The sequence below is a fragment of the Perissodus microlepis genome, chromosome 14 (genome assembly GCF_051167445.1).
Source record: "Perissodus microlepis isolate ML-2025 ecotype Zambia chromosome 14, ASM5116744v1, whole genome shotgun sequence".
NCBI classification, from domain to species: domain Eukaryota; kingdom Metazoa; phylum Chordata; class Actinopteri; order Cichliformes; family Cichlidae; genus Perissodus; species Perissodus microlepis.
In genome coordinates, this window is record NC_140474.1 from 6643168 (window position 1) to 6922758 (window position 279591).

At 41.1% G+C, this 279591-nt stretch overlaps 13 protein-coding genes across 32 annotated transcripts; 7 read left to right on the forward strand and 6 right to left on the reverse strand.

Annotated features, from left to right (window-relative positions):
* Positions 1-11940: 11940 nt before the first annotated feature.
* Positions 11941-19382, reverse strand: napab (N-ethylmaleimide-sensitive factor attachment protein, alpha b). Of its 2 annotated transcripts, none has more exons than XM_084951066.1 (11): positions 19292-19382; positions 18005-18084; positions 17793-17909; positions 15671-15717; positions 15424-15501; positions 15235-15290; positions 14564-14648; positions 14350-14454; positions 14189-14257; positions 13731-13781; positions 11941-13146 (listed from the first exon to the last, which is right to left on the reverse strand). In XM_084951066.1, the coding sequence occupies exons 2-11, from the start codon at positions 18051-18053 to the stop codon at positions 13045-13047; spliced, it is 759 nt and encodes a 252-aa protein (XP_084807192.1). In that variant the 5' UTR covers positions 18054-18084; positions 19292-19382; the 3' UTR covers positions 11941-13044. The 2 variants fall into 2 exon arrangements, with proteins under 2 accessions (XP_084807192.1, XP_084807191.1); XM_084951065.1 differs by having other exon boundaries at positions 19129-19359.
* A 2257-nt stretch (positions 19383-21639) lies between these two features.
* bicra (BRD4 interacting chromatin remodeling complex associated protein) lies at positions 21640-35988 on the forward strand. Of its 5 annotated transcripts, none has more exons than XM_084951036.1 (15): positions 21640-21735; positions 25374-25419; positions 25523-25568; positions 26144-26209; positions 26472-28541; positions 28732-28911; positions 30208-30807; positions 31204-31396; positions 31492-31589; positions 31777-31911; positions 32013-32065; positions 32158-32306; positions 32395-32489; positions 32588-32693; positions 32824-35988. In XM_084951036.1, exons 2-15 carry the CDS (start codon positions 25379-25381, stop codon positions 34629-34631), a joined length of 5640 nt encoding a protein of 1879 aa, XP_084807162.1. In that variant the 5' UTR covers positions 21640-21735; positions 25374-25378; the 3' UTR covers positions 34632-35988. The 5 variants fall into 5 exon arrangements, with proteins under 5 accessions (XP_084807162.1, XP_084807163.1, XP_084807164.1 ...); XM_084951037.1 differs by having other exon boundaries at positions 32591-32693; XM_084951038.1 differs by having other exon boundaries at positions 28732-28902.
* Positions 35989-36511: 523 nt separating this feature from the next.
* On the forward strand, positions 36512-43087 carry ehd2b (EH-domain containing 2b). 3 transcript variants are annotated; one of them, XM_084951057.1, is made up of 8 exons: positions 36512-36802; positions 36874-36936; positions 38039-38503; positions 38640-38816; positions 39785-39900; positions 40954-41366; positions 41472-41636; positions 41759-43087. In XM_084951057.1, the coding sequence occupies exons 3-8, from the start codon at positions 38283-38285 to the stop codon at positions 42305-42307; spliced, it is 1641 nt and encodes a 546-aa protein (XP_084807183.1). In that variant the 5' UTR covers positions 36512-36802; positions 36874-36936; positions 38039-38282; the 3' UTR covers positions 42308-43087. The 3 variants fall into 3 exon arrangements, with proteins under 3 accessions (XP_084807183.1, XP_084807182.1, XP_084807184.1); XM_084951056.1 differs by having other exon boundaries at positions 36512-36936; XM_084951058.1 differs by having other exon boundaries at positions 36512-36936; positions 39785-39882.
* Positions 43088-47545: 4458 nt separating this feature from the next.
* nup88 (nucleoporin 88) lies at positions 47546-50237 on the reverse strand. Its single transcript, XM_084951055.1, has one exon. The coding sequence runs from the start codon at positions 50132-50134 to the stop codon at positions 47975-47977; it is 2160 nt and encodes a 719-aa protein (XP_084807181.1). The 5' UTR covers positions 50135-50237; the 3' UTR covers positions 47546-47974.
* On the forward strand, positions 49856-55023 carry psmd8 (proteasome 26S subunit, non-ATPase 8). The gene is made up of 8 exons (XM_084951067.1): positions 49856-49945; positions 50238-50349; positions 51985-52057; positions 52155-52257; positions 52348-52513; positions 52981-53081; positions 53526-53637; positions 54213-55023. The coding sequence occupies exons 2-8, from the start codon at positions 50245-50247 to the stop codon at positions 54348-54350; spliced, it is 798 nt and encodes a 265-aa protein (XP_084807193.1). The 5' UTR covers positions 49856-49945; positions 50238-50244; the 3' UTR covers positions 54351-55023.
* A 4727-nt stretch (positions 55024-59750) lies between these two features.
* Positions 59751-67493, forward strand: spred3 (sprouty related EVH1 domain containing 3). The gene is made up of 6 exons (XM_084951059.1): positions 59751-60137; positions 62038-62203; positions 62362-62530; positions 62611-62672; positions 62800-62958; positions 63404-67493. Exons 1-6 carry the CDS (start codon positions 60127-60129, stop codon positions 64406-64408), a joined length of 1572 nt encoding a protein of 523 aa, XP_084807185.1. The 5' UTR covers positions 59751-60126; the 3' UTR covers positions 64409-67493.
* Positions 67494-67642: 149 nt separating this feature from the next.
* dhx34 (DEAH (Asp-Glu-Ala-His) box polypeptide 34) lies at positions 67643-77938 on the reverse strand. The gene is made up of 16 exons (XM_084951044.1): positions 76952-77938; positions 75468-75779; positions 74859-75113; positions 74675-74777; positions 74181-74398; positions 73899-74073; positions 73430-73623; positions 73214-73315; positions 72860-73120; positions 72451-72618; positions 72210-72315; positions 70831-70937; positions 69974-70243; positions 69564-69755; positions 68202-68343; positions 67643-68057 (listed from the first exon to the last, which is right to left on the reverse strand). The coding sequence occupies exons 1-16, from the start codon at positions 77627-77629 to the stop codon at positions 67915-67917; spliced, it is 3426 nt and encodes a 1141-aa protein (XP_084807170.1). The 5' UTR covers positions 77630-77938; the 3' UTR covers positions 67643-67914.
* A 787-nt stretch (positions 77939-78725) lies between these two features.
* st14a (ST14 transmembrane serine protease matriptase a) lies at positions 78726-91360 on the reverse strand. Its single transcript, XM_084951045.1, has 19 exons — positions 90847-91360; positions 87994-88150; positions 87242-87372; positions 87082-87152; positions 86813-86967; positions 86624-86659; positions 85942-86176; positions 83972-84111; positions 83761-83864; positions 83516-83625; positions 83297-83433; positions 83110-83214; positions 82875-82979; positions 82668-82793; positions 82414-82536; positions 82082-82262; positions 81093-81364; positions 80654-80790; positions 78726-79763 (listed from the first exon to the last, which is right to left on the reverse strand). Exons 1-19 carry the CDS (start codon positions 90886-90888, stop codon positions 79605-79607), a joined length of 2526 nt encoding a protein of 841 aa, XP_084807171.1. The 5' UTR covers positions 90889-91360; the 3' UTR covers positions 78726-79604.
* Positions 91361-92236: 876 nt separating this feature from the next.
* On the reverse strand, positions 92237-144183 carry aplp2 (amyloid beta (A4) precursor-like protein 2). Of its 8 annotated transcripts, none has more exons than XM_084951047.1 (18): positions 143868-144183; positions 115872-116045; positions 113909-114038; positions 108880-108992; positions 107318-107535; positions 106899-107095; positions 106345-106512; positions 104583-104716; positions 104114-104188; positions 103637-103795; positions 102419-102547; positions 100068-100167; positions 99151-99324; positions 98421-98456; positions 97119-97186; positions 95993-96070; positions 94585-94740; positions 92237-94321 (listed from the first exon to the last, which is right to left on the reverse strand). In XM_084951047.1, the coding sequence occupies exons 1-18, from the start codon at positions 143937-143939 to the stop codon at positions 94220-94222; spliced, it is 2283 nt and encodes a 760-aa protein (XP_084807173.1). In that variant the 5' UTR covers positions 143940-144183; the 3' UTR covers positions 92237-94219. The 8 variants fall into 8 exon arrangements, with proteins under 8 accessions (XP_084807173.1, XP_084807172.1, XP_084807176.1 ...); XM_084951046.1 differs by having other exon boundaries at positions 97104-97186; positions 143868-144182; XM_084951050.1 differs by lacking the exon at positions 98421-98456.
* Positions 144184-148962: 4779 nt separating this feature from the next.
* Positions 148963-160125, forward strand: prdm10 (PR domain containing 10). 3 transcript variants are annotated; one of them, XM_084951041.1, is made up of 23 exons: positions 148963-149016; positions 150142-150275; positions 150559-150720; positions 151267-151326; positions 151416-151520; positions 151991-152165; positions 152337-152578; positions 152783-152983; positions 153137-153209; positions 153364-153481; positions 153578-153698; positions 154012-154281; positions 154624-154968; positions 155878-156033; positions 156127-156306; positions 156384-156494; positions 157093-157293; positions 157386-157520; positions 157636-157806; positions 158266-158403; positions 158589-158763; positions 158854-158951; positions 159219-160125. In XM_084951041.1, the coding sequence occupies exons 2-23, from the start codon at positions 150204-150206 to the stop codon at positions 159405-159407; spliced, it is 3498 nt and encodes a 1165-aa protein (XP_084807167.1). In that variant the 5' UTR covers positions 148963-149016; positions 150142-150203; the 3' UTR covers positions 159408-160125. The 3 variants fall into 3 exon arrangements, with proteins under 3 accessions (XP_084807167.1, XP_084807169.1, XP_084807168.1); XM_084951043.1 differs by lacking the exon at positions 148963-149016 and adding an exon at positions 149235-149287; XM_084951042.1 differs by lacking the exon at positions 148963-149016 and adding an exon at positions 149443-149917.
* Positions 160126-167553: 7428 nt separating this feature from the next.
* Positions 167554-172710, forward strand: LOC146373345 (uncharacterized). Its single transcript, XM_084951060.1, has 9 exons — positions 167554-167706; positions 168242-168494; positions 168586-168647; positions 168787-168925; positions 169366-169484; positions 169569-169749; positions 169897-169980; positions 170065-170160; positions 170238-172710. Exons 1-9 carry the CDS (start codon positions 167558-167560, stop codon positions 170580-170582), a joined length of 1428 nt encoding a protein of 475 aa, XP_084807186.1. The 5' UTR covers positions 167554-167557; the 3' UTR covers positions 170583-172710.
* Positions 172711-228031: 55321 nt separating this feature from the next.
* On the forward strand, positions 228032-260243 carry cdon (cell adhesion associated, oncogene regulated). 4 transcript variants are annotated; one of them, XM_084950749.1, is made up of 19 exons: positions 228032-228554; positions 241468-241606; positions 242237-242515; positions 243032-243178; positions 243907-244050; positions 244148-244435; positions 244515-244784; positions 247560-247834; positions 248168-248342; positions 249645-249761; positions 250361-250564; positions 251196-251377; positions 252594-252699; positions 254990-255112; positions 255379-255570; positions 257060-257370; positions 257529-257608; positions 258523-258785; positions 259661-260243. In XM_084950749.1, the coding sequence occupies exons 2-19, from the start codon at positions 241534-241536 to the stop codon at positions 259813-259815; spliced, it is 3384 nt and encodes a 1127-aa protein (XP_084806875.1). In that variant the 5' UTR covers positions 228032-228554; positions 241468-241533; the 3' UTR covers positions 259816-260243. The 4 variants fall into 4 exon arrangements, with proteins under 4 accessions (XP_084806875.1, XP_084806879.1, XP_084806877.1 ...); XM_084950753.1 differs by having other exon boundaries at positions 228034-228554; positions 257075-257370; XM_084950751.1 differs by lacking the exon at positions 228032-228554 and adding an exon at positions 236811-241213.
* Positions 260244-263987: 3744 nt separating this feature from the next.
* On the reverse strand, positions 263988-264963 carry LOC146373347 (uncharacterized). Its single transcript, XM_084950754.1, has 2 exons — positions 264770-264963; positions 263988-264405 (listed from the first exon to the last, which is right to left on the reverse strand). The coding sequence occupies exons 1-2, from the start codon at positions 264852-264854 to the stop codon at positions 264044-264046; spliced, it is 447 nt and encodes a 148-aa protein (XP_084806880.1). The 5' UTR covers positions 264855-264963; the 3' UTR covers positions 263988-264043.
* Positions 264964-279591: the final 14628 nt, after the last annotated feature.

A 279591-nucleotide genomic window follows, 5' to 3' on the forward strand; every position in this document is an offset into this window, starting at 1 on the left:
AGTAAAACTAAGGTGTAACACAGAATTGATTAAGATTTTACTTTAAAAACACTCTCAAATGAGGTGGGGTCATTTTTGACCCTAGATGACAAAAGGAGTATGGCAAGGAGGACATTAACTGATCATTACTAATCTGGGAGTTAAAATGGATAGCAGATCTTAAACTTGAAAGCCAGGTTAGAGCTGTTGTAAGATCTAGCTTTCTTTATTTGAGACGGTAAGCCAAAATAAAGCCTATTTTATCAAGGCAGCTATTTGAGACCTTAATTTATGCCTTTGTTACATCTAGGCTGGAACATGCTTTACTGTGGGGTTAGCCATGCGTCCATCAGGCATCTGCAGGTTGTGCAAAATGCTACTGGCACATAAAAAGTCTGAGCACATTACCTCCATTGTAATTTCACTCCACTGTACACTGTACATCCTGTACAATTTAGGAATCTTTTTTAAAGTTCTTGTATTTGTTTTTAAATGTCTTAATGGCATGAGACAGGATGATCATCAAAATTAAAGGATTGTATTACAGTGTCTGCATATTATCAGCAGATAAGAGTTCCATATTCAGAAGCGTACTGTCCATTGCATGAGTTCCAACCTAAAAATCAAGACCCTTTAGTTCTGATTTGCAGTTCCATACTTTATTTATACTGGACTTGGACTCCACTAGAGTAACTTTACACGATTCACAGTTCAAATTCCTTCTTGGTTACCTTATACAGGGCACTGGTGCTTCCCCATATTTAATTGTCAACAATGACCAGTTTCAGGCCAACTTCCTTTTGATGGATTGCCACGCCTGAACAGAAAGTTGGAAGAGCTGGTGGGTGCAGCTGCGTGCCAAATATGACCAGATTAAAAATGTTTGCTCTCGTTGATGTCACACAGAGCCAAAATCTGAAACAGAGTATTTAGAGCAGTCTGATGCATGAGCTACTTGCTATATAGATGTAATAGGGATTATTTTTACACATGCAAATGAGCAGCAATCATAGTGTCTTTACACATTTACATTTACATACAACTTCCCTAAAAGCAAAAGATAACAGTGCTTATTTAAAACAGTTGCCTTGTGGATTCTTCACCTCTGTAGTTATCTGCTGCCTGTGCATAATGAGCAACGGCCTGGAAAAGAAAGAAACACAAACATATACATGAATTGTAAACAGAGCTTATTATACTGTCATTTGACAGTGAATACATTATCCTTACATACATCCTTATATGGTTGGCTGAACTTTTTTATTCACTACTTTTGGAACCAGACAAGAACCACATCTCAGACCAGATCTGTCTTGCTGCTTCCACTTCTCATGACTGGACATTAAGGTCAACTGTGATACAGCAGATGTCTTATGTAATAATTCTTGGAATGCAAGGAATTGCAACACACTTAGGCATTAGCTGCTTTACACTCTACAGGCACAGACAAAACGTTGTTACTGAACCACTGACTTGTGCAACATTATCAGATGACAACTTGAACAAAGTTGCAGGATATGAATAGAAGCTTGTTGTCATGTTGGTTACGCATCCAAAGATAGTATGTAAGGAATTGGAATTATGCAAGTAAATGACCCTATTAATGATCCTTCAGAAGACATAATGCAAGACGTCAGCGATCATACAGTGTTCCATTGCCCAATCAGTTAGAATGAGAAAAGTTTAAAAGACCAACTTAGAATTGTCACGGTCCTGGGTCGGTGACCCAGTGTTCTGTATCTTCAATTATTAATAGTCTGGGATTTCTTTGTTGTTATTTATAGTTTCAAGTTTCTTGGTTTCTGTTCTGTTTTTGTCCCTCCCCTGTGTTCCTGGTGTCATGTCTCTAGTGTCACGGTCCTGGGTCATTGACCCAGTGTTTTGAGTTTGTGTTATTTATTGAACTTTGAGTTTGTCAGTATTGATCATTCCTAGTCTTTTGGTTTCAGTGTTAGTGTTCTTAGTATTCTGGTTTTTGTCTCCATGGTAGTTCTGTCTCCCCTGTCAGCTGTATCCCCTTGTCAAGTCTGTGTCTATGTGTTATGTTTCCTGTTTTACTTTGTAGTCTGTGTCTCATGTCAGTGTGTCTAGTTGGATTTCCCCTGGTCTTGTTGTGTTTGATTACTCTCAGGTGTGCTCTCCTTCTGTGTCCCATTCCCTTGTTATCCCTCCGTGTATTTTAGCCCTCTGTTTCTGTCCATCTATGAGTCCTGCATTTGGGTCCTCCATCCTGTCTACCACACAGCGCACCATGATAAAAATAAATAAAATAGCACAAAGTCAGTAGAGAGTGTATCACAACTATTTGGAAAAAGTACTTAAATTCTTTATTTCTTTAAAGGTACATTTAAAGAAATTAAAAAGTATAAGTCCTGATTCCCAACTTTAAGTCTACAACAAAATGGATTATCTAAAGCAAAAGAGCTCATTGTTTCATTTACACTAAATGGTGCATAACCTTGGCTTTGTTATAGTTTTCCTACAAAAATTACACTTATTTCCTTTTTCTAAAGGCATGTAGTTGGAATCCACATAGTTGTGAGATGGAGGGTTGTGTTCCATGGCTGCTTTCAGTAGGACTATCAACTACCTAGCTTATGTAGACAAGACAATACCCAGTGAGATGTCATCATGAAAATATGGTGTTCTCATCAGTTTCATGCTTTACAGGTGAGGATTAAACATGCCTAGTGTTATCACTGGCAGATCAGTGGATAATCAAAGAACTGAGGTGATATGGGCATAGTTAAATCAAGTGGTTTAAATTCTTTTTTCATTATTATTGCTTTTTCAATTTTATGGAGAGACATTGCTTATTAGATTCATTTAATGAGCTCCGTGTATTTTGTCATCATTATATCTTTTTGCCCTAGCTGCGAAAGACTTTTGGAACCAGTGGAATAACCAGACTTTCAACAGAAGGAGGGCAAAACCTTCTTCAGCTGTGACAAATAGACATACTCAACATACAACCTAAATATGATTGGTATTTGTTGGTGTATGAAGGTAACTTAAGGTTACAAAAGGTTACACACCAATTGCATTTGAACAATCTCTCTAAAGTTAGAAACTTCCTTTCTGGGCTCGACTGTTTTAATTCATTATTATTTCAATTCAATTCAATTTTATTTATATAGCGCCAAATCACAACAACAGTCACCTCAAGGTGCTTTATATTGTAAGGTAGACCCTACAATAATACATACAGAGAAAAAAACCCAACAATCATATGACTCCCTATGAGCAAGCACTTTGGTGACAGTGGGAAGGAAAACTCCCTTTAAACAGGAAGAAACCTCCGGCAGAACCAGAACCACTGAAAAGGAAATACACAGTGCATCATGGGAATCCCCCAGCAGTCTACATCTATTGCAGCATAACTAAGGGAGGGTTCAGGGTCACCTGGTCCAGCCCTAACTTTATGCTTTAGCAAAAAGGAAAGTTTTAAGCCTAATCTTAAAAGTAGATAGTGTCTCTCTACCGAATCCAAACTGGAAGCTGGTTCCATATAAGAGGGGCCTGGAAACTGAAGGCTCTCCCTCCCATTCTACTTTTAAACACTCTAGGAACAACAGCTCTCTGACTTTAGACTTGTGGTTCCTAGGGTATTTAAAAGTAGATTGGGTCCGTCTTATGAGGAACCTGCTCCCAGTTTGGATTTTGGAGGCAGACACCCTCTCTACTTTTAAGATTAGGCTTGAAACTTTCCTTTTTGATCAAGCATAAGGTTAGGGCTGGATCAAGTGACCCTGAATCCTCCCTTAGTTCTGCTGCAATAGGTCTAGGCTGCTGGGGGTTTCCCTTGATGCACTGTTTCTTGTTCACTTACCCTTTTCCCCTCTATTTATGCACCACTTTGCATTTAAGCATTAGTAACAGTCCAAAGAAAAAACTAAGTGCTTGATCAAAGGGGTTGTTTGATTGTTGGGGTTTTCTCTGTATTAATGTAGGGTCTCTACTTTACAAATAATACTTCATATAGCACCTTGAGGAGACTGCTGTTGTGTTTGGTGCTATGCAAATAAAATTTAATTGAATGATCTTTCATTTCAGGGTGGCACAGTGGTTAACACTGTTGCCTCACAGCAAGAATGTCCTGAGTTTGACTCTACCATCTGGTCGGGGCCTTTCTGTGTGCAGTTTGTATGTTCTCCCCTGTGTTTGTGTGAGATTGCTCTGGGTACTCCAGCTTCCTCCCACAGTCCAAAGACATGCAATTAGTGGGGTTAGGTTAATTTGTTATTCTATATTGCCCATAGGTGTAAATGTGAGTGCAAATGTTTGTTACCCTGGTGACCTCTCCAGGGTGCACCCTGCCTCTCACCCTATGGCAGCTGCAATAGGCTCCTTAGGCTCATATTATTTAAAACATACAGCGTTTAGCATTCAGCTCTCTATACTGAAGGTTGCTAAGCAAACAAATCCACAAAAACAAAAGCAGATCACATTTCTTTTTTTCTTATTTCAGACATGCACTGAAGAAACTGGAACTGAAGACAGGGGTTTCTTTCCAATTTAAAATAAGGAAGATTCTCAGATCATCCATCCTTTTCTCCTCCACAGTGTTAGAGACGTTGTAATGAAACTTGGATTTTTATTTATTCTTAAGAGCCTGAAAAGAAGGCGACTGGACTTCTTCAGTAAAACATCTTTATAAAAAACAAACAAACAAAAAGTCCATTCACATTCTTTTCAAGCCTAAAACGACTATGACCTGGATGACTGAGGATTAAACAGGTTACGCTGCCACCACCTTTGTTAAACCGATCTGGTGCTCAGAGGATAAGAATTTATGAGCAACATTAGCTTTTAAAACAATCTTTATTTGAAATCAAGTGCATCAAGTTATTATTAAAAAATAAATAAATAATATGAACCTTGCCTTTAGTAAGAAATCCACAATTTACAGGTCAGGTGAACAGAACCCTTATTCTGCCTCAGCCCAACAAAACTCTTCCGGTTGTCTCTTCTCCCCCTGCTCAGTTTTTCTTCGTGAGCGCTTCTTTGTCCCTCCCCACACAAGTAACAACAACCCTCACCCAAAGTGTAGCTTTGGGGACTACATTTTGTCCACTCCTGCCATCACCAGTCACCACAGTGTGATTGGTGTCTCCAAGCGAGATCAAATTTCATCCCCAAAATACGGAACAATTAAATTTGATGTAGTCTTGAAAAGAACTCCTCCTGCAGAAAAGCATGACTTAGTACACCTATACAGTTCCTGTAAAACAGTCAAAAATCTTTTCGTGATCGTCTTGCTCCTCTGGAAGCCGATATTTAATCTCTTCTCTGGGCTCGCATTCTAGATGATCATAGATGAAAAGGGCTTGGTGAAAGATGTCGTACCCTATAACAGGCCTGCACCTCTTCCACCCACTCGGCAATGCCTATACCAGTCTTACCACTGAACCATGGGAATTTCCTCTCCCAAGGAAGATAAATCAGTCTCTCAGTCACAGGAGCTGAAACAGCAGAATACCCGTGGGTGGATGAACCAGGGGAATTCCACCTTACGTGCCTAGCCCCATGACAAGCGGCCGCACCTCCACTAAAACAATAAAACATAAAACAAATCGGTAAAAGAGATAAATGAAACAAATACACCCTAGGGTACAGTTCTTTACAAAAAGCATGATTAAAATATATCAAACAATTCAGAGTAAAAGACCATAAAACCAGGAGTCAGTCAAGGCCAGTCCATACATGTTTGTAAAATGACAACAAGGGTACAAGACAGCAGCAGTGTGGGTAGCAGTCGTCAAAGTCCACGTTTCGACGTCAACGACGCTATGTCCAGATGAACAGAATCAACTTTTGGAGATTTACAGAATCAACTTTTGGAGATTTACTTACCTGGATGATTGAGCATGCATCAAGACTACTTTACTACAGTAACACTGGATGCAGATGAGCCGTCCTAGCTCCCCCAGGCGACGAAGATATGAGAGTTTCAGGAGATGATGAAAAATAGTTTTCATAACCCCACTAGGCTCATGATTGTAATAAAAATATTTGTATAAGAGACTGAACATATATATAAATGTGTACATTAAAATACATGTATATGTGATCTTAATATAACAATGTCTGTCTGAATGTATTAAAAATACTGTATATAATATACTATATATTGTGGTGGACCACTAGAGGGCTCCACTCACACCCAGTGTATAGGAAGTGTGTTCCTGTGTTTTGTGGCGCGATATGCGCAGTTTATGTTGGAGACGAATAAAGAAGGAGTGAGAACTGAGAGCTCTGTGTCGTTGATGCTTACCTCCACATTGGTGACCCCTGACTCGAGCATGCAACGGGCCGCAGATAACGCAGACTCCGCTATGGATGCATCAGCGGCCGCCGGACCTCCGCCTCCTGTTGCAGCTACGTTCGCTGTGGCGCTGAAACTGCCGGACTTTTGGCTCCATGACCCCCCGTCATGGTTTGTACACGTGGAGGCTCAGTTCGCCTTTCGCGGCATCTCGGCTGACGACACGAAGTATCACCATGTGGTGGCCTCGCTCGACCCGCTGGCCACCCGTCGCGCGATGACGCTCCTCCGGGACCCACCCGCCCAAGGGAAATACGCCGCCCTCAAGGAGCTGCTTCTTCGGCGCTATGCCCTCTCCGACGCTGAACGAGCCGAAAAGCTCCTCAACCTGTCAGGGTTGGGTGGCGGTACCGCGCTCGAGCTCATGGAGAACATGCTATCGTTGCTCGGGCCGGATGACGGTGGTTTCCTCTTCGCCCACCTCTTCCTCCGCCAACTACCGGCCGCCGTGAGAGCTGTCCTCGCAAACTCCCCGCTTCTGCCTGCGAAGGATTATCGCTCCCTGGCTGAAGAAGCGGATCGCATTCTCCTGGCTAGCCGCACTTTCGACGTTCACGCCCTGGCTACAGACTCGCCGGCTGCACCTTCCACGCCTCCACCTGCCTCCCCCGGAGCATCCGCCCCCTTGCTGACGGCAGGGATTGCTACACGCCGGCACCGCGGAAAGAGCATCTGTTTCTACCATCAGCGTTTTGGCGACAGAGCGCGTCGCTGCCTGCCGCCTTGCGCTGTCACGGCCCAGGGAAACGGACCCGCCAGCGCGCCGTAGCAGCCGCGACCGCTGGCAATACAGAAAGGCTGCTCTTCATAGAGGACTCGCGCTCCGGGAGACGTTTTCTCGTGGACTCCGGCTCCCAGAAGAGCCTCCTTCCCCCTACCGCTGCCGACGGACTAGCAGCGAACTGTGGGCCGCAGCTCATTGCAGCTAATGGCTCTCCCATCAAAACGTTTGGGGAAAGGTTGGTGACTGTTTGTTTTCATGGCCGGGATTTCCAGTGGAACTTTGTTGTTGCCGCTAGCTCTGTACCTATTTTAGGTGCTGATTTCCTGTGTGCTCATGGACTGCTTGTCGATGTTGCTAACAGACGTTTAATCGATGCTCTCTCGTTTTCTTCGCTACCCTGTTTTACTCGGGCCGCCGAGCCCCTGATTCGGGCTAATGTAGTGACCTCCGGGGATGCTTTTCAGCGTTTGCTTTTAGAGTTTCCATCGCTGTCTGTCCCTAATTTCTCTAGCACGGTAATGAAGCATGGGGTTGAGCATTATATTCCCACGGTCGGGCCCCCGGTGTTAGCGCGCGCGCGCCGCCTCGACCCCGCGAAACTGTCCGTCGCTCGGGAAGAGTTTGCAGCCATGGAGCGCCTTGGCATTGTACAGCGTTCGAACAGTGCATGGGCCTCTCCGCTTCACATGGTGCCCAAATCGGACGGTCGGTGGCGGCCATGCGGAGATTTCCGCCGTTTAAATAATGCCACGGAGAATGACCGTTACCCCATCCCCCACATTCAGGATTTTTCTGCCAATCTCGCCGGAACGTCGATTTTTTTCTAAAATTGACTTGGTGCGGGGGTATCACCAAGTTCCCGTGCGCGCCGAAGACGTTCCTAAAACCGCTGTCATTACCCCCTTCGGCTTGTTCGAGTTTTTGCGCATGCCGTTTGGCCTGAAAGGTGCCGCCCAGACCTTTCAGCGGCTGATGGACTCCGTTTTGCGTGGGCTGCCGTTCGTTTTTGTTTATCTGGACGATATATTGGTGGCCAGCTGCTCAGCGAGCCAGCACGAGTCCCATCTGCGCCAGGTTTTCCAGCGTTTGGGAGCGCACGGCCTGATCATCAACCCTTCCAAGTGCCAGTTTGGGTTGCCTGTTCTGGATTTCCTCCTGCACCGCATTTCCGCTGGAGGTGTGGTTCCGTTGCCCGACAGAGTGCAGGCCGTTTCGGCTTTTCCGCGTCCCACGTCGGTTAAAGCGTTGCAGGAGTTCTTGGGGATGATAAATTTTTACAACCGCTTTCTCCCCAGAGCTGCCCACCTGCTACAGCCGCTCTATGCTGCCTTAAAAGGTAAAACGGCCAAAGATCCGGTTGACTGGCTGCCGGAACGCGTCCATGCGTTTTCCGCAGCCAAGTCTGCGCTGGCTGACGCCGCCCTGCTGGCCCACCCGCTTCCGTCGGCAGAGATCGCGTTGACCACCGACGTGTCCGACGTGGCAGTGGGTGGGGTGTTGGAACAGTGGGTTTCAGGTCTCTGGCAACCGCTCGCCTTTTTCAGTCGTACGCTCCGGGATGCTGAACGCAAGTACAGTGTTTTTGACAGGGAGTTGCTGGCCCTGCACCTCGCGACACGACATCGTTTTTTCCTCGAGGGTCGCAACTTTACTGCGTACGTTGACCACAAACCTTTGACGTTTGCGATGTCCAAGGTCTCTGACCCATGGAGCGCACGCCAGCAGCGCCAGTTGGCGGCCGTTTCAGAGTTTACCACAGACATTCAGCATGTGGCTGGTATGTCCAATCACGTCGCTGACTGTCTCTCACGTGTGTTGGTTTCTCCGGTGTATAGATAGATAAGTATTTATTGTCATTGTCAGAGAACAATGAAATTGCGTTTGGAGCTTCCGTACAACCCATAAATACAATAATAAAGAAAATAATAAATACCCCTTAAAACCCAAGTGTAAATATTTAACCCAGTGTGACTCCAGTGCAATAAGACAATCCTTAGCAACAACATGAGAACATGACAAGTAATGTTCATAAGAAATTCAGACAAAGACCTGAGAAACATGACAAAGTACAACAATGCAACCCATACAATATTATTATTGTACTGTGAGATATGATGTCAGATATGATAGTTATCTATTTAAGAAAGAGGGGGGGGGGGCAGGAGGGGGAAAGAGAATAAAGATATGATGCACCAATGCAGACCAGTTCAGTGCTATTAAAGAGTTGGATATGGTTATTGTCCGTGAGAGGGGGGCAGAGAGTTCAGAAGCCTCACAGCCTGTGGATACAGGCTGTTGGCCAATCTGGATGTTCTGGCCTGTATAGACCTGTACCTTCTCCCTGAGGGCAGCAGGTGGAAAAGGTGGCGCGCAGGGTGATGTTGGTCCCGCAGGATACTATGCACCCTCCTCAGACAGCGAGTGGGGAAGATATTACTAATCTCTGGCAGACTTGTTCCAATAATTCTGCCAGCTTCTTTCACCACCCGCTGGAGTGCTTGCTGATCGGCCTTGGTGCAGCTGGGGAACCACACTAGAAATCCATACGTCAGAACACTGCTGATGGCACAGTTGTAGAAGTTCAACATCAGAGATCTGGGAATGTGTGCGCTCCGCAGTCTCCTCAGGTAGTAGAGGCGCTGTTGGGCCTTCCGTGCAACTGAGGTGATATGGTTGCCCCAGGACAGGTCCTCGGTCACAGTTACCCCCAAGAATTTAAAACTACTCACCCTCTCCACCGCCTCACTGCCAATGAAGAGAGGCAGATGGTTGTTATGACCCTTCCTCCGGAAATCTACAATGATCTCCTTGGTCTTTTTGGTGTTTAAGACGTCGACTACGCTGCCATGGCCGCCGAGCAACGTGCTGACCCGGATGTCCTTGCCCTTCGGTCAACAAAAACGGGCCTCGTGCTGGAGGACACCCCGGTGTGGGACGGTGGTCCGCACCTTCTTTGCGACGTTTCCACCGGCCGCCCCCGCCCGGTGGTTCCCGTTTCGTGGCGTCGTCGTGTTTTTGACTCGGTGCATGCCCTCTCTCATCCCGGCGTCCGGGCCTCGGTCAAGCTGGTCAGCGCCAGGTTTGTTTGGCCGGGCATTCGCAAGGCGGTGTAAGAATGGGCGGCGGTTTGTATCCCATGCCAACGCTCGAAAATCCACCGGCACACACAGGCACCCCTTGAACCTTTCCGTGTCCCGGGTAGGCGTTTCGATCACGTTCATGTGGACCTGGTTGGTCCCTTGCCGCAGTCACAGGGTTTCACGCACCTTTTGACTGTGGTGGACCGCACGACCAGGTGGCCGGAGGCGGTACCCCTGGCGTCCACGGCAGCGGTGACGGTGGCCAGGGCATTTTTGTCAACTGGGTTTCACGTTTCGGTCCCCCTGCTGACATTACCTCGGACAGGGGCCCCCAGTTTGTTTCTGAGCTTTGGTCTGCTATGGCTGACGGCCTGGGGGTCAAGGTCCACCGCACCACAGCATACCACCCGCAAGCTAATGGGATGTGCGAACGGTTTCACCAGTCGCTTAAGGCCGCGCTCCGGGCTTCCTTAACAAGTGGCGACTGGGTCGACCGTCTTCCGTGGGTTTTGCTGGGATTGCGTAGCGCGGTTAAAGAAGACCTCGGGGTTTCCCGGCTGAACTGGTCCTCGGCCAGCCTCTCCGGGTCCCCGGGGAATTCTTACCTGAGAGCCCTCCCCCATGTTTCGATACCTCTTTGTTGCCTTTTCGCCCCCCAAGAGACTCATTTCCTGTTCCTGTGCACCACTGCCTGCCTGACACTTTTGTTCCGAGTTCGTTGGACTCGTCGTTTTCGTCAGGCACGATGCCCATAGGACTCCGCTGCGTCCACCATATGACGGGCCATACAGGGTTCTTAAACCAGGCGACAAACATTTCATTTTGGACTTTGGCGGTCGGCAGGAGGTTGTCTCTGTTGACAGACTTAAGCCTGCACATGTTATGCAGGAGGATCAGGTGGTCCCGGCCCAGGCCCCTCGCCGCGGCCGCCCACCTGCCACCGGGCTGATGGATTCTGTTTTTTCCCCCAGGAGCGACCCAAAATCAACCGAGTCCGAGTCGTCTGCAGCTTTTTCTGACCGCCAGTGCCAGCCTCGCTCCCGGGCTGGGTTGCCCTCTGTCAGTTCCCCACCCCCCCGGTTCAGCCGTTCCGGCCGTTTGCTTAAGCCCCGGGTCCTGGACTAGTTCTGCTGGGTGTTCGGGGGGGGGGGGGGGGGGGACATGTGTGGTGGACCACTAGAGGTCTCCACTCACACCCAGTGTATAGGAAGTGTGTTCCTGTGTTTTGTGGCGCGATATGCGCAGTTTATGTTGGAGACGAATAAAGGAGTGAGAACTGAGAGCTCTGTGTCGTTGATGCTTACCTCCACAATATAGTATTTTTAATGTCGCAAAATATGTATTTGAAAGAAGAATGTACATGAAAGAATTAATTTGGGCTTGCACGGCCATTCACGTGCAGCTGGAGCCTGCTGAGATACACCTGGGAACACCTTTGTTCTCTGGTGTTTAATTAGAAGCCAAAAAACAAATAACAGAAACGTCTCGAGGGGTTGGGGGGGAGGACGCAAACAAATCAAAATCAGGTGGACTTCTTTTTATTCTTACTTTCTCGATAGGGTTTGCACTGACTTTTTACACCTGAGCGGAAGATAAAAAAAAACATTTTAAAAAGTCAAACCGATAACAAATGAGTTGCATCTAAAGTGAAGAAAATAATAATAATCCGATTACTGTAAAGCAAGAGGAAAATTCAAAATAGTTTCCAAGTGTCCTCGGGTATCGAAAACTAATCCGGAGCGCAAAACCTTATTTCGCGTTTCAACAGAAAGCGAGAAATGCCACTTCACACAGGTGCAGCCTTCCCAAAGGTGGAAATCACGCCCACGATGCGCTATTGAGACAGGTTTATTTAAACGTTTGACAGGAAACATCACAAATTATTTAAGACTAATTGTTCACTGACAAAATCATCAGGGTACATGAGCACAGTGTTCAGATCAGTAAAGCTCTTTTTTTTCCCAAATATGTATTGCATCTCTGCAGGCGTTAAAAACTGTTTATTTTTTCAGCCTGGTTACTTAAGACAAGAAAACACAAATCAAAGATTAAGAAAGGAAAACAAAACAAAACACACACACACTTACACTCCTACACAGATGGAAAACAGCTGTTTCACATTTCTCATGTATTCCAAACCATGCAAATGTTCACAGAGGTGAAGGGCATCTATCACCTTTTATGGAATAAAAGCACTTTTAATGGAAGTGATGACAACAATTAGCAAATTAATTACTTGTGCTTATAAAAGCATGTTTTATAAATCTTCATCAAATCAAGTCCAAATCCTGAGAAATTTGCATCATAAGGCAGAGGGGGTATATATTCAATGGAAAAACCTCAGACAGACACTCTTGGCCTCTGCAGCTGAGATCAAGCACTGTTTAATTAGAGGCGCTCTCCTTTGTCAAAATAGTACACATATGCATTCAAAATCACCAAAGCAAATTTGAGTGCCTTTATCAATATTGGCATTTTGGTTAGTTTATTCTAAAGCACATTTTAGAAATATATATAGATATATATAGTTGCTCGAAGTGTTAGTGAGTTTGTGTCCTCTCATTTGTTCTCATTGAAATGAAGATAAAAATAAAACCTTTATTATACAATTGTGCTGGTATGAGTTTTTGGTATTGCAGCCCAATTATGAACAGCTGAACTATTTCTGGGCCAATACCTGATTCATAATAATATACAATTTACATACTGTGTGAAGCCTGCACTCAGAAGGGTAGTGTTCATACCTAAAAGGACCATCAGTTTTGGAGTACTGTATTGAATTTGAGAGAATACTGCAGGAAAGAAATGGTATCTGTGAATACAAGGGCTAATGGTCAAACAATTAACAATGCTGCTAAATGGAAGTGAGAGGCTCAAGGCAAAAAAACAAGGATGCAAGTCATTTTTTTAGGGCTTAAAGAATAACAGGAGGCAAGTCAGCGAAGGTCACTCTCCTCATCCTGTATGGTTTTCTTGATACGGAGAAGCATGGTGGTGAGCCACTGGTCCAACCGAGAAATGGTGTCAAATTCCTTCACCTGAGAAAGTAAGTATTAACACTTTTAATCCAGTTGCTATTAAACAATACTAAAATGAAGTAATTTTTTTTCAACTGCATAAATGTACCTGTTGAGGCTTCAAAAGTTTGGATTAAGAAAGCAATCTTTCAGATACAGACATCTGAAAAGTTTTCACAGCGTTTCACTTGTTCCACAATTCATCTAGTTTCAGCCTTACTGCAAATGGATTCAATTCATTTTTCCACCTCCAATTCTATACATAACAGCAACTATTTACTGTCAGAGGACTGTTCTAATAACACTTGATTTGATCACTATGTAGTGATATTGTAAGGTACTGATGCAAATCGATATTTCAGTCATGGGACACATACAGAAAAATCTGACCTACTATTCTCATTTCCATCGCTATAATATTACTGCCGGACTCCAGTAGATTTTTGGGGGGAAATGGCTTCAATGAATGCATAAACCACTCTCATTATGCAATCCAATTTCAACAGTTTGGATCACAAAATCATGAACAGAAAAGACTACAAAAAACAAAAAACAAGACAGACGTAAAGTCTACATTTTTGCTAAAAAAGCAACTGTTTACTCACTGCATCAGTATAGGCATCCACATTCTGCTCTTCCCAGGCATCTAGAAGTTTCTAAGTTGGGAAAAAGGAAAACAAACAAAAAACAAACAGACAAAAAAAAAAAGAATCAACCCACTTGAAAACACTTTTCAAGCACAGACAGGGCTTACTTTACTTATTCAACCCAGATGACTAAAAACAAGATTTAACTGAATTTAACCAAACCAAATAGGTTTCAATTCAATTTCAAGGTTATAGTCCAGTTATGTTTTCAACATTAGCATGTATATTAAACCCAGGTCAATCACATGTGATTAACACGAGTTTAATAGAGAGAAAGAGAACAGGAAAACAAAAACAAGCACAATAGTGGAAATAGATGGAAAACAGTCTCTTATGTTAAACGGCACTCCAAGTCTTCATGATTACTGGATGTGTCTTGATGAGCGATTTAGTCCCAAAATTACATCAAAGCCTACCTTCAACAGCTTGCACTCTCTCGAGTCTGAAAAGGCGGGAAACATTTCTTCATACTTCTGCACAGCAAGCTGGGAAAAGGCAGGGAGATTATTAAAATCAAAGGCTTGTATTACAGTGTCTGCATATTATCAGCAGATAAGAGTTGTATGTAATGGCTTACTTTTGCATTAAGATGGTCTACGCAAAAGTGACAAAGCGCAGCTTTGAAAAAGTGATCCTTGGCACTGTATTTCAGGAGCGTACTGTCCATTGCATGGGTTCCAACCTAAAAATAAATGAATAAATCAAAAAGCACAATTTATCTTTACTTTCCAACTAAAGCTCCCGGAGGGATAAAACGTTGAAATAAAAGCTGCTGGGTGGCATTAACTCACCTGTTCGTAGATCTCAATAGCTTTTTGGTACTGCTCCAGCTGAGCTGCGTAGGTTGCTACTTTCAGAAGGCACTTGTTTGCTGAACTTTAAAAGGAAAAATCCAGCAATATGTCAGACCACACATTAACTGAAATCGAGGGTCCTAAATTGAAAAGTAACGCTACAGCTGTAAAACAAGACATAATATTAATGTATCAGAAATTTTAGATAGCACCTCATGTGCTCATTTGCAGTTCCATACTTTAATTCTTGGACTCCATTAGAATAGCTTTACATGATTCATAGTTCATTCTTAATTATCTTATACTGGGCACTAGTGCTTTTTTTAATCGTCTACAATGGGCAGTTTTAGACCAACTTCCTTTTGATGGATTGCCACTCCTGAACGGAAAGTTTGACGAACGGGTGGGTGGATGGAGCTGTGTGTCAAATATGACCAGATTAAAAATGTTTGCTCTTGTTGACGTCACACAGAGCCAAATATTGGAAAAAAACTAAAGTCTGAAACAGAGTATTTAGAGCAGTCTGATGCATGAGCTACTTGCTATATGAAAGTAATAGGGAATTTTAGTACAGATGCACATGAGCAGCCAGCATAGTGTCTTTACACATTTACATTCTTTACTTCCCTAAAAGGCAAAAGATAACAGTGCTTATTTAAAATAGTTACCTGGTGGATTCTTCACCTCTGTAGTAATCTGCTGCCTGTTCATAATGAGCAATGGCCTGGAAAAGAAATTACACAAACGTATACATGAATTGTAAACAGAGCTTACTATACTGTTGTTTGACAATTAATAAAAAGTAAACGTAATAAGGATTTAAATAAAAGGCAAGAAGAAACAGTTTTTAACCCAACCTTGTCAACGTCCACAAGCTCTGTTTCATATATTTCAGCAATGCTGATATGGTGTTTGGCTGCAATGGTGAAACGCCCCTAAAATATGATTTTTTTATTATAATTTTTTTTGGAAAAAGTAAAAAAAAAAAAAAAAAAAAAAAAAGAGAGAGAGTGAGAGAAAGCGAGAAATATGAGCTACCCTTTATGTTTTGCATCTGATTTCCTTAAAGATGCTCTTTAGAAATGAAACTGAAAAGAAACTCACCATATCCGTGTAAATCTCAATAGCTCGGTTTAGGCAGTTAATTGCCTCTGTTGAGAAATATATTCAAAGAATTATTTTCAGAAAAATTTTACAATTATTCAGTGAACCAATGTTAGCAAAAAAAAACCCCCAAAATATATACTACATAATAAAATACAACAAAATTCAACAAATTAGAAGCTAGATAAAGGTTCAAGGTGTGAGTAAATATAGAAGGATCCCACTGTAAAATGAAATTTTTTATTTGGACTCTTCTCCAGTGTATTTGTTCACATTCCCAATTAATAACTATAATGTACAGGTTCATTACAAGACCGATATGCTTTAGTTTGTGGCCTTTACTAGGATCAATCAGGATGCCCTTAGTGGTCTTTGTTGAGTACCACAGAAAACATTTAGGGTTTTTTTTTTTTTTTCAGATCCTTATCCATCACCCAATACTATCAGGAAGTTGTCCGATTCTGCCCAAATTCATTCTACCCAATGACAACAATCCCACACAGGAACAAGATGGGCTATGAAATGTGTACTATGATGCAGGACCGAAACGATTCACTGGGTAATTCGAATAACTTGATTGAAAAAATAAATAAATAAAAATCCTTAGTACAAATTCAACAATTTCAACGCCTCATTTAATGTACAGCTCTATTCGTCACCATGTAAACGTGAACACGAGTGTTTCACCCACATTTGCGACTAAAAACAGACCTGCAATACATATGTATTTAGGGGCAGAGTGAATATGAAATTTAACACTAAACCTACGCAGTCCCCAGTTTTATGACAAAAAGACTGACAACACAACAGCAGCACTGATGCTAGCACAGTTTAACGTGGAGCCGGACTCTGTTCACACACTGCGAAAAAGAAAGAGGCAGCATCATTACAGAGATGATGAGCTCTCAGGTGGAGTCAAAGAAAATGTGTTTCTAGTATCCAAAACAGAAGCGCTGTTCCAGTAATCGACATTAAAACCTTTACTGGAAAATGTCTGGAAAGAGTCCTTAATCAGAGCACCTGATTAACAAACTGTGACATGAAGAAAAGCAAACTTTGTAGCTGCTCCATCCACTGCCGTTTGTTTTACATGGAGAAAAATCTGCAGTAACAGGGAGAGTCTAAATGGGGGAATGGGGTGTACTAGACCATATTTATTTCATGGCTTTTGTAACATTTTTCAGACTTAAAGTGAAATAATATACAACACTGTGTTAATGAAACTGCATTAATAGTTAAAAATAAAAAACTTTTTTAATTAAACTCTTAGCCACTGCCCTGTGGGTTGTTAGATAGGACACTGAATTATTATTATTAATATTAATTAATGTCTGCACTTTCATAATACCTTGTTTTCAGCAGTACAAAACTTTGCATCAAAACACAAGGAAAACTTTAGAATGCAGATATTTAAGTCTCATTAAAAGGCTTACAGACAAACTCACTGCACTACTCACAACTATGAAGTATCGTACATCAAGTTTTTAATGCCACATGATGGCACTCTTTTAATATCTCTAAATCATAGCAGCTAAAATGAAATAATGAGATTACAATCAACTTTAATTAAAAAAAAAAAAAAAGAAAATTTTTTACTCAAATTCTTTTCCGCTTTTCTTTTATTGATGCAGAGCTTATGTGCAGCTGTCATGTGATAAATAAACAGCAGCTAGATGGGTGCTCATTAAATACTTAAATCAAATTAGGATTTATCAAAATTATCATTCTCCTGACATGATTACTCCCTTATCTGCAGCCAGTCCTGCAGGGTTTGTCAGGTGAAGCAGCTTAAACTCGATGAGTAATATCATAATAATCAAATGACTCATCAGACACCTCAGTTTATGGAAGGACACGTGGAGCAGAAGGAAAGAAACCTCAACAGTACTGAAGTACTCAAAGAGTACCTGAAACAGGGTCAACGCATGCTCTCACTAATCAGGAATTTGACTGTTTATAGCATTTGTATGAAGTTAAAGATTTAATAAAGTAAATAAAATATTTAATAACAATTTTAAACCACTTTCACTTTTATTACTGAAAGCTTTTATATGAAAATATGTAAAACTTACAAGTGTACTTAATCTATATTATATACCCCAAAGTGATGTATAAAGTTTACCTTGTGGATCTGCTTTTTTGAAGGCATTTCCAGCATCTATGAAGTTGGTTGCTGCATCATGTTTGCTCTGCATCTGCAGGTGAAGGTGAGCAGCTTGGGAGAATGCATTTCCTGCAGCTATTAAGAAGATAAATTGTTGCATTTTAAAATCACTGAAAAAAGAAAGAGGCATTCAATACATTTGTTGTGTTGAAATGCGACAATCATCTTACCACACCAATTCTTGGCCATTTTGTACATGTTAGCTGCCCTCACCAACATGTCACAGGCTTCTTCCAGCTTTGAGGAGCCACTATGTGACAAAACATGTTTTTTTTTCTTAATAAGACACCCATCCATTGCATATGGGATATGTTATAATTTAAATAGTACAATTGCACCAACTGAATGCCTATGACATAGAAGAAGAGGAACAACGATTGGCATGCGAAATATTTGAGCTACCTTTTTTTTTTTTTTTATAAGTCACTGGTCGAAACAAGTTATAGCGGTCCTTTTCCCAGCCGGCACTCACTGATTTTTCATTCAGTGTGCAATCCTTTAAACTTTAAGTTACTATTTAATAGTGAGTAAAGGTTTGTAAAACCGTATACAAGTACAAATATAAAAGTGTTGTCTTTGCTTGTGATTTCAGTCCCATTACCCACACACAACTAACTTGACAATTAAATTTTCGCCACAAACCTCTCGCGGATTGTACAGCCTCATACATAACACGTAGCCTTTAACCTTGCACGTGAGCTCCTGCTACAATAATTTAAAAAAAAAAAAAATCCAACCTGAAAAATTAACCTGCATTTAGGTTGTTATATGCAAAGCCGGTTGTCCAGGTTAGTGAGAGCTAGTCTTACAGGAACATTCGCTACATCACAAGTGCGTTTTCTTCTTTTGCTGTAAACAAATGTGAATGACACGTGATTTGGACTGAGTGACCTTCCGAAAATTGCCCAACAGACGGCGCTATAGGGGAAGCGCTGCCTTTACAATTAAGTGAAATTATCTTGAATTGTTAAACAATTCAGCTTTGGGTTCAACTGAAGCTATTTCTAGCATGAAAGCGGCCTTAAAGCAGAGTCTAAAATGAGCAACTACCGACTATTTCGAGCTATCTTTCACACTAAACGCTTTCCAGATATACGACGAGCCGAGATAAGCTAGATATGCTAAACGACAGCCTTGAAAATAACCACATAACACTAACTACAACTTATAAAAGCAACCGACAATTATTTAAAATCGTTTTGTCCTGGCTTTTAACCCTTGTGGTCAGCTCCCAACCTTCCGCATAGCTGTCTCCTTTAGCCAAACGTTAACGTTAGCTAGCTGACAGGCTCACCCAAACAACGCTCCAAAAAACGACTGAGACGATTTCATTTTCTTTTCAGCCTCGGCCATCAAAGCATTTGCTTCCTTTTCTTTTCCGCTGTTATCCATTTTCAGGCAATCGGTCTGTTTCTGAGAGAGAACGAATAAATGTAAAAGTCAACAAACTCGCTAACCACTGCTAGTGGCTGCAGGCTTGCCTTGTCACATCACCAGCCGCAAAGTAACCATCACCCCTGTCACGTGACACCGGAGCACCGACGCACTACTGTTTCTGCTGCTGGTGCATTCAAGTACTCTTTTGCTATCCAGTATACTAGTCATATCTGGTAACCGTTAAAAGTTAAAACAAAAAAGTTACATTTTAATCTTCGTATGGTTTTAGTGTAGTTATTGACTTTGTTTCAGTGAACTGAGCTGTCCTTTTTCTAACTTTGCTAATAAGTCATTCTAATTTTGTATTTAAACTTTTATGCGTCTTTGTGATTCGAGTCTATTTTTGTAGGATGTTGTAGTTTTTGTGTCCGATATGGAACTCTTTGTACTTGATGTGTTTCTTTTTACAGTCATTATTGCTTCTGGGTTTTGTTTGTTTGTTTGTTTGTTTTTACCAATAGTGGTTCTGGAATATCTGTTTATTGTCTGGTATGAGCTGGTATGAAAATCTAGATCTGGATTATCCCATAGTCTATCCAGCTAACCAGCTAACTACGTCTAGTATTTCTAATCACCAGTAATGTAAAGGAGAACACATCACAGCTGTACAGAGACTGCTGTAAAGTTAAGTGGTGTCATAACAGTAAATTTCTATTCGTAAAACACAACCCTAAAAATGTATTAAATAGCCTCCTTCATTTTCTCTTTTGACTATAACTCAAACATACAGTATGAATACAAAATATGCATATGTAATCACAAATAGTTACATCCACAAGCTATAATATCCAGCACAATGGTTCTTGGTTTGTGATCAGCCTAAGAATAAATCGATGGATGGATAGTCAGTTCATTAGAACTGCATGTAACATTACATGTTAATGTTTATTAACACAGTAAAGTGTTAAAGTGATATCACGTGGTACTTCTCATGGTTTGCATATACCACTGATTTCTTAAATATGTTTTTAAAAAGTTTTAACAAAGAACAATCAAACAGTTCAACATACACAAAGCAACACCACCCTCTTCCCCCCACAAACACACACACACACCCACACACACCTGACAGTTTTACTACACAGCAAGACAATCAAGGCTTATTTAGAAAAATAAACAAATACATGAATAAAAAGAAACATAATTATAATGGTGGTAATGAGTAATTAAGTAAAACAAGGAAAAATAAAAACAGTTCACTGTTCCCCACAAATTCAAGTGCACTGCATGCATGTCTTTTCAGTGTAATCAGTCAGCAACTGCCATCAAGTTGTAACAGAGTTGAGGTTATTTTCCAAGTCCAGGGGCATACAATCTGAAAAGAAGTGACCACATACTCAGGAATAACTCTTCATTTCCTTTTATTTTCCTTCATTTCCATGCAAAATGGGTGTTAAAAAATAGTGATAGTTGTGATTTTATTTGTAGCAGCTTCTGACAAATTCTCCTGACATGATTACTCATATGATTTGTGTCTTTTAGTGTTTTTGAAATTATTTTTGGCTCTGTTTAGCAGTGCTCAAACAATATTATTGATATGGACCATATAGAAACGTTTGCACATTATAATGCTGAACAGCATACTTCAGGGTCACCACATTGTCCAGGTGAGCAAACCTGATTATGTTTGTAACATTCAGCAGGTGTTGGCAGAACACTAAACATTGTTTGGAAAGTTAACATATATGGCCAATCGCTTTTCAGTATAACTGCAGTATCCTATATGAATATATGAATATTGATTATCAGACAAATAATTCATATCAGATTTGCTGTGTAGACTGGTACACTATTTCTGCTTGCTTTGTGAGCTGTACTGGGCTACTTTGACTGATAAACACTTTATAGCATAATCCGTGACTAAGGGTGTAATCCCCCTGTAGCAAAAATGTAATTTTAATGTATTTTATTTGAAATTATAATCCAATTAGACTTACCAACAAATGCCTAAATGGAGGAACATTAGAATAAGGGAGTTACAAGACGAAGTTTTATAGGACACAAATAATTAGTAGTTAAAAGTAGTGCATAACGTCAGTTATTTTATATTAAAGGATGCACAAATTAGTAATTTTTAGTAGTGCACTGCAACTGTATCAGGGATGTGCCTTATCAGGCCCAGACGTTTCCAGGTATGTGCTATTTACTTCGTTTTTAAACATCAAGGGTTAGCTTTTCGCGCGATATCAGCTGCAAATCTCCAGTCCTTTTTCCTAAATTTCAGACTTCAGCTTTACGAACAAAAACAGCCCCACAAATTTACTGAGAAATGTGTTTAAATGTACGAAAAAACTTTGCCAAGCACGTCGAAAGAAAAGTTCTGCCACGGTATACGCAGGAGGATAAGATTTCAATCAGGCAAACCGGAAGTCTCCTGTTTCCTGCCTTGTAGTTGGGTCCTGTACAGCAGCCCGTGCGAGGCTGTCCTGGAGACCCCGCGCTGCCTGCACCTCTATCGTCTCGGGTGAGTTTGTTACAATGTAGCAATTTCTCTATTAATCCAAAAAACTGTTACAAAGCTGCAATATTCGCGAACTGCACGCGAGCCGCGAACTGCACAGCTACCGCAATCGAAGCGCCACGCTGCCGCACGAACCGGCGAACATGCTCATTTTCCACCGAATTCCCAAGCATACCCCCCTCATCCAAGAGTATTCCAACATTAACTCATATTTTGCTTACAAGGAGAGATAGCTAGCTACGCAATTGCGTTTACGCTTCAAAGCAGACAATACTGCCTTGTCTTTGTCAAATCGAGGCATCGTTGTGCAGTAGGAGTGTTAAAATTGTGTCACTCGCTGGTTTGTTTTGAATGTCAAAGCCTCAAGCTAGCTGTACGTCTCAATATTGTTGATAGCTTGTTGGCTTAGCTGGTTAGCTAGCTAGGCTAACGAAAGTCAACCCAGATGCGTTAAAATGACTGAAAATAGAGGCAAAACAGTGGTTTAAAATTAAACGTTTTGTTAAATTAGAGTTTTAAGTCAGCAGTGTGGCTACGAAATACTCCGTGTTGTGAGTAATAAGCGAAATATACATGCAAAGCTCTTTGAAAACACTAGCTAGCATGTAGCAAGCCGCTTGCAGTGACTCCATTCATATCCTGCGTACTAGCTGCGCTCTAACCGAGCAATGGCTACGATCTGCTGCTGCTTCAGAGCGGCAACTGGGTGTACGGTCGCTTTATAGGTCTCGGTAAACTCGTGGAAGCTGATTTGAGATGGTATTTTCGTGTTGTTGGAAACGAAAGGCACAGCTGGTGTTTTGAGTTGTGGTAAATTCAGCGGGAGGCGAGAGCCCGTTCTCGAAATCTTTGCAGGCGGAGCGAAAACCGCGCGTTTTCAGTTTGTTGTCTATTGCCATCCGCTGTTTTTTCGGATTTTAACAAATATGAGTTCTGCTTGGTCTCTCGATGGGTTCGTTACCACATGGGGATTTCTGTTGTTGATAAGTGTAGGTGTTAAAAGACGTTGAATTTTTTGAAAATCAGTTTCTGTATTTAACTGTAAACTTTATTATTATTTTATAATTTAAGGACCTCATATTTTATTTATCACGTCATGCTTGCTTTATCCTAACAAGACACCGAAATATCTGACAGTGATAGGTGATGTAATGATTTGAGTCATTACTCATAATTTGAATTTTAAAAACACACAGGGGAAAATCAAGGACTTTGAAATTAATGTGATGGACTTCATAAATGTTTATTAATATGGTTATTAACTAACTATATAGCCCATACTACCTAAGAGTAATTAGAGTGAGTTTATGTTATTCGGAAACTATAAGAAAAACATTAACATTGAAATTTGTGTTGATAATGTATATCTAGAAAGGGTTAATACCATAAAATTTCTTGGTGTGATCATTGATCATAAGGCCTGTTGGAAATCACACATCACTTATGTGAGGGGAAAGTTAGCACGGGGCATTGCTGTCTTGGGGAAAGTAAAACAATTTCTGGATAGGAAAACATTGTATATGTTATATTGTGCTTTACTATTACCATACATGAGTTATTGTGTAGAGGTTTGGGGAAATACATATAAAAGTAATATTCAGACTATAATCATAATGCAGAAAAGGGCTATTACACTAATAAATCAGGAGGGCTCACACAAACGCATTCTTTATTAAGACGCAAGCTATAAAATTCCAGGATCTGGTGAAGTTTAAAACAGTGCAAATAATATATAAGGCAAGGAAAGGGATGCTCCCAATCGAAATAAGTAAATGGTTCTTAGAAAGAGAAGGGAGGTACAATTTTAGAGGGAAGTGGAATTTAAAATTACAAAGAGTAAGAACAACATTGAAAAGGATGTCTATTTCAATAGCGGGAGTTAAATTCTGGAATGAATTAAAAGAAGAACTAAAGGTCAGTAGTGATATAAACCAGTTTAAAATAAAACTCAAAAAAGAAATTTTAAATAAGTATAAGAATGAAGAAAAGTTAAACTGATGTTTATTTTCTTCTGCAAATTAGCAAATCTAAATATAGTTTTAGTTGAACATGAGAAAATATTTTTTTGTGATGTTATGTTCTAAGTTGAAGGCATTGTATACGTTTTTTGTTGTTCAAATTTAGATGATGAGGATGTAAACCTGAGGGGGTAGGGCTAAATAAGTATATACTTCTGCCTACTTTTCAAACAACTGCATGGAAAGATTTTATGAAATGTTGGTGAATGTATATGTTTGAAATAAAAATGAACTGAACTGAACTGAGTGTTTAAATATAACTTAGTCTTTTTGGATGCCAAATGACCATGATGGTTAGTCCAGCTTACTGGATAGCTTTGGAAGCAAGAAAAATGTTTAGATTTTTAATGTTTGTGATTTTTCAATAAAATGCATTTCTAGACCTGGTAAAGTGATGCCATTTTTACATTACAGCTTAATCCATACACCAAATTATATTGGAATTGAAAGTATTTCTGTATCTTGACAAATCTTTAGTCATAAAGAGTAAAATAATACATTAGTTCAGTTTAAAAACACTCAGAATTAGAAGGTTTTGTGCTTTTAGAGAGATACTGTAAGCTAGTATAGGCTGTTCTTCATCAGTGTTGCACATCGATAGGTAATTAAATGTTAAATGTTTAGTTGTACTCTAATAAATTAAAAGGAACGTATCTTATTGTGAAATTGTTTTACTGGTGTGGCTCACTAGAGATCAAATTCAGTTGTATGTGGCTCATTAACTGAATATAGTTTGAACCCCCTCCTTGTCTAAACTAACGATCTGAGAACATAATATTAAGATCTGTGGTTTCTTTTTGTAGTTCTTCTAAGGAGTGAGCAGCTAACTCAAATCTATGTTCAATTACAATTATGACTTCCAACAGTTATGAAAACAAGATAAATGAGGTAACAGAAATATTTTTGCTTTCTTTTTTTCTTTAGTTTCTTTTTGCAGCAATACGCTTATTTTTCCTTTAGTTTTTTAATCCAGTGTACTTGTTTTCTTTACAGTGGTGTTTATTTGCCTCTCACTAAAAACCCCACGTCACGCCCCCAGATGCTGTGACAGTTTAAATTTGGTTAACAAGCAAAACAAATTAATCTGTTTGGAAACCGACTGATAACCAGGAGTCCAACGGGGAGCAACAAATATATTATTTCATTATTTTTTTTAAGTTAATTAGGAACAAAGTAATAGTGATTATGATATTTGCAGCAATAGAATAATTTTGACGTTTTCTCATGATGACAAGCTGTGCTGAAAATGTTTTATTGCTACTTTGCAGTGCTTTACAAAAAAATCAACAAAAATTTGTTACTTCTAAGGATTAGTAATATTAAATAATCATATGAAATTAATTCCTGTCATGCTGAAGAAGCATAGGACTTGAAAAACATCACTGTTCTGTAGTTCATTATCAAGTGTGGCAAGCCATAAATCAGCTTCTGTGTAAACATGGAGACAAAAATGGCTGGGTTCGAGTCCACTCTGGACATTTCTTGTGTATCATTCCCCTCACTCTCACTGTTCTTTTGCATTGCTCCCTACTGCCCTATCAAAATAATAATAATAATTAAAGCGTGCACTGACAATGAAATAAATCAAAAGTTGTCATAAAAACAATTTCTCATCTTTAACAGTTGTCATGGATGATGAAGACGGCAGGTGCCTTCTAGATGTAATTTGGTAAGTTAATGATGACTCGATGAAAATCGGCTAAATCTCATCACAAACTGGTCAGCCATTTCTTCCCTTGTACTGTGAAGATTCACTTTGTTTTCTCTTGCAGTGACCCAGAAGCTCTCAATGACTTTCTTCATGGATCTGAGACCCATGTGAGTATGAGTGGGGGAGGGTTGTTTTTTTTTTAAAAAGAAAAGAAAGAAAGATGTCTCCTTTTTTTTTTAAGTTTATGATTTCTATTTACAAAAAGTGAGTTTGTAATTGATGTGATGAGGAGTCATAATTATGCATATTTTTGTTAGTGCTGGCATCAGTTAGTGAAGTGTGACTCACTTTAGATTGCACGTTAATGCACTCTGAAACCTGCTTCCCTCACTGCTTTCATGTAATTTTCTTATTGCTGTATCTGCTTAATGGTTTTCTTTGCTTTTGATTTGCACTATTTGTAGTTCCAGCCTCCCTTCCCTTTTTATTTGGCATATTCACAAAATGAGAAATGATAATACTAACGCTTCCCGACTCTGTATTACACCTATCACTTTGCCCTTTTGTCACTTATCCTTTTACTGGTTCTTTTACAATCTGGGTTTCCTGGACTGTATTCTGTCCTTTCCTTGCCCTTCCCCTGGCTGATGGTTTGTATATTTATCTGTCCTGGTGACTTTTGCCTGCTGGTTTGGGTGCCTTTGGTTTCCATCTTTCCTATCCTTTGTGGGTGTGTCTGTAGTTGGACACTGACGACCTTTTGGATGGTTCAAGTGACCCCTCCAGCTCATTCTTCTCTGCCACTGGGGTGAGTAAAATCCCCCAATGCTCTTCCTTCTGTTTTCTATTTATATATGTCGCATGCTTCACCTACTACTCCTCTCCCATCTACTAACAAACCTACACTTGACAGGCTTTGTTTTGCTGCATTCTGACAAGATATTTTTGTGGGGTTTTTATATTTGCATTACTTTGTTCATTTCCACCCCTTACCATCATATCTAGTGATGAAAATTTACGTGTTACCTGATTTCACTTATTTCCTCTTCGTTTTCCTCCTTTCCTTGAAGGGCCACGTTCCAGAGGTCCAGCCTACAGCCCAGCTGTCGGCCAATGAGTCAACAGGCCTCCCTAGAGTCAGTGTTGACTTGGACTTCTTGGAGGATGATGACATCTTGGGAGGGTCCCCAGGTGGAGATGGTGGGAGCAATGGCATTGGGACAAATCATGAGCCATGTGACATCTTGCAGCAAAGTTTGGCTGAAGCCAACATCACAGAGCAAAGCTTACAGGAGGCAGAAGCTGAGCTGGACCTGGGCTCCTTTGGAATTCCAGGCCTTACACAGGTGGTTCAGACACTGCCTGATGCCAGCCTTGCTGGGGCTGGAAACAGTGCTGTTGGTGTAGGCATTGGTGTTGGGGGAGCAGCAACGATTTTTCCCGGGTCAGCCACGAGCACCACTGCTACTCCCCCCAACGCCACAACTGACATGCTAGGGTCAGTCCTTGCTCAACAGGGCCTTCAACTCCAATCCCAGGTCATGAACAAGGCAATCAGTGTTCAGCCATTTATGCAGCAAGTGGGCCTAGGAAATGTGACGCTTCAACCCATTTCAAGTCTTCAGGCTCTTTCTAATGGGAGTCAATCTGGACATTTGGGTATTGGACAGATTCAGGTTGTGGGTCAGCCTACCGTCATGACTATCAATCAGTCTGGCCAGCCAATCCTGGCTAAAGCCATGAGTGGTTACCAGTTGCACCAGTCTGGGCCAGAGGTATCAGGTGCTGGTCCTCAGCCAGGGCTTGGAGGCTCAGGAGGTGGACTTCTGATCCAAAGTAATAAAGCTACTCTCGGATCTCCAGCTTTAAATGGACCGGCTGTTTGTGTCAGCAGCACAAACAGCAGCAGTGGTGGTACAATGACTGCTCCTGCTGGGCTTGTGGGTTTTGGCAACACCCTTCTAAGTTCAGGAATAGGATCCCAGACACAACCTCAAGGCCAAATCATGCAGAACGTGATCATCCAGCGCACACCACCACCTATTCAGCCTAAACCCCCTCAGGGGGGAGCCATCCAACCGAAACTCTTCAAACAACAACAGCAGCAGCCACAGCCAGCACCCCAAGTCTTGCAAAATGATGCCCACAAGGCCCTAGGGCTGCAGCAACTTCCAGTTTCTGCTGCTCAGAATGTAGCCTTCCTGACAGGAAAGCCAGGCTCCAATGTTGTCCTGAGTACTCAAGCCACAACTCAAGGCGCTCAGTTTCAGCAAACCCTCTTCAAGCCACAAGCAGCACAACCATCTGGCAAGCCCCTGAGTGTACACTTGTTAAACCAATCTAGCAGCATTGTTATTCCTTCTCAGACAGTTCTGCAAGGTCAGAACCACCAGTTTCTCTTGCCACAGCTACAAGCAGGTGGGCAGATCCTGACCCAGCACCCCGGGGGCCACATCATCACAAGCCAGGGTCCTGGTGGACAAATCATTGCAAACCAGATTTTAACTGCAAACCAGAATATCAACTTGGGTCAGGTGTTGACGTCGCAGAGCCATCCTGGGGCAGCCCACATCCTCTCTGCACCCATTCAGCTCCAGCCTGGCCAGATGGGCACGCCTACCCTCTTTCAGATGCCTGTGACATTGGCTCAGAGCCAAAATCAGACACAGACCCAGACTGTCTCAGGTCATGCCCAGACAGTCATACAGGGCATGCCAATTCAGAACCCCCTGACCATGCTGAGCCAGGTGGAAGGACTGAGCCCCGCTGTCAGCCTTCAGCCAGCCTTGCAGCCTCAGCCAGGTGGAGTCCCTAGCAGCACAGTAGCAGCAACTATGGCTCAAGGACAGCCTGGAGAGTGTGTAACTGTGCTGGGAAGCTCCACAGACCAGGCTACTCATCCCACTCAGCAGCTTGTACCACAGCCATCTATCCTTGCCATGCAGCCGGCTTCTACTGTGTCCACGGTTACCACCGCATCTTCCTCTTCTCCGTCCATGTCAGTTTCCACCTCTTCCTCTGTCACAGCAGTGGGGCTGGTCCCCCCTCAGGCTCAGCAAAGTCCAGGGAGGTTACTGTTCACCAACCAGGGCCCCAGCATGATCCTGAGCCAAGAGTCTCTGCAAATGTTTCTTCAACAGGTCAGTGTTCAAACTTAAAACTTTTGCTTACCTTGTGTTCAGTTAACATTGTCTAAAAAGATGAATAACATGCATGGAGTGATATCTTGGTTTGACCTCTTTGGTTTACTATTTTACTCCCCCTTCCCTCCAATCCCCTTCCTCCTTCCTTCCCTCCCTCATCCTGAAATGGTAAATGTACTCCAATCAGGAGCAGCACCACCAAACAGAGAATGAGTCAACCCCCTCTGTGGGCGTACCTGCATCTGTAATCGTCAGCAGCAACAGCATCACTACTCCGGCCCCTGCTGTCCATGACAGCCAATTAACTGACTCTTGGGTGGGCCAGAGCCACAGCCCTTCCCCTGGCCCTTCCCACATGGTAAAGCAGGTAGAAATGCCCCTTTATGTTGAGCCCCACCCCCTTGTTGCTGCTGCTGCCTCCACAACAATGTTAGGATATCTTATCTTTTCTCCTTACTATTCTGTACCTCTCTTCTGCATTAGTCATTGCTTCTATGGCGCTCACCCTTGCTCTGCATTTCCAAAGAACAAATATGATTGTTGGCTTGCGGCTTCTGTGTGTTTCTTACGTTGCTTAATTACATGCAAAGGCATGATCATTCCAGTTGTCCATACCTATTGCGTGCTAACTACTCTGAATTTAGGACTGGCAAACAATATTCAAAGGAATATCTTTTTCTTTTTTTTAATTCATTTGATATTTTTAATCAGTTCTAACATCCTTGACTCAAAGCTGAAATGGGCAAAAGTTATGGTATAATTGGACTATATATTTTAGCATGCTGAAATATACGCGATCTAATCTTTTTTGGCCTTTTCTGGATTTCTGCCTACAGCAGCAAGGCTAGAATAATCTCTTCACTAACACTGCTTAGTCACAGTAAATGAACTCATCTTCATCTGCTGCATTACTGATTAAGGACTGATGAATTGATTCACTCCACACTATCTTCCACCTCTCACCCCTCTGTCCCCTAGTGTGACCAGGGTAATGAGCCCCCCCAAAACCAAAATGACATGTTCACCTATCCCTCGTCCCTCAAGTCTGCAGATCACCTCCTAATTTACCACCACAGACCCACAGATCTTGATTTCTTGCTTTTGTCTACAGTTTTTCTTTTTGGCTCGCTAAATAATCATTGCCCTCTCTTCTTATGTGTAAACCTCTTCAAATGCTAGAAATAAAATCTGTGAGCTTCTACTACTTTTACTTTAAAATCTATTAGTTTTTAATTCTAACACTTTGCTTTTGTGTTTGTTTGGTCGTTATTTACTTGTGTACGTCGGGATTGGGTGATAAATCTGTATTATTATCTATTAGTTTATTTGATTGTTTCTTTTTTCATTTTAAAGTGTGTGAGTGTATTATGATATTTGCAATTAGGAGTATTAACCTAGGTGTAAGTATTAAACTCAGTATTATGATGCATACATATAGTACATCATAATAAATACTGATGTCAAAAACGTGAAAAGCCATATCGCCCAACCCTACTTTGTGTCAAATCTCAGATTGTGTGCTGGACACTTATTCGCTATAGACTTTTTGTATGTGATTTTTCTTCTTTTTTTTCTGTGCTTAATATCCTGATTTCATTCTTCCTTAAAATGTTTGCTCCCTTGAGTCAGATAAGCATACTGTATTTTGATTCCACTTCTTCAGGTACCCTCCAGTGGACATCAGCAGCCTCTGAAGATCCATAGAATGTCTCCTTGTCCACCTGCCACAGCACCACCAGTGGCAGAAAGTCCCCAGCCTTCCCAGTCTCCTCTTACTCTGAGCCAGCAGATCCAGTCACCACACCACCAACAGCAGTCACGCCCTCCCTCTCAGCCTCAGCCACAGTCGCAAACTCCTTCTCGCTCATGCACACCCTCATCTCACCCTCCACTCTTTATTGTCCATAACCAAATTGCAGAGTCCCCCAAACCAGCTCTACAGGGCCAGCCACAGCAAACGCCACCCCAACAGACACACATTCAAGTTCAACTTCAGCCTCAGCCGGCCTCTCAGTCTGCCCCTTACCAACAAGACATGCCTCCTATGTCACAGTCACCGAAGCCTCCACCTGCACAACATCAGTTCACTGCAGCTCCTGTCAGCGCTTGTGCCACCACTGTGGTTAAAACTCATGTTCCCATCCAGGGCCTGACATCAGATCAGCAACATAATCTGCAGTTAGTAGGAGCACAAATTCAGACTCTTTCAGCCATCTCTCAACCCTCACCTAAGCAGAAACAGCTGCTGGAAAGGCTTCACCAGGTATCATTACAATGTTACACATTTCTTCTTACTGAAAACTTGTAACGTAATTAGCATACAATTAGGGATCTTGGCTGTAAAATCACTGTATTTTTGACTTATTCTTTTTTCTGAGGTTCCGCAACATGTTAAGTTGCTTTCACTAGTACAGTTTGTATTGTCGTGGAAAAATAATATATGTGATTTCTGCATATATACTTAGTTGTTCTTTTCCCCTTGTTCAGTTTAGTTCCATTTATGATTTTTTTTTTCTGTTATCAGTTGGGTTAAATACATTGTGAACATTACCAATAAACCTACCAGTACAATATCAGCATAACTAAATTAGGAGCCTAAGCATGCTCCAAAATATTTTGATTGTAGGTACAAATATATCTGTCCTGATGGTATTTCCAGGTCCAGCAGAACATCATGCTACAAGCTAAGCAGCCTACTCAGCCTCAGCCTCAAATCACCACTCAGTTTAGTTCCCAGCAAGATGTGCCTCTTGATAAAGTGGTGATTGCATCATCATCAGCCAGCACTGGTACACCTGCTCAGCTACCCTCAATGCTGCAGCCGACATCAGTGCTTGTCAAAACTCCTACAGGTTAGACATTAATTATTGTCAGTGATGCAAAACAGTAGGATCCAACACACGTTGAAGTGTTTCCTTTTGTAATTATCTTTATTCTTTATTGCTAGCATCAAGTGACTTACAGGTATTCTCAGGAGCCCAAGGGCAAGCTGGAGCAATGGTGAATCAGACTGTCACTCCTGCCAGCCTTACCCAGCCTGCACAGGTATGTAATATAACCCAATTCCCAGTAAGAACATATGTGTGGTATTTGCCTGGCGTTATTTTGTGCTACTCTAACACCTTTGTCAGTGAATATAAAATTTAACAGGGATAGTATTTTCCCAATACATTCCTTTTGTATGTTTTGTCACTTTCTGCTTTTAAATTTCCCTCTTGTTTTCCTTTCTCAGGTTCAGCCAAAGCCAGGAGTGATAAGCTCTGTTGGAGGGGTGACTCTGGGGAAAGGTGGCATGCAGATACAGGTGTTGGGAGCTAGTCTGACTCAAATGCCTGCTCCACAGCCCCCAGCTTCAATACAAGCTCAGGTAAATGAGTGTTGCTACATGTTTGTACTGCCTCTGGTATTTAAGTTTTAGTATGAAGGGTTTTAACCCTTACACTTTATATTTGTTTGTTCCTGTTACAGACAACAACAATAATGAAAATGCCTTTCAGCGCAGAGCCCAGTAAAGAAGCCAGGTATGTTCCGTGGTAATTTTCCAGGGCTTCTTTTAATTGATTCTTAAAAGCCATATTTCTGAACAGTATTAATTTTACACACTTCACTGCAGGATGCTAGAACAGCTAAGGAAACATCAGGGTTCAGTGCTTCACCCAAACTACAGTGCCCCTTTCTGCTCATTTGAGGACACACTGCACAGACTCCTGCCTTACCATCTCTACCAGGGAACTGCCAACTCTTCTCAAGATTATCAAAGAGGTAACAAATTGCCTCTTTTGTAAAGCTACCAATGTATTGCTTGATTTATAGTTGAGAATTTTCAACAATTTGGTTCTCTTTTACACAGTGGATGATGAATTTGAGAAGGTCTCCAGCCAGCTGCTGAAAAGAACTCAGGCCATGCTGGATAAATATCGTTACCTGCTCTTTGCAGAGTCAAAAGTAAGTTTATAAATCAGCATGTTCACTGCAAGCATTCTTAGTGCGTTTTTGTCCTGAATTGATTTTAAAAGTGATGCTGTTTGGCATATGAACATGAGCAGAGACTGGGCCCCTCGGCAGAGATGGTGATGATCGACCGGATGTTCATTCAAGAGGAGAAGGTTGCATTAAACCAGGACAAGATTTTGGCAAAGGAGAGGCCAGGTATTTTTTCACTGTCTGTGGTTATTAAATTATTAATAAATAATTAATAAAATTATTAATAAAATTTTGTAGGTATTCAAAAATAAAGAAGGTGCATTTTAATTATACATTTCTGTTTATTTACTTGCAGAAGAGTTTGTGGCAAATGTGCGAATGTTGGAGAGTGTTTCATCCCAGCAGAAATTATCATCTGCTGAACCCACCCCAGTGAGCGGAGGGGTATCTGCTGCTGTCCCTGCTCCAGCGCCTGCTGTTGCTGTTGCTGCTGCTCCTGCTGCCATCCCATCCCCTGTTCCAATCATTGCCCCAAACCCTCCGCCTGCACCCACACCAGTTTCTGCTCCTGCTCCTTCTCCTGTCTCAGTTCCTTCTGCGGCCCCTTCTCTTTCCCCTTTCCCTCCTACCAAGCTCGTGATAAAGCAGGGTGGAGGCAGTGCATCTGTGTCCTGGTCCAGTAGCTGTCCTCCTCCTCCAACTCCACCAGTCAAGCCAGTGGCTGAACCCACTAGCCAGATCTCTACAGTTCGTACTCCAGCATCGTCATCCTCATTTTCATCCTCGACATCAAACTCTCAAGCAGCTGATGACGATGATGCTCTTCCACAGCGAACGAGCAAACCGCCTATCAAGACCTATGAGGCTCGCAGGAGAATTGGTTTGAAGCTAAAGATCAAGCAGGATCAAACGGGGTTCAGTAAGGTGGTCCACAACACTGCCTTAGACCCAGTGCACACACCTCAACCTCAGCTGAGCAGCCAGTCTATGCCCCAGACTCAGCCGCAGTCTGAAGCTGCTGTATCACAAGCGAAGGTTCACCCTTTATCAACCCCTTCGGCCACGGTTATCAGAACTCAGTCCCCTGTATGCACTACTTCGTCTGGCTTGTCAGTCACAATATCAACCTCTCAGTGTAACCCATCACTGAGAGGAAGTGTTCCCCCCATTTCAGCCTCATCTTCCTCCACCTCTTCATCCCATACTTGGTCTTCATCCACCTCCTCATCTTCCATTCAAATGAATGGGACTTTGGATCACCACGACACAGGTGGGGTCAAACACAACCCTGCCTCTACTGCCACTTCCTCACAGACAACTTGCCGTCTTCCCCTTCGAAAAACTTACCGGGAAAACATTAGTCCTCGGGTCAGACCTGGTGTGCCAGGTGGAGGAGATGAAAATTTGTCCTACCCCAGAACCACACCATCACCCCCCAGACACGAGGCCTCAAATCCTCCCTCAGAGCGGACAGTGATAGCAAGTGTGAAAGTAGAGAAGAGAGACAGGGAGGCCTTACTCACTCACACAGATTCAAGCCACGAAACTGGCCGTTTGGGGAGTGCAGTGCAGGGGCTGGACGAAATGGATGTGTTTAGTCGTGGTATCAAAACCACGCAACACCATCATCTCCCACAGCTTCTAGACAGAGAAGGGGCAAAGGAGAGAGGGGAAGAGCACACAGACCAAGAGACAGATGTAAGTAAATACAAGAGGTTGAGTGGAAAAAATCGACATAAGGCAGGAGGAACATTCAGAATGGACCAGCATGCCCCTGGGCCTCCGTCGCCAGAGTCTTCCTTCACACGAGACTCTTTGCTTCCTGCCAAACGCTGCAAGTCAGACTCTCCTGACATGGATAACGCCAGCTTCTCCAGCGGCAGCCCTCCAGATGACTCACTGAATGAGCATCTGCAGTGCGCCATTGACAGCATCCTTAATCTGCAGCAGGAACCCTCTACCCGCGGACACCATATTAAAGGGGGCAACAGCAGACCCCACCAACACCAAAGTCAGCGCCCTGGGGGCTCAGCGCCCTCATCACACAGACCTTCAGTCCCATCCTCTTCCTCTGCTTCTTCGTCCTCTTCCTTGGCCCAGCACCCTCAGGTTGGTGGCCGCGGCCACAACGGCAGCCTGGTGCCCCAGACTCAAAGTAGATAACAGCCCCTCAGCCTTGGACTCACAAGGGGAACTATGAAACAGTTTAATGAGGCAGGGGAAAGGGGCACTGTGAAAACAGTATCACTGTAGTACTCTGCCAGGCTGTGTTGGCTTTGTTTGTTTATTTGAATTGTCCAAACATTTCTTTGTCATTTACAGTCTAAAGTTGCCCCATGATGGAAATACAAACATAGTCAAAAATGGTGAATTGCAGACTTGAACATGCTCGACAGATGTGCTCCCTCAGCCAAAATCGAGTAACAAGATGAAATTGTCAGTGACTGTTGTTCTCTAATTCTGTCTTTCTTTTTCACTTTGGTCTGTTTTTTCCCTCATTCACTTGTTCATACATTCCTTTCATGTGGTCTGAGCACCAGTCTCTGTCCACAGCGGTTCATCTTTTGGTTTAATCAGTGTCGTAATGAGCATCAGGCATCTTATTCAAACAGTTTAAAAGATAACAGCTTTTCACTAAGAGAGCTGCAGAAGAAAGGCCAAAGAGGTTACAGCAGTGTAGTACTGTAAACAGTCATAATACATCCAGTGTGCTGCCCGACCTACCATATTTGATTCTCTTATCGCAAAGATAGTGCTGCTCCAGAGACGCAAACAACAAATGCTAAAATGAAGCAGTCCAACTCTTTATCAAGACCACGCTTCTTTATGTAGTATATTAACCCTAAATATCAGTTGCTTTGGTCTTAAGGTAAACTCCTCTTGAATTGAAAAAAGTGAGTACCATCAACCTCTGTGTGTCTCCATTTTAAACAGATATCATGTCTTTTTTTTTCTTTTCTTTTTTTTAAGTAAATGTTGAGGGGAAAAAATTGAACGTTTGTAAAATTGGTTTGAAATTGACTGCTCAGATGCTGTTGTACTGTCAGGATGTAAATGAACTTGTAAGAAATGCATTTTTTCTGCTTCTATTGTCAGATGATTTTCCAGTTTCTTGTTTTTAGACTGCACCTCCACTCACCCCCTGTTGCCTGTGATGCCAGGTTAGGACTTTATGCATTTCAGTCAGCAGGGGTCAGGCAAGGTTTCTGTGTTTTCTGTCTTTTGGATCTTCCTGTCACTGTATGCCTGCCTCACTTGAGTTTTTGTTTTTCTTTTTGTTTGTTTGTTTTATTTTCCCCCCTTTGTATAAGCCTGGTGGACAATTCAAACACAAACACAGCACAAGCATTGAAATTGAAAAAAAGGAACAATAATAATGTACAAAAAAGACCGTAAGAGAATTTGAAGTATAGTATTACAGATTAATTTTGTATTGTATTTATTGTGTATAATGACACTTTTTAAAAAGAAAATGTACATTTAGTAAAACTGTAAATTAAACCTTGCTTCTTTTATGAAATATTGCAGCGTCCTGTCCTCTACTCTTTTATTCCTCAACTCTGTTCCACCACTCGAGGCTGCATTCCTTTCGTTTACTAACACTGACCGGGGAGGACTGTATGATAGTCAGGAGGAGGAGATGGTGGTAATGGTTTCAGCACTGGGGTGTGTTCTCTATCAGACAGTCAGCAGGTGGTGCATAGAAGTGAAATCATAGAGCTGGTTTGTATGCGTCATTGCTTGGAGCATCCACAGAATTTGGAAAGAATAAGTCATTTTTACATGGGGGGTGGGGGACTGGCATGTCTAAATCTAAGGCATGTGATTATACTGAAATACAATTATTGTAAAACAAGGAGTTTCCAAGGTATAGTCAAAAGATTGCAGAGTGAAGTTGTATATATTTAAAATGTGCATAAGGACTGTGGGAGGTTTTGTCCTTTTTTTTTTTTTCTTTTTTTTTTTAAAAAGCAACTCCACCCAAATTATTTATTCGCAACCCCCTCCTCCAGTCCACGCCCTCTAGCCACGACTTAGCTCATCCTTGCCCTGAGTAGAGTGTTAGTGCTGCCCACATATTGCCAGGCATCCCTGGAAGAGGAGGTGTATTAAACTTAGAGAAACAAGCAAGGAGAGAGAGAGAGAAAAAAATTATCCTCGGTGTGGTGCGCCTGTGTGTCTGAGTGTTTGCCTTGGGTTTTTTCAGCAAGCAGATTGGGAACCCTTTCCAGATGATCTGAAGCTCATCTGAAATACATTAAACCCAGGAGAAGAACGATCCTCTAATTCAGCTGCGTTGACGCTCCACTGAGGGTTCCTATTTGCTGTTAGAGGTACACCCATACATGTAGCTGCAGCTCCCCAAGAGACTGTTTTCATCTCCTTAAGCCAAAATATTTTCCAGGCTCCAGAGGGCAAGATTGGAGAGCTGGAGGGAACTCCCTGAAGAAGCCTGCATAATAACTTGGTAAATACTCCTTTTAAACTTTAAATGTGGCAGTAATGATTGGCTTGCATTTTAACTGAAAATATGTAACTGTAATTGTAAAGTAGAGAGAAAACTAAGCTTTGATTTGGTATATAATGAGTGCAACAATTTATAAAGTAGCTAAATAACTTTCTGTATAGGCTTCTGATATTTTTCACTCCCCTGATACTTGCTGCTCTTGCACGTTTCAATGTTACTTTCCATGTTCCAGGTCCAAAATTTTGTTGCAATTCCGGTGTGCAAACCCACGAGGCATTTTCCTTCATCCTTAAACATTAATATCGGATCCCAAAGCCTAAACCAGCTTTTTAATTTTCACAGTGAGACCATAAATCCACGTTTACTCGTACAGCTTGGCCGCAGCAGAACTTTTGTATATAATGGCTACATTTAATGCCTCTCCATTAGATCTCCAGGGTTCGCCATTTTGACAAGAGGGCTTTCCACACTGGTCTTATGACATGTCAGGACTGTGATTACTGTTTTCCTCGGGGGGAGATTTTTTAATATCCTAGTTTAAATTGGATTTGCAAGAGAAGCTCTTCACAGATGAGCTAACATCTGTTGACATGTGTCTTGCCTATCTTCCTTAACGTCAGTCTCTTTCTATAATGAGTTATGCCTTTGACTCTTAATCCAGGGTTTCTGTTTATATAGACTGCTGTAAAAAGATAATTACTCAAGGGTTACATTTGTTTTTCCATGAGAACACTATCTCCCGAGATGTCTCCTTGTATGAGCAGTCTGTGCACGAATTACATGTTCCACTTAGGGGAACTGCAGCGGATAAAAGAATGTCTTACTCATTTCACTGTAAAAGCATGAGCTGTGCCTGAGCAAATCCTGATGCAGGGCTGGGTTTGCAAGTTTTCCAACATGAACACCAACTTTTTCCAGGCATCCACTGAAAATGCTTGGCAGACTGAGGGTGGGCTGAAGTTTGCTTTAGATTCCACATTGTTACTCTAGAATGTGGCAGACTTTGATCAAGCACACACGGGTTTCTTTTGGGATGTGGAGTTATCTCTTTTTTTCTGTTTGATTAAACCTCTACCTGCCTCATTTTCTCTCTGCGTTTCAGGATCTAAAGGTTTCAGTGTGTTGACTCAAAGGAGAAACTCCCAACTTTAAACTAAACACCAGCCCTATCGTTTCTCTAAGTGTGTGCAGAGAAGTGCTCAAGGACAAGTGAGCAGCATTCGTATAAATACAGGAAACACCTGAAGGTTTTTCCAAGGCTTGGCCACAGGAAATATAACTCCAAGCAACGATATAACTCTGACACTGATTTTTGCAAGAAGCTCTCTATCCTCTTGTCAATCAATATGTCACGCTGGGGGAGAAAGAATGTGAAGAAGGCGCCTGAGGTGATCCACACTGTGACAGAGGGACTGAAGTCCCTGTACCGCGAGAAACTGCTGCCTCTGGAGCAGTACTATGGATTCCATGACTTCCATTCTCCTAGTTTGGAGGATGCAGATTTTGACAATAAGCCTATGGTGCTAGTTGTTGGACAGTACTCCACTGGAAAAACAACATTCATCAAGTAAGACACTACAATGCTATGGTATACATTTGCCCATTCTTATATCTCCTGAGTATTTCTACTTTATTTAAGTGACAGCAAATATAAACAAACAAACAAAACAAAACAAACTACAAGCGTTTTGTCTGATTTACAGGTATCTGCTGGAGCAGGATATTCCTGGGAGCAGGATAGGTCCTGAACCCACCACTGACTGCTTCACTGCCATCATGCATGGGGACGTGGAGTCAGTCATCCCAGGGAATGCCCTTATTGTAGACCCTAACAAGCCTTTCCGCAAACTCAATCCATTTGGAAACACCTTTCTCAACAGGTGAAAATCTGGCTTTTATTCACAGTGCGTTGTGATTTTTTTTCCCACTAAGCGAGACAGTTACATTTTAGCATGAAATAGGCAGAACATGTGAGAGAACTCATGGAGGGAAAACAGAGAAGGAGATATTAAGATTACAGAGAGTGTTTTAGCTCTGGAATTTCAAGTGCTTGTGCCAAATTTCAGAGGAGGAGGCACTTGCCTTATTTGTGGAAAAATGGTGAAACAGAGCGATATCACCCAAGAGGGTGATGAAAGTTCATGTACTCAGGCAGGAACTGCAATGTATTAAAGTTCAAAACTGAGGTTAGTGGGGTCTACAGCCTCTTAGGGTAAAGAGAAACACAGAATTCACAGACTGTGGAGGGACTGGGGAAACTGTAGGACAAACGTGACGTTTATTCCTGTCATGTTTACTACCCAAGCTGATGTTTTTCCACTGTTGTTAGCCAAGGAAGAAGTTACGTCTTACAGTGAAGTGAGGTACTAGAGGCATAGCCACGCAGGCCAGAAGTGACAGGAACTTAGAGTGCTTCTGTTAATGGGCTCCATCATGACATTCTGGTGCAAGTTTTCCAAGCATGCGTTCCTGTCTCCCTCAGCAGGGTATGTTTGAGAATGTATTTGCGTCTCTCCTTTTGCGTTGACTTCCTGTTCTAGGAACCAGTGGGCTCGTTAAGCCCATAAGCTGCAGGAAGCAGTGGTGTTGTTCTAAGCCACACATCGTTAGCAGGCCTTATTGTTTGATTCTGGCAGTAATGGTCATTTTCCTTCAGGAAGCCCAGAGCAAAAGAGGCCTGCTTGCACACAATGGCCTTCAGTGGGAGGGACAGGGTGTGTGGACAGAGTGGCTTTCAATCTGCTCCTGAGATCGCACTGGCTTTTTTTGATAAGAATTGACTATTTCCACATAATTTAGACTCTTAAACAATGTTATGTCATTCTATGTTTGCTGATGAATATGCTAGATTCCAGTGTGCCCAAATGCCTAACCAGGTTCTGGAGAGCATCAGCATTATTGACACACCAGGGATCCTGTCTGGTGCCAAACAGAGAGTGAGCCGAGGTGAGAGAAGTGGCAAAGGTGAGGAGAGGGCATAGGGGGCCTGCAGAGACACACGTCCTTGAACATCAGCTCACAAACTCATCTCCTTGGCACGCCTGGCTAACTCATGGGACCAGTATGCTCTGTTGCAATGACATTTGGCAGCAGAGATAAAAAACATCTCTGCAGTACACAGCAGCCATAAAATCATAATAAGGAACAGAAACAGTGCAGTCAATTCTGCGAGCACATCTGGAAGAATGTACTGTTGAGCATTAACTATCACAATCACCTCACACCATTTTGTTTTTTTCTAATTTAATATTCACTCATGCTCCAAGCAAACCATTATTCCAATCAATCTGCATGAGCAACTAACAAGTTTAAAGTGTCAGTATACCCAAATTATGAAAACATATTTCCTTGCTTACCGCTGGTGGTATCTAGCCATGTAAACAGTTTTGGTTTGATCACTAGAATTTTTAAAATATTCATCTGCAAGATTTGCTTCTATATCCTAAGAGGATGGAAGTAAATAAGATGTTAAAAGAGAAGTCTCAGTTTCTCACTCAACAAAAAATGGACTGGATTATTCAGAGATACTGAGATGCTCTTTTTAAAAGTAGGCTACTACTTTTTTTTTTAGCATTTCTTGTGCTGTGTGTACCACAGTTCAGATATCAAAAATTTAGAGATGCTTTCTTAAAACCAAAAAAGATAAAAACCAAAACTATCTATGTGGCCATCCCACAAAAAGTATGTGGAATGTGTTTTCTTTGGGGGGATTTTGATGAACTTATGGTTTAGTAGAATCATGTTGATACAGATCAACCAGTGCCTGAAAAAATATTAACTAATTTATTAGACTTTCACTTTCATACATTAAGTCAAAGAATTATTTTTTATTATGTCTTGCACAAAAATGAAGCCTCTGTGACCGGAAATTCAGCCTTTGGGATTTTACAGATTATAATCTTTAGGGTTTGTGTCTGTGTTGACCTTCTTCCCTCTCCTGACCCTTGTTTGTTCAATGCATACTCCACATTTAGGTCTACGGATGAATCAGTGATTGCATCTTTTTTGTTTAAACAGGGTATGACTTCCCAGCTGTACTGCGCTGGTTTGCAGAACGTGTGGACCGCATCGTCCTGCTGTTTGATGCTCACAAGCTAGAGATATCCGATGAGTTCTCCGAGGCCATCGGTGCCCTGAAAGGCAATGAAGACAAACTGCGTGTGGTGCTAAACAAAGCAGACATGGTGGGCACCCAGCAGCTGATGCGAGTGTATGGTGCCCTGATGTGGTCCCTGGGGAAGGTATTTGGCACTCCAGAGGTTCTACGTGTCTATATCGGTTCCTTCTGGGCAGAGCCATTGCTGGTAAACGACAACCGTAAGTTGTTTGAGCTGGAGGAGGAGGATCTCTTTGCTGATATTCAAAACCTTCCTCGAAATGCAGCCATACGCAAACTCAATGATCTGGTCAAGAGAGCCCGTCTGGTTAGGGTGAGTGAGTTGCATATTTGTTCACGTCTCAGCATGTTTTCATTAAATGATTATTCAGAAAGTCATATTGGTGCACTCTGTGTGTTTTATTTCTCTAAATCCTAGGTCCACGCCCACATCATCAGCCACCTGAAGCAGGAGATGCGTTCTGTCTTCAGGAAGGATAATAAAAAGAAGAATCTGATCTATCAGCTACCAGTTATTTTCTCCAAGATCCAGCTTCAGCACAACATTTCTGCTGGAGACTTTCCAGACTGTGCTAAGATGCAGGTTTGTTTGAAACACTGGCTTTGTTTACAAGCAACTTCTGTTAACTTGTGGTTACAACAGGAAAGTTTATTCTAATGTAACTATTAAATCTAAGGACTAATACATTATTCTCATTTTTAAAGGAACAACTGATGGTTCATGATTTTACCAAGTTCAAATCCTTGAAGCCTAATCTGATGGCATCCTTGGATGAGTTGCTCTCCAGTGACATTGCCAAACTGATGCCCCTCCTGAGGCAAGAGGAGCTGGAAGCAGGTGATCAACCAGGTGTGCAGGGTGGTGCCTTCTTGGGGACCCGTGCTGGACCTTTCTCAGAAGGTGACCCCTTTGTTGAGGAAAATGGAGAGGGTTGTGAGGAGGAGGAAGATTGGGTGGTGACCAAAGACAAGCCCAAATATGATGAAATCTTCTACAACCTTGCTCCCAATGAGGGGAAACTAAGCGGCACCAAGGCAAAGGACTGGATGGTGAGCTCCCGCCTGCCCAACTCTGTTCTGGGTCGCATCTGGAAGCTCTCAGATGTCGATCGTGATGGCATGTTGGATGATGAAGAATTTGCCCTGGCCAGCCACCTAATTGAGGTCAAGCTGGAGGGTCATGGTCTTCCCCCTGAGCTTCCCACCCGTCTGATCCCACCCTCCAAACGCAGGCAGAAAGGCTCTGATGCATAGACCATCTACTGGCTGTCACACCTATGCTACTGTTATATTTGCTCTTATTTTCCTGCAGACCCAAATCTAAATGTTGCATGTTAGGTATGCAACCTTTCCTCTGAGAATGATTATAATCTTGCACAATCAACATGCTGTATTTAAATATAAGTCGACAAACAAGGGCTTTCAGTAAAGGATTGTGTATAAGTCAAAGGATCTGTTTGCTTCTTCCCTTTGACTCCTCAAAGTTGGCTTTTTTATGATGAATACATATTTGCTGAGCAGAGATGAAAGGCTGAGTCTAAGTGAGCAAAAATCTGCATGTACTTTTAAAAACTCCAGAGCAATTTTATTCTTAAAAAAAACACCTTTTTTTTTTTTTAAACATTTTAACATTCCTTCAGTGTCTAGATATTAGAGATTATTTGTAGGAATATGCCTTTTTTCACATGTGATCAGTCCAGTGAAGCATCATTTAGAAATTTATTTTCAACTTATTTTGTTGTGTTTTCAGCATTTTCTTCTCCATGTAACAGAACAATCATGTACAAATCTAATAATCTGAATGCATTTCACTCTGATGCTTTACATGTCACATTTTTGTGCTGAATTTATACATTATTTTGTAAATTGTCGCTGTTTACGTTGTATGTGCAGGATCAGGATCTGCGTTGCATAAAAGAACATTACATTCTCAACTAGACTGAATGAATGCCATGTTACTGACTACTGTACACAGCTCTGCCAACTGTTCTTATGTTAACAACCATTGTAACCAAATAAAACTACCTGACTGTGTCTAGTGTCTTTGGTTATTCTTTCATACAAGCAAAAACTTTTGTACAACTTGAAAAGGTTTTTAAACTTAGTTATCAAAATGCCTACAATCTGAAAATAAATAACCTAAAATAGAAGTAATAGCTATGGGGGTTTGATTTGACTCTTTTTCAACAAAATTTTGTGTTTTATCAAGCTCCCTTGGTCTCTCAGTGACAGACCACATAAACAGTGACTCACAGTCTCCTCTGCCAAGTCCCCATACCACCATTTTCCGAGGCTCTTTCCCTTGTTGTTCCCACCATCTGAAGCCTTTTTTCTGCCTCTCGTTCTCTCGCACATACACATGCAGTCTATTTGTACCCCTTCATCCCAGTTTAGTTCTATGTTCACATTCACATTAGCCTCCCAGCACACGGTGTTTGGTTTTGTTGTAAACTATGTGGTATGAGCGTGAATGTGTCCTGTGTAGAGCTGCGTATTTCACATAAGAGTTTCAGGCTTTCCTAAAGAAGGAGTGGCCTCCCCGCCTTCTTTTTCCACTCCTCCATGGAAAGAAACACAAATGAAAAACAGAGGCAATGCAGCCCTTTCCTCGCAGCTCTCCAGCTTACAGTGACTCACATGTGAAGAATGTGGTGGGCTGGACTGGGAGTTATTAATATCTCCTTTCCTAGGGTCTGCTAAGTTTCCTCAGGATCTAAACATTGTACCTTTATGAAAGAACTTAAAATTCCCCTTTTGGACTGTTCCCGGGTGAGACCTGCTGTTTACCACACCCTCTTCTATGTATCTGAGAGAAAAAGTGTGAGGTAATGTGTGTGGAAAAAACAGCTAAATCATCATAAAGACATGCAGTTTCTTGACTAAAAATGCTCTCCTTGTATATTATTAAGACACAGCTACCAACACCTTCTTAGAGAGTAAAAAAAAAAGAAGTCCCAATAGCAGTTTGAACAGTGCTTGTCTGTTACGTAAATAGTTATTCTGGGTCATAAACCATCTCAAATATTTGGTATTCAAATCAAGCTACCAAAGCAACCCTGCAAGCAGCCTAAATTACAGTTGATGACCCCAGCGACGACAAAGATCCCCAACAATGAAGCTTACTCAACAAAACTGGGGTCTCCTTATACGTCACTGATTGTTTATGTGGGGAATTCCTCACTAGGAAACCTGTGGTGGAAGAAAAACTGAGGCTGTCAGCTCTGGAGATGGGGTGACACCTGGTGGATACAGGATTCCTGGCAATCTTATGCTGAAATTGTTCACTGGAGTTGCCAGCTGTAGATGGCAGACTGGAGGCATGCAGCTGTGCACATTGAAGGACATGTTCAGACACAGGAGAAAAAGTGAATCCCTAGTGTGTAGAAAGCCCTACTTGAATTTTAACATTGTTTACAATTTTGGCTTGCAATGTTTTTTAAGACAATAACCAAGATAAAACAAATAATTTCCTGCCTTCTGTTTAGGAGTTATGCTCTTGCTGTGTCTCTTACTGAGGGCATGCTATGTATTGCATCTATGCTAAACATCCATATCAAACCAAACACTCACATGATTTTAGCCTCCTTTAAAAGTTCAAACATCTTACCAGGGCCCTATTTCAGGAAGCCGGTTTAGAAAACTCAGAGTGAAAAACGATACTCAGGGTTGAGTAACCCCGAACTGTCCAACTCGGAATATTCGGTTTCAGAAAGCCTGATAACAATTAGTTCAATCAACGCGGAGTTGCTTTAACCCCAAGTTAAGCGCGCGCACGAGGATACATAAAGCCCTGATTAGCGGAGCACAGATTAAGCGAGTCGCCATGGAGACGGAGGGAAAGAAGGCGCGGTCAATGTATTTTACAGCGCTTGAGGCCGAAATTCTGATGGCAGCATATGCCGATAACATGCAAATTTTGCGGAAAAAAAGTAACACAGCCTCAGCTGCAAAAGAAAGAGAGCATGCATGGCAAAACATAGCCGACAGAGTCAATGCGTGAGTGTTAATTTAAACATTGATCTAGGGATTTCCACCCATTTAACACGTTATTTTATTATATTTTATTTTTTATTTTATACATTTTATTTTGTGATGTGATGTGAGCGCAGGTGCAACCCAACAGGCCCCAAACGTTCCTGGCAGCAAGTAAAAATGAAATATAAAAATATAGTCCAAACAGGTAAGGTGTAATTGTATTATGAGCCATAGTGCTTGGTCTGTTTGTCCTATGTAAATCAATTGCAGTTAGAGGCTACATTAATTTTCTTCCTGTAAGCACTTATTGAAATTATCTGAGCACATTACAAGTACATATTTGCTTACTCTGTATGCTCAAATGTGACCCGTTATAGCCAACAGAAAAAAAGCGGAGGCCCGAAAAACAGGTGGGGGTCCTCCACCACCACCACTCACAGAGTGAGCCTTCCCTCAGTCTTGGTTGTCTTTGAGAGCATAATGACAATGAAGTGTAAGGTGATTGGTATATGTTTGTTAATTGCCATCTGGTCCCTTGTAAGTTATAAGTGACCTGTATAAACCTCATATTCTATCAGTTGATGGTGATGGTGTACTGCATCTGGTGCAGCCTCCTGTTGAGCCAGACCAACATGCAGTTGTGAGTACTCTTAATACTCCACAGATTATATGAGTTTACAGTAGAACAGCAATGTTGTTAATTTCTTTACTACAGGAAAATAATGAAGAAACATTGACAGCTGTTACAGAGGAGGAAGCAACAGAGACACTTTATGAGGTTTACATCTTACAATGGAAAATATAACAATTGAATAAAATGTGGTACTATAATAAAACCATGGACTTTCTATGTCTCTAACAGAGTGATGATGGAAATGAAGAGGAAGAGGGTCCAGCCACTTCTCCAACAAACCTTTCCTCAGTAAGATGTTCAGCACTGATTTACAACCAACCTAAGTAGGCATGTACTATGAATGTAATATAATGTCACATGCCCTTTCTGGGGTGACCCTGAGTCTTTGAAGGCACTGGAACCGGGCCTTAAGCATTCCGATAGTCATTTCAACTCTGGCTCTTGTCCTGCAATGAGCCAGATTATATCGCTGCTGTGGGCCCGGTTCAGGGTCAGGGTAAGGGGTAAGCAAATAGGGTAAACATGGATACCCCCTATCACCAAGCAAGTAGCCAGTGAACTCTCCTAAGACAGAAGGATACACTTCAGTTCAAATGTCCCTGTAGCAATTGGTCTTTATATATTTTAAAGTATTTTCAACTCACCATGTCCAAATTTTGTGCTCAGTGTACATTCACGAAAAATTCGTGAGTCATGAACAGAGCCTGGCCACTTGGCTTCCACATTTGTGATAATGTTGGCAGCATCACATATGATCTTCACAGTGCAGAGAACACAAATTAGCATCCATTACTATAATGAAATAATTTGTTAGTTTGAAATGCTACAGGGAACTATGTACCTGTACATTAATGCTGTGGAAAGACTTCCTGTTCACATAGTCTCCTTCATTTACTGAAGGAGCAATGATTGGAATGTGAGTGCCATCTATACAGCCAATCACGCCTGGGAACCCTGAAAATAAATGTAAAATTTAAGTAGTAGTTCAAGTATCACCACATCATGAATTAAGTTTTGTTCATCCTGATACCTGCAATTTTGTGGAATCCCTCTTTGATAAATCTTGTGGGTCTGTGACCGGGGAACACCACAAACGAGTACAGGAGACGTTTCAGTGCAACTGTAACATTCCTGACTGCCCGACAGACGGTAGCCTTGGAAACGTGCTCAGCGTCACCAATATTATACAGAAAGCTCCCGTTTGCAAAAAACCGAAGTGCAATACAAATAATATGTACAGAACTGAGAGAATGTCCGCGATGTGTCACATGAGCAATATTAGGCCTGAGGATGTTATTCAAATGAATTATAATTTGTGCTGAAAAACGGTAACGTTCACACAGAAAATCATCAGGAAATGATAAAATGTCCAAACGCGCTCTAATCACTCTCTCCCGGCGGAGAGCTCTGCGGAGAATTTAGGCTTCAACATCTACTGGCTCTTCAAGGAAGGGGCACGCCATGTCTGACACTTCCTACAGTCAGGTTTCCGACAAAGAGGCGGGGACAGTCAGGGTTAGTTGCAGTAAACCTGCTAGGGGGCAGGTTAGCTTCACGGAGTGTGTCGTCATGGTGACTCACTCAGGCTTCATCTGAACTCGCTTTGTGAAACCGAAGACCCAGAGTTTTCGTTCACTCAGGGTGTACTTACTCAGAGTTTGCACTAAACCGGCTTCCTGAAATAGGGCCCAGGACGTGGAATATTTAGTGGTGTTTGCATCTTCCCCCTGTTTACACAGGTTTTCTCCAAGTACTCTGGAAAATACAGGAACCAGCAGCTGTGAATGTGTCAGTTAATGCATGTCAATATAAAACTGTTAACTTGGATTTGTCTCTTAATATTTCTGCTTTTTGTAGCTATCCTACATTGAGACACAAACAAGTTTAATAATTTCAAGTTTATTTTTTTATGCAAAAAGGTGAGCAAACAAAATTGAAAACAGTTGTATAAGGTTAGTTTAGCACAAATTATTTTTAATTTTTCCTGCCTATACACAGGACATTAAACTGAGTATGTTAGTGACTCAATCATTAACATGTCAAAAATATTGATGTAGAAATATACAACTTTTTGTAAGAGAAAATCCAACCTTTTGTATTTCTGTATTCTGTATTAAGGAAAAACATTTAGTATGAAAGGTAAAATTACACTAGCACATATAAGATAAAGCATATAAGAAGATAAGAAGAACTCATTACAGCTTCTTATCAAATGTCAGAAAAATGCAAATGTAATAACAGTGTATTCCATGGAAAATTTGAAATATTTTCCCAACTATACAGAAAAAAAAACTAGCATTTTTCTGCAGTGCTTAGAAACTAAAATGATTTTTGATGTCTTTGATCTGCTTCATCATGTCACCAATTTGCTGTCCTTGTTCTTTGAGGACATCCTGAACAACCTTCTTCTGGGGAGCGTTGAGGGAAACTGTTGCCCTAGTTCCGGGCATATCCTTGTCCACTTGTGTCTTCTGGTACTCCATCTTCATGTTCACCTGTCTGATGCAGTTTTCCAGGTGTTTCAGTTGATCATTGATGGTCTGCAGCTCCTTCTTCATTTCCTTTTCACTGTTTGACAGTATGGGTAGCTGGCTTTGCAGGCTACACAACACTTTCTTAACCCTGTTCATAATGGTTTCTTGGCGATACTTTGCATCTTCGTATTTATCAGCCAACCTTTCTGCTGCTTCTCTCAAACTCTTCCTCTCCTCCCTGCACAGAGACAACTCCTCCAGCTGCTTGTTCTTCTGGCCTGTCAGGAGTTTCACCCTCCTCTGCATCTCTTCACGAGCCATGTCCTGCTTGAGAATGTACTCCTCGCGGAACACCTGTGTGGCTCTGCTGAGGAGCTCCAGACACTCTGGAGGTGGTGGTGATGTGTCCTTGTCTCCAGCTTTAAGTACAAGAGGATTGGTGGAGCTCCGTGCCAGGATGTTGCGAATGTGCTGCTCAAAGGAGTCTTCGGCCAGCCCACGCAGAGGGGAGCTGGCAGAGCCCAGACCTGGGTGGGAGCAAAGCAGGGGAGGGGAGGGAGGACGAATGGAGCTCAGAAGGGGTAACAGAATGCACTCGTAAGTGCTGGTGATGCAGATCATGGTGGCGCCCAAGGCAAGGTCAGACACAATCAAAAAACCACGAATTGGAGCCGACTGACTGGTCAGGAGCGGTCTGGTGCAAAGAATGTGCTCTACAATGCAGCGCTTCTCAGCAGCCAGCTCCTGGAGACTGTCCTTATCCTCCTCATCTGATTTAAGGAACCTCTGCAGCTTGTTGACCCAGATTAGCCCCACGCTGTGCACTCCTGCTTCATGGGTGCAATGATACCGGTGCTGACAGAGAGGGTCTCTGTGCAGTTTGATTGGACAGGTGAAATCAAACTCTTGCGGCTCCTCGTCCTCTCCCGTTGCGACTTTAAGTATGAGCTCTAGCTCAACACACTCAAACACATAAAGAGCTGGCACTGTCTCTGTGCCTCGGATCCACTTTTCCACTGCCCCCGTGTCGTCCTCTTCTTCAGACTCCAGCACGACACAGTGATACAGTGTGCCCGTTTCTGTGGCGATGACCAAGATACTCGGAACACATGGCAGGCACAGAATGGCACAAGCATCATAGCCATAGTTATCCTCTGCTGCTGGATACATGGGGAGAGGTCCAACGGGTTTACTCAGATTTATACCGTTTACCTGGCTCGTGTAGTTCACATAGGTCTCCCCATTTTCGTAAAGAATATAGAGAGGGTAGACCAGCTGGTCTTTGGAGACCTGTCCTGGCAGCTGCCGAGGAGGGGATGAAATCGGCCCAAAGTCAAACGCCACTGCTATCTCTCCCAGAGAAGCTGCGTACGAACGCACCGGAGGGTGGAGGCTGCTCTCATCTTCTGACTGCGACACTGGCAGGATTTTGGCCGGTGTCTGCGGAGACTTCAAGCTGTAAAATCTGATCGTGTTGTCTGAAGTGAGCAGCACCATATGTGGCTCGTCAGTCTCGCTAGGGTACCAAGCAGCCTGTCGCAGACTGACCGACGGTGAGCTGGTGAAGAAGCGCTCCGCCACCGGGATGGTCTTGCAGTTGATTTTGCTGCGTCCGCCTTCAAACTCGGACCTCTTGCCCCACCGCAGAGGAAGCTCCAGGACCGAGACGCCTCGTTGACCGACCAGCGCGACATGGTGCTGTGTCGGGCTCACCAGCACCTGGCACACTTCAAAGAGCGGCGGGTTGATGCACAGCAAGGTCTGATACTTCCCGCTACTGGAGCTCTCCTCTGAGTTTAACTGACGCAGGTTGGTTGTGTAAAACACGCGGTCTGAATCGTCCCACACGAAAAAATCCGCTCCCAAACAAAACATGAGGTTCTTAGCGATCCCTCTTTCACTCGAGGTGCACTCCAAATCCAACTTCTCGCGTATTATTTTGAATATCGTGTGATTCGGTAAGTCATTCAGCCACCGTTCTGAATTGAGTGCCGCCATCTTGATCAACTGTCTGATTTCTGAAGGAAGCAGTAACGTGTTTTGGTTTTTTTCACGACAGTCATTTAACGTGTTACGGTGGCCGGTGTCGTATATTTTGCAGAATCACCATGGCGCTGAAAGAGACCGCTGGGCTGTATGAGACACTTAAAGCGGAGTGGAACAAGAAAAATCCAAACCTAAACAAATGTGGAGACCTTCTGAGCAAGCTTAAGGTAAAGTCGCACATTTGCTTGTCCAGGGTTGAATGTAGGAAGGAAGTCTTTCTATTTGTAAACGTTAGCACTGTTAGCAAACACATTGCTAACTTACGCTAGCCCAGCTAACGCTGTACGTTAACGTCAGTAACTGGATAAACACCGATAATTAAATTAATTTTGGTTGAATAGTGTAGAGTTTTCACTTGCTAACTACAAACCAATGTTTGGAGAGGGATCGAAGAATATCATCATTTTAGGATAATGATGAAGCAAATGATTAACTTAGTCAATGAAAGCTAACGTCACTATACCTTTCGTTAGCTCAGTTTTCTGTTTGGCAAGTTTAAACCGAGTTGAAGGAGGTATCACTAAAAAGAAGTGCCCCAATAAATTGATTAGAACCTTTTTTTCCTTTTTTTTTTTTTAAAGTGACTCGTGATAAGGACATCGGCAAAGATGTTTTTCGTATTCAAAAATTGTTCGTATATACAACCAGTTTTGCAAGGCAAAGTCAGTCAAATCTATTATATTTCTATTAAGAAGCAACCGTTATGAAAGTTATATTAGCCTATATATATATAAAATACACCTATTCAATTCAATCAATTCCACGTTTGGTACAGCCACTTGGAGATAAAGAGCTCGTTGCAGCTTCTTGTTAAATGACAAAAAATACAAATGTAATAACCAAGTGCATTCCAAGGGGAATCTGAAACGTTCCCCCTAACTATACACAACTAGTAATAGTTCCTAATTTAAAAAATGAATAAAGCTTGACTTGGAGATGGTCCATCTTGTTTTGTGAATGTGAAATTTCCCCAACATTATCATTTATATCCGAAGGCAGTTGTCCAATAGGATGTCCTTAGTAAACAAGGACAGCAAACTGGTGACATAATGAACCAAACCAAGATGAAGAGAATGCTAGTTGTGTATAGTTAGGGGGAACGTTACAGCTTCTTGTTAAATGACAAAAAATACAAATGTAATAACCAAGTGCATTCCAAGGGGAATCTGAAACGTTCCCCCTAACTATACACAACTAGCATTCTCTTCAATGCTTAAAAACAAAAAGGGTTCTTGATATCTTTGGTTTGGTTCATTATGTCACCAGTTTGCTGTCCTTGTTTACTAAGGACATCCTATTGGACAACTGCCTTCGGATATAAATGATAATGTTGGGGAAATTTCACATTCACAAAACAAGATGGACCATCTCCAAGTCAAGCTTTATTCATTTTTTAAATTAGGAACTATTACTATTACAACACGGCACTATAGTTAAGATCTTGAAAAGGGGAAAAAAACTGTTACAATAAAATATAACTTTGATAAATTAGATTGTTAATGCTTGTTACAGCTTTTTCCTCTGTATCTTGTGTTCTTCCTTGTTTCTTCCTTTTTTCTTGTGATATAACCCTGGCATTGAGATGCTCTGTATATGTAATTGTTATTTTTTAAAAACAGAGTTTGACTGAGAAACAAAGGAAAAAAGTTTCAACAGGAGTCTGACATCAAAATAAATGTTTTATAAGGTTGTCTAGGTTATTAGAACTCAATGAAAACCAACTTTGGGGTTTGTTCTGTTACAAATGATATGTGGTGTAATTTAGATTTACATTGTTACATTTATCTTTTCTTTTTAAACAGATTTCATTATTGGATCTGAACTTTTTACCTACCGGTGGATCCTCTCTCACCAAGCAGCAGCTCATTTTAGCTCGTGAGTACCTGCAAATCAAGCTGCCACAAGTTAACACAACAGCTTTTTAAGTTACTTGCAAAATAATTTCTAAGTACAATTTATGTTTGTATTTTAGGTGATGTACTTGAAATAGGAGCCTTATGGAGCATCCTCAAGAAGGACATCCCATCCTTTGAGCGATACATGGCCCAGCTAAAATGTTACTACTTTGATTACAAGTAAATGCCACTTTCTCTTAGAGAATTTGTTGCCCAAGATTGAGGTCTTTTTGTAACTGAAGTAATTATTTACATCTTTTTCTTTTTTAGGGAAGAGCTGCCTGAAGCTGCTTACATGCATCAGTTACTTGGACTGAACCTGCTCTTCCTGCTTTCGCAGAATCGCGTGTCTGAGTTTCACACAGAACTCGAAAGATTGAGTGCTAGAGATATTCAGACCAACGTGTACATCAGACACCCAGTGTCTCTAGAGCAGGTGCTATAGCTTACTCATGGACAATGCCTGATTTTGATTTGGATGATTTTTATTGTGTAATATCAGGTGTTAAAGAAAAAAAAACAATTTGTGTGTCCAATTGGAAATTTGTACCCTTAAATTGCTCAAAATTAGTGATGTAAGGTTCTAATCTATAGATTACTATTTATTTATTTTTTAAACCAGTCAGCTGGGATGAAGCACTAATATCATTAGTGGCAGGCTAGCATTAGTGTTGACTTGAAATTATAGAAGCTACATTTGTAAAATAGTTTTGATCCTCCAACAATATTTTATACCCATTATGTATTTAAAGGTATATATAATAATTTACACAAACTAAATATTTATTTGGACAAATGCTTGGCTTATTGGAGTTTTACTTATACACAATAATTTAAGTCCTGTTCTAGTAACTTTGATGTAAATGCAATCTTAATATTTTATTCTCTCTCTGCTAATTTCAGTACTTGATGGAGGGAAGCTACAACAAAGTATTCCTAGCCAAAGGCAACATCCCTGCTGAGAGCTACACCTTTTTTATAGATATTCTTCTGGACACAATTCGGTAAGGACCATAATGATTTCAATGCCTTTTACACATTCTGCATTCGTTGTAAATTTTAAAATATTTATCAGTAGCCTACAACCACATAACAACAGTTAGGTGTGCAAAAGCTATTTTAATCCATTTTACATAGTTACAGCGAATAGTGTAAAGACAACTCAACACAACAAACACAATGATTTATTTTACTCTCATAGTTGTACCAATACTTTAACCTGAGCAAATGTGAAATAGATGGCAGTTTAAACACCTTTTTAAACAACATCTTTCCTGTCTTTGTCTAATTTTTAATGTTTCTTGATTTGTACTGTGAACTCTGGAAAAAAAACAACTTCATTTCACTGTGTTGTGCCATAATAATGTAGAAATGTATAAAATGTCATTAAAAATACAACTCTGTCCTTTGAAGATGACTTTAACTAAAGCTGACCTTTTCAATTGCAGTGATGAGATTGCAGGTTGCATAGAGAAGGCGTATGAGCAGATCCAGTTCAGTGAAGCTACCCGTGTGCTTTTCTTCAGTTCCCCCAAAAAGATGACAGAGTATGCCAAGAAGGTAAGTTTGTTTTCATTTGGGAATCAAGCCTGTAGTCAAATCCAGATATTATGAGGAGGAGACATTAGATTCCTGCTGTGATAACATGATTTAAAGAAATTAAGAAGTTCCTGCTTAACTCTGTTGCTTCTGCTTATGCAAATGCTTATTAAGATTTATTAGGTAAACACTGGCTGTCAGGTGGCCGTGGTGCCTGAAATATTTATGTAAAGTCTAAGTTAGTTCTTAATCAACGTGTTATGTTGTAGATGTCATTATGATTGGATATAGGAAGGGGAGTTGTCAGAAACTGGCTTGTTAATATACAGAAAATGTCCCTCCAGATGTTAGATAAAATTTGTGCATAGGCAGAACCTGAAAAATAAGTAATATCCATAACGATTAACATCAGATGGAAAAGATAAATTTTACTGTTTGTTTTCAGATGTTCCTTAACAAGTTGTCTATAGTTAAAATAAAAATCCTTCCTAGATTATTGCATATAATAAGTCAAATAACTACATAAGCAATCTGTAACTGTTGATTTTCATTTTATTTTTTCTTTGTTTAAATTAATACATTTTCCCCCATTTCAGAGAGGATGGAATTTGAGTGCAGATGGCTATTACTCTTTCACCAATCAGCAACAGCGGACAGAAGAGGTGAACATCCCTTCTACTGAGCTGGCACAACAGGTCATCGAATACGCACGACAGCTGGAAATGATTGTGTAATCCGCCCCCAGGAACACACTCAACCATGTACAGATGCACTCAGACAAACACGCCACTGGTCCAGTATACATCCAGTCAGCTCAAACACAGTTTCACTAAGGGATATGACTTCCTTTATTGCCAGAGTGGTTTATTGGTTTCCTATGCCTCACAAATCAACTGGCATCCATTATTCCTGTTTTCCCAAATCTACCTGGAAGTCTGACAGATTGGTTTTTATTTTAATACAAAACCCCCCCACTGAAAATATCACCTTTGGTCTAATTAGCAGTTGCTATATAAATATCTATATTGCAGACATGTGAGGGTCTGAGTGTTTAAAGCCGGTTCTTTTATTCAAAATACCATCTGTCCAACATTAAACTGTAGTTTTCTTTAGTCATTCCCAGATATTTTTTTTAAACACTGGGTCTCTTCTTTTTCAACTGTAAGAAAGTTTAAAGTCATCACCCTAATTTTGGTATTCAGTGTCAAACAACTGTCAACAATCTCACCATTTTTTTCCTGAACTTCAAATTCTTTTTGTATCAAAGTTTTCTCTCCTGGGTAGAACAAAAATAAATGTATTGCCCTTGCCTTGTATCTAAAATTGCCACTGAAGTTTGTGTTTGACTCTTCCTCACTAGACATTTTGTAAACACATTGATCTACAATAAATGATTCATAAAACAAACTTTTTGCATGTTAGTGTTGTGTTCTTTATACATGTCTAACTTTCCCCAGAATTAAGCCACTGATAGCAGCTCAATAGTTATGCCTTCTTTCATTGGTCAGTGTCTTTCCTAGTCTCTTTCAATGTTGAGTAAGCTGGATGCAGCTGGTGCATTTGGTAGTGGAATCAAAAATAGAATTACTGATTATTAACCAATGGTACAAAGGAAAATATAAGGAAGGGTAAAACGCTTGAACTTTCATCTTAAGGGTAAGATTGTGTCCTAGTTACTATCACATAGTTATTCAGATTTTATTAATGATAGCCAGATTCCTTATGTTGAATGTATACTATACCATACCATACCACATGTCTCCTGTGCACTTCTTTTTCTTTGGGTGCTAAGCATGTTTTGGTTATTCTGACATGCCAGAGGTGGTGTTGGATATCTGACTTCAGAGCACCCAGCAACTGGTGATGATGCAATTGATCAAAAATATCCATTCAGTTATTCATTATCCCTTTCAGCAATTATGAAAAAAGATTTAAAAAAAGACTATTTTTCTTTTATTTTTGGTATGTTGTTTTTCTTTCATTGTACGACTCCTTTAATCCACGATTGTTGGGTTTTTGGGGTTTTTTTTTGGTTGCTTGTTTTTAAGAGATGTGATTTGCACTTGGAGCTGATGCAGCTTGTGGGATTTGTGTTACTGGGCCAGCATTTTGTGGTCACAGCCTTGTGAATCTTTTCATTGCTTCAGAGGGGCAAACTACAGGAATTGAGTCCATCAATCTGTGTATTGTTTCACTGCCATTGCTGGGTTTCATTTGATGTATACTTATTTTTCCTGATTGTATTAATTTGTAGGCCATTTAAGCAAATTAAGGTGTTATGTGGCCAGGTAGAGGTTTGGAAGGGTTATTCACAATGCTTTGTGAATAAGATATGTAAGTTTTGAATCATTAGTAATCATTAGTAATATTTTGTGTATTCAAATAACCTTAAAATGACAGATTAACCAAAAAACAAAACAAAAATAAACTGTGGTTTCACGGTGGAAGTTTAGTTTTTTGAGTACTTGGATGAATAACGCTGCCATGTTTTGTCATTGCCTTACTGTACACTTACCGGCCACTTTTTAAGTTACACCGGTTTGAATGATTCGACATTTGTATTAACAATCAATCTGTTCAATCCTTTAGGCATGGTTAAGATGACTTGCTGAAGTTCAAAATGAGCATCAGTATGGGGAGGAAAGGTGATTTAACTCACCTTTAATTAACTTGAGTGGTTAGGTATGGTTCTTGCTGTTGGTGAGTGTCTTAGAAACTGCTGATCTACTGGGAAATTCTCACATCCATCTCCTGGTCACAGGAAAATGGCAAGACTCCTTCAAACTGTGAAGAAAGGAAACATTTTTTAAGAAAGGAAACTAACTAAAATAACCAATAACCAGTTACAACCAAGGTATGCGAAACAGCAAATGGGCTACAGCAGTAGAAGACCACACAGGGTACCACTTCGGTCAGCTAAGAACGAAACGGTTCTAATTCCACAAGTCACCAATAGGATAATCCAAGAGTCAAAAAATGTTTTGTGGTCTGATGAGTCTCAATTTCTGCTGCAACATTTGGGGTCAGAATATAGCATAAAGGACATGAAGTGTGGATTCATCCTGCATTGAATCAGTAGCTTAGACTGCTTCTAGTGGTTTAATAGCGTGGGTGATATCTTCTTGGCACACCTTGGCCCCTTTAGCACCAACTGAACATCTTTCAAACACTATAGTCGGTCTTAATATTGTTGCTGTCCACCTCTTTGTTACTAAATTATTTTTTTAATCCTTTATTTATCCAGGTAAAAAAATCTCATTGAGATTAAAAATCTCATTTCCAAGAGAGACCTGGCATCATGGCAACAAAAGTCACATACCACATAGGTATATAACATTTAAAACAAATACAATCTTCCGTGTGCCCATCTTAGCTGCTTTCACGAGCTTAAAATATATCACATTGGTTTGCTGACCATATCAATGTCAGGTTCACTGTGTTGAAATGAACTCCACAGTCACCTGACCTCAATCCAACAGAGAATCTTTGAGAAGTGGTGGAAAAGGGAGATCTACGTGATGCATATTGCAGCTGATAAAACTGCAATGCTATTGCATGAATGAATTGAAGTGAAATTGTGGTGTGCCTCTAAACACATAGAGATCATGACATGGTGCTGGACGTCGTTTGGAAAAATGCAGTATGTGATATAGCATATAGTTAGGGCTAGACCAGGTGACCCTGAATCCTCCCTTAGTTATGCTGCAATAGACGTAGGCTGCCGGGGGATTCCCATGATGCATTGAGTTTTTCCTTTCCAGTCACCTTTCTCACTCACTATGTGTTAATAGACCTCTCTGCATTGAATTGTACCTGCTATTAATCTCTGTCTCTCTTCCACAGCATGTCTTTATCCTGTTTTCCTTCTCTCAGCCCAACTGGTCACAGCAGATGGCCCCGCCCCTCCCAGAGCCTGGTTCTGCCGGAAGTTTCTTCCTGTTAAAATTTAGTTTTTCCTTCCCACTGTCGCCATAGTGCTTGCTCATAGGAGGTCATATGATTGTTGTTTTTTTCTCTGTATCTATTATTGTAGGATCTACTTTACAATATAAAGCGCCTTGAGGCGACTGTTGTTGTGATTTGGCGCTGTATAAATTAAATTGATTTGAATTGAATTGATCCACCCCCCAAAATTATAATATCTTAAATATCTGTCTCTGCACTGTTAATACCTCACATTTTTGGCGAATAGCGAGCTCATATTGTTGTTGTTGTTAGTAGTAGGTTATTGTTACTAAAATGAGTAAATTATGTCAAGGTTTAACATTAAATATGTTTTGGGTTAGCCTATTATCATGGAATATTTTTTCTAAACTAACTTAAAAGTGATGAAGACACATAAAACATAGATTAGTTTGTGATTGCGTCTGAGCCGTTTATTAAGGGACTGTCCGTGGTGCTGAAAACTAACCTTGGGTATTTAAACACAACATCTTCTACAGAACTACAAGAGCGAGACAGACCACTATCACCAAGAGAGTTGGCTTAAAGGGATTAGTTTGGTTACTCTATGGGCTATAATAGTGTAAGTCCTTTATCTTGTAAAGTGCCGTGAGATTGTGTTTTTTGCATTTAAAAGAATTGTACATGTTAAAGTTGTGAGAACTACCTGTGTGTTTAAATCGGGTTATTTTGCTGATGTAACATAACTGAGCTTCAGGGATGAATGAAAAAGTAATCTCTTTCTCAACTTAAGAAAAATTTTCTTTTCACCCTTGATTTCCAAGAATCTGCATTGCAGGAAGCCACTGAGCAGCACCAAGACCTGGATCTGACACTTGTCTGGTATGTTGTTGTTAATTCACACTTACTCTTTTTTTAAAATCAAAATGCTAAATGGATTAGAGGGACTGAACGGACAGTAGAAAGTTAATTTATAATAAGTGAATTTGATGGACATGGAATAGGCTCACGCTATAATTTTCATTAAAGAGACATTAAAAACACGTGGCAGCAATGCCTATCATTGCCGCTTTACATTACAGTGCTCATTGTGGTATGTCTGCTTTAACTCAAAGCAGTCCAAGGACATTGTGAAGAATTGCAGGAATTTTAACCGAAAGAGACAAAACATAGCTGGGCTACTTTTCTCAAACGTCGTGAGAAAGCAGTCTTTGTGAATAGCTACAGTGCAGCATATTTTTTACAAATGCATTTGGTGTATTTATGGCCTTAGAGTTGAAAACTAAAATGATAAGTGACCAGAGTGTCATCTATTCACATGGGGTAAATTGTACATTAAAAAATATGCATATTATGTAACTTATAGGAACATCCATAGGGCTATATATTTTTTCCAAGTTCAAACAGTAGGCTGGTATATTTATGGCAGAAGAAAGTAATAAATTACCACAAAATAAAAGGTTGTCACAGTGCCATTGATACACAGTGTTAAGTGCCAGTAGCAAACTTTTTTCGGCCCTGTGGTAAACAGTGACATATATATATATATATGTATATATATGTATATATATGTACACTGGCTTATACTAAAATAGTAAATATGCATTCTAATTTTATTTTACCTGCATTTATTTCTCTTAGAAAACACTAGCGGTAAATATACGGCCTATATGAATAGCCACAGTGAGGTAGTATACAGTATATTCGTTGTTTAAAAAGTAACAAAAATGGTCATAAAGTAAAAAGTCACCAGAGTGTATTGAAACACAGCGTTTAACCCCAAATGCCTTCACATTGGGGATGTACCGTTTCATTACGCTAAGGTGAATTGCTGTCCATGGTTCTGAAACCTTTGTGGATTCGCCAAAACTATGGACCTTGTAGTGGACTAAACAGTATTTTTGCCCTGCTTTTGGTTGCATATAAACTGTATATATAAACAGTTAAAATGTAATTAATACAGACGCATATTACTGTGCCGGGCTTATACTTTAAAGGAACTGTGCAGTCGGATTTTATTTTACCTGCATTTCATAGGATTTCATAGAATTTAGTTTTCTCCACAGTTATCACGGATCAACCAGAGGTCATTGATGGTTTTACCGAGCTTTTCATTCACCACCCACGTCACTGCATGTATCAGCAACTCGGTATCATTATCAGCCATTTAAAATCACATGGTGAAAAACCCTATAGGCTAGCTAAAGCCGCGATGCTGTCAATGATTAGTGTGGATGTGCTGGCACAGGGCAGGTAGAGTGAGAAAAGGAATAAGAGAGGGAGTGATTTGGAGCGAGAGAGAGAGAGAGAGAGAGAGAGAATGAGGGAGGGAGGGAGAGAGAGAAAGAGAGAGAGGGAGGATGCTGCCAGCGGAAAATGGCTGCTGCAACCTCAAGCCTATCCTGATACACCGAAACGACATCAAGGTGGAGAGAGAGAGCGAGAGCAAGAGAGAGAAAGATTAGGAAAATGAGAGCAGATGGAGAGAGAATGTGAGCGAGCCTGAGTGTTTCCTGAAAGGAGGATAAAAAGAGAGAGAGAGGGAGAGAGAGAGAGAGAGAGGAGACCCTGGGGTGGGCTGCTGCAAGCGGCGGGCAACACCGAGCCATGGAGGGCGAGTAAGTCCTTACATTTTCATTTTTAACATTGCACATATATATTCAATCGTCCGCCAAAAAAAAAAAAAAAAAACCGGATAGGAAAGAACGCCACCACCCTCAGTGTTACACCAGTATCATGCACTGTTATCACATTCGGTGCTCTACAGTTTAGCAGGCTGCCGAGAATAAAAACACCATTACGTAGTTTTGAATCAACAGCATACACCCCATTTCCGATATATCCACGCCAAATTGTGATAAATGTCAAGCCACCTACATGTGGACCTGTGCTTTTTGGATGACTGGCACACGGCATGCACGCACAAAATTAACGAAATAACAACAATTAATGTACTGAGCAAACATCGGGTGCTATGCAGCAATTCAAAAACGAAATGCGTGGTTAGTGATTGGTAAAAACAAGCACGAAATCAGTCAGTGTGTAAAATGTATGGAGGGGGGGAGGCGAAATATGGCGAGTTTGGGGCCAGCATCGCGTCATTCAAGACATGGCTACAGTAAAACGAGGGAGGGATGGAGGCGTTGTGATTTTTATCAACGTGTCTCGGGGTTTCATTATGATTTTTTAAAGCCAAACTTTATGAATGAAATGTGATTTTTCTCTCTCCCTCGCTCTCCCTCATTCTCACCCCTCCTCTCCTTCTTCCCTTTTCTAATCGGGCCCCCTCCCCCCATCTCTCGTTTCCTCTCCATCCTCTCACCCACTCGTTCGTTTTTTTTCCTTCTTCTTCTTCTTCTTCTTCTTCTTCTCCTCCATTCTTCCCTTTTCACACGCGATTGCATTGTATTTGGGCCTAAAACGTTTTTTGCGGCGAAATGTATAACGCGCAGTGCAGTGTCAAATCCAGTCTCGCTCCATCCCATTCATAAAAAAATATAACATAATATCGGGGTGTGTTAATGAGTGCGTGCAGCAGGGGCGGAATGGAGACAAGGAGCGTCTTAAGAAAAATAATTGCAACAATTAAAATTCAGTGTGCTTTGAAAAATGACAAAAAGATGCAGCTGTGCATGCATTACAAACACATGTCGAACTGCAGTGCTGAATTATTCAGCCGATTTGGCGAGAACAGCTTCTTCTTCTTCTTTTTGTAAGAATGCCGGGCCTCTGATGGCGATGGGTGCGTTCATTGATACGTCTATCTCGGAAACACTCATTCTTCCTCCCTCCTCCCATTTGGCCATTTCTCTCCTCCTCAACCTTGGCGTTCTTTCTATCAATTTGCTCCATAGCCCCTTAATTTTGAGCCCATATAGCTCACACTATAGCTTAACATTCTAGCTTTAATTTTCAAACACTCCCAGCAGCAGAAATGCTTAGATAACACCAAGCCAGACTGATACTTAAAATTAGATTTACCGGTCACATGAGTAATTGCCTTAGCTATGAGTTACTGTATGATATACCTTTGAGTGGTCATGTTGCAAAGCCACGACTCATAGTCCAACTAAGCTGTCGGTTTTGTGGTTTTTGTGTGAATTTCTTTATGGAAACATGTGTGCTGGCATCAATCCGGACCCTGAAATCCTCACACTGTGCTGAATTTTTGTGTTCTGAAAGTTGATCTGGCTTTACCTGTTTTCACTTGAATGACTGCGCATATCAGTTGCTGCAGGTATTTGTGCTCATGTGTGTGCCAGTGTGTGTTTATTATTATAGTACATACCAATAAGTTTATTCTGTTCATCTGGACGTAGAGCTTTTTAGTCTCAGGGTGAAGAGAAAAAGTCACTTGGATGAGTGACAAAGTCTTTCTCCCACTGAAAAGGCTACAGCCAGATGAACAGAATAGACATTTTGGGATTTCCTAACCTGGATGATTGAGCATGCATCAAGACATTAGGGTACACTGGTTAATCAGCCATGGCCTCGGCTCACTCTTGGTTTCCCTGACAGTGTGCGTGTTCGTGCGGTGGTGATGACACGTGATGACTCCAGTGGCGGTTGGGTGCCCCTTGGAGGTGGTGGCCTCAGTCATGTGGTCATATGTAAGGGGCGGAGTCATGATGGCAGGGGACGGAGGGAGTACATCATACGTGGAGAACGGCTGCGAGATCGAGCAGTGAGTGTGTGCGTGTGTTATGCCTGTCTTTGGTGACACGTTGCTTGTCAACACCATCCAAAGACTGTAGATATATGCTGTCTTAAAACTTAAGGAAGGACTAGATCTTAATTGGTTAACTAACTTCTTAAATTGTCTGGAATGATGTTTCTGTCTAGCCGGTGCTGGAGTGTGCAGTGCAAAAAGGGTTAGTGTACAACAAGGTGAACCCCATCTTCCATCACTGGCGAGTAGAGGATCGAAAGTTTGGCCTTACATTCCAGAGCCCTGCCGATGCCATCTCCTTTGAGAAAGGGCTTCAGACTGTCATAGACAAGCTCGACAGAGGTAGACATGAGCTGCGTATAAAATATGATTCATAGAAAATATGTAGGAAAACCGAAGTCATCTCTTTTTACGTTTTCAAGGCTCTGACTCGCCCTCATCCTCCACGCCAGAAGAGGCCGACACTGAGGATGACGGACAAGCTGTGAGTAACCGAACAGGTCATTGTTTGACCACATATTGACTAAAATGGGTTTGTGTATTCTGTCACCTGACCCAAATGCAGTCATTGTTGATTTTTGATTTGCGGGGTGGCATGCAACCTCTATCAGTCTCATACAGGAAGTGAGTCGTCATCCAACAGCAGAAAGGAGATGCTTCCCAAACCCATCACCATAGTGACAAGCGAGTCATCGTCTACTTGCTTCGTGCGGTCGGAAGAGTTTAGTTTTGGATCCAGCCATGCTGTAACCACGCAAACACCTGCTCAGGTAGCACACCACCTCCTGCTCTAGCTGTAGTTTACTGACTAGACCATACCACTGCACTGAGAATAATGTGCACATCTTGATATGTGCATTTGTAACTGATTTTTCAGTTATTTGCACTTATTTGCAGTTATTTCTCGTCAATAATGATTTCTGCAGACAACCTAGAAAGAGGTTTGTGAGCTGTTTTAGACCCCCCCCCCCAAAAGAACAAACAAAAAAAAACATCAGCTGTTTTGGTTGATTTTTCCCCCCTCTGTCCCCACTGTTAAGTCCATGCAAGTTTATTTGTTACATTGAGAATGCATAAAGTGAGATTTTAACAGGTGTGGCCTTTTCTATTTCTTGTGTATGAATGTGGGATATCTGAGAATGAAAACCTTCTATAACCACTGCCATAGTACACAATGTTCCTGACTCACTCTGTAATCTTACACCCTCTCCACAGATCCACACCAGGTCGGGCCAGCACCAACTCTCACAAATGACGGCTGTGTTGAATCCCCCGGCACCCCCGCCCCCACCTCCTGCTCCACCTACTCCTCCTGTAGGTCCCCCAGCCTCATCTCCCCTGTCCCCCCTCTCACCCACTATTTCATTGCTGGAGGAGGGAGACCTGCACAGTGTGGACCCTTGCAAAGACCTGTGGGGTTCTCGAGGTTATGAGGATTACAGACGGGCAGGGGCCACAAGGACTATGGTTGGGGGGCTGACTGGCGGTGTGGTTGTTGGTGGTGGAGGAAGCCTGCAGGACAAGTCAGAGCTGTGCGTGGTTCGCTTTGAGAAGGAGCTGGCGGGAGTGGGTTCGGCGGGCTGTGATGTGACTGTGAGCCTGGACAGTAAAGCCTCCCAGCGTTTATCCTCATCGTCACCCATCTGTATGTCCATGCCCAATGCTGTATCCGGCGTGTCCTCAGGTTCCGGTTCACCCCAGGAGACGGGTAAAAGCTCGCCGTCGCCCTGCTGCATCCACACATCGCTGGCCACTCCCCGGTCGCGGACTCGTAAGAGAGGAGGAGGGGCCAGTAGTAGTGGTGACCCAGGAGCAATCTCTCCCGATGATGACAGCCCGTGCCCTCAGGCTTCATCGTCATGCTCGTCTCGCTGTGTGTACTGCCGCTCTGTTTTCAGTGCTTCAGAGAATGGGCGGGGCCGATGCAGAGATGCCCCAGACCCGGCCCTGCACTGCCTGCGCCAGTGGACCTGTGTGTGGTGCGCAGAGAGTCTGCTCTACCACTGCATGTCGGACTCTGAGGGAGAGTTCTGGGAGCCTTGTTCATGTGATGACTCAATGGGGGGCCACCCGCATCCCCTCTGCTGTGCCCGCTGGTTGGCCCTCCTGGCCCTGTCTCTCTTTGTGCCCTGCATGTGCTGCTACCTGCCTTTGCGCGCCTGCCTGCGATGTGGGGAGAGGTGTGGCTGCTGTGGGGGAAAGCACAAGGCAGTCCGATGAAGCCAGGCTTTTGGGAGGGAGGGGTTTCCTGGACCGAGGGGGTTTGGGTATTGAGAGAAGAGAGCATCCGTTAGGAAGCAGAAGGTTGGCCCTAAATAGGAACAGTGCTCTCAGTAGACCCAGACCTCTGGCCCGCCAAAGCCCCACAGCCTTCCGCTGCATTCGGCTCTTTCTCTTTTCAACCTGGGGCCTTCCTCACTGGTCCATGCCTGCTGTAGGTGCATTGCACTCAGACCAGGCTCTGTGGGAGTTATAGTGGATTTATTGAGGAGTGGCTGATCTAGAGTTAGCTGTCAGTGACTTTATCACAGAAAGAAGGTGGCAGAGGCAACAGTGAAGTGTACACTGTTTCAAATGTCCGTTTTTTTTTTTATTTAGAAAGGAAAAAAAACTCAAAAAACAAAAGATGTTTATATATATGATTGTTATAATTTTAATTGGTATATTTTATTAAATGTAAAACATATTGACAGAATCCCCAAATGGCACACACATTCACGTACTCACAAACATGAGATCTTGGGGAAGTTATTTGTTCCATGTTGGCCTGTTTATCAGTCAGATGAACAGATGTCACCCTTTACCTCTAATTTTACCTCAGATGTTACTAAAAACAAGGAAAGAAAAAAAAAGGAGAGATGTTTGGTGTGAATGAGCACATGGTGCATGCAGTCTTCAAGAGAGTACAAGCATCTGAGACCACTAGTGTTGTCCTTTGATTATACCGCATTATACCACAATGGGAGAAAGGTTATCAAATGCAAAGAGACAATTATTGTTAAGGGAAGTTGCAATGATGACCACCAAGACTTAAAAGTCATAACATGATTCATAATGATCCTTTGTAACCAAACACATGTTTACTTTTTTGTTTCCAAAAAGAAAAAAGGAGAATATGTGTCTAGCATTCAGCACCCTCACATTTGCACATACATGTATTTTTCCCATATTCCCAAGTATTTTCAATATATATCATAGAAATCCTCATATCCCACCACTGTACTTGTTGAATCAGTCAAGGTGCTTACAACTGAGGCCTCTGAGCGAGTCTATTCTACCTAATGTACACAGTGACTGCACTGTCCCCAAAGAAAAACAAAACAGGACCCCATGGTAACCAATCTGTTGATGTGTCTCGGCCTCTGTGTGAGACACCACCAAAAATTTAAGTGCAATGAACAATGTTACAAAATTTATTTTTGTACTGGTTAGTCATGTTAGTATACACTAAGCAGTAATGGAAAAGTGTTGAAACTGAATACTGTAGTGTGTTGCTGTGCTCGACATCAAGCATAACAGAAAAACAGGAACACAAAGTTGTCTTTGAGCAGCAGCACGTAGCTCGCAGGTGCGACATTTGAACGCGTCTGCTGCAGACTGTTGACGCTGTGATTAGAAAAAGACACATTAACTTGAAAACGCTGAATGAAACAGGCGATGCGGTTTTTATATTGCTTTAAGTGGAAGGTCAAAAAAGCTGCTATTTTTACGCTATTCTATTCAAACGTTCCCACTGCCTGTTGTCAACTGGAGTGGTTGCGTGATTTAGAAACAAAGCTCCAAGTTTCTGTTCCACCCAGGGTGCGGAAGATTTTGTAAATTTAAAGCTGGCATTAAAGATGAATTTGCCCCGAGACATTTTTAAAAATGTTGCTGGTGATGTACCTTGCATTTCTATGTTTTATTTTGCTGATTGGCAGGATACATTTCTACTTCCAGTTAATAACCAGTTAAAGGTGCATTAATAGTTCATTTAGACCAAGAAATGGATTACTGGGACAAAAAAAAAATCCTTTCATTTTTGTAGGAATTCCTTAGAATACAGGTACAGGGATATTTGTTTACAGTATGTCTTTTTGTTTCACCTTACAAATTGCCACATTGCATAAAAGACAAGCACATTAGTTCCACTATAGAAAGGTGCGTCACTTCCAAAATTAAATACAACAAGAAAATTTGGGCTTTTTCTGTTAAGTGAAAAAACTTAAATAAGGCCATAATGGTTATATAATATGTATTAAATGCAATAAGCTTTAAGTCATTAAAAAAATCATCACAAAGTAAAAAAGATGTTGATTTTGCAGCTTTAAAAAAACCCAAAAGTCAACAAATTTAAATAACACATGGAATGTACTGAGAATCCCAGAAAGGTAATACAAGTGTAAGTGATGGATATACCTTTTTTTGTATAAGGAAACCAGTGCTGACCGAGTTTCGTTGTCTCAAATGCAGCATCACCTGGGTGGACTTTAAATTATGGCAGAATGAACCTTTCAGAAGCTTCACCATATTATTTACATTTTAAGTTTAGCCAAGAATTTTTATCCAAAGTGACTTAAAGTGAGTGAAGAGACATTAGGGTTCAGAGTCAGGACATGCAACTGCTGATGAACACAAGCCTCGATCTCTTGGTTATGGGACATTGTCTTTACTACTAGGCCAGCCTGCCAACATTGTTGGTCCTCTTAATTTTTTAATTTTTTTTTAAAGACGCCCTGTCACAATGGCAGGAAATCCAAACCCAGTCACACGACTGCCATCCCCTGATTCAAAACCTTTGTCTTTCTCTCTCACACACACACACTCACACACACTCTCTCCACAAATCTGATAGATCCTCACACACAGACACACGTGTTCACTCGATGGTGCAGAACTAGTAAAGCCATTGCACACAGTTTGCTGCTTCTGGTTCAGAAATGGTGTTAGAGTACAGTACTGACAGTCATGCGATCACAATTGCAGGCCCCATTCTTACATCTTAATAAATGTGCCTTTTGATTTGAGTAATCAATAACTTATGATTTCTAAGTAACTCTGTATTAAGTACTATTTCCTTTTTTGATTATTAATTTCTGCCAATGTGCATATTTTCAAATGTACGTATTTATTAGTTTCAAAGTAATTAATGAGATATTACCCGTTTATTTATTTATTGAGATATTTATTCTGATTCTTTATTTTTTTGAGACAGGTTTTTATCTTCTGTGCTGTCTTACTTCTGACTTTGTGCCAATGTGCTGCTTTGAGGTGTTACATATCGTGGGTTTGTATCATTATTAAACCCTCACTCTATATTTTAAAAGCGTTTTCTTCTTTCTCATGTGTGCATGTATAAAACTCACTGTGCCGTTTCCCAAACACTGGTTCAAATTGCTTTATAACTGTTCCATAGAGCTGTGGAAGGAATCTTTTTTTTTTTTTTTTTTTTAAAGAAAAAAGCCTATAAATGTATTCTTTTGTTAAACACACATTTATTTCTTGCCTTTGATTATTACTCAAATATTTATATTATATTTTTTAAAATACAAAAAAAAAATTTAGCTACAACAGAATATAACAAGTGACCACTAGAGGGCAGGAACATTGCCTTAAAAAAAGATCCACAAGTATTAAAAATGGAGGAAGAAGACACAAATTTTCCATTAAAATAAAAACAAAACAACATCCCCCACAACCACCACCAAAACTGTGATTAGCTGTTATCCTTTGGATGCTGGGGTCCATTACTTTGCAGAATACATGTGCTGCCTTTTATGTTTGAGGATCTCAGTGGAGGTGAGGGTCAGGTCTTGATTGCACACATCACAGTGATAAACTCTGGTAAGGCTTGACACTGATGAAGAGCTTGCTTTTCCACCCTCTGGCTCTGAAATAAAATACAATATAAAAACACACACAGTTGGCAAACGCACTCACACTTCGTATCAAATTCTTTAGCTCTTCTAAAATAAAGTATGTGGCCTAACGCTTAATGTGTTAAACCAATCAGAGTACAAAAGAAATTCCTGACCTTCCTCAGGCTGCTGTTCTCCAGCCGGCCTGCAGGAAGCTTCATGATGCATTCTTTCCAGTGGAGTTAGAGGCATGTACAGGTCACAGTTGGGACAGCTCCAGAAAGTACGTAAGCACTCACTGTAGAGGTCTTTTGAATCCTGCGAATCATAATTTAGAAATACTAAAATAATGCGTAGATTTAATAAGACAAGCTGCGCGGTTTCATTCCAAAATGATCTGTTTTCATGCATGAACAAAATACTCAAGACATTAAACCTAGAACTGACCATCTATCGTTTTAATTTTTAATTGTATTTTTTCATTATAACTTGGTTGAGGAAATGGCACGTTATAATCCATATACAGCCAAACTGCAGGTCTTTAACTATTTTTTGTCTGAGGTCTCTGTTGATGCAGTTAGGTTAAAATCCTGGTTCTGATGTACACTCTGCATATATATGAATAACATTGAAAGGGACAGTCTAGTAACAGTAATTTTGAGGGTCATTGTCTAAAAAGTTATGGATTCCACGTACAGGGTAAAAGTATTTCAAAAAAATGCATTTTGTCACTTGTATTACTTTGGAAGAGATTAAATTTCTGGCATAGCTTTTGATTTTGGAGGTTGATAAGTGAAACAATATATAAAGAACTCTCAAATAACTTTTTAAAAACCCCAGACAAACCTACAGTCATGAAAAAGAAATTTCCAATGTCTTTCATTTCTGTGGTTTCAAATATCAGGACATATTAAAAAAAAAAATCACCTGGTCCTAACTATATTCTTTCTCATGAGAGGTTTAATCATAGCCCTCTTAAGGTCCTGCCAGCATTTCAAGTGGGCTGAGGTCTGAACTTTGGCAGGGCTATTCCAGCACCTTGATTCTTTTCTTATTCAGCCAGTCTGCTGTAGATGATCAGTTAGCCAAGCTTTAGCTGTCAGATAGATGGCGTCACATCTGACTCCAGTATACTTTGTTATACACAGGAAGACTCCAGACCAGCAAACATCCAAACCTACTTTAACACAGGTGGTCACACTTGCAGATGTTCAATTAATCAAGTGCATTTGATTAACAACTGGCTGCTACTTTCCATCTTAATTCACATGGAAGCAATTTGGATAATTATTACTTTTATTATATTTATATATATGTTTCATTTTCTTAATTTTGGGATGTTTTTAGGATGTTTTAGAGACCAGATGATTTTTAAATTATGTTCTGATATGTAAAACTATAGAATTGTCCTTCTTTCAACTTCCATTGCTAGATAGGGAATGTAATATGTAAATACAGCCCTAAGAGCTGAAACAATAATTTCTTTGAAACTTTAACTCAATGCATTTCTGAATTGCTGCTGTTTTAGACAAACTCACAGCCAGACAGTTGTAGGTGAAAAAGTTGGTGACACGTAGGCCTCCTTTAATGGGGTCTGGCTTGGCCTCGGCTCCTGGAAACAGCGGGTTTAAATCTCCAGCTTTAGTGTTCGACAACACAGACTCAGACTGAGGACCAATGTACAGGTTCTGGGTCTGGAAAGCTGAGAGTCGCCGAAGGCTATAACTGACCTGTCAGGGAAAGTAAAAAATACACAAAAAAACATTTTGATTATTAACGTATTGGTCTTATGTACGTTGTTTACATTTTATCAGCTGTTTAGTGATGTGTTAAATTGTTTCTGGAACAAATGGGCGATTCTTCTAACTTTATCGTTCTGCTTCTCTGTGTTCTAGGATCATCAAGTGAAGGCCATTATACAGTAACAACCAAGCTGGCACATCAGTACCTCAGTGTAGAGCAGAAAGCGGACCAGGCTTTCACTCAGCTTTTGCACAACTCTGCGGGACACCCCCTGCCCGACTGCTGCTCCCCCTGTTGAGTTCTGTCCCAGCTGGGCCTGCAGCAGGCGCTCCCACTCAGCCCTGAGAGTAAGCGCTGTGGACAGCACCTTCAGAGCCTCCTCTGGCTCCTTCAGCTCCAACTCCAGCCAGCCGTCCACCACTAGTCGCGTACAGTCAGCGTTAGTGTCCACTGAGTTTGCTACCAGCAGCAGCGCCTGGTGAACAAATTAGAAATGATTAATACATCATACATGAACTGGCAAAAACTGGAAGTAATGGAAGAGACAATGAAATAAAACCATAACCTGACACAGAATCCCCCATAAAGTTTTCTTTTCCACAGCCATTATTCATTCCTATATTCTGATGTTCCTCTCTTTATTAAACCTGCAAACTGACAACATTGTGCCACAGTTCTTGCTACTTAATATGTTACTAAGTGAAAAAAATAAAATAAACTGGAAGAAAAGAATACACCATCCAGTTTAATTTACTGTCCCATGTGTGGTGCGTACCCAAATAGCACATCGTAATACAAAGAGAAAACCATGTAATCCAGTTTAGTTTAATTTAAAGCATGCAACACTGGAGCGAGTGCATTAATGGATTTCAAGAAAATATTACTATGTTAAGTATTTGTCCTACTCTGAATCGGTAATAGCATCAAACTGGATTAGTTTTGTTTACATTCACAATATCAGGTGTCTTTAAGATAATACAGAGCGTTATTATCCAACGTGTTTTTTTGTTTAAATGTAGTGGTTTGTGGAGGAAATAGGGATATCCCACATCAGGTACTAACTTGCAGCGCTGGAACCCGCACACAGTTTGACAAATAGGGTTTGTTGGTCTCCAACAGAGTGACGAAGGCTAACAGCTGGTGTTTGGTGCTGTCTCTCTTATCAGGCCCTGCAGGCAGGAAATACAGATGACATGTGAGATATTCAATAGCAGATCAAAGGTAAACTCAGTGATCAGAGGGCGGAAAAAGAGAGATTTTGTTTAACTGGAAACAAATGAAAGCACTGCTGACCCTTTATTGCCTTGAGCAGGTTACGGTTTCTCTTTGTCATATAAAGTTGGACTTTATATGACAGGAAATGTGGTTTCATATAATAAATCAGATTAGTGAAGATGTTGTTTTTGCTAGTTTTAAAGTAACTTTGAAAAAGAAATGCTCCTCCTTGTTACTGATTGAGAATTTAGGCTGTGAAATGTAAAATTGTTTAGGAAAATCTGTGAAATGCTGTGTTTAAATATCTTAAAATATAATTCTGACCAGATTAACCCACCAATGTAAAAGCGTTATCTAATTACAAGCCAAATTTGTACAAATATCAAAAATACTTTTATTTGCAACCCAATCTAATTCGTCAAAGAAAAATTCAAAATATAGTGGGATTCAGAATCAACCAAGCATCTAAGGGTGAACTGATAGTCAAAGAGAATCAAACAAATACAAATACAGTGACTCATTTTATGAGGGACAGATTAAGATTTTTACAAATTAGTATAGTCTGTTGTTCTGAGGATCTTTATAAAAGCTTATAAATCAGTGCCAAGGTTTAGGTGTTTTGCTAAATGATACAGTGGATTAACAGAATGAAAGAAGAAGGCATAATACGCATAAAGGAAAATTAGAAAAAGAGGGAATTTCATACTGTAGCTGAAAACATGGGGAAAATTAAATACATAACAATGAAAAAGTATATTAACTCGGTCTTGGAGAGAGTTTCGATGAAAGAACGTGATGAGATTCTTCAGGACACCTGCACAAAGCAGTTTTTGAAATTTTTCGAGGAATATGTTGCTGGAGGGGTTTTATTCCCCCATTTTTTTGGTGTTGTACACTACTACAGCAATACTGGTGTAAGGTGTAAGACGAGCATGGAATAAATATCCAATGTAAAAGTGCCCCTTTCTGTTAAGGTTTGAGAGTAGATATATTAGAAGAATGAAATAAAAATAAATATTTGTTCAGTATTTTCTGATAGCCGGTAAGAAAGCTCTTATAAGAAAAAGGTTAGCATCAGTCTCAACAGAGAAAGGAAGGTGAAAGTTTGTACACTGTTGGGAACTTTGGACAAGAGGTATCATCAGATCAACTGTGTAACGGCTTTTATTTTACATCTGCTGTACAAAAAATTAAATAAAAAATAAGAATGTGAAGGTAGGTTGTACCCATTTCTCCAGTGTCACCCTCAGGCACCTGTAACACTTCTGGGTCACTGGCAAACACACTGGTTGGGTGAATCACCACTCCTTGCTTATTCCTTGTGTGAAACACCTACACAACATAAGATCACAAAATGGAAGTTTAATTTTTCTCCTTACTTAATTTTTTTCAGTCACCATAGAAATAATCAGATTGCTGTATATTCATACGTTATAAAAGGAAATTCAGTGTAGAAGGAAGCCTGACCTGGTCAGAGTCTTTGCGGGTGGAGTTGTGTTCATCGGGCAGTGCCAGCTGAGGGTACAGGCCTCTGCAAAGCAGAAGCTTGAGCAAAGCCTGCTGGTGTGAGGACAAGTCCTGACTGACAGCCTCCTGCAGCTCTGACACATTATGCCGTAACTTGAACTTCACCTCCTATTGCAAACCAAACAGCACCATGGGAAAAAGATATTAATAATAACAAAAGTGACTTCAGCTTTTCACCAGAGCCTGCTATACTTGCTGCTTTATTTGAAAGTTGAACTTACTAGTTTGAAAAACAGGAATAGATCATATTTTTAATAAAAACTAGGCAAAACAAAACTTGGGATGGGATGTGATAAAATTAAGAACAAGTTTATAGTGATATTTTTTTCTGTTACACCTTCTAAGATACCTGTATGTCCAAGTTCTGTCCAGACCCCTCCTTGTTCCTCTTAGACCTTCCTGTTTCCTCTGTGTCTGATCCTGAAGAGTCTCCTTCCTGACCCTCCTCCAGCCTCAGGACTTTACGTTTGCTTCCCTCCTGCTGTTCATGATCTCTCTTCAGCTGATGCAGCTTTCTCCTCTCAGTTAGCCTCTCCCTGCGTTGCACACGGTCACCGCCAGAGGGAGTGCTATCTTCTGATTCCAGCAGGCTGTGGCTCCTCAGCAAGTCCTAATAATGAGAGGGATTTCAATACTCGTTCTCAATCGCTAAAAAGCCTGAAAATGTTTTATGAATGTATGAAATGCTTTGTGAGGAGCCTGCCTTGAACTGTCTGCGTAGGTTCACCATCTCATACAGCCGCTGCTCCTCCAAGCCTCTCCTTCTGCACCATTTTCTTGATCCACCACCTCTCTCCCCTTTTACCTGTTTTCAAAATCAGTTTCGTGTCCAGTAAAGACGATTTTATGACCTAACTGCTCCAGTGTTGATTCTCATAATATTAAACATCCAACACAACATGATGCTTGTCTTACTGACCTCCACCCAGGCATTGAAAGTGTTGAGGAGGGTAAAGGGGTCTCCTTGGTTGCTATGCAGGGGCTGCCGGGCAGTGGCACAATCTGGATTGTGCTGTGAACTACGCAGGAAAGGTGACTGAACGCTGAGGGCTGCTGCCACCGTCAGCACGGGCTCCACCAAGTTAAACAAACAGCCCAGCACCAGCATCTTCCCTAAACAGACACAAACGTGCTTAACCTGAATCCAGCTGATGGATGATCACAAGACCACCACTGTGTCACTGTCAATCAATGTGAAACTTTGTATAATTACTTTTTAATGAAAGAAAAGCCTTAAATTATGTATATTACATATTTTAACATGTTAAAAACTTTCTTGTTATTTCTTCCACTTTATTTCACTCTCTTGCAAGCATCCTAAAAGTGACTTAGGAAAAAACAAAAAAAACAAACAAACTCCAAAATGGTTCTGCTGTATGAAATCTTACCTATGACCACATCAACAGGAAGCTGTGCCAGCAAACTACCAATAGACGTCAGTTCACCACGACTGTCTAGCGCCCCCTGTTCCTTTAGATAAAAAACAGCATTCTGGATACTTGCAGCCGGGGGTGGATCAATAAAAACAAAGGAGAGTGGATCTCCAAGAGACATGCTCTTCATCTGCAAGAACAGAAATGAATAGATGAAGTTAAAATTTACGCAGAAGAATAAAAAAAAAAAAAATCAATTACTATTCTACTAACCTGCTATTCACAGAATCTTATTACCTGAAGAATGAGGGAGTCCAGAGCAACTCTGTGGATTTCAGGCACAGGATAAGGTGCGAAAGCATTGTAGTCAGACTCTGAGTAGAGCCGGTAGCAAACACCCGGACCCGTACGACCAGCTCGACCTTTTCTCTGCTCAGAGCTGGCTCGGCTGATCCAGAACTCTTGTAGGCGTTGCATCTTGGCTTTAGGGTCAAAACTCATTTCTTTCACCTTTCCTATAAAGCAAGTTAAAAAAAACAACAACAATTTTATAGTTGCCGTTCTACTTTTAAGTAGTGCATTATTTTGCTGTCGTTAACACTATAGCATTCTCTATTTTAAAAGCTAAACAAGAAAATGTAGCTTTGCACATTCAACTTCTCTGAAGCCTTTTACGTCCTCATTTAATTACGTTTTGTCATTTAAAACAAAGCTTTGCTGCAAAATTTCAATTTCAAGGATGGACCATCAAACTCTAGGGGGTGAGAATAAATGTACCACTCGTTCCATACCTGAATCAACAACAAAGCGCACTCCATCTATTGTGACTGATGTCTCCGCAATATTGGTAGAGATGATGCACTTTCTCACCCCAGGAGGAGCAATATCAAACACCTGAAGAGTAACACAGTGACAGAGGCACAATTAGAATTAGAAAATTGTAACTCTAAATAACAGCTTCAAAGCTGACTGTACCTTATCCTGCTGAGCAATTGAGAGGGTGCTGTGCAGCGTTAAGATTATCCAGCGACGTGTGTGTGTGGCATAAATCTGACAGGCCTCCTGGATGGTGGAGATCTCTGCCACACCGCTAAGAAAGAGCAGCAGGTCACCACGCTCCTCTGGGGGGTAACGCTGATCGATGCCCTGCAGGATGCGCAGATACGGTCTAGGATCCAGTTTCTCAGACTTTGAGGACTGCTCCTCAGGAGGAATGGGCTGGTAAATAACCTAAGTACCATGCCAGAGGGGAAAAACAGGACATTAAACAAAAACAACTCTCAGACATGTCTGCTACTTTGACACAAAATTTTACCATTTAAATTTGTAAATGGAAACCAACACCTAGACTACCAAAATTTGCGCACTTAAAACAAACTAACAAACTAATTTCAATCATTTGACTTGTTGTTTGCGTTTTATCCTAAATTTAAAAAAACAAATCAAGAATGAAAATGTTTTGGCCCAGTATCTTTTCAGTGCATGTTTTTTGCCTACTAGATGCAAGAGGCAAAGTTTTAAAAATCACATCATCTTGAGTAAAATGCATATTTACACCTGTGTTTAGGGTTTGCCTCTGGTTACCTGAATAGGAAACAGCCTGCCTGGGACCTGCAGTACAGGAGCACCACTGAAATAGTTAGAGAACAGTTTGATGTTGATGGTGGCTGACATGAGGATGAGACGTAGGTCTGGGCGGTCAGTCAGTAGAGAACGCAGGACCCCAAGAAGAAAGTCACAATGGAGGTGTCTCTCATGGACCTCGTCAACAATCACAACCTGGTACCGAGCCAGCGTACTGTCCTGCTGGATCTGTCGAAGCAGCAGCCCCTCTGTAAGGAACAGCAGCTTGGTTGCTGCGGTTCGACTTGTCTCAAAGCGGATCTGGTACCCCACCTGAAAAAGACCAATAACATTTGTGAGCTCCAAGAAACTGAAAAATATCATATATTTAATGCAGTTATAATAAAGTCAGTGTTTTAAGCAAATTTCTATAATATATTTCACTAAATTAAATATGGATTTTATTCTACTTGCTGTAGTTATCCTCATCTAGACGGAAAATAATACAGTTGGGTGAATAAGTATTTGATCCTCATCTGAATTAGTCAGTTTGCTCACTTATAAAGAAGCCAACAGTCCCTAACTTTTATGGTAGTTTCATTTTAATAGAGCAAGACAGAATATCAACCAATAATCTAGAACTCATTTGCATGTTACCGAGTGAAATAACAATTTGATTCCCTACAAAGCCGGCAGAATTCTGGCTTCCACAGATTGGCTGTGTATCCACGTAACAAACAATTTACAATCAATAAATCAATTACAGATACTTCTGATTTTGAGTTATGTATATAAAGCATACCTGTCCACAGAATCTGTTTCTTTCATTTCAACCTCTATCAAAGGATATCAGGGAATCAGTTTGAGATGCCAAGCGGCAGCCAAGAAACTTAAAGAATTTAGAGATTTATGTAAAGACAAGAGGGCCAAAATCCCCCCTGAGATGTGTGAAAACCTGGCGACCAACTACAATGTCTTACCATCATGTGTGCCCACAAGGGTCAGGGTACTAAGTCATGTTTTACTTGGGGATCAAATACTTATTTCACTCAGTGGCATGCAAATCAATTTATAACTTTTATCTAAAATGGTGGAGGGGTTTTTTAGTCTGTTTTTAAGATTTTTGGTTAATATTATGTGTATCTCCATTAAAATAAAACTAGCGGTAGTATAAAAATGAGAGACCATTCATTTCTTTGGACGTAGGCAAACTTACAAACTCAGCAAGGGATCAAATAACTATTTACTCCACCATATGTTAAAATTGTATTTATTCTGCTCAAATATTGATTATATTATTTTTCTATTTCCTTTTTTCCCTCCTTTTAGTTAACCGATGAGCAAAATTCTAGCTGATATTTTTTCAGTCAACAGATGGACCCGAATTATAAAGTTTTTAGAATTCCCTAAAGTTTCCGTAAATTCATTTTACTTTGTACTTTTAAGTGTTTTGGATGAAGGGTTGGGATTGAATTCAACAAATGTAACAATCTGTCCTGACAAACCTTTGATCCATACTGATTGAGGCTCTCAAAGCTGACTCTCTTTGCAAGGGATATACAGGCAATGCGCCGAGGCTGGGTGCAGGCGATGTTATTGAAGCCAGCAGAGAGAAGGTACTGAGGGACTTGGGTTGATTTTCCACAGCCCGTGTCCCCTGCCACTACAACCACTGGGTGAAGTCGCACCAGCTCCACTATCCGATCCCGGTACTGGAAGATGGGCAGGTTCTTCTGCTCCCGGCGAAGTTTGGCAAGTTTGCCAAAACTCTGTTTCTGGCTGAAATCCAGGAAATGCAGGAGCGCCAGGCGGCAGTCGGAAACCTCTTGAGCCCCTGGTCCGGAGGACCTCTGTCTGCTTCTATGCTCTGATTTTCCCATGCGCTCCTCGATGTCCCTGGTGCACACAGATACGTTAATCCGGTAGCGAGCATCGTAATCTTTGGGAAGGCCAAGATCCACCTTGCCCCTGTCCCTCCCTTTGTCTTTGTCATCCTTTCTGATTTCAGCGCCTGACATGTCTCTCTTCGTTTTAAACCTCTGGAAGCGCTCAAAGAAAGCCCAGAACTCTTTATGTTCAGAGCTGCCAGCCTGGATGTAGTCATGCTCCCGGAAAAAGATTTCGTCCAGCTGGGCTCGGCATTGCGAGCTGCCCCAGTCCCAACTCCTCTTCTCTGAAGCCATAGCGTTACTAGCAAAAAACAGCGTTACTTACCTCCACCAGAATTAAGCGGGAGTCGTGTTAACCCCCCATATAATACATAACTTCCACATGTATTCGCCTTTCCAGGCTCGTAGCAGCCTAATGTTACATCTATACTAGATAAACTAGAGAGCGCATTTCAAACGCTAAAGGTTTACATTTGCCTGAATGACACAAATCTTTAATACTGCTTTAAAATGCTAAATACAGACAACTGTATATTAAAAAAAATAAAAGCCGGTGGGAAAACTGGAAACTCTAAATAGGGGACAATAATACGGGTGGACAACTTCCGTTCCATCCTTTAAAATCTTCCGATCTTCCGGTGAAAGCCAGCGTTTAAAAAGAAAGTGGTGACTTGTAGAGATGTCACGCCCTAAACCTGCTCCTCATTTTGACAGCGTAAAATGTTGTTAATGATTTATTTGAACTTGCCTTTGTCCAAGGTAGAATGATCGTATAGTATATCTTTAATTACTAAAAAAAAAAAAAAAAAAGGGGGACAAGAATTGGGTGGACAATTATTTGAGATTTCGGCAAATCCACAAAGGGTCAAATATATACTTACACCCCCACTATTAGTTGTAAACATGTTCCTTTGCAAGTTGCACCTCAACCAGATCATTTTGGTACCCATCAACAAACTTCTAGTATCATTCTGGCACCCTTATGCTACAAAATTTGGTGTTCTTATGTTTGAAAGCTTCATCTTTACTCCACCTCTTGTCAATGCGGCTTAATAATTCAGTCTTTGTAAAATTTTTCTCCTGAAAGCATTTGGCTTGTGTCAATTTTGGAGCAGGAGCTTCTTCCTTGGTTGGAACCCTCTCAGTCCATGGCAAAGTAAAACTCACTCCACTGTGAATAGTGACACTGATGTTCTTTAAATTTCCAGTTCATGGCAGGCTTTAGTCTTGGTGGTTCCTGAACCTCTTAAACATTTTTCTCTTTCCTGAGGGCAACAGTTGAGATCCTCCTTCAGACCTTGGTAAACTGGTGATGTAACCAAACAACATGTACTTGCATACAGTTGTTTTAACCAATGATACTGAAAACTTTCATCAACTCTCATTTGAAGATTAGAATGGAATAGAGCTTTATTGTCATTGTACATGTACAATAAAAGTATGGGTGCTCCACACCAACTGTGCCAGAGGAAAAAAAAAAGAAAAGAAAAGAAAAAAAAAGAAGAAAAAAATCGGGCATGTATGTTGAGGGTCAAGTTCGATGCAATACATAAGCGTCCTGAAACAAAGAGTAGGTGAATGACTGTGCAGGAGATAAGAAATTTTTTTTTTTTATTTAAAAATATCTGCAATAAAATACACATTTACAAATATTTGGAAACAATTTAACTTTGCAGCTAGTACTAATATTGTGGAGAATTGAAGCATGGTCACATGTTACAGCAGAAGAGAAATTTTAAACTAAACCTGTTTGACCATTTTGTGTTTAGAGAAGGGAAATAAGTTTTTTTTTTCAGAGATTTCAGCTGAACTTGTGAACTGATCCATAGGAGGTAAGCTGCAATGAGCTTGCTGCCTCAGAGCTTTTAATTCAGAAGTCAGGGAGGAAAAATATAAAAAAACAAAACAAAAAAAAAAAAAAAAAAAGTGTTGAGAATTTAAGATATAGAGTTACATGTATGAAATAGGTAACAATCACACTGGAATCTACTGTGCAGGAAATAACATTATTCTCCATTAAAACATGATAAAAATACACAAAAATAAAACATTTATTTACATTCAAAAATATTTCATCAAGCCCCAAATCACAGTACATCTAAATTGTGTTGTAACTGCTCTTAAAGCACGTTCCTCACTGCAGCTACAATTGAGAGTAAAAGCCACTTCATGGATAAGAGTGTTTTGTTTTTGTTTGTTTTTTTAACTGTGGCACTCCTCCTCAGTCCTCATTTATGTCCATGCATTTGGCCTTATTTGACAATACAAACTAAACTCCTGTCTTTTCTTTGATCCAGCCACGGAATTTGGTAACTGTTGTATAGATGCCTGGTTTGTTTCTGCGAGCACAGCCATCACCCCAACTGACAACTCCAGCCAGGAACATACGATTGCCGGAAGGACTGGACAAAGGACCCCCAGAGTCTCCCTAAAGCAGAAAAATGCACAGGAACACAGGTAGACATGTTAGCATAGAGGCAATGGTGGGATGGGAGACAGAAGGACTCTGGCTAAAATAACATCTCTGATGGACAGAGTCTCCCACCCCATGCATGTAAATGTTGCTGAACTGCAGAGCTCCTTCAGTGAGAGACTGCTGCATCCTAGATGCACGAAGGAGCGTTTCCGCAGGTCCTTCCTCCCTGCAGCTGTCAGACTGTACAATCAGAACTGCTCCCGACAAACAGATGTTTACATCTGCGCTGTAACTGCAATAATTTAATCAAACGATTTGCACTACAACCTGGTTTGCCTCTTATCTGTAGTTATTTTTATTTAATTTAATAACTGTACAGTACTCTGTTTATAGTAACCATTGTCCATATGTAAATATGTAAGAAAAATTGTGTATCTTTCTGTTCTGTGTCCTGTGTACTGTTTGTTTGTTTGTATATGTGTCTTTCTGGCTGCTGTTACAACCAAATTTCCCCTTGTGGGACAATTAAAGGATTATTCTATTCTATTCTATTCTAATACATGGGGATGGTGTGGGGATATTATAAATATCCAATTATCCTCTTGACTTCTGCAGCGGGCCAAAAATGAAAATCAAAACAAACACATTAATTCTACTTTCTAAGGTGAAATTCCTCTGCTTACCCCATTGTATGAGTGCATGTCACATTCTATTCATATACTATTCATCAATATATCCAAGACGACCTAAAACTGTACATGTTCTCTCATGACATTTACAGATTTAGTTCAATCAATTAATTCCTCCATCTACATCATGCCACTGTCTGCAGCACAAGCAGGGTTTTTTGTGTTTTTCCCCAAAAAACAAGAAAGAAGAAAAAAAGAAGAATATAAAAGTACCTGACAAGCATCAACTCCTCCACTTAGAATACCAGCACAAAACATCCGAGATGTGATCTGGCCCTCCATCAAATCTTCGCACACAGCTTGGTTTATGATTCTGACTGAAGCCTTTTGGAGCACTACTGCAACAGATCCTGAAACAAACACACACAAAGAGGAAGTCACATCACTGGGCATCTTTAAAAAGTTGAAAATGCTTGTATTACAAGTGGTGTTTATATAAAGATATATAGTAGTTTACATTGGCTGATTTACAAGGTGTGTACAAACCCAAAGAATAATTACTAAAACTAAATCTTAAACACAGAAAAACAAGAGAAATTATTTCATTTTATGCTGATTTAATGTTGAGCTCAAGTTCAGGCTTTTATATTTTTAGTTTTGGTGGCTACAAATATTTAATAGTTAAAGTTAAAGTGACAAATCATTTACTCACCTCCTTCTCGTGTGGCACCCCACCCAGTGATCCACACATCCTGGCCAGGTGGAAACTCATGTTGCGGAGCTGGCAAGCAGATGGGTTTTATGTAGTCACTGTAGGTGACAGGACTGTCCAGCTCCATCAGGGCGATGTCATTGTCAAAGGTGAATTGGCTGTAGTTAGGGTGAGGTATGACCTGCTTCAGATTCCTCTTTTGAACTGGACTTTCTAACATTTTCTGTGTATGAACGCCAAGGTAAATTTCCCAAGAGCCAGGCTGGGAGAGTCTGAGGAAGTAAGCAACAAAACGGATGAAGGATTTTATTCACGGTCTCAATTATTAATGAACTTATAATAATTAGCATATTATGTGGCACTATATATAATTCCCATTATATGGCATTTTTAAAATATACTTTAAGTCTGATTTCTCAGCGCTTGTTGAATATAATAAGATGTGAGTCTGGCTGTGATAACTGCTTGCAAAATGGCAAGGGCCAAATTATTTTTCACCACATTCAAGGATTTTGTTGCAATTTAAAAAACGTTCAATTTACATCTTTCAAGTGAAACTATTAAATTCATGATTTGCTTATTTTAGCTTTATTATTTAAATAATTTAAGCTTTTCTTAGTTTTATTAAAGTGTATAACAGAGTTGTTGTTATACTGACTGCGTACCATACTCTACTCTATGTAAAGATATTTAAAGTCTTGAAAAAAGGATAAATTAACTGAAGTCACACAGAATTTGTAAACAACTTTGATTTTTCTAAAGTAGACTTAAAAATAATGTACTGAGGACAAATATTAACTCTGTTATACTCCAATGGTACTCATTTTCATTCATTTGGATTATAAGATCTTCTAAATATGTAAAATATGAAAAATAAACAAACAGAGACAAATAGCTCTCATTTTACACGGAGAGAATATAAGATCGTATTTTTCACAAAAATCAATGTACTGTGTCAAAGAGGGACAAAGAATAGGGTAAGAAGTTACTTTAAAGAGTCTTCATCTTGCACACAATGGGCAGCAGTGACCAGCCATTTTGGACTGATGAGGGATGCGCCACAGACGTGACCGACTTTTTTGGCATGGAGGCTGACCTGCCAAGGAAACTCCCCTTGTTCTGCATTCTGCCCACCTACAATACGTTGGGTCCTCCCACGTGTCCCACAGTCTGCAAAGTAAACAACAAATCAGTCAAAGGGCTGGTGTGCTGCAGCTTATTGTGAACTGGGTGGAGCTCCACACCTGTTTGGATAAGATAACCTAAACTGCACAGGTGAAGGATGAATGATTAATTTAAATGTGATTTTTTTCTGACATACCGCAGTTCTCCTCATCAGATCTATCACCACAGTCCGGCGTCCCGTCGCATTCTGGATTCACTTTACTGATGCATTTATTGTCTTTACATTTGTATGTAAAATCTGTGCAGCCTACAGTTAAACCTAAGGAGAGAAGAAAAGGAGAAAAATCAATCCAAAGCTAATTGTCAGTCAATCCATCTCTAGCCATTTCTCTCTCGCTCTCTCCCACCATCTATCTATATGTATAGTAAAGTTGGGCTTATCTGTTGTACCTCCTGTGGCTTTTGTACAGTCTTGTTCATCTGTTCCATCCCCACAGTCGTCCTTTCCATCACATTTCAGCTTCTCGGAAACACATTTGCCATTCTTACACGTTATTTGCCCAGATTCACACCCACCTAATACAAAAAGTAACAGGCACGTTTAAGCATTTCCAGTGCTGATATGAAACATACTCCATCAATGTTACAAGGCCTTACAATCCATCTCATCTGTGTTGTCTCCACAGTCATTGACGCCATCACATTTCCAGAACTTGGGCTTACAGAATCCATTTCTACAACTAATATCAGTTGAATTGCAGCCTGGGAAGGGGGGATAATGAACATTAAACATTAAAATGATTCTCAGGATGTGACAAATCCTCTCATAAGAATAAAGAGAGCAATTAAAAAAAAATGTGTAGTCTTAGCATCACGAGTAAATGGTACTTACTGCATTCCACCTCATCACTCATGTCTCCACAATCATTCCAACCATCACATCTTAGTGCCGGCTTAATGCAGTTGTTATTTCTGCACTGGAACCTGTCTGGACAAGCTGTGAATGGCATGGTTAACATGAGAAACACTGTCCTAATGTCAAGGAATACTCATTATTTGAAAGAAACTAAATTGCTTACGATTTTGGATGTCAATGGCCTCATATTGTGCGAAAAAGCCGTGGTCCACACGAGACTCATCAGAATAAAACACCACAGTCATTTTGTTGGTGCTGCTGGTTTCTGTCACTGACCCATCAGGTTTTTCTCCACACCATCTGAAAAAATGAAATGTACAAGCAATGACACACCTGCTTTGTTCTGGCATTCGCGTTTTTTTAAAGCACAACAAGCACTCACTTCTTTCCGTTGACCTGCACATAGTCTTTGTCACAGTTTGTGTCTTTCTTTCCCAGCTGGGACAAGAGTAACCTTTTGAATACGAGCTTCACTACCTTCCCAGCAGGGACCTTAATGACAATAAAAAAAGATTAAAACTACATCCCACAATGGGATGCGATCTTCAGGGGTGGTACAGAGCAGAAATATGCACAAAACACGTCATATTGTTGAGTAGTACGCCATTTAAGGGACTGACCACTCACCTCAATTAACCACTCACATGTAGTTTTAGGAGGGTAGTAATTTGGGTAGTTGGGAGAAGAAAAGTTGCCTTTTGAACCTATCAGCTTCTCACCACATGCTATAGCTGTTCAAAAAAAAAAAAAAAAAAAAAGAGAGAAAAAGATGCATCAGCACAAATGTCAAACACTTAAGTTGTTCCTTAAAAAACTGCAGGTAAACTTTAACTCCTACCTCTATTTCCTGTTCGAACTTGTGAGACTTGTGCTCTAAAACCTGGGAAGGACTGGTCATGAGTGGCCATTGTCACCAACATTACATTGCCAGAGGACAGAAAGCTCAAACGTTTACTAGGCAAATATTTGCCACACAACCTGTAGAAAGCAAAGAGAAAACAATAACGCTCTGAACACACTGCTAACAGACTGATACACAAGGAAGTTTTGGTCCTTTAAAAAGCACATCATATTTCACTCTTTCGTGACATGGATTCATCCCCTGCCTTCCTTCACGTGTGGTTAAATTACTTTTTACTATCGTTCAAAGTTACGTATAAAACGCTTAAAAATCAGCTTCTTGGCAGAATTTCTTTTCACATAATAAGAAAATGTAACAGTGCATTACCTCTGAAAGTGACTCATTTTACAGAAGAGGTTATATTTAGCTTCTCTACAGAAAAATGTTTACAGAAAAGTGTTTCGCTATTGCACTTATCTCATCAGGGCAGAGAAACCACTACCCACACACTCGTAAGTCTTTCCTGTGGAAAGCTTTCTGTTTTCTGATTACATGTAGTCTTGGTTATAACTAACAGTTACATTTACAGCTTCAGTCAAAGTGCTCAACAAATTCTGAACAAATTATTTGCAAGTGCTATTAATCTAAAATGAGGTTTAACCAACATAACTGCACCATTATGTACAGTTCGACGAAAGTTTCTTAATAAGTAACTCCTCCAAACTTAAAAGCAAAATATGCACCACTTAATATTGTACCATAAAAACTAAATATGTTTTCAGCAAACAGGGAACTGAGTGAAAAGTGTCTGCTGCTACAGATTGTGATAAAGGGGTTGCTTGATCTCACAACAGTGAACAGTAACCATATACTGTGTTCACTGCACATATGGAGAACAGGAAGGGCAGTTAGGAGATTTAATACCTAAGAAAAACAGCACATCAGTAATTTGTGAGTATTTTGGGTTTGAGACTGGAAACGTGCACCAGAAACAGGTACTGCAAAACCTGTTGCACTAAAGTTGTAACATCTAGCAGAAACGCAACCAACTTATACCGGCACTTGAAAAATCACCACAGGCTTTTGCATGAAGAGTGCATGACAAAAAAGTCTGGCGAAGAGTCAAGTGAAAGTGGTGCTTAGGCTCATTGTCGCAAACAGCCTGCAATTACTGCATCTTTTGCCAGTTTAACTCCGTTAGACATGAGCAGCAAAAGACATTGGGAGATGACTAATGCCATAAAACACTACTTTCGAACTGGTTTCTGATGAGTGATGGACTCCGCCAGAGCCGACCTTTGTCACCGATTCTGTTCAGAATTTTATGGACAGAATTTCTAGGTGTAGCCAAGTGGCTTTTACTCGGGTGGTCTCAGAATCTCTGCTTTTCGCAGATGAGAGGTTTCTGTTGGCTTCATCTTTATTTCATTAAGTTTAATTTTGTTACCGTTACTTTTCAATTTTCCTTAAAAAGATGATTATGTCATTTTCTATCATCTTTATAAATATTACTGTAAATTTTGAATTTTGTGCTGAAGCTTAATTTGAAGAAACTCATGAATCGAATTGAAAACGCAATATCTGCCAGAAAAATCACAATTAAATCATTTCCTAAAATCTTTAAGCTGCACTCCAGAGTTTACTAGCAGATTGTTAGCAGTCAAAAAGTACCAAATTTACACTTTAGTAAAAGAAATGTCAATGCAAAAGCATCAGTAGGAACATGCTTTCATATTTTACTGTAATCCTTCAGTGAGATCAGTAGTATTTCATTGTTTTACAGAAAAAATGAGCTCAATGAAGCACAATAAAAAAAAAAAAACATGTAAAAAATTGGTGTGATGATCACGATGATAAATATTAACATAATAATAATAATAATAAAAATGATAATAATAATACCAGATGTAGCAATGTTTTTTTATCTGAAGGAATCTTGAAACTGATGTTTTAAAGGGCTAACTCACTCTACCATAACCAGACTCTCGATGGGCACCAGGGAATCGTAGATTTTGATAAAATCATTCTCGCAGCTCTCTTCCAGTTCAAATGTTTCAAATACCAGCTTGACTACATAGCCGTGGTCAGCTCTCAGCTGCCACTGGATGAAGGTGTTAGGAGGATACGGACTGTTGGGAAAACCCGGCGACTCGATCTGTCCTATATAATCAACCTTGGCATGCTCTGCAAACTGCAGATTATCTGAAAGAGAAACATTAAGATTTAGAATTTAAGCTTGTGAATCACTGTCACACATTTTAAGACAGATATAATAATATTACTATTACTAAAAGTATGCAAATGAAATGTAGTTTCGTTAGTGGTCATGACCATTCTGCAGTAAGCTTTTTCCATTTTTTGATGTAAGTGAAACTGAATTTAAAAAATGGTTATTTATTAAAAAAAAAAAAAAATTTGGTATGGAAAAAAGAAGTAAACAAGCGCCCTTTTGGTTTCTACTCAACTCCATGGCAGAAAAATGTTCTACTCTAAAAAGAGACTAACAATAGTGAAGAAAGGTGTCGTCCCTGGTAACATGTTCTATAGTGTAAGGTATATGTGGTTTACTATTTTCGGTCTATGTAGAGGATTTGTTAGTAGCACTACTACTGAAATGTTAAAAACAAAAAACAAAACTTGAACACTTACCCTTAAAGGATCTTAAAAACATGCGATCATCCAGAGCTGTAAAGTTGAAAAAAAAAAAAAGAAGTAAAAAGACACAAGGTTAGGACTGACTGAAAAACAATCACAACCAGATAGAACGTGACAACTGACAATATAACAAACAAAAGTGTATGTTTGATATAGAATGACAAGCAGTTGCTTTCACTGTACCTGAAGTGACCACATTTTCAAAAGTCAATTCACTGATAGACATGCGCATTTTTTTCACTAGCTTATCTACTGAAGTCATTTCGTTGTCGACCACTCTTTCTTGCCCCACGGGGATGTTGAACTCAGACAGGTAGTAGGCAATGACGCTGCCTTCACTAAGAGCAATGACAGCAGGGTTAGAAACAACAAACACATGACCATTACACACACATATACATACATACATGGCAAGTTTGAAGGATTTATTCCTTCACACTTCATGAGCTTACCTGAAAGCCTGAACTGTAGACTCGCGGTAGTATTTTGACAATTGAGGACTTTTGGAATAGACGACTTTAAGCTGAAAAGAGATTGAAGCAAAATCATAAAAATGAAATGAAATGAAAAATGAAAATAGTGTTGACACACAGAAGTTGGTGGCATTCTTACCTGTGAAATCACCTGCTTTGCTAAAGCCTTAAACTCTGGAGTGCTGGCGTTCTCATAGTCGTTGATAAATGCCTGGTTGGTGATCCGCATGGACCCGCTGTACATCCTCTTGACCCGCTGGTGTTTACGGACTATAGGATAACAAAAGACTCAATGTGAACCACAGCACAAGAAACGTGCTTAGTATTCACTACTGCTTCTTCTCCTATGCCAAGTGTTACTGCTGTTACTTCTTGTGGCTTTCAAATGTTTCTTTCTCTCATTGAGATTTAACTATCCCCTCAGTAAACCCTCGATTCTAGCTCTTTTAAATCACGAGCTTTAAAATTGTCTAAAGTTGTGTAGGTTTCCATGTGCAAACACACAAGCAGAATAAAAAGTTATTTTTGAACTTTTGAAAACCACGTATGCTTATATATTTTTACACATTTATAGAAATAAACTTGGGACTGCATTTGTTTCTTGAAGCTTGTCAGATTTCGGTGAAATTTGATGCAACAGATTGCAACTGTTAGAGAATTACAGATGAGTAGAGATGACTCATGCATGCCACAAATATAGGAATGATTTAGTTACTTAATCTTTAGCAATAAGCTTTCAACCTTGTGTTTTTTACTGTAAATTTAATTTTGTTTTTATGACATTTATTCATTGTTTATCTGTAGCAGAGTGTGTACCATTCGTTCAACGCTGCAGGTTTTGAACAAAATGTACGTGCAGTACATTTGCCTATTAAACAGAGATGTACTTACAGTGGAAATGCCAGACTAGTATTCCAGCCATAAGAGCTACAAGAGCGGCCAAGATCACCACGCCAATCACAGCCCCAGTTTTCCCTGGGTGCTTTTTCTTCTCAAGCCTTTTGGTGTCCGATGTTTGTAAGTGGAAATCATTATCCCAGTTTTTGTCCTTGATGAAAGACAGTCAGTTAAACAGATGAGAGAAAGATCAACATGTAAAACTCAGGTGCATTAATATCAGCCAGCTCTAAATATTAATCAAAATTACAGAGGTTTAGACTTGTGTAGATAAAGGTGCAAAGGAGAGCAAAGCAAAGCATCTCACGCCCTCATGAAAAGATGATCATAAAGATAAGCAACAGCAGCAGACAGCAAGCCAACACTTGTGTATTTAAGGAATGTCCCTGCTATTGGTGACCTACATAACTCTGTTCTCAGATACAAGAAGTGTGACACATTGAAGCTTGAAATGTTATAATAGTTTTCTTTTGAAATATATTTTTCCAACTGAAAGAGACATATTAAAAAAATCTGTGAGCAAAAAATTGGCTCGTGAGCAACAGAAAAGAGAGATTCACTGTCTTGTGCTGTTAATGAATGAAACGAGAACTTCATGCCATGACTCATGCTCTGCTGTTACCTTTCAGAGGTGAGACTGGGGGGGAGGGAGTACAAAGGTTTCAGCATGTAAAATCCTGTCAAACCTGCTTGGCGGCAACTACTCACAAACAACATGTTTCTGTAAGTGCTTTGTGTAGCGTAACATTGATAAAAGAAATAAAAGACTACGACATGCTTTTGCCTTTTTTTTGCTTTATAAACCACTGGAAAGGCTTTCTTTCTGCCTGTTTAAACTTGAAGCTCATTATATAATTAAATAATATATTATTTTCCACTGATGAGGTCATGACTCAAGCATATAAATGTGCTGCTTTGGCAGAATAGTTATTTGTAAAGAGCAAGCTTTATATTTGTCACAATTAATCAAAATGTTAAATGCTAACTGAAGAGTTTATGCAATCTATAGCCACTTCATTGTTCTCATGTGTGGATTCACTGATCAAGTTGCAACATAAAGGGTCTAGGTTAATAAAAGGAAGAATATATCTCATAGAGCCCCATCTCCCTACTACTACTACTGTGGTTGCCTTTGCAACAAAAGATATAGTACTAAGATCCATTCATATATGTAAAAACAGTGTATTTTAACTCTCCGTGAAGCTCAAAATGTAAGTCTTAGTGTTAGGTTAAACTGTTAAAGAAAATTTCTTTAAATGGCCCAACATCTAAAATGTCAGGTTTTAACAGAAAATTGCTAATTATACTTGAAGAACACATACAATCAGAACAGTCCCAGCCCCTCTATCAACAACCACGACATGCACGGTGCAGCAGAGCAACGTAGAAGTCAAATACCATTCACACCTGCTCCACTGTGCAAAATCTTGACACTATAAGGGACTAATCACACAATAACACGTTTTATTTATCGACACAATGTTACAATGTAGAGTATTCTTGGATAGATAATAATCTACAAAGGAGAATGACTACAGTGAACAAGTTGAAACAAGGTGGAGGAATTCAGACAGCAACCTTGGGAGGGCCAGCTGCTCTGGGAACTGTGAAGGTTCCTGCATGTTTTTATGTCCAAACCCCTCAAAAATATATGCCGAAGTTACTTGATGAAAAGAAGGTTATCTAGAGTTTTGAGTACTTTTTGTCGACAGGTTCTGAAACATTAATTTCTGGCATTCTGCAGATTGGAAGATCCCATAGCTCATTTTGTTGAGTGTAATTAATGAGCTTTGGGAATGCAGCCACATAAGCAGAATTATTAGAGTTTTCCATACATCCACCCATCCTCTTCTACTTATTTAATTCATGGGTTGCAGGGGGGCTGGACCCTATCCCAGCTGCTGCCATAAGGTGAGAGGTGGGGTACGCCCTGAGAGACAGACACTGTCACATTCACCCCCACGGGCTATTTAGAATCACTAATTAACCTAACCCCGCAAAGTGCCATTCTTTGGATTGCGGGAGGAAGCCGGAGTACCTGGAACAAACCCACACAGACCCAGTGAGAACATGCAAACTTCACACAGAAAGTCCCTGACCAGACGAACTCAGAATCTTCTTGGTGTTAGGGAGCAGTGCAAACCACCACCAGCTTTTATTAGTTTCCTTGTAAAGGTTTGTTTTTGGTCATTATGATACGATATTATGATATACTGATTACATTTGTAAGATTTTAGAAGTATAGTACATGCATGTTACTATATTAGAATACAATTTACACAAACACTGAGTAACTTGTTATTGAGGCTCAATAAACAGATGCACAAATAACTGTGTGGCTATGTGGCACTGATTGTCTCAGTGTGTGCATTAATCGATGTCTAGATACTCATTAAATACTCTTTAGCTATTAATTACTAATTTTGGTGATTTAAAAAGGTGAAAAGCTGAAAAGGGAGTGTGGGTTGCTCAATCAACTGCTCTCGTCTGTACATGAAACTGAAAACTGTTTCTGAGTATTGAAGTTCTTTTCCACTCACTAACTTGTTTGTCTGTAGGCAAACCAGTTTTTGCTGAGTGAGTCAGTCAAGATAGCACAGCTTAATACACTGACATCAAGTAAGTGTGTGTGTGTGTGTGTGTGTGTGTGTGTGTGTAACACAAACACAAGTAGCCTTACACTTTAAGTCTGAAAAATTTGCTGAGTGGAGATGTTTCTACCCACACGTCTTTCACTGTGTTTCTACGGCAATTTGGTTGACTTCGTCTATGCATGAGTATCAGGAAATAAGTGAAAGCAATGTGAAGCCCCATCACTAACCTTACAAAAAGAAACAAGTGACTTACCGACGCTGGGGTGTATCGCGGCCCACTGCTTAAGTGATCCATCTTGGGGTCACTAATCAAATGGAAAACGACTTGAAACGTCTGAATTTCTCCTCCTCCTCTTCGCCCTACCACTCCTTCTAAAAGCCGATTTCCGAGGTGAACCTGCAGGCCTTTTTTTTTTTTTTTTGTTCTTCTTTGTTTTTAAATGTGTTAATTCGACAAATAAAAACAAAAAACAAAAGAAAAATGTGTTTTTGTCCTTAAAAAAGGCTCCTCTCAGTCGAGGGGTTCGCAAATGTCTCCCTGACGAGAACGCGTCGCCTACCTGCGTGACAACAGGTGACTACCAGACCAAACAACCTAGAAAAAAAAAAGTTTTTCCGGCAGCTTCAGGTTTCTGTCTCCACCCCACACACCTGTAACGACTTCCTGTTTACTTGACACGGGCGAAACATATGAAATAAAATAATGGGAAATCTATTAGATTAGATATAGATAGCGCGAGAACTGTCTTTTCTTTAATGGTGGCTGTTTTAGGTTTCACTGTAAAGGAGAGGATACACCTGTTTACGAGGTGGGGCTAGAGTTCAGGTATTCATTCAGGTGAACTGCGCTTCCAGTTCTTGGAAAAACGCTTTATTGTGATCTTATATTTGGGATTTCTACAAATATCAGCATAATTAAAGTAGGACAATGATTTAATTGTGTGATTTTTATAATTATGTTAAAGCTTCACTTATAGTTAGTATCAGTCATGTGATTGCGTGGGCTCATTCGTGAAACAGTGATGAATCACTTCTGAATCACCTGCGTTTTTTTTTTCTTATAGTGAAACGGTTTTGTTATGCCGCCAAACAGAAACAAGTCCGCGAGACTCATTCAACCAGAGTATCAAACCGCAGAACATGGCGGACTGATATAAGCTGATGAATCCGTCTGATACAGAAAATGAATGAGAACTCTTTGAACTAGTTGAAGTACGGAAGAGGATTAGGGCCACTGGGGGAGAAAAAAAAGTGGGCACGTCTTTTTTTTCTTCTTTTCTTGAATTCTGAGAAAAAAGTCAGAATTCTGACTTTAATCTCAGAATTGACTTTTTTCTCAGATTTTTTTTCCAGTGGCCCTAATCCTCTTCCGTATTGAAGTGATTATTTTAGTGCAATGAAAACTAAGTAGGCTGTTCCGTTTTCTTAAACGCTTATATTTTCTGGTTTTCATTAAACTAAACATGATTACATTTTGGACAGCCGATCAAACAGAAATTAGTGGTATTATTATTTCTACCTTGAGTTTTTATGTGTAGATTACTTTGAAAGTCCAATTAAAGCACTTCTTAAGTATTAACTTTTGCTCCCACTACAAAAAAACAAAAAAGCTATTTATGAAACAAAAAAACAACACACCCATATGTAAGTTGTGAGTTTATTGATGTGTATCCCCCTTGTAACCATAAATCTGTTTCCACTGGTGTCAATCAAAATGTTTTAAATCACTAATATGCATAATATATTAGTTCCCAGTCCCCTCCACAATCAAGCAGGCTATTACAAGATTGAAGCCGTTTGGGTGCATAGTGAGACAGTCACATACAGAGATACTGTCACAGGAAGAGAAAGAAAAATAGAAAACAAGAAAAAAAACTCAAATATATATATATATATATTTTTTTTTTTTCATATAAGAACAATGCACACCACATGGAATCCTCTGGAAAAAAGCCATGATTGCAACATCAACTATACAGGCATACAAAGACAATACTAAGATAAAGAGAGAGAAAAGAGGATCCTAGGATTCAGTTTACTTGTTTGTGTCGATCTCTAAGCTGTAAAATTACACAAGTTGCTTTTTTAAAATCTTTCTTCCAGAAACCAGTTCTCCAAGCTTCAACTTTCTGTGTGTCTCTGTCTGCCTGCACAGCCCTCCAGCTCCAAACTGTTTTCAGGTAGCTTTGATGTATGGCCGGCCCAAGCATGTCCCAGTGCCCAAATCCTAAAATCAACACTGCAAAATTTGTTACACATCCCAATAAAAAAAGCTAAAATTTTATTACCAGCCAAAATTCATACTTTTTTTTTTTTTCACAAAAAGGTAGACTGAGTCATTTCCTAGATTTCTTGTTCCACACTACGCATATTGTTTTATTTGTGCCTCTGGACTAGCACTGCTATAAGTTTCCATACTATTCTTTACTTTATGACCAGCAAACTAGCTAGAATATGAATGCACATCATTCCTAAATTTGTATTCAGAGTAGCCTCACTTATACTGTGTTTTTACTTCAGATGATGTGTGCAACACTGAAGAACCCCCTTTAAAAACAAAGCATTGTGCATTGTCTGTTTGTGGCATGTCTTTGCACACCTCAGTCTATGTGACACTACACTGAAATTAAAACCTAAAGGGCGTCTGTGAAATACATAGCATGGAAATGGCTTCCATAATACATTCAACTATGTAACACATGTCAGTAAGTCTTTTTATTTACTGAACTTCCCTAATGATAAAATATTTGTGTGGGTAGAAGGGAATACATCATCACATTCACTTAGTAAGGGGTTTGGAGCAGGGTTTGTGAGATGTATTTGAGCTGGGGGCCTGTGCACACCTTCCCCGAAGCTTTCTTATTGTGTGCCTGCAAACATTCACGACCACAAAGCTAAGAACCCTAAACCAACTCATAACGTCTCCCCTGGGGGAAAAAAAGGTGGAATAAAAACATCTATTCTTATATATATATTTCAGTTGTATATGTATACAGCATTTTGTTATCATAACAAAGAACAGAAAGTAAATAATTCATGATTTCACTTTTTTCTCAGTTGTTGTTTCACTAAACGTTTTAATTGGTACAAAGAACCTTCATATACAAGCAATCTATCGAGAGGAAAAAGAACAAAACGTCAATTAGTTTTGAGAATACCATCAGAAACTGCATGAATGACACTTTGCATGATGGGGAAACAAAAGCATAGTGTCTAGTAAGCGGGTTTATTGATGGCTGCTCAAAAATAATGAAATTTAATATGATTCGCCTTTCAAAAAAAAAAAAAAAAATAAAAAGAAATGTCCGGAAAAAAAATGTTATACATCTTGATCTGAGATAGCTGTATGATAATTACAGATAAATCTGCAGAATCACATTTTCCATTATGCAAACTGGCAAATACATCACCTTTTAAAAAGAAACATGATCAAAAAGAGCACTATAGTACAATAGTAGCAGTAGTAGAAGTAGTAGCATTACTTAAGGATTGTTTTGAACAAACCAGTAAATGGAGTTTGGATGTATGCAAATGATTTTAACAATAGCATCGTGTTGGTCAGTAGTATGCTCCCCCTCGGTTGCCATCCTCTTATCAGACTCTACAGCACCCCATGTAGGCTCTGGTTAGATTTGCATCTGCTCTAGGTATTTGTAGGTGGGATTTTCATAGCCGTGGTTCTGCATCTTGTTCAGATGTCGTTCCTCTGGTGTCAGCATGGGGTCAACCTGCAAGATAGAGAGATAGATAGACAGATGCACTTTTTTAAAAATAAGACCACTACAAAGGCCTACATATGACAACTCTTCATGCTGTGGCATACATAAATGCTGCAGGGGGACAATAATCTAATTTGCATTTCCATATCCAGCTCTATTCATATACGTCCTGATAATTTAATAGCTAGCTGATACTTGGAATAAGAAGAGCCACAGTTCATTAGAGAGCTCTGCTGTGTGGTTATGCGCCCTCCAAATAACAGGTGGCTTACCTCCACAATGCCGTGACTGATTGTGCCATATTGCCTTTTCCTCAAAAGCACCAGGCTGGTCACAATCACAGTTGCTATGGCCACCGCGATCACCAGCAAGCCAATCAGTGCACTGCTACCGAAGCTGAAGTCTTCTCCCAGAGGGCGGTAGGACTCCTAACAGGGAGAATGAGTCAGGGAAAGACAGGGAGAGCAGTCAGGAGACAACAAATGCAAACACAGCAGACCACTGAAGCAATGAAAAGAAACAGTGAAGTTGTTTTTCTGCAATAATGAAGACACTGCTACCTCATCCTACCTCGTTCTATTTAGCCATTCTGAACACAAGATTCCCCTGGACCTTTTTATGTTTAGGGTACAGAGGAATCTTGTAGTAGCTGCTACTTCTGTGATATACATATAATGAGTGGAAACATGAATATGAACGTGTCATTTGAAAATAGATCTGCTATGCTGTGCAGTTTGCCTCCAAAGCTGCACAGATTCCCAAGGCACTACTGCCTTTGCTTACTCTCTGTCCCTTTAAAGAGAACTGTTGGCAGTGATCGTTTTTTGGGCAAGTTTTGTAGGTGGTTCACTGCTAAATCAATAAAATCAGATCAATTGCAACTGTGACATGAGGTATGATTTGTTATCACGATCAATAGTCATAATGTAATTCATGTAAGAATTTCCCTTTAAAACCCGAGACAGTAAATTATTAACAAGAGTGAACTGAAATGAGATTTCAGCCATCCTTCAAAGTTGCTTTAAAATTAGAAAATAAATTAAGTGGAAAAGAGCCGACTCTTTAAGCTACGTTACGAAACCACAGAGACAAAATCAGTTTTTTTGTTCTTTGGGACACGATTGACTCGTGAATAGTGTGTGCACATGCATGCCAGGTATCTTTGTGGAGGATTGTGTAGTATCTTGGCTAGTTCGATATATGCACACAATCGCAGTCACCTCCGCTCATCTTCACAATCTAACCTGACACATATGACACAAACTAATCATATGTGGACAGCCACTGGGGTAAGGGGGGGAGGGGATTTCACCGCTCGGTCTCACACATAAGCTGAGCACGCCCAGTTTGTGTGGATTCACATCCATCATATGAACCGAGATTTTCAATGTGTACATTCAAATACAGTCACATAACAAGCATGCACCCATGCAGAAATAACCAAAACAAGTTAGCCTCAACAAAATATGGTGATAAAAGTGAGGGGTTCAGGGGTCTGTTTCAGTGCAGTTGTTGTTGTTGTTTTTAAAAAAATAAATTCTGTTCTTTTTATTTACACAACCATCAGCTGCAGAACTGGTGTCTTTGCACACTCCCACACTCCCTCCTTCTTTCATCTTCTCCCACTACTGATAACTACAGTTCCCCAGAGAGCCCTTTGGAGGGTGCTGCTGTACTCACCAGCTCATCATCATGCATAACGCTGACTCTCTCTGCACTGTAAACCACTTCTTTAACATCCAGTGACTCATCAATCACCTGTCAACACAGACAGGGGAGCCCAGGTTACACTCACCACAACGTGTGTGTGAGATCGTGCATGTACGACAGAGAGAAATAGGAAGAGAGAGGCGGGGGAGAGTGAGAGGGTGTGAATGTGCAACGCAGTAAACTGTTAAGGATTATCTGTGTTTGGGTGATGATACATTTGGAGCTGTCTTGTTCAAACTGGAAGGAGAGAGGGAGGGGGGTTGCAAGCATCAACAACAGACTTTCTTCTAGGAACACAGTTAACAAGTCTTTCTAAGCAGACTGTCAGCCTCTCATTACTGAGAGCCCCGGTCTGAAGAATAAGCACTATGAGTGGAGTGGGTGTGTTCAGGAGGCAGAAACTAAATCTGCTGTTTGTAGAGACAGAGCACTCCAGAGTCTGTTTGTCACAGAACATAACCACGACGAACATTTTAGCTGTCACCACCATTTTTACATTTTTTTCCAGATTGCTTCGCTTTCAAAAAAACAACCCACTAGCATTTCCAAAAAAATACATGCATGCACTCAAAAAACTTGCACAACTCACATTAACACAGACACGTAAAAGTACACGCAGCTTTACAGTTGATGTTGGATTAGCATGCGAAACAGCAAACATAACACTCGCGCACACAGCTGCCAAGCATAATTTGAAATCCATGAAGAAGACTGCTGCGCTTGGCAAAGGAAAGTAACATGCAATGACTGCTGAACAAAGTGTAGAGTTGATCTGAATGAGGGTCGGTTGGCAGAAGCCAAACGCCGACACGCAAATAGCTCAGTGTTAGTTAGCTGTAACTATGACAACATAGTTACTGGAATAATCTGTCTCATTAAATGCTGAACTTAAGAGCTATGTGAAAGCACAATGTACTCATTAATCTGTCTCATCAGCACAACTGTATCAAATTAGGGTTGTTGGAATGATATCTAACTGTTCGTGTCCTGTGTTTTGCTTTAACAATGCTTCTCTCAAGTCAGAAAGAAAAATATGTTTTGAGGCACGAACACAATCACAAACTGACAATAGAGCTCTTACCACATTCTCGCTGACCTTTGGTTTGCTGTTGATGATTCTCTCCTCAGCACCAATTAAACCATCTAAGCCAGACATGGCAGACCCTGGAGGAGGTAAAGGAGCACAGTCAATAACAGTAAGTTAGCACAAGCAAACAACCAAACTGGGATGGCGGTATCGGTGGTGGATAGCTGCACATAGATATCCAGCTACTGTCCTTGCACCCGTTGCATCAGTCTCCTTAGTTCACTGGTAACAACAAAGACCTTTCTTCCCCTCAGCACAGAGTGAGCACTGTGAGCATGACACTGACCTTCTACAAAGGCCCCCTCGAAGTGGTGCTTTGCATTTATCTGCAATTTCTCTGTAAACATGCAGTGAGTCACTGAACGAGACCCCACTAACGACTGTGAATATCCTGGTATTTTGTATCCCTCACATAACCGTATCACTGTAGTTCAACTCATACAAATCTTCAAAAATATATGCCACACTTACAGTTTCATACCAGGGACAAACACATCAGAAAAGGTAACGAGAGTAACATTCAGTATCAGCTTATTGCCTTCGGCGGGTGCTCTAATCTAGTCAGTACCAAACAATTAAGAATAATAAAACTGTCTTCTGATTCAGTGTGGGACAAGTATGCACGTTTGCAAGCCTCGTTGAGCAGTGGTGCCAATCACTCTGGCAGGGCAGGTTATCAGATTGTACTGCATGCTGCGCATAATCTTATATCCAGCTATAACAGTCACAGCAGCATGGGAACAATGGGACCACTCATGTATATAGATTTGATAAGTCCTGAAGCAGTTTTCCTATTTTGCTAAAAAAAAAAAAAAAGAATTTAAGTCATTTATCAACAGATTAAACAGTGTATTTCAGGCTATGGGTCAGCAGAGGAAACACTGAGCCTCAAACAGGGACACTAAATCTACCAACTTCTATCAGGAAGTAGGAAACTGAGGAGGGAAATGAGTTTGTGGGAGGTGAAATAATTACGGTATTTTGACAAATGCACTGAGAACAGGATGACAACGAACACACAACAGTGTCTCTGACGCGGGGCTCATTGTGACCTAGCTCTACCTGATTTCAAAGCCACTGAATGTGTTATTTACCATGAAGTGATAATCCTAGTATGACAAAAAGCACAAAACGTAGCTGGGGGCCAACGGAAAAAAAAGTAGAAAACAACCAGACGGCTTCTGATAAAACAGAAACAGTAAGAATACCGAAAGGAAGAGGAGAAGGAGCAGAGTGAAACAAAATAGTAGATGGGAATGGCTTGGGGAGATGAGTGGGGGCAGAAAAACAAGATGCAACAGAGGCACCAACCTTTCTTGAAGGCACGTGGGGAGTCTGATAGATCGCCTTGGCATTTGAAATGAGCAACAGAAAAAAAGAAGGTCAGAAAAGGGAAAGGAGAGAAGAGAAAAGAACTCAGGTAAGAAGAGAAAAGGCAGGATTATCAAGCTGTGTTAATTGATTAGGAAGAGTTCAGCAGGGAAGAATCCAAAAATAAATGATAAAGATAACTAAACTCCAGAAAGGGAGCCATTTTAGAATTGGCTAGCTCTGTCTAAGCCCTCTGGGCTGTTGGTTTGGCTATTAAATGTTGCTTGGGGCTTTACTAGTAATTTGCCTTCCTTCTCGTTGGAAGCGTTCCATCCATCATTTTTTCTCTCCTTGAGGATTGAATCTTTTGATTGGCGCAGATGTAAAAAAGAATAGAACCATAACTGCTTGTTTCTTTCCCTCTTGCTTTTGGCTCAAGCTTAGTAGCAGACCCTGAGGCTTTGTGACTTTAAAAAAAAATCTTAGCAGTTCTGTGTTGAAGGCTAAGCCAGTGGGAAATATGCAGGCGCAGATAAGTCTCAACCGTGGACTACAGTGCACATTTGCTTGGCTCAAAACACAATGTAAACTTATTCTCTTTCACTGTGCAACATGCTTCGTCACCACTGCCCTTCAGAAAGACTTATGCGTAAGGCCTATTGTTCTCCTCACAGCCACAGCGTTGTTCACGATGTTGCTCGTGACTGTGTCTGAGGCTGGAGCTGCTCACCCTCTGGATCTGGACGGGACCCCAAGGATGTGACCTGGATGGGCCGGTAGGGTTTGCCCTCAGACAAAGGGACTTCCACGCTCTCCTCTGATGAGACGGTGACATCTGGCTGTGATTCTGAGATGGATGACAGGAACTGGTCCATGTCAGCTTTCTGCTCTTGGAGTAACTCATCTGCAGAAAAGGGCAAATGACAGAGTATAAACCTGGGGCATGCCGACACCTGTAAACTGGGGACATGGCAGCAGAAGCGGTTTCTAAAATAAGCTTCATTGATTACTGTTAGCATATTTTCCCCCAGCAGTCAGAACTGCTGCAAGAAACATCTGTTCCCATTTCTGCTAACTACCAATTATTATTTTTCTGAGAGCTATTTTCCGTGTAAATCTGCACAACTCCCAAAAGAACACTGCACGGCGAAAGCTGTGACCCAGTTCTGTCACTGCACCCACTCCACTTTAACGTGTGCTGCATCACTATATTATGGTTCCTTTAACGGAGCAAAGGAAACAAAAGAAAAAATATTTTAATGAGTGGACACTGTCTGCTTTAAATTGCACCACTACGTCCCAACAGGTCTAATTGGAAAAATGAGGGGATGTGAGCAGAGGCGCCTTAAAAACAGAGTAATAGCTGTATATACAGCTGCATAGCTGTATTCAATTTTCCACAACTCAGCCTTTTCTCTGTTTTTAATAATTGGGGTGCTAAAACCTTCCATCTGGTTTCTTTTAGTGTTTGTATTTCGTTCTGCACAAAGAGACTAATGGCAAAGGATACAAGTAAAAGGTCCCAAATGAGCCAGAGAAAATGTGACGTACTGACTTCTTTCTGGCACATTTCCATTGCTGTTTTTAATCTGACTTCATTTTGACTTCATCAAGTTGCCCAGGGATCTTTCACTGAACAGGACTCACCAATTTCATCCTGAATCTCTTCGGCCACATATGGCACTTTGTAGAGCAGTGACAAACTCTGGTTCATCCTCTCCTCGATCACTCGCAGGTGAGTCATCACCTGAATTAAAAAAAAACCAAACAAACAGGGTATCACGTGACAAAAGAAATTAGCACATGATTCTATTTAGTTTAATTAAAACCAATCCACTAATTGGAGACAAGGGCTTTGATAATTCAAATTCAGCATCAGTTCCCAAAGACTCCCAAAAGAGTTTCCCATTTAAGACACATAATTTAATTCAATTTATAATTTTATAGGAAACCTAAAAATCCTTAATAATGATCAAGAAGGATTATGTTTCTGGATCATGAAACATTAGTTTAAATGGCCAATTTTATGGTATTTAACACATTTCAATTACTGTAACATTAAACCAGTGAATATATCTGTGAATATATACCAGTGAAAATAAAACAAACAAAAAAACAAACAAAAAAAACATGATTATCCCAGAAAATCCCTCTTTATTGCCACTGGTTACCTTTTGTCACCTAATAATATTTCAGATCACAGCATTGACTTTTCATGTTTGGAAATTTGCACAGAGAAGCTGTTCACAGTGACACGAGGTCACTGTGTGTGAAAAGATTAAAATTAATCTTCAGATATTGGTGTCAGCAGGAAAAGGAGGTAGACTCTAACTGAAATCTGAAGGAAAATATTGACAAAAAAGAAAAGGAAAAAGTTGGAAACTGACTTAAAATTTTCCCCAAATGTAATGAATCACTATACAGTACAAACTTGAGGGCAGACAGCTCTCTGTTCTCCAACTAACATATTTATGTACTAAACTAAAGAGAGCTTTTCATGATCACACATTTAAACAGAGCCGCCTCAGAGAAGAATTGCGCTTTCAGGAAGTGTGCATATTCCCTGAGATGAATCCAGACTCGCTCACAGCCAGCTGACTTCCAAAGATAAAACAAGTTGCTGCGTGTAATATTCAAATTAGTCTTGAAGCTCCGAGCCGCTCTGACAGGATCTGCAGCCTGTCGGCCCCAATGATCGCCACCACATCGCAGTGTTGCAAAAATAAAAGCAACTCGTTTGATGGAAAAGATTTTTTAAAAAATGTGGCGTGTCCAAAAACATTTCCAGTCACTACCACTATTTCTATAAACAACATGATGTTTGAAGAGGAGAAATATTTCAGTATTCTTGCTGCCAAAATGGTTGGCAGGAAATAAAAAGCCCCTACAGACAAAGCTGACCAGCTTTTGGCAGGTAACCGGTGTTTATTTCCAACTATGATGATTGACTGCTTTAATCTCCCAGCACATGGCTGCAGTGCACCAGCGCCAGCAACAGATGGCAATGATGCACCTTTCCCTATTAAAGGTGCTCTGCAGCCCACTGGCACCTTCCTGTCTGTGTCTAAGAAGCATTTCTGATTAAGGAAACTACATTGTCCCCATGTTGGAAAAAGCAATTTTGATGCATCAAGCAACCTTACTAAAGTCAGACAGGTGAGGGTAAAACTGAAAATAAGTCTAGGAAGACAGAGGCTCTAGGCTTGGCAAAATAAATAAATAAATACATAAATTGTCAGTGCACAACGGCATAGATCGTTTTTTCTTTACCATCTCCCAGATCCAACTATTTATCTTAAAAGAAAGTCTCTTCAGTTCCTCTGTTGTCTGTGTTTTTCATCCATCTGCTGCATGATCAGTAATGGTGGAGGATAAATGGTGTCGAAGGGCACTGACACACACACACGAACACACAGAGACGAGTACATCTAATAGAGGAGCTTCTAGCCAAAGCCCTGTGCAGCCGCTCAGAGTCCAGCATTACACAAGACCTGCGCAATGTTAATCTTCGGCTGAGGCTTAAGTGAATGAAGCACTCGCCCTCCCTCCATCAGGCAAGCCTACTCACTCCTCCTGGGCTTCAGCTAAGAGCAACAGACACTCTTTCTACCTCCTACACACTTACAAACAGGGCAGAAATGAGCAGGAGACATCATTATCCCTGCCTTGTCTGAGCAGGAATAGGAGTATATGATCTTAGATTGGCTCGGCATGAGGTTTCAGATTTATTGAGACGGTGTCTAATACATTACATCTTCATTGTCAAAACCAGCTGCAGGGACCAATTAAGAAAATTGAACTGTACAAATGCAAAATATTACGCATTGATAAATGATTAGCTGTTTTAATCTAATTAATTCTAACAAAAAAAGATAAACATTTCCTGAATCACACGTTCATAATGTGGGGATTTTATGTCATTACCTCTGGGCCCTGACAATTCTTAACCTAAATCAAATGAGGTATTAGTGATAATTATCAGGAACAAACCCACTGACCTGTGACTTCATCTGAGCAGCCTTCTCAGGATCAACAGCCAGAACATGCTGGTAATGGCGGATGGTGTGCTGGCGGTCCTTGTTTTCAGCACGGACGTACCTTCTCAGGGCTTGCAGGATGCGGTGGGGCTGCGGAAAAAAGGGGCAGGGTGATCAGTTGGGTCGAATGGTACAATATGGCCTTGGAAACATTTCTGTATAACACTGGCTGTTGCATGATTGAATATTCCTGTTTCGTGAGAGTATAATTGACATGCATTGTAATGCATTTCCCCTTTTAATTTTTAATTATCAACCAAAAAGTGATATTCATTGTTTTCATTCAGCCAAATCTTTCATTCATAGGATTCAAATTTAATCAGATTTAAGTTTATTTAAGAAACCAATCCTCAAAATGACAAGCCCTTTTGTTGTTATGTGCCTCTCATTAAAAAGTCTGTGAAGGTTCTCAGTCATCCAGGTCATCGTAGTCTAAGGAGCTAGTCCAGACGCTTTTCTTTCCAACCTCCTTAGACTCTCATTAAAAATGACCCATTTAGCTTTATGTTAGACATAAAATAAGTGAAAATTGTTTTTCTCTTGCTCGTCATATATCCGAGGAGAAGAACAATGAAAATGCTGGCTTGAAATGCAAAATGATTAACTTCACATAAAACATAACATAAAATCTTCTGCAGCACTTACAGAAATAGCATCAGACTACAGATGACGCAATTAACAGTTTTGGAGGTGTAACGAAAGCTGTGCTCTTAAATCTGGCAACGTCATTAAACTTGAAATGAGAACAAATGAAGGCATTAAATCAATTCCCTTTTTGCTGATAAACCTAACATTAGTGGTATTGGAAAGGTGACCAGCACCTTCTAACCGAGTGCCAAACTGTGTGCTGGGAAAAAGCATCAAAAGTCTATTAGATAAAAGGAATTAAAAATAACTTGACACAAGGATTATAGCTGTAGGGTGAAATGTGATTGACTTTGTGCTTTGGGGGATTTGGGGATATGTGTTTTTATGGGTGCAGTAATCCATTCTCTTCATGATAGACTGCAAGTTGTCAGAGGCTCTTTTTTGCAGGATATGAGATTAGCTGCAATTGGTGGTAAATGTGGCCTGACAGAAATTCAAATCAAATTGACTACGGAAAGGAAAAAGAAACATCCAGATGGAGAAAGGTAAGGATGACAAAGTTGCTCTGAGAAGCAGGTGTGTGCCATTTACCCTGGGGGGGTCAGCCTGCAGGGCAGCCAGGTAGTTCTCCAAGGCCAGACGGCGTCGGTCATTCAGCATAGCCTCTACCCGGGCGAGGTGAGTCTCCACCAGCTGTTGCTTCTCGCTGGCTGCTTCCTCCTCCAGGGACTCCACCATAGCTTGGAAGTGCTGTAAACCAGTTCAAAATCTTACATATGCACACTAAACTGCATGGCACTCTTTCAGTTTCTACTAACAGAAAAACACAAGTCTCAATTTCATTCATGTTGCCTTCCAGGCTTGTTAAGGGACTTGGGGACTCATTTAGAAGGTTTCCCGTTCAAACAATGTCCTCATTTAGCCTTAGAGTGATAAAGATGGAACAGCCAGGGAAACGGGATCTTTAATGGTACAGGGAGTGAGGGACCCAAGCCATCATCCCTCATTCAAACAAAGGGACAAACCGAGGGGAGGGGCGACTCCCGTGGGAAAGGATCAGTGTCTTACCTGGATCAATGTCTGCCGTTCAGCCTTGGGCAGGTTCTTAGCCTGGCGATCAGCTTCTTCCCACTCTTTTCTTACCTGGAGAGAGAAGTGCATAGAGAGGGAAGGAAGTGAAATGGAGATAAAAGGCAGTCCTACTATGACTCAGAAAACTGCTATTTTGTTGGGAAAACAATACCAGGTAGGTAAGAAACTGATAAAGTATGACTTTGTTTCTTGTTGTTATCTCAAATTCAAATGTTCTGATTTATGTGACATCTAAAAAAAACAACATAGATAATAAATGTTACACTTGCTCCTTTTCCTCCTACAAATATCTATTTGACTGCCAATGATGCAACAAAAAAGCTACCAGCTTTATTGAAATAAATCTCTTCAAAACATCTGCGATCATGTACAATGCGGTCACACAGTGCAGCTGAGTGGAAAGATCCTTACATATCAGCGTCCTGATTCTTGCTGGTAAACTCACCCTCTCCATGCGGTTACGGTGTCTGATCTCCAGCTGCTCCTTGGCTCTCTGGAAACGACTGTGCTCCTTGTCGTCGGCGGGGGTTTCAAAGTAGATGTCGACATCATCGGTGGGCTGAGGAGTCGGGGGCATGGCTGCAAAGTCAGACACAGATGGCGAGAGGTCAGGGCAGCAAACTGACAATCGGACAGACTGACACACATAGAGAGACGGACTAGCAGACCAGCTGATCCTGGCAGAAACAGGTAGGCAGCAAGACAGACACACAGGCAGACAACTGGGCACAGAGAGAAAGAGAGCTGAAAGGCGAAAGGAGATTGACACCGGACCTAAATCCTCACAGATGCACTCCTCTCATTGGCGTTCTTCCACCCTCAGTAAGTCTGATAAATTTAAGAGAATCTGACAGTCTTTCCATTTCAGTTCTTTTCATCTTCCAATCGGCTTTCTGCTGACAGGTCGCATCTCCGACACTAATAGAAATATCTCCGTATTTGACAACTGGGTCACAGGGGGTGAAGCCAGAGGGCTCTGTTCTATACAGTCACGCACCGCTCCCTCCTCATATCCCTGCAACTTGCAAAAACAGTCCTGCTTCAGGCTGGCAAATAGAAAGACACCTCAAGCTCTTTGGCCCCGTCATCTTTAAAAAGAGGAATGGGTTAAAAATAAGGACCTTTGTTTTCTAATTCCTAAATTTAGCAGCTTCAGTCCTTAAAAATGGAGAAAAAAATCCAGTTGGTTACAACTGTGAACTATGTCTAACCTGATGGGAAGTAAATCACTGCAGGTGCAAAAAAAGGGGCCACTGACTGACATATGCTGGTGGTTTCTAACAAAAATAGTTGCAGTGCTCTGTGATCAGAAGAGACAGGTTGCTGATAGACAGACAGAAACAAACTCATGCCGGGAGCAAACATTGACCGTCAAAGAAGAAGAAAGAAGAACACTACTGAGGGGAAAGTATGAGTGGTTTTTTTTTTTTTAAATTGAAATTTAGTTTAAATTTTAAATGCGTTTTACAGTTTTGTCTTTTACTGCTACAGAGAACTCCGATTTGACAGTCAGGCAGAAGACTGGAAGAAAATAACATTTCCAGTATTTAATCTTTTATTCAAGTAATTTTATATTCAAATGAAACCTAATGAAAATGTGATTTCTTTCTACTAGATAATACTAATATGGAAAATGTCTGCAGTTCAAAATTAGTAGAGCGTTTCACTAAAGTAATGAACCTGCTATATCTTGTCTTTACAAATAGACTATTTCATAAAAAAAGTAAATGAAAAATGTCATTACGTGTAGTGATGCAAGGATGAAATCTGATGGATTAAGAAGTAGCAAATAAATGGTAATTTGAAGAATTGGTTTACATCATCATTTAAATATCAAACAAAATCTGACTCGCATTTAAACAGATTTCAACTAATTTAACTGATTATAAAAAATACCTTCTTTGCACCAAGAAGATTCTGTCACTTTTGATATGATTTTTTTTAACTGAAATAATTAATAAAAATAATTGTTTGGAAAAATAAAGCAAAAGAGAACAGCTTAGAGTATATTCAGGAGACGTGGCTGTGAAGTAACGTGGAAAGAACGGCTATAGTGATTGGAGCAGTGAGAGACTGCAGAACAGGTGTTCTGTTTACTACATCTATAATTTCCTTGAAGGCTTTCAGTGGGAAGTCTGCAGCAAAGACACAAACAGATAAAGAAAGCGGAGGGTTTGTTAAAGCGGCCTCTGTCACGTGAGACTTACTCAGACGTTTGCACACGGCCATGCAGTACTCCTCTGAGTCGAAATTGTTGCGGTTGCCGGCACAGCCACCGTAAATGAAGCGCACACACTTCCTCTGGCTCATGTCGAAGTGCCAGCGGGGCATGGAGGCACGACAGGGGCCGGTCTCAGCCTCCAGGGTGCACACCGCTGCCAGAGGACAGCTTGTTAGATCAACCAGCCATTTTGGGCAGCAGTCTCAATTACAAACACTCAGAAAACTACAGAAACTAGATAATAACATGATTCATAACCTCCTTTCTGTTCAGCCTGAGCTGGACTTATCTAAGAATGAGAAAGGGTGATATGTTCCTTCAGTCTGATACAAGAAGAACAGTTCATCACAGTATCTGGTGTGAGCTCAGCTTATCTAATTACAGACCGGTGGGGATTTAGGTATAACTGGATCTAGCTGAAAGGTTGAAAAGGTTTGATTATATTTAAGATGTAGGTAGTGGCAAGTGCCTATAAAGGGAGAGTTAGAGGGAGGGGGGTTGAGTGGATGATATGAAAGCATCTAACAGCACATTACAAACCTTTCACTTCTTGTAGAATCTTGTCCTCATCCTGGTTTTCAGACATTTTGCTTTCTTTCTTCTCATCCTCATCCTCCTTGTCAGCCTCCTCGTCCTCATAGACATAGTGGTACTCCTCCTCGTCCTCCACATCCTCATCTTCATCCTCATCTACCAATTCCTCCTTCTGTGTGGGCTGCTCGTCAGCTGGTGTCTCGCTGATGAGGGAAAGAGTCGGTTAAGTGAAGAGGTGTAAGCCATTGAAAGGAGTGATTTATCAAGAGAGACAGAGCAGCTGCCATGGATCAATGTCACAAAACTTTAATTCATCCAGATGGCCAGTTACATCCGCCCTTCCCAACGCAGCGCATATTTTGCTTGCAATATTTCATGAACACAACCAGATGCAGACTCTGCCCTCCGCCTTCGCAATTGCTCACCTGTCCTCGACAGCCTCCTCTTCATCCAGGTCCATCTCGTCAATCTCCTCATCCTCTACCTCTTCATCTTCGTCATCCTCCTGGGAGGGGAGGGAAGGTTGGGTGGACTCTGTGCGAGAGGCGGGGCAGCACACGTATTCTGTGCCTTGGAACTTATCAATGCCACAGGGCAGCAGCATGCCATAGCTGTGGAGCACCATGGAGCTCTTGCCGCAGGCCTGGGGGGTAAAAGAAAAGGGCACGTGGCACGGGGTCGGTCACTCTCCAATTTTCACTTTAACTTTGACAAAGTGATATTTGTTGAACTTTTATTAATCGAGACAATTTTAAAAGACCTCAGCATCAATGAAAGCCTGGCCTGATAAAGAAGTATGTAAGCTATGGAAGGAGCAATCATCTTAAGAGCCTCAGGACACAACCACCAGGACTTCCAGTGTAGAATGCCAAGGACAAGACTTCCTGTTTCTTTCACTGATCTTTGATAACAAGGTTATTTGCTATTCCAAGTGACTGTTTACAAAGGTGCAACCAAGCCCATTCAATCAAGATTAGTCAATATTGGTGAATCTCAACAATAAGTAAGAGACTAGGCAACAATGGCATTCATGGGAGAGCTCCAATGTAAACATCACTGCTGACTAAGAAGAACAAAAAGGCTCGTCTCACATTTTCTAAATATGTCTGATGAATCTGAAATATACAAGTGTGGCAAATATGCAAAAAAAGAGAAAGCAATTCAGAAAAGGGGGAAATACTTTTCCCCAGCACTGTAAGAACTGTAAGAACATTTATATGTAAGCTGAATTTCATTGTTTATTCTAACTTCAAGAATAGTGCTGCGCAGAGGAGGTTTCTCCACCAGCAGGATAGAGCTCGTTCTTCAGCCACATACTGACTGGTATGATAAAAAGTCATGTAGTCCTTCAACTGCCAAGCTATTTTTCAGCAATGGTGATGCAAGCACGGAGTGCAAGCTCACTCTAATTGATGGCGGCTGAGAAACTCCACTGAATTTGCCGCCCTGCTTAAGAACATCCCAGTGGCAGGTGGTGAGGGAGAGAGATTGTTTTTGAAGCATTTTTCTTACTCACTTATTCCCTCTGCCAAGATTTATCCGTGCATAGGTGTAACATATTTGTTATCGAGTACAGGTTGTTTTGGATGCCCCACAAACTAAGGCTGAAGATGATACTCAGTCTTTGGCCTATTTTTTTTTTGGACTGTAGGACTGAGGGAGCATGAGGCAGAGAGTGACATGATTGGCTCTGTGAGCCGTGGTCATACTGGCCCCAAAGGGGTGGCTCTGGAGCCGCCCTGTGGGATTAGCTGCATTACAGCCACAACACTAATCTGATTAACAGCTGAAATGTGAGGACTCCCCATCCGCCTATGATCAGAGGACCTCAGAGACTCTCAGAGACAGGTGGAAAGACATTAGAGTGGAAATACGGGCAAGTAATATAAGAACGATCCATATGACAGGAAGAAGAGACTTGTTTAATCTGCGAGTTAAAGCTAACAACGTCTTCCCACCATTTCCTGTGAGGTAATTCCTTCCTTACCTCTTTGGCCACACTGTGCCATTGCTGGTGGCTGACGCACATGTCCATACGCTCCTTGTGAAAGAACTTGCACTTTTCGGGAACCAGAAGGACGTCACTCACAAACTCGCCCACTGTAACAGCAAAACAGAAAATGGACCAATATGCCTGTTATTCACACCACCAATCTGTCCAAAAAAAGCCTAATCACTGCCTAACAGCACTGCCAGGGTTTATAAAAATATCTCATAGTTGGACTAAAAAGGAATAGATGAAGAGCAAAAAAGGGGGCCAAGATTCAATAATTCATAGCTGCCTGGTCCTAGATACTTCATTCCAGCGGTATAACAGAGAGGGCATTTGGCACTTTAACACTTGTAGCTGCCTCAGAACCTGAGAGGGATTCATCTCCCTTCTATAGCTGCATCTGTTACCCATCTGCAATCAAAATGGCAGTGGAGAAAATCAGGTTTCACACTGTGACTCTTTTAAGGTAGTCCAGGCTCTTCCTGCAAGAAAATGACATCATTTGCTTGATGAATTCAATTCAGTGATGTTTTATTCATAGAGCGAGCTGACAGAAAGAGGATCTGGAAGAAATAAATGGCTTGAAAGGTTTCTTGTGAGTTCCTATGAATAGATTTAAGATGAAAAAAGAAAAACATGCACGTCTGAGAAAATGGTGCAGGGGTCATAAGAAAGATTAAAAAGGACAGTGACTGCTGATATGCTGGCAGTGTGACAAGTTGCTCAGGTAGAGCCATGGCCACCAGAAACAGATGGAAAGCCAGGCAGGGAAAGAAAAAGAGGGCCCAATGAATAGAAGGTTTAGAGGGAAAACACACAAATCAGGGTCTAGAGGTTTCACGATGAGGGCTGGGAGCTGTCCTATAACTGCTCATTTAGTGGTTCGCCCTAAACTCGGCCTCAGGCAGGGTTGCTGGAGCACAGGCGAGGCGAGGCAGGCGGGTAGAGGGTGAAAAAGCAGTGTTTTGGAAAATGAGAGGGTAGGATAGGAAGAGAAGAGAGCCTGAAATAGTAGAGGACTCAGCAGCTGCTTCTCACCACCCCCCCTTCAGACCCCCGTCTGCTTTATACCCACCAATGGTTAAGGTTAGCCACATTAAGCAGATTTATCCAGGTTCTCTACTTAGACACATCAATTGCATCTAAGTAATTGTGCAATTGCTGGTTGGCACAAAATTATTCAACAGAATACTGAATGCATCTGATTTAACATTTTATCTGTCTTCTGGCTTTCAATGAAGATATGATTCATGGCTTTGTTTGACACTTCTGTCACTGAACATTTTATACCCTTTATTCTCATTACTTGTTCTTGCACTACTTTCACCACATTTTATAGCTCAATTTCTGTCCCATATATCTGCAATTCTATATATTGTTAAGGGGTAAAAATCAGCTCTGTCATGACTCCACAGGGCATTACAGTAGAATAATAGAACAGCTAAGCCCAATAATATAACAAAATTATTATAAAATAAACACTTGAAGTGCCCATTCTGCATGATTACTCCCTTCATTTTTATGGATTTGCTGCTGATATTTCTGTCCCCCACTTTTAAGCAAGTAGAGCTCTAACCATGACATTTGCTCACTTTGTAGGAGAACAACTTTTATTTTATTTCATTGCTGCTAATGATTTAAATTGCCTTCCGCTTTACTAACTCTGGCCTCCTTTCCAGAGAAACGGAGAAGCTCAAGGACGAATATGACTCCCTGTAACCCTCAGCTCCATATATTCTCCACCGGATGCTAAGCGATTCATTTACTTATGCTTTCATTTCGTCCACTCACTCTCAGAGGCTTCTCTGGTTGTGAGGTGGAGTGGGTTTCAAGCAGATGCCGTATGCAGTCACACTGCAGTGGGTGATGGATGACGGTGTTCAGTGAGCAGCTGTGCCTTGCTCACTGCAAGAAACCCAGCACCGTGTGTTTTCTGTGCATTATCAGTTTGTGTAGTTGCAAGTGTGAGCATAAGAGCATATACTCTGCTATTTCTGTGACCTCCTCTCCACATACTCTATTCATCCACTTTTCCTTTAACCTGCCATCTATCAGATGCCCTTGCTAACACTGTCAAATTCCTGGTCTGGCTGCACCGAATGAATATAAGGCATGTACTGAAGATCCTCTCAGTGCTGCAAGGTGCTAAATCATAGCGCATAGCTTTTGTGTTTCAAGGACTCTCAAGGTGAAACCTGCTGTCATTAATTTCAGTGATAATTTCTACACCCTAAATTCAAATATAAATATGGATGGAAAAAATGAGTGTTTCCTGGACAAAAATAGTTTGAAATACAGTTTTTCTTCATCAAGAGATGTTAAAATAAATTAGAGGAATATTATTAATACATGCATGCACCTGTTGCTTTGTCTGATTTTAAGCCATATAGCTCGTTTAATGTGAAGTTCTTTTTGATTTCTTGGCTAACCTGTCATTTACATTTGGATTGTGCTTTTTTAAAGCAGAGGGAACCAGACATTTCTAAAATCAGGAAGTAGCTGGAGTTTGATGACACATAATGGAAAGAACACTTCATTTAACTACTGGTTTTAGACGCTAGAAAATGTTTTGTGATGGCCTGAAGACTTATTTCTGACTCTGCAAAACATTTTTCAAGCCATAATGGAATACTAACAGATAGCGCACCAAGCTTTTTTTGTACACATTTTCAGTGTATTCACAATAGCACGACTCAGCATCTGTTACGACAACTGAACTTGTCACTGTGTATCCTGCCCTTTGTTCCACCAACAGACTTAGTCAACAGGAAAAGCAAAGAATGTGCCATGTGCATATATGTTATGCAATTATGTACATTTCCCACCCACCTAAACATGGCTTTAAAATGCCTCCTGAAAAGTCTACAAAGTAGCTTAAAAAAGGCTTTAATATGCCTCAAATAAATGATGCCATATTGGAGACTAGTTCTATAAAACCAAAATGCAAATGTAAAGTTGTCTCAATAAATCAGTGTTTGCAAATACAAAGAGTGCACCTATATTTTTCTCCAACAACATGCAGTCTGCAGTCAATTTAATCACTATGTAAGAGACACGCCAACAAACACCAGAGTCCCACATGTGCAATAACCGTTTTTACCATTCTAGACATAATAATAAAAAAGTCTCTAAAATAATCCTGACCCGTCTGACAAAGACATCATGCTGCAGGGATTAAAGCGCCATGGAACAAAAATCGCATTCATTTGCAGAGCCATTGTTTGAGGACAGGAAACATGGAGGGATTGTGGCTCTGAGCCTTTGCATGGAGAGAGATGGACTACAGCACAACCCATCTCTCTCCTTTTACACTGAGCTTCTTCCTTAGCACTTGCATTATTCATATAAACCTATTAATTTGACATGGGTGCAGGTCTAGCCCCTTTAATCAAATCCTTCCAGCTAAAGCCCATCTCCCTTTGGAGCATTTCATTTCTTTTTGAATCTAGTATAATTAAAGTACACTGACAAACAAAAGGCGGAACCTCTGATGTCCATTTCTCTGAAACATTATGCAGACATTGCAAACAATGAATAATTTAAAAGCACTTGTTACTGCATTTGATACGATAGAGAGGCCTGACAAGTAATGGACTGCAGAGAGGAGCCACGGTGAAGTGGCAGAAGCATGGCATGTCATGAAGCGTATGATCAGAGCCCTCCAACTAATCCCCCTAACATGCTCCATTACATAATTAAGCAGTAACCCTCTGAACAGCCTTCTTCTCACCAACACCTTATGTTTATCTCTCCTTCTCCATCTGTCCTCTGCTTTCTCAGTTGAGGCTCCTCATTTGGAGCTCAGCAGAGCAGCAGAGAGGGCTCTGTAAATTGATAGGGCGTGAGTGTCACACCTTTAACAATGATGACAAAAAATCTGCAAGAGTGAATCCTTAATTATTCTAGAAGAGGTAATGAAATTGGCCTAATCAAATGGCAGTCGTTTCACTGCTGTTGAACTATACTTAAAGAGTTCAGGTGCAACAGTCAGCTGTAGTGAAAGTACAGTCCTATTAAGTATTGTAGCCTCTGGATGTCAGATGAGAGGAAGCCATAGTGAAATTTTGGAAAATGATTCCGCCTCTAAATCTCTCATCTGTATTCACGTCTCAGCCACCAAGTAGCCACTCTGGATGTGTGTTTGCTGTCCCATGGAGTACCCCAAAACCACCTCTCTGCATTTGCCAAAAATGCTCTTGAATGGTAGCCTATTTCACAGTCCAGTGCAAGTGCTAATGGCTTTTTCATCCCAGAAAGCGGCACAACTCAATCAGCAAGAGGCTTTTGGACAGAGAAAGAATGCCAGAAAGTGTTAGCAGCATGAAGGAAGATGTTTTTTCTTCCTGACATGGCTGGACAAATATAGGGAGGAGTTTCAAGACTCCATTTCTGTCTTATTGCAATCCTCAGCGGTAGCAGGAGTGTACTGTGTTTTTGTAAGTCAGGGGCCACAGAGGCATGTGGCCTGCATAGTCTGGGGCTATATTTGACATTTAATAAACCAGAATATAGCCATGTTGCCACTGCTGATTACAGAGATTCTGCAGGAGACAGAGGAGAGAGAGCATCGTCTATGACAGTGCAGGCGAATGGCGAAATGGGGAGTAATAAAGTAGGCCTCCTCACAGACCCCTCTCTTGCTGACCCTGTGTGCCTGTGTGAGTTTATGGCCACTGTCTGAGGAAGGGGGAGGATAAGATTGCGGTTTATTGCTCAACAAGCCTCCCCAGCAATAAAAGGCTCATGGCCCTAAGCCATCCATTCTGAAACACATTAGCTCCCATCCAGCCTGGATCTGCTCAATCTGCAGCTCAAGGCCAGAATTAGTCAACTGAATCAGACTCCAATATTGCTCTATGTCACCTCTGCCTGTGGCTAAGATGTATCATAGTCTAATCTTTCTCCACCCTGATGGATAATACAGACAAAGGGGGAAAATGAAGAACATCTAGATTTGAAGGGTCATTTACCACCTAAGTGATTTCTCCCGACCCTTGAACCACTCATAAGTGCACAAGCTTACCTAAGCATTTGTAAGGCACTACAACATGGGCGTGCCCTTTGCACACTTTCTTCTCTTTCTTGCACCAGTTCTCAATGCGAATGGGCTGGTTGGCTTCCACCACATTTGTAATCTGGAGTTCTGGATACATCTGCAGGAAGAAGAAGACCCAAATTAATATTAAGCACTGAGAGAACGTACATTTGTGTACGTGTGTGTCCGTGTGTAGATGTGTGTAAAAGAGAGAGAGAAGGTGAGATAAGTGGAGCTTCAGTAGGATCCTTTAATCCACACTTTATACTCTCTAGATGCCATCTGTTCATCCGTGAAAGAGCATATGATTTACACTTTCCCCAAATGCCAACAAAATGTCATTGGTAAATGCAACTGAAGCTTTTGAGATAGGCTGCTTGAAAATGTACAGCCTTGCTTTTTTTTTTTCCCTTGGATGGCTGCATTATAAACCATGACACCATTTCCAGCAGCCTCCTGGGTTAGCAGGTATAGTAGGAGTACTGAGTAAATAAGAGTGAGGATATCCATGTTGTGTAAAACTTCGTTTTAGAGGCAGCTTGAGAAAATGACAGTCACAAGATCTGGTAATTTAAAAGCCACCCACCATAGTGTAAATAACACCTTATAGCCTCTCTAGTGACAAATCACAGAGAAATGAAAATTGGCTTTTCCCCTCACCACAGTAGCTAATTTCCCTCAGTACACATCAATTTAGTCTTCAATGCCACCCACCTAACCTAAAATGTCCTCAACAAATAATTTATACTTAATAATCTAAAGTTGTGCAAAAGTTTGTTATTTCATTGTGAACCTACTGTGAAGCAAACCCAGCTGTTTTGAACAGACACCATTTTCATTTGCCACGAGCAGGTTATCTTAGTTTAGCAAGCAGGCTGAAAAAAGAAAATAGCCTGGCTCTGTCCACAAATCTGCCTGAAAGCAGCTCTAAAGTTCACTTATTAAACCGGATATCTTGGGGTTTTTTTTCCAATTCACTGCTTTTTTATTTTTGTACAGACATGAGATCGGTTTGATCCTCTCATCTAACTCCCCACCAGACAGAAAACAGGCGTGTATCCAAAAATGTCAAAGTATTCTTCTCAGTTAACTCTCTGTAAATGACATTTAATATATTTCCTGACAGCAGCACCAATAAGCTGCTAAATGGAGCAAGAAAAATGAATAACAGAACACAGTAGACTGCAGGTTTAGCCATCACACATGTGCCACCCGAAAGCTCTTAAAATCAACCAGACATGATGAAATTATTATTTTATTATTTAGGTGTAAAAGTATAAAGAAAATGTGACAAAATATATGTTCAAAAATACACGAATTTAAGAAAATTTCCTTGTTTCTATGGCACAAATGGGGGATAAATGGCAACGTAATGTCATGCTCAGTTATCACAAAAGTCATCATCACAGTTGTTTTGGTCAGTGTTGAGACCAGGATTGTTTAACACAACTACTCAAAGACTTTACTTAACGGGCAAAGCTTAATTTGTTAAAACTTCTCTGAACTTTAATTATAATTCAAATTAAACAACTAAATAACTGCTAGAAATAAATAAAGAAACCAAATATGCCACGGTCTGGCACATTAATTGAGAGGTAAATGGAAAGGAAAGCAAAACAATTACTGCAAAACAGAACGCAGCAAAATAATTGCTTTATCTCGATTATCTAGCTTTAATAATCATTCAAAGCCGAAAGTGGTTCTGAAATTAAATTTGATTAATTGCACAGTCATATAAAAACAACTATCCAAAAAAATAATAATAAAATAAAAATCCTTGCAATTGTTACTTCAAACACGTTTCTTTCACTTTCACACAGTTGCATTCCTAGTCATCTAATTTAATGAACTGACAACCCATGAAGCTACTGAGCATTCTAAGTAGTAAATGAGTTTCATCAAGTCTGTGAGACTGACAGGATAAAGACGTGTCTGTGTCACAATGTCTTACCTCCTGGCAGTACTGCAGTATACCTTCTTTGGTTCTTACACAGCTCTTAGTCCCAGATGGGTCTGGTTCCCAGCGGCCGGTTTGAATGTTGATGTGCATGTTGAGCTTTCCACAGAACATCGCCACCTGTGGCTCGGCCACGGCAAACCCTGTGCCTGCGTTTGCTGCCAGTGCCTGCAGAAGGACAAGGGCAAAGAGAGAAATAAGGGTTAAAACACTCAGTCATCATAAAGCCCATAAATGCTGGGGAATAAGCTGGTTGACAGACTTGAGAAGCTGTCTGCCCCACTCCCATCTCTCATAAACACTATTCTGCATTGTGGAGTCTGATCGGATAAACCAGATTCGGATTATGTGCTGTAATACAGAACTTATAAGACATGAAGTATTGCATGTCTTGGCTGCTGCCAACTCTCTGCTGCAGTGCTGAGAGAGCAGAGGGATTCAGACAGGAGACAAATTAATTGCACCTGGGGAATATTTGGCAGGGTGGATGGTTAAACAAGTGGAGGTTTGATTGGATTTGTGCACAACATTTTTAGCTCTGATGTGCACTGAGTAACTAAGAGGCTTCACACAGAGAGCAGGAGATCAGACGGGGAAAAAAACTGCAGTCCGTCACGCCTCACAAACCAGGACATTCCTAGTTGAAGGCGGAGCTTTGATTGTCTAGACCTCCCGGGACCAAAGTCTTTCTACAAAGTAGAGATCATTTATTCTTCAGAGTAAACAATCCACACACTCTGCATCATCAGGTCAGCTGTGCAGACATATTAGAACAAGATAAGCAGGTTTTTCAAGATATTCTGGAAATATATCCATAATATTTCTTTCTTCCAACGCCATTTCCCATCTTTGTTTACTTTCACACCCTTTGATCTTGCTTCTACTATCTTTTTATACTCTTCTCTGTTATGATTTCCTAAACAATATACTGTAGTTCCTCTTTAAGCAAGCAGGAAGCACAAACACCCAGATGCATGTCCTTCATTTGATAACTAAACAGCTCTTATGATATCAAATGGACACATTCAAAGCTACTGTGCAGTCATCTGTTGCACAATTGGCTTTCATGTGGCTCGGTGTGTGTTTAGCATCAGTCGTGTCATCGGCCCCTCATTGAAACAATAAGTCACATCCTGCTAATGTTCACGTGATGCTACTGGTGCTACTGCACAGGCATCTCATATTAATCAGTGAAGCGATGTAGGTCTGCATGCCAAACTGTCCCAAAGCAGACACTAGGGAGTCTCCAGACAGGGAGTGGAACAGAACTGATGCCCTCTTGATTGTCATAATATCATCAGACTGAGTAAACACGCTTCAGCCCCAGAGAGAGATCAAGGCAATGAGCGGCGACACATTTCTGACCATTTGCTGGGTTCTCAACACAGAGAAGATGTGGGCAGAGGTGTCGCCGCTGTAGTACTGAGCCAAGGACAAAACAGCTGAAGAGCAACGCTTGAGTAACAGCGTGTTAGACAAAGCTCTCTGTTTAATTCTGTGCAGGCTCCCAGGCTGACAATGGATGCAGAACAGAGTAGAGTGAGGACAAAACAAGTGCTGTGTAATCAGCAGTTGGCTGTGCTGTGTGATGAGCTGCAGACTTAACCAGAGCTGAGTCTGCTTGCACACAGACATACACACATCAACTGAATAAGCTCCCGCCCAACACATACCTACATATGTATACACGTGCACATTTAGCAACAAGCACATCCTCAAAACATGTCCGTCCACACAGACTACCTGTTTATGCCTTTACCCTGCTCCAATACTCCCTCTCTGAACTAAAATAGGCAATCAAACAAGGAATAAAATGGCAGCAAATCTCAAACGGTTAAAAACTGAATACTAAGATTTAGGTTATTATTACAGTTTAGGGATGGGTATCGAAAACCGGTTCTTGTTGAGAACCGGTTCCCACTGTTTCAATTCCTTTGAATTGTTTGCCATTTTTGCAAACGATTCCCTTATCGATTCCAGTCGCCCCGAATGACGTCACCACGTTGCGGAGCGTCATTTACCTGGCAGGAAACATGGCGGCTCAAACGCTCAAAAGTTTGATTATACTTTACGAGAACGGATGACAACAGGGCAACTTGCAATACTTGCAAAGCAGATATTTCATTTAAGGGAGGAAACACTACGAATATGCAAAAGCATTTGCTCACAAAACACGCGATGACCTGAAATGAATGTCGTGTTTTTAATTCCGCTCCGGACTCGTGAATCTCAACCCAGCAGCAGCGGTAACGTTTGCACGTCCTCTCCCGTTAATGCGGCAGGTAAATAATCAACAACAGTGCATATTATGTTAGCGCGATCTGCCTTATTACAAAACCTGCCATTACTGTGCATTTAGGTGACCATGATGAGAGAGACAGACAGAGTCTGGCTGGCTCAGACGCTGGCAGTTCTCGCTGCATTCTACCGGTAGCGTCTCCTTTCAGGCCAGGATAGACGAATGTCACCGAGCAGTGACTAAGTTTGTGGTCAAAGGCTTGCACCTATTTACCACAGCAGATGCCCCGATTTTCGGTAAGTGAATGTGTTTAATTGTAGGCAGGGACAGTACTGGATATTCTTGTGTAATTGCTATAGAATAATTTATGTTATACTTTGTTATTGCTACAGAAGAATATTTATTTTATTATTTTACATTTACTATTTTTTTTCCTGGGGACCCTGTGACACCCCATGGAAGAGCCGTAGGCTGTGGATCTCTTAAGATCTCACTGTTGGGTTTGTAAGGCCATGTTACTCCTAAATTTCTATCTTGTTCAAAGAGAAGATATAAAACAAAGTTCTAAGCTAATCGACCTTAGTGTTCTCCTTTTTTAAAAAAAGAATCGATAAGAGAATCGATAAAGAATCGAATCGTTAAACAGAATCGAAACTGGAATCGGAATCGTGAAAATCTTATCAATACCCATCCCTATTACAGTTATTGAACTGCAGCTAGATAGAGGCTTACAGAAACAAATACAGTACTGTATACTGTATACATTTGATTTTCTTTGAATTTACTTCCACTTTGTGTACTGATACACACATATAATAATGTTTTACCTGCTGGCGTAACAAATTCTTCTATTTGAAAAATTTTGTACTTTGCATGGTGAACTATGTATATTTTTACGCTGTTAAATCCGACACTAACTGTTAATTGTTGAAAAGACAGCAACTAGCGAGGATTGACCTGAACAAAAAATTAAAGCCTGTTTGCTCTCCACCTGCTTTCTCAGATATTCTCAGAGTGCCTCAGGAGCAGAGAGGTGTAGAGGGGATAGTGACAGCCTGACTACAACTACAAGGTTGCCGTTGAAAAACAAGTGTTGGGTGTGTCTCGACACCCCTGTGTCTCCCGCTTTATATTTAATTCTTCAAGGACAACAATAGCACTGTAGGAAGAGTGGAGGCAGTTAATACCACTGTGGTAAATCTGCAGTCACATGCCTGTTTAGGAGCCAGACCTGCACAAAGGGCAGTGCAATGGAGGGCGTCTGAGAGCGCGAGAAGTGACACACAGAAAACTAGCTCCTTTGTGGTTCCTGTCTTATCCGTGTCACCTTTAGAAAACACACGGCGAAATGCACACTGCTACAGGAGACGTAGATTCCTTTGTTCTTGATTCAACGTGTCGCACATTTTGGTGCAACTTTGAAACAGACAATTTTTGTTTGGTTGCGACTCAGCCTTGGACAGTCGCTCATCTGAATGTCATTTCCAGAGCAGTCAAGCACACAACTGGAGTGTCATTGTTCCAGTTCTTTATGTCATTCAAGAACGATGTGCTCTGTCAACCCACGAGGGCCAGCGAAATGGAGGTTATATGCAATAATATTTAATTACGTTCTTCAATCTTGATGTGATTCAACATGAAATAGAAGTTCAGGCCACTATTTCATTTTTTTTTTTAATTTTTACAGTACAGCAGCCCTTTGACTATCAATTATTTTTGCTGATACTTATGATCATGGTGTAAAAAATCCTCATGTAATGTTATTGCTAATTCAGCTCGCTAGACCTGAAGGCTTTATGCAAACAGAAAAAACAGATTAGATTGCCTGGAGACATGAAATAATAGATTAATAAGTGGGATTAAAAAAGCTGAGCCTTCAGCATATTTTGAAGAGCAAACGGGAGCGTCGGATTGCATTGAAAATCATGCTGTCTTTTGAGATTTTGTTGGCATACAGAAATATGCTTCGATACAAAATATTTTCTTTGTCATGCGTTACCACCTGTGTGTGTGTGTGTGTGTGTGTGTCTCTATGCTACTAAAATACAAAAACAATCTGAATGTAATTTTAACTGCTGAGGCACACACCTCACGGACAAATAAGCCACCGCGCCTAAAAAGTCATCGAGCCCTCTCATCTCTCATGACTGACTCACCGTGAGATGTTATATCGTGTAAGCGTGAACACCTGCTCCTGTGTGTAAGCTCAGCGAGAGGGAAGACAAAAGACGGAGAGAGGGAGTGGAAGCTGGAAAAAGGGAGAGGCGGTGAGACAGAGGAAAGCTCAGGCAAATTGGGTAAACAGCAGCAGGAAACATGCGCCGATTGGCTTATATCCCAGTTTCAAATATTATTCTCAAGTCAACGCAGACTGTAATGCAATAAAGAAGGTGGCGTGAACACAGGAGAGACAGGCGCTTGTCAAAAGCTGTGTGGGTTGAGGATCATTCAGCTCGTTTTCACTCTTTACTCCAAACACACACCAGTGTGTGTGCCACCGCTTTCCCAGTCCGCCTCCTACACACAAACATGTTTTATTGGTCTGCTCTGAGAGCCGAGCCAAGTTCCACATAAAACAAGCTAAGACATGGCAGGGCATGTTGTGCTGTAACGCATGAAACACTGAATGAACACACAAACAATGCTCCTTTTTATTCCCGTAACAGATAAATATACCACAGATATTAGAGCCTGGCCCTCTAAGAACCAAGCTACACAAACAGAGTGTTTGTCGTTTGAAGGGTAAAACATGAGCGAGTTAAAGCATCTATATCTAGTCTACATTAAACCACTGTTTGCTATACATGGTGTACACATTTGACTTATTTATTGCTGTATTGTTACATAAATATAAAGAAACAGAGAAACACTTCTAATTCTCTTTTTGCTTCAAAATAATATATTTACAAGGTAAATGCTGAACCTAAGTGCAGTGAAATCTCTGTAAAAGATGAATCAACATAAATATGCAAGGGACAAGATTTTGGGACCGGAAACGTTTCATTTGTAGTATTCACCAGTTGTGTTTAAGCATGCTCTCTACAGGGACTGTGGAGAACAAAATAAGGATGATCGGGTGTTTTCTGATAATGATGGATGATGTAGCATTTTAAAATGTATCTGAATTCATAAGCACTTACTTGTGGCATATGGGAAAAGACATAAAGACATCCACTGTCTTCGCTGAAAGCCCTGAAAAACTGTCCTCCAGAGGATAAGTCATTAGAAGATAATTGATGGTGATTTTCTTTGCTCTGTGTCATTTCCCTTCTCGTTTTACCAACATTTCCTGTTTCGCCCCACTATTTCTATCATGTAATGACAAGAAATGCTGAAAATAATCGACATGACATGAAATGAAATAACAACAAGTCACAGAAACGGTCTAAATGGATTAACGCTTTACAGTTACTGAGATGGATTATTTAAGTTCAGGCCATTATCAAGTCTGTGGAAGACATTTTCCCACTGTTTGATATGAAAGGGAGAAAATGATTTTCCATGCAAGCTCTGAAAAGGACTAAATAAAGCCCGATATCAGTAACAATGCAGATTGTGTGCAGAAATAAGAGAATAAGGAAGGTGTAGCTAAGACAGCTGGCACAAAAACATCCCCCCAAAAAAGAAAAGAGAAATAAACATTCCTTAATGAGGCTTCAGTAAGCCCCTGCAGGACCAGTGCGGGTCAATTATTACATGACCTACCACACAGCATCTGGGCAAAATCCAGAAGAAGCTAATCCAATCTGTGTGTGTGTGTATATATATACACACACACAGGTGGTTGTGTGGTCTCAGGTTGACCTGTCAGGCCAGTATGCATGAAAAGCGTGTGAGCTCGGGACACACACTGAGAGAACAGTGGGAAAGGGGAGATGAATACATAAGAGTCATAATCTTCAAAACAGCAGGGTTCGCACCTCAGAGGTGATCCACCAAAGCAGTCACAGAGGTGCAAACTCTGAACGTGCCAAAACAAACTGTACACAAATTTCCTCCGTGACCAGACAGTCGAATAAACGGTGGAGCCTGGCTTCTCTCATAAACAGTTTCTGGTAATCTGCCCATGTTGTGCATAAAAACAGCTACACTGCAGTCAGCTCCAGTGTCAACTGTTCTATAAACTTTTCAGGCCTCACTGAGCGGTGGCAACCGGTCTAATTTTGGCAGAGGTATGGTGAAGCCATTCTCACAGTCTGGCCCCCTTTTAAAAGCAGCTCCAGTACGAGGCACCAGTCAGGATTTCTCATGTTCACAGAATGCTTAGCGTCCATGTGACTCTGCAGAGAAATGCCTGGCATCGTTAATCCACATAATCCTTCCCTCTGGTGACTTAATACTTAAACAAGATATGCAGTAGTGAGAAAGCTGCACTCACATGTACAGGAGTAAAACCTACATGGACAATATACAGGAACATAATAAATGTAATATTGATTTGAGATGTCTTATTGCTTGCAGTAAAATGTGTGACTGAGCAGCCATTGTTTCATTGTGCTAATATGTGTGGGGGGGGCAATTAAAGCACGTTTCTGTATTAGTTTCTATAACAGCCGTTAGTATGGCTTGTTTATTGTTTCTTTAGTTTGTTGCTTCTGTAACTGCATTTTCCTTGAAAGGCAAACATAATTCATTTTCCTTTAAACAATATGCAGTGGTTTGAGTCACTGACCAATAAATACTTTGCTCGGTGTCCAGATTTAGACATGAAAACACCCCCATAAACACGACTAATGAAAAGAAAACATTTTCAGAGAATTTCACTCGTACAGATGGATTTGTGGATAAAGAGGAAGGAGACAGACTTTGGCATTTTTATCTCATTTAAGTATCGACGGAGCAACTTATGCTGCACAGATCGAAATTTCAGCGGTGACATAAACACAGATATTTTTCCAAACAAAGCGCTTCATTCGATTCACTTTGGGTGCCGCTGTGGACCGAGACAAGAATCAATGTAACGGACACAGACGTGTTCATGCCGACAGTGATTTGAAGTATGGAGGAGCATTCAGCCTCTGCTTACGTTTTGCCTATTTAGATTATGAGCTTAATGTGTGCAAAGAAAAGGGGGGTTAAGCTGTTTACCTGAGCCCACTGTGTTGGAGTAAGGTGACTATCACAATAAAAAAGCAATAATGATGTGTTATAGGAATTACTGTTGGCAGCTTAGAGGAAACTGAATACATGAGGAGTAAGTCTGAGATTAGGAAAACATTATTAAAATGGATATGACAACTTAACAGGAAGTGGGTGACAGTTCAGGGATTAAAAACAAATGACAAAACTTTGATTTATTATCTGGAATTTACTGATTATTTATACTGAAAAGCTGGCAACTATTTCCCCTCAGTCTTATGGTCATGTTTTGCCATAAGTTTAATTCAATAAGAAACACAGGAAATAGTTTTTTATGAGAAGTGTAAACCACGGAATCAAAATCAATATATATAAGCTAACTTTGTAACATTTATATTTCCTACACACACACGGATACAAATGTAGCTGTGATTCCTGCCAGTCGTGAAGCCCATGGGAAGGCTGGGCGTGAGCCACTGGCACCATCACTACACAAACAACTCACCAGCAACAGATAACAGATGAGAGGGGGGGGGGGGAGAGACATTCAGCAGCACTGCGACAGTGACATTTTCCTACTGACCAAACACCTCTGCCACCTCCCACCCTCAAAAGGGTAGACAGTAAAAGCTGAATAACAAAAGGAAAAAGGTGTCATGTTTGTAGAATTGGAATCCAAAGGGCAACCCCTCACTGCAATGCAAATGAGCTCCTCTGTCTGAGCAAAATGGCCTTTTGTCTTCACCATCTAAAGTGTCCTGAGACTACCCTAGAAGGAAATGCCCTATGAGTCACTGCCCCAAACCAACAGTGCAAGAAATGCATTTACATTTCAGGGAACAGTTGATTCCAGTTAATGACATTCTCCCCTCTAAAGTCAAAACCTAAACATGTGAAAGTTGCACTTCTGCTTCCTTCTCCTTACACAGAAACATTACTCACTGTGATCTTCCTCTATGAGTGTCCTTTCGTCCAACTACAAAGTCTGCATGTGTTTGAGCGAGTGAAAAAAAAGAACAATTTTTGTGAAAAATATTTCAATTTGTTCTTCTTCAACATTGAAAAAGTCAAAAATACTTTGAAAACAAAAAAACTAAAGTACAACTGTTTTCAAGGAAAGTTTTTTGCCCTTGAGCGTGTCTTTCGGTGTTTGTTAGAGTTTAAGGTGACAGGGAGATGCTTCACAGAGGACCGAACATAATGCTTCTAATCACTAGCGGTCACCTCTGTATGGTTCATTAACCTCCCATCATTCACAGCCAGACTGAACCGGACATGAGAGAAAAGTCTCTTCCTTCTCCTTCAAACTGTCACATAGGAGCGGAAAAATACTCTTACCACACCCCTGAATTATCCATGACACACCAACCCCAGCCCCAGCCTCAGATAAGACAGTCAGCTTATTAGTAATTCTCTATGCTCCACCTGTGCTTGATTGAACATGCCATTGATAATGAGACTGTGTGGGACTGCTTCAAAGTCTGAAAGAGTAAACAGTCGTGTAACCATATGCATTTCATGTCTCGAGCCAGGAAAATGATTCAAATTTGACAATGAGTTGATCAATTAAGGAGAGTTCAAAGGATGATTGATCTCAGTGAGATGCAATAAGGACATTTTTACCTTTCTGACTCAAGATGTATCATCAATCCAATTTCCTAACAGCTTGTCCAACTATGACTGAGCCTTTCCGCCCGGATATGTTCAGCACAAGGTTAAGATGGAGACAGACTCACATCTACAGTCAGTTTAAAATCACTACTTAACCCAGTGTTTTTTTTAAACTGTGAGGCAGGAGTAAAAGTAGGTTGAAGAAATGTGGTTCATGTGCATTGAGATAAAAAGAAGAGGGGGGAAAAAGGCCTAGATGACGCTTTTGTGCTTGCTGACCTTTATCTTGCTGAAATTCGAATTGGATCCTTTATAAAAAAAACAAACAAACCTTGTTATTCCCACAAAAAGCCACCGAATACCATAACATTCATGTCTTTGGATTGTGGGAGGAAAGTGGAACACAGGAAAAAACCCACACAGGGAACGGGACAACATGCAAACTCTACACAAAAAAATGCCAGGTGATCAGCAGGTTCAAATTCACAACCTTCTGGTCACCTGATAGTTGTTAGGTTCTGATTTTGAGCATTCTGACTGGCTGCTAGCTTTGCACCTGGGATGTGTATGTTTTCATGTTTGAGTGTGCATGTGTGGGTCTTCTGAGAACTCTGGTTTAGTCCCACGGACCAAAGACATCCATGCTAGGTTTACTGGAGGTTTTAAATTGGCTTTTAGCTCTGCAATGGACTGAGGACCAAAGTGTACCCTTCCTTTTGACCAGCATGAGCGATTTTGTCCAGAAGGCGATACTGTCCAAAATTAGGGGGTTACTACACATTTGTTACATTAATAAACAGAAAATAAATATGGGTGTGAAAACCAGCTCATTTTTCTGGGTCCTTCTGCAACACTGCTCTACTATATAAATGTTATTTTTAGTCTATCGGTAGGTGGCTACCAGGCATCATGATCATAATATATCCTGTCATAATATAAAATAATATAAAATAAGTTTTCTGGATATAAATTTTTTATTGGGAAATTAAAATTATATTTTGCTACAAATGTGTCATTTTAATGGCTCATTGGTGAGTGTTTGCTTGGAAACATGATGACATCATCATATTTTATACTGATAAGAACTTTGAGGGGTCTAAGATGTACTCAACTTCCAATTTTGCGTGGACTATAGTAAAACACTTTAAAGTTATTTTTTAACTGCAAAGTAAAGTGTTCACTGGTGTCAATCTTCTACATGTTCTATGTTAAAACAAAGTTAACAGTTCCTGAAACGAGCCAGATTTGAGCTGAAACTCTGGTCTCTTGCTCTGTAAGGCTGATATGCTTGATTAACGGAGATAAACATCAATGAGATGCTTTTGTAATTAAACTCCAGCTAAAGCACGCGCACTTCGCTGGTTACAGGCTAACAGTTGTGGTGATTGAGCTGCGTGGGTCTGCCTGTATGTCAGGGGGAGATAACATGGCCTCTCTCCAGCTTACAGCAAACGGACGTGAATAACGACTTGTTCAAATGGCTCGTCACTATGGAAACGATCTACAAAAGCATCCCAGCTATTCACACAGACGAACATTGGGTCTGCAAGAGGAAAGAGAGAAAAAAAAGGAGAAAGAGAAAGAGGGGAGAAAATGATGGGGTGAAAGATTGAAGAAGTGGAGCAGGGGAGAGCGAGGAGAAGAAAGCAGGGAGACAGATCATTAGAAGCGACAGAACGACAGGACAGAGACAAAATAGGGTGGTTCAGGAAAAAAAAATAATGGATAAAGAGGGAATGAGGCCACAGTTGCAAGAGACTGGCATATGAGCCAGTGTGGCAGAGAGGGAGAAGAGCTGCGAAGGCTGAGTGAGTGGCACTGGGGATAACACAACAATAACAGCTGCTCTGCCCCGTTTGGTGCATTCAGCAACACTCTGTCCTTGTGTGCAAACATGAAAATGACCCTCAGCTCTATAGGATTTTGCGCATTTTCCCTGGCGTTCACACATATACAGAGCAGACGTACAGTAAACAAAGCTATGTCTGTGCTTGGGACTCTCCTGAACAAAAAAAAAAAAAAAAAAAAAAAAGTGCACTCATTGCCATGGCAGTGTGCGTCAGTCTGTTCAGCAATGCCACAAGCAGATACTGCACCAACTGCTGCTGGTTTCTTCTAAAATACTTACAGACAGTAAGTCACGGCTTGACTTATGGGAGGAATCCTGATCAGGGGAGATAAATACTAAACAGTGCTAGAGTTTCAGGACAACTGCATGCCACATACACTGTGACTTCAACAGGTAAAAAAAAAACACATGAAGTGATTGATCTTAGCTGAGTTATTAGTTATTATTAGTAATGTTCAAGTGGCAACATCGGGGGCTTAAAAAAAGCCAGGGTGGAAGTGCAAAAAACTCCAAGCCTTAAAAACAAATGGTGACGTCATAGTAACCACATCGATCTTCTACATTTAGTATATGGTAGCGCTAGAGGGACAAAGATCAATTTGTCAAGACAAATGAATTCCAAACTATCCTGACTCGAATAAAAGCAGTTTATAAATTAGAGTTGTCACAATATGTTGCCCATGATAGCACTGTTACAAGATACAGTGATGCCGCAACAACAGATAAATTACTAAACACTCATATCAACACCATTTGGGTAACTGAAGAAGAATAAATCACCCAAAACAGGCAAAAGGTAGGAATTTAGGTTTTTTAGTGTTTTCAATGTTTTTATTATAGTTCTAGCATGAGAGGTCATGATGTTGAGATACTGCAAGTCAAACTGTGAGGAGAGCCCATTTAGAGCACAAGTAGGTGTAAATACAAATGGATTTGATAATTCAAGCACTTCAAAATGAAGCGATACAACAGCTGTATAGGATTTTGTCAGGTGCTGAATATACTGCACTGCTATTTACCATATAAAAAGAAATGTCTAGGTAAAACAGCAGCATCAGTGGGAAAGTCAGTGTTTATCCAAGTTTACAGTGTGGTTATACTATTTCTGCAATATGTGAAAAGATTTAGAGGTGAAGGATTATGGGGAATAAGGTTGCAAAACAGGGCTGAGTTTGACTACATTCACATATATTAGCAAACATCCACCCACCTTTTGCTTATCCAATTCAGGATCGTGGGGGGACTGGGGTGTATTTTAAATTAAATGGCTGTTGCAAATACAAATAAGGAAGAATAACTAGCTCATCGACTTTACCAAAAACATCATTACCACCACCTGTCAAACCTCCAAGCTGCCCACAAATGTGGTGATTTAACTGGAAAAACATATTTGGATGCAAATAAAGATCTGACTTTTACCAGATGTTCATTCCAGTTGAGAATGTTTTTAAATCTTTCCATGCTGATGTACGATTCCCTGACAGGAATGAAACTAAATTAGTCTGGATGAAAATGTGTGAAAATGGAGGACCTGCAAGTCAGAGTATTTGTCTGTTAGCTTTTTGTGGTGAAAAGCCGATGGCTGCAAAATCGCTTCAGCCATCAAAGTGAGAGCAAATTCAAATTCACATTGTGTCTGAATGCAGTCTGCTTTAAACTTTTCACAGAGTTAAAAAGATCCCAGGCGGGCTGACTTTCATAAAAGCATCACCACATTGCTTCACCCAGACTCTGTATGCTTAGCAGCCAATTTTAAGCTTTAGCTGGTACTCTGACCATTTTTGCAGCTTCCTAATATATACAGTCACTCAATATCATTTCCAAATGTAGCACTGTCAAGCAGCTGGGACCCTATTAGGGGGCCTTCATAGTCACTTCACATTTTCAGTCAAAGCCTGAAAATGCATCTCTTCAAGATGAACTTCATGGCAGCCTCTCACTGCTCAATCATACAAATGCCATCTCTATTTTTTCCCTCCTTTGCTTGCTATAAACTGCTCTAACAAAAAAAGAAGGCTGACATCTACTTCACTCATGATTGTTTTCCTCTCCTCTGCTCTCTTAAAGGATCACTGTATTGTCACAAGAATATTGCCTGCTTGCTGTCACTCTCATCTCTGCACTCCTAACTGTATGCTCCTTGTTATCATTACCTTGTAATTACGCTTCGTCTCATTTTAAGAGGTTGTGGACACAAGAGCCAACTAAAAGGCTGCCATGTAAATGTAAATGTAGGGAAGTGGAGAGATACTAGGCCAAGAGGAAAGAAAAAAAACACTGTTAATTAGAGCAAAGTACTTTTTTCCTTCCAGTCTTTTCACTGGGGAGAAGGTGCGTCTGGGCTATTTATATGCAGCTCCAGTTGGTGGGCCAGTGGGGTCTTGTCTTGCAGGCTCGCCCTGACCAATGGAGCTCATTCAGAGAAAAAAAATAAACACTCACAAACTTGATGAGAGTCGGTTGTTTTGTCAAGAGAAACGATCCTCATTAGGACTGCATTTCATTCGATGAAGTGTTACAACTGTGAGCTCAGAGTGGGATTACAACGGTGAAATAGATTTAAAGGTTCATTTGCTTGATAAAGAATTCTACCAGAAAGCTGATTAAAACAGGTAAAAACCTGCTTCTGTGACATTTACATTGCAAATAAGGTATTCAAAGTAATTCCAGTCTGCAATGGCATGTTTACAGGACAAGCAGGTAACGTGGGCTTATATAGTGAGTTACCTGATTTTATTGTAGGTAGTGTAAGAGCCGTGTGATATTTACATCATCATTTCATCAATAAATATAGGGAGTAGGCAGCATGGTGGCATAGTGGTTAGCCTCACAGCAAGAAGGTCCTGGGTTTGAATGCACCAACTGGTTGGGTGAAGGATTATGGGAAATAAGGTTGCAAAACAGTCTGGGTTTTCCCCGTGTCTGTGTCCATTTTCCTCAGGTCTATGGTAGCTGGGGTAAGCTCCACCCTCCTGTAACCCTTACCTGGATAAGGGGAAGTGGATGGATGGAAATATAAGCAGTGTCAAACTCTGTGGTGTTATCCTGCCAGCTATCTAAAGCTAATCATGTGGTTCAAGAAGACATATGTGTTGCCTCCTGCACGCTCTTTCCAGGGAGCCCTCTCAACTAAATCAAAGTAATTCCAGTAGTGAAAATCTATTTGAAGCGATCTATCTTCTGCTCTGTGCTACAGGTGAGAAAGGACAACTTCAGACAAAGTGCTGACTTCATTCCCCTGATATTGTCTGTGTTCATGTGGGAAAATGGCTAAAGAAACAGATCTAAGACTTTGAGTGCCTCTGAGATTAGAAAATACTACCAAGGGTTTGTAGAAGTTCTCACAGCTGTGAGGATTTTATCCTATCACTGCATTCATTTGGGAATCCGTGGTGAAAGGCCTTCTGAATGCAGAATGAGTTTTTGTGGGTTTTTTAATTTTTATCGCCAACGCCCACAGTGTTAGTACCCCCAGCTGTGCTGGCAAACTGAAATCGATAACAGGGCTGCATTGTGCATTGCTGCAAATCAACCTGTTTCTTTACTGTACACATGAACATGATCGATACATTCATGGAAATGCTGAGTCTGACTCTCTACACCATACATGAGTTGATAACTAATAACTAATACAAAGGTAGAATTTGCATTTAGACAGTATGGTTAGATGGTCCAAGTGTATCAGAGACAAAAACATGAGTCCGTGCAAAGTGTGCATCATGTATCCATAACCTGAGTCCAACAGGTTAACCAAAGGGACAAAAAAAAAAAAAAAAGTCCACGGATACAATTAACGTGTCTACTCTCTGACATCACAGGAAAAAGGTTTTCACTCCTCTCCATTTAAATCTTCACGCAGGCTTCCCCTGTAATACATTTTCTCACATGAGTGCTGTCAGTGCTGTGTGGTCACACCATCTTTCTCTCAGCTGTTATCTGTGGCACGTCAGACACACTGAGCTGCTGTTCAGATGCCTGTTTGTTCAGTTACTGATGGCTGACATGAGGATGCCTGCTGCATCCTGTGTTTTATTATTCTTTCATTGTGAGGGCAGGAGGTGCTGCTGAAGCGAGCAGAGCAGAGCAGAGCAGGAGGGAAATGAAGAGCCATTTCCACCACAGCCCCTCTTGACATAGATTTCAGACGGCATTCATCTCCCTGGAATATTTCTCCAACCCGTTCACCTCTCCAGCCCTATCAAACATTGCCTGAGGACCATCCACAGCCATCATAATATTGCATTTGGTCTTCCCTCCTACCTGGTTAGATTAGCTACATACAGAGCAGATTGCTTTTTCTCTGGTTGATGAGCGGGAGGCAGAGAGCACAGTGAATGGAGCAGTAGATGGAGGAAGGAAGCGAATTTCTTTTGATTCTGCTTGGGGAGTAGAATTTGCAGTGCATGCTGCCAAATTTGGGAAGAAACACGTCAAGTGATTGCAAGGGGCAGACTACAGCTTCCTTGTTAGTCCAATCACTGTCAAGAGAAGTCGGGGAGGGAATACAGCAACAAAGAGGTGCTGAAGGCCAGAGGCAGGGCTGAAGAATGCTACTATTAGAGAATAAAACAGAGTCTGCCATCTATCGCAAAACCATTTCAATAATTATCCATCATGAAAAATTGATCTGTGTCTCTCCTGGGCTGGCTCGTAAAGCACAGCAATGAGCTGTCACAATAGCTTTAAAATGGGAAATAAAGAGAGCGCAAGACTATAAATTGGTGATTGCTACTTAAGAGTCACAATTCTTACTTTGAGGTTTTTTTAATAGGTAATTGAATTTAAGAATTTATCATTTTGTGAAAAACAACAAAACATGCTGAAAATTCAGTCTAAGATCCTTGATGTTCTGTGCACAGAAGGTTGGCATATGGATTAAAATAAGTTAGAGAAATTACTGGAAATAAGTCTGGTGCTGCAACGATCAAGTGATAATTACACCGAGGGCTTTACCCACAGCTTGTTGCTTAGCTGCAAGCTAAACAGGTGCATGATTGCATAAGTAATGTACCAGGAAGAAGATAATTGCTTTTCATTTTTGCGCTAATGACTCAAGGACTGTGATGTTTGAGGTCCATTTTCAGGTGAATTTATTGCAGCATCTTCACAGCTGCGCGGTATGCTGAGCATGCGTGTCTCTTCTGCAGAGCTCCTGTCACCACAATCACCCATTCTTCTCTTCTGCCCACTAAAAGCTCTCAGCATGAGCAATCCCTTCAATCCTTCATCCCCCTCCTTTCATCTCTTTTCACTTTGAGTGCTCTGGACAACTCTCTGCTAGCCTATCTCCTCTTCCCTCAGCCATCTCTATACATTTACCTCTCGGCCTGTTTTTCCCGCTCTGTCCGTATGTCTCACTCCCTCTTTGAGCCATGTGAGCTGGCGACCCTCTCAGCCCTCTCTATCCCAGCTTACGATCCACGTGTCCTGGAGCGGATTACATTCTTGACATCACTATGCCAGATGTTTATGACTAAAATAGACATAACATCCTCACCACTAAGTCAAAAGAATGCATATATACTTGGCTTGACAGGAGGCTCCTCTGTTGTAATAATAACAACATTAATAATACGATTTATACTAAAAAAAAAAAAAAAAAAAAAAAAAGAAATGTTGCCCTACTCTTTCCTCACAACCGCTTCCTTCTTGTTACTTACTGCTAAATTTACCATTTTCTCATGTTTTCCCTTCCCTTCAGATTCTTCCTCCCCTGTATATTCTTCTCCCAGCTCTTTCTCGCGAACCAGTTGAGAACAAATAGCCGACACGCTGTCCGGTGTAACATACACATTAGCATGATTAAACTGGCCATCGGCTGCGCATTTATTAAAAGCCCCTGTGTGGGAAGTGCTTTTTAGTCAGTGAGTTGAGTAAACATGGATGGGCTGTGTGTTTTGCGAGTGTCATGTGTGCGGTCAGCCTAGTGGCACCAAGGCGGACAAGTTAATAAGTTAATGCAGGCTTTTTGTGAGGGATTTGAAGTCATGTTATGAAGCGATAGCTCAGTTAAAAGTGATAACCAGGCATGGAAAAGCAGGTGGTGGGGAGGACTCCAGAAGTGGCTTCACGGGAGATTTGGAGCTTAGGCAACTGTTAGATGTGGCTCAGCTTGTTTTGAACTATGTGCCTGTGTTTTCCACAGGCCACTTTATGTGGATGCAGACTCTTCCCCTACTTTGTACTGCACTCTCAGCAGTTTAAAAGGGGAGGATTAGACACAGGAGTGTGCCTCTTTCTCGTCTGCCAGAGCATAGTCACCTAATCTCTCATGCTGAGGAGAGGGGATTTTGGAAAAATGACCTGTGCTCCTTCACTTTCTTTAGCTTCTCTTCTTTTCATGTCCTCCAAGTTGAGTGAAAACACAACTGGATCTTTCTTTCCTACCTTGCATCCTTCCTTCCTTTCGTCACTCCCACTCTTGCCTTTTCATTTTTCTGCTGGATGACTTCATGCTCATCAGCATGCAGCACCACACTGCTGCTCCTCAGAACCAGGGAGGCTGGCAGACAGGCAGGCAGACTTGTCAATAAAGGAACCAGTAACAGGGTACCTCAGCAAGGCCTCCAGCCCTGTCACTGATGTCTTTCTCAGCTGCCTGAACTCCCTCAATTAATGAGCATGTAATTGTTGAGCAAGCAGAAGAGAAACTGGGGAAGTGAGGAGGAAAAAGCAGCTATGAGGTGAGAGGTGCAATTGATGAGTAGTATATTGAGAGGAGAGCCGGGTGAAGGAAGCACAAGGACGGACTGTTCTAGTGAACAAAGTAAGACATAAAATAGCCAATTTGTCCAAAATGTGCGGTGCAGCAGAGAAGAGAGCAGAGGAAGAACATAGTGTAGTGTCTAAATCAGAGGGCTGGCGGGGGGAATGGTGCTCAGCATGAGCCGACCTTGACAGCAAGCAGCTTCAAGGGCAACATGGAAATATCACATTCGGTCGCTATAATGCAGCCATGAGTTGCGGTGAGGCCATCCTGGGGCGGGAGTGCAGCCAGAAAACTGCTGGAGAAAGGAGGAGATCAAGGGCATGTAGCAATGTTTCCAAAATGTGTGACAACAGGAAATGATAGCAGCTTACAGATTCACGGTGTATGAGGAGAAGGTTGTTGACCTGTCCAGTGATACCAGGGATTTGACTCAGATGCCACAGCCAGTTTTAACATTGTGGGGTTCAGTATTAAGAAACGAAATGAAAAATGCAAACGTCAAGTAGCCTGTTTTACTCTGACATCCAGTAAATAGCAAATGGTAGCATTTTGACTACAGGAGCTCCCCCACAGGAGAAGAGACCTTTCCAGCTGACAAACCTGGTTATAAATAAAGTCTAAATGATTAACCACCCCAAAACATCCATGCTTTCTAAAGGATCAGAAAAGTTCAGGGAGAGGTCGGCTATGCTAAATGTCACTGATTAGTCAAGCGCAGTGGTGCTGAAAGCGGTTGTGTTGCTGGTCAAAAACAATGAAACAGCCCAAGAGGTTTTACAACCAACAAAATTCCAGCACTTTCCCTGAAGACACCCAGAAGGTATTTGAAGACTGACCAGCTTAATGTTTGTGACTTTTAGCACTGCTGTTCAAATGCAAATCTCAGATCTGAGTTAACTGGACTCCTCTCTATCACGTTGTCACAAAAGTTAGAGATCAAAATACAACTTTTCAAATGAAGTCATTTTATCATACAAAATATCAAGTGTTCATTTTCCCAAATGTGGAGCACTGACAGACCAGCAGTCTGAATCTTACACTCAGGAACATTATCATCAATGAACTGCGAGACAGACTTCATCATTCTCATATTACAAATTTACATGTACCATAAGCCCTGAGGATTTCATGTTAAAATGGATTTTCAAGAGAAAGAAAATATTAAAAGTCCTACGTTTTATATTCAATTCATTTTTCATCACTTACTGAAGTTGTGTTATTTTTCTCTCTAACTCTGATTGCTATTTGGAGGCATGCTATGGATGGCGACTGAGTTTGACTTTGGCCGCGGCATGCAGTGTCGCTCTCCCATGACCACCCAAGCTGACTTTAAATGAATCTGTGCTCTGATTGCAGAGCTCCCTGCCTCTCCTACTCCCCTGCAGATCCTGAGCAGTGGAGCAGAGACACAGCCCACACGTCTGTATTAGCCTGCGCAGCTCCAGGCAATGCAAGGGAGGCCATCTTTACCAGGGGAACATGATGGATGTAATATAGATATGCTTATCTGTCATTAAGCTCTGCTCTGCCCTCCCTCAGCCTCTCAGCAGGGGGAGGGCAAAGGGATTTCAATCAGACTAGTGAAGATTATAATTCTAGTGAGACGTGCTGAGGCCAAAAGCTAATCAGTCATGTCCCTATAGAGAAGGCACATACTTCACAGCAGGAGCATCCATCTCCAAGCCTGTCTACTACTTGCTTTTTGTCAACTGTCTGACCTTGCTTTGCCACCTCCTGTTCCATTCCCTGCAGTGTACGGCCCGTCAAACCCTGCTGCGGTATCCTGCTACTTGTCTGGGTGAGATCCCAAATCTAAATCAGCACAATAACAAATAGTATGAGGCTGACAAATCCCTTTGCCCTCACATGACTGGGCTGCAGAGCCTGCCTGTCAGCTCCAAGCACCTCAATAATAGCGCACGGATTCTAAATATGAAACATAAGGATGGGATGTGATGAACACTGAGGGGAGTGGTTGGAGGGAAGGTGGGGAATGGAGGAGGTGGAGTTTGCTGAAGGCAGCTAGCAGTTCACAAGGCTCTATAATTAGCTGCAGAAGATCAAATGACTTTTAATGGGTTTGTCTGAAAACAGCAGACTATTTCCGATTTCTGCTCGGAGACATATTCATATCTCATCAAACTAATGGAATTCTCTAGAGTGCTTGATTGGGATTTATCTCAGATCAAAATGGCTGATTGAGGTGTGCAGCAGAAGCATTCATTAACTGCAGTTTTGTGATGAAAAAGAAAAAAAGTCCCATTTCAGGCCAGAAATGCATAAAATTGAAATGGCTCTAACAAAAAATTTAATTTACACATAATGTCAAACAAAAGTCCTCCAACTTGTGATCTGACAGCACTTCTAAATTCACGGCTTGATGCGCAGTCATTGTTGCTTCAAGAGTCATTTCGCAGTGGGCTGATAGTAACTCTTGTAACAGATAATGGAAACCTATACTGGTCATTGGTTGGAGAATTAAAAAGACAAATACTACCAGGATAATAAGAGGGTCAAAGCTTGGCTAATATCAGATCTGGCTGGATGCAAGTCGGGTACCGAATGCTAAGTATACTTCCTAAAAATCAGGCAGCAATACCCAGTAACACACACTGTGAGCAGCAATGAATAGGCTCAGGGGACTTTTCAGTGCAGGAACAATTTGCTGATTAATTGAGTAGCTTACCAACAGAATATAAACTGAAAATTTTATTTTAAAAAGGCCAGTTTCACCAACATGAAGATCTGCTGCTTTTCTGTGTTTAATTATAAATAAACTAGAATACTGCTTGACAGAACAGGCATCTTATTAGCGCAGGGGTCTGCAACCTTTAACACCCAAAGAACCATTTGGACCAGGTTTACACGCAAAAGAAAACACTGGGAGCCGCAAATACTTTTTGACATCTAAAATGAAGAGAACACTGTATATATTGTTTTTTACCTTTATGCTTTGTGTGAACAACTAAGGTGTGTTGCTTATGAAATCCACGAAGTGCTACAGAGAAAATTACATTTTATTTATGTAATTAACACATTTTGAACTCTTAAAGAACAAAAGGAAAGACACCCAGCTGAACTAAAATGATCCATGTAGCAAACAAAAACTGTTGTGGCGGGGCGTGGTCTGCAGCGCCGCTGCAGGGGAGACGGACGCACCTGAGCGGCACCCGCAATCACGCCTCGCCGCCTTAACGTCTGTGCTATCTATGCTGTTGTTTTGGTGTGTGTCGGGCTGTGAGCTGCAAAGCTACAGCCGGCTGTATACGTACAGCAACCGTGTGTGAAAAGCGGTCAATAAAGAGATGCCGAAAAGCGTGTTCATGGAAACATCGTCGAGTCTGCCGTGATATGTTTACAATGGGACTTCTGCTCCTGAACCTCTGCGCACGTCTGCAAATCGGGGCTGTACAAAGTCACTTTCATCTTTACGCAGGATGTAAGCTGTCATCTGTGAGGCATGAGCGGTGTCTGTTTTTAACATAGTTCACGGTGGAGAATAGCTGCTGACATAATGTGGATCCGAAGATCCATAACTGGCCTACCTGGGGTTGAAAGTCTCGATAAAGGCACGGCGTTTCGCCGGGTACACCGGCTTCCGCGAGTGTGACGCTTATTTTGAGCGATGACAAAAAATAATAGAACATAATTTTATTTTTATATTTCAATATCACAATAATCTTCCAATTTAGAACTACAAGTTAAAAAATAACTAACATAAATAAAATACACTTCAGATTTTCCCAAACCACGCGGAGCCGCACTATAAGGACTAAAGAGCCGCAGGTTGCCGACCTCTGTATTAGGGCATTGTGAAAGAAATATGATTTGTAAAGACAAGTTCAATTCCTTCAAAATGAAAATTGAAAAACACTGAAAAATAATCCCCATTCACAAGTCTGTCCTTTTGCCTACCTGACCCTGTAAAATAAACATATATTCCTAAAAATATTTAAATATCCTGAATTACCCCTTATTTCCAAACTACACTACATTCCCATGTTTTAGCCTGTCCTTAATCTATACAACACACAAAAATCTATCATTTATTCCCATTGTCAGGGCAGGGAGGGGATCGGCAGCCTGTAGCTCTCCACCATGCATGAAGAACTATTACTGAATTAATTGCAGTGCATGAATATAGGAGCAGAACAGATAATTATGGGGGCGCAAAACTCAAAGGAAAAATGTTTTGCTGTATTCGATCAAAGGAAAAAATACATCTCATGCTTCAATGCCAGGTTTTCCCTTTTCACCTTCTCTCTTTTATGGGTACAATCTTCCCTTGTTATGTCTTAGTCCCCAGGGGAGCATCCTACAGGGCTGCTGTTTGTCCTTGGCCACGTTCTCCTTGAGAAAGTGCTGTATCAGACTGGTTGCTAACAGGGCCGTCACAAAGCTCGAGTACCAGCGATGGCGACGGCGGCAGCAGAAGCAGTAGCACCCGAAGCAGGCCTCTCTCTGGGGGTATATAGTTACACTGCAATGCTTCTATCTCTTACTGTTCTGACATTTTCATCTCTTTACACACACAGAGACACACACACACACACAGGAGGAGGAGGAGGGGACAAAAAGAGGATAAAAGAAAAGGATGAAGTCTGTGCTGTCCTTGGTTTCAATGTGGATGATTGCTTCTGTGCCTGTAGTAGAAATGCTAAGTGGGAAGAGATATGTAGGAAGCCCAGTAAGCAGGAAGACGGACAGGGAGGGAGCTGGAACTAGCATGCTCTGTTTTCCCTGGCAGCGGGTGGAGCATTTGTGCAGTGCTCTCAGCAAAACAGAGCACTATGGCAGCAAAATAGCTTGCCAGTCATTCAGCCTGCTTATCAAGACGAGACCACCACCTTTCCCCCATTAACCAATCAAAAAAAGTCACTCTGTGCTTATACCTGTGCATGCAGTTTAAGTTAAGAGAAAAACCTAATCAAATGGGACCCAAGCCATCCCAAAACAACAACAGAGCAGTCACTGTGTCTGTGATCATCCCCATCACGCCCCAAAGCACGCTCAATGCGACACCAAGACACAACACACCAAAAGATATGACCTCCCAGCATGCTGCAAGCACACACCGTGGAAAATAATGACAGAGACACAAATATAGCCACACACAAAAAAAGAAAAACAGACCAGCCCACAAGCTCTCTCACACACAAATAAAGAAACAAAAAATGGCATCCAAGAAAAGACATCAATTATGATTGAAGTTTGGAAAACTAGGTCTGATTTCACTCCTCTTGTTTGCCAAGAGAGACAAAATTCAGTTGAAGATGGGTTCAAACAGATTGAGGGGGGGAGGGGGGGGGAACAAAAAAAACAAAAAAAAAAAAACACCCCTTGAGTAATTTTTGCTTTTACATGTTGTGATGCAAATGAACATGCAAACAGCAGGAAACAATGCCTGGCACACAGTTAAACTGGCTCTTTGATTCTTTGCTGCCTGCCTCTGTTTTATCCCACTGTGTGCAAGTAAAAAAAGAAAAGAAAAGAGGAAAAAAAAAAAAAAAAAAACACAGACAAATCAGTGCAGAGGCCTCGCTCGTGCCTGCACATGACTCACTGATCTGCACACCTGAATAAGACCAGGAGCGAGGGGAGGGGACAGTAGACAAAGTCCTCCTCTCATATGGACAAGCAGGGACTAAGGGTGAGACAGGTGGGGCCATAAGCACAGACACGAGTGCACTGTAACTCATAGATAGCACACCAGATATTTTATTCATGGGAAGAAAATTTCAAGCAGCAAGAGTGACTCACTGAGCTGTGGGGACACACAAACACACACAAACCCACGTTCAAACCGAGTAGGGGGTTGACAGGGTTTATCCAGCCTACAATGACTGACTTCTCTTTGTCAAACAGAAACTACATTAAAAAATAAAGTCCGAAATGGCAGGGCTCCTTTAAAACGGATTAAAAGGGATGTGTTTGTCTGCTGAACTCGCCACAGTGTATAGTTACTTTCAGTGCTATCACAGGAACAGAGCTGCTCACAGCACAATAAAGTGAGGCCTTTGGACTTCAGGCTATGCATTCCTGAGCACTGTGGCATACAAACTGACATCTTGGCATCTGTGCTGAGCCAGGCTATTGTTGAGAATACACAGACACAGGTGTAGTGCCGTTCACCTTGGCTACATATACATGGGGTAGATTGTTATGGCTGTGCAGATTGTCCTACATATGGCAGAGGGCCTGATGCAACTTAAGTGATGTGCAGCCATGGGTGTCTTGATTTGAACACACTGACTCCGAACCAAGTCCCCATCGCCCAGGATCTCTCATCGAGAAAAACTGACTAAATATGTGATGAGCAGAGCTGCAAGAGGACTCGGGTGCACAAACACACACCCACACGCAGACACATTTCCAGTTGCAAAAAAGAAAAAAAGACAACTCTGCTCACTTTGGATAATTAGGGCGCACGCAGAGCCTCGGAGACAAAGCCTGGCATCGTGAGAACAAGGCTCGCCTGATGAGGCCTCTCTATTTAAATCCTCGGGATGAGCCGCGAGTGTGTCTGTCGATGGAATCACTCCAGGAGACATGCACAAGCTTGGAGGAAGAATCAGCCAAGAATCAGGCAGTGAAAAGAAAGACGGAGAGACAGATGGAGACAGAAAAGTCTAGATGAACAGAGTGGCAGGAAGGTATCTTTGAGGAAATGAAAGGTTAGAGATTAAGGGCTTAGATTCAATCAGACATACCTTCCTACTGTTAGCCATAGAGCAGACTTCAGTGTTGAGTGAACGCCACTGATATGACTCACTGTTTTCTGTGCCACTTTGAAGTCAGTTTGCCTCTGCAGGGTGTGGAAATGAGGGTCTCACTGTGTGGGCGAGTGAAATCAGTGAGCGTATGAGTGTGTGTTGGGGCAGGGTTTCTGGGATTAGTACCGTTCCCTTTGCAGATCTATAAGCACCCAGTGTTTCTTGTCACTAAGAGGATTCTTGGGATACGGGGCTGTCCCAACAATTGAAAGCAAGGTTTTAGGTGCTAATCTACAAATTCAAGGGCGGGTGAGGCTGATGCTCTGCTGATGGAGCACATGTCACCGCCTTCACCTTGACTGACATGGCTGAACGTGGAGGTCAAAAAGGCAATCTTTACAGCTTACAGAGCAAAGAAAAGCACCAGCCTATGGAAGGCTGTAACATGTGCTCCACCACCCACTATGTTATATTGACAGATAATTATCAAATGCAAATGCTCCCGGATAAAACATTGCCAGCAGTCTTTGTCCTTATTTCTGCTGGGCATCGAGATCCCCTCTGTATGGTAAGGACACCCTGGGTTGTCTCAGGCTATTCAAGGACACACAAAAGGCCTTCATAGGAAATCATTCAAGCCTGCTAACCGACAGCTCCATAGCTCCCGCCCCAACAATCACAACCAAGTGGGGGCAGTCATTCACATGCAATTGTTCACTATCAGCCCATATCCAGAGCAAATACACTTGAAAGCACACTTTAATATCAGCTTGCCTATAAGCTCGCACACAGGCTTTGGCTGATGAGAAAACATTGCTGAAAGAGGAATAACCTCAGCCCCCCAAACATTTTTCTTTTTTTTTTTGCAGAGGGGGTATATTGGAAATAAAATCTTCTCTCGATTACCTCGGCTTGTCCATTCCTCTAAGGCTATTCTGACTAATGCATGTTTGTAAACAGAGTTTTGCCAAAGTCACTCTACTAGCATGAGTTAGCACTGCTGTCTCTTCCATGCAAGTTCTGTCTTGCCTTGACCTCAGAAACATGATGATGTATCTGATGCTACAGGCCAGCTGGAAGGAAAACACTAACATTTTTTTAATGACAGGCACAAAAATGTGATGTGGTGTTGCATAACACTACATTTTACACTGTGTGCGTTGTGATAATCACTGTTTGCTAAGTAAGTAGAGAATAAAATGTACTGAATGTAATAGCTGTTCCTGATATTCTGTATTCTATTAATCCAGTGGGAGCCATATTGGCGAATGCCTGTGTGTGATGTAATTCTCTGGGTAAACCTGCTTCTCATTTCCAAATTATCCCCAGAAAAGATGCAGCTGTTCACTCATGATTCTCCACAAGTGAGTGAAATTAAAATAAAAATCCTGATTCTTGTTTTTTGGATCTGAAATGAAACGGTCAAAAAACAAAACAAAACACACACACAAAAAAACAAACCTCACTGCAGTAAACCCTGCAATACAGAGATGGCCAGATGAGAAAGCTAACCTACAGCTGAAGAAACAAAAGCTCACAATCTGCCACTCTCACAGGTATTCGACAAAACTAAACTGTTTGCACAGCTGAAGTCAGCAGGCTACTCCCGAAACACGAAAAAGGCGGAATTACAAAATGAGAGAGCAGTTTGGCAATCACAGCAGAAACAAAATGAGGAACAACGGAAGGTGAATACTGGATAAGAGGGGAAAACCATGTCTGACAAATGGTCAGTGTGATTCTTAGAAGCTTGACAATCACAACTGAAAAGAAATGAGGAACAATGGAAGGTGAGTATTGGATGAGAGGGGCAACAACCATGTCTGAGCAACAGTGAGTGATTCTTAGAAGCTCTCAGTGGCTTCAGCTACCTTAGCTGTGTGTCCACAACCTCATTAGCATTGCCCAATCTCCACACACCAGCGACTCCACTAGCAAACAAAAGCAGCAGTGAAAAGGAGGAAGATGACTGCTTGGTTTCAAACTACTGATATTTATATTGAAAGGGCAAAACAGCTTGACTTCATTATTGTGTCTGTTTAGATACACCTCAGTGTTCAACTCAATTCTTAGAAAAAAGCTAACCTTTGTGAATATGTATTTTACCTTAATAAATTAAGCTGTGAGCTGATGTTGATCCTGAATAGTCAGATCATAAATTGAATAAATACATTGTAAAATATTTATCTCTTGGGGTTTGTCATCTTATTTCTTCAGCTCTAAGGCATTTTTATTTCTGTTTTACCGTACAGCAGTATAGTTTGGTTCAATATCAAATCTTTTTCTTTGTGAAGAAAGTGTATTTGCAAAGAAGGCAGGTGCAAAAACAAATATGAATATCCATATTCTGTCCATGCAGTGTTTTACTGCAATAATCCAACAAAGAAAAAATGCCCGTCCTCTAGGACACCCATCGATTAAACCACAGGAATCCTCAGCATGTGCATTACAGTCAAGATGCAGAGCAGCTTCCATAAATTTCTGAATTTAATCTGGGTGACTGATCAGGAAATTCATTGATTTCATCCATTAATCATCTCAGGAGAGTCTGTCCTGTATCGATCAGCACGTCCGTGTGGTTAGTAAGGCTGACTGAGGAGGCAATCATTGCAGAGGGGAGAGGTCTTTGTAGAGTGTGCAGCAGCATAGATTTTGTTGGGGACATAATAACCATTATTTCCCCACACACACAATGCCAGCCAATACTGCCTCAAAATGGCCGAGGTTTTTTTTTTTGGGTCGCAAATACAGGAGAGAGAAACATTCCCTGCTAAATACAAGTGCCAGGAAAAGATAACTCGTTAAAATGTTTTGTCACGGTTGCTTCAACAGTAAGCAGCAATACTTGTGCTTAACCTCTGAGGGGGAGGAGGGTGGTGGGGCTGTTTGCTGTGAAAATGGGTGCATTGTTATCCACTGACACACACATGTCTGACACTGCAGGCATCACAGTTTTGGTGAGCCAGCAGGAAAATAGGACATCACGTAGATAAGTGTGCAAGTGTGAGAGCGTGAGTGCTTGAACAAGGAGACCAACAATTGGACCATTTGTGTCAAACATATCAACTACTGAGAGGTAATTCAGTGCTTCTAAATATATTATCCACTCTATAGAGCAGGAACTCAAGTCTGCTATAAAAGGTGGACATCCTGTTGACACAGGAAAAGCTACAATTAAAATAGACTGCAAAGGCAAAAGGATACCCTTTTCTGTAATATCGTCTATACATTCATGACGTACAGCAGGCTGCATTACTGTGTGTGATCCAGTGCAGAGGTTCTATGTTTCCCTAAATGCCTGACTAAGCACCAATTGTCTTTCGTTTGATCTCTGCACCAAATCCTGCTATAGTTCTCGTTATAGGACATTTGAGCCCCACGCTGGTCAACTCGCCAATAAACTGCAATCAGTGCATCAGAATGAAGTAAAGGAAGTAAACTGAGTAATATTTAAGTAGTTTTAATATGTATGAACACAAGGCGAAGCATTTGCAACTATAAAAAAAGCAGGTAACAAAAATTTCATAAACCCTTTCCTCCCTGCTGAATTCATTCCGCTACCTGTGGGAATCCGAGTGTGGAAGAGAAAAAGTCTTATCAGTATATTTCACATCAACCAAGGTAACATAGTGTATTCATTAGAAGATCGGCAAAGCTTAGCCGTAAGTACCTCATGTGAGGACAGGGCAAAATAATCAGCTTTTGCTTGAGGCTTCCACATTGGTCTTTGGATCTTAGACTAACCTGGTAGGCCTACACAGTAAATCAGGAAACATTTCTTCTCACATACCTCAATGTAGCCGGCCAACGTTGGAACCACAATGCCCAAAATAAGGACAGATATCGCTGGGACCGAACCCATCTTCCAGGATCTCGGATAATGCTACTGTAAATAACTTATATCCTGTGAGCTATTTCTGTAAGGTGACCTCCGAGAGAATAAAGACCAAATCAAGTCCAGGGAACAATCTGATGATCAGACCCCGACGAGCGAGACGAGTCCTGCTTCGCTTGTTTTGTTACCCGAGCTCGACAGAAAACGTTGGAGGGGGGGCTGACTGTCGCTCTCCTCTGGAAATGTGGATTGTGTGTCTGTGGCGCGGCTGCTCTGCCTCTGCTGCCTCCTCCCTCCCCTGGTTCCTCTGATCCAGAGCAGTGCGCACTGCGCCATCAGGCGGCTAGCGCGCAATCACCATCCACCCAAAATATAAAGCACATTAGAATTAACAGCTGACGCAAAATATTGGGACACTTATTGGAGGAATAATGCCATTTACTAAATGAAATATACCTAACTATATTTATCTGCAGTAAGCTGTGGGCTATAAGACTTCTTCACTTAAAGACGAACTTATTTTCAGACAGTGAGCTTTTGTGCCAACGTTTCCGGAAACGAGGAATATGGGCGAGTTTCTTTTTCATGTGTCACTTAAAGTCAGTACCGCTGCATTTTTATAATAATAAATGTATACATAAAATTTATGAACACAACATGAAAGGTAGCAGCATTACTGGTCACAACCATTTGGCTTGTACTTTATTCATCTTAAAAGCTTGAGCAGAATCCCGAAGCATAATTTTAACCCATCTGAATCTTCAGGTTTGCATTACTATTACTGCACCACAAATGTGGAGTACAGTTGGCTTTAAAAATGTTTACATAATAATAATAATAATTTGACATTCTTTTACACGCATTTACTGACATACTGATGCCAATGATTTAATATTTTTAACAGATTAGTGGAATAAGCTTTTACATACTTAACTAAAAGAAAACAATGCAACAACACATATATACGGTGTATATAATGCATATATAATTTGCAAACCTTTGAAACAGATAAAATGAATAACTCTTAGGACGTAAGACCTCCCACACATTTTGATGAATATAAGTCTATAAATAAGATGGGAGCAAACCAACAATAACCTTATAGATAAGAATATCCCAGTGGTTGAATCCACCCCACCCATGCATACAATGTTCAGCGGTGAATAAGAGTTTTAAAACTTGTAACGAACCTCAGTGCGCTTGATAGACGGAAACTAGCATATGTAGGTCTTCCCTGGACACATGCATATAAGTAACATCACTGTAATCAAGTCCAATAATAAAAGTGGAAACTACAACGCTCTGTCTTGCCTCAAATGAGAAACAGGACTTTCTTCTAAAGTAAAAACCAAGTTTCAGTTTATATTTCTTGACCAGCTGCTTAATGTGAGGTGTAAACAATAGTGAGTCATCAATTGTAATTTCAAAGTACTTGTACTGAGATACTAACTCAATCTCAGAACCTTGAACTGTAGTAATACGTGAAAGGTTCAGTTTTCTAGTTAGATTTCTAATTTAAGAACATCACTTTACTTTGTTTAGCTTTCTTTTTTAGCTTTTTAAATCAGAAAGGTTATGCTGTAATGTTGTGAATGGGACTGAAGCTGAAAGAGAGCATAGCTAGGAGTACATCATCATATGGCAAACAAATAAACAGTCTTGTACATGTGGAGGTCTGGATGCCAGGTCTATGGAGACGTTCCACCTGAAAGCTCTGAAGAAGCTTTCAGGATTCTTTTGGGCATCTCTGTCTTTCTAAAACGGTCCATTTGGCAAAACTTACTCATTTTGGCTGTTAGCTAAACAGAACATGTTCAGGGAAAAGCACTTTTCACTAAAACGATACCCGTTGATACTTGTCTTGTTCATAGTATTTGTATACAAACATAGTGAATAGACTTTTGACTATTTTACAAGACTGCAAATCATGTGAGCAGCATGCCTCAGTTTTGAACATAACATCACAGAAGACAATAAGATTTTCTTTGTTTAAATAAGGTAATTATAAACACACAGTCACACACACATGCAGCTTGGATGTTTTGTGACTTGAGTTTGTTTTACTAGAGTGTCAGTTCTATTTCTCTCTGATGGTTTATTGAAAAAAGCCTCATGTAAATTTGATTTTTGCTCCAGGCAGCATGCACGGATCGGTTATTAATTTTTATAACATCAGTTGTTAGATGTGTCAGAGCAATTCTAATTTGCATATGTTTAGATTAATTTTGGTATGTGTCAGTTTGATCCCCAGATACCTGAGTAAAAATACATCCAGAAAAAAAGAGAGATAATTAATTTCCTGTTTCGGCTTGCCAGCTAATATAGTCCAATGAGAATGCAGCAAATGACATGTTTACTTTGTTGTTGTTGTTTTAAAATTATTTATTTAATAAAAAATTGCTTTGGCTGTATAAAATAAATTCACTTGAATGTAATGCTACCTGTTAATTACTTAGTTATCTGAAGGCATTCAAAATCCAACGTGAATTGTGGAGTTACATTTCAGAGGTTTAAGGAATTGTCTCAGTAACCAAACTCACAACGAAGTGTCAGTTTCCCCCCAGTTAAGTATTTAGTACTCATTCATTACATGAAATCAGCAGGATCTAGTGGGTTTGTGTTGTGGACTTGATGTAAAATATAATCAGACCCATGAAGTCAATCTAGCAGTCATTATAACTTCCTGGGTAGACATTACAAGTAAGATTTAGATCATGGATGTCAAACTCATTTCATACTGTGGGTCACATACACTTTGATTTTAAGTGGCCTGGACCAGTGAATATATATATCTATATATATGTGTGTGTATATATATAGATATATATATATATTTAAAAAGTAGACCAGCAGAAAATAACAGATGTGAAAAAACAGGAACTTTTCTGTGATTTCCCTGTTTATACATTACTTATTTACTTTGGGATAGTATGAATGGCAATGAGGGAAGTGTTTATCAGAAGCCAAAGCTGTAAAACTTGTGAAAATACAGTTAAAAGTTAAACATTTATGCCTTGCTTCACATTTCCTAAAGCCAACCTATTGGCCTAAATTGGATTCCGTTCTGGCCACCGGGCTTTATGTTTGACACCCTTGATTTAGATGATTTCTCATTCTTGTTGGCAGATTCTCTTAAGCATACTAGGAAGCATCATCAGGTTTATTCACAGATACTCAGTGTTTCAGTCTGGGTTTCAGCCAAACCACTTGAGGACAGTGAGAAACTCATCTTGAAGTTTCTTGCTTCAGATCAGTTCTAGCCAGTCTCCCTGTTGCTGTACTTTTTCGAATAGGTAAGAGATGGTTTTCCTCAATAAAAGTCATTTGAATGCTCTTCAAAACACTCAAAGCAGGGTTTCACATATCTTTTACAGTCTATTCTGTGCAGCGGCTCCACCATAAACGGCAAAGTTGTAATATTTTTCTGCAGTGAGGTTATTCCACTGACAATCTTGCTCATATACTTAGTCCAGGCTGTTATCTGAATGAGGATAACAGTTAAATTCTTTCCCAGTTAAATTTACCCTTCATTCTAATTTGTGTTGTACAGTTATTTCATTTTTAACTTTAATTTTTATATTTTATTTTATTCCTTCCTAGTTAAATTTACCCTTTTTAATTTTCATATTTATTTCCTATCTTATTCATAGCCTTTTCTTTTTTTCTTTAGGTCACGAGCAGTTGTCTAAGCATTTCACTGCATATCGTACTGTGTATGACTGTGTACGTGACAAATAAAATTTGAATTTGAATTTGAAAGGAGCTCAAGTCTTTCCTAAATTGCTGCATTTCACAATTATGGATGGCCTTCTGTTCAAACACTCAAAGTTCTCTTAATGGTTTTGTAAAACAAACAAACAAAAAAATAACAGGAAATGACAAATGGTGGGTGATTGAGCATAGACTGAAGTGCAAGAATCAATGATTGTTTATATTGCACTTGATTGAAGTGATGGCAAATCTACTTTTATAGCAATCAAACAAAGCAACCACTGTGGCCTAATTTCTTGAAGGTTACAAACGTTACTGGATCGCAAACCCAGTAGTATCATACTGGAATAAATTATTTTAATACTGCATTAAAAGCGAGATAAACATGAAAAACCTCTACCAGGAGTATTTGGCTCTCTCTAGTGGAGATCTAAGGGCACTAGCATTACAACTATAAGAGCAATATACATATTCAATCCCTGTAATATTCTGGATATTTATAATTGAGCTATTTATATATATTAGAGCTATTTCTTTTATTATTATTTAACTTTGTACTATATTGTATTATTAAACTTCATTTAATCTGTTACTGTTCTTATTGTTTTGCAGCAACTGTAATCACATAACTTACGTAGGAATGAATAAAGTATTCTGATTCTGCAACATCACTGCAAGAAAAACAGGCATTTCATTGTTCCGGTAATCAGCTTCAAAAGACACTCAGACATTAGTAATAGAATTGTCTGAAACTAAGTATTACAACTAATAACAATTAGCACATAGAAAAGATACGTTGTTGCCGGTGGACTTCGGACCTTTTCAGGCCAAAACAGTAACAACCGGAAGTACCGGAAATAAATCTGTATTACAGCTAAATTGACTTGATGATCGTTACTTTCTACGCGTCCACGACTGGGAATCGACCAGTCGTGCTTCCAGTGATATTTAAGTCACAACTCCACTCTTTAACAGACATAAAAAAAAATATTTATATGTAGAAATAAAGAGATTTAATAGTATATTCCACATATGGATGTGGTAAAAATGTTACCACAACTTTGAAAGGTTGCGAATCGCCTCTGTAGATAAGATTAAATATAATTGGATGACCACAGGGTATAATTTTTTGATTGACTGTAAATTAACTGCTAAAACTGAAATGTTATAACTAGAACGAAAGAAAGTTACAACTATAACATCAGTGTTTATTTTAAAATAATTTATATATCATCTGAATACAAAAAACATTTTGTTAAAATAACGTCTTAAACTAACAAACCCGCCTGTTCTTAAGTAACTAACTGCCAATCAGAAACCACGAGCTTGCGAGTTACCAGGCAGATTATGTTAATATATGCAATGCGGCCATCTCTGCAGCTACCATTCTGAGGTAAGAACAACTTGTACGTTTTCCAGAAAATTAAAGAAAACCCGGGACTGATTAACGACCCGTTCTGTAGCTCGATCGCTTCGTAGTCTCTCCGTTACTGTACATTAAATGTGCGGATTGTTCAAGCGTAGCTAAATCGGTACAAAATGTATTTTTTTCTGTAGGTCTCTTCAGATGTAGCCGTTGTTGTTAGTCCCACCCAAAATGGAGCCTGTTCTTCCTTGTTCACAGTAGACTTGAAGGGCTGGACTCAACTAGAAATGGGGGACGGGTGGGTCTACCCAAATAATTCAGGCCCTTAGCGCTTCAAAACCAATGTTCCTAAAAAATGTAAAATGTGGTCCATGTCATTCAGCTTGACAAGTTATGTTTGTCTCAAAGTGCGGCCTTACATTGGGACTATATGAGCGTAATGCTAATGTAGCAGTGCAGTATATGCCCGGGTTTCTACAGCACTGGTTTTTGTGGTATGGTCCGGTTGGGACTGAGAACCTGCGGGGTTAAAATAGGGGGGAATTGAATCTAATATTGATTATACCAAGTAGATTTCTGAATGACTTTACCGAGACATGATTTTTCACCGTGGTTTTTGTGCCGATGTGCGGTTGTATTTAGACACAGTTTTCCGGGCGGCCTTGCCGGCAAACCGCCTTTTCCCTCGTACCCCCGCTGAGAGTCTTGTGTGTCCTTTCTGTGCACGAAGAAACATGCTGCCTTTATTTTGGCTTGCATGCTCTGTCACCCGAGCGAAACGCTGTATGGCGAGCCAAAATTTCAGCTTCAAACGGCCTATGGGCTCGAATTTCTTTCCATGTAGCCCAAAAGTGGCTACTGCAGTACTCCATTGTTGCAGCTTCACAGCTACTAATACAACGACAAGTATAATATGACATGGATGAAGGTGTGACAGACACCCATTCATAAATATACTTAACAATATTGACATTTCTGTAGAAAAAAAAAAAAACTGCAAAAAATTTCATTCTGAATGCTTGTCTATGATTTTAGACGTCAAACTACCAATGACATGAGCGTCTCCCCTTCTGCATTAGCTATTCTATTTATCGTTATGTTTTGTTATTTTAATTAAAATAACACAAATCCTCTTATCTCTGTGGATTGCAGACACCGCGGCTGTCTAAGGAGGGAAGTTATCGTTGTGGTGAAAGGCCTGGCACCTTGCTGCCATGGAGACCAAGCAGGAACCCTCAGCAGTGTGGAGTCAGACTGTTAACAGTGACTCAAGCAACGGCACACAGGTCCACCGTCTTATTTGATTTGTCTGAACAGCTACAGCAGAGTCATACAAACTGAAAAGATGCAAGATGTGTAATAATAATAATTTAAGCATGTTAACAATAGATCTTTTGCACACACCCATTTTCTGTCAGCTGGCACAGGTGGCTGCTAAATCGTCAATTCACCATTTACTTTTATGGAAAAGAGTGACCCATCTAAATAAATGTTTCCTGCTCATCAAATCGGATCTAATATTGCTGCAGATGGTTCAAAGCTTTTGTGTTATGTATACACATGTTGCAGGTGCATTTTGAAGGTGGCACTGTGGCCCAAATAGTGTACAGTGGGGATCAGGCAGACAGAGGACAGCAGCAGGTGGTTTATACAGCAGATGGAAACTCCTATACCTCGGTAGAGTCTGCAGAGCACACACTGGTCTACATACACCCTGCAGATGGCACTCAGGTAAGATGGGATCTTATTTAGAGGAGAGATATTTTTATCTGACATTTTAGGCATGTACATGCCATGTGTAAGTAGGACGATATGCCCTGTTAGGCAGGCAGTGTTTGGTGTTTAATACAAACAGGACACAATGTGTTATGTGTTAACTAGGCTCCTGTTTTATGAGAGCCATTCTTCATGACTTATATAAGACAGTTTGCAAAAAATAATAATTATAATTATACTTTGGCCTTATTCGATATAGCCAAAGTTTCAAGTAATGCTGTTGATGTCCAAGTATTCTCTGTGAGCCAAAAGTTCAGGTATCAGACCGCTCTAATAGCTGTCTGATCTGTGGTGTCAATTTGGACAGATATTCCTAATATGGATAAAACAGACAAACAAGCCAACTGTTTAAAGTTAAAGAAGGTTGAAATAAAAGGAGGGGAACTGGAACTAAAACAGATGGTTTCAGGCAGTGGATGGATGGCGGCCTGTTCACTTAGGCCATGTACTGACAACATTATTCACTGCAAAGTACACATACTCACCTCATTGTTCTTTCAGACCGTATTTGCTGATCAGCCACAAGTGGCTTACATTCAGCAGGACGGTACAACTCAACAGGTGAGTTTATCAGCTATTTTCAAATTACCTGCTCTCTTTGCACCACATCGTTTTTAGAGAACCCTTAACCAATTAAATGTCGTTTATAGGTCACAGTCCTACTGCCTGGCGGGCAGAACATGAATGCAGCCAATCTGCATGTTCTCAGTAATGTAGCAGATGCGCCACAAGCTATCCTGGAGCCGGTTTCCCAGGTGAGGATGCATTGTTTGTGTGGAGCTGTTTAGCTTTTCAAACAAGTAAATAGCCTTTGTCTGCTTTTGTTTTTAACATCCATTCAGGTACAAAGTAGGGGAAACACAAGCACAAACTGTTTCATGAATGATGAGCTTCATCTTTCTAATTGACAAATTCAAGCAGAAACATTATTTTGTAATTCCATTACCAGTTATTGCTGTAACCAGATGCATGCAGTCTTTCTTTTTCTACTGACATACTGCACTGCATAAATAATGACATATGATGGATTAGCAACAAAAATCATCCTGAGAAATCTCACTAGCTAACATTTTCATTTCAGCATAAGTCCCTCAAAAAGAATATAGAAAAATGTCTACGTGATTAGTTTTTACATGTTTGGAAGACCTATAAACAATTTTAACTTGTGTAAAAATATCAAAGAATGTTGTTACATTGTTTGGAATCCCCCCCCCCCCTCCCACAGGAGCAGTTGTCTGTGTCCAATTCTCTCACCTCCATGGGTGACATCGCAGACCCTCCTTCTAGTCCTCTTGGGGCCACAGACTCAACAGACGATTCTGATGAAGATGAGGATGAAGACTCTGAGATGGACGACTGGGAACTGCATCAGCCTCAATCATTTAACCCTCACAACCTCTGTAAGTTAAGTGTTTTCAATAAAAGTCCAATGTTATGGTTATGCTTCCTCATACGGGTTGCCAAAATGCCTTTTTAGATTTTAATGAAAGTGAGTTTCCTTAAAAGGTTTTCAGTTAGATTTTTTTTATACCTATTGGTGGTGACTTTGCTCTTTTTTTGTGGTCTGCCAGGGTGCGAGGAGTGTAATATTGCAAACCCCTCAGTTTGTCTGAAGCACGGTCCTCTCCACCCCATCCCCAACCGGCCGGTGATGTCCAAAGCAAGAGCCAGTCTTCCTCTGGTCCTGTACATTGACCGCTTCCTGGGCGGAGTGTTTTCTAAGAGACGCATCCCAAAGCGCACACAATTTGGTCCCGTGGAGGGGCCACTGGTTCCACAGAACGAGTTGCAGGACCACTACATTCACTTGAAAGTAAGTAATCGCTGCACAGCACTGATATTTACGACATTTATTACGACATTTAGTATTTTCTTGCACTGTTCTATGGAAGAAAAAAATGTAAGTGAGAATTCTGGGAAAATACAGGATACCACAAAGTTTTTATGTCTCTATAAACAGCTCCTAAGCAGGGATTTAAACTGGATTGGTGATCTGTCTTTCTTTTCTTTTACTAAGGTGTGTCTGCTGGATGCAGAGAAGGATGGAGAGAAGTCTAATGACATGTGGTTGGACCTTTCTGATGAGGACAGTTGCAACTGGATGATGTTTGTGAGACCTGCTCAGAATCACCTAGAGCAGAACTTGGTGGCCTACCAGTACGGCTCAGAGATATTTTACACAACTATCAAGAATATCCAACCCAAGCAAGAGCTAAAGGTCAGTGTTGTTCAGAGCAGAATGCATTCATTTGAGTTTGATTTAACTGCTTTAAGAGGCTGCAAACCAGAACTAATAGGAGAGTGTGCAAAACATGAAGGATATCTAAGGAAACCACTGGAATCTGTCTTTTTAATGAGATTTCCATTGCAGGTCTGGTATGCAGCATCATATGCAGAGTTTGTAAATCAAAAAATTCATGATGTTACAGAAGAAGAGAGAAAAGGTGAGTCTCAGCTCTCCGTCCTTACTGTTCTTAATATTAACACCGTGCCTCTGTCCTGCTTATTTTAATCGGAAGTATTAAACTATCAGAAAGGTGATGTGTTGTTGTTTTTGTCGTGGTTCCTTCTGTTTCTCACTTTCTCCTTTTTCTACAGTGCTTCGGGAGCAAGAGAAGAACTGGCCTTGTTATGAGTGTAACCGTCGCTTTGTGAGCTCTGAACAACTGCAGCAACATCTCAATATGCACGATGACAAATTAAACTCTGTTACCAGGTAAAACTTTTTTTTATCACCTTATCTCAAATTGTTCTTTTTATTTTTAATGGATTCAGCCCCAATCACATTTTCACTGTTGTTCAAATTGCACAGGTCTAGAGGCCGGGGCCGAGGAAGAGGCAGGAAGAGGTTCGGGACAGGAAGAAGACCTGGACGCCCACCTAAATTTATACGTTTGGATCCACCAGTAGATACTAGTGGAGAGAAGACAACAGTAAGTGGTGCATTAATACATGCTGTGTTGATTAATGGAGTAGGTCAAGATTTAACACTGATTTGAGATATTTTATAGACAAAGTGATTCTTTGGAAAGTTACAGATTAAGATATTATGAAGCAATCATTTGAAATCCTAATGCATAAAATACTTGTTTGATGAGACAAAAGTCGTTTGTACTTTTGTCTTAGAGCAAAGTAAAAGAACTAAAATGTTAACTCATCAAATCATAACATTAGTCAAAAAATGCTAAATAGGGAAATGATGAGTAGGAAGACTAAATGACAATATCCCCTTTATCTTTTTATTAGGAAATGCTCGAATTGACAGAAAAACCAGTGGAAGACCACGCAGAGGGAGCTCAGAATGGGCTCAAGGTGGTGGAGATAGAGTCAGAAGGGGAGGTCGGGACAGAGACAGAGAGTCAGCTTATACCTCCTGCTGGGGAACCCGTTCCAGAGTCTATAGCGCCGCCCCCCAGTACAGACCTGCCTATTCCATTAAAGGAGGATCCGGCACAGAGTGTCCAATCAGATGCTCATCTCACATCGCAAGACATGCGTCGTGCCAAGAGAATACGGGTAAAACTCGAGATTCTGTTTGCTTAAAGGCAACATTTACCTTTTCATTTAGCTTATGTGGTGCCATAGTGCCCATGCTTGCTTTACAACAGTGTGTCTCTCTTCCTCAATGCCTGCTTCCCTCACAGATGGATGTGCAGGTAGGTGGAACCTGGAGGATGACTGAAAAACTCAAGGTTCAGGGATTCCTTTTGTCATTTTCCATAGTTTAATGTTTTTCTCAGGAGATGCCCTCCTCTGGCACACTCCACTGCATCTGTCAGCCTCTTTGTGTGTCTTAGCTGATTTCAGAAAACATTGCTGAGGTATCTGCTAGTAGATCTCTGTCTCTCTCTTTTGCAGAATGCAGCGCTGCAGCACCTTTTTATCAGGAAGAGTTTCCGTCCTTTTAAATGCACCCACTGTGGGAAGGCCTTCCGGGACAAAGACAAGCTGGAACAGCACCTGCGAGTCCATGGTCGGGAAGCCTACACCTTTTCCTGCCACATTTGCAGCAAGAGCTTCACGACTGATTCGGCCCTAGATGATCATCTCCTTGTGCACACAGAGAATCGCTCCTATTCTTGTCTCCTGTGCCCAGAAACCTTTGAAAGGCTGGACCTGCTCAAAGACCATGTAGGCGTCCATGCTGTGGATGGCTTCTTTGCTTGTCCTACGTGCAAGAAGACATTTAGTGATTTCATCCAGGTTAGTGAAACAGTGATTTTTAAATGAGCTAACAGCTAGCCTTCAGGGCTAACAGAATTTGTTGGACATGACCTTAGCTAATGTGTGACATTTTAGCTGACCAACAGTTGTACAGCTCTGACCTTGTACCTGAAATATTTTTCTGTTCTTCTTTAAAAAAGACTCCACCTGCTTTTAACTTTGGCTACAGTTCCTACGACTTGCTCCTGCTAGAATTTTATTTTGAAGACAAGGAAGAGAAAGAAGGTTGTTTTCACTAAATATTCGCTCCCACGGTGTGTGCATGTGTGTGAATGCTAGATTTAAAAAGATAAAAGTGCTGTATGGATGTTTGACTGAATAGTAGAAAGTGTTTTTACCTGAGCCCATTTTAGGCGTGAAATCTGTGGTTTTGTCTGTGCTTTCACACTGGAGACTCACACCTCATCACTGGTGATTTTCTTCGACAGGAAGGTCAGGTCGGTTTGACAGAGAATTTCATAGTTGTTCCTTTACTTGAGTTTGAGGTCCTGAGTGAAATTACAAGGTGTCAGAATGAGACCTTCAGGTATTGATACAGGTGTAGAGCATCCAGAGCAGGTTGTTGCTGCAGAAAGAAACTTTCATGTCTATGGTTTGCAAAGAATAAACAAAAAAAAAAGGTTTGTGAATTAAGCCATATTAGCCTATAAAGCTATTTGAAATAGCCTCATGTTTTTTTGTTTTTTAATTCTCCTTACAAGCAGCTCTAAACAGGTGGATTTAAAGCTGAATGTTTTCTTCAATTAGTAGGTCAAGGTTAAAGATGGCCCATTTCCAAGCACATTGATGTTTTTGTGACTAAAACGTTTAATGCTGTTATGAGGTTTCAGATGTCTTTACAGACATATAGACACTCAGTTCCAGACCACAAACTATGCCTTTCTTTAGGTAAAGAAGCACATCCGCTGCTTCCATTCAGAGAAGAACTTCCAGTGCCCAGACTGTGACAAGGCCTTCTGTCGACCTGACAAGCTGCGTTTGCACATGTTGCGCCACTCTGACCGCAAGGACTTCCTGTGCTCAACATGTGGCAAACAGTTCAAGGTAAGATTAAAAGGAACAGCATTGAGAGATAACACTTGATAAGGTTCGTTTATAGTTATGTGTTCTAATCTGACATTTTTTTGTCATAATAAGAGAAAAGATAAGCTGCGGGAGCACATGCAGCGGATGCACAATCCTGACAGAGAGGCCAAGAAGGCTGACCGGATCCACCGCTCCAAAACCCTCAAACTAAAGGTCCCCACCACTGACTTTGAGAGCTTCATGTTCAAATGCAGAGTGTGCATGATGGGATTCAGACGCAGAGGAATGCTGGTGAGCTACAACTCATGGAGAGATTTTAACCTGATATTAAATTCCAGTGGTCGTGACTCTTATTCTTCTGGTTACAGGTTAATCATTTGTCCAAGCGTCATCCAGAGATGCGTATTGATGACGTGCCTGAGCTAACGCTGCCAATTATCAAGCCCAACAGGGACTACTTCTGCCAGTACTGTGACAAGGTTTGTTAATCCCCCCCTTTCTGTCCACAGGGAGGTTGGGGATGGACTGATTTGTTTATTTTAAAGTATAGCCTGTTGTCCATCTATGCATTTATCAAATTGTGGTTGTGGAGGGGCTGGATCCTGTCTGGGTTGTCATAGGGCAGGTCACATCAGTTTGTTTCTGATGGCAAGTAATCAGCTTTCAGTCTCATATAAATTGAGTTTTTAAACCAAAAACAACAAATTATTGGATAATTCTTCTTTCACTACCAGCAGAGGTGTTTTATGTTCTTAGTTTTCCAATATATCATCGGTTACATGTCTAAATATGTTTGTTTGGCGCTTAATAGACTGAGTTACCAAAGATTTTCAAAAGTTGCCATGGGAAACAACAACTAAAATAACTTCATGTGTCCACCTCGGTGTCATTTTTAATCACTCTTAACTGGAGCTAAAGCCAATAACTACACCTCATTATTGCCATTGTTTTATCTATGAGTAAATGCCAGGTGTACCAATTCCCACTGGAGTCAAGCGCCAGATATTAATTGGTGCCACTTTGTTTGTATTCAGTGTCAAAGGGACCTAAATCTATCAAATGAACTGATCTCTGCAGGTGTACAAGAGTGCCAGTAAGAGAAAAGCTCACATACTGAAAAACCATCCAGGGGCAGAATTACCTCCCAGCATCCGTAAGTTACGCCCAGCTGCTCCTGGTGAGCCAGACCCTATGTTGAGCACACACACACAGCTGACAGGTACCATTGCTACTGCACCAGTCTGCTGTCCACACTGCTCCAAACAGTACAGCAGCAAGGTAAGTGAAGTTTTATCAAAGAAGAAATTTGTTACCATAGAGATTGTTTGTAGTAATCACAATAAGGTGTGCTTTTTTTTTTTCTTTCTTAGACTAAGATGGTTCAACATATCAGGAAAAAGCATCCAGAGTTTGCTCAGCTAGCCAACACCATCCCGACTACAGCAGTGATCAGTAGCACTCCTGCAGTCATCAGTACAGATGGTACCACAGCTGAGGCTGTAGTGGTAAGAAAAGAAAAAACAAAAACATAAGGAGGATATTGCCTTACATGGATAAATGAAAAGTTTGCCTATAGGAAATTTCATAATATTCAATGTATGGATTTTCTTTTCTTCACAGACCACAGATCTGTTGACCCAGGCTATGACAGAACTTTCTCAAACACTAACCACAGACTATAGAACAGCACAGGGGGATTACCAGAGGATCCAGTACATTCCTGTCTCCCAGGCAGGAGGTACTTTGTCCCAGCCACAGCACATTCAACTTCAGGTGGTCCAGGTAGCGCCGGTAAGCATGAAAGTCTAATCTACATTATTTAAAAAGTTCATAGATGCTTAGGAAGCTGATAATCTCGATAGTATGCTGCCTAAAAGAATGCAGGTGTTCCATAAACTGCCAACATGCTGGTGTAAACTCAGGTCTAGTTCCAGAAATGAGGCTTATATATGGTTACCTGGTCAAAAGAAGAATTTTCTCTCATTATCTAATTAAGTTGACCGTGTTGATTTAAGGGTTCAAACTAGCAATTTTGAAGCTTTTGTTACTTTCTTTGTGGTTTTTGAGTTTGTAATTAGAGCTGAAAATAACTACCAGCTACTGTGAAAATTCTGGAAAATTACTGCTTTTAGTTGTAGTTTTTGCTTCTAAAGAACCTTTCAGTCTTTGTGTGTGAAACTATGCAAGAAAAAATAGTTACAGTGTTTGCTATGTATCAGTTATGTATAAGTAATATTATCTGTTTTCCAGGCTTCTTCCCCACATTCCCAGCACCCAACAGTAGATGTGAACCAGCTACACGACCCTCATGGTTACAGTCAGCACCCAATCCAGGTGCAACACATTCAGGTTACTGAGCCCTCAAGCTCTGGACAAGGTGCCACCCAGGTGAACCCACACTGACTCTGGGGATAATTTTAAGCTAGAGTAATTAGTTATTGTATTTGAGGACTCATTTAAAACAGTCGTTTTGAAACGTCAGTGTATTTGGGTAATAAGGTTTCTTTCTGCATGTTAGCGAAACCCTGTAAGCACCATAATGTTAATCGCGAATCTCTTTTTCTGATTTTCAGGTTACTGGTCAGCCCCTCAGCCCCACCTCCCAGCAGACTAGTCAGGAGCTGAGCCCTGCCCAACTGACTCCTGTCACTTTAGCCCAGAGCCACACACTCCAGACAAGCAGCACCCAGCAGCAGGGGACGGTGCAGCACGCTTACATACCGGGAAACTGGAACTACCGAGGCTACTGTAAGTACCATAACCAGTCATGTGCCGTATGTTTTGATGCTTCTGTGCTCTGTGATTACCAGTCAAAATCATAAATTCCTGTTCTTCCAGCGTCTGAAATCCAGATGATGGCACTACCTCATGCACAGTATGTGATAGCTGAGGCTAGCACTCCTGTATCTGGAGTCAGCAGCAACCAGGTGAAAACGGTGAGTGAATTTGATATTTGTTAGATGAAAATGACAGTTGAATTTGGCTTTGTACTACACAATGAGCACATGTTTTTATATTCAGTGCTCCATACTTGAAAGTATTGCTTAACAGTAGATGATGCTTCAAAATTTACAGTTAAAAGCTGGATTACGTAAATGTGCTGTAAAAATAGGAGGCGGAAACGTGAAACCTGCTTTTTCCTAGTCAAAGGAAAATGGAAAAAAAGATTTATTGTATAACGTGAAATGTTATCATCCCAATAGACACACTACGTGATCTCTGAGGGTCAGACTGAGCTTGAGACGAAACAGACTCTTCCTCAGAGCACAACCCAGACACACACCGAACCACTGGAGCAGCAGCCGACGAATCAGCAAGCTACCACACAGTACATCATCACCACAACCACAAATGGTAGTGGCACTAGTGAAGTTCACATCACTAAGCCCTGAACTGTGCAGTGATGTTACTTTGCAAAGCCAGTGCAGACTCACGGACTAATCCTGCATGTTGTCCACAGCAGCTTGTACGCACATGAATAAACAAATACCTTGTCATGTGATCATGCCACTGTCACGTGTGTATATACAGAGATTAAATGCATCAACACAGTTTTATGTGTCTGTAAAGTGTTAAATGTTGTGTTGCAAGCTGCCAGAACTTTATGAGAAAAATAAAGTCAGTCGACAGTAAAAAATGTGATGCTTTTATTTTGGACAGATTATAAATTAAAAAAAAAAAACCCTAACCTAAATACATGTTTTAAAAAAAGATACTGGGATTGAAACTGCTAATACTTGAGTTATTGAAGTGATGGGAAGCTTCTACAGATTTGATATCCCATTTTGCATATCTGTAATTTTGCACACATTCCTTAAAGTATTTGTAAAAAAAAAAAAAACATTTTAAAAATTATGGAATAAATATTCCAAAATGTCAGAAATGGGTCATGGTCCTAACACATTTGTTACATGTTATCTGTTATCCTAGAATATTGTTGCTCATGTCTGGTATGATTTTACTCTGTTGAACTCTGTTACTTTTTGCTATGTGGTTGTTTTTATTTTTACAGTCTGGACTGACTTGATAATCAGAAATTTCCAGTGAGTCATTTTACTCATTATTTGTCTTTGTTACCATACGTCTGTTTAGTAAAGTAAATACAAACTGTTCCATTCTTTGAAGATACTCTATTGACTTTAGATGCCAGTTGTAATTGTCGTAACTGACACGCAGTTCATACCTAAATGATGTTTGGTTTTATAATGCAACGTTCTTGGAGATACAGTTGCTGTTAGACTTTAAATAATCTGGAAATAACCTGGAAACCTTGAACAAGACTGCAGACATGTATTATAACTATGAGGAGCTTTACTCCATCACTCCTGACTCTGAAATCCCAGAGAACCTCCTTTATTTTTAGTATCTTTCTTATTGAAAAATGATCCAATGAAGACATTTTACACCACATATTAGAACACAGTTAAATATACACTCAGCAGACACTTTACTTGGCACAATTGGTTGGACCCCTTTTGACTCAGATCTGCCTTAATTCTTTGTGGGATAAATTTAACAAGGTGGTAGAAACATTCCTCAGAGATTTTGAGCCACATTGACACGATAGCATCACACAGTACAGTGAACCCATTTTCATTTCAAGAAACTAGATTGAGACAATTAGAGTTTTGTGACTTATACTGGTGAAAGCAGCCACCAGAAGATGGTTACACTGTAATATTGTTCAATGTAATATTGTTTAATATTACATTCAGTAAAACAATACATTACAACATAGCAATTAGTACTTGCAAGCATTTGTTTTTGCAAATGCAGAGATCAGTCTGCAAAAGACAGCAGCAAAACAGAGAGTAGGAAAGGCTTTATGTGTTTGTTTTACACTTAAAAGACACTTGAATATAAAATTATTTATTTAACATAACATAACCAAGACACAATGATCACTAATAAATAGATGTCACGTGGCATGGAAGATACATGGAAGATTTATCTTGGCCAGCTTTTATTTCCAGTAAGTCAAAGGTGACCTGAATTAACTGACGATCATCCCATGCCAGCCAATCAAGGATTGTAACCCTCCGTAAAAATCAAGGGTCCACCTTAAAATGGGGGAAAAAATCTGAAAGAAAAGCAATAACAGAAGGCAACATTAAAACGGCTACCACACATCCTGGCCCTCCAACGAGCCAAAATCCCCCCCCCCCCCCCTTACCAAATCCAATTTTCCTTCCTGCACACTGTCAAAAAAATAAAAATAAAATAAAAAAATCTGTAAAAACAAGGAAGAAAAAGCCTGATCACCTTCTCTACAAAAACAAAGTGAGTTTATGTTGTGATTGTTTAGTTTTTCAAGGTGTGTGTGCTACTTTAATTATAAACTGCTTATGTTGCAACAGAATGCTGTTATGTGTATGCAACTCTATATGTATTATAATCCTTTGTATTTGTATTTTTTTTAATTTTTTTTAGCTTGAATGTAAACAACAGCAACAAAAAAAAAAAACAACAACTTTAAAATGTCCTTTTGTTTCTCTTTTTTTCCCTCAGAATAAATTCTGACTAGTCTCAATGGTTGAGATGGAGGAGCAAAACGGCAACATGTTAACCCCGACTGCTGAAGTTCCTTTATGAACTGAACAACTCTGAAAATCAAAGGAAAAGCTGTGTGTATTTTATTTAAAGCTCAGATGGAACTTGATGGACTAAGATGCAGGCTGCATTCAGGACTTTATCACACTGGCATATGAAGAGTGGTACCAAGAGAAAGTGTGCACACACAACATGTCACTTTATACTTGCTCTTCTCCTAGCCTCTGGTGTCACTTTGCAGCCACTTGTCTTATTATGTCTCATTTGTTGCGATTTAGGGACTGTGCGCATAAGCAGAGGTTTTTGCTTGGGAAGTAACCGTGTTTGTTTTCAGAGGCTTCTCTAACATTTAGTGCTCATGAAATATGTCAAACCTTTTCCTCTACTTAAAGTTAAACAGCTAGGACAGAGAATAGGAGACATCTCCCAATCTGTTCTTTAACTGAAACCATAAAACAAGTGGAGAGCAGTGAGTGAAGGAGCAGGGCTGAGTGAGCTGGAGGAAGAGCTGCAGCTGGAGAAGGAGATCAAACTGATGTATGAACAAGACTCTCTGCTGAAAAAGGTGATATAATCAAAACAGATTTTTTGATGTTGTAAAAAGGCATTGATCAAATGCATGGTCTAAAAGTAATGTCTTCAGTAGACATCTTATACACTACACTTAGATCCACTTGCCACTGAGTATTACGGTTATGGGCTGGGCCAAGGCTTAAATTATTTCCTGGTAGTATCCAAGGCCTCAGGTGTGGCCAACTTGCCGTACTTCTTAGGCACCTTTTTCATTGCACCTTTCTGCAACTCTAAAAGTTGTCTAACTTCCCTCCGTGCTACCTTGATCTTGGCCTCTAGTCTCCTTCTCCATGGAGGGTACTGCTCCTTGTGGCTATCAGTGATGGGAATAACGGCATTACAAGTAACGACGTTACTAACGGCGTTACTTTTTTCAGTAACGAGTAATCTAACTAATTACTATTCCTATCATTACAACGCCGTTACAGTTACTAACAAGAAAATGTGATCCGTTTCTATTTTACAACAAACAGACGGTTGAAGCTGTGTTCAGCTTACTGCGTCTTATATCAGTTGCACGGAAGTAGCTGACTACGTAAGTAATCTGGACGCTACAGCTTTAAGCAGCTGCGCGCCCTCCTCACGATCACTGTCTAGCACAGACCTTCCCAAAGTGTGGGGCCCGCCCCCTAGGGGGGGCGCAGAGCCATTGCAGGGGGGGGGGGCGCGGGATGAAAAGGGAAAAAAAACACAACAACGCTTGGAGACTGCTAGCACGGGGCGCCTACACAAACGCAAAGCAGGAGATGAAGCATCGCTGAATATGTTTCCAAACCAACTTCATTCTAAGCCAAAGACTAGAAAATATGGTGAAGCATATCTTCTCTTTGGTTTCACCTGCACAAGTGCCGAGGTAGGTCTCCCCTGCAGAATTGGTTTTCCCTTCTCGGGAGCACCGCTGGGCTCTCCAAATCACGGACAAACAGTATCCCACATTCTTGATTTTTAGTTCACAAACACTTGTTGTAATGACTAACTACTCCTGACATTTTGGAGGTGTTAGCTCTTTATACAGTAAAGTTACAGCGGGATACAAATAACATCAGGCTGATCCTGCCACGATTTGTTCCCCCGGTTCAAGTCATGGACAAACAGTATCCCACAGCTGTTTATGTTTTTAAACCCATTTTGCACAGAGAGGCATTTCTTTGAAAAATTTATTGATAGCAATGTTGAATATTATTACACAGGAAAAAAAACAACTACACGTAAAATAATCACACCTTGACGCATCTGCCTTTCTAAATAGAGGGACAGTAACTGCGTGTTTATATGTAAGCGTGTAAAACCTGAAGATAGAGACAAAATACTGTTAACCTGACTATCTGCCATTCTGCAATTCCTCTCATGTAAGCAATAACGTGGCGCACAGCTGACGTGAAAAAAGGCACATAGCTTTAACGTTGCGTGACGAACTCCGTATTCTTCGTCCACACGTAAACGCAAAAAAGGAGTTTTAAAAAATCTCAGTTTTCAGTGATTCGAAACGCAGTTTACGTGTGGACAAAACAGCTGTGTTTTCAAATATACCCGTGTAGGTGTGGACTTAGCGTAAAAGAGTTAGTAGTTTATTTTCTTACTACCTGCAGATTACTTGTATATGCTTAATTGTTTACTAAATGTTTGAGGTATGAAATAAACCGCAATTGAGCAAAATATGGGTGTGTGTGGTTGGAGGATGTGTTAGTGCGTGCGTGTGTGCGCGCGCGCGCGCGAGGGGTGGGGGGCCCGAACATTTTTCTGTAAAACAAAGGGGGGCCCAGCGAAAAAAGTTTGGGAACCACTGGTCTAGCACAACACCTGGAGCTAAGGGGGCAAAACAATCGCATGAGTGCTGCTGTTTTGCCAATCACATGACCACTTAAAGACAAAGCAACAAGGTGATATATACCAGTTTTTAAATTGTGTTGATAGGCCACGTAAAACCAGTCATGATAAACAATATATATGCTGCGTTTTTTCCTCAATAGTTTCGTCACGTTTACTGTCTGAGGACAGCGCTAGCAAGCACTCTGCTTATGACCAAAAACAAACAAACAAACAAACAAACAAAAAAAAGTTTTGAGATGTGAGAGATTTGTGACTTTTAGTGTGTTTGGAGGGTGTAGTTAATGTGTTGTCTTGTGTAGTGTTGTGGATAGTTTTGTGTTGTGTGTCAGAACAATGAGGCGACTGCTGTCTCCAGGTAGAAAAAGGAGTGATACACCTGCTGCTGTCAGACCTGCAGGTATCAGGCTGTGATGTTCTCCTTTATAGTGGACAGAAATAATTTTTTTGGAGTGGCACAAATAATTTGTGTGGCATCTTATTGAATGCAGAACAGCTGATTGTTCTGTAAATAGTTTGAAATGGTTATTTAAAAAATCAAGGTAAAAGGTAAATGGATGCAAATAACTTTGTTATTTGTTTGCAAACTTGTGCATAGGATTTTAAAACTGACCATTTATATTTGCATTTAAAGTTATGAAATATGATTCATTAAACATGTTTGTGGTTGTTAGAGTAAAAAATATAACCTTTTCTTGTCTGATTTTAGATCAGTTGTGTTAATACAGTATGTCAAAATGAAAACATAACTGTAAATTCAGACACGTGAGGTTGTGCTGAAAAGGATGATACCAAACAAGGCAAAGTAAACAGTTTTTAAAGATAAAATGTGGTTAAAAATGGCCAATTATACCCTGGACCCCAGAGGGTTAAACGTTTTTTAAAGCAACGCAACAGTTACTTTTCAAGTAATTAATTACTTTTAGAATATTGTAACTAAGTTACTAACTCGGTTACTTTTTTGAAGAAGTAACTAGTAACTATAATTAATTACTTTTTCAAAGTAACTTGCCCAACACTGGTGGCTGTTCATCTTATAGCAAAGCCTCTCATTGATCACTGCTTTCCTGATGTAGATCAGCTGATTAGTCTCAGTGATGGTCCCTGTAGGGATTGTCCATAGTGCTGCATTCACATCTTCTGGTAGACCTTCAGAGATCTTGGTACGGAGTTTCCAGGTTTCCAGTTTTGGCATGAGGCCAGTTCCTGTTTGCTCCTTTTTCCATCGCACTTGTGACTAGAAACCAAATCTCGGGTGGGGGTAATGATATCTCCCTAATGACTTGTCGTCCTGGCTCCCCCTCGCTGTAGCATTTGTGTTGTACCTTGTGTATCTCTAGCTATGAAAGCAGTTCCTTTTTCCAAATGCTGGAACACTGAGCTACTAGTTGTTTCGCCATTAGTCTGGGTGCTGGGAATCGAAGACTCCATAGGTCCCATATCCTTTTCATGTAACCTGTTCCGCCGAGGTTACTTGCATAGTAGCATTCCAACAGCGCCTTGTTGTCCTCTCTTGCCCACTGGTGCCTCCTTGTTCCAGTAGATAAAAGTACTTTGTTACTCCCCTCAAGCTCAACTTGTTCTTTGCGGTTAAACTGACATTTATTTCGGACAGGAGGATTCTTCGACATGTCTTAACATGTAATGATGTCCAACCACAGCCGATACAATGCCGTCAGAACTAAAAAGAAATACAAACTAAAATGAATATTCTTAATAAAGTACTTAAGCATTATATATAACGACACATTCCAACAAAAGGATCAATAAAATACACATTACACTTCACACTGCGGTAATTGCACTGGAATATCACGCAACAGTCGCGTTTTTACATACAACGATAAAAAACAAAATAAAACATTTACCTCATTGGCTTCACTCAAAGGGAATAAAACTTTCATCTTTACGTCATGGGGAGGTCCAAAGAAGGCACTCTTTTATTTATCTTTCTGTAGACGTGCAAACCTCATGGCTCGTCTCTTAATTAGCTTGCTGAGTGTGATAGCCAAAAAAAATGCCCTCTTAGCAACAACAGACGGAACTATAGAAAAGGTTCCTATCTAATTGCACAATTAGCACAAATAACACATCTAAACATATAAATCTAATCAACAAAACATGAATTACTATTTATTTAATATTTATTATTTCTTAATATTTCAACTACTAATTGTTTCAACCTTAAATATCTAATAAAATGAACTGAAATGCGAGAGTTGCCCATGACGGCAGCTACATACTTACTTTAAGACATCAAAAATGTTTCTTTTGTATTAATATCAGAATTATTTTTGATAGCAATGGTTAGATATGTACAAGGAAATAAGCTGAAAACATCCTTTTTTGGAAGACTTTTTCCTCCCTCTCTGCTTTCCTGGTTACTAATAAAGATGAATAGAAAGATTATTTTAAAAAGTTTTATTTTGTTTCTTTTTTTAAGAATAAAAATCTGTTCACTTTATATTTTTAAACTGACATGTATTATAGAATACTCCTGTTAATTAAAACAATTCATTTACACTCATTTTTAGACAGATACAGAATGATCCATAAAAGCAGCCTTGTCAAATGAATTATTTAATGCTATTGATGAGATGGGATGGTTTTGCTTTTGTTTTAAATTCTGCAAATTGACTATTAGGTTTTTAGGTGTTAAAATAAGAGATTCATTAAGAAAATAACACCATAATATACTAAAATAATAATAATATCCTAACCCTTCATCTTAATCATAACAAATGTTCTCATTCTATTACTTTGAAAGGTTTTGTATACATGCATGTACAGGTACTTAAAATCAACTTAAAATGATCGACATCAGTTGACAGCTAATTTCAGGAGACTGGTGATTGGTTGCTAATTTTAATTATTATTTGAGATAATCTGTGACAGAAAAAAGCAAAAACTGTCAGTGTTCTCTCTATTTTTAAGGCTCAGGTCCTTGCGATACTATCATTACTTGTTAGTTGATTTTGTTTGATCTTTTTAATTTTTTCTTAAAAATCTCTAATCGTAAAACCATTGGTGCCTTATTTTGGTGCCTCTTCAGGTTAAATTGATCTTGTTTGAAGTTTATTCCTGTCACAGCTGCTAGATGGCAGCATGACCTAAGAGAGCAGAAACACACTTAAACTCATATTCATTGATTATTACAACTTAGACAGTGCTTACTAATCTGATTTATAAATGGGGATTACTTATTGAAAATGTGCTCTATTTCATTTGTAAAGCTCAATCTTGCAAAAATAACTTGGATTGTTTGTTGCACAGATTGGAACTGGTCATTGCTTCAGAGCTCAGAGTTTGTGATTCATACAGAAAGTCGTGACATTTGGAGGCCTTGTTGCCTGCTCCTGGAGTAAATAGGTGGAACTGGGCTTGTCCTTTGTACAATGGTGATCGGTATGTTAAGCACATTCCAGATGGATGGAATGTAGGGAAAGGAAAATGCCACTACCTAACTAAAACAATTCTTCCAGTTAAACCAGTTTATCATGCTTGTTCACGTGTTAATCACTTTCTCAACACAAGTACATCTACACAACCTGCTGTTATTTTTAGCCAGAATGACTGTGTCCTTGTTGCTCCTATGCCTTGTTTAACAGTCAGCTATCTCAAAAAGCAAGGGGTTTCAGGAAAGGCAGACGGGGTAAGCTGGGTGTGGGCCTGTAAATGGATGGAGCGGGTAAAGGAAGTCGGGAAGGGAGAACGTGAAGAAAGGAGCCGAAACCTGCAGAGGTGAGAAGATCACTATCTTTCAGCTACTAGCCTTTGATTTGAGTTCTTCAGTACACTGATTGTGTGGTGCTAAAGGAAGGATATGTCAGTGTAGTAATTGCTTTACAGCAAGTTTTAAAGCCAAAGTCTTCTGTGGTGGTCATGTCTTAGAACTTACCATTACACACAAGGCAAAAGATCTGAAGTAATTATAAATTAGTATACTGCTATTTCAAGCGTTAGCCTCTTTGACACAACTGGAAATACAGCTGGTCTGTTATTGTGAATTTGGAGGATTTCAAGGATACCATTATTTGTAATGTTCCATCACTATTTGTGCTGTTTTAAAAACAGGACTTTGTAAATTCCAGTCATTATGCGGCAAGCGATGATGAAACTTTAATGTTTATTAAAGGGAATTTTTGTCTGCGTAAAATTTGTGCTGGCCTGAAAGAACTTTCCCTTGTCCTTCCCATTTAGCAACCATTTAATAGTGTTTTAATTATTAGGTAACCTTGATCTCACACTGTCTTGGTTTTGTTTGCTTTACCTACAGTTCAGCTCAAACACAAGTTGTTGCTCAGTCCCAGCACACACCGTGGTCCCAGATTGTGGGCACATTGGGAGCCTGGTATGGCTTTACTCCAGTTTTTGTAGTTTGGTCAGTCTGCCAAGTGGAGGCACTGCCGCACCCTTCTGTACTGATAGTGGATGTGTGCTGGAGGCTACTCTTTGTGTGCCTTCTGTTGACTTCTCTGGGAGGTTGCATCTATGCCCTGAAGTGCTGCCTGCAGCCAGGACAGAGCCAGGTGAGCACAGCCTCATGGACTGGATCTGCCTTGAGTTTGTTTGTGTTTTTATTTTTGTGATATTTATTCACTGACTTTTTCTCAATTCCAGGGAGAGCCTCCAGGGACTGAACAGGAGATTGTGACTGAAATCAGGAATGACCAGTGTTTACAGTGAGGCTTTATTATTGTCACACTTATATCGTCTTCAGTTGGTATGAATGTTTTTTTTTTTTTTTTGGCAACAGTTTTCTAATAAATTACCCAAAAATTGTGTTGCATATAGTGTAACATTTTTTGCTCTTTTCTTCAGGATGTACCAGGCAAGAAACCCAGGTGTGAATATTAATCTGATTCTTGCCCTGGCTGACAGCCTGCTGCTGTGTGTGCTGCAGGAACCTCTGCCAGACCCCAATGTGCCCCACATGCAGGCTCTTCTCTCCAGACTGGAGGTAAAACAAAACCAACTTAAGGAAAAAAATGCACCCCACCCCACCCTGATGGCTCTCTCTCTCTCTCTCTCTCTCTCTCTCACACACACACACGCACACGCACACGCACACACACACACACACACACACACACACACACACTTGCCTCGAGCCATACTTTTCATCTCCTGTGTTTTCAGTTGCGTTTTGCATTTAGAGCAGTGTAAAGTCTTTGTTCGTAATATAGATCAGACCCTCTACTCAGGAATACATAGATATTCTAACCGCAGGCAACACATGCCATCACTGAGCTCCTGTCAGTCCTGCTCTGAATTAAGTAGACTGGAATGAGAAAAGAATTTAATGTTCTGTCTCTTTCTGCCTCCCCTGTCTATCGTTCTTGACAAAACAAACTCATAATACTAAGAATCAGCCTGTGAATCCTCTCTGTTTCATGTTAGTCAGTGTCTCACACACTGGAGGTGACTGATGTGGGATCAGAGGTGGGACTGGATGAGGTGGACCAAAGCTCTGTAGTGACAGAGAAACTGAAACTCCTCCACACCTACCTGCAGCAGAGGTGAGCTGCTAGTGTACCAACCATCTGCTTCCATGGAGCCATAGTTTAGTTGTATTTATGAGACACTCTTTTTCTGTCTGACAGGAGAGTGTCCCTGCGCACTCTTGTCCAGATGCAGGGGGACTTTGAGGCCAGTGTGAAGAACATGCTGCAGGGCTTAGATGACCTCTGGGCTCAGCTGGAGGAGCTGCACACTGGGGTCACACTCTTCAAACAGGAGACCCAAGGCCACAGAGATCTGGCCTCTGCTCAGAGAGACACACAGGTAAAGACATGTGGAAACCAGTTAGCAAACTGTAGTATAGTTTACTTTTTTATTTTCACTTTGAAGTTTTTATTTTAACAGCTGTTGTTAACATTGCTGTTTCCCTTGCCTTTGAGTGTTGTTCATGATATTGTGTGTTTGCCATAGAATTTGTTGTCGGTCTTGGGTGACTACAGGAACAAACTTCAGTCTTGTCAGGTTCATTTGAAGGGCAGCACACAACTACTGCAGGTAAACTCCTCAAGAAAGACAAAAAGAATATGTTATTTCTGTTATTGTTGTATTCACTCAGAAATCTAATGCCCTGTTCCACAGGAGTTAACCTGGAGTCACACCCACATGAGCAACAGCGTGAACTGCAACAGTGAGTCAGTTTGGCCAGAGCTCTTGCTTCAGTCTAATATTGAGCAGGTACACTAAACTTGAGACAAACAGCTTTAACAAGGTTTAAAAACGCACCAGGAATAAAAACATGTCTCTTCGTTCAGTTTGACAAGGTGCAGGAGAATTTCACCTCTCTGGAACAACAGATCTCTACCTTCCAGGCCCACCTGGAGGGACTCGGAAAACAAAATCAGGAAAAGCATGCCGGGCCCCTCACTCATGCTGACGGGCCACATTTACACTCGGTACCGCCACAGACTTCTTATCATGCCCACAGTAAAGTGTCTGTGGAGCACCGTAACTCCACCTCTTCCTCCACGTCTGCTTCCTCGGTGGATACAGGTACAGCCACAAAAACAGACAATACTTTCTCACTGTGCAAGAGGTCGGCGCTACATTTCCCTTCCACAATCGGACGACGTCTGCGCATATCTGGAAGGAAGAAGTGATTTGTTAAAAACGTATTTAAACACAGAAGGTGTGGTAGTGAGCTAGGGAAGGAATATTCAAATGTTGATCATTTGCTGGTTGCCTAAAATGTTATTATTTATTGCTCTTTGTCATTGCATTGCTTTGACTTGTATGTGTACTTTAACTTAGCTTGCTTTATCTTTTCTACCTCTTGGATTTAAGAGCAGGCAAGAACAGATTTTCACTGTAAAGCACATTTCAAACACTAGGGGGCACACTTTCATCAGTTACTTCGAGAATAAACAGGTACGATGTGGACATGTACACTGATCTCAGGTTGACTGAGCCCAGTGTGAACCATTTTCCTGCTGTCAACAAGATAAAAGTATTGGGTGCATTTGTTCAAACATAAACTTAAGTCAGTCAAAAATAGTTTTGAAAATTTTAATTTGGGCCAATATTTCAGGTGTTTTCTGTTATTTTAATTCACTGGATAATGTCACCAGCTGTTCTCTTTGTGCTTGAAATGTGATTTTGAAAGTTGTATTGAAGTCTTATCCTGTACATCTCTTTGAATTTAAGAAGTATATTTTTATTGAAGGTTTCCGGTTAAAAAAAAAATAACCTAGGGGAGAGGAGGCCAATATGGCAAGTATTTTCGTTACTAAAAACTGAGCGGCCCTCTAGACCATTTTTAAAAGAAACAAATGTCTTTGATCCAAATTCAGTCACCCTGCAATGCTACACCAAAGGCGATGGTTTTCTCAGCCAGATTCCTAACGTTTCAGGCTGAAAGGTGCAGGACTTCTGATAGAAACCTGTTCATTCATGGCCGCAGTTAAGCGCCTGTTGCATGGACTCTGTACAGCATGTGTGACATAGATGTCATTTTGACCATGGACTTTCCTACCATCTGCCAGATCATGCATCTGTCTGATTTTCTCACACTGTGATTGGGAGTGGTGGGGCCGACCCCTGAGGGATTTGGGATGAAAGGAATGTGAACTGAACACTGCAGGATTTGAGCTGTCACAACACCAAGATACAAACTCAGTGTGTGTGTGAACTTCGTTGTAGAGAGATGTAAAGCCTGTGGAAGGAGAGATGCGTGTCTGGTTGTTTGGACTTCAAAGACACAAGAGTTTGAATTTAAAAAATAAATCGTAATGACATGCCTCATGAGTTTGTATGTAACATTTTCCACTAATCAGTAATGGAAACACAGAACATAACTGTCTTGGATGCTTGGTTACAATAACAATGACCACATCTGCTTTGAGGTCCAACAGTCAAAAGATGTTTTATTAAGTGATTTAATAAATAAATTAAAGGGGTGAGAAACAGAGCTTCAATACAAAATAGTGGGGCACATCCTGGCTGTGTCCAGATAAACTCATACCTCACATTGCTGGCGTGTGATGCCAAGGCCATCAGAGGGATGGCATCTGGGAGAGCAGATGGCATCAGATATCTGCTTGCTGAAAATGCAATAGTGAGCGAATGAAATTACCACAGGCTTTGTTTAGTTACACTAAAAAGTTGATGGCTGGCTTCCTCAGAGGCTACTCTGGTCCTGTAGCAGAGGCTATTTCAAAGCCAGCTCAAGTATGTGTTGTTTCAGAAAATATGGTTCATGGCAGAGGTCAATCCCTCGCCTTATCCTGACAATTACTCAAGATCAGGTTTCACTGGCGTACACATAGCACGCATTTGTGCTGATCCCCCCGCTGATGACACCATGCCGTAGTATAAGCAACTGCTATCTGATATCAACAAACTCAAGACCTTGTCAAGAAACTTTCTTAAGATCACAGTTAATTAAACTGTTTAAAATCCACATTAAGTTTCCATTAAGATTTAAAATGGTTGTGTGTGCGCGTGTGTCTGGTTGGGGTCTTGTTAAGCTTTTATAATAACGGCAGTGACATCCTTGGTAATTTATGTAGTCCTACATCTGAAGAGTGCAGCCGTGACATCTCTCTGTAACATATCATACATACCGTGTGTGCAAACAAGCAGTTCTTAAGTCATTTTTTTGAACACATGAATGCATCATTCATCTTAGTATGTGATTAGATTAAATTTTAATTTTTAATCTGACTTGACATCATAAACATTTTTAAATCCGGTATATCATTTCATTCTTTTTAAATAGGTTCTATGTTAGAAACTGGACAGAAACAGTTGCTTTCAGGTTTTAGGACTCAATAATGAATAAAAGTATATATTCAGTATGTTGTCAGATATCCCTGATACGGCCATAAGAAGTAGGCTTGAAGTGATCGTGGCCTTGTTTTAGAGAGTGTACAGCCTGTGGAGCTGCACCGTGGCAGAGTATAAATAAGAAATAAGGATTATTTTAACTGTGACTCTATCAAAGCTACTTTAATAATGTCCAAGAATAAAAATATGAAGCTGGAAATCAGAATTATAGTCCATGTATTCTGTGTATTTTGATTTCTGTAATTTGACACATCTGTGACATCAGCAAAAACTGCCAAAATAAATATTTTATATATACAAGATACTAGGTAATTTCAAAAAGATGTGTTTCCTTTTCAAGTACTGTTTAGTTATGGCAACTATGAACAAACAGTAATCTTGGCAAATAACTCTTAGGTATGTTACAGTCAATAAAATGAATCATTGGTGGTTTGAGGCGTATTTTTCTTTCTTATTTTGACTTAAAAATGAGCTTCTAAGTTGAATTTCAGAGTTTGTTCTAAAACACAAAAGCTGTTGCATGGCTTATTAGGGCTGAACACAGATAACAGGAGGGCCGTGCCACTTTTAATCAGAGTTTGTTGGAAATAGAATGGACAGCTGCACATTGTGACAAAACATCAAAACGAGAGCCACAGATGTACGCAATTAGCAACATGGTAGGCATTTGGGGAGCAAAGGTCTATAAACTCACAACTTATTATGGCTGATCTAACATGGCTGGAGGGAAGCCTAAACTCAACAGCATTAATGGGCTCTTAGTTTGGGTTGAAACATTCCACCATCCGGAGTTTAATGTCAAAGAAAGCTTAACTCCTAAAATCTTTCTCAAATCTTTCGTGCCAGTATAATGCCAGCCTGTTCTCATACTACATACCATCCAGTTCAGTGCACTTGTAGCCTATATATGTGCATGAAGGGGTGTATATGTGCGTGCTGAGTGAGAGGGCGGCACCAATAGCCGGGAGGGAGGGAACAAACGTCACGCTCAACATGTTTCCAATCATTAGGAAATGCACAGCTTCCTGTTTGTGTAAATATTTTCTTATTTTGTTTTTCCAAGCGAGCAGGGTAGAATAATGAAGGCTGACCTCTCTGGCCTCTTGTTTTTTTTAAATGTAGCTCACCTGCAGTGCTGACACGGATGACACCACTGGCTGCAGGGAGCGGAGAGTTAGAAAGGGAAGGGACTTTACGGGGGCAGTGCACACCACCAGCTTTTGATACCAGTTAGTAACAGATGTGAGGCCTTTCAATAACGTTTTCATTATTTCACATTAAATTGCATGTACTTATACCACTTGAGCATCATCTGAGTAAGTATGACTGTAAGGTTTTAGTTGCGTAATAAATTTAAAACAAAAAAGGTTTTCTGCATTTGAAAGAAAAGATCTGACCAAAGGTTATTTGTGAGGTAAAAATCTCACAAAGTTATAGGATTATTCCAGATGTTGCTGTCTGCAGCATTAAATATTACATAATAAATCTTTTTCGTTTTTTTAATGACACTGAAAAAACTTCCAGTATGCACTACATCACCTGTCTTTAATCATTTTGTTTTATCTCGGTTGCCAAAGAAACTGATGGTTTGATTTCTCAACAATCCTCCCCAAGAAATAACATTTCTTTGGAAAGGTTATGAGGCCAGATGATGCAGTTCTGATGTCCAGATTTTCTTTTCTTTTACTTTTTTGTCAGTTATCACGAGCTCCTATGTTTAACGAATAACTCTATATTATAATGTAGACAGTATTTTGTTCTTTAACTTTGATTTTTACAAGATAAGTTATCCTATGTTCTGGATTTTTTTTAAAAATAAGACTGCCTTTCTCTGTGTCTTATTTGATGGACGTCTTTTAGGTGGTACAGCTAAAAGACGTCCATGGTGTGCCATAACTGACAGGAATACTAGAAGCTGGGTTCATTTAACACAAACGCAACACAACAACTCCTTTCCTCTCAAAGTTTGAACCTGTCTCTTTTTTCATCCGTACGAGGCACCAATGTGTGAGGCAGCTCTCCGAGGAAAGGCTAAACAAACAGGCTGGCCCAGGCACAAAGAGGCCGCCACTCAGAGACATGTGGCAGCAAAACCCTCTCAATCCATGTCCCCACCCCCCGAAAGTTGCAACGCTGAACCCCTCACACTCCCACCAGAGCCACACAAACTCCTCCGCATACCCTGCGCATGGAGCCAGGAGGAGAAAAGTTGGAGGAAGGGAGGAGGGGTGGTGGTGGTGGTGGGGAATTCTGATTCCTATTCACCGAATGTCACCACCTTACAAAGGGGACCGCATGACACTGCCACTAAATCAGAGTTAATGGACTCCTTTCTCAGTCCTGTGAACATGACAGGGGGCGTGTGTGTGAGAGTAAGGGGGTGTGGAAGAGGGACAGAGGCTGTGAGGGTGCCTGTTTGCCCCATTGAAGGGGCACATGGGCCAATGAGCCTTGTGTGATATAGTGAAGGTATTGGAAGTGTGTTTTCCTGGGGCATTAGCAGCTTGTCCAATAGGAAGCTTCGTGTCTCATTCAACACTTCTTTGTTTTAAGCAGTCTGTAAGTCAGACAACATGTCGACTCGGTGCTTTCAGTAAATCATTAAAAAGACAAATGTTAATCATATGGTTTGTTTGACTTTTCGGTACTACTCTTTCGCCACAGCCGATTAGTGTGTAAGACACAAAACAACATAACATCAATCACGGGGCACTTTAACACTAAGCACCTACCTACACAAACCATGTTGGTGTAAAGGCAATCAATCAAACTAAAGTGAAGGTACGGGGCAGGACCATCCACAGGGCTTGTGGGGCGATTGTCAATTTGCATGTGAACACTTATTTCACAATGAGGAGCCAGACTGGGGGACAGCAATTTTGGAGCCGTTTGTTATCTTCCCTATGGGGCAGTACCTAATACAAGTAGCCCCTCCTGCCCCATACCAGGCTCAAAGTGCACGCCTCAGAGGCCAGGACGAAGACGAGTGAAGATGGCATTGGTGTCACTTGGTAGGCATTCATAACTGCCGAACCCCCTGCCTTTCACTACACAGAGGAGAGGCAGAGAGACAGAAGCGGGGAGACGTGGAGCCCCAGGTACCGACCTCATTAGCGGATAAAAGCAACCTTTCTGTGTGACCCCTGACCCCGGGAGTTGCCATGGAGCCTTCCAGTCGATGCATAGATGAAGCATGCTGGTATTGCCCCCAGCAGGGTAGGGTGAATATTGACTGCTGTGAGAATTATGAAGGTCCCACCCCCGCCTCTCTCATGCTCAAATCCACATTCGACCGCTTCACGATCGTCTGAACTCACTTTTTGGAGTGCATGAGCCGTTCTCTCTTGTTTCCTGCTTTGTTTAAATCGTCTTAATACCACTCAAAAAGTTAAGCTCATTACATGCTTGAGTTCACCTTTGATGTGTAGGAAGGAAAGTTATTATAGTTTGCATAAGGACAAAATGAAAAGCTTGCATGTAACTTTTGCCCTCCTTGTTTCTACTCATCACATTGGACACAGAGAACTTTTAGATGAAATTTAAACTAAAGGTGATTGCTGTGATGACTCACAAAATCTTGAGCTGTTTCTCTGATTAAATTTGCCTCTCAACTTTATTTTAAAGAGCACTATAAAATTAAAAGGTATCATTTGTATTATTATTGCATTAAAGCTGCTTTATGCATAAAACTAAGAGAGACTTCATTGGTGTAGTCATACCTTGGATGATATAACCTGTAGGAGAAAGTGTAACAGTACAGGGTGTGTGCTCATGCGTGTGTTATGTGTAAGTATGTGCATGCGTGCATGTGTAGTTGTTGAATAATGATGGGGAGGGGGTTATATCTTGGTCATGCTGACTGAGTTTTATAAGCTGTGGCTAACCCCACTCCCCACAGCTGACTGAATATTAAATAAACAGAGCCAAGTGGCTGAATTCAGCGGAGTGAGTGCTCAGGCTGGAGAAGCACTATTTCACCAGCGCTGGGCCTCCCCCATGGGGCCCCCACATCAGCCTGTCTTATTCTTGGCAGCTGCAGTGGAGAGAGGCAGCCTATGGGGTGGGTGGATGCGGAGTATTTGGCTTAGTGTACAAGGGGGAGGTGAATGGAAGAAAAAGTTGGAGGGAGTGAAGAAAGAGGGATGTGGGTAAAAGAAAACTGGAAGCTGGTGTTTGTTTCTGTGCAGCTGTGGGGATGAAAATTACAACAGCGGCAAGACGAGAACTGTGAGTTGCGCCGTCACTGGCAGCTCAAATTTAGAGTGTGAATGTAAGGTGGTGTTTCAGTGTCAGCAGGTCAAACATGATCAAACATGCCAGAAACACTGCAGGCCTATATTTAATCCGGTGCTCATGTGTGATGTATCTGAGTTGATGGCATGTGTCAGAACATAAATAGACAACAATACCATCCAGAGGCCTTTCCTCCCATTCCCATTATTTTTCAAAATACATTTTAAAAGAAAAATCTGCTGTTCTTTAAGAGCCCAACACAGTAAAGCGCAGGCATAAATGATGATGACAATGCACAGAAACTACAGGAAGCTAAAAAAGAGGTGGGTGTGGCTGTGCTTTGGCCCTGTGCAAAGTTTGTACGCAGATCTTAAGAGAGCGTCGTCTCCATGTTATAGCAGGGTAAAAAATATGTGTAACAGCTGGACTGTGGGCTGGACTTGCTTGTGTTTGTGCTCTTCTTAATCCTTTAGTTTAGCCCCTGCCACAGGGAAGACTGAAGTCATAACAGAGAAGAAAATAACTTCTTTTTAATGAAGTGAAGCAAACAACGTGTTAAAAGAAACTGTCCACCACAGCTACTGTTAGTGCTTCTCATCCTGCTTTGCTTATTTTTTGGCACTTGACCCTTTTCTTGGTGAAATCCCCAATCACTGTTATTATTAAGCACACCTGATTTTGTTGCCATGAGGTTTAAAAGGCTGATAGCTAGTCTGTTCCCACTGAGGAGCCTTTAACACCTCACATTAGAAAAATCACATCTGAATAAAACCATTAATGGTCCCTAAATTTCACTATGGTACTTCAGTTTCAGACTTGCTTGCTTTGTCTTGCAGGCAGCTTACAGTGACGCCAAAACACCTGTATTTTCCCACTGTGGGTGTATAGCATAGAAATAGTGTGCAGTTTTTTAAAATGTATTTGACACTTCTCATCTTGAATTGTAATAAATTGGCAGTCGGATTACTTTTCACCACTGCCATTACTCACACCCTGCTCTTTTAGCACACGTTACTGTACTTTGTCCTTTGGGAAACAAAAAACCGACCATCCCAGACTGTGACTTCACCCATTCTAGACACCGAATAAAATGCATTTGATATCAAGCTCCTATTTGATTTATAAAGAGCCTCCACATGAATGCTATCAAGTCACAGCAAGCATCTGGGCAGGTCATGGGAGTCATTTTCTGGATGGAGTGAATCCGCAGGGCTACAGCCTCCCACACCCTGCTCTATAAACACAGCTGTCAGTCTTGTGTCTCCTGTCATTGCCAGCTCCTGTGTTTTATTCTCTCCTCTTTCACATAATTTGAGCTGCACAGCTGAGCAGGCAGAGAGCTCCCAGTCAGCATCCTTCACTGTTGTTGCTGGATGTGGGAGAGTTTTGCTTACTTGCTGACTGAACCGATTAAGCGGCAAAGAAATATATTAGGGATGCACCCCTGTGTTTACAGAGCACGATTCACCAGGAATGTACACTACAGCAAAACACTGGCCATCTTTAATGGCTCACGCCAAAAAGCAGCCTCGCACGTAGAGTGAGTTCAGCTAATTGAAGCCAGTGCCTGTGTTTTTTTGATGAATTGTTGTCCTCTTCATATCCCTCCCTAAGCGTCCACCCACACTGTGCTTTAGACCTCCCACAGAACACTACAAACATACATTCACATGTATTTGTGGACGCACACACGCGCGTACGCACATACTCAGCAGGGCAGGTAAGAGCTGTAGTTACAGAAATGTTGTTTCATCTTGACCTCAGGAAAGCAAAGGCATGGGTACAGCTGAGTGGTTTTCAAAGGGTGAATGAAAAATGAAAAAGGGAGCAGGAAGACTGAGAGTGAAAGACAAATGGAGAAAGTGTGTGTGTGTGTGTGTGTATAGTGGAGGAAGACGGAGAACGAAAGGAAACACTGAGAAGTAGAAAGATAATGCCTGCTAAAAACTCTCTGTGGACTCCCGTCTGCTTCTCTCTCCTGCAGAACGGTGCAAGTCGGCATTCCCCCTCGCTCTCCTTGTGTGGTCCACAGTTCCAAGTCATTCCCAAACAATCGGCATTAATCCAGAGTATGAGGAGCCGGGAGCACAGTGCTGCCAGACTGCCGGAGCGCACTCACCCTGGCCTGTACTGACACATGCTACACTACACCTCTTCGAACACCAAGACACACACACACTAATAGACTCATGCAGCCTTTGATTAGACATGCTACAGTAGTAAGTTGCATTAAAATGGTAGAGTGGGCTTTCTTAGCATAAATACCATCCCAGAGCAACATCACAAACTGCAAAACATGCGAGATTTATTTAATAAAAAGTTACAATTCATTAGCACTTTGGCAGAGCTGTTTTTTTGAAGAATAATTTATTTTCGTTTTCTCTTACTGTGGTTTTGGTTATATGTGTGGTTATATATATTGGTTATACAGATTTCCCTACCTTGGATCTAGGTGGTGAGTTCAACATGAGCTACTTTTATAGTAAAATTTAATTCCTTTTAGGGCTCAAACTGTAGGGAAGAAATTTCATAAACACAGAGTAGTATGTTCATTTATTTCTAACCTATATGGTTGCTTGGCTGTTCCTGTGCTCTGCTCAGAATTAACGCATTATTAGCTGCTTATTAAACTATTTAGTTCCGAGCTGAGCCGACAACGGTGCGCTCACTCAGGCACATGGCGTTCAGAAAGCCCCTTAAAAATGTATTTGTTCTTCTATACAAGCTACAATAATTGCTATAGTTTTGCAGTGTGTATGTTTAAATGTCTTCCTTCTTAAGGGTCATCTTTTTTATGTTTCCACAGGTCTATTTTGCATCAGGCCAAGAATTTAATATTGGCTGCACATGTCTAACCTCCATGAAAGCTTCATGTTGACCAAAACTTGCACCACTCTCAACCCTCCTCCTCACTCACCTGCAGGCCCAGAGATGTGGGATCTGCCAACCTTGTGTGCTGCAGCCTGGAATGTACACTGCTGGCAGTGCTAAGAGCAAATTGCTGTAATCATCCAGTACTCTAATTTAGTAATTTACCTGACTTTACACATTCATCATTTTCATAAAATACTAGGCACATGGATGATGAGGCCCAGCCCCCAGTACAGGGCCCAGAAAACATCTTAGTCTCACTAGGGGACCAAACTGGACACCCCCTTTAGCCTCTTACAGCCTAATCACCATATATGACCAGCCATTAGTCAGCCAGTTCAGACTGACCCTGACACCATGTCTGCTATCCAAACTCCACCCCATCTTGTTTTTTTAATCCCACATGCAGAAGGTGGATGTGCTGCTAGGAGGCTGGCTGGATGGAGCTGTGCTGAGGAACCAGGTCACTAACTCCCTTACGACCATTACTGTAATTAAAGTTGGCATTGTTAATTGTTTTTTGCTGGGCCTAATGAGTTTGGGGGGGGGGGGGGGGGGGGGGGGCAAGGGGGGTGCGGTTGTTGCAATGCAATTAGGGAAACTGAAGGAGGGGGGAGGAGGTGAGGGAGTTTTGTGAGAGATGGGGAGTGATTGGGGAAGCCGGGGTGGGGAGAAGGAAGCGGGCGTTGGAGTACAGGATTGAATTGTCAGTCCAGGTTATGATTAGGAGGCACAGATGCGGCCATGTGAGAAATGAATTTCATGGCTGTTGATTCTGCGATTTCTCCTGGAATGTGGGGGTTTGCTGCTGAGAGAGAGAGCGCTTCTCAGACAGAGGACTAACACTCTTCATGCTCTGACACAACAAGACAGAGGCATGAAAAATGAGAGAGGAAACGGATGTGCACAGCAACTAATGATGTTGAGGTTGTGCTTTGATCTCCCTTTTAAATATCATCTGTTAGAAGTGGTGTAAAATGAATTTTTTTATTATGATGCCAAAATGGGCGTCAGAAATCTTTACGTATATACTAATTGTCTTAAAGCACCTTTGAATTATCAGCATTCTCAGTTATTATGAAATCCAATTATTAGTAGTGTTGTGCGTCCAAATGCACTTCTGTATACAGCTTTTATGCTTAGTGCAGAGCGATGATTACCTGAAGAAGCTGACACAGTTTGATCCATCAGTCAAGGAAAAGGCAATCACGGGAGGAGAGGTTACACTACAAACCTGACCAGTTAAGTGACAGTTAATCAGGATGCCACAGATAATTACTCCCTTGTGTTTTTGCAGGGATGTGTTGGATCAAAGGTGAGAAGCTGAAGAAAATGTGGCAAGCATTTTACATTCCTTGCTGAGGGAACACAGTGCAAACTTCTTTCTGTTTTGACTTCTAATGTGAGCACACTGTTTCCATTTCTATTTGGAGGGTCAGTATGTGTGAAACGAAGGGATAGCAGGGTGGATGTATGGGAATAGGCTGCCAGGCATAATTTACTCTGGCCAGCACCAGTCTGGATACCAGCCTTTAGCCAGCTGCCAACCTGCCATTTCTCAATAAGCTTCCCAACCCGCGTAATTCCCCGACCTTGCTACCTCTCCCAGGCCAGGGTTTGACGTCTTTTACATTTCAGGATTTCTGGGGCTAGACAACTCACAGAGATGTTGGCCAGTGAAATTTATTATAATAAAAGCATCATGGTTGAGATTTGTTTGCCCTAGAAGTGAGCAATGGTCGTTATTCAGCTTAGAAGAGCACAAAACATCATAAACAGTAAAATGGGAGATGGGGTTCATCATGGTTCAGTGAGAGCAATTAAGACATTTACAGTTATTCCTAATTATACTGGATTTCCCGCTACAGCTCACTAGTGTTGGAATAAATGACGCTTGTAATTATTTGTCTTGACCAGAGGAACCAGAGCGTAGAGGTGGGAATTAAGAGTGAAGGGTGAGAGTACTTTGTTACTGACATGATTTTCCTTGTCTCAGCCTATTTTTCACTGAGCAATGTGCTCCCTAACAGAAAGGGTTTTACAGCCCTGATAATTAGAAGCTATCATGATGAAATAAAAGCTGAACTATAAGCCTTAAGGTGGGCTTTCAGTTTCAGTTCATAGTATAAAGTTTGCTTTTTGAAATGTTAATATACTATATTAACATTTGGGGTTTCATCTGAATTTGCTGCAGCTGTTTATAAATGTGAGAAGAAGAGAAGAAGAATTTTGAAATGTTAAAATGTTGACTTCTGGTTATTGGTGGTAGAGTCAGCCTGGGGGTAGTGAGCCTGAGCAGTGGGTTCCTGAGGAATGAGGTAGTACACTTACTGTAACAGGGTGTCACAGCGAGAAAAAGTGTTGTGTCTGTCCGCTGGGGCCATCGCATCATGGAAAACTGAGCACAGAGCTCAGCCTGTGCAGAGCTGGACAGGCAGGTTTTCAGCAGCCTTGACGGAAATGACTCAGGAAACTCCCAAAAGCATTTGCAGCGCCATCGGTCCTGTCTACAGTCCCACAGTGTGGGAGAATACACAGGTGCAGATTTCACGTGTGTACATGTGTGTTTGTTTGAGTGTGCAGCTGTGCATAGGGCTCTGTTTGTACGTGTCCTGCTGGGTTTGTTAATGAAGGAATGTAATTGGATTTTTTGGGTCGGTGCCATGGCGTTCAGTAGAGGGCGGTGCCGGTCTGAACCCCCTGAAGAGTGGATAGATGAGGGAGACAAACCTGTAGGTTGGATTACCACTGTGCCCTTTTCTCCCTTGCTCTGTCTTCCCAAGGTAGGGGATTATGGTCTGTATGAGCAGAAAGGCTGGCGAGGGAGCATTTCACGAGTTTAGCTTGTTAAGAAAAAGGGCAGATCATGTGAGGCTACACAAATTGTGCTCTGAATGTGAATGCTAAAGGTATAATCTTGCATAGGTCAGCTAGTGCTATTCAAATTATATCCACAGAGTTCATGAACTTGCACCAAGTTATTCTGCAAGTTCTGTGCATGCCAAATCACACTTTTATGATAACAAACTTATGAAACACTTGTGTGACTTGAGTCCATTACAGATGAAAATCAACCATAGCTGGCTGTTCATTTGCTGAAAGCTTTACTGCCTTGTACTCTTCCTGTTCAGTGAACTGACTGAATTAAAAAATGGAGGCTGAGCCTGTGAGACATGCCATGACAATGGTAAAAAAGAAGAGGGAGGATCTGCAGATTGTTTTTCTCCAACTAAAGCAGTAAAACAGAGGGAGACATGGAGCGAGGGTGAATACAGGTTCGCCCTCACTCTCACTCATTCCCACCCTCCCTTGTTCCCTTTGCCTCGACTGGGCTATTGTTCATGGTCCCCAACCTCCTTGTCTTCCGGCTGGGACTGGAGTAGTTCCCGATGGCCGCAAACTGGATTAGGAGCACCCATGGCTCTGGTCATTCTCTGTGGATTTGGGAGTGTTACTGCAGCTTGGCTGGGCTATGGTACTTTAATTACCCTGCCACCAGGGGGCCTCAGAGCAGCCCAGCGGGTATCAAGCAGGGCCTACAGGAAAAGCTTCTGTCTTTACATGGGAATAATCCCCAAGAGCCTCTGATCAGGTCACTTTTTACTAAACACTAACAGACATTTTTAACCTTGACTTCTAGGCTTGTGAATGCACTACACTTTAAAAACACCTAAAAGCATTTGTGTTTGTCTAGTATTGTCCACCTTTAAAATTTCAAAACTACTTAAAATCACTCTAAATGTCATAAACTTAAGTTTGCTTTGCATCACTGAACCACAGCAAAGCCGATTTAATAATAATAATCCATCCATCCATCCATCCATCCATCCATCCATCCAACTTTGCTTGATTGTTGATTGTTAGAGCCTATCATATCTGTAACAGAGTGAGACACTGTGCACAGGCCATTCAATTTGATCTAAAAAGCTATCTCACTAACACTGCAATCAATTTATGTGGGCCAGATAGCATTCAAGTGTTTTTGTATTTGAGAATCAATGAAAATATATCAATCAGTGTATAGATCGAAGACATGTGTAGACTTGTATGTATATACACAGCAGTGGTTTATTGTTTTCTCAGTAACAAGATGAAGGCACTGCTCCCTGTTTGAAAAAGGAGCCTTTCTTTGTGAATGTTGAGATTTTTTTCATGTGTCTGTGGCGTCCATATCAGACCTGCTGCACCTGCCAATGGCCCACAGACTTCCTATGAACAATCAATAAAGCCAACAATGACGTCAGTACCATGAGACTACAGCTGTAAACTGATTTTACACATTTCACTCTATGTATTATTTTATGTGATACTGCTAAGAGACTCAAAATGCAACTTTGGGCCAAATGGCTGAGAATGGAATGAGAAAATATAGACTTTAAATGCCAACATCTGGACCTGGCTTAATGTCAGTCTTTGCTGTGTGTGTGTGTGCGTGTGTATATTTGTGAGTCTCTGTGGGTGTGATATAGCATACAGTGAGTGTGTATTTGCTTCTGAAAGAGCAAGGCCTGAAGAGAAGGAGGCAGAGCACAGGCACAGACAAAGGTAGGCCTGTGTAGCCTGTCCACCGAGGACCTGTGGAAAATTCCCTGTCAGTGCTGTGCCAAGACGCCTGGCTCTGCGAGGCGGGACTCCAGAGGAATGTGAGAGGCAGACATGACCAGGAGAGCCAGCACTTAACCACAGCCAGGGAGGGTAGAACAGGGTTACCCTAAAGTGGTGGTTTAAATTAAGTAAACTAATTTCTCTTTATAATTTAAAAGAAAGTTACAGACTTTATTTTGTGACATTTGTCCATCTCTGATAAGAAAAAATGTAAATGTTACTCAAACAGAGAGCTGCTGATTTACATCTAAATATACAAAACGTAAACTCCATGAACACATGTCATTTTGGCTTAGTAACCAAATGCAGTGCAGCTCAGCAGTAACATGTTTGGTGTTCTTGCATGTTTCTGAAAAAGTACTGGAATATACAGTACAGTATGATGTGGCACACAATGCACAGGTATGACCCTGTGGGGATGAAAATATAATACAATTTAAGCTCTATAAAATAAAAAGGAATAGAAAGAACAAAACATAACAATTTTTTTGTTTGCAAATAACTCATCATCTATACAAAACTATATCTAGTCATAAAGGCCTGAGAATAATTTACTATTCAAGAGAGGAATTAAAGATTTTTTTATGTATGCGGACACAGAGACAGTGGTCAGGTGTGTGGTAGGCGTGAGGGCTGAGAGATGAGCTCAGACAGGAGTCTCCATGGACTATGATGTTTACCGACAACACTGTAATCTGCAGTTAGAGCAAAGTGCAGGTGGAACACAGTCTGGAGAGGTGGAGGTATCCTCTATTGAGAAGATGTCTGAAAGTTAGTAGAAGCAAGACAGAATACATGTGCAAGAATGATACTCTAAACCTGGGCTGGGCTGCCCCATGTGCATTTCATTTTCACATCTTTAAAAACACTCATGATTCCCAAATGACTCACAAACAAGTATAATTTGGATGACCACCATTTAAAAAAACAGCACAGTGAGTCAGCTCTCGTGTGCATATCTAAATAGTAGTTGCACGTGTTCACTTTTCACAGGGTTGGTGCTTTGATCTCTGGCCCTCTGCTTGAAGGTAAGCCAGCGCCATCCTTGCCGGCTCAGTTACTATTGGTGTGTGAATGGTGTGAATGAGAAACATGGTAAAGTACTTTTGAAAGGTGATGCGTAAGTGAAAGCCTACTAGATGTGATCAAAAGGATCTAGGCACAGGTCCTTAAAACCAAAATTGATTTAAATTTGACCAAAGTCACATTTAAGGGCATCATGACCAGTTTCCAGCAGCTGCTATTTTTATATTCCTCTGAGTAAGTCCTATTCTGATCACTCACACTGTAAACTCCCCAATCTGACCACAGACCACAGCTATGCTAAGAGACAACATTTCCTTTCAAACTGACCCGAATTCCACATCGTGGTGATGAGTGCTGGGTCTCCAGGTATGATCAAGTTTTCAGGTGAAGAGTCATTTCCTAGCCTGCAAGTGCATGTGCAGGAGCCTGCAATCTTCACTCCCCACCCACACCACTCACCAGTTTTGGTTTCCTGCAACCTTGCCGACTTCTTGAAAATGAAAATCAAGTTGAAGGACTGTTTGGACAGACATCCATCGCCTATCACAGAGGCAGAAGTGCAAAAAGACACAACAAGATTTAACTAAGAGATGTAAAAATAGCATCTGCATTGAGAAAGCAGTCCAAAGTTGCAAAAGAAATCTTCTTACTTCTTATATTTAGATTATTTTTCTTCTGCTCGATGTGCTTTGGGCACCATTTCTAGTGAGCCAGGTAACAATAATTTAAAGACAATTATTTGGAATCCAGTGACTGTAAATGAAGCAGTAAAGCTAGGGATAAGCAAGTGTAAATATCAGGCTTTATGTTGTCCATTTGTTTCTGGTCATCTCTTCTATGGAAACTCCTTTTTGCCTACTCATTAAAACAACTCAAATCCACCAATCGCTTCTACTTCTTTTTCAGTGCAGCCTAATTTTAGGGAGCTGTCCTCAGGCACTTCACCTGGCTGTCTGGCTCAAGGTGTCAGTCTGGGCCAGGTGTCCGCTTGTACCCATCACCTCTTTGGTGAGGCATTTCTGACCTCAAGGAAGTTGTCAAAATATCCTGCCCCACCTGCACTGGAGGCCTTCAACTCCTCCAGCCTCTAAACCCCTCCACTGCTGATTGGTAGAAGGTACAATCTGGTAATCGTGAACTTCCAGGAACGGAACTGAATAAATGTTCATTTTCACTAATGAGCGTGAGTTATTGCCATGGATGGACATTAATAATGAATAATGAACAATTATCGAGTCAGCAGGGTAGAGTAGTGATTAGAAAGCCTGTCTCTCAAGCAGAAAGCTTGAATTCAATCATGGCTGACAGCTAGACCCCTTGGGGTGCTGTTCTGTTACTGATTTGGTGCTATGATGGCTCCTTAATGAGTGAGAGGCACAAAAAAATCTGAATTAAAATGGTTGTTATTCATTGTTTGTATATGACCTGGGAATTATGGCAGAGATTAGTTTGTATCGAATAGTGATGTAGTGTACGATATTCATTGTGTTGATGGGGTGCAGAGAGGAAATTGTCAGGTCTGTGGCTCCAGTGGGGCTACTGAGCCTGCTTCAATCAGGCCTAGGAATTGCCAGGACCCTTGCATATGGTCCTGCTTAGGGCAGTCCCCAGTCTCTCCCGAATAACGTAACAGTCGCTTGCTTTTGCTCAGCTTTCTAACACGTCAAAGCTACAGAAGGGAGCAAAGGCAAACTGCTGGGTGTACTTCTGTGCCGTGCTACCAAAGCATGCGTGAAAACAGTCAGGGTTGGGAGGAAACACATGCTCAAATACATAAATAAACACACATATGGAGACTCACATACACAATGGAGAGAGAAAAAGGTCAGCTCAGCCTTGCCCCCACCCTTGTAGACATTCCTGGAGCACCTGCACTCACTTAATATTTTGGCAGGAGTGGAAAAAAAAGCTCTTCTGCTCAGCGCCTGTCATGTTTGTTCACTGAAGGAAACAAGTTTGGTTTTAATTAGAATCCCTGCCAAGAGCTGAGGCAATTGCCACTCTGTATATCTTGCCTCCTTTTTAAAATTTCTTTTCTTTTTTTTGTTGGTTCATATACTTTAAAACAGAGCTCAGTGCGATCCATAAAAATACAACAGCATTTATCTAAGCATGTTTTAAATGCAGTCAGAAGGTGCATCCATGCTTGATATTGAAAATTTAGGAGGAACAAAAAGTCAGCAAATGTAGAGTACATGCAAACCTGGTTTGACGTTTTTTATACAGAACATGGTGTATGTGGGTATAATAAGTCGGGCAAAAACTGCCAAATCCCACCTCCCTATATGTCTGTTTCTGCCTCGCTGACTGTTTTTGGCCTCAAACATAGTTTTGTCCCCAAGGGGTCCGGGTTCCGCTCTTACTTAGCCCTCCCCACCTCCATCCATCCATCTCCCCTTGTTCCCACCTGTAGCCCAGCTGTGGCTCTGTGGAGCTCATGAAAATTCCCACCAAATTATTCTAACAAAACACCAACATCTGCTGCTGAGAGACACCCCTTCATTAAACACACATGCAAACACAGTCATTTACATACAGAAAGTCAAGTCTTGGTGTATGGTAGCCACAAGCACCATCAGTACACTGCAGGGACACAAATCTGCTTTGACAGCATATACTGTATAAAATATAAATGAACTTTGTGAGAGTTAACAAAAGCAAACACAGACATATTTAACAATAGATTCTATGCGTGTACCAGACAAGTCTAATTTCAGGTATAACATTTCTCCAGTAATATCTATCAACTGAAGCAAACAAATATTGTTTGCCCACCTCACAAATTCTGGGAGGGGTTGACTTCACTGAATCCCATTCAGCTGTTTGTAATGTACCCTGGAAGCTGTGTCTGCATTTGGTCTGCACACTTTATGATATGGTGCACAAAGTAATTTGCAACTTTCGGCCATACTAATTATTTTAGATGGCACAATACCACTTTTTTATATCCGATGCCGATACTGACATCATAAATTTGGATATCTGCCGATACCAATATGAATCCGATATAGTCTACTTTATAATCAATGAAACTGTTTTTTTAATGTCTTGCTTCATTTTGTACAAGTTCATACTCATTTTTCACTTTTTTACAAAACTAAAACATCACTACTTCCACGTCTAATTGTCTGTAATGGAGGCAGAGTAACTGGATCTGCACTCCGTGCCCAGGAAATGCTCATGACGCAGGGGGAACAAATTTTGTCGGGGATACCTACCTTGGCACAAAACCTGGTTTGGCAGCACGTAGCGAGGCTCCAGACACTTTCAGTGTGAACTCCAGACCACACACAACAGCCGCTCTATCAGGTGAGGCACACTGCTCCAACATGCTAAGGCCACTACCTGGGTTACGCCATGTCGCAGGTTTTGTGAGGTATTTTTGGATATTTAATGGATCGGATTACTTTTTTTTTTCCACCTCGATATCCTATCCAGTAATTTAGGTGAGGATCAGACTGATACTGATAATGTATATCGGATTGGTCCATCCCTACTAATTATTAACTGCAGAATGAATAAATGACATCAAAGACAGCAAAGAATTGAAGAATTTAACTGAAGAAACCTTTAACCAATTGCACCTGCACGGCAAAATCATTGATAATTTACTCAGATTTATTGTGAATCATTGACTGAACAACACAAAACATTTTTACAAAACATTTTTGTAAAATAATAATAATAATGATAATGATAATGATAATAATGATGATGATAATAATAGCATCTTTGAGAAAAACCCTGGCAATACTAGAAATCATAATTTTGCGATGTTCAGTCACTGAACCTCGTTAATGTTTTCTTAAATTTTCTTGTTTTTTTTGTTTGCTTCCATTTTTGTAGGGGGACTGAATAAACAAATCTTATGCATGGATAGAGAGATGCACAAAACCAGACACCACTTGGTGATGTGATCAGCCGTGAAGCCAGTGAGTTCTTGGATCACACCTCTTTCAAAAACTATTGCATGGCCACTCACCTGTTAAAGTCATCTTATGTTAGGCGTTGCAAATATATTCAAAGATCAGTATTTAATACTTTGAAATGAAGTGCGGGGAATTGTCCTTTGCTCAGCGGTCACAGGATCATCATCTTCATACATTTCATTTACCATTTCTGGTAAATATGTAGTCTTTTATCACACCCTGTGCAGCCAGTCACAATGTAAAGATTGAGTGGATGTGCTTGAGACAGGAAGACACTTTTGATTTGTCTGCCTGCCAATACGTGAATGAAATTTGGGGATGTGTTTTCTCTCGGGTTATTCGCGACGGGGCCTCAGATGACTTGCGCACATGCTGGGGCTTTCAGAGGGGCTTTTATTTTGATTTGCACCAGCAGGGGATGGAATGGAGCCTGCTTGGTCTCGCTCCATCCAAGCCCCTGCGGACCCATTAGAGCTGCGCTCCAGTCCAGAGATGAGACGCTGTGGTGCTGATTTACTATTCAGAGGTTATTCATCGCCTGTGGATAAAAAGACAATTGAATTATGCTGTTGGAACAGAAAGACTAGGCCAGAACAGTTCACAGCATACGATCTCTGTGAACTGAGATCAAATGACAAGAGAGCAGGCAGATAGAAAGAGACGTCTGATTTGTCTGATTGCTCCAGGCGACTTCCTGTTTCTCTGATCAGGAAGTGCTGTTTTCAGTCAAGGCTGCTAATACTCCCTGAGATGTCAACAGAAAGCTCAAGGTCAGTGATCAGATCTGAACTTAGACAACATAATCGTGCTCAGGTGTTTCAAGTTCAAGCAAAAAACCCAAAACCCCCAAAAAAACAGACATTTGCTGTCTATAAAATTAACGATAAAATAAATTTATTGAATATTTGTTGTTCATATTTGGTACACAAAAGCTCAAAACCTGAAAGGCTTTACATTATTTTGCAGCTTTTCTGGCAGAATAGCGAGGCCTAGAAGCTAGAAGGCATCTAGGAGGCATCCTACTCAGGTACCAGAACCACCATAACTGGCTCCTTTCAGTACAGAGGAGACTTGACACTAGAGCTGGTATGAAAGATGGAATTTAGCATCTGCATCTAATCTAATCCAATTAGCACCATCACTAACAACAACTGATGCTTGCTTCCATTGATGTATGTTTTAACATTGACCATGAACACCACAGCATGCTGAGCATCATCATTTCAGCAAAGAGCATCACTGTAAACTTTGTCACAGTACTGTAAAGTAGCTTGTTTAGCCACCACTGCACTGTCTGCTATTTTCGTGCAACATCTGAATAACACAAATCCAGTAATCTTCCATGTTTTACAAAACCATAATTCAGCAAAACATCATTTATTTAAAAATTGTAAAATGAATTGAGACATTATATGATTATATATTATTATAAGATTTATGTTTAGCAAATGTCATCTGCTGAACAGTACTTACCTTTGAAAACAATTTCCCATCTTCCTCTCCTTTCCTGTCTTTTTTTTAAACATCTTTCTCCATCTCACTGTTTTACATTTAACTAGCAGACAAACTGCACAGAAACAATTTGTCTGCTAGCTTAATGTAAAAAAATTCTACATATGTACATATTTGTCATATTTGTTGAGCAGTTTGAAAATTTGAAATGACCTGTCACCATTTTTTTTAACTCCATTTATGTTCACTCCTCGTCTGTATCACTAGCTAAATGCTAACTACCGTGACTGAAATTTGTACATCTGCACCAGGAATGCCTCACAGGGATGGGGAAAAAGTGTGAGCTGTGAATGTAATTATTTTCTTATTACAAGTATCTCTATGCTGTCATCTGCAGAATGTGAGAAATTAGCTAATTCACTCAGTAACATGCATTAATCTGCCCACTCACTGACTAAAGGTTTAGAATACTGAAAATTGCTGACTTTTGCTAAAAACTGTGGAATTGGGGTGTAAAGCCTAAAGGAACTACCAGGAGAGTATTATTGTTAATGAATATAAACAAACAGTATTCTGTTATTACACGACCTGTTAGACCAACTGAGCACCAACTGATCACTTTTGAGTATTTAATTATATTGTTTCCAGACAGACTCTGACCTTTACTGTAGACTAAAAGCTGGAGATTTGGGATTGGGTAAGTGGGCTCCGAATTACCAAATAAATATGCTTTTGTTTAATTTCAGAAATAACATTGCATACTTTGTTTTTTCTCAAGCTTTTATTTATTTTTTCCGCTACATGTGGCACTGTAGCTATTAGAGACCTGGCAGCGTCTCCATTTCCAAAGACTGTGTGCACACGAGCTTCTTGTTTAAAGGAGATCATGTCATATTTGACAAATGTCCAACATATACAGTTGTTGCTGCTGTAATGAAGCAAGGATGCGGTCAGGTCTGAAAAGTCAAAACACTGGTCACACACCCAGCAGTAAAATTGTTTCTTGGATGTTCAGCTTCCTTCCCCTCAGTGACATCATGCTGTCACTGCTGAACTTCCAACTGTACAGCAGTAGACATTCTTTACCCTTAGTGAGAGTTTAGACAGTTGTTCAATGAGATGATCACCTGCAAGTGAAATAAAATAAAAGAGACACTCAATAAAAAAAAAAGAAAATTGCAGGTTTGTGCTTTCTATTAGATCACTTTTAATCACTCCTGCAGAAATGTCTATGCCAGATGAACTGAGGTGTTGGCAGGACATCCCGGTTTTTGAAGGGATGTTTTACCCATTTCCCATCACCTGTTTGGACTCACTGATATTAAATTGAAAATACACATTGAAATCCTGGGAAACACTCAGACTGCAAAACTCTAAAAACATAAACAAATGGAAAAAACGTTGAACAGCACTAAGCTGTGTAACTACAAGTTAAGTCCGCTGGGTGGCCTTTGCTCAGGGGGTGGCCCATCCTGGCATGCTATGAGTGTTGATTGTATACAGTGTGAGTAGCAATTGTAACACCCCCTGCCCTGTTCGCCAAAGGGGAACATAGCTCCCCGTGCACCTCACCTCCTGGGACACAGAAGGTGAGCTGGACATGAGCCTAGATAAACGCAACGGCTGATCCAGCTGGGGTTGTGTCAGGATCGCCTGGGCGGTGGGGACAGGCCTGTCTTTGTCCAACAGGAGCTGCGTGTGGTTCAGTATCTTAAGAGAGTCGTAATCACATTGGCGATCAGGGTGTTAACAGGCCTCCACAGCTGTCAGAAAGCAATGCACCCTGGGAATGCTTGACGAAGGAACCGCTGGCCCTCGATGCGTGGGTTTCAGTGTGTGTTAATCTCTGTACACACACAGCATGCATATGTCAATTCATTTCAACAAGGGTAAAATGGGCGGACGCCTCATTTCTTGTCCAAACACACCAACAGCTATGGCAGCACATCAACAGCTTCACCCTGTGTAATTTAAATGCCTTTTGAGATCTATCTGGGACACTCTGTCAAGGCATTCCTCCTTTGAACGAATTCTGAACCACAGAAAATGACTGGATTCAAAAATAAACAACAATGTCAAACAACGATATAATTTAACAACCAAAAAAAAAAAAAAAAGGGCATACCACAAAACATTGTCAGCTTTAAATCAGCCCAGAAACATTCCCTCTTGCCTGAAGAGACATTTGAAGGCTGTTTGATGGGTAAAGGGTGGCCCAAAAATAGCCAGGTAGTGAGACAAGGAGATCTATAGGGCACTGCAGGGAACTCTGCTCATAACCCATGCTCAATACCTTCTGTCTAGGGTCTGATTCATGGGCAGGGGTCAGTCCTTCAGAGTATATATCAGGTTCTCGGTTTGTTGCTTTTAGCAGCTGTTATTGCATTTAGAAGACTGAGCTCCCTCCACTGAATCACAGGAATAAACAGAGGAGGGGGACTTTGCCCTCATGGGCCCCAGCGTGGAGACGAACAGGAGACTGGATTGTCACAGTGACGCTAACATACTACAGCCCGGCCCAGGCAGAGATACGTTAACACGAGCCCATGCCAAGCTGTTTCTAGGCTGGCAGTCAGTGCACCACAGGCTAGGTGGTCCACCCTTATTTACCCCTTTTAGCTGCACGCACAAGCTTGTTTAAACAAAGTGGGTGCCTTTGCTCGGCTTGTGGACGTCATCAGACCAGGGAGTGTTGATGTGGCCTTTCCTTGGAGCACCCTGGACTGTGTACTCCGGAGAGAGAGAGGAGATGTTGCCAGCTGCAAAAGTTAGACCACAGCAGCCCTTGTCCCAGTTGTTTGACCAGATAACTGGATGCCAAAAAAGATGGTGAAACTGCATCAAAATCTTGGCTCTCTGGCAGCTCTGATTAGCATTTGGATCCTGAAGTCAAACTCTCTTGCCAACAATTCAACATTCTTCCACTCCACAGTACTGCCAGCTCCTTCTGTGATCACTTTAGACTCACTCCATCACCTGCTGCCTACTCCATGCAGGTGAACACAGTACTAGAAAGAACAGTTAATGTGGGAAATAGCTTACAAAAAGGGAGATCATGAAGACTTTTGATTATATTCACACAGGCTGTGGGAAATTAAAAAAACTAAACTAAACTAAAGTATGTTTATAACAGGTACAGTCATACAGTTCTTCCCTATTTGTATAGCTTTGTACTCGTTCAGCAGTGGCGCCGTTTTCACATCCTCTGACTGTTTGCATTTGTACATTTGTGATTTGACAATGGACATAAAAGTTGTGAAAATGCTGAAAGTGATACATGTTTAAAAAACAAGTTATGATTATGTTTTCTATGTTTCAGTAGGTTTGAAAACTAAATTTCTTGCCTATATATTTTTGACTGTCTGGACAAAATGTTTAACTAAAATAAAATAAATCCTTAATTATGTTGATTAAAAGGAATGTTCTTTGTAAATGTTCTAGTAAATAGAGCACCCCACAGACACAAAAGATTTTTATTAACTTTAAAAACAGACATAATACAGGAATTAAGGCATTTCACCCCATACATTCAGTAATAAACTGTTTCTTTTTCACGTACCTAAGTTTTGCTCCCTCTCTTTACTTAATTGCAGTTTGTTTCTTTTGTTCCTTATTGTTTCCTGCATTTCCTCATCTTGTCCTCATCCCCTATTGTGTCGATGCTTTTAGTGTCTTCCTCGTCTTCTTTCACCTGCTGTTTTAATTTGGTTGTTTCCTATCCTTGTGTGTCTCCTGTATCTTGACTCTTTGTCTAGATTCTGTACAACCTCAAAGTCCTCTCCATGGATAATAGAAAGCAACGTGTTCTTTTCATTAGGCACGTCTTCTTCATTCTAAACACATACATTCTGTAATTGTAGCCAAGGAGCACAGCTTGAACCTCGTCTTTCTGCAGTGCTTCAACACAACTCTGTATTATCCAAATATTACTCTACAGACTCCATACATTGACTGTTGTTTGTTCATGAATTGTGGACTATGGACCAGTGCAATAAGTGAGTTCCTCTTTTCCTGCCTGCCCAGCAGATGTGCAGTTTTATTGGGAAAATATCTTGCTCCAAATATTCCAGCTCTTGTCCTGACCTCCACAGAAACTGTGATTTTTCATTTCACAGCAACTTTCCAGACAGTGAAATTTTGGATGGAGCTTCTCTGATATTTTTTAGTTACCATCTCTTGATTAATGGGCATCTAGTAGCTTCACTTTCATTTGGTTAGAGAAGCTAGTGGTTGTGTATTGTTACTGTGAAGTTTAATGCATTCAGAGAGTTCGGAATTGTTTTCAGCTGACAATTTCTAATAAAAAAAAAAGTTAGTCTCATTAGGAAATGAGAATACCTGAGTTTTAATTCAATTAAAAAAACGTTTGTGGTTTTGCAAAAAGGTAAAATTGCCCAAACGTTTTTTTACATTTTCAGTGATTTTTTTTACGTTTTTAAGTTCATAAAGCCCTTTTTGTCTGTTTGTGGCAGCACTTGTTTGCTTCTTGTCACTTTTGAAATCAACATTTTAAAATCAGATCCATAATGTTTCGGACAGTGGCACAATTTCTGTCATGGTTTGTCTGTCCTTGCTGAAGCTCTCTGCCTCATTCGTCTGTTGTGCCAGTATGTGTGTTTATGTGTGTGTGTGTGTGTGTGTGTGTGTGTGTCTGGTAGTGATGGTTTTTGTGCAGTAGCAGGTCTCAGTGGAGATTTCCCGCCTTCTGGTGCCGCACACCTGCAGGTAATCACACACCTGTCTGTGATGATCTTGTGACGAGCCAATACTAAGGAGTGGTCTGTGCTGGATTGTTGAATGACTACAAAACCTGTGGTGCAGAGGTGTGGAGAGAGTGGCGAGTAAATTGTAAATACGGAGTGAGGATCTAAAGACGAATGTAGAATCGAGTCGTTTTGGGATTGCTGCTGTTAGACATTTTCACTGTAAATAAATTCCCTGTATTCAAGGAGTCCTGCTTCACCGCATGGCAACGTTTTCAACTTTAATTCAGGGTGTTTAACAAACATTTTTGATTTTTTATATATTCTTTATTGCATCTATAAGCACTAGTGGTCTGGGTCCATGCCATAAAAGTGCCTTCACCATGTTTAACAGATAGTGTGGTATATTCCACACCACAAGCTTCTCACCTTCTCCCTGCTTGTCTCTTTTAACCATTCTAGTAGAACCTGTCTGCAGATTTTGCTTCTTTTTTTCAGAACTTTGCAGGCTCTTTTAGATGTTTTCTGGCAAAGTCTAATCTGGTCTATTTGTTCTTAAGTGTAACCAGTTGTAAAGCCTCTGTATTTCCATTCATGAAGGCCTCTCTCGACTGCAGACCTTGACAATCATACACGTATATCTCCTTGAGAGCGTTCTTGACTTGGCTGGATTTTTAAAGGGGTTTTTCCTAACCAAGGAAAGAATTCCACAATCGTCTACTTTCTTTGTCTAGATCATTCCTCCTTTTTAAGAATGTACCAGACTGTTTATACAGCCACTCCTAAAGTTTTTGCTATCTCCGATTTATTTTGCTTTTTCGTTCAAATTATGTCTTCCTTCATTTGTATCAGCATCTCTTTGGATCTCATATTGATAGCTTCAGTTATCAAATAGTTCCAGTTCAAAACCTGGAATCAATTTCAGATCTACTTAATTTTGTAATGGAATATCAGGGCAACATACCTCACCTGATCAATTGCCTGAAAACGGTCGGCTGTAATTCCCAAAGAATCAAAACAATACTTTTGGTAAGCCATTTGAATTAAAACTAAAAGTCTGCACTTCACTCAGTCTTGATTTAAAATCCATTAGGGAAGTGTACAGAGGCAAAAGTTTGAGAAATGTGCAAAAACCTTTAGACCTAACTGTACGTTGTCCATCTTTCCCATACTGTTGTATCACCAGGGAAATCGTCTGATCAGCAGTGCCGCATAACATATCATAATGCCACACATATAATTTTATATGGACTCTGGATTATGAACAGATGGTGTCAATCTGAATAAAAAAAGACTATTGAATAAAAGATAATTCACTGGGCTGATGTGTGGAGTTTCTAGAGACTGGCATGGCCTTCCTGGACAGAGGACTGTACTCTCAAGTCAAGCTGAAGCCATTTACTGTGGAATTTTACCTACAGACCATCTCCTAATGGCCCACTGCTGTCATCGATACAGGCCACATCCATATCAGTCAAGAGCAGTAGGGGGACTCATTAGTAGTTGCCATGAAGGCCACTTGGCTGCCCACTTTATCATTAATCAAATTCACCATGTCCCTTACTGGCAACCAATAGAGTGTAACAAGCAGTGCTATCTGATTGCTTTGATGAAGCATCTGCATGTTCTCTATCACCCTTTTGGCCCCCCAAGTGGCCTCGGGTGGGCTAATGTTATGGGCCCAGCTAGGTCAGTTGGGACTGAGTTTGAAAAAGGTGGCTATCTCGTATGTCCTCCCCTCCTCCATGCCATTCTTCTGTGTCCCCCCAACCCACCCTGCAGCTTCTCCAGCACATGAAAGCTAACAGAGGGCATGCTGCTCTGATCCCAGCCACTGACATGATTTTTTGATCAATGGCTGGTGCCTCTGAAGGGCCTTTTCCAACACTGCTCCTCTTTCCAGCCTCCTCACCCTTAATAGTAAACCCCACCCCTCCTCATTCCTCTCACTCTAAAGCTTGGGCAACTCCAAATGTCAGTGATGTTAGTTTAGCCATTGTACACGGCTGGCCGCATCTGAAAGGGTGACTTGTCCCCAGGCCAGCCCCCTACAATGGCCTCCTTTCTCACTCTGACTTGTTCTCAGCATTTTCCCCCTCCATGAAGAGAGAACTCGCTCTCTGGCTTTCTTAGCTCTTTGGCTTTCTTAGCTCTTTGGCTCTGCTGAAGATCCTGGTGCCAGAGCTAAACTGGAGGAGAGGGAGCAGGAGATCAAGTGAGAAGGCCAGAAAGAGAGAGAGAGAGGGTGTGAAGAAAGGATGGAGGTTGGAGGGTCAGTGGGGATGTGGACCGTGACAGGGCAGTAAGCTGTTTTATAACCAGAATTGTTACAGTGCACTCTGCCAGTAATTACCAGCACAGAGGAACTGCGGTAAATCTGTCTTTCACAGACTGGCTAAGCTTGTTAGTGTGCTTAATCGGACAGGGAAGGAGTTTGTTGTAGTGCTGAAAGCTTTGGCGACTGAGAAAATGTGCGTCCGCTTCCTTAATAAAGAGTGATGACAAGAGATGGGGTGTGGAGGTCGTTGACAGAGAAAGCCATACATATATGTTGAATTTGCGGATCAGCATGGGTTGAAATTCCGCATCTGTGAAAGATAGAGCGGTACGTAAGGACTGACAGAGAACTGAGGAGCAGGCGAGGAAAAAAGTTCAGAGCCCTTATTTGGGCCCCTTATTTTTTAGGAGGCAAAATTGAGCCCAGATGATTGGTCAGTGGAGACGAGGGAAGTTTTTTGGGAAAGGTCCATGGTGTGTCTGGAGACAGCTGAGAGTCCTTAAAGGCAAATCCAGTCCTGTCAAATTTTTTTCAAGTTATGATATGAGTCTAATATTTAAATATTAAAGCTGTCGGGATCTGCCATGCCACAGTTTACTTCCATGTCTCTTTGAGTGTTTAGGAAACTGTGAGTAAAATCCCAAACTGTCTTCAGACAGTTCACTTCATGCCAGTGGGGCCGTGTAGTTTTATGCTCTAAAACATCGTAATGTATTAAGTATACAGACAGTAGCTGCAAAATACATATATATATATATATACATATATATATTAGATGATCGCTTGAGGTTTTACTTGTTGTTCATCTTTGTATCTGTTTCCTAGCTACTTTGTAAGCAATCAAAGAGCTTTTCAAATTCATTGCCTTAAGGCACCTTCAGGGCAGCTTGGCCTCAAAGCTTAACTTTCACGATCCAAGTTTGACTCTTGGATCGTGTCTTCAGCTCACAACCACCAACTCAATGCTTTCAAACTGAACTGAGCCTACTGACACCACTTTTATTACCGTTTAGTGACATAATTATTGTCGTTAAATAGTCTTCCTCCTCATCTCCCTTGAGGGAACGGATCTATTTTTTCATATTAAAGAAGGAAAAAATAATTGCAATATCTTCTTGAGCAGCTGCTTGCTGCAGCTCTGCCAGATGTTCCAAGAGGAGACACACACACACACACAAAGATAGCTTACAACTTTCTCTCAATTAGCTTTTTGTTGACACTGAACATCTGGAGTAGAAAAGGAGATGGTGTAGACAAGACGAAGCTTAACAAGCAACAAGACAAACACTGTCACTGGCATTATTTTTAAGGAATGAGGTAATTACTTTGGCCTATATCATGATCGTCATTTATGAGTTTTTAATATTTTCAGTCAGTTAGTCTTTTCACTCTCAGCAAAAGAAAAGTTGAATGACTTTGTCCTTATATTAACATTTTCCGGTCTGTCATGTTTAGAAACCACTTACTATCTTTATTTATTAAGCCAAGTTGGTTTTATACCAATGAAAATGAAATGAAAGCCCAAATATGTCACGAAATAAGCCAAACCAAAATCCACTGGTTGGCTTTTTAAAAGTCAACCTTGCGCGCTGCCATCTACTGACGGATTCATGAAGTGCTTGGAGTTTTGCAGTTTCGGGGTCAGGTATTTCCACATCTGGAAGGCACATGGCTTCTAAAGCAGATGTATGAGGGGTGAGGGGGTCACCCGGGCCCTTTAATGCAGATTAAAGAAGAAAAGTGATGAACAGCAGAGATGAACAAACGTCTGTAGTGGCTCCAGGGGTGGACAGACTCTGAACAGCATCACTCAGGTGTGGCTCTGATAATGCTACAGCCGACTGAAAGAAAGAAAGAGAAAAATCGGTCATATGAAATAACAATATATGAAGATATTCATGATGTGTGGTAAAATCAGTGCAGATTTAGTTCTAAGTAAAGGCAAATAGACTTTTGGCTTCTGTTGAGCCTTTGTTCCTTCTGCTTCTCTGCTTCTCGCTTTGCTCAGACATGTTTCTTTCTCCCTCCCCTAAATTCCCTCCTTTCAGAGAAAGGTCACAGGCCAAGGACTGTGACCTACCCTGGGGGTGGGCGAGGGACCTCCCCCTCCCTTTTCCTTTAGAGATACGCTGTGTCTCCCCATCTCTTTATTTTGTATACACCTGAGTCCCTTATGCGCTCTTGGATCAACTGACAGTGCAGAAAAAGCTGCTGTATCCAGTTTCCAGCCAGACTTTAGATTTCTTTTTCTTTCTTTTTTTCTTTTTGGCAAGTTGTGTTGATTTATTGTGTATACAGAAAAAGACAGAAGATGATTCAGAACCAGTCAGTTCATAAGTCAAAGGTGTGTGTACTTTTTTTAAAACACTAAAATGAAAAGAATACACATACACAAGATTGTTCTTAAGAAAGATGATGCCACAATAACCTCTTATGACAGTGTAGTTGAGATCTCAACAGTAACATGGTATGACTGTTTCAATATTGACCACTCTCCCTCCTCTGGTACCCCCTACATCTCTTTGACACTGCGTCTACATTTGTGTTAGCTTAGACCTGCAGGAGAAATATGTTCCACTACACTCCATCTGTCCCCTATGCACTTGGTCCAAAGTGAAGTGTTGCTGGAGCTCTTTCTGCTTTTCAAACACTTTTAAAAACCATGCCCCGGCTACACTCCTAGCTCCTCTTTTTTGACAAACCAGACGAGCATAATTTCTGGAATAAAGCTGGCCCCGACCCAAGCTTGCGTCCTTGCACCGTCTGGATGATCAGTGTTCAAGTACTAGTGTGTTTCTGCGTACGTGCTGGAAGCATGTTTTTCTGGTTAAAATGCGAATGTGATCTTAAATGTCCCAGTTTTACATTTTTTCTCCATTTATTGTTTTTTCTTTGCATTTTTCCACCGTGTTTGCTCAAACTGCACCGATTTATCATTTTTGTGTCTTCTGTAATTTTCATCACTGCCCTCGAAAACATATTTTTGTCAGATCCACTTATCATTTTTCTCCACTTTATGCACAGATAAATAAAGCTGAAGACTAATCCAGATATTTCTACAGAAACAGACATGACCGGAGGAGCTTTTGAGTCGTCATAAACTGTTGAACTTGGGTTTGCAAAGTTTTATAAGTGGGATATGAGATTCTGCTCCTCAGCTGGTGGCATTCCTTTCCTCCTCAAATGCAATTATCTTTTCCCATTTGTCTGTTTTTGTTTTCCTTGTGCTTCCCTCTTATACTCATTTCCTGTTTTGAGCTCCACCAGACTTTTAGCCCCCTCTGCTCCCCCTCCCGTAAGCATGAGAGCATATCTGCTATTTACAGCCCGCAGGGGATACCTGTCATTCTCACTGCCTCATTGTGATAGCCATGGTGACACCCAAATTCCATGAAGTGCATGTCTTGACCTCCACCCACTCCACCATAAAGCTCTGACCCCTCACCTCCACACCTGGGGATGCAGGTCACAAAACTTATTGCTGTTGATTAGAGGGAGGAGGAGGAGATGCAGGAGGAGACAGAAAAACAGACAGATATAAATCCTTTGTCTGACAATTTTTCAAACTCTCAGTAAAAGTAAATTAAGAATCCTTCCTGAAGTCAAGTGACTCCTTTGAATATAAAGAAGAGTTCTTAAATGTTGTTGACTGTGTGGTATAACAAACTGGTAACAATCTCTTTTTTTCAACCTGTAGGTGTTTTTACAAACTTTCGGGCTTTAGGTTATAGAGACAACCTGCAGAAGTAGACACATAAGAAGGTGATAAGAGACTCTTGCGAACTCTTGACCTCCTTTCAAGGGCAAAGTTACAGATTTACAGACTGAAACTGAATTTAATCTCTTAGCAAAATAATAAAATGTGAGGACACAATTTAACAACTTCCAGTTACTAGTGGAAAATCACACAGCAGCAGGGATTCATTCTCTTCTCATGGTCCGATTTCTGTAGTTTCTAAAAATATTTAATACGTCTGACTACTTGTAAAACAAGCCGAGTCCACTCTCAGGCACCGTGAAAAAGAGAAGAGACCTGCGCTCGTGTGTTAACATTTAAAGCCGGTTGAATTAACCCTCCAGCCTTTCAGGCTGCATTAGTACATAATTACGTGGTTTCACGTTTTCCCCAACTCATACTTACCCATGTAATGGTTTACTTCTGCAAATATTTTAGTCCGCTATATGCAGTGAAGGGGCTACTCGTGAATGGGATGTAATCTGAGAAAAATCCTGGCAGACATGCATAAGTCATTTAGAGAAATGATCTGAGAGAATAATATGTCACAGACAGGAAAGGAAGGGTGATATTAAACTTACTTGGGTGCTGACTTTTTGAACAACGTGTTATAAAATCCACTGTCAGAGTTACTTTTAAGTGTTTTTTTTTTCACATTTCACTTCACCCACCTTTAAAAAGCTTTCCACAGTTATCTATCTCTTAGAGAGTCACACCCTTAAAAGCACCACTGAATTCTGCTTTTTTGGCGCTTTTGTCAGTGAAAACAGAGTTTATCCCACAACAGAGTTTATCGGCTGTTAAACTCTGATTACTTTTGATGTCGTCAGATTTGTTTATGGTGATATTGTCTCTATTAGGCTACGTATGATGATGTAAATAAAATATACAAAACAAGACAAGATGACATCACCATACATGAATTTAATACTGAAAATCTGCACTAATGCAAAGTAAAGGCAAAGCATGCTGACTGATAATCTAGTAAAAACGAGTAGACACAAAAAACTGGACATAATATAACAATGAGTTTCACGTTGCCATAAAGAGGAACCAAAGCTCTCTTCCTGGTCATTTAACTGCGTGTTAACCCATCTGTTACGTTTATAAACTTTACAGTCCTGACCAGGAGTGCTTTACAAGCTCTTTTCCCTCTGGAACAACCGGTCAGTCTCGTGGTCTCGTGGTCTAGATCTAATGAGGCAGACATTATTGTTGGCTGGGAGACTCGAGCGTCAGTCTAAACCTTTGTGCCAAGATGCCATTCTGAATCCTCTGTTGCTGCTTTCCATTCGACTGCCAGTCTGGCTGCTGAACACCCCTGTGACGCCCACCTGTCCATCACTATTTGTTTTCCTGTCTTCTGGGCTGTCCACTCTTAGGCTAAACCACACAACCATCTGCCCTCTCCCTGGCTCCCGTCCTCTGAGACACGGATCATGAAAATGTTATTCCAGTGTAAACCTCAGTAGAGCTACTGGAACCCCGATGCTCTGGCACACTCCTGTATTGTCTCAGAGAAGTGTGGAGAGAAAGTATGAAGGGAACTTTACTGTAACAGAGCTTGCCTCCCCAGGATCCTGAAGCCTTCAGGGCGAGCAGGACGTCAGGTCAAAGGCCACCAATTCATCTGTTACAGAAACGCTGAGAACACATGGTCAGACACCAACACCTCCTGTTTCTTTGTCCATGTGTACTTGTTTTACTCCTTACTACAGTAGCACAGTCTTTCTATTTCTTCACCTGCATGTTTGATTTCTATTCCTCTTTTGTATTTAAGTATTTATAGACTGCATAAAATCCTCAGCTAATATCAGTCTTGTTTGCCTTTATAAATGCAAATGCAATTTTTTTGTGCTTATTACCACATTGTCAATGTAGAAGTTCCTGTGCTTTTTCATATTTATGATAACCAGCATGCTCTTAATTCAAGCAGGCCATGGAATCAAGCACAGCCACAATCAGATCAATCAGATCAGTTGATCTCAATACCCACATCAGCTGATGGCTCAGCTGATACACATCCATGCGTTCAGTTGGAAAGTCTCTGCTGTTTAAGTTGTTTTAGCTCATCTATAGATTCTGCACATGTGATTGGAATTTTCTGGCTGTACAGTGTACATGTATCACTGGATGAAAAATGATGATCCAGCAGTATTCCTACAAATTTATAAACCTGTCATGTATCCATAACATTTATGGAGAAAATATGGGGAGATCTGATCTGTCGCAGATATTTATATGGGTCTTATCTGAATATGAATATCATGAAATATTTTGTAGATTGCAAGACAGGTATATTCCAAAGATTTCAGATCTGGCAGAATGTCATCAAAGATTTTTCCAGGAAACTGGGTATATAGCGAAAGAAAATTTGATTACATTATTCTGACTTATCTCTAAAACTGACTGAAGTACTCTTCTGAAATTATCAAGCGTCAGACATCGATCCTTCCTTGAACTGATTTCTTGTTTGACAGAAATGCTAACTTAACTCAGTTTATACCTGTAAACTCAATTCAACCCTTAAATCTTAACCGAAAAGGGAATAAATCTATATAATCCCCAAAAGATCAATTTTTATGCAATTTTTAATCATATAGGAGCAAATGGAATATCCACGACTCAGCGCATGTATTTCTTTGGCCATTTTATTAGCCACTAAATATTGAAATACAACTAACCATTCTTATGCTGAAGAAAATATTTGAAAAATATTAATTATTTGTGGCAAGTTGTCTAAAAAATAAAAGTAATCAGTAAATATAATCAGTAAAATCTTTCTCTCTCTCAGGTGTAGCTGTGGGCTGGTTCCTGCTAGTTCACCTTCGGGCAGAGCTTCCCCACACTGGGTGTCCTTCCACATGTGTTCTGAATCATCTTGTCAAGCTTCTGGTATTCAAAGGCTGGATGGTGTTGTAGAAATCCGCCAGACTGTTAACGCGTGTATGGTGATAATCAGGCCCCTCCTTGATAACCTTTAGTTCTAGTATTTTGCATTCACTAACCCCGTTTCTCTGCTTGCCTCCTAGTTGCCCATTCTAAGCCTGCTCTTGTTTATTTGCACTCCTAAAGAGGAGTTCAGCTACTCACCTGCCTGCCCACCACCAGTCACCTTGGATAACAGCCTTCCCATTTGTAACACTTCCTGTGGTTCAGTTGTGGGAACTGACAAGTAAGACTGTTCACTCATATAACTCTAATCACAAAATCAGTCTGAATTTACCTCGACTACTTCTGTCTTTGTCTCTTCTCTTTAACAGCGATACTGGTTGCGTTCTCGCTGCTAAATCTTTCCCCGAAGCTCCAAAGCTCTCTGTTCAATAAACACTGTAAAATTGCTGTTAGTGTGCTGAGTCTGTCTTAATCCAGAATTGATGACGACAAGGTGCATCCAGTGTGTTTTCAGGGTCAGCAGTGAGCTGTTGTATTAAGCGCCTTGAGGCAACCGTTGTTGAGATTCAGCACTATATAAATAAAACTGAATTGACCTGAACTGAGTCACATTTTAACCTTAATCACTGTTATTTTTCTAAATCTTAAAAAATGATTTTTGGTACTTCAACCTAAACAAACAGCTACTGAAAGTGAAAGAAAACATGTAAAAAATTAAACTAACCAGTGAGAGAAAAAAGTACACATTACCAGTCTTGTGAAAAACCACAACCACTCCATCTGCCTACTTACACATGCTTTAAGACAAACATCAGATGATTATTGCAATCCTTAATTACCGCTTTGTTGTTTATTACTGGTAAATAAGTGAAGGTTAATGAACTATTTATTAGTGAAGATGATCAAGTATTACAAGAGGACCAAGCCTTTCTAATAACACTAATCGGACAAAATAACTTTAAGATTAACTCTCAGAGTGATTCGACTCTATAACAACAGCACTCACAGTAAAATTCAGTTCACTTCTATGAAGAACTTTTTGAACCATAAACCTCTCCATCACATCCCTTTCAAACTACCCATTTTTGCAGTGTCTGTGCTCTTCTCTCTTCTCTTGTCTTTGTTTGAAAACAGCTTTCAATTTCCTGGGTAGCTGCCTTCAAAGGGAACGGGAGGGGGTGAGAGGCCGAGCGGGATGCCAGAGGCACAGTGACAGCTGGGAGGCAGGAGACTCTGAGACGAGATCAGAGGGTTTGAGTTTCTGACCGCCACAGACACGCTGTCATTCTTTGAGCTCCTGCCCCTGCTGCTTTCAGACTCACACACGCATGTGACACATGCACAAGCAACCACAGGCGAAAAAGTTAGTAAAATTCTCGCATTTAAACACATGCAAATGCATAAATAGTACGTTGAGAATTGTAAAAAAACAAACAAACAAGGTGCATACCTATGCACTCCATAGCAAATATGCAGCTGAAACAAGTACATGTGAGCAAAGACAGTTGCTTGTTGAAAGCTCACACATAGCAAACTTTCCCAGGAGCACCTGCCCTGACTCGACACCCTTCATCCCGCAGCCAGAGGTCTTCTCAGGCTGCGGCACAAGTTGCAACATCAAGCTTTTATTCCCAGGTGATGATGTAAGCGCTGAGGGAAGAGCGAAAATAATCGTATCCAATTTGCATAATGTGTTGACTTTGGAACCGATACCTTTCTGCTGGAAGGAACACAGAACCTTTTCATTGGCAGCACTCTCACTCAGCACATTTTAGTGATTAATGCACTCAAACAGACTTGAAACATCTGTCCCACTTTCTCATCTAACTGTCTTTAGCTCCTGCATTTGGCCTGCCCGCTCGATATGGGTTTCAGCACGTCTGCTGTGTCGTGGCTTGGTTGGTTTTTCTTCAAAGCCGGCCAGGTAATGGCTTTTGTGATGCTGCCACCATCTCACAACTATAAAGAGCTTTTGAAGGTTGTGGCGCCGCATTACAACAGTATCTCCACTGTATAATCAGACCTTTAAAGTGGCCCGGGGAGCTCACTGAGAAGAGAAACAAATTACATCCTGATAGCAGTGGGTAAAGTGATGCCAGCCTGTTTTGTTGCTGCCTGACATGTGGCCTGGCAACCCCGACCAACCCCTAGAGTAAAGTGACATCAGCAACCACAAAGCACCCATTTGCACATGAGCAGGGAGCGGGAATAAACAGAGGATCTGTTTGAAGAGGTTCACTGATGCTTTCCTAAGTCTCACCTCAAAAACCAGAGTGTTGACTGCTCTCATATTCCCAGTGCATCTCGCACTCAGAAGGAAAAATATGCATGCGTAGTGGAGGCGAGCCTGACACTGAGTATGAAAGGAAGAGTGGAAGAAAATGAGACAGTAGGGACTTGAGCTAGAAAGGGAGAAGACGAAAGAGAGGTGGGTGAGAGAGGGAGAGGCAGAGTGAGGGAGAAAGAGAAGGGGGGAATGGTCTTTGTTAATCCTTCCACATCTGGCTTCTATTAGGATGTGGGGGCCGCTAAAATAATGTTTTTCACCCTACAAGCCTTTCTGTGCTATAAATTACCCACCAGCCACTGTGCCTTCCTGACTGAAACTCCTTCAGTGGGCCAGTTTGCGTTTCTCAGGCAGTCCGCTCGACTCCTCCCCCTCCTCCTTCTTGCTCTAGTCTTCTCTGCTTTCTCCATTTCAAAACTCCCTCTTAACACTCCCGCAGTAAAATCAGGCCTTTCTTCCTGTCAGCCTTCCACACTTCCACACTGTCTGTCTCTCCTGGTCTTTATATCATTGTTGATGTCAGGTATTTCGATATTTCTATCCAGCAGGGCAGTGTTTTGCTCTCTCTGTGACCTTGTGAGCTATCCCAACCCAGTCCTTTAATTGTGCTGAAAAACCACATGGTTCTTTCTCCTCTTCTTGCGTATGACAGGTTGGAGCACTGCATATAGATTACAGCGTCCAAAGGTGTAAATTGTGAACCATTTTAGTTTAAAGATTCCTAGCCAGAGACATTTCACGTTTTGTCTAAGCTAGGTGATTACATTTTTTTCTCAAATGCATGTTTGTTCAGCATGTTGATGGTTCGGTCTTCCAACATAAATCTAGGAATCAGCACCGTATTCTGATTCTTTCTGTAGCTTATGAGGTCTGTAAGTAAGCTTTATTTGAGGAAACAGAGTACTGTGTATAACCACTTGGCTTATGGTGATATTTTTAAGTGTTATTTATGGTTTGAGATGCTCTTAAGGCAATGGAAACCAACCTCCCCAAACATCTGACCACACCTGCATATTAACTTTTCAAAACTGACAGTGCGACATTCAAAACCACTCCAAGCCCCCCCCCCCCCCCCCCCCTTTTTTTTTTCTTAACTATTTCTGTCACTTTAAATGTTTGAAATCCAGTAAACACCAATAATATCTTCCTGGAAAGACCAGACCTGAAAACAAATGTGCTTATGCCCATTTTTAAGACAGTGTCACATATATGGAAGCGAACCCATGTTTGTATTTCTGCATCCAGAAAACCTGGCACAAAAAAGAGAGCGTAAATATTGAATTTTAATGTGGGATTTGCCTTTGGTAGCATTTTATCAATCTTGGGGACGTCACTGTGATTTAAGAACTAAATTTGTGGATGTAATGTCCCTGAATTATAGGAATTCGTGATTTCTTTTTCTTTGCCATGGTTTGCATTGTCAACTAAATGTCATAATGCACAGTCTTGAGTTCACTGACCGAGATAATCCTATCTCAGCTTTTTCAGCACGACTGACAAATCAAAGGCACATAACAGCCAGAATAGCTTATAGCTGATACCGTGAAATGTTCTCTGAATTCTCCTTTGCAAGTACTGAGAGTCACTAATCACTTTATTATGTACTTAATTTTTAATTGTTCATGGCATGGATTCAACAAAGTGCTGGAGACATTCGTCAGAGATTTTAGCTCTAACAAGTATTAATATGATGCCAACACTTGGTTGATTTGTAGGCTGCAAATCCATAATGTAAATCTCCCATTACACCACATCCCAAGGTGCTCTATTGGTTTAGATCTGGTCACTGTGCAAGCCATTTGAGTACAAGATTTGAGATTTCGATGTCATGTTTTTAGCAACAAGTCTGAGATGATCTGAGCTTTGTGACACTGTATTGTCCTACCTGAAGCAGCCATTAGAAGATGGGTACTCTGTGCTCATAAAGGGGGACATGGTCAGCTTTGATCCTCTGCCAGACCGTGGCATTTAAACAATGCTAAGGGTACTAATGGGCTCAAAGTGTGCCAACATAATATCACCACCAACATGATACAAAAATGGGATGAATCCATGCTTTCATGTTGTCTACACCAAAACATTACAATCTGAATGTTGCAACAGAGCATGAGACTTATCAGACAAGATTTGTAAAAATCTTCTTGCGTCCACTTTTGGTGAGCTTTTGGAAATTGCACCCTCAATTTCCTGTTGTTAGCTGACAGGAGAAGCAGCCGATATAGTCTTCTTCTGCTGTCACCCATCTGTTTTAAAGTTCAGTGTTTTGTGCGTTCGGAGATGCTCTTATTGTAGGTATAGTTGACCTTCTAACAGCTTGAAACAGTCTGAGAATTCTCTTCAGACCTATGGGATCATCCAGTGAATTGCTGCCTTTCAAATCCACTTAAATCACCTTTCTTCCCCATTCTGATGCTTGGTTTGAACAAGTTTTCAAACTCGACTTCTTTGTTTCTGTTGGTCAGTATTATGAATCTACAGCACCCTTCAGTCTCTCAGCAATGAGACAGCCAGTTCTGATCTGTTAGGAGCGAAGCGCATCACTACCAGGGGTTAACCAGAGTTCAATGTGCAGAAGCGCATAAAATTAGCAGCGGGCCTGCACGTATGGAGTCGGAGACATGAGGTCTAAGGGCTGGGGAGAGGGCCAAGGCAGGGCCGTGTGGAGGAGGGAGAAAGGTTGCTGGAAGAGGTGAAGGGCGGCGGGTCAGTGCTTCTTCACCAGTAACACCAATTAGATAAATAAGAACTGACAGCAGAGGATAAAGGGGAGAGGACTGACTAATGTGCAAATTCAAAAAGCACAAGTGAACTGAGCGAACCTGATTTTTATAGCCATTAGACACCTGTTTCAGGAGGGCAGCTGGCTGAGGCTTCATCAGGTGGACCCCTATACCCAGGCACATCTGCTCTGAAACCAGAACCCAGCAGGCCTTCCTCTTAATGAGCCCGATCACTGTTGAGATGCTTTTAGAGATCAAACTGAGTAAAGTAAACCACAGCCATTGTGCACTGCTGGTTACTGTTTGCTTTATGTACTTGATTGATAAAAGATCCTGTTATCTATCTGGTTTTTGGTTCACTGAAGAGTCATCACAAAAGAGCAACAATCCCCGCCTCACTCTCTAAAATCGCTGCTTCACACGTATTCTGTGAGCATCAGGAAGAGCCATTCAGGAACAGAGAAATGGAGGTATTGTATATCTGTTCAGCATGATTTATATGTTTCAATTCAGCAACCTTTGGCAGAAACAGCTCAACTTCTTACTGTTTGAAGTCATTCTGAGAAGCAGCAGCATCAAATGGAATATATGGCCAGATTTCAGCACAAGGTAATTCTAGCTGGTCACGGACTATCACCGAGATGGAGTGAATGTCATCCCTGTGCGGGCATCCACTGTACCAACAGGCTCTTTGTTACATACACACATGCCCTCTGTCTCTTCATTCTCTCTCTCCCTGTTACAGTATCACATAATTACCTCGTGCACTTCTGCCAATTCCTCAGATGTTCAAAGGGAGTCGCGTCTTTAGTCTGCTTAGATGGGCTGGCCAGAGGATAGACTGTCTGGATCCAGGCCGTCTGGTTCAGTCTTTGCGTCTGTTTTCACAAATAAAATGTAACACTGGCCTTAAAACCAGCTCAGGATCTTAAGGACTGTGATTTATTATGTGACTTGCATATCTGTTTATCTCATATTGGAAAACTGCAGTTGCTTTGCCTATCGGCTTGCTTGACGCCTGCGTATCCTCAGGCTGTCAGAGTTTATCTCAGCTTAGAGCCAGAATGTCTAGATAAGAGATGAGCAATGAGATAGATAGTTTGAAAAGATGAGGGCAACAAACTCCCGCATCTCAATACCTCAATTTGTCCTATGAAAGCGAAGAAAAGAAAGGACTCGCACAAATGCACTGTATGTCACTCATGCTTAGGATACTTCAACTAACGTCATTTTTCTGTCATGACCCAGTGAAGTATTTGTGTGGACATGGGGTGTGTGAGAGAGTATGAACAGGGAAGGCTTTTCCTCCATGCAGGAGTCTAAAATATCAAAGCCAGAAGGCCGTGGGGAGGATGAAGAGGGTGGATACAGCAGGAGGGTTTTGAGGTGGCGGGGGTTGTCTTTTGTTCTGACCCCTCCACCAGGATCCCTTGAAAAGATCACCGAACAGGCCGATTTGTCTCGGCTCTGAGCTCTCCCCTCTGATTGGTTATGGTGGGCAAGCAGATGTTGGAGCTGCAGCAGGGGGTTCGGATGATTCCAGCTCCTCACTCTCACACCGCAGGACAGTCACACAGCACCAGCAGCTCTCAAACGCAACCTGCTGAAGCAGGGGCCCACAGGCTCGCTACACACCACTCGCTTGGGTGACTCTCAAAGACAGACACATACCTACCACTGTTCACTTCTTCTTCCATGCATCAAAGATGAACATTAATGCTTCACCCTGAACTATGTTTGCTTCTGAAATTTATTATGGGCGTTAACTGACCATGTATGAATCCACTTCAAGGTGCTATGACAAACTAAATATGTTGTCATGGGGTCATAGCTTAACTGCTCTTTGAGAGTAGATTACAACTGCATGTGGAGCTTCTGAAGTCTCTTAGTTAATTTTCAGATCTGTTAAGGAACCATCACGCTATGAAATTTAACAATCCGCACTAAAGCTATACAGCTAGATTGAACTGGATGCATCTTACTGTTCCTACAGAATTGCAGGCTACAACACGAAGCAGCAGTTACTGCACTATCTGTTTCATGCTACAAGCTCCTCCATGTGGTCATAATAACAGCTGAAAGGCACATCACACAAATCAGCTTCTGCTGCTACAGCTCAAGTAAACTTTGAGTTTTTGTTACATTATCAAACATTTAGTTTTGCATTTATAGTCACGTAGAATCCAAAATTTTCATTTTCAAGTACATCCTTCCCAGGAGTGGATGTCCTATCAAATTCTCCCCAAGATCAGACTGTGCAGTGCTCTGAGAAATTACAAATTACTCAAGGTCTGATTCTCATACTCTACAGGGCTCAGTTAGCATGTTAAGTGTTAAAGTTCATGATAACATTCTTCCTCTTCTTCTTCTTTCATCTCCCTCTTTTAGGGGTTGCCACAGCAGATCTTGTCCATACCCTATCCATAACATCCTCTCCTGTCCCATCAACCCTCTATGTGTTCTTTTTTTTTATTACATCCATGAATAATCTTTGTGGTTTTCCTATTTTCCTCCCGCCTGGCAGCTCCACCGTCAACATCCTTTGTCTAATGTATCGACTATCCGTCCTCTGCAGATGTCCAAACAATCTCAGACAGTGAAGATATAAAAAAGACTGGACAAGTCTTGAGAAAGCCTCTTCTCTCTAAAAAGAACATGGCAGCACAACGTGTTTGCAGAGACGAGCAATGAGCAAATCACAAGACTTCTGGAACAATGACCTTTGGAGAGATGAGACCAAAGCGTAGATATTTTTTCGTTAACGCACAGCAGCAAATTTTTGGTTAGGTTACCTAACAGCTAAAGATTTGCAGAAACTGGGTCATGCTGTAGGACAGTGATGCCAAGCAGAAGTTAATTTAACTCTATGATAATGATTCATCAGATGCTGCTGAAAGCAGTAGCACTTATTAGCAATGTTAGCACCAGCAGTCTTCTTTCACTGGATGTTAATGTCCACATAGCTGTTATGCATCGGTCCACTGGCATGATTACATGCCAGTTTACTCTGATACACCTTTGATTCAACTGTTGACTGGTTAGTGGGTTGTCATCTGCCTGATTTCCCACCCCCTTATTTTAAACTTACCTTTACACAGAAAGAAGGGTTTCACCATCTGCATCATGGCGGGTGGCAGAACTTGTTTTTAAGCTGAGGGTGGAGTCTAAAATATACCAACACCACTACGACTGGATAGGCATACCATTTGTGAATCATGCAGTGACTCTTTTTTTCTCATTGAGCTTTGAAGTCCTGTTATATTTTCCACGATCTACTTGCTGCTTCTTCACTGTTTGGCCAATGAAGTGGGCTGGGCCTTGAATATTCATTATAAATCTCAACGTTAAAGATGCATGAAGCTTTGTGAGCTGCCACAATTATAGAAGCTAATTGGTTGCCATATAAATTGTTCACTCTGCTTTAAAACTCTTGAAGTTTTTGTCTATTTCAAAATTTAGTTTTAGCACCAATCATATGACCTCCTATGAGCAAGCGCTTTGACAACAGTGAGGAGGAAAAAAACCCTTTTAACAGGAAGAAAGGGAGGGGGATTATTTTTTAATGGTAATTCATGTTTTAATAATCATTATCAGCTGTGTTCACATACTACTTGATTTTCTTTTCTTCTTCTTTTCCCCCCTCGCTAATAGAGCTAACTGCTAAAGATTAAACGAAAAGGATGCCTTAAGGCTAAAACTCTGACCGAGCCTGGCTTTGAGTGAACTAATTAGAGTGATTAGTGTAGAGATTACTTGTCTGTGTGTCATTTAAGCGATCCTGTTTCCCATCCTAGTAGTTCTGCAGCTCTTTATCCCTATCTTTGGCTTTTCTGCTACAGCAGATAAGAGTCCAGCATGTACATAGTGGTCTTGTGATGCAGAGTCAAACTCAGCGTAAGGCTGAGCAGGCAATATCTTCTGCAATTTGGAGGGGGGGCGGGGATAGTAATTGGTCTGCTTTGCATCAACAGACTGATGCTTGCTGAAGGCTCTGGGTCCCCTACAAACCCTTCATGGCAGAGTTAAAGAAGCAGATATGCTATCTGGAAAAATCAGCAGGCTGCTCGCTTTAAAACAGTTCCAATACTTGTCCCTCCTCTGCTTGGCTAAAGATGCAGAATAATTGCCCACTTACTTTGTCTTTTGCTTTTCCCTTTCTCTTCCTGACAATTTTTTTTCACACAAAAACACACAAACAAAGAATCATCATGAGGTAAAAACAAAGATGAAAATACTGGCAAATCAAAAAAGGGATAAGTGACCAGGAACAAGTTTAGAATAAAAAAATAAACATCTGTAGGTTAAGTCAGGCTAAGTCTTTGCATGATATCTTTTATTTCTAATTTTTATTTTATAATAAAAGGATATATGGATTTAGTTTCTGGCCTTACGCTGTTTAAATGTGCAGTTAGAGCGTTAGCTGGGGTTCATAAAAGACTGCATCTAAATGTGCGCCTATACATCCAACAAATCAGAACATTTGGAAAGCCAGGGTTTGTGGTGATAATCATCCAAGATTTATAGGTCCATGGACTGTGTTGCATTTTCTTACGTAGAAACAAAGCAGATGGAAGGCCTATCACAATGGTTTTTATTGACAATATGGCCCAGCAAATGGAAAACCTTTCAGCCCAAGCCTTGACAGCTGGCATCGTATTCAGTATGAAGAGCAGAAGTGAAGTTTGGCAGAACATCTTTCATAGCTACAGGAGGAGTTTTATAACTATAATATATATACAAAAACATCTTCAAGGCCTCTGGTGCTTTTTGCTGATGTGTTTAAAGCTGATTTAAGATTCATCCATTGTTATTTTTCTCTGCATGGCATATTTGCTGCTCAAATGTCGGTGTGTTTCCTCCATGTTGCTTTGCATGTTTTTGATTTTCCTGCAGCTTCAAATGATGCAGCTAATTCTCAGTGATCTAAAACAGGAAGGCGAACTCAGGAAGGAATTTCTGATTGATTGGAATAATGAACAGTTCAGTTTGTCAGAGTTAAAGCCAGAAGGTCAAAGGGCAATGCTTCCCGAAGAACAGACAGGAGTTGTCTTATCCGCTGAAAATCAGCCTGCTGTGGCTCTGATGTGTGTGCGAGTTTATTCTCTTTGAAGTGCACCGCTCCCGTAGGTGTAGCATGGCGTGACTCAAGAAGAAGAGGGTGAGGAGACCTATGAGGGGAGATGTTCTGGTTGTGGTTATCGGTGTGCTATGCTGGCATCCAGGCAGCACAGCATGTTGGAGAGATAACAAGCCTTTAGGGGGGAGAGTGGGGGGAGAAAGGGAGTCAGACCATCCAACTTTTAATACTATTTGACCAGGCCTCCATCCAGCTTGCGGACAATTGAAGTCTGAGCCAGTAATGCACATCTGTGCCTTATTTTATTGCTGTTCCAATTTTGTCATGGTATGCGCAGAGGGCAACAAACAAAGCACAGTTTCACCTTGTTCCCATATCACTGACTGAAATTTTCCCCCTCCCTCCAGTCGCCTTCCTCCTCCCCCCATATGGAAACCCATTTGGACACACGTAGCCATGCATTGGGGTGAATGCAAAGTTACAGATCTTATATTGAAGCAGCATTCCACTGGAGCCCCCATGGGGTACATGACGGGGTTTTACTTAAAAGAAAAAAGACAGGCAGGGGGAGACTTCAAGTCTGAAGAGGATATTAGAAAAATACATTGAAAAAAGTCCCCTCTGGCAATTTTTTTTCACTTTCAGGAACAATTTGTACCTTTCCCTCAGAGGGAAAAGTGTGTTCACATGAGAGGGGGCGGGAAGAGGGGATGGATACCGTTTTTCTTTTTCTCTTTTTTTGAGTAGGTCTGAAATGCAGAAGATGTAATGAAAACCAACTGGCAGGCCGTCACTATCTGTCTGTCCTGGTCAAGGAGTGCATTGACATGGAGAGGAAAAACAGGCCCTCTCTAATCCAGTCAGGCCTGCACGTCTCTTTTTCTTCATTAGATTCCTTATTTTCCTTCTATTTTATTTTCAACATAGAAAACAGTGCTCATGTCTTTATTTTTGCAAAGCAAGAGAAAGTCCTAGAAGAAGAAGAAGAAGACGACGACAGCTTCAGCTGAAATGAGCTCATTTGTAACTCGCTGAGGTTATACATTTTTATGTCAGCATCAACTAAACTTGATTCATTGTTTTTCCAAACATAAAGAGCAACACTATGACAATCTTCCCCTTTATTTTTTTATCAACATGAGCACACATCATCCAGAAAGATGTCAGCTGTGCTTTGAAATATTAAATCTTGGCTATCTGGAAGGTAAACACATCAGACTACCCTGGCTGACTCCTGAGTTATGTTGCATCCACCTGGCTGCATAGTGAAAGCTGTCTTTGGATTGATGCTGAATGGTGACCTGCAGCAGGGGGTTCAGTCTGCAAGGCGATAAGAGAGCTCTTTCACAGGATGGTGCTTTCTAATCCACCCTGCACAAACCCAACCACCAAGCCCAATATTAGCTTTTCTGCAGCTGGCCAGTGCTAGTAATGAATATGAGCATGTTTGTCTGATTGTGTGTGTCTTGTTCCTGAGCTCTGGAAGGAATGTGGCTATGGATCACATTCCGATGCAGTTCTGAGATTTTAAAAAATTATACTTTATACATATAAATATATTGGATATATTTATATATACAAAGTTGTGTTATCTGCTTTGTACCATGACTCATGAAAGTTGATTAGTTAAACTTTTTTTATTATTTAAAATAGGAAAAAGTAATAAATATGAGTCACTATAGTTTTGAGAGCCCAAGACTTTACACTTATTCTTTTGACGATTAATCCCAAACCTTAAAGGTATAAATTTCATACTGACGTGATTCAGAAAACCACACCATTGAGAGAAGCTGGAAAATCCACAATTTTGGCACTTTTACTTTACTCTTACTTTATTAAAATGATGAATGATGACACTTTCTTAGTGAAGTTATCACTGATTCAAGTTGCAAAGTTGCAAAACTCTCCAAAATATATTAAGTGAGCTTCTTCCATGATTTTCAACGAGAACTTTTATTTTAAATGCAGTGATTACCTGATCAATGACTAGAGAGAATGAATTGTCATCTTAAAAAAAAGTCCTATCAAAACTACAAAAGCACCCGTAAAGTAAGTGCCCCCTCAGGTATGCTATTTCACTTTTCTAAAAGAAGGCAATGACTTCCAACAACCCCTTCCACCTTTACACCAACTTTCATGTGTTAGTGGGACTCTTGCTGATAAAAAGACGAGCTAAAATAGTGTTAAAACATTAACTTTCACTGACATTTAAAAGCATAGCGACACTATGTGATGCTAAAATCTGTTTGAGTCAAGCTGAATTGGATTAAACACTTCAGACAAGGTCCTTCTGTGGTGCCCATTTTAGCCGTGAAACATTTACGACTGCCAATCTGTAGTTAAATGTTTGTTAACACACCTTCCACCGTTTTCCTAATCATCAGTCATTAGTAACGTCTAACAGCCTCCCCTCATTAACTGTCCCAGGCTGACAGGTAGAGAGAGCCTTTCATTCCCTCCATATTTATTATGGCCCATTTTAATGAGCACTTTGGACCATCACCTCCACGCTGTGATTTATAGCATTTCTAGCAGAGATCAGAGGGCCTGGCCTGTTTTGTGCCTGTGAAGCTGGCAGCCTTTCCTGAACACTGAGCCAGCTTGGACACTGAAGGGACACAGCTGGGCCCAACATGGCAAGAGGTGTGAACTCCCCGGGCTTAATGAGCTGATGGCTGGACGGGGGCCTCGGAGGCTGGCCCTTATATGCACAGAAGAGATAAACTCCATCAATATGTAATTCCAGCATTCCTCACAATCAAAATGGCAATTCTGAATCAAGCTGGAAACTAATCTGTGTGCATTCACTACAGTGCAGTAGACATGCAGTGGATTTAGTTTACCCTCAAAATGAAAACTGGCCTGCCTTTGCCTCTTGTTGAAAGAGGTAAAAAAAAAGAAAGAAAAAAAAGTCTTTAAAGGTTGATCCACCACAGCTAATATCCTCTGCAGCCAAAGAATTTCATTAAGAAAAAATCTAAAATCTCATTATCTCATAAATTTCCCTGACAGCCACATGCTGATAAACAGGCCATTCAGTGGCAAGCAAGTCCTTTATTAAAGCAAATATGTGTATGCAAGCTCACCATGAGCAGTAAAGAAAATAAACACGACGAGGAGTTTGTATAAGGCACCAAGTTTTAAAAACTATTAAATATAAAAAACAATTCCTTCAGATACAGTTCCAAAAAGGGCAAAATTAGACCAAAAATAGTTGCTTAGGTGTGGTTTTTTTTTTTTTCATTTAACCAGTTACACCTATTTACAAGTATGAGCTGCTAAGAGCATTAAGACTGTTTCACATAGGTAAGATTTTTTAACCCATTTCTAAATACACCGCAATACCCTTTAAAATGTAGTTAACATTGCTATATAATAAAAGAGCAAAACAAGAAATAACGAGGGTAATGTGGCTGAACACAACACTGAACATCCAGCGTTCATCACTCTAAAAGACTACTCAATTCAATAATCCAAGAAGGTTAAAAAGAGAGCATCTGTGATGGTGTGGTGGTGCACTAGTGCACATGACATGAGTAACTTCATAAAAGCATCATTAAAGCCATATAACGCTTTCGAGCTTCAAGTAGCATATTTTTCAGAGAAAAGTAACAGCCAGCAACTCCCCTGGCTGCACCATGGCATTTAAATTACTTACAAAAGATCCTCATTGTTTTATCTACTTTTCACATATATTCATCATCATCATCATGAAATAAACAAAAGAAAAGAATCAAAGAATAACATAAAAATGAGTCCTCTATGAGCTTGGTTGTAGCATTTATATAGGTTTTTTTTTTTAAACATTGTTAATCTTAGACATAGTCAAAGTCTTTTCATCTGAGACCTTACAAAACCTGACTTCAATCCACAGGAGAGTTTTGTTTTGTTTTTTAAGTCAGAATACATTTATTTTATTTTAATTTATTTATTTATATAGCAACTTTTAATTACAACAGTGGTGTTAACTAAAGTGCTGTACAAACATACAAATTACACAATGAAATAACACACAATAAAATAACAATATCAATTAACATCAATGCCAAATAGCAAATAACAAATAAATAAGTAAATAACTCTCATGCAGTATTAAAAGCCAGTGAGTAGAGATGTGTTTTAAGATAAGATTTAAAAAGATTGAGGGTAGGAGCCTGTCTAATGTGGAGAGGCAAATAATTCCGCAATTTCGGCGCCACAACTGCAAACACACCTCTAAGAACACACCTCGACCTTGGTGCGGCCAAGAGCAAAAGATCACCGATCTAAGAGCTCTAGGGGGCATATAAGGCTGCAGTAGGCCTGACAGATACCCTGGGGCCTGTCCATTCAGCGCTTTATAGGTCACCAATAAAATTTTATATTTGATTCTAAAATGTACAGGGAGCCAATGAAGCGAGGCAAGCACCGTGGAGATATGTTCTCTTCATTCGATAATGTTAAATCAGAACAATAGTCAGCTGGGTGGAGGAGCTCAAGGCTGTTGATTTAACTACACGCAGTAACGTCAGCTGAAACTTATTGTCACAGTCTTGCTGGAGAATATGATTCTCTGAGAGGTCAGGGTCATCTTGGCTGTGCTACTCTGTTGCCCTGACCCTGCAAGTGTATCCAATCAGAAGCACCTGGGATGAGTTAGTCATTATAAAACCATTTGAAAAAGTTGGTGTGATACTGCACCTGTAGCAGCAGTTGGTGGTCTGCTGAGTTCTTCTCCTCCTGATCCCAAACTGTCTAGCACTAATTGTGAAGTAAACTTGAGCTGCCTGACTGTTCCTAACCGTGTCCCTGACAGCTTCAACCTGCCCTTTCTCTCTTTTAACCAATTTGTCCCAGATGCTCAGCTTTCCCTGATATTCAAAACAAAACAAAATGCCTCACCTTGTCTTCTTTGTCATAATATTTGATCTGTTTAAACATCCGCATACACCTTTTCTTCGGGTGACTATGTGATTGCTTCTTGATTGCAATCACATAGCAAAGACATAGAAAAAGAAGCACGCTCATGATATAGTGGTGCTGGAAGATGGAGGTGCACGCAGTTTCACACCACTCTCCAATGGCATTATTCAGTGTGTCATTTACATCATCAGCCTGCAACTCAGCAGTGGCTTCAGTCCTTTAGGGCAAGGAGGCAAAATGAGGAAGGATGTCCAGCGGTCTCATGCTGCGCTCAGACATTAATTGTGGGAACACACACGCCATGAAGTATATGCCTCTTTAGAGAGAGGTTTTTAATACCTTTTAAAAGGCTGTAAACTGCCTTTCATTGCCCTGATCAAGAGACCACATGCACAGCTGCAAACTTGCTCGGCCATAACGCAATGACTGTCACCATCTAGAGTGCAGACAAACCAAATGTGGTGGAGAAAATATAAATTCATTTAACTTTATGGTTGATGGACTTTTGTTCAGCATGCCTAACTCGAAGCTGGAGCCTTTTCAGACAGCTTTATCTGGCTCCCAGTTGTACTGTCTCTCCAGCTGTCCCCCGGGAACTGCAATTTATGGAGCAGGGAAGAGGGAAGAGAAGCATGCAGCATGGAGCACATTGTTCACGGATCTAGCTTGTTTAACTGGCATGAGGGAGAGAGAAAGAAGGAGGTGGGCAAGCGTTGTAAAAAATACAGATATCATTATGAAGACATCAGTGTCTTTACTCCACATCTGCCTGAGATTTCCCCACAGCCCATTCTGTTTTGTTTAAACGTCACTCCTCTGGGATTTAATTGAACCCAACAAAAACTCCTGTGTCACTGATTAGATAGGGGTCATCACTGCAATGTGGTTGGAGAGACAGAACATGCATCTATACAGTTACATATATACACAAACACACTAAACAGATCTACAGTAAATCTGAAAACGGGCAGCTATGTACACATACTTTATTTGTTTACGCTCGGTACGTTTTCCTGAGGCTCCACAGTGATTATCTGGTGATATTCTGCAGTGATTGTGCGCCTGGCCCCTGCTGTGGGCTGTGAAGCTCCACTTCTGCGAATGCAAACACATGGCAGATGGTATCTTCCTGGTTGGTGATGTTTGACCAGTGTGATGCACAAAATTTTTTTAATACTTCTCCTTGGATGAGGGCGCTGTTTTATCAGAAGAGGCAAGCAAAGAAAAAAACAAACAATGAGGGCAGCGGACGCTCTATCACACCCTGACATCCTGTTTTCAGCCTCCATTCTGTTTGTAAAACGCCAGGCTCTTTATCTCTGCTCATATCCTGAAAACAAACAAGCATGAAGGCATAGTAAAATATCCTCTAGAGAATACCACTCAAGGCTTCCAGTGATACCCAAGTGCTCTGTTTGTGGTTTATTTTAGCACTGGTGGGAATGCCGGTCCTCTCCAAAGGCCACGATGAGGTAAGTTTAAATATCCAAATATTTTGGGCATGTGCTCCACTTAAAGTTGACAAATGTGCTCCACACTCAGGAATTCATGTTGACAACTTGATGGATGGTTTCCTTCTTAACAATGCCACTTGGTAGATACTTGCATATTTGCACAGTGACATCTACAATGTGCAGCTTACAGACAGGTGACAAGTTAAAGAGAAAAAAAGGCCAACATGTTCCTTCAGAGCAGCTTAAATGTAGTTTGGCATTGATTCTTCAAGTCTTCAAGTAGTACACTGAAGGGATGAAGCAAAATTGTTCCAAAAGGTAGTATTGTTTTAATGAGATGTAACAAAATCTCCCTTAGTAGGTCAAGTGGTTTGAAATGTGGAGGCTGCAAAACACATCATAGCAAACAATTCACATATTTCATGCTTATCAGACAATTCAGTGACCACTCAGGTCATGTGGATAGGTCCATGGCAAGAAACCACTCCCATCAGGTTGTAAGAGATCACTCTAAACAGCACCCTTATTTATAATGCGATAAGTGAACTGAATAAAAAATACTAATTTGTCACCCATCTGTGTTTACCCCTCTGTTCCTGTCTCTGAGAGCTTATAAACAGTGAAAAATTTCTTTATTCATTATATGATATAGAAATATTCATTTCCACCTGTTTATGTATGTAGTATGTGGGACAAAGGTTCAGATTTCTTTTTATTTTTTTGATGATGATCAAGCCTCTAATGGAAAGCCTTGAACTACTAAACATTTATATGGGGGCATTTAGCCTTTATTTTGGACAATAGAGTAGAGCAGACATGCAGGAAATGGCCTGTGGTAAAACTGAACTGAGGTCCTTGTAAAGCCTTTCTGCACACTGGCACCCAGCAATCCTTACTCTATGAATTAAGAAGGCATGTTGTCAGTTATTAATCTTTAAGAACTTTCTGAGCACTTGAATTCAAAATATCTTATCAAATATTTTATGTAATATTAGATTTAAAATTAAGCAACTGCTATACTAGATAATTATCCTGGCCAGGTCACCTCCTTTCAAAAGGTGTCCTGGCAAGGATGGCAGTAATTTAACATCACACATTGTCAGGTGAACACATAAAACTATATTAAAAACAAGTCCAAGTCCATTCTTCTATGATAGTTTTGTATTACACACACATAAACTTGTCCCTTTGTCTATGCCTCATATCAAGAAAATCATGAAAATAAGTCTAGTAGCATTTGCAGAGAGACAACAAGACAGAGGAACCAATAAAATACAAGGTTACTTGCACCAAGGTGGCAGGCCCTCTGCTGAGGTATTACTTCAGACAACAGTCTTGTAATCTAGGATTGTGAGTGACAGAAAAGCCTCACATTATATAACTGACAGGTATGTGGGACAAAAAAAATCATGTATAAGAAAAAAAAGACCTCATTGTCACTGTTGTCCTAAAGAACAAAAACATTTCTTTTTATCTAATTAACAATTTTTGTCTAAATTGTTTGATTCTTGGTTATTTCTCCAAAGAAATAACCTCAGATCATAACAGTTTGTTGAACCCTTGCACCAGATGCGCTCCTCACATAACAAAGCAATAGAGTTCTCATAGAAAAGTCAGCAAAGAAGTCACTTGGCAGAGAAAAAGCATGCTGAATGTGGAATTCAGGCTGAGAGTGTGTGCCTGATGGTTATATGACCAGGCGGGGTGTGAGTGAAAGAGAGTGTGGTGACCTGTAACAGCTCCATGACTCCAGTCTGGGGCTTTAAAATCCACACGCCAGGATCCCGGATTGAACCCACTGCAGACCCCACTACAGTAAAGACGAGGCAGCCCCAATGGGAAACTGATCGTTTATTTAACTGCTCTTATATGCAATAAGTAGTGACAGGAAGTCCTTTAAACAGCAGCAGTTACTATTTATGTAGTCCCTTTTTGAAGTAAACACACTTGCAGCCCCTCCTCCTTGCTGTAGACACCCTGCCGTTGAGGAATGCACCCATTCACAAGCTGGTGGCCATCTTGGAAGCTTGCCTCTCACTTCCTGTTTCCATGGCTACACTAGAGCGCTATGGGAGATGATAAGCACTTGCAGGCTCAGGTCCTAATCCTCTTCATCTAGCTCATTTTCTACATCACTTCATGGCATTTGGAATGAGCTGGAAAAGCCAGTTACCCGCAACAAGCATTGCATTTTTACACGGACAGAAGCAAGAGAAGAAAATGCGGTTACCCTCTCTCTCTTTTTTTTCTCTGATCTCAGTGCAGATCAAGATAACCAGTGACTATGTATGAGAGTTAAATGAGTCTGGTATACACGTGTTTGTGCAGCTATGGAGCAGTCGTATTCTGATCCGCTCCTCCAGAACTGCATCATAAATCACAAGGTCACCATGAGCCTGTGGGACTGGAGGAAACTTCAACGTTAAACTGGGATGATATTTCACTTCAGCCTCTTCCTGCTGCACTATTCCCCAAATACCCACTACCAAGTCAAGAATGCTTTATCATGACAACGGCACATCAGTGCTGATTTGAAAGCTGCAGATGAGACCGGAACATCCGTCTTTGGCTGACAGAGCTCAGTAGACGTGAGCGTAGGCATGGATGGAAGGAGGGATGCTTTAATGACTTTACATGGGTAGACACTGGATATCTTTTGCAGATGCTAATCATTTCACAGTGTGAGACGCTCATAAAACAATGTAAATAAATAAGTGCGAGTGGAACTATTTAGTCTCAAAAACTCTTTTTTTTTTCTACGGATAACCAAGAAACACTAGTGACATCTTTACAGACACACTGTTTGTAAAAATGTGTGGAAATCTGACCTTTTGTTTTTACATAAGAAAACTGACCAAACTAGACACCAAGCATATTCCATATACCTAATAGCAATTTTCAAAATGTGAGCTACGCCATGTAAATGTATTCTTTTTTTTTTTGTTGTAATAATTAATGATGTAGTCGCTACTATCAGCAATCACATTACACTAAGATATAAAAAACAGATTCTACAAAACTGATTGGACTGCACTTCACAGTGCAAATGGCCTAATGATCCAAAGCATACCGCAAAAGCAACTCCCGAGCTTCTCAAGGCAAAAAGACCAAGTCTGTCACTTGATGTCAACCCTATAGAGCAGAGGAGTCTTTTTATTTGCTGAAGATAAAACTGAAGCAAAACGACTTGCAAACATGCAGCAACCAAAGGAAACTGCAGCAAAGGCCCAGCAGAGCATCTCAGGGATGAAACACAGCATTTGGTGATGTTCATGGGTTCCAGACTTCAGGCAGTCATTAACTGCAAAGGGTTTACTTTGAAGCCTTAACAACAATTACTCAATTACTTTTGAGCCTCTGAAAATGGGGACTTTGTAAACACTTCGTAGACAGCTCATGCAAAATATTCTGTTACTGTCATATCATATTTAAGTATAAAAATAACCTTTGTGTTTCTGCCATTTGTGTTGGCAGTAGTCATGTTTATGTGAATGAATATATTTGATGGATTGTGGACAACTTAGGCAAAACAGGGACAGCGTTACAACCTGGAGTCAGATATTTTTACGTCCCGCGTGCTTCTCACAGAGCCATGATATCAGACGGGAGAAAGCTGTAAAGGATGTGCAGGGTCAGCGCAGTGTCAGGGGGGACTCTGGGTTTCTCTACATGGTAAAGCCCAGAGAGATGTGTGAATAAGTGAGATGTTACAGACTGATGAAATTCCCAGAGAGCCCACGATGGATAATGTGATCCCACCACAGTGATGCAGAAAACAGATGGAGAGGGCTGCCTTCAAATTTCTCTTTCACCCTTGTCTTTTACACATCCACGAACACACACACACAACTGTAGCTCATACCCAAACCTTCTGAGAGACACAGTGTACACATATATACACTCATCGCACACACCTGTCAAAGACATGAGATATATGGCTCTCTGAGGGGAAATCCATTGAGTCTATCTTGTAAAATATTGTGATTTTTCTCACTCTCGTATATATTTCTTCACCCGGACAGTTTTCCCTGTCTCATAAAAAGTTTAAAATAAATGTCCTTATGCTCGCTGCTTAGGACAAACATGTCTGTCTTCTACTTAGAGCAACACAGGACTTTTCATAGGGTTGCACTCTAAATTTACAACATCTGTTTTCAAGTAAATTATGTAAATTGTGGTGTCAGATCTAAGGCCTAACAATTAGGCTTTGGTATTTTGTCCCACTGACCAACCAATAAACCCTGACTGGCTCAAACAGGGGATGTTTCTTCTGTTATCTGAAAGTGCCTTTTAATAGCACTGGGCGACAGGCGTCCCTCAGGCCCCTGCTGACAGAGTCAACACAACACACTGCTGCTTTGCAGGTCATAAACACTCTGTTGACAGTGCTTGGAAGCTTATTATCCTCACAGCAAAGGACAACATGCTGAATGTACCAACTCCAAACAGTCCCAGCCTGCAGATTTAGAGCTCAAAACCTTTGTAAGACAGTCACGTGCCATTTCCCTACCTTTTCAACCTCGGTCAGGCTCGGGAAACTTGATTGCATAAAGTGTAAACTACAGTGGCTGTATGCTCATTAAAAAGTAATCGGAAATTGGCTAAATGTGTTGTAATCTATTGGTATTTGGAATAAACGCTGATGTGAGCCAGGAAACAAGCCACATATCAGTTAAATGTGGGCCAGAGGTCAGAGCTGCTTTGTGTGCTTAATGTTTCTGCTGCTTCTGCGCTCAGTGAGCAGCTATCTGGAGCTGCTGTGGCTCAACAGCGTGGAGCTGGCAGCTCCGTACAGACAAGTGAGTGTATACCCCAGGGGGCCAGAGACAGCCGAACCCTCAGTGCATGAGAAGTGTCTGTGCTGTCAGCTTTGGTTCCCAGCGTGGCCTCTCCTCCTTGGTTGCCCCACCCGCCCCCATCGAGGCCCTCCATGGCCCTTTGTGTGTGGACCGTGCTCCCTGTGGACTAGCCGCTCACTGGCCTTTCACATGCGACTGTGTCCAATCACCCCGTTTCCCCCCCCTCAACATCAGGAGTCTCTGTCTCCATCTCCAACCAGTGGCTGACCCTGAGAGAGAGAGGCTGTCATTAGTGAGCTGAATACCTGCCTGAAGGAAAATTAATCATTTGTGGAAAAAAGATGAGGGGAAAAAAAAAAAGAAAAGCGGATAGCTCTAGCTAATAACATTGACTTCAAAAAGGTTTATAAGGTTCAACACATTATGGTTATTATTGGTTAATAAATTGTGTATAACTACTTCAAATCGCTATATAAGCAAATAAAGAAACAAGCTTTTGGCTGTAATAAACCCTAATGTGCTTTTGTGATAAACCCTTCTTCTGCCAATTACATTTATTTAATGTTTAAAAGTGATCCAGCTAAAAAAGGTTCTGATGGTCTGTAGTCATCAGGATCTGGTTATGTTTAAGTCACTTTCATACATGTACTGCACCCCTGAAATCTTCTAGACATTGCCTGAAGGAGCTGCACATGAGATCACTTGGACCAGATATTACACAGACTTGTGAACGGAGCAGATAATTGTGCTGAGACTTTACAGCGAGCACATGTGTGCTGATGTGCATCATATCCTACATCCTGAATGCTCTATGTGGGCAAAACACCTTGCCTATCTAGCAGTATTTCCAATAAGTGAGAATGTATCAGACACAGATAATGTTTTGTTGTATGCTACGTGTGTGAAAGGGCAGATTTAGGCAATTTCTGGAGAAATTTGTCATGATTTTAAAGGTAATTTGTGAAAATGACTTATGCTGGGCAAAAATAATTCCTTAACCAAAATAAGTACCTTGTAATGCCAAAATAAGCAATTTAAAGTCTGTTGGAATGTTTTTTAAATAAAGGTTAGGACTGTCCAACTCTTCTGAGCAAAAACAGAGGTGTGGCCTCTGTCCTTCATCAGACATCTTCACCACCTCCTCCATGTTGTTTTCCCTCGCTCGCTGTGTCAGAGATTTGCTGGTTTGTTGGCTTTGGCCGTGGCCATCTAAAGCCCTGACTGGGTTGACCCAGCCTTGGGTGGACTGGCTCACACCTTCCATTAGAGTCAGCTGTCAGATGGTGAGCTGCACCTGCTGTCTAAAGCAGGGTGGGCCCGCCGCCGCTGCCTCCACCGCCCAGCCAACGCTGGAACACATAATTACTACCTCAAAGATGATTATGCTGTTTACTCATGCCCATACGCACAGCAGATGACTGTTTCACACTCACAGCTCGCTCTCCCCTGCCTCGCTGAGAAGGCGTCTCACCTAGTGATGAGGAAATTGTAGCAGCCAACCAACATTCAGACCATCCAACCAACAGGCCTGATGCCAAAGAATGACCCACAGCTATTAGCTGTTCAAACACCCTCCCTCCCTAATAACTTTGACTCAAGTCAATAGTTCCAGTGAGAGCTGGTTTAGTCTACAAGGAGCAGAGAAATCTGATGAAAGTAGTCCCTGAGACTGAAACACAAGATTAAGACAGACAGACAGAAATTAAATGAGCATTAAGCAGAAGCATGTTAAATATGTGTGGTTATAGCTTTACACTGTAGCTGTTCATTTTACTTTGACATACCAAACAAATACTTCTTACCTATAAATGTGTCTCCTCACCATCTAACACAGACGCAGACTCCTCTTTGTGCATAATTCAAACTGAATATTGGAGTTTCTGGAATTGTAAGTAGCATTACATGTGTAGTAGGTTTTCTTGTAGTAATTACCAAGCTGCAGGAGATCAGAGTTTATTGTGGACTATTGAATCCTCTCCCTGCTTTTCACTTTATTAAAAAAGGGGCCAACTTTTAGCCAACTTAGACCAGGCCAGTATTTCAAAATATCTGTGCTGTCATTTTGTAATTTTCATAAGTGACATAAAATCCATCAGTTTTTTTGAGAAGCATTGATTGTTTACAGTAAAAAGGTGATATCAGTGTGCATCATAAGGTGGTATTGAATAGTGGGATAATGTTGTGGTAACGTCCTGATAACGCTGTCCACGCGTGTGCGCAGACGAGGAAGGAGGAAGTTATTTTCTCGTTAGACTGTAAAACTTGTTAATGCACAGTCTATACAGGGCAACACCCCCCAAGCCCTCTGCTATTTCTCTCCCTCCCCTTTTCCAGGAGTCGTATTGAGCGTCGGGGCTGGGACATTCCTGGTTTGACGACCAGCTTCGCCGCTGCCATGATTTGCGGAGCAATTCGACACTGACTTCAAAGATGCGTGTGTGGAAGAGGCAGCGGTAGAGACGGAGACCGAGCACTGCAGAAAGTTACAATAAGACAGACACAGAGACAGAGAGAGAGCGCCAAGTCGGGACTTTTACTGAGAGAAACGGACTCCAGAGAAAACTCTCCACCACCGCCGTAACGCGAGTATCGACCAGGGGGGACTTGGCGCACCTTGGCCCCGACGCCTGCGCTGCTTTTACGGGTTTGAACTCTCTCTCTCCTCTTTTCAACCTCTCCGACTGCTTTCATGTTCCTCAAGCCATCTCGCACTTTGAGCCCGTTTCTAATGGAGGGCCCGGTACGGATTTGCCAACAGAAGAATGCGTTTTGCTGCTAATTCACCGGACGTCTCGCAGCTTTTGCTCTCCTGCAACAGAGGTAAGACGGGGGAGGCAGAGAGGGGAGTCCCGGGCTGGCTGCCTGACCGGCTGGCTGGCTGGGAGAAGACCTGGGGTAGGATTCAGTGTGGAAAGCTCGAGTTTTCAGGGAAAAACAAAAGAGATGCTAGGGTAAAATAGGCAGAGAGCTCCACGGTGCCGATTTGTTGTCTTGTTTTCTTAACTTTGAATTGTGGCGGAGAGACCAGCGGCACGGAGTGGCACTGTGTGTACGGAGTGACACTGTGTGTACGTTTCCATGAATTAAGGGCCCGCACTATAAACCAAGTCTGCTATGACTTTAAATAATTATTGCCCATAATTGTACTGAGTATTGAGTCTGCATTGCTTTGCGTGAAGTATAAGAATATGATGTTATGGTCCTAAAAATGCTTGAAATAATCTCTTTTAAATTCTAATGCTGAAATCAATTCATAAGACTCCTTTAAGCAATTCTTTTGCCTACAGCCATGGTTTGTATTTTGCTTGAACACGCACAGAAGCACTCAGATTAACGTTGCTATTCAGCAGTTCTTTTTATCCTTTATGTATCTGATTTGAAGCAAAAGAAAATCCAAAATATTTGTTTGGTAAACAGTTCTGGCAGCTCCTTGAAGGCAGCTACGCTCGAGTTAACATCCCACAGTTGAAATCAGATGGCCTGCAGGCTCCATTTCTTCTTTGAAAGATGAAAGAACATTTTTAGAAAAAAGGCAAACATGTCACTCCCCTGACACATTGGATTCACCTTGGTAAAAGCTGAAAATGGACTGTCCACAAGTCATACTTTTATTATAGAGAAGATCCACAGGAAAACTGCTCGAGCTGCCACATTTACCACTGTGCAGAAACATGGTGGCTTGGACTAATATTTGAAGTAGTGTGTTTTTTTCCCCTACAAAAACAGAGAGCCTTTATTGTTTCAGATGACTCCCCAGAGGGTGTCATAAACGTTGGTTTGGTAAATCCATGTTACCATTGCTCAGACACTTGGCAAGTGCACAAATCACTGTGCAAAGCATGCAAAAGCGACTTTACCTGCCTGGCAGACAGAAGGTGTCATTATTTACTCAACCAGGGGCATGCTTTTGACAGAGAGTAAAAACATTAGAGACAAAGAGAAATCTTTGAGTATACTGAAGAAAAAATATGCAGGTGTGCAAATATATGGTCATGAAACAGCCTTCACGTTGCTCAATTCTCCTCGGTTTCATGTTCCCTCTCACTCTTCTAATCTTACAAATAAAAAAAAAACAAAACAAAAAAGTAGAAATAAAGACGGCACTGCTTTGAGCTCAAGACTAGTTGTACAAGTGTGGGCATGAACTAATTTTATTCAGGCTATGCACTTCAGGAACTTAAAGATTTATGTTTTCACAGTCCTATGCTGATGTAACCCAGTTTTCTAAATCATTGTATTTATAAAACTTTCAGCTAAATGTTCATATAAAAATGTAGTATGCACCATAAATATTGTAAGTGATAATATGAGATTAAGACTGTTGCTCTGGGTGGAAACGTGGAAAGCGGCAGAGTAAAAGTGACGGTAACGTGGTGGCTGCTGATGCCAGATTCCTCAACTTCCTCTGTCTGCTGTTCATCCTTATCATCAGAGCTTCACAGCGACTATTGTTACATAGGGGTGACTCTCAGAAAGCTGAACACTTAAAAGTTATCAAGAACAAAGTCTTGAATCCCTCTCGAATGCATGACATCCAGTCAGTGGGACACACATGGCTGCACTCAGATAAAACACTTTCAAGTTCAAACAGTTGCTCACGCATTGTTACGTTGGTGGGGGACAAGAAGACACTTCCGATGGCTTTCAAATCCTTTCAGTGCTTCCCAATATTGGGTGAGCTTTTGACAAAGATTTGCTCTTTGTGTTCAGGGCGTTCATTTTGAAGGAGAAATCCTTCCTCGGGTTTGAGTCTGTTCCAAGAGTTTTTCTTTTTAAAAATAAACAAAAAACTAAGGTGTAACTTTTTCTGCAGCTGCTTTCCCTCATTGTAACCTAATTGGCTCTATGATCCTTGCATTGCTTTCTACTCAGTCAGTCCTCTTGGACCAACTACTCCTTTATTCAGAAAGCTCAATTGCCAAACGTATCTTTGTTTTATGGCAGCAGAAATATGTGTTTACAGTCTTTATTTGCTCTGTTATTTTTTTTTAAATACCGTCTATATGAGGCTCTCTTTCGTGTCCAAACTATATTGCTGTATGGTATAGTAAAAGTTCCTGATTTTAAACTTTCCAGAATGACTTTAATGTATTTAGTACAATTGACTGTGTTTATCTATAGTAGCTTTGTATTGGGAATGTGACTGAATTGGAGGACAGAGCCTCAGACCCTTTTTTGTGTGTGTGTGTTTGTTTTCCCTGCATGTATTTAGGGAAATTAATAAACCATTAGTGGCTCGGCGCTTATCAGACAGACCTGAACAAAGCACAACGATGCCATTAAGCGAGTTGGAATAATGTTTGAGCCATTAGGGTGCTCGTTAATGATAAACACATGTTGCTGTAGGAGAACTATGTTAAGTGGGCAATTTGGACATAAGCACGTGTAATGATACCAGCTCCGGCACTTATAATGGCTCTCTTGATTTTTCTGATGCAGTACTATATTCTCACAACCACTTACACACCAGCAATGACAAATGACTGCTGAATGTGGTTTTGTTAATGATTAAACCAAAAAGTAAAGTGAAATCTTGCAATTCCTGAGATTATAAAACATTTTTTAATACTCATATGATTAATTAATAAGTTGATTGACAATTAAAGTCATTAAAGAAAATGTTAAAAAAAATCGACTATCCTGAGATGCTTTTTTTTCTCTTACTTCAGACTCTGGGAAAGTCCAGTGGCCCTTCTCATCATTTTCTCATTTTTAAAGTAATTCTGCTGTTAAAACTAATTGTGAATAAGCAGTTTAGTTGTAGATTTGTAGATGAAGGTTTGTCTGAGGTGAGTGTGGAGGAAGAGGGAGACTCGAGTATATTTTGGCCATCTCCCACATTCTCCCCTTTTCTAAGCCGAACAGATTTGAGGCCTGTCAGTAAACCTCAGTTCTGGCTCTAAAGTGAATGGAAGTGAGTTTAAAACCTAAATCACAATGTGGCTTGCTTGTTTATTTGGTTTCGCGCTCTGATCTGTCGTATTATTGCACCATTGGATTCAACCTTTGGCTGAGAAGAATGTTATGAGAGTCATAAAGCAGGAGAAAATTTAGTTTTTGGAGCGGTCACGTTAGTTTTCATCTCCTTAACAATATTTCGACTGCTGGAATTAAGACTTATTCATTTTCTAAATCTCTGATTACTAATCCATTTCAGCTTCTTAGTAATAATAATGTAGAATTTATGAAACTGTTTTATGGTTGACGTTAAAACGTACAAGTAACTATTCCCAAACCAAAACCTGGCTTGTTTTAAACTCTTGACATATAGCCCTCTTTTACTCTCATTGCTCAGGGATTGAGTCATACTGCAGCATTTTTACCATTTTCTATTGCTGCCCTTTACTCTGAGAGCTTCAGCTCCCATTCGTCAAGGGTAGAGTCAGACCTCAGGCCCCATTAGATGGACAGAGGGGAGTTGTGGGCAGCATGCCAAAGAGCCCCCATGTTCAAGGAGCCAAGGGGGGTGCTGATTGACAACACCCAGCAGCCATGGGCAGGGGGTCGCTGGGAAAGATGGGCAGGTCAGAGTAAGAGTTTGAGCTCTTGTGACTGCTGGGTTGGTGAGAGCGCCCTGCAGCTGCGGTGCTAACAAAAAAGGCTTTACTTTCCAACTTCAGTTTCCCTCTGTAAACATATTCTATGGGCTGGCTGTGAGCGGAACTGGGTTGGAATTGAGGTAGCCATATTGGCAAAATCAGTAGCTGTAAGGTGTCGCTTGTGTTTATGTGAAGCAGACATAAGTAGCGCTTCTTATCTCCTATGAGCTCACACTGTCATTATTTTAACTACACTACACAGATTTCTCTCTGCGGGACCCCCACCTCCCCCACCCCTCCCTATTTCTTCTATTCCCCCGACTCTGACAGATGATCCAAACACAGCAGCACAGACTCGCCCAACTACGCAAACTTGTTTCTCCTGTAGGTTACAGTTGAGCTGCGTGCTTCCTCTGGTACAACTTTCCCGAAATGTCAAAGGTGAGCTGACTGTAACTCAATGTATACACCAGCTCTCAACAGATCACCATATTGAGTTTCTAAAAATTCAGAACCTTGAAGGACCTGAAACTGGATAACGACTTTAAGGAGATTTGAGAAATAAAATGAGAAACATCAGGGCGTAATTGTTAAGACAAACAAACAGTTTTTGGAGCAGCAGAAACAGATGTTCCAGCCAGCCGCTGAAATGCAGCGGAATGAGGCCGCACGAGCTGGAGATAGGCAGGGTGAAGAGGTCTGCTTGTTCTCTGAAAAATGTTTGCATACTGTTAATGTAATGGAAATACAGGCCTTAGCTAAATATATATGTGTTCATGCTTTCAATATGATAAGGGAATGTAAGCCAATACCACACACGTAGCGCTTTAAAGCACAAACGCAGCGTCCAGGCGGCCGCGTAGATTCTGAGAATACCCCAAGGGCAGGTTGTGCGACACAGTAGGATGCACTTTTTACCACAGGAAAATATAGTTGGGTTAACTTTCATCCATAGCTTGGGGATGTGGGGGTTATATGGAAAGAACAAAAGATGAAAATGGACTAGAATACTTTAATGATCTCGAGCCATGGTTTGAAGTACGTCGCTTTCTCTAGATGCCTTTATTTATGGGCTCATAATCATCTGAGGGAGTGCCTCTTGGCTTGTGCAGCTACAGTACATGTGTCTTTAGCATGATGCAGAGCACCACATGCATGACAGAGAACAAAATTTTCCCCGGGAAGGCCTAACGTGGCATTGCACGTGCAGATACCCGATGAAAGCCATCGTCCTGTGTTGTTAATCAGCCCCAGAGAAGATTTCAGGGAGTGAACTTATGAACTGGACTCCTCCTGCAGAGTATTTCAGAATATTTTTTTTCCCCTTTTCTTTCTGCATCCTCAGCGTCTTCCTGTTTGCAAGATTAATTTCTTTTCCCCTTCCTGTTAGCGACCCCACTAAATACGCCTGCATTAGTCCGTCACCTCGTCGCAGGCTCCAAGAGTTAGCCTTTTCTGCTTGAATCTGCGGAGCGACCGCAGCTTTCTATTTCAAATGTTGAACCAATAAGTCACATCTGACATGGGTTTTCTGCAAACCAGAATGTGTGTGCTGCTGAAAAGCCAGCGCAAAGATCAGCAAGACTATATTAAGGCAAAACTAGCGGCTGGCACTCCCCTGCAGCTGACAAACAGGCTTCTTGTTTGAAGGGCTGTTTTCCTCCCAGATCAGAGTGTGAGGCAGTGTGGGTACTGCTGCTGCCTGCCTCCGGGCTTGTGGTTGTGGGTGCCATTTTGGGCCTTCCCTACTCTGAGATGTGAGCCTTTAGGGAACATTGGAACCCCCTATTTATAAAAGATATTCAAAGTGAGTGGAGGAATGTAAGTCAGAGGGATAAAACATAGGGTTGGTCCAGCCTTTTACATTGTTCAGAGAATATTTTAAGATGGGAGCAGACATTCTGCATCCTGCGGAGTATAGTTCTGCCTTGAGATGGATAGATAAAACTCTGTTTTGACTGACTTTAACAAAGTAAAGTAAATCACTGTCACCGTTTCGCGGCGCTTTCACACAGTAGCAAACACACAAACCCAGACAAGAAAAAGCAGAGTTGCCGTAAGCCACAGTTTTTCTATTTCCGCTGTGTTTTGGTGTTGTCATTGAGGTTGCGTTTCTGTTGGCACCGCTGCAGCACTACATCATCTCCCAAAAGCTTTTCTCACCTCCAGTGCTGCAGCAGTAAGCGGCGGGGACCCTAAACATTTCGGAGAGCTTTTTACAGTTTGACCAGGAGCCAGAAGTGGAAACTCGGATGATGTGAGTGTTGATGTATCGCTACCGAGTTTGTTTTGCGATCATTTGATGGCTGCGCAGCAAAAGAGGAGCGTTACAAGGAGAGACGGATAAACATTTAGACAAACTAAATAAAGCATTTACACACCCTGTTTGGGACTGTATATTTATCTTTGGGTCTTTGAGCTTGTACGTGTAAAGGGGGGTGGGGTTGGTTTGTTTGGGTTTTTGCAAGAGATTTGTGGAATCTGTGAAGAAGACTAATTATATTTTAACCTTTTTGCATGTCTTTGTTTTTGTTGTGCCGGCGGCTGGGGAGTTTTTAGCAGATGAGGCTTTCCTCACCCCGTCCACACACACACACACTCCTCTCCAGCATGAATATATTGCCATTACTCTGTTATACTTACAAAGTGCATTTATCATTATGAAAAAATGAAAATGTCTGTGTGCACTTTCTTTCTCACGCCTCTCGAGTGACAAATGAAGAAGAGCTGCTGAGGCAGCCCAGTTCAGTTTTATTTCTGGCCGGTTTTAAATCCTGACTTTGTGAAACTGAGTTTCTTGTTAGTATCTATTTGGACACCATGTCATTTTGTTTTCGTTGCACATGTTTGAAATGACATTATTTAATGTATGTTTCAGTCTGAAAGTGCTTTTGGTTGGCAGCCAGGGACCTATCAGGAGGAGACTGAACAGGAATTGTTTGTCTGCGTCTTTGCCGCTTGTTGCTGTAGAGACACGGGCAGTGATGGAATCCAGGAGAGCTGGGGAGGGACGGGAGACTGCGCTTAGTGGAGAAAGGGTGGGGGCAGCTGGATCGCTGTATGCCCATGGTTTATAGCCCACACAACAGCATTTAAAACACAGATAGCATCTTGACTCCCACAGCAGAGCTGGACATTTTCAAGTCTTTTGGCAAACTTGATCATTTTTCTCCTCCCCTGCATCAGCATGTTTTCCCATCATCTCTCTAATCAGGACTGATAGTGGGGAATGTAAATCTGTGGCCTCCTGCCCCCGGTGCCACGGCTGCACAAGCTCCCAGCTCCCCTCGCACTTGCCATGATGAATCAACGTCTTGGCACATGCTGGAGATCAGTGTTATAACACACCCTGCGGGCAAGAAGGCCTTCTTCTGCATTCCTTCTTTCCATCAGAATTACCTTTTCGTCTGAGCAGACGTTCCCCCGTGGGCTGAAAGGCCTGTGAAATCAGTTGGAAGGGCCCAGAGAGCTTAGACAATGGGGTAGGGTTGTTAGTTACATGCGCTTTGCAAAAGGTCTTGAGGTGGCCTTGTATGGTGGCGATACCCAGGGATCTGTTTCCAATGTCCGAGGCTGCTATTGAGTTTCGCCCCTGTGGTTAATCCTGCTGTTCAGGACCTTGGGAAACAACCATACCTCCCTACTTTCCTGTCCCTCCCCCGCACAGATTCCCAGGAAAAACAAGACATTGCAGAACAATCGCCAATTAAGATGGGTCTTACATACTGTACCATTCAGTCTCTATCCCTTCTGTCTCAATCTTTTTACCCCCTCCCTCTTTCTATCCACTCTCAGCTCTCTGCTTGTTTCCTTGGCCAACAAGCCTGAGGGTAGAATTAGCGCTGTCTCCCAGGTCCCGGCCCTGGCACTTTGGGAGGGTCGGACTCTGGTGAACGGAGGCGTTGTTGGGAGGAGGTGGGGGAACGGGGTGTGTGTCCTTGGTAAACAGGGCTTTGTGGGATGTGACTGTCTGATCCCCAGGGGCCTCTCCTTTCATTGCTCTTCTGTCCCGTACAACAGCACTGTAGTCAGGACCTTGGCGTCAAGACGCTCTGGGACCCGCTTGGCCTCGTCATCACCCTGCGCCTCCCGGACTGATGGTTGTCTGTCAGCTGCACACAGACATGAGAGAAACAAGTGTCTCAAAAGTAGCCTGACCTTGAAGATGTCTGCTGTAGAAAACTCTGTTTAAATCTTTTATTGAGACACCTTCATTAACTTTCTCAGGCTCAGACAAGTGCAGTCGATTTGTCTCATGGATAGACTAAAACCTCCTTCTCATTGTAAAACAAAAAGGACCCTCCCTTTCTTTCCCTAATTCCCTCAGTTCATTCCAAATCATGTCTGTCTTTTTCTCCCTTACTTTAGCTCACCCCCTTCTGTCTAAGACAGTCCCACTTTTAATAAGATCTCAGTCTTCAATCAGACAGAGTAAGGCCATACCAGAGGCCCAGTGTTTCCACTCATTAGTTTTTCTCGGTGGCCCCGGGCTGCCTCGGTGGACTCACCCAGACCAATACAAGAAGCCCATAATGGTCCCTTAGAGTCTGTTCTATGAGTCGGGTCTTCCAAAGTTTCTGGGCTGAGCTGAATGTAGCTCGGCTGAATCATCAGTCAGTTTTGGCAGTTTTGGATGTCTTTATCTGTACGCCTCTATCTCCGAGCCAAATAAAGAAGGAGGAGAAAGAAGTTTGGGCTTGGCCACTTTTCACCTCCTATTGAATGTTTCACCTTTTTAAATCCTACACATCTCCTTTTACTTCTTCCAGAGAGCCTTTCTTTTTATTTTTCTGTTTTAGCTTTTTTACCCCATTGCCTCTCATCATTCAGTTGTGAATTTATCTCCCATCTCTTGTGTGTGTGTGTCTTTCTCTGTCTTTTTCTGTGTGTCTGTCATGCTCTCTCTTTGTGGAACTGAGGAATGTGTGCGCTGCAGATCCTCTGTCAGTGAGATGTGGGGCGAGTGCAGACAGGTTTGGGGTATAGCATGTGAATCCGCTTCGGCACACAGGTCAGATTAGACCATCATACCAGAAAAGACTTGCCCTTTCTCTTACACCCCACTGATCTTTTACCCTTGACATCTTTATCTCTAAGCTTCAATTGGTTCTGGTCACCTGTAACAGTTTGCTCTTTCTTAAACTAAACCTTTTGATTTAATGAATTTGTGCTCTTCTACTATTCATTATTAGTCATTTATGATAACAACATGATATAAAATTAGTGCATTAATGTTGGAGGGCTGCATCATGGTGTCTGTGTTTGTCTGTGAAGCAGAGAAGCCAGGCCCCTGTCTCAGTCAGCAGCACCAGTTGTGACCTGTTCTTCCTCTGCCCTCCAGGTCTTTGATGCTTCGCTGCATTGCTTTTGTCCCTGTTTACCCAATATGACAGGGATATGGGCCAGTCCTACATGGGGGCAGATGGGGCTTTAAGTAGTTCCTGCAGAGAGGGGGCCAAAAAAGAGGTGCAGGTGCTAATCGCCCTAGAACTCAAATCCCTTTCTCTTCCCTGAGGACAGCCTGTCAGTGTGTTTATTTTCTCCTGTGTCATCACCAGGGATCCTGCTTGTCCTGTGAGGGGGTAGATGGTTTTATTCCTCTGTTTGAATGTCTCCCTTGATAGAAAAATAAAGGTGGTGCCTCTCAATCATATATCTGTACTGTGGAGTTGTCCGGAAGGGAGTATGACAGATGAAGTAAAAAAACAACACAGAAAACAGAGTTACAAAGTCTCAGGAGATTGATGTTTTTCTTGCAGTTGCACCATTAAGCCAAGTGTCAGTCAAAGATTTGCCAAACATACATGGGTCAACCCCCCACACCCAAAAAAATAGGAACGTTTCCACTTGAACTCGCTGACACATCCACCTCATTTTTTTATTTTAATAAACTGTCTCTTTTTCGGTGTATCATCTTTCAACAGTGCACAGTTGATTTTTATGCAGGATGTCACTTCGATTTATAGCTGCTCGATCCTGCCTTGAGAAGGGCCATGCATCCACACCGTGAGTGCAAAAGCAGACAGTATCATAAGATCAGATTTTCGGGAAGGAGAGAAAGAAAACGGGAATACCACATATTTTCCTTTTAGGTGGTAAAATGTGGAGGAGTGAGATCAACACTCCACCATTAACACTGGAAAAGAAAAAAGAGTCTCAGGCTGATCCGGCTCCAGTTGACAGGGACTTCCCCTTTGTAAAAGGACCACTCCAACTTTTGTCTGGGTGTCTGGAAATAGGAAATTGGACTTGCCTTTCCATGCAGCCAGTGTTGCCAGCATCAGGACTAGTCTCTGATGAAAGATAAGAGATATCCTCACAGTGTCTGTCTCCACTGAGGAGGCTTCATGGTGGCGGATGTCAGGGGAAAGCCAAAAAGATAAGAAACAGGAATGATGCCCTTGTGTTTCCTCGTTGTGCCAGATCAATAGGGCAGATAGGCAGCTGTGTGTGTGTTTACACAAGGGCATCCATTCAGAACTTTAGTGCCCAACTGGCCCTCCTGATGGGAGGACTGAACAGGTTAAAATAAGAGAGCGAAGGAAAGGTAGCCAGAGGGAAAAAAGCTCCGGTTTCTCACCATACTGTGTGCCAGTGTGCCCATGCTTGGTTGTGCATTGTTTTAGCACTGTTGTTATTATTGTAATTATATATCATTATTCCGGCAGAGAGAGAGAAAGATAGTTTCCACTGATGACATGGGGGTAGTGTGCAGGGCCTGTTGCAACTTGTGGGCTGGAGAAACGCCAGCCTGCAAAGATGTAAGTTTGATCTGTGTGAAGTAGCATGGACACAGTTAATATGGAGCCTAAAATGCAAAGAATACACCATATGCATCATGGCATGTTCCTAAATCCTTATCTGAAACTCGGCAGTTGTAAACTAGCTTACAGGCTAGAGGGTTCACAAAGAATTCATTTTTAAATATTAATTCTTAAGCACTTTATTTTTGTTTTGCTTTAAATATTTAGTTGTGTGTGTGTCTGTGTGTGTAATTGAAACGGAGACAGCTGGAGGTAACCTCTGGGAGCTGTCCCAGAGCCACCAGACACCCGCTGGTTCATCCTCTCGCTCTTTTGCTACTCCTCCATAACCTTTGACCTCTGGGTGAGCAGGGGCGTGAGCCTAGAGCTGGAAGAGTTTATTATTTCCTGCCTCTTCTATCCTTCTCCTCTCAGTATGCCCTCTGAGAGAATGAGAGAGAGCAAGATGAAGAGAGTGGGTATGAATACATCAAGTGAAGGCAGCAAAAGCCCCAGCATTCAGAATGACCTTAAAAAATGCACAGTGTTAACTAATTAGCAATGCATATACATAGTGTTGGCACAATAAATCATTTGATTTGCCATTTGTGGCTTTTATAAGAATTTATGAACCTTTCACCACCATAAAGCTAGAAAGCATCTTCTGATTATATCGAGCCCCACTATAGATTGCATATAAAATATAGACAGAGGTGCAGCGGTGTCACCTATTGGTCTTAAATGCGGCATTTTGAAGCTTCAAAAGGACCACTTTACCTGCTGGGTTGTATAATACAACTTGTCGATGTCACAAACTTGATGGAGAGGTCCAGTTCAGTGGGTAGATTTAGTGGAAGTTTGGCCTGCCTGCTAGAGTACCTTGTGCTGTTCTGTCCATTAAAGTAGTCACTCTCTTGATGTCTTTAAATGAGCAAATTATATGTAAAAAAGCAAAACATTCACACCCCCTTGTGTAGTTGTCTCGAAAGGCCACACTATCCATGACAGTAACCAAATTCAGAGACTGCTGTTTCGACTGAACCCTTCATAGAAAATGTTTTTACCCCAGTTAATCATATTTATACATATATACTATACACCAAATACAGTAGATGAAAATTTAAAGAAGGTCTGAGGAGGGTGTGAAGTGAGAGTGGGATGGACTCCGGCGCTATTTACTCGTGGGTCAGACCACACCTATCTTCAGACTTGACCTTCACTTTCATCCCAACTACACTGCACTTCATGGCAATAACTTTCAGAGTTGCTATTGGGTGTTTAACATGACAAGGTAAAATTGTATTAGTTAATCTTCTTACAAAGAAAGCTTCACTGGTTTTAGTTTGGTACAATAGGCCTGTCTCAGTGTGGGAGGCTCTGAACCTTTACAGTATAAGCTTGACACATTAATTACAGTTTGCACATTACTAATTGTGCTCCTAATACACACAGCATTACTGTAATTACATGTAAGCACTTCACATCCCTGTGTTTATTTTTTGGCAAAGTAATTAGCAGATTAATTGACGACAGAAATAAATATTCATTGTAGCCCCACGCCAACAGGTCTTTTTCAAGCCCTACTGCACCCTCGAGAGGAGGCTAACCAAATTGACCTGCTTGATTGTCGAGCGGACCAAACAATGTTTTAGTTAGAGAATGAGGGTTAGAAACCTGTTGAGCCTCGCCGCTCCCACCCAGGCATCATGCTTTTAATTTGACCCACCCTTCAGCCTCGGTTGGCCCTTCCGCTAATGTCTGCGAGCCACGGAGCACCAGTGTGAATATCACAGCTGGACAACCATTGTCCCGCCGGCCTCAGGCTCAAACCCTGGTTAGCAACCAGGAACCTGGGATCAAAGCTTGCCCGGATTACTCTTAGAAAAAGGAGGAGGCGTTGCATTCGGAGGGGGGTCTGGTTGAAAAGGATAGAGGAATGCTCCTAATTACGTGCCCTCCACTTCTTTTCTGTCTCTCTCTTTGGCTCTTCTCTTGTCGTACCGTGTGTGTCTGGCCTGCACTTCAGGCTACATTGAACCTATGAGGAAGCAACACAGTGTGACAAGAGAGTGATATTAAGAGTGAGGCGACAGTCTCTCCACAGATACTCCATTATCAGGAGATCTCAGCGGTCTTGTGGGAAGAGAAGGAAGCAGAGAGGCTGGACATTCCAGCCTCCACACAGACACTGAAGTGGGTGAGAAGAGTGGTCAGAGGAGAGGGTGGGAGGTGTAGATCAAGGAGTGTGTAAAGAGGATGTGTCGTGAAGATTAGAGGGATTGTCGTTCAGGATTCAACGGGAACTTAATTGATTTTTTCCCCCACCTCTGGTTTCCTCTTCCTTGCTTTGCTGTTTGTTTACATGTCGTCTCTTGCGCTCGCGTACATGACGCCATGTTTCTCTGCAGAGCTGCGGCCTGATATGTTTTTCTACTCATCTGTGTGTTGCAGGTTTGCTGAACAGACGTGGACGTACTTACTGGACAACACGGCCTCTGGCAGGGGTCAAAGTGCACCATGGACAGTGGCCTAAGGGTCCTCCTGTCCACTGTGCTGTGTCTCAGCCAGTCTTTGCTGATCACCTGCTCATGTAAGTTGTTGTACAGCTCTATTTACTTTTATTAGCAAAGAATTTTTTTTTTTTAAATGGAAGAAGATCAGCTTCAAAGCTGACAAACACAGTGGATGCTGTCCACAAATGAGGAGGTGAAGAAAGAAGTAATTATAGCAGCTGAAGTGGCATTTGAGTTGAAGACTAGTGAAGCACTAATCAACACACAGATAGTTAATAATAAAGGCAAATATTTTCAGTGTCAGGTGGATGATTCAGCTCCTGATTGGCCATAAATTAACTTGTGCAACTCAAAGTAAATATTTTGGACCTTTTAATTACACATTTTGGTCTTCCTTAGCAAAAAACAAATTAATACTGGAAATTATTGGTGTAAAAGCAGTTCTGTTGAAAAAAGGGAAATTGTTGACAGGCTGTTGGATTATACTCTTTCTAAATTATCGCAAGCATCTTTCTGCCTTTTACTTTAAGAAATGTATTGGCAAATACTGCACAGTAATTTGTCAGTCAGTCTCTATTGTGTAAGTTTATTAAAACAGCTTTAACAACAATGTGACAGTTATAATTTGATTTATAATTTGAGCAAGCCTGCCGTTTATTAATTCTCATGTCTGAACCTGTTTTTCTCTGCTCTCGTCTTCTCATCAGCTCAATATCCATCTTTCCACTCTGAGCCCGCCTCCTTGGTTCAGAGTCAAGGCTCTGTTGTCCATCTGCAGTGCTCTGTAAGTCCTCCATCAGCGGTGGTCTCCTGGCGCTTCCGAGGCCTTCCCCTGGATCGGGACACTCTGCCTGGTGTGGAGCTTGGCAGTGGCTCCCTCACAATCTCCTCCCTTATGCCCAGTCATGCTGGTGTCTATCAGTGTGTGGCACGCTTAGACCACGGGCCCGCCATCGCCAGCCGCTACGCGCGTGTTGCCATAGCAGGTACGGATGCAGAGAATTAGAGTCCTGTGCATGCTCCCGCTCACTTCAAAGCGCAGTGATGAAGAAAGAGAGGAAATGGCCTTGAGAAAAGGAAGGCTATTTCGTGATTGCTGAACACTTAGAAAGAATGCCTATCCTCAGCTGCCTGCTGCTGAGTAGCGGAGGGGAAGGAAGCAGTAGGAGCTTTTACTCAGGCATCGTTCCAGATGCCTCTTGACCGGTATCCTTAATGAGCTTTGGCCTTTCCTGTGTGCAGCATGTTCCTGCTGGGATGCTTCTTGCTCTTGGACACTATGCTAAGAGGCTGACCTTGCTTTGGAACTGTATCAGGCATGAGTCGAATCACTCACTGCAACAATAAACAAGCCAAGTGGTCCAACACAAACAGCTCAACTCAAGTAGTGCTGATCATCTTTGTCACTGACTGTGCAGATGCTCAGAAGATATTAAATGTCTGATATTCTGGACTCAAGGAAAGTTGAACTAAGGCAATTGTGTTTATTTCTATCCATGCAGAAATATCAAAATACGAAGATGGCCAACGGCGGTCATTATCAGTGCAGGAAGGGAGCACTGCTCTTATAGAGTGTCCTCTACCACGTAGCATTCCCCCAGCTATTCCTAGACTGAGGATACAGAGAGGCTGGGTGGAAGCTTCAAAAGGTATGTTTGAAACTCAGATAAATGTGTAGTTTTTCTAACTGTATATGCTGTTCTCTGAAAAAGTCAAAAAGTGTTCAGTTGTAAAAATACCAATTATGTCAGTTTTCTTTATTTATTCATGAGATCTAAATAGACTGTAGAATATTTAAAAAGTGCAACACTGCACTACGCTAAATATTATTTATATATACTATCACTTATCAAAGGGAGTTTTTTTTTTTTTTGAGTGTATTTTTGAGATTTATGAACATTTTTCATTACATGTAAATTTTCCATGTGATTTTGTGCAAGTGCAAGGCAGAGTTTTAGATTTAATGGAATCTGGTCAAATGAAATTTCCTTGATTGGTACATATACCAATATATATACCTTCTATAGTATTCTTATTTTAATAAATAAACATTTGATTTTATATATTTCATTTTTATTGCTTTGTTTTTATTGATTTTAAAAATAATTTGTTCCAGTGAAGACTACTTTGAGGGAGTTAAGTAAAGTTTGGTGAAGCCATCTGTGAATATGATTTCCTCAAAACAGACACTTCCATTTGGTCATTCATTTTGAAAATTTATAATTTGCTAAATTGACACAGTCATAAAATAATGTGCACCGTTATGAAGGAATCCATGCATTTGTCCCCTTTTGTTCATCTGCTTGTGGTGTGATGCATGCTGGCTGTATACTGTGGAGGCCTTCCTATTACTTCAATCCTTTCCTTCTCTTTTCAGATGACTATTTAATACTTCCATCTGGCAACCTCCAGATTATCTCTGTTTCAGCCCAGCACCAGGGCATGTATAAATGTGGTGCAGTGAACCCTGTTACCAAGGAGACCGTCATACAGTCTCATGGCACTAAGCTGTCCGTCAAATGTAAGTTAGATGATGTTAAATCAAGGAGAAGCGTTTATATGTCTGCTCTGTTATGTCAGACCAACGAACGTCTTTTTCTTTTTTTTGGTTTGTTTAGATTCAGACCCCTCCTCCTCAGTGCAGATCGTTTATCCCAAAACCCCAAAGACTGTTTCGATTGAGAAGTCGCAGCCGCTGACCTTGGAGTGTGTTGTGTCTGGTAGTCCTGCACCTGCAGCTAAGTGGTTTAAGAATGGCAAGGTCATACCGGGGCCTTCTCACCAACGACAGCACAACAATCTGGCCTTTGTTCGGGCGATGAGAAGCGATGAAGGGAGTTACACCTGCGCTGTTGAGACGGAGCAGGGGACTCTCGTCAGCGCTAACTATACTGTGAAGGTTCTCGGTAAGAAAAACAATGAGAGAGGAGTGTGAGTGGTGACTGTTTGATGCAGATGTTTAACATTTCACGCTCACCTTCACAGAGCCTGTTTCCATCATTGAGGGACCGGGGAGCCAGCTCGCCTCTCTTGGCTCCTCTGCTCGTTTTATCTGTGTAGCCCAAGGAAATCCATCTCCAAACATCACCTGGCTGTTCAACGCAGAGCCCATCACCCCTTCACATCGCTTTCAGATCTCTGGATCCTCACTTGTTGTTTCAGATGTGACGCGACAGGATGAGGGAGTTTATCAGTGTCGGCTGGACAATGGCTTTAGCTCAGCGCAGTCCTTTGGAATGCTTACAACTCAAGGAGGTATGTATGATCAGTTATCTCTATCAAACAACAAAAGCTGAAATATTCCTGGGATGGGGACAACTAAAGGTTGTTTTCTTCTCTTAGGTTTAAGGGCCAATTCATCCCAAAAGCAAACATATTTATTTTTCATTCAGCCTTTAGTGACATTCGTGCCGCTAGATTGTTTCGGTGTCTGGTTTTGGAGATTTCTTCAGTAACTGGGTTACGATTTCACTGCTGATATTTTTTTCTTTTATCACTTTGCGCACCACAAGACAAGTGCCATCTGGTCCCATTATGTTCAAGAGAGTGCAGCGATCTGACAGCCAGTATATCCAAAACTTACTTAGACTTTTCCCTGCATTTGCATCACAAATGGAGGAGTCTTAGATTGAAGATGTTCCACGCACCGAAAGTTAGAAGTTCCAAGAAATACACTGCATTGTAAATGTTACAAAAAATTCAGGGTATTGTTAGAAATGGTTAAGGCATCTTACCAGATGGGATCTCTGTGGGGCCTGTGCATACAGTATCTGCAGGGAGCCCTCGCTTTGTGAGTGTGAATCTATGTGTTTCTCTGAGGACTGGCAGGGGAGGCTTGGCCAAGGCCACCCTCCTCCTGAGCCTTGAACTGAGCTTGAGCGTGAGAGTGAGCTTTGTGCGCACCGTCGGGGATAAGCCCCCGGACGCTGGAATGTAAGGAGTAGCCGTGGAGGGTTATGACGAGGACCAGACCACCCAGCTGTCAACATCATACACAACTGCCTTTTATTTATTAATACATCACAACCATCCCCCTCCTCCTCCTCCTCCTGCAGTCTCCCCCAAGCTTTCCTTCTACTCCAAGGCCCCATTCCTGAGCTCTCCTTGCTATCTTCAGAATGATTAATGCGGCTACATGCAGAACATAGGGAGTACAAGTCACCATCAGGTGGGTTCACTGCAAAACGTTTGCTTCCCTCCTTTCACAAACCGCAGCAATGAATATTTTTTGCTGCAGACCACTTTTATACACAAAACAAGCTGATAATTCAGTTTGTTATCAGGTACCAGGCACCGGAGCTTATCGAATGCTATTACATTCAAATTAAACAGTATTATTGATTTATGTAGCCTGTGATTGTAATTCATCAAAGAAAGAAGTTTGGTTTGACAGCACCCTGTTTTTACCTGCTGATGTGCGTTATTCTATCGTGCTGTGGTCTGGGTTTCCATGACCTTTTATGAATTAACATGCAACCTAATCACAAAGTTATCCACTAAAGTCATTATTTGTTGGTTATCAGTGACAGAAGATCATGAAGTGCATCGCAAGACTTGGCCTTTTTACTGCCTGAAACTTGTGAAACAAGAGGAGTCAAAACACTTTACTCTTTACTGGATCCGTCTTCACAGGAAGGAGGTATCCACAGGTCCTCCAGCAGGCTCTTTCCAGGCTCCTGTCTCTGTCCTTAATCCTTCATGATTTACCACCACATTCACTCCCAGGTGCTCTCCTCTAATGCAATGACCTTTTTCTGGGAAGAACCTGGCAATGTATCTTTGTCTTGGTTTACTAGCACTTGTAATGTACCACTCCTTCCCATCAGAATAGTGAGGTTGCCGTGTCCTTAATCGCCTCCTCCTCTCTCATTGTGTCAGAGTAGGAGCCCTGGCTGTGGTTGAGCTATGAGTCAGAGCTGTGGAGAGGTGAGAGTGTTGCAGGGCTGAGGGAGGGAACGGACAGGAACGTGTGGAGGGCTGGATGTAGCGCTGAGGTCTGATTCTCTCCGGTATTTTAATGGTTGGTGTGTGGAATGTGTGGCAGCTGGCCACAGTCCCAGGATCAGGTCTAGTGTTACCAGCTCTAGGCCTGTTTGTTTTACAAAAACAGCCTGAAACTGGACCCAGGACCCTGCAGTGTGTGTGTGTGTGTGTGCCTCTGCGGTGTTTACCTCCTTGCTCACTTGTTTTGTTTTTTAATATTCAGCTGTGACTCTGTTTGACCTCTGAGATGTGGCCCAAAGTTGAGCAGTCCCAGGTTTTGTGGCTTCTAAATGTCTGTGAAAAAAACCCAACATTTCACCTGAACTTTGCCAAGCTAATGTCAGCCATAATAAGACTCCCAGCTCGCATGATTTGCCCAGGTGGACCACTCTGGCTCTGACAAGGATTTAATAAAAAAAGCAAAGTGTGATTTGATGTAGCACTGTACACATATTTGTTCCAAATGTAAAACTTTCCAGCAAGTTGCCCTTTGTGCACAGGCGGGGCCACTGTGTTAGTCAGCTTTTCTTGGTGCTTTCTCCTCCTCCATGCTGTACAAAACTGAACAAAGATCCACAATTTTATTGGAAAAAGTGAACATACACAACACAAAAATGAGATCAACAAATGTAGTACTGTTAACGGTTATTTTTGGCATTTGTTTGCCTAATGCCATGAAAAGCATGACTTTCCAAAATCTTATTTTCTGCCTAAAGTATGAGCAAAGATAGGCGTTTCCATCTACAGTCATTTGTATTTAATGGTATGACTCAGGAAAGTTGCACTAAGACCCCCTACACAGAACAAAGCAGGCACCACTGACGGTAGACTTGACGTTGATTAGGTCTGCACTGAAAAGATGAGTCACCTGTGGAGGTGGGTTGAAAAGCAGCTTGCAGATTGCATGTGTAAAAGGGTGTCAGCTGAGACTTGAGCTGATGTGGCCTGGTGATCATAAGTTAACAAAGTCTGTTGTGAATCTGACTGATCTTTGATGCGACTGTATCACATCTCACTTTAATCATCTCTGATCTTCCTCACTGACAGATTCACAGTCGGGTTCCACTGTTGGTGCGCTGCCTGAAGCTTCACCGTCACTCCACCCGATACAGAGCGACGAGGGCCACGAGCGTCTCCTCACAGAAAACGAAGGAGATCCGATAAACCTGCCGGCTGATAGGAGCGGCAACCGTCCTACCCCAGAGGCACCCATCATCATCAGCCCACCTCAGACTCACAAGCCTGATGTGTATGACCTGGAGTGGAAGGCGGGGCGCGATGGAGGCAATCCCATCAACGCCTATTTTGTTAAATACCGTAAGGTAGGGAAAAATCATTTCCTTTAGTTTTTCTGAAATATTTTTGCTCATATTTTACCCTGAAAATATGAATATGAATAAAAGGCTGTTCACTTTCCTTCTAGAATATTTGCTTCAGAAATCGTCTCACTCTGACTATAAAACTGCTAGTTAAACTTTGTTGGCAGGAATCGGTTTTGCTGGAGTTGGAAAATGTGACTGTGGAGCACCTGTGTAAATCACAGCCTTTGTTAGTGATGCTGCTCAGGCTTCTAAACTAAACTGAGACTAAATGTGAAGGATTATTAACTATCACTGTCATTTTTAGTCATGCTGTTGTATGTGTCTGTGTGTCAGGTTGATGAAATGGGAACGGTGGTGGGAAGCTGGCACACGGTCCGTGTGCCTGGCAGTGAGAAGACCCTGCGGCTGTCAGAGCTGGAGTCCTTAAGTCTCTATGAGGTGCTGATGGTGGCTCGAAATTCAGCAGGCGAGGGTCAGCCGGCCATGCTCACCTTCCGCACGGGCAAAGGTCAGTCCAGTCACTGGCTTATAATGAAGAAAACTCTCAAACACTATTTAATCAGTATCTGCTAATATTCCTGGGAATTTCTAAATGCTGTAAGAAAAAAACTTTACTCTCATTTCCACCAAAGCTACAAAGATTGAATAAATTAAGGGCCATGCTGAGTTAAGGAGGGTCTGGTTGTTTTTGGACATTTTGCACTAACATTGAGCAGATGCTAGAGAAAACATTTGTCGGAGAAGAAACAGAAGCATGTTCTCCGCTGATAGCAGTCTCCGGAGGACAGAAAAATGAGCAAAGCACAATGAATTTTTCGTTTAGGGTTGGAAGAAAATTTACTGTAGTTTTTGCGCAATTATATTAATTTGAGGAATTTAGCTTGATATTTGTGATTTGTGTAAGGCCAAACAAAGTGCCTTCAACTTTTGGCTTTTGGCACAGAATGAAGAAAAAATGCTAAAATCTTATGCGGATCAATGAAGACAGTTATTGAAATTTTATTATTATATGCAGCCATTTACTCAGTGTAATCGTAGATTATTACCTTACCTGTTCAGGTATTCCAGCCGGTCATCCAGTCACCATTGTAAACACAATCATAATGACCGGTGTCAGTCATCGTAGACAAGCGTGAACATGCTTTTTGTCTGTTTAGAGACAAATAAAAGAAGAATGACCGCAAGTATTCCAACACAATAACAATTGCGCTTTACCACAGCAGGGTTACAAAATATTCCCTGGTCAGAAATATGCAAAGCCAGGGATACTGCCAAAAACCACAGATATGATTATATCTTCCGGGTGGTTCATTTACAAAATAGTCTAGGACCATCAAAATGCCAACCTCTGGACTCCTGTGCCTAGCCAAACCCTACCAGAACAAGAAGAAGAGTAACATTGCATTTTTATGTGTCTTCTGTTTACCTCTTCCTGCTTTTAGGAATCCAATTCTGGTAGAGAAATACTAAATCCATAAACTTTTATGCTTCCACGAAGTCTATAAAAATATACAGTCCTTTACAACCGCTACAAGTCACCAAATAGATACAAAGAACTCAAATACCCACAAACAATTTCAAAGGCCTGCCGTAAACTAAGAAATATGTTTCTCGCCAGTTTATTTTTAGTCAACAGAAAATTTTATGCAATTTGCAGGTTTTATACGCCCATTTTGTTTAAAACACGTCCCAGTGTGCAATTTTAAATGCAGCCGTAAGCAGATTTTTACAAAACTGATGTTTGAAGTGTGTCCTCTGGTGGCAGTGCTGATGTTTTTCTTACCTCCAGCTTTTCTTCTTCCTCTCTCAGAGAAGAGCACCTCCCCCAACAAGAATCCCTCCAAGCCTCCCGTCATCTCCGTGCCACCCAAAGCTCCAGAGGACAAAACCCCCAACACGCACTTTGGAGTTGTCATACATGACAGAGGTTGGTGCCGACACAATCGCAGACTGTCTGAAAGGCCCTGCGTTGTTGCTGCAGCTGCTGGACTCTTTGCAGACAATGATTGTGGGATGTTTCTAGGGAAAATTATGGGGCTTTCTGTCATGCAGCTAGTTACTGTGGAGTTCATGACCAGACTGTGTTAAACAGATCGCAGAGCTTAATGTTTAGATGTGGTCTGCTTTGTTTCTTTGTGCCTCAGAGTACAAACAGTCAGATGATAGTTGACACCCCATAATGACTCTTTGGGAGAGAGATGCTGTGAGATTACACACGGCTTTAGGGTCAGATATGAGTGTGTGTATCTGTGTGCGTGCATTTGACTTACTCGCGTCACAAGCAGGCCCTACTTTGCTGAGACTCACATTAATCTTTTCACTAACCCTCTTTTCTTTCTGTCTTACTCGCTCCTGCCTTCTCTAACTCTGTGACTAAGGGGCCAGGCAGTAAGTATACATCCCTCTGTGGCTTCCCTGTGATGTGCGTGCTTTACTTTTTTTTTCTTTTCCCCTGATCACGTTTGCATGAATTCAGATGCAGTAATGACAGGTACGAGTTTAATTCCCATTTGCTTTTTTCACCAGTTCCAGAGGCTCCCGATCGCCCGACCATCTCCATGGCGACTGAAAGTTCAGCATACGTCACCTGGATCCCGAGAGCCAATGGCGGCTCTCCGATCACAGCTTTCCGCGTGGAGTACAGACGCGGCCGTAGTGCCGAGTGGGTTGTGGCTGCAGATAACATCTCACCTCTGAAGCTGTCTGTGGAGGTTCGCAATCTGGAGCCTGGTGAGTTTACACATCGTTCACAACTTCTCTCTACAGTCCAGTGATGCAGAAAATGATTGATCTGCCCACAGGAGACTTTCTTTTTGTAAGGAGATTTGAAAAATAGCACAATTCTTATAAATAACTTTATGCTGCCGTTCGGCTCGCAAAAACTTTACCCCATCACTGACAATGAAATCAACAATTGATAAACAGCAATTAGTTGTTGTTATTATTTCTTGGTCTATGTTGATTTGTAGTTGTCACTGGTCTGCAAAAATGCTGATGTGAAAATAAGAGAAAAAGTAATAGTGAGAATAAAATAAAATACCCAGGGATAATTATTAATAAGGGAATAAGGGAAAATAAAAGTTTTATGGTCAAAGCATTGAGGGCTTCTCAAACTTTATAAACCAGATAAAACAGATCATATCATACATCAGCAAATATTATATATATTATAAATAATATAAAGTTTCAATTATTAACAAGATTTCAGATGCTGTGCCATCAACTGTTTTTTCCCCTTTCAGTTCCAATACACCAACTAACAGCATCATATGAGTGTTGCCTGCTTAAGAAATCCAACATTAGTTTTTGCTTAGCAACACTGTACTGTAACACTGCTGCTCCTGTTGTATTTCTCACTCAGGATCCACCTATAAGTTTCGGGTGGTAGCCATGAACATGTACGGTGAGAGCCCCCACAGCATTCCCTCGAAGCCGTACCAAGTGCCGCAAACAAGCCCTCCTAAGACAGACCGTCCAGTGGTTGGGCCTCATATTTCATCCACGGATGCTATCAGCGACACCCAGATCATGCTGCGCTGGACTGTGAGTAGTGCATCATGGAAATAGTAATGCCATTCAAACAAGCGCATTTAGTAGGGAAAACAAAGATAAACTGTCAAAAATTATCAGTGAGTTTTACACAAAGCTGCTGTATTTACAGTAATTGTGTCCACGCAGTATTCTAGTGCATTGACCAAAATTAGCATTTAAAAGGTTTTTCAGTCATGTTTGATTATCTGGCTAGTTTTGTTTCCTTGTGGATTTCCTTTCTGTGGATACTGTGAAACAGTGATGTCACAGCCACAGATATGAAATACTGTAAAAATGGAAGCAAGAAAGTATAAAAATAAAATACTAATGCGTTAACATTCTAGTGGCAAATGTTAGGACTCAGCACCTTTATGGCAGTGGCTCTGTTCAGTTATTTGGGCTGGAATTTTAAAGTGAATGAGTAGAGAGCCAAAACTTTTCTTTCAGTGGTCACCGGAACTTAAGTCAGTCTGTTGACTTGTGCAAAATGCCATGCCATTGTGGATTTATTTACGCCTAAATACAGGGTGCCGACATGATCGGCATCTCTGGTTCAACCCACTGGAGCGCTGAACAATTGCTGTGGAAATTCATGTTATGTTAGCCAAGAAAAACAACGCGTGCCCTTACCTACATGTGTTCTACGATAATGAGTGGAGAATTATGCCCGCCGCAACATGGTTGATGATGTTTTCCACTTTTACTAATAATTCCTGTTCAGGCTCCTATAAGAGCTGTATCGCTTGTAATTGTCTCCAAAGTTAAGTGCGCATTCATCAAAATGATCTGAACAACTTCCTGTCCCTGCATAACAGTGGAAAAGTTTGGCTGATGAAGTGTCTTTTCCAGGTGGCTCACCTGTGTTTGAACTGATCGTGGTTCTTTTGCAGCCCATCAGACTGTACTGATAGGAGCTCTGCTCCAACAGCAAGAAAGGGAGGCCCTGTCCCTCTGTGTTTTGATTCTTCTGTCTTCAAAGCTGTTTCTCCCTTACAACAGTTTTGGTTGCAGATGGATGTAGATAGTTCCCCACATTTACTTAACCTCAGACAGCCTCATTATTTCCTGAACTTCAGACAGACAGTGCAATCAAAATCTAGCTTGCAGTCTTGTACATCTGCTGATAACAGGGCCCGCTATTAGGTGCTGGAAAATTTCCTCTCTTTGTATGATAATTGCTTACCAGATTGCTGTAGTCCAACATAATCTTTTTTCCATCCCCATCCAGTATAGTCCCTCGACTAACAACAACACTCCGATCCAAGGCTTCTACATTTACTACCGGCCCACGGACAGTGACAATGACAGCGACTACAAAAGGGACGTGGTTGAAGGTAAGTGGAACTACATGTTTTAACGCGTGTATGTTTTTCCACTGCATACCGAGTGAGTAACTGTGTAGAGTGTTTGTCGACAGCTTCCCCCAGTCCTGTTGTAGATGTAAGCTCGTGCTTTACAGATAAACTTGGAAGTGTAATGGATACTGTGTCAAGAGTGGTGTGCATTTTGGCGCTTTGATTTATAGAGAGTGCACTGCTTTCTGAAATCTGTTTTTAATAAATGGTTGCCAGCTAATAGGCCAGAGATGTAATATGAAGCCCGACCAGACGAGAGCAGCTCAGGTTGCTGGGTGGAATGCTAACAGTTGAGCTGGGTGCAGGAAGGGAGGGAGGGGCATCCATTCACTTCGCCCATCTCTCCAGCATCTGAGTATGTGACTTTCCACACCGCCAGGGACAAATGTCTGTTTTGTCTTTGTCCCCAGCGAGCAGCTTGTTATTACACCGAGGTTACAAATTCCAAAAATTCAGTCATTAAAGAGAGAAATTTTAAGATGTGGATAGCTGCGTTGCTATAACATTTAAAAATTAGTAGATTTAAACAGGAACCTCTGACCAGCTTACACTTAATGTCAGATTTTAAGAGCTGAAAAAATGGTAATACCCATCAAAGCCCAGTGTTATAGTGTTATGGTATGCTCATAAAATTATAGTTTGGCAAATAAAGTGTCAAATAAGACTGAGCACATGAATTGAACTAAAGGAGAATTTGTCTTATTTTTTGCACTAAAATGTTGCCAGTTTCAGAAGAGTGGCAGAAGAGAGAATGGCACTTGAATCAATTGTCTGGTGATTAAATAGATTTTTTTCACATTTGCATGTAGCTGAGGCCAACCAACTGGTGACCATGAGGTTTAACTTGCAGTACCCAAAAAACTGACCAATTTTGAACCCAAGGCACAGTCACTGCAATCAGTCTCAGACAGGCTGGCAAAGGTTTGAAGATAACTGCCGACAATTAACAATCAATCTTATTTAGACTGTGCTGAGTTGAACATTTTGGATTTCTGTTCAATGTGATTTTCTGTGTATTTAGATGGGAACAGATTTGCAGCAGACAATAACAGATTTGGAATTTTTGCTGTTTTATCACAGTTAGTAATCGTGTTAGTCACAAACAGATTGCATGTAACTGCCAGCTTAACGCCATTCAATTGCAAACCGTTAGCAGACTGATAGCCATCTAAATGCCCTTTTATTGCTGTCTTGATGCACTGAAGTTGCTTTGAGGATGGCAACTGACTGCCTCCATCTTTGAAGCAATGATATCAAAGGCAATTACGTAGTCTGTTCATTGCACATGGTGCAATAATGTTGGTTGTGCCACTGTCTCCATCCATTGTTTTCCTTAGTGTGACTGTAATATTATCCTGGTAACGGGAAATTGCCGACAGGTTGCTGACTGATCTCTTGTCCTGTGTGACTGAGCCCACAGTTGGAGAAATAAAAGGCTGATAAAATTGGACGTAGTCACCATAACATCACCTATTGACGTGTTAAGTCCCATTTTTTAGTCTTAAGCTAAAGGTTTTGGCCTTTTATTTCTTTTGAAACTACACTTGATGAGAGAAGGATGGGTCAGATTTAGAATACACTCATGCCATCGCTGCTTGCCGATCACAAAGGAGACCTGTCCCATGGCATACCCAGCCTTATCCTTATTTTCTAGAAGACCTTTTCTTGCAACAGTTTCTAAGTCGCTCACTGGCCTAGAGGCATTTTTGTTACGGTGATACTGACATTAAATACTGAGATTCAGTGTATGCTTCCTCTCTAAAAACATGTTCCCACTAAAATTACCTCGGGACATAGGTAGTACATGTGCAGCGATTTATTATACTTGTTATGAAACGAAACATGACAAGTACAGCAGCTTATTTCAGCCTCATTTGTAGGAAATGTGGCATTTCCATGTTGGAGACTGTAGCTGTCTCATCTGTGATTTCAAAGCACATAGTAGTGTGATAGTGTGTAGTAGTGCAGCAGTGGCGTGAGTGTGGAGTGGGAATACTGGAGGCAAGCCAGGACAAACATGAAGCTGCCATATATGGAGCTTGTCTCGAATAAGGCAACTGTCTGGGTCCTGGTGAGACTGTCAGAGAAAGAGACAAGGTTTGGGTGTGAAGCAGAGAGAGAGGGAAAGAACATGACCTGAGTGAGAAGCCTGAAGCGAAGGACAATAGGAAGCGAAAAACTGGCTGTGAGTTTAAACAAGTTGTGTCAACACTGACTTGTAGAGGAAGTGATTTCTCACCTTTGTTCCCCTTTTTTCCTGCCTTCCCAGGTATAAAAAACTGGCACATGATTGGACATCTCCAACCTGAGACCTCCTACGATATCAAAATGCAGTGTTTTAATGACGGGGGAGAGAGTGAATACAGTAACGTCATGATCTGTGAGACCAGAGGTAAGGAAACACAACGCTATAATGCAGAAGAAATGACTCACACTTTAACCAAACCTCTAGTTTATCAGAAGTCCAGGCATGTTTCTGCAAAGGCTGTAACTTTAATGACGGGTATGATCACCAAAATTACACAACATAAATGTACTGGGTTTTATGAGCTCAACAACAATGGCTTGCATTTTATGGTTTGGTGCTGTACCTTGTTATTTTCCTTAACGCAAATGGGTAAAAAGTTGTTCATGTCCCCTTCTTCCTCTCTTCTGCAGCACGCCAGTCTCCAGGATCACCCAGCCAGCACCCCATTACCCCATCTGACCCCCATCCTGTGGATACCCCAAGCCCTCCTGGAGGACTGCTCTACGTGATTGTGGGCTCTGTTTTAACGGTGATGGTGTTCATCCTGGTGTCCTTTATTATCATCTGTCTGTGGAGGAATCGTCAACAGAACAACATGCACAGTGAGTTTAATATCAAAGTAGATCAATACCCAAACATTGCTCAGGGTATGAAAAGCAAACTTTTTCTCGTAGCATGCTCTATGTTACACTGCTGTTCACTGCAAGATGAGCAGCAAGCATGCAAGAGTTAACTCATTTTTGAGAATAGCTGGCCCCAAGACAGCTTGTGAAACATATTCCAAGTGTTCATTCCAAGTGCATATACAGATCCCACAGTGCCTGCAAAAGAGTTGGCCATTGTTAGATGAGCTCTTTATCAGCCCCGCTGGATCTGTAAATAGCTGAAATTTTGTAGCTTAAAGATTTCGTAGACTGGGTCACTGGTTTCCACCTTTTATGTAAGTATGAGGGTCGCATATGATTCATCGGAGTTCATCAACATCTTAGTTGATCAAACAGTTGGGCACATGATACCTGTTACAATATGATATTTGAATTATGTCACCAGTGCTGAAATGCTTGTTTGGTTGCTTGTCTGGGGGCTGTAAACATCATCAAAACTGGCAAAGCCATGCATATAACCCCAATTCCAAGAAAGCTGGGATACTCAGTAAAATGTAAATAAAAGCAGTGATTTTTAGATCTTGCAAACCTATATTTAATTCACAATAGAACACAGAAAACATGTTTAAACTGAGACATATTAGTATGTCATGAAAAATATGAGCTCATCGAGAATTTGACAGCAGCAACACATCTCGAAAATGTTGGGACATGGGCAACAAAAGGGTGGAAATGTTAATGTTACTAAAAAGAAACAGCTGGAAGAACATTTTGAAACTAATTGTTACTTAGCAACAGGTCAGTAATGTGATTGGGTATAAAAAGAGCATCTTAGAATAGAATAGAATAATCCTTTAATTGTCCCACAAGGGGAAATCTGGTTGTAACAGCAGCCAGAAAGACACATATACAACAAACAGTACACAGGACACAGAACAGAAACATACACAATTCTTTTCTTACATATTTACATCAAGGACAATGGTTACTATAAACAGAGTACTGTACAGTTATTAAATTAAATAAAATTAGAAGAGGCAGATAGGCAGAGATTCACCAAGTTGCGTCGACAATTTTGAACATTGTCAGAATAATATAAAATTATGAAGACTACGTTAAATAATCTATACTAAATAATATAATCAAAAGACTCTTGATGCCTGTGACTTTCAAGCTCACAGATGGAGCTGTATTGAAAACTAGAAATCACTACGTGTGCTCAGGAACGCTTCCAGAAATCATTGTCTTTGCCATCCACCAAAAATGCCACCATCACCAAGTGGAAAACTCTTCTGCGGTCAGACCAATCAAAGATTTTTAAATCATTTTATTTTGCTTTTATTTACAGCTTTCTTGGAATTGTAGTTTTACAGTTTTCTGTCTATTTAAGCAATATCCAAAACTATTCCAGCTGATGCCCTAAATAATTTTTTAGGCTAAACTTACTCCAGAGCTGAAACTGGTCTTGTTCCTATCTTGATTGTAGCCTCTCTTGCTGCAGAGTTTGATGCTCCCGGCTACCTGTACCAGTCACCAGAGTTGAACGGCCATGTGCTCGACTACACCACCCTGCCTGGCAACAGTCGCGTTAATGGGGGTATCCACGGTGGCTATGGACACAGTGGCCAGATGTTACCCCAAGGATGCCATCACCTCCACCACAAACTCCCGAATGGCTTGGCACTGCTCAACGGCTCTGGGAATCTGTACACACCAGGTCCCCCGCATGGCCACAACGGCACCCTGCCGCACAGCACGCGGGACTGCGAGCACTCACACCCTCACCACCATCATAACGTGAGTGCTGAGGTCGTGGCGCCACAAAATATCCAAAACTTTGACTGAAAACTATATTTCTCGTGTTGTCCATGATGTTTTCAATGGTGGTATTTTACATGCACAGGTACAAATTCCGTTCAGTGTGGCTTAATCTGGTGTTTGTGTCTCCCTGTCAGGGTGGAGGCATGTACACAGCTCTTCCCCAAACAGAGTCTTCTGATTGTATGAGCTGTCAGAACCTCTGCAACAACAACAGGTGAGATAGCATAATCTAACTCTTAAGCAAGGTGTTTGTATGAGTTTTTGATCTATTTTACACTTGGCAGGTGAACTGAAACGGGACTTTTCTTAATGGGCTTTGTAAAACCAGTTGTATAGCCTTTTTCTTATATAGTTATGTCCCTGTACAGTTTGCTTACGTCTTCTCTTTTTTTCTCCAATGAAAATATGACATCCCCTTTTTAAGATTATTTACTTTCAATTGCAGTGATCAGTGTGGAAAATCAAATGAAATAAGCAAGCAAACAAGTGAAAAAAATCTGGAAATGGAAATTATTGGGCCTAAAAATACAGATCGGTCATATTTCTACTAAGATATCGCTGAGAAGTGCTCAAGAGCCCCTTTTGAGATCCAAACACACACACGGACACATTTGCCTTCCTTTTAGTCCTGTTTATGTATTTAAGGGTCCCCAGCATCACAGTTTACCCTGTGTGCACCCAGCCAGCGGACCTAATGAGTCCTGTGTTTATTTACCTCCGGCTGCTGGGAAAAGAGGGGGGGGTGAGGTCACAATCCAATCGTGTCCCGATTGAGGGAAGCTGAGTTCGGAAAAACAGGGACAACTTTGCTGCGTGCAACTCTCTGCTTTTTGGAACTTCACTGAAGAGCAAAACCACAATGTGTCACAGTTACTTAGAGGGTGTGTGGCCTGTAATCTCTGATGAAAACAGTTTTTGAAGCACTATGAGAGCGCTCCAGTTGTGTTAGAGCTGTCATTGTTTTGTGGACTAGTAATATTAATTCAGGGTTTTTCTGTGTCTGGTGGAAAACCTTCAGAGAGAAAGAATGAGCATGTAAAGCACTGCTAAGAGCTGTCAGAGAGTGAACACAGCAACGCACGGGCATTAATGAATGTTTCCCTTCCATCTCTGTTTGTCTCTGACCAGATGTTACAACAAGACCAATGGCACTTTCTCCAGTGGCACGCTCCCTCTAATGCATCGTGTGGCGCCGTGCCAGCAAGACGGGCTGGAGATGGTGCCTCTGGGCCAGGTTTCATCACAGTGCCGCGGCCACGACAGCCACACGCATTCTGTGGACCAGGAGGCTAACGCAGGATACCGATCAGATGAGCACAAAGAGTCCTCGCCCTCACAGCATTCCTGCTGTCTGATCAGCAACAATGAAACCTATCTAGCAGACAACACTGGTGAGACACATTTTTCCAGAAATAAAAGTTCTTTCCATGTATTTTGTCTTACATTTCTGCATCTTCTCACTGCACCTATTATGCAATTAAATTTCCAAGTTATTTCCAAGCTTCTCACATGATTACAGATCATTTAATTAAATTTGCTATCAGTCGAATAATGAGGCTATAGAACAAGACGTAGGCGGGGACAACCTTGTCGCCTTAACGTTATGTAGCTGTTATGATATCCCGGTCTCATTATTTTCCTTGATCATAACTCAAGAAGTGGGTGAAAGAGTGAGTCACTATTGCAAAGTGGAAGAGTTGAAGGAACCACATCAACTCGACCACAAAGTTTTAGACCATGTAAGAGCCGTTGCAGAGTGGGGTCGCTGAGTGCTGAGGCACTTAGAGTGTAAAAGTCACCAACAATCTGCTGACTCAATAACTGCAGAGCTCCAAAGCTTCTCTGCCCACCAGTGCAAAAACTGTGCAGCAGAAAGTTCGTGGCATTGATTTTCATGGCCGAGTGGGTGCAATGTGAAGGTGACCCAGTACTTGCTGATGTTTTCTACACATTTCCTAGTGGGAAAAAGATCCCATATCTAGCTTTTAACAAGTAAAAATATCGGTCTGTTGCTTTAAGAAATTAGCGCATTGAGTTAAAACATTTACTTCTAGATGCTCACGGTTCAGCACTGTTGCATTGCTAGTAGATTTTTATATCACTGCCAATCCTGATGTTCTATGCAGACAAACTATGCGGCGTCACCACAAATTACACTGTGGGCCTCTCCAGAATCTCTGCTTGTCTTTTTTAATACAAATAGTAAACCAAAGCCTCTCGCTCTCTCTCGCTCTCTCTCTCGCTCTCTCTCTCGCTCTGTGTGCAGCTGGGGAGGAGCCGGAGTGTGTGGACACGGAGGGGCCTGTGGTGCGCTGGGAGAGTCTTGGCCTGCCAGACTTGGACTGTGACGAAAAGCCTGGGTGGATCTCCAGCAGCAGCCTGGCGGGAGAGCTTATCCAGCCTGGCCCGCAGGAGGCCTGAACATAGCCCACACACAAGCACACTCTCCCACAGTTTGGAAGTTTAGAGAAAACAGACAGAGAGGCTGAACGAGAGCTGTGGAAGTATCAAGAGTGGAAAAAAGGAAGACCAGCGAGCGGTGGGATAGTCAGAGACACTGCATGTTATGGTGACGAGGACACTAAAGTGTTGATTGGACTGAGCTGAGATGAGCAATGTGGGGGGAAAAGAGGGACTACAAGAGACTGAGAGCGCAGTCAGACGGAGAGAAGCGAAAAGACACTATATCCCACTGGCGGGAAGAGTCTCATAAAAGATCAAAAACTCTTTAGATGACTTATTTATTTTTTTGTAGTAGTAAAATATTATTTCATATGAATGTATCTGTTTTAAAGAAAAAAGTTTGTCTTTTATATTATTTATGCCTTTTGAATGAGAAATACTTTTTATTTTTTGTTGTGTTGTGTCTCTATGTGTTCCACTCAAGTGTGGAGATTAGCAGTTGTCTGTGTAAAGTTTTGTAATAATATAAAAAAAAAAGATGTGGGAGAGTCAACAACAACCTTTTTCAATGTCTTTCCTGACCTCCTTCATGTGCAGCACCCGATGAATGATTGCCGTAGTGAATTTCCCCGCCTCGATCCAAACCCATCGATATTTCTGGCAGGCCTTTGATGTGGCTGTGTGATGGGCTGTTCCACTGCAGTGATCCCTGAATGGGGTGAACGCTCCCTGCACTGTTCAGATTAAGGCTGATGCGCTTTGCTTCACTGACTGTTTGATAAGTCATCACTTTACACAAAATCCAGTTAACTTTGAGAGCTCTGTTGACCTGCTGACCGCAATCTATTAGGGAAATTGAGTAGTTACATTAAGACAGAGATGTTAAGTGTGAGCAGCCTAGATAACTTTGCAAATGCATCAGTGCAAATGCTCAGCCACAAGCAGAATGTTTCTACGAACAGCAGGAAATACTCTGTGCAAAGAAATCTTAAATCCTCTCGTCAGTGTGGCATCACTAGTTCTAAAAACGAAACGTCAACCACTTTACAAAGAAAACAGTTTTTAATGTCTTATTTTGCAGGGGAAAAATGGCCATAACAAAATCAGGGACAACACAGTGTTATTAAGTCTGTAAAGTGAGTTATTGTGTTAGTCTGCAGAAATGTCTCAAAGATGAAAGAATGAAATGAAACTCACTGCGTGGCCAAGTATCATAAAGGGCTAAGTAGGAGAATGTAGCCAGTTTTCTTTAAACCGAAACTCTCAAGACATTACCTGACAGAGTTACCTGTGAGACACAGTCAACAGCTGGTCCATGTGACATCAGATTAAAAGTTCGGTGTAGTTATTTGCTAGAAGTAGCAAAGATTCTAATGCTTCTCATGCTTGAAAGTGCATTATAATATTTTGTGTCACCAGTGAACTGAAGCTTTTAGTGGCTTTTGTCGAGTACCAGAATCTACTGCTGCAGTTTTACAATTTCTGTGAGGAAAAAACCAGAGTGAGAAAAACGTGACGGACAGTGAGAAAAGCACCAAATAGAGGAAACCAGCAAATCAATTGTGAAAAGTTGCTGTGTGATGTTCCTGCTGTGCAGATAACTCATTCATAAAACACTTGTACAATATTCTTCTCAAGTTTCAGCCTGTGTTGCCCATTTTCTAAAGGCTTAAAACCTCTATTGGTTTTAAAATAATCTTCATGGTGTGTTGGCTGATTGAAGTTGATAGGGTTGCAGCAGGCGGATGACGGGGCTGGCTGTGCTTCACTGAGGATGACTGCGGTGCAGGCTTTCCATGCTTGGTGCCTGTCTGCCTGTGATTTTTGCCAGAGTTGGCTGCCAGTCCTCAGGCCCTGGCTCGCATGGCATTTCTCCTCCCACTGATGGTATACGGGATATTCCTGGCTCCTGGATTTGCTCGCCTACTGCTGAGGCGTGGCGCAGCATCTTCCGGCTGTTATTTTTATTTTTGATGGAGGTTGTTGTGCCATTAAGGCAGCCAGAGTCCATTAAGCTGACTTGAATTGTTTCCCAAGAAGAGTCTGTAGAAGAGTTGGCAGACCTGAAACTCTAGTTATTTAAATTTACACACATTTGATTGTGAGAAAGAGAAAAAAGTACCTAATGGCCCCAAACTTGCCGTTACAGAAGCAGACTCAAGTTTCCTCTTAGCATTTATTTTATGTCCATACAGTGTCTATTGTTGCTGTTTGGAAAGAAAAAAGAGAACAAAACAATGGATAGGAAATGAAGCTGGAAATGAAGGAGAAATTATCCGGGGAGGGAGAGGGGATGCTGACAGAAGCAGCCTGGGATGATGAGGAAAAGATAAGGACAGGGTTGTCTCTAAATGAGCTGCTTCTCCATCTCCCACGTCTGTCAGTCGGCACTCTCTCCCAGCCCTGCCCTGCACCCTCTACCCACACAGCTACACCCCTTCATTAAGGAGCCCATGGGAACAAGAAAGCTTATTGTCCGCCCTGGAATTTTTGCCCCTTGCTGCAGAGCGGACCTGTTAACGCCAGTCTCTCTTCCCTCCGCCCACCATTCTTCCTCTCTCCCCTCTTCAGCACACCCTGAATGAATGCAATTCTTATGAATCGGGCAGTGTGCTGTTAACTCGGTTGATTCAGCCACGGGCGGTTTTATCCTTGAGATGTCACAAACCACAAGTGAAGCGTGTTGTTGTTGGATGAAGTCCAGTGGTGTTCCAACGGGGCCCCTGCAAAGGATGAGCTCATGTGCAGAATGCTTTAAGACTAATAATCAAAGTCTCCCTCGAGGATATCTGGTCTTTATTTGCAGTCAGCCTTTGTAGCACACAAAAATGCTGCAACGTTTTCATTTTTGTACTTTCATGCTGTTGGAGCAGCTGGCTGATTATGAGCTGACTGCACCTGTTGGATATAATTAGGGGGAAAATACTCTTAATCTTTATTTAACCTCCATTCCCTTAACTGCCCCGTTTTTCTTGGTAAATTTGCAATTTCTGTGATCGGACTGATCAGGATCCATAATGAATGTACTGATGATACCTTGTGTTGACATGAGCTGATCTTCAGAGTCAACAGTATTAACAAGTAAGAAGAAATTCACCCTAGATGAAAAATAAATGAGGGTACCAGCGCAGGAAGATAAGTAGCGATATGTTTATTTTACAAATTAATTATTTAGGAGAAAACTTGTTTTATGTGCAAGCGTTTCTGTCATTGCTAAAAGGCTAAAATGTTTATTCAGTTTGCAGCCTTGAGCGATGTGCTTTAAAATGATGAAGTGTGTCAGTCTGCTCTGCCGCCGTCTCTCAGTCTGTTGATAGCAACAACACACAGAGGTTATCTAACGATCGTTCTGTACTTAAGGAAGGAATAACAACGCAGGATGGTGGTTATTGGAGTTCAACTGAAGATTTCATGAACAGTATATGTCACTGAAGAAAAGAACAAGTAAAATGAGTCATGTCCAGTGCACAAAAAAATCCAGATGGCTTTAATAATCAAGAAAATGCAAGAGTGGAGAAACACTGAAATGAAAACCACAACCTCAGGTCTACATGGTGTCACGCGTTGTAAGTTTATATGGCTACAAAGATTGCAGGAGGCAACAGTGCGGTCTTTCACTGATCAAAGTGTTTGAGTATCCTTCAGCCCCAATTGGTGTTTTCCCTGTATTGGAAGATGGAGTAAGTCGGTTAGTCTGGATTATATACACAGCAAAGTTTCTTTATTAAAAATACACAAAGATATTTATCTCAATTCACCAGGACGTCATTTATAAACAGGAATAATAAAGATGATGTTTATAAAGGGAACGCATTTTGAGGTACATGCGAAGGACATGACTTAAAAAGTTATTCACTTTTTTTTGCTCAAAATATGAATCAAACTTCTACAAACCATAACAAGTTTCAAACTTCACACCTTCAACATAGATTTCTGGAAAAGCACTTGCAATCTGTAAGGCCAAGCTTTCTCAGGTTTTCTCATATATGACAAAGTAAAAGTTTATATTTGGAAATTGTTGAAGTTGTAGTTGTGTAGAATTGCTGTAGGTTCCCTTTAACAGTGAAATTGTCTTCACCTGTATTTAAGAGCAAAACTCCTCTCTAACAACTTAAACTCTGAGACAAATGACATCAAAACTATTTGCATTATTAAATGTTAGGGAACTTATTTGAGGGGGGGGGGGGGGGGATTTGCATGAACCGCTTCTTTAGAGCAGATATATGTGAAGACATACACAACAAAATCAGCTGTCCTCTACATCCAGTCCAGTGAAGTAAAACGTTATCCTGGCCCCTTCCTCTGTATCGTACAAAGCCTGGCAGGTGTACGTCCCGGCTGCTTCACTCTGAAGCTCCTCTATGACTAAAGCGGAGGTGTTCACAGGCACATGCATGCGACCCAAGTTGCTGGACTGAGATTGAACCTTCGGGCCTTGCCCATAGTTATAAGCCAAAGCTATATTATTATCGCTTCCTGGTTTGGTGAAGCCCCAGATGAAGATGGTCGGCATAATGGAGCCACAGTCCAAGGTGACCGAGCCGCCCACAGTTGCATTGGTATGGGAACGGATGTATTCCACCTCCTCGGGGTCAAATATCTCCAGACCTGCAACACAAGACAGGCAGAGTCAGTTACCTGCCTGTGACTGTGTGCAAAGAAAAGCTCTTTTTTTCTGAAGTAGACCAAAGCAACATTATTGACAGATTTATGCATTAATTGGTGTCCTTGGAAAACTTTTTTAAGACCTCACAGTTTGTTGCAAAGGAATCGTGTCAGCATAAACAACACATAATTAAACACTTACAGCTTAACGCCTCTGGCCACTTGATAGATCACATTTTATGATATCTCCGCCTGAGCTTAGCAATTTGACAAAATAATGATACCGGTGTGTGATAAAGAGAAATTCTCCTTGCCTCAACTCGCCTCCACCTGAACATTTTAAGCTTAAAGTACAATGAGCCTTTACCGTGTAGCGGAAGAGCCATCCAGCAGAGGAGAATGCAGAGATAAGGAATCATCCTCAGTCTCTCTGCGGTGCCACAAAGTTTCATCTGGAAATCTCAAGCCAGGGGGCTATTTAAAGCCTATCACAGTGCTGATAGTGTGTCCCTCTCCACTCTACACTGCTGTACACACTGAGAGTGACTGAGCGAGGCAGGGGGACTGACAGGGAGATTTCTTTCAAACTACACTGGATTCCCTTTAAATTATTCATCAATGCTTCCACCTCCCCAGTGTTGCTCCATTTTGCCTGTCTCTCCAGCTCTCCACTCATGACTGGGCTAATGGCTGGACCTGAGAGTAAAAGGTGTAGGGTGTCACGGTGATGCCATCTCTTCATATATTATTGAATAAACCGGTGCAGATAGTCTTTTCAGAAATTCCATCACTTCCAGCGTGAAATGGAAACGAGGGTCTAGCAAGGTCAGAAAATCGCTAGCTCCTATCACAACGAGTTATTATTTACCCTATGAGAAGCACGCAACCTGAATAAATCACTACACATTCACACAATCTTCCTCATGCATTGTGTCATCCAGTCTTTGACTCATGGAAGCAGTATACCCTTAAAAATGCATGTTTTTGTATTATTCATGTATGGATATTAGTCCAAAAATCCTTAAACTGCTTGTTCAAGTTGGACATTCATTCACTTATCTTTGTTGTTACAAAAATAGTCTGTGTTTGGACTAGATTTGGGGGGAGACAAACGTGAATATCATTAGCAGAGCCACCCAGCAGCTTCCAGTAAAAGCAAACTGGAAACTGTTTCTCAGAGCATCTGGCTAATGTTTGGGCCTGCAAGCTGCAGCAGTAGAGGCTGAAGCTGCACTCCATAAAACTGCTCTAACTGTGCACAGCTCCAGACTAGGCTGTGGAGCAAGCTCTAATTACTAAGGGCTTCATCTTTAACTCTTTTTTAGAGGGGAAAGGGGGACTAAATTTAGAAAGTGTCTGGAAAACAAACAGATATAAAACAAACACATTTTGTGAGGACTTTAACCCCTTAATGCCCTGTGTATCTTATTTGATACATGCAGTTTTTTGAGATATGTCCATCACAAAAGTTTGTAATGAGTTCACTGTCTTGGAAACCTTTAAACATGGAGCTACCTTTTAGAAGGAGGTGTTAGCATATTTTCTTACATACCACTTCTATTTAAATATTATTATATCATATTAATCTCTTATAACTGGCCCAAAATCACAGGATAAAAGAGCAATTTCCAGTCACTGAAGAGGAAAGGGTGATAGGGCTGAAAGCTCTGGGAACAACTTAGTAAGGCAAACTTCTACAAAATGGGGGGTAATTTATATTGTATCTGATCATCATAAAATAGACTTCAGATGAGAAATGAACTTATTTGGCACGCCAAAAGTCTCGGCCTGTGCCAGTGCAGCTCCGGTCACACCACTACCCTGCAGCTGCTATGAGCTGTATGTCCAAGTTATGACAAAAGACAGAAGAAGCGTGAGTTGTCATTAATGAGACTAGCAAGTCCCTGTTCCGCTGGCGAAAGAGCTGACCAAATTCTTTACTGGTGAAGCACATCCTTTCGAAGCACTGTAGTCCTGCATACAAGGAGCTGCCACATCTGCTGGCTGCCTGCCTGATTTGCTGCCTGGCTGCTTGCAAATTTTTTGAAAAATGGATAAGAAAAAGACCAGGCGACTGGAAAATGTGAGTCGTTTTAAAAGCAAAATGTTTTTTGGAAGGTGGTTGTTGTCGGCGGTGGCCTTCGTGGGGAGTTAGTGATGAAGGCTTCTTATCTGGACCCTCTTAGCCCTGTAAAAGCTTTCAGGTGCAGTGCCCCATTGAGCAGATCCGGCCAGGCCGAGCTCTTGCAGCTTTTTTTTTGTTCTTGGCAGAAGATGAGAGAAGAAAATCAGACTCAGATAACTGAGACTATAGAGGGGTCTGTGTAACACTTAACTGCCACCCCAACATGTCCCACCCTCCCAGACTGTGAGATCTTGGCAATAATGCACTTTATGAGACAGCAGAGCTAGCAAAACAGGTGGGTTCCTTGAGTGTGCCCTATGATTAGATCAGTCATTACCACTGGCATTGTTGAAATCAAAGATAACCTCTCATTGTAGAGGACCACCTGTATTGGAATGTGTTACTAAAGCTAAACAGAAGATGATTCAGTCGCTGGATGAGAAAAAAGGTCTGGCCTGGCTTACAGTAAGGAGTGTGTGTTTTCACTTATTTAATGATTCCTTTATTTTTCCATTTGATAAAAAACTGCAGTGCAACCACTGTGTTTATTTTTTCAGAGCGTTACCCAGTTTTTATTAATGTGAACTTCCTCCTATTTCTAAGTGTAAGTGTCTTCTGTTCCTCATTGTCCTCAGACTTGAGTCTCATGCTGGCTGCAGCTGGCAGGTTTCCTCTTCCCCACTTTTTCTTCTCTTGACGGTTGGGTCATGGACCACACATTGAGGAGGTGGAGCGAGACTGTTGTATTACTCTAGTAGACAGGCTAACATATATTAGCCACCCTACCATATATGTCTTCTCTATCATCATCTATCTGCCAGGCAAGCAGAGTGAAGAGGTAAGCCAAGTTTTGCAGAGGTTTGCGCTCGTAAAACACAGAAGCCCATCCCTCATGACCTCTATTTCCCTCCTGGCCGGCTTCTCATTTGTCTAGTCTTAGACTTCACCATTCCTCTGCAGAGGGCTCCCTGTTGGGGCTTCACCTGAATCACTGAGCAGAGCACAGCACAGCTGACTGGCCTTGGAACAAGGGCAGCAGGAAGGGTCCTCTCCACAACTGAGCCCCAAGAGTGCACAAACACAAAATGTCATCTTAAATCTGCAGTTCTGCAGTTATCCATTTGTTTCCATGCTGCTATCCAAGTTAAACTTGGTAAGTAGCAAAACAGATCACTAAGATTCAAATACACAAGAATACTGAAATGATCAAATATTACAACCAATTAAAATGAGTACAAGGTAGAGAATAAACCACATCCATAAAACAGCTGTTCACTGTAGTTAAAAAAAAGAGCTTAATTGCTTCCTTGCCGAGAGGTCGATGAGAAGATTGATACCTCTGTGTACAGCTGTTTCCAGGAGCTGATTAGTTAATCACCGAGTCTTGAAGTGCAAATTTAGGGAGCCACCATATAATTGAGGGCTGCACAAAAACAAACAAACAAACAAAACTGTTCTAGTGAGTCTTTGCAATGTGTCTTTTAGATAGGATAGATAAAGCTGAATGAGTAACCCAGAAACTTCTTTTTATTTTTGAAGCATGCAAAGACTGATGTCATGGTGAGACATTGTTAGACAGATTGAAGGTTAGCTGTAAATAACACAAATGTTAACTGATGACAACAAAGACACTAAATCTGACTTTAGTCAAGACTAACAAAGTCAAAAGAAAATTTTCAGTCATTTTTATGTTAAGGCCTGTATTTTATGGTGGACTCTTCCGAAGCATACCTGGATGGCCCTAACACTTGCTGGAGCAGAAGAGACTGGCTACATGTAGTCTGGAAATGAATTTGAACAATCTGAAGCTACAAACTAATGCACGACACTCAGGCATAATGCATAATCCTTCTTCTCAGTTCTGGGATTGTGTTGTCAAGCATTACTCACTGTACACTTCTACATTTGCACACACACAATTCCAGAGATGATGTCAACTAACACTAGAGCAATACTTTACCTTGTGGTAGAGCCACATTTGCCCATTTTGTTAATGTGTGCCAGTAACTTTGTAAGACTATCAGTAATGCCTCCCAAGTATAGAACAAAGTAAGCATCAGTGATAACAGATATGACATTGAGGGGTGCTCCTAAATGTAGAAGTTGTAGAGTAAGCGGAAACTGCAGGCAGGCTAAAACAACTTAAACTGTGTCCTCTAAAGGAGATTTATGAATATGATGCACTAAATAGCTGAACATCACTGATGTGGGCTGGCATTCAGATCAACTGCCATCTATTGATTTTGTAGCCTGCGATTAATTCTTTTAAACAAATGTTATTTGGGTGGCCTTCAAGTAGACTGAAATATTAAGATTGCAAAACAACATAACTTGTGTAAACGATTTACTTGAAACAAGTGTTGTTCTCTTGAGACTAGTGGAAAGATCTGCTTATTCTGCCTCATTTCAAAATGTTTACACACACTGAGTCCTGTAACACGAGGACCAACTCTGGATCGAACAGAAGTAGTTTCATTCCACTGACAGAAGAAACCAGACTGATACTAAAAACTGTCTGGCTGAGGCCATTTTTTACAGTGTGCTGGTCTGAGTGGTGCTTGAAACGTGCTAAGTTGGGTATGAAAATCGCAGAACTACAGAGATCCATGTCTTTGGTCCATGTCAGGGAACGTGCAAAGTCCTCAACTAGTTGACCTGGAAAGAACCAGATGGGGATTGGGATTTAAGGACCATAGAGGCCTTCTGCAAACAACATGTGGAAAGGCTTTGGTGGCTAATGTAGCGTGGAGTATTTATGTACTGAGCAAAGACTTGACCACTGTCCATCAGGATACAAGGAGCAGATATGCCACATTCATCCGTGACCTCAGCAACCATTTCCACAAGACCCCCTCATCCAGACCAGCTTCCCTCCACCACCCCTTCTCCTGCCTTTCTCCCCACGGGACACTCATGCTGCTCCTGGTTCAGCTGTTTATTGTACAGTAGCTCAAACCCACAATCCTCTCTGAGCAGGTGGTCTGCCATAGGCCTCTTTGTTTTCCAGAGTCTCCCATGGCAGCTGAGGCCATAGAATAGAAGACACGTGCAATAATCGAGATCTAGGGGGTTTTAAAAAATGTTTGGTTTAATTGATTTAGTTTGAATGTCATCATAGATGAGATGAGTGAGGCTGACACAGTGCTTTGCTCAGTGAGTATTCTTTTTTTTTGTGGTATGACAAAGCTACTTTATTTTGTAATGCCTATAGGGTAATACTGGAGGCAGTAGTGAAGCAGCAAGGTCAGTTTAAATGCTGCCACAACAAATATTAAATGCATTTATTGTAAAATAGACAACAAAATTATTTAATCATGGATAATGTTATATGTTACTAATATTTTTAAACACAGTCTTCAAGAATAACCTGCCAGAGATGAAATTTAAGACATTTGGAAGGTCATTTTTTTTTAAAAAAAGTATCAAAATAAGAGAAACAAAATAATTTTCACAAGATGCTAAACTATCAGATGACTTAGTGATTTAAATGATTACCTTCCACTTTGTTTATTTTCTTTACCTTTTCCCATTTTAACATATTTGTGCTAAACTGGAACTGGCATGACTACAAATGATTATTTGTAAACTCTAATGATTTAATGCACATTAGATGAAAAATACTGAGATTTGTTGGAAGATGACATTTTAAAAAATGTGCTTATTTGCCTTGTCATAAAGAGTTCAGTAAGGAGCGTGAAACCTCTGAATTACCAATACCATGAAACCATTAGTTTCTGCATACAGTCAAGAAATAAGCCAGCACATAGCATCTTATAGTACAGGGTAGTGCAGAGGATACTTATCCCATCTCCAGCAATAATGTTAAAGGCTTCACTATCTGCTAAAGGAATACGGTCCTATTTATAATAACTATCACATATATTTTACCCAGTGATGGTTTAACTAAAAGTATAAACCATTTGGACATTTTCACTGTTTATAAAGAAGCTGAATCAATCTGAAAGTTCTAAACCCACAAACTGTCGCATGCTTTCCAAAATAATTTGCAGTAATTATAAGATGCAATGAGATGTTCCATGGCTTTGGGCAGAACTTCCTTTTTCTTCAGAGACAGATGACATACATCACTGTTATTCCCTTGTTCAAACAGATTATTCTGCAGCATTTGGGGATCTGTTTGTATCATTATCCAATTTTTCACCAGATGCACAACAGTAAATTATCAGTTTCTTTCAGCAGAATGTGAAACAGCAATATGGCATGTTAATGTGTCCACTGAGCCAAAAATTAACTTAAAACTGCTTTGAACATAACAGTGAAATTGCTATTTTGTTTGCAGTGGGGTAATGAAGTTGTCAAAAGTTGTTTAACTCCATGGTTTTTCAGCAAAAATATACCCTGTGTAATTTACGAGCACACCACTAATTTGGGCAAATAGGGGTGTGAACGTGCATGATGGTGGTTGGCACGATGCTAGCTTATTCAACACTGGCAGAACTCACAGCTGGAAAGGAAGTCTGATAGTTCCTCCGTGTTGGTCAGGCTCCCATATGAGGTCAATTAGTATTCACACTGAATTATTTTCTTCTACTTATAGATGTGCAATTTACATGACATTATCATGCCAAGCTTTAAAAGTGATACTGAATGAGTGAATATATGACGAAGCATGTGTTGTAATAAGGTGGGAGGATACGCTGCTGGTTGTGGAATAATCAAACAAGTTTGTATCTATATTTCTGGTTCACTCTAATGTGTGTACCATACCTGTTTAACAGCTTACAAGGAAGTCTGTGTGGTGTGTGTATTGTAGTATTTCACCAGTCTTTTAAATTACAATGCTACTAATAATCATTATATAATTCAGCATAGATTTGCGATGTAAATGTATCCACGCACCTAAAACTAACTTTGTTCATCACACTTAAAAGTAGAAAATGTATTGTTTTCCTAAATTTCACTGGTAGTTTTACTCAAGCTCAGCACACAATTTTTTTTTTTTTTTTACATGGACATGTTAAAGTCCACCAACAAAAAGGCTTCTTGTCCTATTCTTGTACCTTCAGTTGTTTTACAAACTTCATAAATGGATATTTGCTCATTTTTAAGTGGGGCCTGCCGTTTATATGGAAGCATTTGCTAAAGGCTTTTAGGTGGGCAGTGGCCATGCGGTATTTGCCTGTACCTTTTACCCCTGTCTCTCTCTCCTTATTTGGATCAGTAATTTTAAGTATGAGGTGTCCAAGTTTGACATCCACACTGAAGGACAGACCAAGTACAGAACAGCTTTCAGAGATAACCACATCTTGTTTGTTTGTCAAGTATGTCCTAGAAGAACAGAAGGAAGTCAGAGCAAATGTCTGATATGAAGCCATACTCTGTTTTTCCACAAGCTGTTTTTCCACAGCTTTAAACCACAGACAGTGTCACCAGTGTACAAAGCTTTCATTCATGCACAGATTGGCAACAAAAACAAACATCAACAAAGCTTTAAAAAATCCACAGAGCAGAGAGAGTGATGCATATCTCCTAAAAGTTGTGTCTCGCTCATGTAGGTTTCTCCACTAACTGCATGCTTTTTGTAAGGTAAAGACATTAAAGCATTACGCTTTTTTTCAAAAACAAACTTGAACCCTGGAGTGCCTTTGCCATCTGGAAGCAGTAGAGTGCTTGTCTTAAAGACAAAAATGATATGAATTGCTGCTGGCAACTCAAATGTCCAGTCTGGGATCAATTACATAGACAGGATCCAGGGAAAAACGAGGGAGCACAGATTCTATATCATGGCTGGGCCCAGCATAGGCATGGAACCCACATACACCCACATGCAAACACACACATGCTTAAAAAAACTGCTGTGTGACCCGCAGCTTGTGCGCACAGTTCCCTGTGCCTGGTTATGGATTGGCTGAGACCGCATGCTGCCACATTCCCGCCCCACTCGCACACTGCATTTAACAAGCGACTTGCAGTTCCAGATGAGGCCACTCTAGGCCAGCTGCTCTGTCATGTGGGCCGGGGCAAAGATTTCTTCAAGGATCAATAGAATAAACTTGTCTCTTTCACTGCCCTGTGTAGTTTCATACTGTGGATCAAACTCAAACAAACAACAAATTATTCAATTTTAAGCATTATTTTCAACTTTATGTTCACTGCCCAGATTTCTCTAACATGTCTGTATCCAAAATTCAGCACCACAAACACATCTGCCCAGCAGTCTCAGCGAAATGCATTGTGGGATTTTTAACACAGTGGAAGGGAGGAGGGTTGTAATGGAATGAATATGAATAGCACAAAGTAAAAACAGGCCAACCAGGAGGGGAGAATGGGAGAAAGACAAAAGGATTTAATAGGATCCAGACTGGTTTGAGTTTGCACTGTTTCAAAGGAACACGCTGCCATGTGTACATATACACATGCCGTGATTCGTTAAGGCCTGAGCAGACAGGACCAGGCGTTCACAGCTTTACAGAAGGTCACGGCAACACGTCCAGTCCCCATAACCCTTTTTAGGGTCAAGCTTCAATTCACACAGAGTGAAGGGCCTCACCTCATGTGGCCCCTTTAAACTTCATAGGCACAGCCTGCTCTGTGTCTCCCAATAAATGGTAAATGGCCTGTATTTGTATAGCGCTTTTCCCTAAGGACCCCAAAGCGCTTTACACAACCTGTCATCCACCCATTCACACACTGGTGATGGCAAGCTACATTGTAGCCACAGCCACCCTGGGGCGCACTGACAGAGGCGAGGCTGCCGGACACTGGCGCCACCGGGCCCTCTGACCACCACCAGTAGGTGGTGGTCAGAGGTCCTTTGGGCAACTTCACCTACCGGTAGGTGAAGTTGCCCAAAGGACACAACGACCGAGACTGTCCAAGCCGGCAACCTTCCGAGTACAAGGTGAACTCCCAATCGAGACCCTCACAAATTTAAATACACTCAACTGCAACTACAGTCAATTTTTACACATTATTGTACAGTGACGGATTTGTAGGTCTCTTCCAGATACAATCTTCATTCAGATTATTTGGAATTGATTAAATATATTGTATTTATTGCTTTAAACATATAAAAAGACAATTCCTAATTATTTCCCGCAATTATTTTTTTTTCCTGTCCCATCACACTGAAAGGATGGATCCTTCTAAAATTGTATTCCAAGTTTTAATAACAAGTATTTGTTTCTTTAATACTTTTAATTTTACCTATTCTACATAGATTATTCATAATTAAAGAGGCAATTAATGCTTGTGAATGAATGCTTACAATTAAATACATAAATAATGCTCTAACTGAAGATCAGATCATTTTGTGCACTTTGCATTACAGATGTAATTCCACATGCAGTGAAAAACAAAAATATACATATTTAAATAGCCTTTTAAAAAAAATGCCTGGAACCTAACTTCTTATTATGTTTTCTTTCTTTACTTTATCTTTTCAATGAACCATACAATACTTGTGTAGGCTGAATGGTGTCACTGCAGGAAGAGAATGGTGAATGAAATGGTGATTAAAATTCATCAGAGTAACTTTACTGCCATCTACTGTTGGATCTTTTCCCCCCACAGTGAAAGTTAGTCTGCAAATTTTGTCTACTCTCATGTTGAAACCTGAGCTGTGAAGCATCGCTCTGGTCACCAGTGTGAAAACTTAGAAAAGGGTCTATTTTTACAATATGTTAGAAATTTTGTTACTAGCAGCTTGTTGCAAAAACACATATTTTGCCCCCAATTTCTTTAGCTCAAGCTCTGAAAAATGCCAGGCAAAAAATAGTAATTTTGAACCAACAAGGTGGTTTTTAGCTCAAAAATGGACATATCTTGGCCAAAAAAAGAGAAAGAGAATAGAAGTGGTAGGCCTAAAAACCATTTACAGCACATAAACAGTATATGAAAGTTATGCCCTTAAGATCTGACACAGGTCCTGAGAGGTGCATCTGGCACTTCAGCTGATTCATCTGCTGTTCATTAAAGCCTCATTTTAAAATCATTTCAGTACAAGGGTGAGAGTCAACCATTTTTAAGGAAAGGAAACAGAGAGAAAAGGCTGAGGTAAGACAAATTACAGAAGAAAATCAGTGGCAATGGGTCATAAAGAGGGATGGAAGCAACTTTTAAATTTTCAGTTTATTAGTCAGTGTGTTCAGAGAACATCAGGAGAAAAGTATAACACTCAATATCTACAGCCACCTGTGAAACAAGCTGGAGCCTCTGTAATGGTTTAGGGCTGCATTTCAGTCAGTGGTGTTGGGGATCTTGTCAAAACTTGAAATGATGCAGAAATGTGGATGCAGAAAATTACTGTTCAATTTTAATTCACCATCTGATAACATCTGGAAAGCATAAAACTGACAGCGGTTTTTAACGATGACAAACACGCAGCCATGGACTGGCCTCCCCAGAGCTCAGACCTCAACATTAGTGAAGCTTTGTGGGATCTTCTTTACAGAGAACAGAACAAAAGTCAGCCAACATCCAAAGAATTTATATATGAATGATATCTGTGACGTATCAAAAAGGTTACATTTTATTTTATTTGCAGATGACACAAATTTTTATTGCTCTGGAGAGAATTTGAAAGATTTGGTTGAAATTATGATTTCTGAGATGTTAAGATTAAAAAAATGGTTTGATGTAAATAAATTATCTTTGAATCTGACAAAAACGAAATTCATGATATTTGGCAATCGTGTAAAGGAGGAAGAAGTCATTATGTCCATTAATGGAGAATTGATTGAAAGAGTTACTGAATTTCGCTTTTTGGGTGTAATAGTAGATGAAAATTTGACGTGGAAATCACATATTGAGTATATTAGAAAAGATGGTTAAAAACATTTATATTTTGGGAAATGTAAGAGATTTATTAGACTACAAAACAATGCGCATTTTATATTTTTCATTGTTTTTCTCATACTTTAGTTACTGTGTCGAAGTTTGGGGGAATACATATGAGAATACTACAAAACCTCTAAACTTATTACAGAAGAAAGTGATACAAATGATTCATAACGTTAAATATAGAGAACATACAAATAAATTATTTATAAAATCGAAATTATTAAAATTAGGAGATTTAGTGAAACTACGGACACTATTAATTATGTTTAAGTCTAAAAATAATATTTTGCCTTTTAAGTTACAAAGAGTATTTTTAATGTGTTCGGGGGGAGAAGACAGCAGAAGGAAATTTTATTTTAAGCATCAGCTAGCTAGGACTACACAAAGATTAATGAGTCCAACGGTTAGGGGTATACGACTGTGGAACTCTCTTCATTATAATTTAAAGAATTGTATAAATTTACATTGTTTTAAAAAGTGTTACATGTCTAAAACGATAACTCAATATGAAGAATGTGAATGAAATTGGAGTTAATTGAAAAAGGATCCATTATTTTTTTGCCTCATTTATTTTATTTATTCATCTTTTCTCCTTGTTACTATGTGGAGTGGTATATTCTGATTGTAAATTTGTTGTTTGGTTTGAGTTAGGACCGGAGATAAATGTTAATGTTAGTTTGTTTCTTGAGTTTTGGTGCCCACTTGCAATATAAGTTGGATTGTAGATAGGGGGCAGGGTTTAATAAGAATATCTTCTTCTTCCTGCTCCTTTTCACACATGGTTGCAGTGCTTTACTGACAGAAAGTGTGGTTGGTTTGTCTGAAAGAACTAACTGTGGAAACTGTTGTACCAAGTGTGTGAAATAAATAAATAAATGAAAGAAGAGCTTTGGAATGTCCTTCAAGAAGCCTGGGGAATGATATCGGAAGACTACTCAAAGAAATGAGAATAAAGCTGGTATAAAGAGAGTTCAGTTGACGAATAAAGGTAGTCAAACCAAACATTGACGCTCAAGCTTGTTAGAATTGTATAAACTCTTTTTAAAAAAAATCTTATATACTTTTTTCCATTTGTGTTTGCACATATTTCAATAAATCACTGCACCTGTTTCCCATTTTGGCACTGCTGCCACTGAGCATTTCCAGCTCACCAGATATAACAGCCTATATGCAAAGAAACATGGGTATATGGCACTCTTAAGTTGTTCAATGAGCTTCAGGAGCCCCTTCAGAAACATATTCTCCCTCAGTTTTTTAGGTGACTCTAAACAATCTAGGTATGAGCTGTTCACAGCTGAACATTAGAAAGTCTTGTCTTTTTTTGAGAGTAAGATATCAAATAACCAAAAGGTTATGTGTTTGCAATTTAGTTTTGCTTATACTTTCTCATTTATAGTACCTGTGTTTGTTTAAAACCACCTTATTCAATCTAGTCCCAAGAAGGAGACATTTGTCTGTCAGTATGCTTAACAAACATTACTTACTAAACATCACCTTGGTCCTTCCTGGGCTTAATCCAAAAGCTGCAGAAAAGTAGCCACATGAGTATTTAGGTGTACCAACAACCTTGATCATAATACAAACAAGATTTTGGAGATTAGAGGTCTTTGACAAAAACTCAAATGCCCATTTCCCCCTGGTAATAAACCACAATCCCTTGCACTCACAAGGGAGTCAATTATATACATTCGATCCCTAGAGAATAGATGAATAAAAACATTTCCAAAACAGAAAGCTCAACACGTCCCAGTTTCCAGCTTAGGACCTATAACTGCTTAATTTAGCTCTCTCTATATATCTTTTCTCCTTTTCCTGTCATTTCTGTGTCTTCTGGCTGCCCTCCACCAAAAAACTGCAGGATTTATTTATTTTGAACATGCAACTATAAATTTAAAGTAAAAGAGAGATGAAAACATGATTGTTGCTGACTTTGCCCATCTGGGAATCCACCTGTTTGAGATACCAGTGCTGTGCATCAGTTGCTGCGCCAGCCGTCATGGCAACCACTTACAGCCCCAATTACATTTACACTCCAGCCAAAATACACACACACCACTGTCAGACTGTTAGAGAGAGTGAACACAAAAACAAATCTGTGTATGGCTGTATGGTTTCCCAGTGTCAGCCACTGATGCAAAACTCAGCTGTGGGCTTCACTGCATTTTCAAATAGAATCTTATCTGTTAGAAATATTTAAAATGAAGATCAATGTATGGCAGGAGGCAAATGCCAAAACAGCTGCAGATTTTTCATCCATGCATCCCAAAATTTTATGCTACACGACCCTCCTGACACAACTGTCCCCATTTATCCAGGCTTAGGACTGGAACTAGGAGTGCACTGGCTTGTTGTTCCCCGTGGTGAGGGTTACCCCTCTCCCTCAGATACACTAATAAGGGCTCATTTGAATCATTGTTTGACCTATCATGCATGTCTTTGGGATCTTGGAGGAAACAGGAACACCTGGAGGAAATCCATGCGAACACAGGGAGAAAAGCATCAAACCCCAAATCTTTCACTGTGAGGTCTCAGCACTAACCACAGCACCAGTTTCACTTTCAGCCATGTTTTTGAGAAATTTGTTTTGAGAAGGGGGTAGTGTGTTTTTTTTTTCTGGCATGTTTAGACTACCTATATTAAAAGTGATGAGTTATGCATGCATAACACAGGAAACAGCAAAATTCATTAAGATGTGTGTATACATTTCAACATACGTACTTTGTGCAAAAACATTTATTGCATAAACAATAGTTCCATTTATGTGAATTTGTTACAAAAAACAACCTGTATGATATTTTTGGTGAAGAGCCCACGGATCAAATAGAAGTTCTTTCTGTTGAATACCTGGTGTTCACAGATGTTTTACCTCTGAAAGCATCAGCACAGACCGTAGGTGAGGGACACGACTCCTTACATTGCTACACACAATGGTAGGGGTAGCGTTTTGTCACCACAGAAACCATTAGTTTCTTGGCAACATTTCGATCCTCTCTAGCTGAGTTTAAAATCAAATCTAATGACGGCATTTCAGCACTTGAGTGAAATAAGAATGTTGGCGAGCAAAGTGCTGGTAATGGCTTTGGCAGCATATAAAAAGATATACTGTATGTGTGAAGGGGAAAAATGATATTGCACAGAAAACTTTGGCTTTTTAGGTCTCAAATAATAATAATGGAAAAGAAAAAAAAATGCAGCGCTTTCTAGCAGCTGCTCATTTGTGTTTCGCAACTAGACCTTTAGGCTCGAGACCTGTCATCTGTAATGGTCTCGGATGATAAGCGTTAAAAGGATAGCATGCATCATCACCATCATAAATGTCAACCTATTAAAGTAAAGCAACATTCCTGGCGTGCAGCAGCAGTTGAGCCACTAGTTGTTTACCCATATTAGTAATTCACCCACTCAGACTGACCTCTGCACCTCCCAAACTGATGCCATTTTTAATTAGTCATTATTAAGCAACTGCTCAGCCTAAGGAAATGCAGAGGGATCTTCTCGACTGTTAGATGCTTTAAGCAGCTCTATGTAAAGATCCTCGTTTTGTCATCATTATCACTGTTATTTTTTGTTTCAAGATCCTTTATTTGTAATATAATGCTATGGAAGGTTCCCCCTTAAATACATCTCCCTGCTTATTTTTCTCTGTAGCGCCATCACATTCCCTAAGGGTAAACCAATTTACATTCTTGTTTTGCTCTTCAGATCCATGCCAGTTTCCATGACAACATAGTTTCACTTTTTCATCCTCTCTGTCTTACTCCCTCAGTCTCTCTCCTCTCTCTCTCTCTCTCTCTTATTTCCCACTGCTCCTTTCTTATGTTCTCTTGACCTTCCTCCAATGTTTTTTTTTCTTTCTCTCTAAATACCAGCACCCAAATTCCTCCTCTCCTCTCGCTTGCTCACCTAATTGAGCTCATTCCTCTGCTTGCCATATACAAGCAGAGAATAATGGACTCCGATAAAACATGTCTCATGGGGGGAGGGGGATGAATTCAGAGCATCTTTTTTACATTTTCATCATAATATACAAACGCAGCATGCTCTGCCTGAAGGCTGTTAAACATCTTTGGGCTGGTGGTGCCTGGAGATTAAAATGAACTGAATTAAAAACAATGTGCAGCCGAGGTTTTTCTTTTTTCACTGATTAATAAATTACACCAGCTTGACTCAAAGAGAATAGGAAGGAAAGAATGATGCCACTATCAAATGACTCTAAATTACTTGATTTCATTACAAATCTACTTTTTTTTTATTTGTAATAG

Excerpts from the sequence above, each read along its gene's own strand:
- nup88 (XM_084951055.1), bottom strand. The coding sequence starts at position 50,134 with ATGGCGGCACTCAATTCAGAACGGTGGCTGAATGACTTACCGAATCAC.
- prdm10 (XM_084951041.1), top strand. The coding sequence starts at position 150,204 with ATGGAGACCAAGCAGGAACCCTCAGCAGTGTGGAGTCAGACTGTTAAC. Across the intron at positions 153,482-153,577 it reads AAATTAAACTCTGTTACCAG|GTCTAGAGGCCGGGGCCGAG; the intron begins GTAAAACTTTTT and ends CAAATTGCACAG. Across the intron at positions 156,495-157,092 it reads TCTGCCAGTACTGTGACAAG|GTGTACAAGAGTGCCAGTAA; the intron begins GTTTGTTAATCC and ends TGATCTCTGCAG.
- bicra (XM_084951036.1), top strand. The coding sequence starts at position 25,379 with ATGGATGATGAAGACGGCAGGTGCCTTCTAGATGTAATTTG. Across the intron at positions 25,569-26,143 it reads TTCATGGATCTGAGACCCAT|TTGGACACTGACGACCTTTT; the intron begins GTGAGTATGAGT and ends GTGTGTCTGTAG. Across the intron at positions 28,542-28,731 it reads TGCAAATGTTTCTTCAACAG|GAGCAGCACCACCAAACAGA; the intron begins GTCAGTGTTCAA and ends TACTCCAATCAG.
- LOC146373347 (XM_084950754.1), bottom strand. The coding sequence starts at position 264,854 with ATGAAACTTTGTGGCACCGCAGAGAGACTGAGGATGATTCCTTATCTC. Across the intron at positions 264,406-264,769 it reads GATGGCTCTTCCGCTACACG|GTCTGGAGATATTTGACCCC; the intron begins GTAAAGGCTCAT and ends CTTGTGTTGCAG.
- cdon (XM_084950749.1), top strand. The coding sequence starts at position 241,534 with ATGGACAGTGGCCTAAGGGTCCTCCTGTCCACTGTGCTGTGTCTCAGC. Across the intron at positions 241,607-242,236 it reads TTTGCTGATCACCTGCTCAT|CTCAATATCCATCTTTCCAC; the intron begins GTAAGTTGTTGT and ends TCTTCTCATCAG. Across the intron at positions 257,371-257,528 it reads ACCCTCACCACCATCATAAC|GGTGGAGGCATGTACACAGC; the intron begins GTGAGTGCTGAG and ends TCTCCCTGTCAG.
- dhx34 (XM_084951044.1), bottom strand. The coding sequence starts at position 77,629 with ATGGCTTCAGAGAAGAGGAGTTGGGACTGGGGCAGCTCGCAATGCCGA. Across the intron at positions 73,121-73,213 it reads ACCTACGCAGACAGTTCAAG|GACTTGCTGAGGAGCCACAG; the intron begins GCAGGCTCCTCA and ends TCTCATTATTAG. Across the intron at positions 68,058-68,201 it reads AGAACAGCAGCCTGAGGAAG|AGCCAGAGGGTGGAAAAGCA; the intron begins GTCAGGAATTTC and ends ATTTTATTTCAG.
- spred3 (XM_084951059.1), top strand. Across the intron at positions 62,531-62,610 it reads CATAGACAAGCTCGACAGAG|GCTCTGACTCGCCCTCATCC; the intron begins GTAGACATGAGC and ends TACGTTTTCAAG. Across the intron at positions 62,673-62,799 it reads CTGAGGATGACGGACAAGCT|TCTCATACAGGAAGTGAGTC; the intron begins GTGAGTAACCGA and ends AACCTCTATCAG.
- aplp2 (XM_084951046.1), bottom strand. The coding sequence starts at position 143,939 with ATGGGTTCGGTCCCAGCGATATCTGTCCTTATTTTGGGCATTGTGGTT. Across the intron at positions 116,046-143,867 it reads CGTTGGCCGGCTACATTGAG|GCACTGGCAGCAAACGCAGG; the intron begins GTATGTGAGAAG and ends GTCCTTCTGCAG. Across the intron at positions 107,536-108,879 it reads GGCACAGTGTGGCCAAAGAG|GCCTGCGGCAAGAGCTCCAT; the intron begins GTAAGGAAGGAA and ends TTTACCCCCCAG.
- st14a (XM_084951045.1), bottom strand. The coding sequence starts at position 90,888 with ATGGATCACTTAAGCAGTGGGCCGCGATACACCCCAGCGTCG. Across the intron at positions 84,112-85,941 it reads GAGAGTCTGGTTATGGTAGA|GTTGTGTGGCAAATATTTGC; the intron begins GTGAGTTAGCCC and ends TGCTTTCTACAG. Across the intron at positions 82,980-83,109 it reads GAGTGATGAGGTGGAATGCA|GCTGCAATTCAACTGATATT; the intron begins GTAAGTACCATT and ends CCCCCTTCCCAG.
- psmd8 (XM_084951067.1), top strand. The coding sequence starts at position 50,245 with ATGGCGCTGAAAGAGACCGCTGGGCTGTATGAGACACTTAAAGCGGAG. Across the intron at positions 52,514-52,980 it reads ACCCAGTGTCTCTAGAGCAG|TACTTGATGGAGGGAAGCTA; the intron begins GTGCTATAGCTT and ends TGCTAATTTCAG. Across the intron at positions 53,638-54,212 it reads TGACAGAGTATGCCAAGAAG|AGAGGATGGAATTTGAGTGC; the intron begins GTAAGTTTGTTT and ends CCCCCATTTCAG.
- LOC146373345 (XM_084951060.1), top strand. The coding sequence starts at position 167,558 with ATGCCTTGTTTAACAGTCAGCTATCTCAAAAAGCAAGGGGTTTCAGGA. Across the intron at positions 167,707-168,241 it reads AGGAGCCGAAACCTGCAGAG|TTCAGCTCAAACACAAGTTG; the intron begins GTGAGAAGATCA and ends CTTTACCTACAG. Across the intron at positions 169,750-169,896 it reads CTGCTCAGAGAGACACACAG|AATTTGTTGTCGGTCTTGGG; the intron begins GTAAAGACATGT and ends TGTTTGCCATAG.
- ehd2b (XM_084951056.1), top strand. The coding sequence starts at position 38,283 with ATGTCACGCTGGGGGAGAAAGAATGTGAAGAAGGCGCCTGAGGTGATC. Across the intron at positions 38,504-38,639 it reads GGAAAAACAACATTCATCAA|GTATCTGCTGGAGCAGGATA; the intron begins GTAAGACACTAC and ends TCTGATTTACAG. Across the intron at positions 41,637-41,758 it reads CAGACTGTGCTAAGATGCAG|GAACAACTGATGGTTCATGA; the intron begins GTTTGTTTGAAA and ends TCATTTTTAAAG.
- napab (XM_084951065.1), bottom strand. The coding sequence starts at position 19,226 with ATGGATAACAGCGGAAAAGAAAAGGAAGCAAATGCTTTGATGGCCGAG. Across the intron at positions 18,085-19,128 it reads TTTTTTGGAGCGTTGTTTGG|TGGCTCCTCAAAGCTGGAAG; the intron begins GTGAGCCTGTCA and ends TTTGTCACATAG. Across the intron at positions 14,258-14,349 it reads TAGACCATCTTAATGCAAAA|CTTGCTGTGCAGAAGTATGA; the intron begins GTAAGCCATTAC and ends GCCTTTTCCCAG.